This window comes from Prinia subflava, chromosome 1 (assembly GCF_021018805.1).
Source record: "Prinia subflava isolate CZ2003 ecotype Zambia chromosome 1, Cam_Psub_1.2, whole genome shotgun sequence".
Lineage (NCBI taxonomy): Eukaryota > Metazoa > Chordata > Aves > Passeriformes > Cisticolidae > Prinia > Prinia subflava.
The window spans coordinates 61,277,188-61,565,545 of record NC_086247.1 but is presented as its reverse complement, the minus strand read 5'-3'; the positions used below and the strand labels follow the sequence as shown (position 1 = coordinate 61,565,545).

Here is a 288,358-nt window from a genome sequence, read left to right as displayed (position 1 = left end):
AAGAGATCACCTCAGGCAGCAGCTGGATTTAGTGCTGGATTCTTAGACAAGGGCATAATGGGACAAGAGGTTGTATCTGGCTCCCTCTGCCTTTCATAGGAGTTGGAGACTTACATCAGGACTATAGCCAGAGTCACTGTGGTATGGGAAGATCAACTACCATTCACCAGGATTCTGATAGTTTTCTTGCACTGTCTTTCCTCAAGAACTCTCCTTAAATCTCCTCTAAATGCCACTTCTTGCAAATGGAAAACCTTTGCTTGTTTTGAGTATCCAGATGTGCAGATTAATTTTCCTTGTTTGAGAGTAAGAGGTTCAAGACGTCTTAAGCATTTTGGTATGTATGTCTGGAAGTTTAATCCACTTCCTTTTACAGTTAACCATTGCTTGGCAAAAAGGCATATATATAAAATTGGTTGATGATACAGAGCATAATACTATGATCACAAATTTGTACTAATGCTGAGAAGCAGATAAGAATGCTCATTTTGCAAACCTGATGATAGTTTTTAACTTTCAAAATGTTGCTTATTTTGTTCTTCACCTCTGCTCTTGAGAGGTTCATCCTGCATATTTAAGGACAAAAAGTCACATGCAAAGTCTAGGGCTTTTTTAGGTTCTTAGTGAAAGAAGCTAATGCTAAAAACAAATCATGGTAAGTAGTTATAATATGGTCACAGCAACTTGTGCTTTTCATGTGTTCTAACCAATTGAACTAAGAGAAATAGATTCCTGACTAATAGATAAAATGACAGGGTGCATCCCATTTCCCTCTTCCTCTCCTGCTCCAGCATAATCTGCTAATGTTACTTGGATTCTTGTAACTTTTAAGGACAGATATAGTTAGGGAGGGACAATGAGCAATGTTGGCTTAAATATTTGTTCTAGTTGTAATGCTATTCTGTGGAACCTTCGGGGAAAATATGCTCCTAGAAATTTCAGTGCAGTAATTTGTGCAATTCTATTTGAGATTTCTACTTTTTGACCAATAATTATTTATAATTAATTTACATTGTGTCATGTCATCAGTTTTTTTGAACAGGAAATATGCCATCTGATAGTTTGTAGTGATTCCAGGTATGGCTGAATTGAACTAAAAAGTGGAGTCCTACATATGGTGTTGTGTCTGAATTGCACTTTTTTGCTTCCTATCCTGTAATTGTTTGATCAGTGGAATAGGAGGTAGGAGTGCTTAAACCTAATTCTGCCTGTTCCTTTACAAAAAGGGTATTGTGATGCAAGCAAGCCAACTTAAAAGCCAGGAGGTTTCAGAAGGAATAGTCCTCCACAACTGTGCATTCCTGAATCTTACCTTTGTCCTTACATATAGTATGGATTTCATAACTTGCCTTGAAAGTTTTAAATTTTGAAAGTAACTCTTGAGAGAAAGGTGGTAGAAAATCTGTGGTTTTCCCTAACATTTGAGAGTACCACTTCCCTTTAGGATTCAAGGAAATAATTTCAGGTAGGAGTTTATTTAATGGTTGGGTTTGTTCAGTCATTGGGTGACTGAAGTTTTCAACCTAATGTAATTAAAGCGCACAGTTTTTGTATGGTCAAGTGTAGCTCTGCCTGAGCTTCAGTTGTGATGACTGCTGTGGAGCGTGTGTGACCAGAAATGTGCAGTAAAATGGGGTGTTCTCTGAAATGCTGTTGCAGCTGTAGCCTTGTAGCCAGCTAGTGTCTACTAACAAGCTCTAACCTTTAGTGTGCTATGCTCAACAGAAACACTTTAGTGTTCATGAAAAGAATTGAAATGAAATCTAGCAGGATATTTGTAGGACTTGGATTTGTATTTCAGTCTTGAAGGTGGTATCACATAGGATGCTGGTGAGAAACCTGTGTCTCCTCAAATGTGATAAAATGCTAAGCATGGTTTACAATGGTAACCCCTCTTTTAGCTTGCTTTGGTTTGTGTCAGAAGACCCCAAAGGGATGTTAAATACTTCAAAGTTTGGCTAAGAAAAACAGAGAAGGCACAAGTGGTTTAGGTTAGTAGTTGAGGTAAGTCTCCCTCATGAGGTTGTACTGCAGACAAATTGCTGGTGCCATGGGTGGCAGTGCTGTACTGTGACACGGTACTTGATGTCAAGTGTGTTCAAATGGCAGACTAAGCTAGGCATGCTAAAATGCCTGCTGTTCCCAGAGTATATGCTATATTTTGAGATGAGCAGCTACTGGTGAACATGAAGAAGGAAAAATTCGGTTTGAAAAAAAGGCAGTTATGTTAGCTTTTGTGAACTTTTGTTTTGTTTTGTTTTGGGTTTGGGGTTTTTGGGTTTGTTTGTTTGGGGGTTTTTCTGGTTTTTTAGCTTTCTGCAATCCTGTGAAAACAGGATGATAGGAGGAGTTTTGAATTTTTTATTTGGTTTGCCGCAAGTTACACCAAGTGTTCTGCCTTTTTTCTCACACTTATTCATAAAGCTTTCCTTTGAAAAACAGGGCACGTAGATTTTGCAAGATAAACTGTATACACTGTCACCTCACTGGTGACAGAGTAGAGGGGAGAAACTGGAGAGCTCTCTAGACATGAAAGTATAGGTGTGCCTTTTATGGAGTAACTCTAGCTTTTGTTTACTAGTATCTGGTAATGGCTTCTGAACATTGGTTACTATAAAGGAGAGGAAGGTTGAAGTTGTCTGTGTGATGGGGTAGCAGATGGCTTAGCAGGTACAGGAATCTCATACATTTGGCCAGAGTTATTGGGCTGGCTCTTGCCTTCAGGGAACTAACTGACTGGGAAGGTCTTGGATGTAGGAACATCACGTTTCTTGAGGAAACCATTGTTGCGTGGCTTCAGGGGTTATACAGATGCCATAAGTGTCATTGTGGAGCTTGTTTACTTCCTGATGCTGTTTTTCAAAAGGCTGGTTTCCTCTTTCTCCTTCTTGGCTGGTGTTTCGTAAGTGAATCTCCTTATTCATCATGATATTGTCCAGATCAGCATGCAAAACAAAACCTAATAAACTTCATCTTAGTTTACCTGGCCTACTTCAAACGTCCTACTTGATGTGGACTTAACTGGTATTGGAGGAAAAGGTAGGTGTTGATCACAGTGGTTGAACTTATATGTTCTGTTAAGAACAGTCGTCATGGTGATCGAAGTTCCATGGATATCATGGAGAATCAGAAGGGGAAAATGAGTAGAGAAGAAGGCAAGGAGGCTCTATTCAGCACAGACAACCAGTTTGAGTCATTTAAAATTGATTGGATGACAAGGGTGGATATGCTGTGTTACTGAACTTCAGTTTTTGGTTTGGGGAAATAATTTCAGGTAGGAGTTTATCTAATAGTTGAGTTTGTAATGGAAAGTAATGGAACTCCACTGGAGAGAACTCCAGTCTCCTAAGCAACTTTTTACCCACTATTGAAAGTAGAGTCTGTTCCACCTTCTACACATCTACCAGTTGTTCCTCTACAGGTGCTCCACCTAGGAAAAGGAGGTACTCGCTGTCTCCTTTTCTTCCAGTATTAACTGACCATGGAAGGGAAACTAGCCCATGTCCTCTTTCCAATGCATTCCTTTTTCTGGGAAGTCATAATCTGTGGTGAGGAGACAGATGCAGTTGTCACACAACTACCAAAGCCTCAAACACAGAAGTAGGAATACTCTACAGATCTGAAAAGAGCAATCCGTGATTGTGTCGTTTCATGTGTCATGCTTGTTTTGCTCAGCTGTGAACGCCGTCGAGGAAATGGTTTCGTTTCACTCTTGAACCTCCTCTGCTGGAGATGGAAGTGTGCAGCCACCTCCTAAGTCCTGCTCCATAGCATGCATCAGTTCTGCCTGCAGAGAGTACCTGCTGTTCTTACAATTCATCATCCATCTTCTTCTCTGGGTGGGCAGGGAAGAGAAGGATTAGAGCTTGGAGAAGAGTAAGGAAGAATGGGTTGGGAAGGAAATAATGAAAGCTGTTTAGGAGACGAGCGAATAGAGCTTTTTCCTTTAAGGCCATCCTTAATCACCACATCTCCTGTGGAAGGGCCTGTCCACTCTCTACAGGTGATGTGCAAGGTTTTAGCAAGATTATCCTCCCTAGTTCAAATCCCTGTACCAAGACACTGCCAGTTGTATGTAGACCATGTGCAGATGACAGACTGACAGTGAGGTTTCAGGAATTCCTTTTTCATCCTATTTAAGTGCTTCAATAACCTATTAAAAGCTTTCCTGTTGTTGCTTTCTGCAAAGCAAGTTCCTTTATTCTGGTCCTTTTCTCAGTAAAGACAAGTAATAAGTAATTACCATTCCATTCTAAGTCCTAATGTGGGACTTAAGTTTCTTCTAGAAAATAGAGAAAACCAGGAAAAAACAGTCTCCTGTCTCTTTCCAGACATCATTATTTCTACAGCTCTCATCATTCTTGCTGCCCTACTCAGGTTCACTTTTGGGGAGGTCTTGTGTTTAAAACTAGGCATTGCTTCAGTTCACAAGTAGCCTCTTACCTGAAATCAGCACTCCTTCATGGCCAGACCAAGATAGGCTGATGCTTGTCCAGCATGGCTCATTTTTTCTGTGGAAAGGTAGGTAAGGTGTGAGCAACAAAGCAGTTTATTTATGTTTTCCTGGAGAAAAAGTGGGCTGGGGAACACGAAGATTGCAAAACCTAATCAATACAGAAATTAAGTGCTCATATCTATATTTAATAAAGCCTTATGAAGTTACCTAGTGGAAACTTTGCAGACTTCTAAAAATCTTTTTTGCTACATTCAAATCTTTGGAGAGAAAGCAATGTACATGCTTGTCCCAAACCAGAACTCAACTCTGTGTGTCATTTCTCTTTCTTCAAAGGTTATAGAGAGCTTTTCAGAATAACCTATGATTTTTTCCATAAAAAGACTCTTCAAGGTAAGATACAACAACTTATTTAGAATTAGACAGCCCCAAGCTACTCACTGCTTTTTCTTAATTCCTGTTTGTTCCTTATACTAGGGGCTAATACACCGAAGAATGACAAGATTAATTAAAACAGCCTGGCAAAGCTGTTTAGGGTAGGGGACCTGCATTAGAATGCCCTTAGCCATATTTGAATAAAGAGCTTTGCACTTTGTGTCACTGGTGGCTCTTATGGTCTGGAAATTTTCTTGCCTTAGTAGTGCCAGCCTTGTGTAATAGCACTCCCCATAGCTTTGAGGATAACAAGTCTCAGCAAGAAGGAAAAATGAAGCAATGGTGATTTCTGGTAGTGTTCTGCAGCAATTTGGAAGCTTTCCACCTCCAAGGCTCCATTTCCCAGTATGAAGAAAGACTGTGGCTGGAACTGGTACTTCTCAATGCTGCCACTGGTAATATCACCTTTACTAATGATGTTGGGAAGGGGAAGCAGGAATGGGAGATAGTCACTGTGCATTGCAAAAGGCAGACCTGTAAGACTTTTACCGCATTCTTACCACCCGTTTTCGAAATGTAGCTACAGCATGAGATCTGTTCCTGAGCAGATTGCAGAGGCACCTTAACCAGCTATTGAAACCTGCAGACTGCTACCAACATCTCTAAGTGTGTCTTGCTCCTCAACTAACATCTGTGTTCTGGTGATTTTTCTCTATGGCAAGTGCCATCTTTCCTAAACTCTTCACAAAAGCCCGTGCCATGTAGAAACTGAAATCATTGATAGAAAATTATTTCCCCTTCCAGTAGCTGACTTGTTTCTTGTGATCATCTGTGGAGGAAGGACAGATGGCTCAGATCTTTGTCTAGGAAAAGGAGTGGACTGTTCCTGTGCTAGTCCTGAGAAGGTCTCCTCCCACTGCAGTGGGACAAAGAAAAGAGGAAGTATCCCGAGTCCCTCTTGCATGCCAACTAGAATGCTGTCGTTTCTGAGTCACCCACCGCTGGGGCTTTGAGTGCTCTCTTCACATCCCTCTTATCTTCTAGTCCAGCCCCGACAGACAGTGTGGAAAGAATGTAAGTGGTGTCATTCCAGCAGTCATCCCCCACTGTCCTCATAGCCAGTGGAGAGGGTTTGAGGCATCGACTGTGTTGCTTTTCATCTCTACTGGGCCTCCTTCATCTTGGGCTTCAGGCTTGTCTTATGGGAAGCAGAGTTTTCCTGCTGTGCAGGAAGAACAAGGCATCTGCTACAAATCACCTGCCAGCAGAACTTCTATGCACTGAAGATTCATTTTCTGAATCTGTTCTTTAGTCTTTTCCACTTAGTCTTCTATTTAGGTTAAAACCAACCACAGAAGTGTCATCATCACACCATTTTAATCATACCTAATGCCCATTCATACGTGTTCTGTGGACTTAGTTTTGAAGTTAGCTTTGCCAGCTTTTCAATTTGGTTTGTTTGGTTACAGTTAAACAATAAAGAGTGTATTGCACAGCAAACAAATGAAGATATATATGAAAAAAGGGAGAATCTGATCAATGTATATAATTACTTGAAGGGGGGCTGCGAAGAATAACCCGGCTCTCTTCATTAGTATCCAGTGGCAGAACCAGAGGCAATGGGCACCACCTGAAAGACAAGAGGTTCCCTCTAAACATCAAGAAACACTTTTTAACTGTAAAGTGACTGAGCACTGTCACAGGTTGCCCAGAGAAGTTGTGGCATGTACCTCCTTGGAGATATTCAGGAGCCATCTGAAAATAGTCCTAGGTAATGGTGTCGGGGTGACCCTGCTTGAGCAGGGGGCTTGGCTCAGACAACCTCCAGAGGTCATTTTCCCTCCTCAGCCTTTCTGTGATCTGCTGTGATTTATGATTCTATGAAAAGGACACAATAAAACTTGTTTAAAATTTAGTCTACTCACTCAAAGTCAATTTTTTGTGTCACTACAATAAATTATTGGCAGAATCATAGTTTAAAAGTGTCTTTTTATTTCAGTTAAGTATAGCTTGTATATTCTCTAAGGAATATTTTGGTAAGGAGGAATTAGATAGTAATCGACATCATGTCAGAATACAGAATTTCTACCTATTTTCTACCCATTTTCTACCCATTTTGTCTGTATCTCCTTTGCTCACATGGAACTCTACTGCACAAGAAAGGACAAACCATTTCTTTGATGAGTCACGCTGCTTATTTTTCTGTCCAAGTTCAAAGTCAATGAATCCTGGCATTCTTACTACTCAGAAGGAATGGAAATACAGAGACAGAGATATGTAGGGTATTTCTGTGACAAGTGCGTCAGTCTTTCCCTTAGTACATTTCTCCTGTGGTTTTTGTGGTATCCAATATGATACACACCATTCTCACTTTTGAGTGCATTCAGTTCATCTCATGCCTGATCTCTGTCTCTTGTTTATTAGTTGCACTGTTGACACACTCTGTAAACCTAAAAGCAAGGAATTTATCATGAAAACATAGGTATTATCAACAACACAACAGTAATTCTGTGTACAGTGGTCAGAGAGTCAGATATCCTTGGTGGTTTTGTTTGCAATAGCTTTGCTGATGTTTCAATGGAAAAGAGGGTGAAGCCTGGTGCTATTCTAGACATGAGTCCCTCACAGTCTTTCACCCAAGAATCACCCCAAGTCCTCAGGACAGAGAAGGAACCCTTTAACTGTGTCTGTAGATTTGACAACTCTGCGTATCTGGCAGACCTCTCAGGTGCAGAAATTGCTATCAGGCTTGCAGGACGAACAAAAATGGTGTCCAGAAAGAAAGGGTGAAGTCGGTCATTTCAGAACCATACACTGGAGATGTCAGTGGAGCAGTGAAGCTCCTGGTGATACCTGGTGGAAAGGAGGTGAACTGGGACAATCCTGTGAGGTATGTAGTTCATGCAAGTTTTGAGAATCCTGACCCCAGTTTTCTTGGTGACATGGGAAGTATCCTCATGCTTTCTGCTTAGACAAGTGGTTCAATCTTTGGGTAAGGGCACTGATACATGCCAAGAGAAGGAAGGAAGAGCAGAGCTGGTTTGGACCTTCTTGTGTCACGGCTGTAACGCTTCTAGGAAAGGGCTTATCTATTATTAGCAATAGCACTTTAATAAAGCACGGAGCTCAGACTCACGGATCCTGCAGGATCTGAGTGCACTGACTGTGTTTCTGACAACTGTGGGTCTCAGGAAGCCTGAAACCAGCTTGGGCTTGATGTCAGAATCAAAATACCTCTGAGTACTTATTAGGACCTGCACATTGACAAGCAAGCTTCGTAGACAATGAGGGACTTGAGAGCAGGAGGGAGAACCTAAGGAGTTCTTGTGTCAGCATGGGTCCAGATCCAGAGCTAATAGGCCCCTGCTGAACCGACCCAGCTCTGCTGCTGGGCATCTGCATCCCATATACTCACCATGGTGTTCCAGTGGTAGAACACTTTGTGAAGCTACTAAATATTGTGAGACAAAAGCTGACACTCATTCTCTCCCCATGTCTTACTTTCCTAATCTCCTCTACTGATCATTGCATTGCCCATAGTTCCTTTATCCTGTTATCACAGTAACCCCGAAGGTTCACATCCAGGAGATGCTGCACACTGCCTGGTTGAGCAGTGAGCTAATAAGTCTTCCAGGATTTAGGTAAGCATTAGGTAGTGACATAAGATGCTCAGAAAATACTGGGATTTTTGCCAAAGGTAATGAGCCTACGTGGACTCAAGCTAATAGATGTTCGTCTGACAATGTAGCCCAGATACAGCTTGGCTATTCTGCTGACAAGGATAGTATAAAATTCATGGACAGCAGTAAATCGGCTAGCAGGAGCACTCCAGACTTACCCAGACAGACAGTGGTCTTTAGTTACTTGTTTACATTCTGTTTCTTGAGTAATACAATAAATATCAAGTTTCCACTCTTCTGGAACTTGAGATAGAGATCTGTCACATTTTCCAGTCTTGGCACAAATACTCTTTATTAAAAACAAAAATTGAGGGACGAGGGGAAGTTGAAACCAGAAAACTTGTAGAGATAGTTCTTCTGCTGAAATGAGGGAAACTGATAATATCTGTAGATTTGACTTCATGTAGTTTGTGTAGTTTCATGTAGTTTGTGTAAGTGCCTGGACAGCAGGAGTCCACAGGTTCCTCTTTACTGCCCATTGCAGTCTTCCGTTTTTCCCTGAAGTGACTGGAAGCAAAGAACAGTTTGTTATTCATTCAGTTTACTCTGCTCACATAGCTTACTCTTTACTCCTTGAAGTCTTACTCATGTGTAGAAAACTCCTTAATATTTTTGTATATTATATATATATATATATTGGAACACAAAAAGATTTCTGCGTTTATGAGCTCTGCAGGTTTGATGCTGCCACTTCTAATAAGATCCGAGAGACCATAGAAAGGGCTCACTTATGAAGTATATGAGATCTCTCAGGCTTCTTCCCTCCAGCAGAAAAGCTGTGCCAGCTGCTGTCTAGAGTGAGGTGCACCTGAGTTGATGCCTGTTTGCAGCTTTTAGACTACAGTTATCCCATTATAATAAAGGTCTGTGGGACTAAATTTGTATTCAGTGGCAGAGGGCCAAGAGAAGTGTGAGAAGAAGGCTATGAGGCTTTGATGCCCGAGATAAAGGAGTCCTGGGCAAGCAAGATGGGAGAGAGAGTGGGGAAAAAAAAGAGAAAAAAAAAAAAAAGTCTTTCTTTTGCTTATAGGCATTAGGTGTGGATCCTGTTTGCCATTCATTTACCTCCTAAGAAAAACTTGTGGGACCCTAGGGTCTGTAATGTCCCCGGACAGCTGGGGAGGCAATAAGGAGAGTGGGCTGCTGTGTTGATTTGGTATGGCCCGGTTTTTGGTAGTGGAGGAGGGCCCCAGAAGTAGCTTCTGTGAGAGGCTGCTAGAAGCAGCATGTCCGACAGAGCCAATCTCTCATGGCTCTGAAGATGGACATGCTGCTGGCCCAGTTAGAGAGGTTGGTAATGCCTCTGTGATGACATATTTAGGAAGAAAATCAAAACAGGGCATGTGCGGTTTTTTCCAGGAGTGGCGAGGTGCCACTGCCAGGGCCATCCCAGCACAGCCTGCAGCAATGCGCCGCTGCGGCCGCCGCCATCTCACTGCGGCCCACAGCGAGCCTCGCCTGCCTGGCCGCCCCCAGCCAGCCACGCCACGGGCAGAAGGGCAGCAGCGGCCGTGGCTTCTCCTTCCTGACACCCTGCATGAGGAGAGGCCTTCAACAGCACCAGAACCGTGGCGGCCACCACGGCCCGCAAGATGGTGGCAGGGCCACCTGGCCAATAGCGGCAGCACGAGGAGTGATTCTCTGACATAAAACCTGAATGAGATCAACTTCTCGGTGCTGCAGGATCCTGCAGGGATCTTTGAATTCATGGGACTTGTTGGCAATGGTACCTACAAGCAGCTGTTTTTCTTCTAGTCAGAGAACAGTGGGGACGTGAGGAGTGGGGAAGTGGGGAAGAGAAAGTGAGGACGTGAGGGAAAACAACATGGCGGCACCAAGGTCGGTGGAAAAAAAAAGGGAGGGGAGGTGCTCCAAGCGTCAGAGCCAAGATTCCTCTGCAAGCCGTGGTGAGGACTATGGTGAAACAAAGAGTCTGCTTTTGATGCATGAAGTCCACGGGACATACAGAGATCCGCTCACAGCCCATGGGAAAAGTGCTCACACTGGAGTGGGTGGATGCCAGAGAATGCTATGATCCAGTGGGAGACCCAAATAGAGAGAGAGGGCCCCTGCTTCCAAACCAGAGCAGCCTATCCTTAGAGGACTGCACCCTGTGGGTGACCCAGGCCACAACAGTTTGAAAAAGACTGTTTGCCCGTGGGAGGGACTCCATGGCATAGCAGAGAAAGAACTCCTCTCCCTGAGCAAACAGAAGATGATCTTGAGTGACAAACTAACCAAAACCCCCAGGCCCTGTCTCCCTGCGCTGTTGGTGGGAAGGAGAGAGGGGCTGGGGGAAAAAAAGGTGTTTTAAAGGCTTCTTTTACTTCTCATTATCCTCCTCTGACTCTGTTGATATTAAATTTATTTTATACCTTTAAATTTGAACCTATTTTGCCCTTAGAGTGTTTTCTCCCAATCTTCAACTCAGGAACCCTTGGTTAATTTTTTTTTCCTCTCCTCTGCCCAGCTGAGAGCAAGAGAGGGGTGAGCAAACGACTCTCATGGGTGCCCGGCATTTGGTCGGTGTCAAATCACGACAGCTGCCGGGACTTTGGTGGCTGGGGTGGGCAGTAGAGCCATGACTCGCAGGCAGCAGTGGCAGTGGCTGCTCTGGTGGCCAGTGCTGAGGCTGCTGCCTGGAGAAGGAACACGGATGGTGCCTGAACACTAACCCCCAGCTCACCAAGACACATCCAGGCCAAATTCTAAGCCGGGAGCAGGGTGCAGCTACTAGCTGGGGCAGCTGCTAGCGGGTTTCTTACCAACCATGCAATGCTGAATGTTAGATTGGGTCAGGATGATTGTCTGGATGTCTTTTTTTCCTGTTAGTCAAGCAGGTTTTCCAAGTTTATATGTTGTAGCAATTTTTATTTTTCCAGGGCCTCTTTCCTTGGGTCAAAAAATGTGTAGTCTAGAGCCCTTTTGTTTAGCTCTCAGCTTGAGAGTGGGAAAAAGTTACTCATGGCTGACTTCTCTGCATATAATTTAATTTCCTGGGTCTGTGAACAGCGACTGAAACTGGTTCTATTTAGGACATTTGTAGCAAGAGCACCTAGGAGTTGAGTTGGCAGGTCCAGGTATTGCTTTCTCTGAAAACCCAACCCAAGTAGGAATGCTACCAAGAACTGGGGACTTTGGTTATTCTGTGTGTACTTTAGTGTTATCTGTGCTGATCAGCCTCCTCAGTATTTGGTTGTCTTTGTTTTCATTTTCACATGAACACAATGATGGTGCTTTTAAACTGAGGTATTTCAGGCACTGTCTTACGCAATTTGCTCTTAAACAGCTGAGACATGGGAGCCTATCTGTCTATGACAAGGATTAGTTTATTGCTTATTTAAAAGAGATCTTGAAAACTTGTTTATAACTGTTTACATACAAATTTTTCAACAATTCAGATTGCCTAAGGCTACGGCATGTTCTCTGTGCTTATGTGCAGTGTGTAACCCCCCTGTGGCCTCAGGCAAATGGAGTGGTTAAAAGATTTATGCACTATGTGGATAAACAGAATTGGGGAGAATTTCCCTGAGGCTTTGCCTGGACTGGCAAAATGGTGTGATTTTAAAACATGATAGTTAGTACCTGGTATTTCTCATATATGCTGGCTTGATGAGGAAAAAGCTGTATGAAAGAACCAGGGTTTTTTGATAAGCCTTAGTTGGGCATAGCAGATGCTCACATCTTGCCCTAACTAATGTTTTATAGGACAGCAACTACCATCACTGAAATAAAACCATTTTTCTTAGAGTAGACATAACCTGGTGCAAAACAAATACCTTGAAGACTTTCAAGAATTTCCCTGACCAGGTCATGCAAGGAACACACCAGACAGATGGAAATTTAGGGAATTTCTCTTTCTGAGCAGGAAGGAAGGAGTAGGCTGCTAAAATCTCCTGCGGGTCAGGATCCTGCCCTGACCCTTTTGGAAGATTTCCTGGAGCCCAGAATCAATGGGAACACTTCCACAGGCAGAAAAATTGGGGGATTTCACCTGCAGTGTGTTTCCCTTGTTCTGGTTTTGCGTTAAACCCACAAAAGCCTAGAATTTAGTGGAATGGGAGTAGCCAAACGATGTGGAAAGCCTTACTCACTCTTACTCGGCTGGCAAGCAAAGTACAGCAGGCTATATATAGGCAGTGTGCAATACTGATTTCTCTAGAGAAGTGATTGATCTTCTCTCAGTGTAAACCAGTCCCTCACTGGCTTAGCCCGAAACGAAATAAAGATGCTGTCTTGGCTTCCAGCCCCGTCCGTGGCAGCGGCACCGCCGACCCTTGCGCAGCATCCTTGCCCCGTTTTGGAGCCCGGGGACAGCTCGGTGGGTACCGGGGGTGCCCGGGGGATCCCCCAGTCCCGGAGGAGCACCTGGGAGCCACTGGCACGGAGCAGCTTTCCCGCTCAGGGCTCGCAGGCGCCCGGCGCGTCCCGGGAGAGCGGCGGCCCGGGGACGCTGCCGCGGCCCGGGGAGGAGCCGCCTTCCCGCTGGGAGCTCCCGCGGCCCCGGCCCGCGGCTGCCGCCCGCTGGAGGGAGCGGGCAGGGCCGGGGCCCGGGCTCTGCACGGCCCCGGGCCTCTGGCGTTCCGTTCTCTGCCGCCCGCTGCGCCTCGATCGAGTCCACCACCGAGCATCCCCTGGAAGGCACCTGACCTCAGCAGGACGAGGAGCAGCTCCAGGTACCTGCGAAGGGTTTCTCAGGGCTGCCCATCACTTCTCGCTCTCAGGATTACTTTGCTAGAGCTCCTTTGTTAATTTTTTTTTCTAATTAAAAAGCCATTCAGCAATCTTTTTTATTCCTGAGGGGGTTTATTATGCATTCAGCTCATACAAGTTCACCAGATTCCAATTTACAAGCCCAAACGACTTCTCCCATTAAGATTGCTGGTATAAGACATCCTCTCACCCATCGCTTTGAGAGCTCCCATCAGCACCCTCACCTGTTCAGTTTCAACATCGCTGTGAGGCGTAGGTGTGAGGTCCAACAATATTTTGTTGTTGCACTCCCCAGGGCTATGTGAGAAGGCAGCACTTCCATGTCTTAGCATCCTGCCTTCATGTTTCCTTTTAATCCTTTTTACTAGTGCAAGCCTTCAGGAGCTCCTGTCAGATGCCTGCCCCAGTGATCCAGAAATGCTACTGACTTAGAGTGTAAGCTTTTCCCTGTAGCCTCTGCAGGCCTGTTCTAAATCCAGAATTTTGTCTTTGCTTTGAGATGCCTTTCTAGACTGGCCCATCTCACAGAACAAGCCAGGCTGTATCGTGTGTATGCCCTGCCCTGCCACCAATCTCTTGGTAAAGTTGGTGTGAATGACAGTGATGACTTGCACATTTTCTTCGAGATTATTCCTGCTGTTAATGCCTGTGGAACATCTCTAGAGAAATCTTTGACCAACAACTGCTTTTCAAGTGTTTTTATGCCTGTCAAGTAAGTAGATTTAAGGCCCTTTAATTTGGACTGTTCCTTTTCATGTCATGCTAGACCAGAGCAAGGAGTTTATCAATGCTCATATGATTTTTGTCAGTGTAGTTATCTTTTTTTACCATAATTCTGACTTTGCCTAAGAAGAAAACCAGATTTATTTGATAAGGTTGGGGGGGGTGGGGGGGAGGCGGTTGTGTAGAAGGGACACTAATTATCCACAGCTTTCCCTCATGACGCTTTTCTCAACCATCAATGGGCCTTAAGTTTTCAGAATTTTCCCAGTCTTCCAAGATGAGTATCAGTTGAGCACTAATGGTCAGCCATTATTCCTTGAACTTCTGGTACAAGTGTTCTGCACATTGGAATGAAAAAAAATGAACCCTCTGAATTTGGTCTTTCTCTCTAGAAGAAATCAAATGTTCTCTTTTTGTGGAAAGGATTACAGGATTCTTAGCCATCTCTGTATGACAAGTAAGCCATCACCCATAAAACAATATCTCACTGCTTTCTGAAGAATTTACCACTGGCATATACTAACAGGAACATATAGTTTAAAATTTTAAGGGGTTTTGTTCTCTGTCTTGTGCACCTCAGAAACTGTCTTCTTCTATTTAGGTCTCCTGGTCAAGACTTCTTTTACTACTGTTTATTTATTACTGTTGCACCTTGTTAGCTTGTCTAATTTATTACTATCGATTTCCATTTCTTTCTGTTTGATAAACAATGCCCTTTGCCAATAGGTGCATTTATTTCCACTTTGAAGTGGACTCTGTTTGTGTTGTTCTCTTCACTTTGTCACCAAGAAGATGAAGTGTGAAACCTTCCAGAAATTAAAGGGATATGGTGGCAGCAGGGAGAGCCACTTCAGGGAACCAGCCAGGTTTATAACCATTTGTCATATGAGCTCATTCAGTTCATGATTTCACCTTTATCATTGAACACTCAAATTAAAATTAAAATTTTCTGGAGAAAAAAAAATCTGATTGTGGCATATTGAACTGAATCTTGTAGATTTGATTACAAGGAAAAACTGTTGAGTTTGATGGTTTCATCAGCCACAAACATGGTTACTGCTGTTCAGGAATCCAAAGTGGTAAGATGAAAGTTGTTGACAGAAACCCTCAAACCTGTCTTTTGCTGTCCTGTGGTAACATTCTGGAAATCTTCAGTAAGATGAAATGATCTGAGGAGCACTCTGCTGGCCAAAAGCAATTACCTAGCATGAAGGCTTTTTTAACTCAGTGGAACTATTCCTTCTCTTACTGAAAATGATTTAGCAAAGAAAAAGAGCAAACAGTGTTAAGTGAAGAGTGCCTGCTTGAAAACTATCAAACTGAGGTTCTGTCCTTACTTCTATATATAATTATTCTATACTTGCTCTTTCTTCCATATCTCATGAAAGTATTTGTGGTCTTCTGATCAAACACACTGGAAGAGAATTGCTGATGTTTTTCTGTATCAATTAAAAACTGACCTTGTGTTGCTGTAAAAGAAAAAGACTGAATGAGCTACTATTATTAGCCCTTATCTTATTTAAACCAGATTTAAGATCTATGAGTTCCTCAGTGAAGATTATATGTAGAGAGAGAGGGCAGCAAGCTAAATTAGCAGCAATTGGCTATAGAGCTCATCAAGAAAGGTGTTTCTTCACTCTGCTTATATTTGGAACACATTGTTATAGTTTACATAGGTTCAAAAATATCTTGCACAGATTTTCACAAGAAAAATCCATTAAAGATCATTATATACAAAGATTCCACTATGGTTCCACAGACACTCTGCCTCATGGAGCCATGCATGGTATGAAACATTGTACAATCGCATTTATTTTAACTTTTTACAGGGCAGATGCTACAAACCTCTTTTGTACATAGGACACTGGATTAGATGGAGCTGTGGCCTGACCTATAACAGCTTTTGCATGGTCTTGTGTAAATGAATCCAGCTGTCCTTACAGTTGCATCCCAGTTCCTCTGGGATGGACATTTAAATACTCACTATCAGGTTCTACATGTGGCATAGACAAGGCACCATTGGAAAACTGTCCCACACTAGCGTGGCTTTCAGCACATATAGTCTGTGCAGAAAACCTAGAGAAGCAGGGAGAAAGCTCAGGTTATCCTTATCCACTTACTGCTTCCGTTCTCCTCTCCTTCTTTCTAAGCACTCAGCCTTGTGGGTTTCCAAACCCCACTGTTCATCTTGCTGCTCATGAGTGGGACAGATTTTGGCTTTTTTGGATGTGTCACAGCATGGTTTAGTTTCCTGGATTTCTGCATAGTCTTTGAACTGAGATTATTAAGGTGCTCTTAGTAGGAACCAATTCTTTTGATTGCCCAGCAGTGCCTGACACAGGGTGTCCAGAAGCAAACTGGTGGTGCTTAACTCAAGTCCAAACCTGGTCTGCCAATAGGTCTATAGTGAGAACTTTTGAGAGGAATCTATGACTGTATCAGCATTTAAACCAAATATAAAGTTCTGTGGTGAATATGTACAACAGGCCTCACCAGCAGCACTTTCTCCCACAAAATCTGACAATGCAACTAAGAAAGTTTTTCTGTTCCATTCTGTTGAGTGGAGTTTAGTTTAAGAGACAGAAATAGCACAGTTGTGTGTAAATTAAATGACATTATTTGAAAACAACTCTGAAAGAATGGAGACTGAAAATCACAACTAATTAATGTGTAACAATAGATGATGATTTATTGACTCCTCTGTGAATATACAGTTTCTATTGGCAATATTTAGATATGTCCTCTCAGAAATTCATAATTATTTATGTTTAGTAATTTATGATTAAACATTTTACAAGAAAAAAGGCACTGAAATGTACAGTTTGTCATCCTCATTACATATGTTGTGAGTTTCAAACATATAGCACATTCCCCTGGTTTAAACAATTATTAAATGTCTTCCCCCAGTGGTACTTCTTGTTGAAGCCATGAGAATACATGTATTTTAGGGTCCTACTTTTTCTCTACTCACTGTTTCCATAGAAAACTAAAAAAATTGCTATGAAAATTAGCTACACAATAAAGATAATGAAAACATCACATTTGCAAGGACTCAGACATACTATGAGATCCTTAGAGAACCAAACTATAATATGAGTATTTTTTATTAATGAAACAATACAAAAAAATTGTTTAAATGTGCAATTCCACAAAGTACATCCGAGCACACCAGAACCAACTCTGGCAGTGTCTGAGGCATTAAAATACTAAAACAACACTTTACAACAGGTGTGGTGACTGGGCTGACATCATGCTAGGAAAATCAGATCAACCCAGTAGTTACCACTATGCTAAAAAGGAGATCTTAATAGTGTATCATTTGAACCACAATTTAAAAATCAAACCCCAGGAAAAACTGCTGCTACTAAAAGGCAAAGTCCACAAGAGATACTATCTAATACTCCATTAAAATACTTAGTATCAGAAGGAGCAATACATGTTCAAGTATCTTATGACAATTAGCCCAGTACTTAAGTGCTCATTTGGTTTCAGATCCTTACTGGCCATAAGCACAAACATGACCAAATGTAATTTTACATATTGTTAAAATACAACAGAATCTAATGTCATGTACAACATGGTATAAAGAAACAGTGGTTTCCTAATTATTTGACCATTTACACAAAAAGACAATGAGGAGTGCCTGGATTCAGGTTTCTCGTTGAGATTCTCAACCTCCTGTGATGGCAATATTTTAGCGACCCAATTCTAAATGCCTCTGCATTTGGACTGCAGTGATCCTGAGCCCCCTGAACACACATGGAAAGGTTACCACTTTCAGAAGTTTTCAGAGGATCCTTGCAGTACCCTTGATCAAACAAATCCAGGTGCAATTTCAGCACTAGTTGATTATACATGCAAAATAGGGGAAGATCCTGCTGGATGAGAAAAAATGATGGTGGAGAAAGAACCACATGGCACAACCTCAAATAATACCATTGGTCACTGCCAAATTAAAGTGAAAGTTTCTTTTTCACCTTGGAGATATAAAGCTTCTCAGAACATGGCCATCATTAATGTACCATCACAAGATGGTAGTACTAGCGGAGATGGCCATAACACATTTGAAAACATATTATGTCTTAAAGCATTTCCACTTCTTGGGTACTGTAAAAATAATTAACCTGGCTATCTGCTTGGTTTTTTGGAAGCAAGAGGTTCTCACTCAGCAACACAAATCAGTCAAAAACCCAGCAGGTCAGTACCTCTAAAGAGCAAACCCTGTAACCACATGAGTGCTGCTGGAGGGTAGCTGGTGGTAGAGCAGCTTGTGACATGTGGTTCCATTTCTGAACTACTGGAAGTTCAGAAATGGAACCACAAAAAGAAGGGCACAATTAGGGCTAAGCCATAGCTTCTGTGAGAAGCAGGACAGACTGGAATATCACTGTATGTACATTTACTGATTACCAGAACTTTTTTTTTTCAGCTACTGTTGTAAAATGTCATAGCTTCTGCACCTCAAAAAGATGAAGATCAGATCTCTCATTATTTACCCTTAAACTCTTGAGGAAAAGTGGAAAGTATAAGCAAATGCAAAAAATCCACATGTAGCTGAGAATACAAAATATTACCAAAAATATGTTTATTTGGTTGAATTTATGTGTATATCTAAGTGGGCATGGATTAACACAGTTGGCTTTAATTTTGTTGTATTATTTAAGAATCCTGACAGAAAACTGCACCTGTCAGACTGAAGCTGTTTTAATTTATTGCTCTTGGTAACTGAACACTGAGAAGGCATAATTTTAAGTTGCCCAATGATTTGGAACATTTTAATGTACAACAATTTAAAAAAACAATTGTTTACCACCCAAAACTGGTTTTGTGGATCACTGAAGTTGCCCACAGCTGTCACTATGTCCTTACTTGTGTTTGAAGCTGTAGCAAGATGTGGGCTTAAGTTTGCTGTGCTGTGGGGCTTGAGCCACTTGTGTCTATGCTGGGTATAAGAGAAGCCTAAATTTAAGTCAGTCTTGTCCCACACCTGATGTTCTCAGCCTGGCTCTCTGACAGCACATTTGCACTGGATTTACAGAAGTAGAGTTGGTGGCATTTGGACCAGATTGAGAGCAGAGATCAACACTTATCTGCAAAGGCCATGGTACGGCGTAGAGAAATTTTCTGGCTTCAGTGGGATTGTGGCAATGTAAACTGGAAGTATGCAACTTATTTATCAGTCTGCTAGAGGTGTAAAAGCAAGATTTACCCCATAAGACAGTGTCGTAACTTGCTGAGACAAGTTGTAATCATTTATTTATTATACCTATAAATTTTCTGCCTCATCAACTTTAGAAGGCACCTCAGTGATGCAATGATGGTTTTTCTTGCTGGCTAAAACATCTTATTTTTTATTCAAATACATCCACCACCACTGATTTGGTAACTGGAAAAGATGCCAGATAACTAGAGAATGTGAGCACCTTGCCATGGTTCAACTGGCACCACCGTGTGGCTAAGTATTTCCCAGAAGGACTATTGCATTTGAGGGAAACAGGATAAAATCGTAGGGGAAGATTTCTTATGCTCTCAGCCACCAACAGAGTGCAACTTAACACCTATTCCAGCCTCACAGCCCTCATGCAGGCCAGCAATTGAAAGCAAATTAAGTGCATTTTGGAAACCAGTGTTGCTTTATCTGGCAAGGACTTCTCATTATGCTTCATTTTAGACGGAAAGTTGGAGGTAAGGCAATATTTGTATTGGATATTTTTGTTCCCAAAGCAGAGGTTGAACCTCTTTATTAGGTCAGCAGTGATAACTCCCAGCCTGCCAAAATTTCTGCCCTGGTTTAAATACTGAATTCATCACATCACCTCCCTAATTTTCACTTTTCAGAGTCTCAGTATTTATAAGACCTTTTTCAAATAAATGGAATTTATGTTGTGTGTGTCAATTCAGACTTCACACAGTCCATGGGATTAGAATTCAAATAGTTATAAAGCCAAGCAATTCATTGGGCTGAAGTGGGACCACATAGCTGTCCAACAGAACAAAACAATTTTTGGCAAAGCTTTGGCAAGAGTAACAGGTCAAATTTCAAAACTCCACAATTTAACAGAAGCAGGATTCTTCCTCTTCCCCCCATTATAGTGTGACACAGAATGAGTGGCAGGAGTTTATATGGGCAATTCAGCTCGTCCATTTGTGGCTTAGTACATAATTTCAGGGCATAACCCTAAGAAAAGAAAAGGGATCTGTACATGACCAAATAATGGGCAGAGCTTGAGCAGCTCATATGACAACTTGTAAGTTGCATATAAAAAATAAATTACTACTAAATAGGCATGTAATTCCATTTTCAGGTTCAGGTCTCTCCAAGAACAGCCTCTTATAGCTGAGAAGGAATATCTGAAGATTTGTGGAATACAATTAATCTCAAGTTGTGCTGAATACAACTCTCACTTCAACTCTCTTGCCAAACAAATTTGATTAATGAGATGCTCTAACAGTTGGTTAGAGACTGAAGCACACAACTATTTTGAAGCTGGACTGAACAACAAAAGGAAAATGAACAATCTTAATCAACATTTAAAAAGCTCACCTAAATAAAATAAGGACAATCCACAAATCTGTCTTGCCTTATTTCTGTTAAAATGGAGATTTGTTTCCCTAAATATATGTCTAGTGTAGGCTTTGTATCTAGCCAGCTCTTCATCAAGAAGGGAAGAGATTGCTTCTAGCAATTTGAATGATTAATTTGTTGTTGTTTCTTTTGCATTTATTTTTGTGTGGTTGTTTTGACAGACTAGAAGATGTGGCAAAAATACTTCTTGATCTTCAGAGAGGTTGACCATCTGATGAGATTCATCCACACACTCTCCTGAATACAAGTTTTACAACCCACAGCCATGGAGTGGACAACCTTTTCCTTTTCCTTGCTGTATATCCCATGCCATTTGGCAGATTGTGTGCTGGACAGATATCATATGGTTTTCCGCAGTGTGTGTGCATGCGTTGTCTGGATAATGTAGTCTTGGAAAATTGTCCAAAGTCAGTTTTACAAAGAGTGAGATTTAATAACTTTTGTGGGATTCCTACTTGAAAGTAGCTACTTTCCTTATTGTCAGGCACTTGGGAATGCTATGATAGAGGTGTCCAGAGACTCAAAGGAAAGAGAAGACCATGAGGGGAAATTGTTTGACACGTGTGACAATGTTACCTCTTGGGACAGCTAAAAGCTCTCTTCACTTTGACTCACTCTGAAAACCAGCCCTTTTTTTTTTTTTTTTCTTTTTACTTTGCAAGTTTTTAATTTGTTATTAACATGACTGATGATGTCAGATCTCTTCAGCATCAGAACAGTAAAATTTTCAGAGCGTCAGGCAGTACATTTCTATTTTATAGCTCTAGTTTTAGGTCCAGCAATCTGTCTGCACTTTTACATGCACCTTATTTAGATATCAGAGAATCAAGCTGGTCATCTGCACAGAATTCAGTCTGTGATACCAGAAACAGAGACCACTGCTTACTTTCACTAGAAAACATATTATCCTGTTCTTACAGATGGCAACAAATTGTCATCTTCCTTTTTATCAGAAGTAAAAAATTCAGGAAGAGTGACAATGTGTGAATATACAGTCAGCTGTCTTGAGAAGAAACAGAGAAATAATGTGGAAAGACAGGTAGTAATCTTATGAAAGCAATTAAGGTGCATCAGACTTTCAAAAATAGCAAGCTAGCTCAAAATATGAAATCACAGGACTACTTGTGAGGGATTTGTCTTGAAAAAATCAAATAGATGTTATTTTAAGATGCACATGTAATTCCTCTACCCACAGAGTAGAGGAATACAAATGTGGAGCAGTTTATTATTTCAATGTCATAACGAGAAAAATACCTGAAAACATGAAACTACATGAATGTATGGATGTACAGACTGTAACCACAGAGATTCAGAACAAAACTGAAACATTATAATGCAAGTGGGGAAGAAGTAATAGGTCACATAAAAGCCACTCTAACTACAACCAGAAAAAAATATATCTGCAAAAAATCATTTAAAAAACCCTATGCTGTCATACAAATCCTTGGGAGAGTGCTAAAATGGGTATTGGAGACATAACGAGATGAATGCTCATTCAACAAAATTCAGCACAACACCCTCAGTTGCACTATATGTTCAGAAAAAGACAGCCCTGAGCCATCCCTCTTTCTCTGATCACAGGGCTGCAGTGGGAGTATTGTGACCCCGAGCAGCAACAGTTCAGAGTGTCAGTGCTGAGCCCAAAATCTGAGTGCTGAGCTCAGGCACACGAGGTGCACCTGCCCTGTAAGGATCACTTCTCTGAGCAGTGGCTGGGGAGGGCTGTGTTTTCAGCCTTGCCTAAACACATCTCTGCAGTGTAGGAAGGAGCTTCAGAGAGGATTTGTGGCAAGCAGAAAGCTCCCTTGCTCTGGTGATAAAGCAGCCTGGGTATTGAAAGAAGTAGAATAGATGTCAGGATAGATCGTTTGTCCAAGTAAGAATTTTCATTTGAGGAAGCTGTGAAAGCAGTCCACTGAGAGTCCTCAGCTACTGAGAAAGAAGGAACTTTTTTTTACCAGGAAACCTAACTCAAACCTAACTTTTGCAGAATCCCAAGGATTTGGGAAGAATCAAAGTCACTTACACAGCTTCAGCACCCTGCATTAACTCTGGTCCAGATGAATGACTTTGTGGTCACAGACTGTCCTCCCACATTGCATGGAGCTGGAATGGAGGAAGTGCTCTTCTCCATACAGGCCTTTCTCAATACTAACCTCTCTTCAAAAACCTGCCTACAGAATCCAGAATGTACTGGCAGCTGTGTGGAAAAGGTCCATGCTTTCTGTGGAAAGGAAAGGTGACAGTAGAGGAGCGCACATTTCATGTGCAAGTGCAGTGATATGGGCAGTCTTGGCAAGAGGAAGGAAAGAGCAAAACTCATGTCTCTGAATGAACCCCCTGCTCATACTGCTGGTTAAAGAACTATGGGTGGACAGAGATATGAGGTAAAAATGCAGGAGAAAAAAAATCAATACATGAAAAAATTCATGCTAGGCAGCAAATTAGATTACCTCCAAGGAAAGACAGCACCTGGATCGAGGCTCATGTTAATTTGGGGAGCATAAGGGAATTCACCACACCTTGTCTAGGTCATTGTTTCTCTTCATGAGAATACAGAGGCTGAGAACAATGGCCACTACATATCTGGTACACATTTTTGTATGGAATTAAGAAAAGATCATTCTTCCCTGTGCATCTTTTAAGTTCATTCTTGACAAAAAGGTTTTATAGCAAATCCAGAAAAGAACAGGAATGTTCTTCTTAAAATACTGTTGTATTCTATCCATGGAAAAACCTGGAGAATACGCATATATGCCTTGGACAAATGGTTAACAGGAAAACACAATTATGTGAAAGTATTTGAATGATGTAAAGTAGAAAATAGGGGAGAGAAACAAATGGATATATTATCTGAGATGGCTATATTACATATAAGAAAAGTCAAACACAAGAAAAGATAAAGCCTACTACCAGAGGGAGTAATTGAAACAACAAAGGCAAAAATAATTTCTCAAGTAATTTCAATTCCATCACATTGATCAATTTACAAAGCCAAAGCCTGGCAAGGAGATACTTCCTCCTGTTGATCTTTTACATTTTTCTGTGTTTATCACGCAATTTTACAGCAACCAACAGTCAACTACAAATGGGAAGGCAAGAGACTGTGTCACCTGTGAACCATCTATTGCCTATACTACAAAACCATCTTGTATAATTTATGTCAGGTGTAACATTCCCATTGTTCCCCTATGCATGTAATGATCATTCTTTCTTTCATATCTTCATCTTGGCGCTTTCTAATCTTTCTCTTATGATCCACTTTCTTTTAAATAGAACCTGAAATGAAAAGGTCTATTGTTCAGCCTAAGAACTGTAACTTTTGGTCTCAGAATAAGAAAATATACCAAGAAACACAGCATTGTCCACTTAGTACCATTTGAAAACATGCTTATTTTAAAAGATTTTTAAATATTAAAAAATCCCCAACTTTTCACAAGCAATTGTATAACTTCCAGTTCAAGCTAGTCTTATCTCACATTTTGTGAGATCCTCTCTATTTCATAATTTTCACAGGACTGTCTAGACCTGGATTGTCTCTATTCTTGCCCTCTTCACAGTGCTGAAATTGTCTCCATTCATTACCTTCTAACACCTGGGTTCCATTTACTTTCACTTAGAACAAGTGCAGAAGTTTAAGACAAATGTCTTAATGGGTTAAGACAAATGTCTTCCCTGTCCTTTTTTTCTGGATGGTGCCTGAACAATTGTCACAACCAGTCAAGTAACTGACTCATCTTCCAGACCACAGAATGCAGAACAAGGTCCTCACTTCTGTTTACTTTTCTTTTGCCTCTACTGTTATTATATGTTCCAAAAGAGTTTTCATTCAGCAGAAAAGTGCCCGTAACAACATTCTTCTTTGAAATTCCTGCACTTTCTTTGCACAGCCAATTTATAAGAATATTGAGTTTGTGGTCAAAAATATCTTCAGATTTCCCCCAGGCCCTATTTTTTTTATCTTGCAGCAGCCCAGGTTGTTTTTTTTTTGTTTTGTTTTTTTTGGTTTTTTTCTGTGTTGTGTAAAATGAGTTGTAATAAATAGCTCCCATTGTGATTGCTGGTTTTAGCACATTTAAAGAAGTAGTGCAGGTACCACACTGTTAACCACAGTGAGTCCTGTGGTTGATAATGGCAGGGTTTGCAAAGATGAATCACCAGCAGTGAAAGGAGGTCAAAAAAACCCACATACAGACACACAAAATCCTACTCAGTCCAAAACAAAACCAAAAGGAACTCACTTCATCAGAAAGGACATCCAGGGAGAGATAGGAGTGTAACTGGAAATGTATGCCTTGTAACATACTCTGCTTTGAACACACTGCTCACAGTATGGACTCGCGCTCACGCGTCATGATCTGAAAATACTTTATTGAATAATGTGATGCTCAGATTCTTCAATGAAAATTTATGGTTTTGTTCATTTTTCTCACTGCTTCAAATGATGGTTGTACACCCTCCTGTAAAATAGTTTTTCACACGCCAGAAGTTCTTACGAATCCTTGCTGGGTTCTGCATTTCACATTTTCTTAAATCTTGCCCCACTAGAATAAATGATTGCCAGGGTAAAGATTATCTTTATTTGTGCTTTCCTACTATCTACTATTCTGAACGTCCAAAATCTGTGGGGACCTTCACGTGAATGCCTTCATAAAAATCATGTCCATCACCCCTCACTGACAGCAAAGGCAAGAAACACACCACCATAACACACAGGACAGAACAAAACAGAACAGAACAGTGCTTCAAGACAGGAGTGATTCCCTTGAACTGCTGCCCACCCTACGAGAAGGAAAAGAGGGTGAGTCTTAGTCTTTTCTTCTAGCTAAGGAGAAATAATCAAGCTAGCTGCTACACCGTCAAGTATTGCATAGGAAAATACAGGGAGACTTTGCCAATGGACTGGCTGGCTCCCTGCATTTTGAGAGCTTTATGAATTCTTAAAAAGCTCTTCCCCTCAGAATGACTTCATGTGAACAGCGCACAGTGCTGGCATTTGACCCTCTGGTTTGGGTATTCTACTTCATTACAAGATGGGCCAGGAAATGAAAGAACAAGCACGGTGGCTTTTGAGGAAGAAGTCACCTTCTTTTTAACTTCTCAAGTGTCAAGGCTCAAACAACTGGAGGGCCATTCTACAACCATTCTCTCAGTCAGCCAACCAGCTGGGAAATGTTACTGTTCTGCAGAAGGAGAGGGCTCTTACTACAGTGGCCCTCTTGCTACATCCTTCATTTTCACAGCTTCTACGAAGAATAAGTTATGGACTGTATTAACTAGTTTTTCCCTAAGCCTTAGCATAATGATTCAACTAATAGCTGTCAATCACCTTTTGTCTCAATAGCAAAGAGCAACTCCAACCCTTGCCTTCATTTGGGAAATGGTAGATAGGAAGAGATAAAAATCAAAACAAACATTACAGCCTGATGTTTAAAGCTGTTAAGTTTTCTTAAGAACACCCAATGTAAGAATACCCAGAGTACCTTAAATTTCACAAGGATCAAGGGTGTTCTGAGAGGGGAAAATACGTTCATATTTTAGAACACTGTGCATGTCTGTGAGTTAAACAAATCAGAACTACCTACAAATGAACAACAGAGTTTTCCTCTTGGTGAACTATACCACCGTTTCCCTAAACACTAAGAGTCATAGGGTGTTCACGACCAGCCAGGCACCTATCCTGCCACTGTACATTCACAGTAGAAAACCCTCCTTCCAGTGTGTGTTACTCATAAATGTGCTAAATCAGACTGACTCTCTGCCCTTCTGTGTTCTAAGGTGAATTAGGAAAGGGTCTGTTATAGGATGATACAGGCCATTCTTTTGTAATGGTCTGCAGTTTTCTCTCCCAATACATTTTCTTTTTATTTAGCACTTCCATTTTTATCCTGTGCTCTTCTTCAGCCATCTCACACTCTCTTTCTATTTGCTGTATCTTTGCCACATGAACTTCATTCATTTGGATTAACTGGAGTTGCAAAATCGACATTTGCTGATGATGTTCTTCCTCATGCATCTTTTTCAGAGCACTTTCCTGAGATGCTTTACTTCTGTAGTTCTTATCTGCTGCTATTCTGACATCAGAACACGAAGGCTCAGGCTGGGAGGTGCCTTCGCATACTGGAAAATGTACCAGCTCTTTGTCTTCATCACAAAGTTCTCTGTTTGACACAACAAATGACTCTGCAAACAAAAGAAGAAAAAGTATTATAGTATTATCTCCCCTTCCTTCAAGAAACAGAAATGTGATAAGTTACTGCCACACGCATCTAAACCTTATGCTCCAGCAGCAAAGCACAGGAGCCACTACATAATGCACTTCTGCTGCAGAATACTAAGAGCAGAATGGGCTGAACAGAACCACTTGGGGCTCTGTTGAAAGACCTCCAAGGCTACAGTGGGAGTTCAGAAAATTAAAATTAATATAGGCATTTGTAAGTGGACACCTAAATTTAGGTGGCTGAGCCCGGAGCAAAATTGTAATGCAGCCATTTAAGCTAAATCCATATGTGACTTGCAATATTTTTGTGAAAGATCTGAGTCAGGTGAAGCTGTATCAACATGAATATCAAAAGACTGAGAGAATACTAGGAAGACTGCTTTTTGTTCTTTCCTTATTTCTGCTGTAGATGTCATAACACAGTAGTGTATATTTTTAGGAAAAAATCACATTATTCTAACTTTGAGGAGGCTCTACCAATTCCTCTGAAATAAAAGCGACTACACAGAGAGAATAGTTACCACTGCAAATGAGGGTTTCAAAATACATTCCTATCCAAATCCCAATGATTAATTATGGTAAATGCAATTATGAAAGAGACATTCTAAGAATGTTATCTAACAATGTAGCTGCTGTTGCCTTTTGAGCAAGGACAGTCTTCTGTGTGAGATCCTGACGTAATAAAATTTGCAAGAAGCTGTTGTAGCCACCCTCTGTTCTGGTATTGAATTACTCCTTCTGGGTATGCTAGCCAAACAAAGAAGAATGTCGTGCTGAACTTTTTCAGAAAGGCCATTCTCCAGTGTGGACTGCAGTGCAAAATACGGCTGGCTCTACATACTCTTTTTAGTCCTTGAAAACAAAGGAGGAAAGAGCTACAGGGAACTCTTGCAGCAGGCAATTGTGTATCAATTTGCTGCTGGTGGCATTTTGTGGTTTGTGTGTGTGTTTTGTTTTGGGTTTTTTTTTAACCAGCAAAATGATACTTTAAAAAACGATGAAGATATCCTTGGGACTGTCCTCTGCAAAGCCAGCCTGATAGCAACTGTGATGCTTGCCACAAAGCAGCAGATATGTCAAGAACAGATGAAAAAAATTTGTGAAAAACCTCACACCTGTTTAACTCCCAGAGGCCTAGGGAAATACACTTGTAATATCATAGCTCTGAAATTATTTTTCTATATCCAGCAGTCACAGCTAAATGGAGAGAATTGAAAAAGAATCACTGGCAAAATCACATACAAAGCAATACTACTGGCATCATTACAGGAACATTTATACCTTGACTAGAAGCATCAGGCTGATATTCAGAGTCTTCTTCTGGTGGGCTCTGCAAAAAGTACATTTGCTCAGGCATTATGCTGGCAATCTTCTCTTTGCTTACGATGTGAGTATTTATAAGTGGACTAATACTCCTTTTTACCTTCTCCCGCCTTTCATGTGCCATTATCTTTTTTGTCCGTGCCTTGATATTTTCCCAGCATTTCTTTAACTGTTTGAAGTCTCGCAGTGATACACTGGGCTGGGAATTATATTCATGAGCTAGTGCTTGCCAGGTGCGTTGCTTCAGAGCAATAGTTCTTGCATCACTTTTTTTACATTCAAGCACGTATTTGTATTTTTCAACTAATGCAAGCAGCACACTCTTCTCCACTTCTGAGAAGTATTTAGCTGGCTTTATTATTTCGTTTTGCATTTTCTACTGTTTCTCCAAGAAGCCAAAATTCCTATGAAAACAATTATGAAAGAAAAAAGAAAAAAAAAATCACAAATTAGAATTGGTTGTAGTATCAGGAAACTGTGTTTCAGCAAAAAAACCCTCTTAAGCATAGCTTCTGATTGATTTTATTTTCTAGAATAGCTTGTGAGTAGTTCTAGAGTACATAATGGAATGATCAGGTAAGATATAATACAATTACATGCTGGTTTGTGTTGCCACTTTAATGGATATACAGTGCCAGAAGTAGACTATAATGAATAGTTGTCTTTGTTACAATTTGTCTTCATACAAAATACTCAGTATTTACTTAGTGTCTTGTTTTTAATATCTTGTTTTCCTATTCATTGCACTTTTTCACTCCCAGAAAATTTTCCGAACCCTGAAGTAAGGAACAAATTCCAAAATCCAGCCCTCGCTAGCTTCAAGTTTATGTCTAAAGCCAACTTCAGCCTGTTTGAGTTTCCTTTGGTATGCAAAATACCCTCTTCTGTCCTTGCTGATTGTGTATAACTCATTTATCCCTTCTGTCTACAATATTTGAAAGCTGTAGGAGCAATGATAGTAAAAAGTTGTCTTTTTAAAGACCGGTCAGATTGGTTCTCCCCCATGCTCAGTCCCCCCCAGCTGATATCCAGTAGGCAGCAGGATCTTGCCCTGTATTACAACACAGAAAAGCAGCCTGAGTTGCAAGGAGATGAGAAATAACTAGAGAAATCAACCCCATGGGAGGTACAGGTCCTTGGCCCTCGACTGCTGGCCATGCATGTGTGACATTTCCTTGCACTTGTGCTGCTGGTCACTCTGGGGGAGCCAACAACCAGGCTAAAAAGAGTTTTGGCCTTAATGCAGCCCCTGTGGAACACTTCAATCACATCAGTAACTACCTTTCTTCTCCAGCCCAGCACTAACGCAGTCAATAGGGAAAAGGGAGCTGATAAGAGGGAATTCTTGGCCATTAAAACAAAAACAAAATAATAAAAAAAACAACCAAAACCAAAACAAAACAACCCAGTGTTGCCTTGAGTTAACAACATATGATTGTGAAACAAAATGTATTTTTGCTTCTTTTACCTTTTTCAACTTTTCTCCCCTTTCCTTTCTGCTGTAACTGTGTAACCCAAATTACTTTCAGATTTTGGGCAGAAATGCTGCCTTAACTCTCATTTCTTTTGTTTTTAATCATTAAACCCAGTGATACAACATATATAAGATAACTGTTCATATTCCTAACAGTCTAGGACTCTCCCAAAATGAGTTTTCTAGTTTTGCCCATTGTTTCTACTACTTATCTCATAACATTCCTTGATGATGGATTAAATATCACCATCAGGTTTACTCTTCTCAACATATTTCTCTTTAACTCCACTGCACTAGGACTTTGTGCCATCCTTGTAGTTCCTTTCCTCCAAACATCTTAGTACTTACAGTTATTCCTATCTCTTTCAGTAAAGGTAACTACTTGTATTGATAAGCTAATAGACAAGCTAATATTGAAATGAAAACCCAAGTCTGACACTAAACCAGCGGCTCTCTTGAGTAGCTGATAAAATATCACAAAGCCCAGCTGTCCTGGTTTCAGCAGGGACAGACTTCATTTTCTTCCTGGAGACTGGTACAGTGCTGTGTTTTGCATTTAGAGAGAATAATGCTGATAACACATGGATGTTTTAGTTGTTGCTCAGTGGTGCTTACTCCAAGCCAAGGATTTTTAGTTCCCCATGCTCTGCCAGAGAGCAGGTGCACAAGAAACTGTGAAGGAGCACAGCCAGGACAGCTGATCCAAACTGGCTAAAGGGATATTCCATACCATAAAATGCTATGTTCAGTGTATGAATGAGGAGGGAGCTGACCGGGACCTGGTAAGCAACTGTATTGTGCATAATTTGTTTCTCTTAAGTTTTCTTCCCCTCTCTCTCTCTCTCTCTTTTACTCCAAGTGTTATTATTGTTATATTTTATGTTGTTTCAATTATTAAACTGTTCTTAGCTCAACCCACAAGTTTTACTTTTTTTTCTGGTTCTCCTTCCCATCCCACTGGGCAGGGGTGAGCAAGCAGCTGCACAGTACTTGGTTGCTGGCTGGGGTTAAACCATGACACCAGCAAAACAAAGGAGTCAAAGAACAGGGGACATGGTGGAACAAAGCCTGGAATAGCAGAACTAAACAAAGTGAATAGAAATAAGTAATAGTCTAGGTCAAGTCAGTAGCTAAGTTGTACCCCTACTGAAAAAGGTTACACTGTATCAAGTTATTTTTTATGGTCTGTGAAAACTTAAGTCACCCCCCATGTTGGTGACAGGAATTCATAAACAGCTATAAACCCACAGAACAAACTAGGTGTAAGTAAAGAAACTTCTCTCATCGCATATCAGTCATTACAATGTCTAGGTCTAATAGAAGTGAATCTGCTTCTTTAAGGAGCTTCCATGGAGCTCCTTAAATAAAACACAAATTAGGGAGAAAAAAAGTAGCCAGGAAATTAACATCCTAACAAAGATACTGAAAACTGGCAAGTTCACTCCATGGAACAACTCTGAAAACATGTAAAATAAAAGAGACCTATAATGGAATAGAACTCTACCTATTAATCTATTTTACTTGCATACTTATTGCACCATTCCAAACTATTAAGCTTCTTTGGACAGCTGCTGAAATGAAATTCTTGGGACTAAATATTGGTTCTCTATCTTAGCCTCAAGTCCACGTAGGAATGAGATGAAATGCAGTCCCACCAGCAAGTTGCAAGGCCTGAAAAATCAGGATCACTCCATGTGATTAGAAAGGACTGATTCTACCTTCTATTGATGCATGTAAATCCTAATTCTAGTTTTGAAAAGGTGAGAGCATCTAAGACAAAAAATCACTACATGTTTGTGTTTAGAAAATCCCTTTATTTAGAAAAACTTGATTTTCGGAACTTTGGAGACTACATTCAAAAAGTTAAACAACGTTACTATGACTTCTGGATTCCAGGTGCTAAATATCTAGCTCCACAGACTGGCTGAGATCAGGTGATGTCAGTAAATATCTAAAACATTTATGAATACGACTTCTAATATGTTAACAAATTATGTACTAGAATTAAAGCTCATCTTTCATGGATGGAGAAAATTTAAGTATCACTTTTATACCACACTATCGTTTACTTCTATTATTTTTACTGTGGTAGCATCTGAGATCCCCAGTCATAAGTTCAGATACTAAACATTAAAGAACGGAAACATAAGTCCTACTCTGAGAAGAATATATTGGTCTTTCCTTCCACTAATCACATTTCCAGTATTTGTTTCCAAAACATACACACTGAACTTGTGTCCTTTCTGTGAAGAAGCCAGGATTATGATCTAGGATGCATAAAGGAACTCAAGAACTGGTGTGGGCAGTTTAATACACAGAAGAAAAGCATTTTGGAAGACTCTTCTCAAGCTCTTACATGCTTAGCCTACTTTCTTCAATGTATTAAAGCCCATTTGCAATTAGGTGAACAAGAAAGCTCTCTGAGATGTCAGGAAAAGCTAGAATACCGAGAAGTTGCGTCAAAACACCACCATGTATTTATATTCACCTCTTTTTTCTTTAGGTATATTATTCACCTTCTTGCAACCCTCTGGCTCTTCTGCAGAATATGAGAAAGGACTCTCACAAGCCCACAGAATTCCCATGTCGAAGCTAAGCAACCCTTCCAGGACATATGCCTGGGATATAATTCAGCAGGTAGGAATCTGTGCTGAAATCAAAGTAGTTTACTGTGTATAGCTCATCCCGTAAAGTGGATTGATTTGTGTGGGCACATGAGGACAGTTGCAGAGTAAATTCTAAGAAACAAAGACTGGAAAACTTCTCCCACTCTTCCAGGTGCCTAGGCTCCAAGACACATGCAGTAAGAAAGCACTGTTTCTTAAATATCTTCTCCTGGCATGATTCAGTTCACAACTTGCCTTAAAATAAAGCAGTGCCCTAAGTATTTGTTCTCTCACACAAACCTCTACAGCTTTAAGATAACAGAACTATCTCTCAGCTCCTCATCTTTACTGTGAAATGTTGTACATCATTCTTCTTTTAAAGACTATAAGGCATGTGATGTGATTTGCTGGAAGAATATCTTAAGAAAAAAAATCCACAAGTTAGGAAATGCACATATGTTCACACATGCATTATTTTGCTTGCACACATCTAAACAGACACCCAAGCTCCAATCAGTTGCAAAGAAGTCCAGTAAAAGGAAAAAAAAAAAAGGTTTAAGTTGGCATATGTGAGCATTTTTCGTCCATTAAACGTTTTTTCAGGTATAAGAAAATGCAGAGAAAAAGTTAAGGTGGAAGACTTATCCCAAACGTTAAAAAGGTTACACTAACCAAACCCAAAGAAAAAGAGCTTGTTACTGAACTGTGGTCACTTATGGGGTGAAAATGAAGTTCACTGACCAGTGCTAACAGAATTATTACCAGAAATATTCAAAGATTGATAAAAATAAAATTCATGTCTCTAACTTAAATTGCAGGTGAAACTCAAAATATTGCCACTAATTAACAACATTGGAATCTATCAAAAGTGTCGTTTTCGTCCAGTGCTTGAGGGCAAAAGAAAGGGATGGAAATGCAATGACCCAAACTAGTCACAACAGGTTTATATTTCGTTTGAAGGCCAGAACAACCAGTGAACTGTGTTCTTCTTCCTCAAATGTTAGGTTTTCCTCACCGAGCTTCCATCTGTGTTCCAGGCCTGACCCTGCCTACCTTGAGACTTGAAATCACTAGGTAATTAAGAGCACACTGCAAATATGAATGAGCTCTATACAGAAAATGTGTTTTAATCAGATATTTTAAAAATCTCACCTCCTTGGGTGCTCTCCCCCCAAGCTCTAATACAAACGAATAGTTATCACGGATCATCCAGCAAACAAACAAGATAATCCATTAGTAAAATTCACAGCACTTTACCCAAATTTCTCCTGTCAGATTTTTCAGAGTATACACGGAAATGCATTAAAAATATACGTATCTGTATCAAATTACACTATAGATACACAAAGATTTTAAGCGGGTCATCCTGCTACCTATGGAGGACATCCAAAGCACTTCCCGCAAGCAAGGTAATGGACGCAGGTTGTTTTTCCGAACGACAGCCTGAAATCCATCAAAAATAGGCATAATAAAGGAAACCTACCAGACTCTCCCGCACCCGAACTTCTCAAACATTAACTCGAGCCTGGTGGGGTTTTTTTAAAGCTCCTCGCTAGCTCCTCTTCTGCTTGAAGGCGAAAGGAGAGCAGGTCCCGGCTCCACAAAGGCGGCCGCTCCCCGCCGGGCGGGCGCGGAGGCTGCGGCGCGGTGCGGGGGCATCAGCCGCGGCGGCGGGGGGGGCTCGGCGGGCGGGCGGCCGCTGTCACCCAGCGCCCGCGGGGACGGGCGGCGGGGACAACCCCACCCTGCGGCCCCGCCGGTTCCTCGTAACAAAGCGCCTCTCGGCGCCCTCCCTCCCTCGTTCCCCGCCTCCCTCACCTCCCCGCCCGCAGGCCGCCGGCACCGCTCCTTCCAGCTCCCCGCAAACCCCGCGCTGGATTCCCGCCCGCCGCAGCACGGGCGGCGCGGCGCCGTCCTCTCCCGCGGGGCCACCGCGGGGACACCGCCGTGCCACGGCGACACCCGGCCCGGGCGATCCCGCGCCCGCAGGTGCGGCGGCGCTGCGGGGAGGCGGCCGTGGGGAAACGAGCGTCTGTGTGTTTGTGCTGTGCGGAGCGGCGTGCGAACACCCCGCGGCCGCAGGAAGGGGGTAGGCAGCCCCGCCGTCACCGGCCGCGGGCGGAGTCCCCGGGACGCACGTCCCTAGCGCGGCGTGCCCATCCGCATCCCGATGCCACGGCGCCGGAGCGGAGCGGGACGGGGAACCCCCGCCCGGTGCGGCGGCCGCGGAGCCAGCTCGGGCTTTACCTCCGACTGCGCCCGGCGGCCCGACGCGCCTGCGCGCCGGCGCCCCCTGCGGCGGCCGCGGGAAGGGCCGGGGGAGCCGCGGCCGCCCCGTCCCCGTCCCCGCCCGCCGGCGCCGGGCTCTGGGCCCGCGGTAGCGCCCCGTGCCGTGCCGCGGCCCGGCCGCGGCTCCCCCGGCCCTTCCGTGCTTCTTCCGCGCCCGGCGTGACGCAGCTCCCGCCCACAAGCGGGTCGGTGGCGCCGGTGCAGCAGCGGAAGCGCCCTCCGCTGCTGCGGGCTCTGGACGCTGCCGCGCCCGGCCCGCCGCGGTGAGTTGTGTGCGCTCTTCCGGCGGGAGCAGGGTCCGTGTCCTCCCCGGCGGGGCTGCAAGTGCCGGCAAGGGCGCTCTCCCGCGTGGCGCCGCTCTCGGCGTGGGGTTTGGAGCTTCGGGGCCTCCCTGCTTCCCTTCCTCCGCTCCTTTCCCTCCCTCCCTCCTTTCCTTCTTCCCCTTTCCTTCGCACCGCGGTCCGGGTGTGAGCGTGTCCCTCTTCCCAGAGCCCGCCGTGTGCCTCCCGTTGCCAGGCACGCCTCGGGCACTGCGTGCTGGCTGTTCCCCGTGTGTGGGTGTCGTGTGTCCCAGCCCCTGCGCGCAGTCCCAGCCCAGGAAAGAAGGGGGAACCTTGAAATGGTCCGGCTCAGTTTCTGTTTCATTAGGTTTTGTTCTGCGTAATCTTCTGGTGACGTTAATGTTTCCCGAGGGAAGCTCGCAGAGAACAATTGTTTCTTTCCATGCAGCAGTTTGGCTCTCGAGTTGAAAGTAGGATCATTAGCCTGGAAATTTAAAGGTTGAATATAACTCAAGGCGAGGCACAAATTAAAGCTGGAATGTGCCCAACCCTCATATAGGCGGAACAAAAACGTAAATAATTTTGTGAAGCTGAAACAACAGTTTGTAATCTTTCTGCAGTTTTCTCAAAGTTTTTTATCATCTGAAGAGGGACTATGGACTATGAAAATCAAAGAAAAAAGCAAGTCAACCCCTTTTATTGCAATGTAAGTATTACTGAAATTTGTAACTAATACAAAATGATTTTGTTGTAACTAAGTTGTGCTAAACCAAGTGTGAACGTTCTTTTTCTCTCTTGAGCAAACTTGATAAGTAGCACTGGAGCTGATCTTATTTCGGTGACTTTGTCATGTCTGACTTGGATGTGTGTTAAGAATCGCTTATTAAAATTAATAATACTATGTTTCTAAATAAAGATATTCTTTTAAAAAGTGAATAATTAAGTGTAGCTGCTGTTTCAAACAAAAAAAAATCCCGATTTCTCTGGTTGTCAGGTGCATGCTGGTTTTTTAAAGCATACTGGGATTTTTAGAGGAGAAGAAAATAGCTGCTGCTGTTCATTCATGTGAATTTGTGAATTTAAACCGAGTCTGCTCCCGTTCTGAACTGGCCCAGGCATGGAACAGCTGTGATAGAGAAGTTTTCCAGAGTGAGCGAGGCAGGCCCTGAACTGGTCAGAGTGTTAGTGTGGGTTGGTGTGGATGCAGCACTGGGGGGACCTGGCTCACCCCAGGCAGGAGTCCTGCCTTGTCACAATTCTGCCGTGCCTGGGGCTCGCCCTGCCTCTGCAGTGTGTCAGGAAGGTCTTGGATCTGTCTTCACTTAGCCACACATGACCACACAGAAAATGTTTAGAGATAGCTGCAGAGTCTGGAGAGTCTGAAATTCTTTTGTGATATGGAGAGTCTGGTTCATTCTGCTGTGTTTTTGGTGGGTTTGGAGCCTTAAAAAATTCAGTTTTAGGAGGCTGCTCTTGTTTGTCTTTGAAGTAGTAGTACTTCTGTAGAACTTCACCTGTACCAACTGTTTGATAGTAGATCTGTTTTGGTATCAGTGGTATTTTATTTCTCTTGTTCTGTGTGCAATGCTAGAAATACTTCTTTTTAATCTAGATTTGCAAAATCTGGTGTTCTTCTGCATTAAACTTGCAGACTCACTTCCTTGGAGCAAAACACAAGACGGTAAGATCAGTTTTTGAATGCACCTGTTGTCAGATTTTACCAATTAATTTAGCAATAGATTATGGGGTTTGAAATCTAGTTTTTCATGTGTTGAAACATACAATTTCAGATATTTAACTAGTTTTGCTGATTTATTGTCTTTAGCGTGATAAAGTAGAACGTGGTTTTGTACATTAGTCCTGTCAGAAAATGTTACAACTTTGTCTGGTAAAGACAATACATGAGAATACATGGCAGTTAATAAAGGGAGAGTGGAATTACTTAAATCATAGACAATCTCCAGAAGAAAAAGGGATGCTTTTCTTTTTTAATTTTCATGTAATTGCTCACCTTAGATATTCTATGCTGTTGGTATTAATCTAACATATTTTATATGTAATGAAAGCTTTGTGGTATTGTTTTTTGACTCTTAAGTGTCTTTCTTCTTTGTTGGTTGATAACTTGGTAATTTAGATTGAAGAGGCATTGAAAGCTCATGGCATGCGTAAGTGCAAGATTTTTGCTTCCTCCTGTGTTCTGTACTTGCATCTTTCTCCCCATCCCAGTGTAGTTGCTTGTTAAACAAATGAGAAAAAGACTTTCTCAAGATTTGTACTTTAAAACCTGTCTTGTGTTTTTTAATCATATAATTGCGTAATCAGTCAGTAATGTGAGTAAGAGGTGTGCAAAGTTGATTAACAAGCACTAGCTAGAATACTAAAAATCACCTACATTAAATTTTTTAGAAACCCTAAGGAATTCAAGGCATTAGAGACCTTCAAAATTTAAAATATAATTAAAACCCCTATGTTTCCTAAAGCATGTAGAAATACTGTATATACTTTATATTTATTTTTGAAAAGGAGTTTATTTGCTTCAGCTAATTAAGATATTTTTAATACTTTTAATAGGTTTAATAAATCATTAAACCTTCTCTGGGTCTTGATGAACTGGTCTAGTTCCAGAAGGAGTGAAGGTCTAACTACATTTGCAGTCCTTCTCCTTATTTGATTTCATGATGCACCTAAATGTATTTTCAGGTTTCTACAGTTCACTGCTCCTAGAATTTGGTTTGAAAGTTGTTGTTCAATTCAGATGTACTCATTGGACCCACCTAATCTGAGAATTTTTGTTTGGACTGTAAAGGAAATCTAAATGATAAAATATTTAGCAGCTGTATGCTGCTGAAATAAATATCCTGAAATTCCCAGATGCCCTGAAATGTTTAGACACATTGAACTTGATTGATCTTCCTCTCTGCTTGCTGCATTGAATTGCCTGACATCAAATAACTTTGTGGTTGTTTGGTGTGAATGTTTTTTGTCCATTGTTTGGAGTATGGTGCTAATAACACCAGGGTTATGGGTTCAGTCCTTGTACGGGACTCAGTGATCCTTGTGGGTCCCTTCAAACTCAGAACAGTCTGTGAATCTGTGAAAAAAAATCTCTTAGCATGTTCAATACCTAACTTAAACATAGCTTAGTTTTCTCAGGTCAACAGAAACTTAAAGAGTTTTTTTCAGGTAGTTAGTTATTTTACCAAATTGTTCTTTCTACTGACAATTTTATTTGCATTTCTGTGGGATTTTTTTTGGTTGTTTTCTCCCTTTTTTTTTTTTTTTTGTAGTTGAAACAGAAACTTCCTTAGAGAAGGAAGAGAAAACACCTGCAAAACCTCCTGATTTTGGTAAGAATGTTTAATGCCTCTCCCCACACCTCCCTGAAAAAAAAAAAGAAGAAATAAAAAATTTTGATGCACAAGATTACAAGTGATATCTAGATGTTAGTGGGTGTCATGGGTTAGCACTGGCTAGCTGTTAATGCACCCATGAATATATGTTTTTTCCCTAACAACTACTGTGGGATGTGATCAGGAACAGAGCAGAGCAGGCTTAAACCTTAAAAACAGAAAAACAAAACTTTATTACATTACATAAGAACAGAGATAGAAAACTCTAAACACACACAGAGACAGAAACAAAACTTCTCAGAACATTTCTTCTCCTCCCCCAGTTTCTACCCTTTACACATTACCCTCTATAGACCAGACTTTTGGGTTTTAAATCAAACAATCATCCCTCAAAAAAAACCACCTAATCTTCAATTCAGCAAGGTAGAGAAGAGTCTCTCTTGCACCACAGACTGCTCCTCAGGAAACGCAGGTCCACTCTTTGTGTGTTTCCATGTCACCCGTGGCACTGCCCGGAGAAGTCTGCCAGGGGACATTTTCTTTTTCCTATGTCCAGTGCTCTCACCACTGTCCATAGGCTGAAGCTGCATACAGGGCTCTTTTAAGGATACTTGCATGCCGAGCTCTCCCCATCTTTCTCCTGGGGCCGAGGGCTTTTTTTTCTCTGCGGGCAGAGGGTGCCACCACACCCTCTCCCTTCTCTTCTCTGTTCACTTCACTGCAGCAAGTCGAGCTAGGCTACATCCACCCCAAAATGCAATTTATGTTCAAAAGAGACTTGAGTTCAGTCAATGGCTAACATTATGCAAGAAAAGTCCAGCTCAGAAGCCACTCTTCTTCAATTCCTTGCCCATCGGGTTCTTTCTAATCGTGCTTTATCATCTCGGTCCCAGGCTGTTTTTCTTTCTCTTCTGAAACCACTAGCCATGAGAATCAATGTCTGGGAAAAAAGTTTCTTTCTGCCTCAGAAAGAGTTAACAGTTTCTGGCTCCCGGCAGGGCTGCAGGCTCAGGCACTCCCAGGCTCGGCAATTCCCAGCAGCTGGGCACTTTCTCCGGGAGAGAGAGAGGAGGAAAGAAGGCACCTCCACAGTTTTCCACCCCTCCAGCCTGGATGGGGCCAGCTCAACTCAAAGCTTGTCTCTTCTCTTCTTCCCCCGGGGCCCCAGCTTACTTTAGTCTGCAGTGTGGGTCTCTTCAGACCGGCCACGTGGCCCCCTCCCCCACCCAGCCTAGGAACTGGGCAGGGGAGAGGAGATGTTTCTATGCTGAAACCAGAACCCAAGAGACCGAACCGGCCTGGAGTCCTGCTTTTAACTCTTTGTGTCCTCAGAGGCGTGTCCAAACCTACAAGTGGCCAATCTAAGTCCCAGCACAAAACCTGATCACTGATTGGCCTGCCCACATCCCCCTGGAAAAATTCACCTCCCCCCGCAACCACGACAGTGGGTCATTGGGAATTCATTTCTGATCATTTTACTTCCAAGATGCAGTAATAGTTTGTAATAATACTTATTTTTTGCAACCCAAATTCTTTAAAAAGAGTGGAAATAAGATTGAGGGGCACAGTGTTTTTTAATAACTGACTTAATTGGTGATGGGAGACCATGTATGAGCAGGGATTCACTTGTATGTGAATTTCTTACAGTGCCACCTGACACAGAGAAGTTTTGTGGACCAGAGATGCTTAATGGACAGACATTGGAAGACAAGCTTAATACATGTAAAGATTCAGAACCTGCACTTGGTGAGGGCTTTTAATGCTGTAATTGTATGGATTTGTGATATTTACCTTTAGAGAGTGTGGACCGGTTTTTTAAAATGTAAAATTAGGTAATGTGTAACAAAATCTTCTTATGGTTACACTGAGTACCCAATAGTATGGTATGGAAGTGACAGATCATAGTGACAAATTCATTGGATTTGGCCTGGAACGTGTTTGGTCAGATATCTCATACTGACAATATTCTCTAGGAAGAATCTAAAGTGATAAGACAGAAATGAACTTAAAAGATCAGTGTGGTTCTTTGCAATTTAACTACCCATCCAGTGGAGGGGAGATGGGAGTTGACAGAAAAAACAACTAGGGATATATATTAAAATACATTCCCTTCTAATTAGTTAAAAAATAATTGTTGCTATTATTTTTTAAAAAAATTGTTGGGTCCTATGTGGTAAACATAAGACATCTTTAAAGCATCAGTTTTATACCTTTGGTCTTCAAAAAGTCTGAACACCCAAAAGATAAAATATCTGATGGTTCTAAATGTCTTCATTGATGTATTTGACATGCAGTAGTAGACTTTTCTTTATATGTCAGCACTTTAAGATTGGTTTCTTTTGCAACCAGCACTTATGACTTGTTCCAGCAAACATAAAATTTCCTAAGTTTTGTTCTTTTTTTTAATACAGGACTTAATTATGTAATAGAATACCGAACAGAAGACAATATTCCTTTTCTCTATGAATGTCAGCTATGCAACTGTAAAACAGGATTGAGTAGCATGTTCATGCATGTTTGTGGTTCCAGGCATAGACTGGAATACTTGGTAAGTGTGTTTGTTTGTTTGTTTGTTTGTTTGTTTGTTTGTTTGTTTGTTTGTTTGTTTGTTTTAATGTAATGATTTAAGAAGAGAATTTGTTAGTCATACGTTGAGTTTTAAAAAATCAAAATTAAGGTTTTGCATAAACTTTTGTGAAAGTCTTTGTATTGCAATTCTGCAACTGTGATGAATACACTTAAAATTCTTCTCATCGGTAATGTGTATGTCTGTCCATTGCTTGACACTGAGTTTAGTTTATTCTCTTTTGGTCAACCAGTAATGAAATCTATAGCTAAAATGGACTAGAAATAGATGTTTGACTGATTTTTGTATTATGTAAAAGAACAGGATCAATGAAGAAAGTATTCCATCTTTCAGATTCTTTAAAAGGAACGTATTTATAAATGAACATGATACATATTAGATAATGTGATCCATATTAGATTATTAGATACTGTGACTTGGAATCAGGCAGGAGAAAATCCAGCTCCTGTTCTGTTTTGAGGCTGGACAAGACACGTCTGTTCTGTTGCTTATTTTATGACAAAGCTTTTGAGGTTCTTGTCAGCTCACAAACATTCAAAAACGTTATAATTTTCAATATGTTTAGAGAAATGAGGCTCTCCAGTCTTTGAATGGTTACTTGAATATATTTGCTTAGGATTGGCTTTTAACAAAACTGAGAAAGCAATATTCTGGAAAGTATTTTGATACTTCCCATAAAAGTCTCTCAAAATTGGTACTATAGTCAACATATCTTAAAGTAATAGACAGCTGAGTATTTTGGGGCAGCTTTAGGCCTGATGTTGGGTGTGCTGCTATGAATCTGCAGTGATGTCTTTCATAAACACCTTGCTGGTTTTGGTCACTAATTCAGACGTACATGCTGAGTTTTGATGTTTTCAGCTATTGCATTTCTTGCATACTTGGAACTGTTTCCTGCAGTTCTGAATCTTACACCTGTTAACTGCATCTCTGCTAAATTCTTAAATACTATAAAAATATAATAATTCATGAAGGATAACTTTTAAGTCATGCACCTGAGCTGGATTAACCCTAGGTAGTGGAAAAGGCAGGAGACTAAATGACTGAAATTGGCTCTTCTGAAAAAAGAGCCTGGGTGTCCTGGTGGATAACAAGCTCAAGATCAGTAGTATATCTTGGTGTCAGTGAAGGCTAGCAGCAAGCTGAGCTCTACTAACAAGGCTACAGCCAGCAGATCAAAGGAAGTGATTATTCCCCTGTTCCTGATCCTTGCTAGGCCATATCCAGCATTTTGTGTTCAGTTTTGTGCTACTGCAGAAAGGAAGCTATTTATGAAATTGAGCTAGTCCAGTGGAGAGAGCTGCCAAGACAGTCAGGGGGCTGAAGCACACTTGTACTATGAAGAGAAGTTAAGGTAATTGGGTTTCTTCTGGCTGGAGAAGAAAAAGTGTCAGAGAAATCTTACAGTAACCCTCTGGTACCTCAGAGGAGCTTATTAAGAAGGCAGAACCAGACCCTTTCTGGAGCTTCTTGGCAGTAATATAAATTCAAGCAGGGGATTTTCCTACTTGACGTCAAGTTTTTGCTGTGAGGGCAGTTAAGCGTTGGAGTAGGTTGTCCGGAGAAAGGGGGAAATCTCTTTCTCCAGAGGTTTTTAGACCCAAGCAGGCAAAGCCTGGTGCAACCAGTGTCAACCCTGTTTTGAGCTGAAGAATTGGCTTCAGTTCCCTAAATTATTCTGTGCATAACCATTTTAAGAAGTTCTGCTATGTATATGTAGAAGTTGATTTATCTTCCATGGTTATTAACTGTGCAAGATCTGGAAGGAGTTGTGTGATTTAAAGACTTGCATTTATTTTCTAGAAACAACATTATCCAGAAATAGCACTATCTCGTGAAGTTAAGGGTAGAGGCTCTGAGCTGAACAAAAGAGTTAGGCGAGTTGGATTAACAATTGAGAAGCAAGAAGGAAGAAAACAAATACAGGTACATTTCTCTTGAGAATTCCAGAAGCTTTGTATTTAATAAAGAAGAATGTAATTTCCATTATGGTGAACAGATTTGCTTTGGAAGGTAGGAGAATGTTGCTTTTTTAAACTTACAGGTGCTTTTTTCATTTTAGTAATTCTTCCAGGATTATACTGGACAAAATTTCTCTGAATGCAAAAATAACACAAAATATATATACTAATATTTAATCAATTCTCAGCTTCGTGTGTGTAAAATAAGTTGTTTCTTTGTTGTTAGGAAACTGCCTTTATAACTTGAATAGTTTCTGCTTTGTAAACAGCTCGTGGCAATTCTCAGGAGAGCCAGGTAAAATTTCTAATACTACAGATGGAAGTGTAGGAATTCTCAGATTGACATGAGATTATCAGCAGTGCTGTAGGATCACAGGATTGCCATAAGCCTAAATTCTTAGGGAGCTGCATCCTTAGAAACATATTCTTGTGGAGATATCTTCATATTGCTCTCTGTTGATACTTACACTGCAGTATTATTTATAATACCTTTGTGTGGACAGGATACTGGTGAAGTTTTTTCTTGAGGTGCACCTTACCCCCAGCTGGTTCATGACAAGCTTATTGAGGTGCTCACTGGTTTTGGTGGTACACGTTAAATTTGTTTTCTCCATCAGCTTCAATTTCTGTCAGCGTCCTGCCTGTGAAGCAGTGTTTCTTGACAATACCCCTTGCTAATGCTGCTTAATGTGCATAGATGTCTCCTTCCAGAGTGGAGTTCTCAAGGTTCCAATTTAAAGCTGCCAGTCTCCTGCCCATCTGAAAAAAGACCTGTGTTTCTTTCTGTGTGATACTATCACACTTAGGCTCAAGGGTTAGAGCTTGCTCTGATCCTACCCTTTTCTGATAAAAAACAAGTATGGGACTATTGTGAGATCAAGTCAAGAATGCATGGTGTAGAAGGGAGAGATTTCAGATTATCAAATCCATTTTCTCAGCATATCCTTCATTTTTAACCTCTGCTTAGAAAAGCAGCTGACTATTGGCAGCAACTTTTTCATTTGACCTACTTAAATTTCTTCTTGACTTGAAACTGTTTATTTTACTTGAGATTATGTTCATGAATATGTAAATATTTACTTCCACCTATATTTTGTAGACCTTTTTGTTCTTCTAGGTAGTTTATTACATGCATAGCAATCTGTTCCTGATTTAAGGAACTTGTAAAATAAGTGTGTGTAGCCTGGTTTAATTTTACTGCTATATCTTCTGAAACTAGCTTTTTAATTTGTTTTTCTAAGCTCTAGAAGAAATTTATTTGTGGCAAATAAATATCCAGGTTTATTGACTTTTTGAGTATCAATTGAGGCATTTACACACATGTGTTTTACACTACTGGTCATACATTCCTAAAAAAAAATAAAATTAATGCTGATGAAATATCTATGATATAATTTCACCCACAAAATAATTAACATAAGGGTTTTATTTTTAGGTTGTTAGAGGTGTTCCAACAGTGAGAAGGAAATTGCCAAAATGTAAGTGTGCTCATTGGGATGCAAATTGTCCATTTCTAATTTGGTCCTCCTTTGGTCTAAATCAGACCAGGGTAGTCTCTGCAGTGCCAGATACTCACCAGCACTTTGGTGAACTGGACAAAAGGAGCAGGTTGGGGCTCTATGCTAGTGGTTAATATGCAGTACAGAAAGCCACACAGAATTCTTATAGCACAGCTGTAGCTCTTATCTCTGGAAAAAAAAAATCTGTTTTACTAGCCATTGATACTTACAAAATTGTAAGAATGTGGTATGTGTGAGATTTCCCCACTCAGTTTAATGTTTTGCAACTCAGCTGTAGTACAGTATTGTCCAGGTGGACACACAGTATGACTGAATGCCACTTGAGGAAATGGCTAAACTTTGCTATGATTCTCATTGCCTGAAAAATAAAGATTCAAATTAAAACTAATGTACTTAATTTTAATGTACATTGCTGTGTAAATGGTACCTTAGAATAGCTCAGTAGAAGTAATGACATCATCTAAATTAGCAGTGTTATACTCTGAAGATGAAAAATTGCCATCTTGAATATAGGAAATTGGTTTGAAATAAGTTGAGTCCTTTTCAAATTAGATTTCTTGACTGTATCCAGTTGGTCAATGTGTCTTATTTTGCATGTGACTTTGTGGCATTCTACTACATTTACAGTATTTGCATATTTTAGGAAATGCAAGCATGTAATTATAACCAGGCTAGAAAATACGGTAAACTTTGTTGCTGATTTATAGTTTGTATTTAATATGCTGCCACATAATAATGCTTATAAAATTGTTCTTGGTGTTTGTAAGTACTATTGCACAGAAACAGAGCTAGGTGACGTTGAAGTGCAGTAGTAGAAACACCCTTTATTAAGATAATGTCCACTGTGCTACATTTCAAGCATGTTTCTTTAGTTTTCAGTGAAGAGGACAGCCCTTCCAAAGCTAAAGTTCAGCTTGTGGATGCACCCTTTAGTGAACAAACAGATGCAGAACAAACCGATAATAAAGATGAGAAACTGACAGACCCTACCCAAGGTAAGAGGAAAAAATATTTCTTTTATTGTTTGGGTTTTTTTAAAGTTTTTTTAACTCATTCACCAGTGCATGAGTTATTTACTGCTGTATGTGCCTGTCTATGGCTTCCACAGATGAATTACAAAGGTGAATTTGCACAGGTGTGTTGATATTCTTGGGGTCTGTGGCAAAGGAAGGAATAATCCCAGTGTTTGTGAAGAAAACATTCTACTTATACTGGTTTTTTTAGGTTCAAATTTTATTTTATTTCTTCATAAGATACCTTACTTCCACCTTTAGGTTTTATTGATGATGTCTTTAGAAGTGTTCTTTGTTTAGAATATTTTTTAAATTAAAATACTGGGAAAACATAATATACTTTTTTATTGTTTTAGATGAAAATGATGTTCAGGAGGAGAACGAAGAAAGGCAGAAAGAACAGGCAAAACCAGATGAAAAGGTTGAACCTAATAATGCTGTTGAAAGCAGCGAAGACAACAACTCAGAAAGGTAAAAGAAAAGATCACCACTTTGAAACCCATTTAAATTAACTTAAAGGAAAATGTTGTACATAACAATTGTCTGCATTGGATTTGCAGGGTAAGATTCATGTCTTCTGAATTTGTGCTCAACTGTGAACTTCTGTCATCAACAGAAAACCTGGTGTGTGTAAAGTGACCTCAGATTTTGCTCTGAATGCAGCTGGCTTTTGTATTTAACTATTATCCTTAAGGCATAGTTGGTCATGTGCTGCTCAGAATGTTCAAAAAGAACATTTTCTCATGGTTTAAAACTGCCTGTGTTACAAGTTCATGTCAGATAGCAGGGTATGTGAACTAATTTTGGAAGGGAAAGACAATCAGTAACAGTTGAAACAGTTGAGGTTTCTACTTTACAAATGAGGAGGAGGAACAGTAAGTGTTTCAAAGGAGCAGCTGTGTTCTAAAATGGTGAAACTGTGCTTGTTGCTTGTGGGCATCTTATTAGTAACAGAGTTGTGAGTTGAGTAACTGTGAGCCTTTGTGTGAGGAGGACATCTGCAGCATTGGTCATCTTTGGGCAGCACTAGGAGCCACTGGAGGGCATTTGGTAAGGAATGTACAGGCAGCAACCCAAACAGAGGACTTTTGTTCCAATGATTTAGTTAGTTGTTCTTTAATTCATGACGTTCCCTTGGAATGTGTTCTAGCTTTAAACCAGTAATATCTCTCCCAGACATGGAAGGCTAATACCTTTTGCTTGTTGTCTTGGTTTGGAAAGACAGGTGTCTGCTAGGGAAAGTTGGAGCTTCCCTTGGAATGGAGACTGTAAACCCCCTCCCCCCAAATTATTATAATTCTGCAATTAGGGACTTTTCAGGCAAAGATATGGGAATAGGAGTAACAGTTCTTTACTAGGAATATTAAAATACAAATGTAGTAGTACAAAAAACAAGCAAGCAAACAAACAAAAATCCTAGAAAAACCCTGACAGGGTCAGAGATATGACCTGACACCCTGTTGGTCAGGGTGTTGGAAGCAGGCCAGATAAATCCTCCTGGAGTAACAGTTGTGTTTCTGTGGAATAGAGATGATCCTGTAGAAAGGGTCCAGTGATGGCGAGATGGGTCCAGTTTTCCTCTGGGAAAATCAGATAGCTGTTGTTCCTGGGTCTCAGTTTTTATCTGGGTAGGGAATGGCTGGCTCCCCCTTCACTGGGTGGAGCATCTCACAATGGGATGGTGTAATGTGCCATGTCACTGGTGAGCCTCAATGGCCCATTAACAGAAGATATCACCTGGAGGGTGGACAGTGGTGAAAGAGATAAGAAACACTGCCCCACCTGGTTTTAACAGCTGGTCTATTATCAGAAGGCATCTGCCCCTCTTCCCCCTGGAGTTACAAGAGATAAAGGAAAAAAACCATCTCCCCAACTGCTTTCAACAGATGAAATAGAATACACTTTCTTGGTTATATAACCCAAGACACTTGTTTATTGTTAAGGGAAAAATTTTCCTGAAGGGAAAAAATGTTCCTGAAGTATATTTCTTCAGACTTGCCTCTCTGTGGAGCAACCATTATGGAAAATGATAAGTTGAAATCAGATTCAAGTCCAGGTTTATGAATCTTTGTGTTTACTTACTGGCTTTCAAACAACTACTGAATCAGAACTAGTTTGTGAAAACGTGAGGAGCAGGAAACAAGTAAAAGCTCAGCTGTCCACATCTGGAGATGCTGAGGTCTATTTCTGCCTGGTACCGATCTTCCTTGTGCAGTCTTGTACTTCTAAATTTTAAGAACAGCTTCTGTTGGAATATCACTTAATGCTTTTCTTTTAATTGGGTTCAGATGGATTCTGGATGAATTAGCAGCCAGTGAGAGACTGACTTGGAATTTAATTACTGAGTTAGGACTTCAGCTTTTTCCTTTACTATTTATTTATTTTTGTGAGACTACTGAGAAGATACAAACTCTATATATAGTGTCTTAAAAGAATTAATACCAGATTCCCACTGCCAGCTTGTTTCCACATAAAGATTCTGCAATATCGGTCTGAAAATTTCTATGACTCTTCATTTCTTTGTAGTTACGTTTCTGAACCAACAGTCATCTGAAGATGTAAATTATTTTATCGTCTGCTTTTACTGAACTTTTGATTCCTAAGAAACATTTCCAGGCAGAAGAGCGTTTAGGAATGGCAGTCATATGGTATTGGTTAATTTAAGAAACACCCAGCCACTCTCAGCCCTGGTTCCTGGGCTTGCAAAGAGGTGGAATGTATCTGTAGTAGTTGTAATGGCAGAACAGCACAAATATAGTACAGGAATGTTTAGTCAAAGGAATCTTTTTGTGCCCATTTATTTGTATGACTGCATTGTAAAATATTAATTTTTAATGGCTGAATTTTTTAAAGGCAAGTTTGTGAAGTGCTGATAAAAATCCAGCTGTAATTAGGAGCCTTGTCTCACTGCAATGTGTACAAAAATCTTACAGCTATTACCGCCAATGTCGACCTTTTTATTAACTCTGGGGTTTAGAGCTTATGTGCTACATAATCACACTATAAAAAACCCAAACTGCATAAATAATTTTGATGATGATTTGGGATGACTGGGATTTCTCTGAGGGAATAATATGTGACCTTTATTTCAGAGTGTGTCAGAATCACTGTAGTAGTATGTCAGGAATTTAAACTGATTATCAGTTATTATTGGCTGGCTACACGTCTTTGCTGGATCAGCCAACTGAATGTTTTATTTATTCTATTTTAAGGTGTGAGACCAATAAAGAATTGGAGGAGGAAAACAAGGAAGCTCAGGTGAATTTTTTCTGTTAATGGTTTACTCCAGTTTCCAAATACTTGGGGAGATAATTAATATATGATTGGCAATGGTGTTTGCTTACTCAAATTAATATGATTCACAATAAATTAGCTACAAAGTCACTAAGGCAAAACTATTAACAACAAGGGGTTTTTCTACTTTGTTATGAAAACCTATGTACACGTTTCATAACAGCACAAACAATTTGAATTTTAGAGTAACCATAATTATTATTGTTTATGTATATTTACTGCATATAGTAGTTCTCAGGATCTCTTTTTTTTTATGTTAAACAGCAAGAATTTACAGCAAATCCTGAAGAATTCAGTAGTCAAGAGGAACTGTTGGATTATTTGGTGAGTGTTAAATCTTACCTTGCAAGATAATTTTTGGAAAAAAGAAAAAAAACCCCTAAAAAATAAATCACCAGTTTGCTAAATCTAAAATGTAACAAGTAATGAAAGGCAGAATGTGGCAGTCTGGTAATCTAACAGATTAGATTTTGCCAGAAGGCAGGATTCAGAAGAAAAGGAATGTCACTGAATTTATGATGTGTCTATTAATTTTCAAGTTTCTAGACATTGTTTTTGCCAAGGTATTGGTTTACTGTCAGAGGAATTACTTGCATTGAAAATTGGTTTTTTTTCAACTATATCTTAGCTTCACTCCTTAACTACATGTTTAGGTAATAGCACTTTCTTAAACTTTTTTCACCTTTCTATAACTGCTCTATAATTTTCAAATGAGGAATTTGGAAAGATGCAATTCAGTAATGAAAAGAAGCAGAATGAAGACAAATACCAGAGATATGTAGAAAGGAAAGAAGGGATTTTTAAGAAATAAAATGCAAGTTGTGTATTTAAAACAGGTTTCCCCCCAGTGCTGGCCCAGAGTGCTATTAACTGCAAAATCTGCCTCTCTAAAGTAAGTGTCAGAACACCAGAATTCTGTTCAGTTGTTGAAAGTGTATATTATGTACACATGCACAGCAGTGATACAATCAATAAGAGTGGAAAACTGTCAGGTTCCAGTTGTTAGATGTATCAACAACAGTCGTGGTCTTGCATACAGAAATGGTGATTTTCATAAAACCACGGACAAACTGTACAGAAATCTTTACTGATAGTTGCTTGACTGATCTACTGAATGGTAATTTAGGCACTATTGACTATCCTAGAATGTTTTTTTCCTCTGTTTTTGTAGGGAATTATTAGGTATAGAGATTATACCTTGTTAATAAAACTTGAATTTGTTTTGAGGGATCTTCTTGCTTAGTATGATTGTCCTCTGAGAAGAGGACTGTTGGGAATGTGATTGGGGCAATGTTCTGTTTTGGAAAGTGTGTAAAGCGTTTGTTGTTGCATCTACAGTAATTTTTTCAGAAGCTGTATTGTGTTTCCGTTGTTGGATTCAAAGATTTCTTGTAGGTGAAAAGTAATTTTACAGGTGTCTTTTTTGTACTTGCTGTTAGTATTCTGTAAAGCTGTCCAATGATTATCCCTACCTTATTTCTTTTATTACCTCATAGCAAAGATATCCTTGCCACAATTTAGTCTTCTTTTTCCAGTTAGCTTTTGACAAGATCTTCATTAAATATAACTTGTGCAAACCAGGAGACAGAAATACTCTTAGTGTTAAAAATGTAATATGATCCCTGTTACGTGGTCTCATATGAACTTAATGCTAAGGTTTTGTTATTTATTTGCCATTGTCTCGTGTGTTTAAAGGTGTTTGTTTCTAATACAGAAGACTTTGAGCTGTTAGGACACACCTGGAATTCTGTTACTTTGTCCTCAAGAAAGTGTTTTCAGCAGAACTTTCTTGGTGTAGAAAGAGGGTGACACATGTAGCCCTCCCTGTGAGTGCTTTTGGTGCTAGAACGTGCTTCCCTAGTAGAGCTTCACAGCTTCAAGATTGGTTTTTCCTGAGACTTTTAGGGAAAAAGAAGGTTAATGTGAGGCAAGGCAGCATGTACTTTTAAATTCAGTAGTATTCTGGCTTTTCTGCTACAGTCTAGAGAAATTGGTTATGACTGTGCTGCCTCAGGGAAGGTGTACACATTCATTTGTATGCAGGCAAGAGATCAAAATACTTAAGGGAAAGCATTATCTTCTGTATATTTCCAGGCATATTTTTGTGTTATTCCTTTTCAAATGAATGTGTTGGGTAGCTGCATCTTCCTTCTCTTAGGATTCTCCTTCATTCTACCTTCCTCCCCACCATTTGTGGGATTAAAAATAAAAATTTGCTTTGTAATTCCATCCAAGTCTGACAGAAGGGTAGAGACATGGAGAAAACAAAGTTCCTGCAGATTTCTTTATAAATTTTGATACTTCAGTTTTTCTGAGGAAAAATGTTGAATGGTGTGTTGTTTTGTTTCTTTATTTTTTCCCTAGCAAAGTTTTGAAATACTGAATGAAGATGATGCTTCATTTATCCTGAAAGTTACACAGACTCTCACAAGTGCACTGGTGGAATATCGTCAGCAGGCTGCATCAAACGGAGTAATGCGGATTTTGTTTTGGTTTTGTTCTACAAACCAGTAGATTCCTGAGATTGTGCATTTTTATTATTATAGATGATACAAAAAATGCTGTGGGGATTGTAAATTTTACTCATTAAATACATAAATTGTGGTAGTGTAAAATTGTAGCTTTTCTGTTGACAATTCTTAATGATTTCTGTTTGGTGATGCTTGCTTATTTTTTGTTGTTGACTCATCTTGTCACTTATTTCCCGTCCTTTTCCTTACATCTAAATTTTTCTGCTACTTCCCATTTTTAATTCTAACTTAAGCTTTTCTCATCTCTATTGACTTGCCTAACACTCCTCTATCCTGTTTCTGTTCCCAGGCTTCACTTCATTCACCATGTAATTATGCATCAGCGACATGATTTTGTTTTTCTTATACAACTTCTGGTCCTACTCTTTGGACTGTTCTTTCTGAGGTCTCATTCTTCTTCCATTATTAGAAACCCATTTTTTCCCCTCTCTGCTATTATTTGTGACTGACTTATCTTTACATAGGCAGTACATATGGAGGTGTTTTGAGTACTTCTCTGCTGACATATTACAAAACAATGAAGTTCTAATTGAAATAACTTCTAACCTACAAGTTGTGGAAGACCAAAATGTTTTCCTACATTAGGCCGTGTTAGTATTCTAAACTGTGATGTTTCAGCTGGTAATTTTTGAACTAAATCTTCTGTTTTGAGTGTAAAATGCTTCTTTTTTAGATCTGACAAGTTGAGAATTAGGCTCAATGAGTATCACTTCATTTCCTAATACAGAGCTTTTTCAGACATAGAAAGGTACGATGGGCAGTGTATACGTAGAAGTTACTAGCCCTCTGATTTGCAAAGAAATACTTGATTTTTCAGATTTGGTAGCAGAAATGCTGGTCTTTTATTTGGTTTTGGTCATTAAGAATGTAGTAGTTGCAAGAGGTTTTCCTGATGAGATTTTGAAGGGGTTTTTTGGTTTTTTTAACTCATAGGGCTGCTTAGATGCTGAATATAATGGAGAAACAGCACTCGAATATTCCACAGAACAGCCTGGCCCGACTCCAGCAGATATCACTGACTCTGGCACTGGTAATGTTGGCTTTGCTGTCTTTCTGTGGTTTAATCTTACCACTGAACCTTGTATAAATGATAGTAAGCCTTTCTTCCTGCTTTTCTAAAATGTTCAAGAGCAGAATAAAGCCAGAGTCCAGTAGCATAAATGAATAGTTTTGGGGGTTTTTCCCCATCCTCTACTAATACGAGAAAGAGAAGATTATTAAAACACATTGATCCTACTTAACTGTAGGATTTGGAGAGAAATTAAGTTAGTACCAACTCTGACTTTGGTGTGTTCAAAGGCAACTGTTTCTAAGGAGACTTTCAAAGTATCTTTGGCTTCCCCCCCCAGTATTTTTCTCTTCTTGATGGAGGAGATGTTTCCTGCAGGTTTAGTCAAATCAATATGTTAGTAGAAAGTTATGTGGTAGAGGATGGATAAATGTCTTTAATACCTGAATACTCCAACTACTTGGCCTCAGTACTTCTAATTATTTTTTTCAAAGAATCCTGAATTTCTTGGAGGTCATTTTCTTCTGATAGGAACAAATGGCTGCTTTTCTTAGACCTAGGAAGTATAATCCTATGCTTAGAAAGGCAAGATACCCAGAATGCTAGTGAAGCTATTTTGTGTGATCTTTTTTTTCTGTACGGTGTCAATTTTCTAGTTTTTCTAGAAAGTTTAGCTTTTGAAAACCTCAATTTTTGCAATGGTAATAGCAAAAATTGCAGTGACTTTGAATATATGAGATTTGAAACTTTTATTCCATTTTTGTAAGCATAATGGAAATAGCTTTCACCTACCTCCCCACCTTCTTTCTCCAGGACTTTCTGTAACTGGAAAGCATTCCTGACTCTTGGTGGTTTGAAAATGTAGCAAAATCAGATGTGAACTGTACCAGCAGTGCTGCTCTGCCAGACTGGAAGTGCTTGTTTTGAAAAGCTCTATTTAGAGAAATAAGTAATGAAGGCTCTTCAAAATCCTCTCTTACTGAAAAACAGTATTTCCCTTCTTTAGACTACTCAAGCAGCCAATCAGCTAAGCAGTTCTTACCAGCCAATGAAGCTGAACCCCAGGACTTTTCAACTGGCTCTTGGGAAGTAGCATTTGAGAACAACATCACGACTGAATTTTTGAACAGTGTAAGAAACATGAATGCTGAGGAAATTGCTGCCACCCTGCACAAAATAGCAGCATCAAATCCAGCTTTCAGAGGTAATTCTCATATACATGTATACACACACACACACACATATATAAAAATATACATAACATCATTAATTAGCTCTGTAAAATATTAAGGACTTACATGCATTGAAGAATTTTGAGGTATAAAAGAGGGTTGAAGAGAAATCTTTTTTTCCCACCCTTTAACTTTTGCAGGATCCAGTTTAGGAATGGTAATTCAGAATAGCTGATTTCCCATAAATGCATTAGTAATTGCTGATTTTTTTTTTTAATTCTTCTCTCATTTTTGCATAGTAACATTTTCATGGTGAGAGACAGTAAACTGAAACCAAGTATATTGTTATTAGAAAATTGGAATCTTCTCTGTGCTATAAGAGGAGAAACGCTAGTTTTGTGAATACCAACACTGACAAATTTTTTATTTGCTAGTTCCTGAAGGAAGTGTATTTGCACACTGACATAGAAATAATAATGAATCAGAGACAAGTAGTCTTTCTTTTGCTTACAACTTTCTAGTAAGTGTCAGGTATTAAACCTTCCCACATCTTCAGTCAACTACTGCTCTCTCTTCAGAAGTTTCCTGTGTACATTTCTAAGCTTCTCAGAGTGTGTTTAGAATCATAAAGGTTAAGAAGGGAACAGTGAAAATGAGTACATTGTAGGAAAGCTTACAGTTTCCAGTCACATACTGATTTTTCTTAGTTATTTTTCTTTTAATAAGGAAAGATCCAAAACTCATCTCAGCATCTGAATATTTCAGTATAAGTTGTGTTTTTAAGTGAATTTCACCACAAAATTGCTTATTTTCTGGTTTTATTTGTTTGCCTTTAACTAAGGAATTGATATACCGAATGTTATAAGGATCCTGACTGAAAGTGGAACTCTGAAGGGACCAAGCAATGGCAGCACACAGTGACATGGTACTTAATAAATATAGCAATGTTTACTTTCTGTAACTTTGTTGTTTTACTTCATTTGACCTCAGTGGAATTTTTTTGTTACATTTAAGTTTTGTACAATTTTTTTTAAATTAAATTAATGACTTGGTTTTGATAATGTTATTTATTTCTCCATTTAGCTGAAAGCTCTGTATTGTGGAAAGGTTGTAAAGCTCATGTTTCCATGTTAAAACAGCTTTTTAAAAAAGGTAACTCATTTTCTTCAGTATTATTAAATACTGTACGTTGACAGTCTGATGTTTTCTTATGTTGGTTCTTTTACAAAGAATTAGCAGCAAAATGAGCTACTGCACTTAGCAGTATAAACTCATCCTACAGCAAATTCTTGGAGGTCATTCCCTGTGGCTGCTGGGATTGACTAAAAAGCCTTTATAATCAAAAACTCTTTCCCATATAAGGGTTATGAACAGGTCTCCACATTTTTTTCTTAATAAGATTAAAAATAATAATAAAAAGTCAGCGCTGTCAGTCTCGTGCTGAGATGAGAAGCGCTTGGATGATAGTTGATTTAGGGAGCATGGAAGCTTCAGCAAAGTTAGTAGAAGTTAGGTATGTAGGTATGTTTTGCAAATTTAGAGATGTATCCCAACAAGTGTAACCAGGCTCTGGCTAAGAGGCACTCTCATATGGTGGCAAAAGTATCTTTTGTCTCTTGTCATTATGAGAGTGAAATGAAAGCTGGCTTACACTGTTCTTCAGGCTCCTTTAACAGGAACCTTTTTCCAACTAAAGTAGTACTGGTTCTGAATGTACATGTCTATATATTAATGACTTCTACTTTTGTAGGAGGGTGAAAAAACGTTTTGAATGGTTATAAATTAGTTTGCTTGGGAAAGAATATTTTTCTAAAGTGAAGCTGTGTGATTATAATTCACTTCCTGCTTGTGGTGCTGGGTAGCATTCAGTGGTTCTAATTAAAGCTTTTCAGCTTTGCAGCCAAAAACTGGTATAATCTAGATATGCTGGGGCCAGATGGCAAATGAACTTTCTTGTGTTAACTTACATTTTTTTTGAGATCTGGATGGAATTTGAGAATCCTACTCCTGATGGTTTCACATCTTCGTACCATGGAATGCAAGATGCAGTGAAACTAAGGTAATAAAGAAAGCAGCAACAGAAATTGTGAGTTTTATTATGTGAGCAGACCCGGGAAGGAAAACAGTTCACAGACAAATTAAAATACTGTTTTAAAGAAACTCTGAAGAATTTCTGGAATGCATCTAATCTGTTCTTATCAGAGGAAGAGATGGAACCAGAGTTCTTACAGTTCATTTACTCTGTTTAGGAACAGTGTTAATGCCTGCTTAATGAAGATGACCTTAATCATAAAAATTCTGAAAATAAAAATAGAAATATCTTTTTCCTGTTTGTTTTCAATGTGCAGAACAATCTTTGTATTAAAATAATAAAATCAGAATAGTCAGTTGTTGTAAATGGCCATCACTGAGACAGCTTCTTTTTCTTCTTACTGTGGAATCATTCCAAGTGGAAATAAAGTTACAATAAAGTTGAAATAACTTGGATTTGAGGTGGATTTTTTTGCTTGGGAGCAGGAGGAGCATGCTGAAAAAGAAAAGACCCCTAAATCTGTAGTACACTGACATAAAATGGTTGAATGGTGGTCTGCAGAGTGCTGCTGTGTACCTCTCACCTGAGAAACCTGAACTTGGTAAGAGTCACCAAGTGCATGCTTCTGGAAACATTTTCAAAGAACACAGTCCAATATAGTCTGTTCAGCAGTACAATTATTATTTTTTTAAAGTTTTTTTTTTTCTTACCTGGCAAATAGAGGCTGAAAAGCATTGTGTGACTTTGTTCTTGTTTCTGCCTCTGTTTTGTGATGGCTTGGTGTATTCTTATATTAATGGAAAACTGTATATTTATTCCAAAAAGGGTTTTTAATGTTTTGCTTGTACCAGTACTGCAAAGTAAGGAAAAAAAAAAGGCATTATCTTTACTGATAATATTTAAACAACACTGTTGGCTGTATTTAATATTGTACATTTTTGGTTTCTTACCATAACAGTGAGGCAGACTTCTGAGGTAACTAGAGAATTAATAAAATTAAAAGGCAAGCAATAACAAGAAAAATTAAACTAAGAGGAAATTGTCTGTAAAGCTTCATCTAGGTTTTACATATTTTGTTGATCATAGAGCTTCAAGGAAAAGATTTTTAACAAAAAGCTGCAGAACTTCTACTCCTCACAGAAGGCAAAAAGGGGAAAGGAGAAGGGTGTTCACAGGTTAATTGACATGAAATGAAAAGTTCATAGTGTGCAACTGCAGAGTTACTGTCTGGTGTGAATTGAGACTATCTCTGTTGCAGATGGAATGGGATGGAAACAGGTATGGAAACATCCTCCTCGTTTGTTGCTTCCTGGGTCTCCCAGGGGTTGCACTCTCTGATACAGGAATTCATTGCCCTTTCCAGCAGCAAGCTTTATCTGGGTACGCATGTGTACAAAAGCGTGTAGCGTGCCTCGTGGTTTATATGTAAAATAATAACCTCATGTATGTGAAATAATAACAATAACCTCAAATGCCAATGCTGACTCTGCAGTGCCTGCACTGGAAGAATCACAGAATCAAGTAGGTTGGAAAAGGCCTCAGATCAAGCCTAAGCCGTGACCCAACACCATCCTGTTTACCAAACTGTGGCACTCCTGTCTTTGCTTAAACACCTGCAGGGATGGTGACTCCATCACCTTCCTGGGCAGTGCATTCCAACATCTAATCACCCTTTTCAGTGGAGAAATTCGTCCTGATGTCCAACCTAAACTACCCCTGGCACATGTTAAGACTCTTCTCCTGTCGCTGACTGCCTGGGAGAAGAGGCTGACCCACACCTGGCTGCACCCTCCTCCCAGGGAGTTGTAGAGTGATAAGGCCTGCTCCTCACAGGACTTGTGCTTATCTAGGTACTGGTTATTAGTAATGAATTCTTGTCTGCTGTGGTGCTAGAGCAGCCCTGCTTCAGGGGAAGGGAGTACATCCTCACACAACCACAGAATAAACCAAGGTGGAAGGGACCCACAGAAATCATCGAGGTGGGCTCCTGGCCAGGGATATATCCTGCACAGGATCCCCCTAGAGTCACACCATGTGCTTGAGAACCTTGTACAAATAACCTTGAACTCCGGCTTGGAGCTGTGACCGCTTCCCCGGGAAGCCGTTCCAGTGCCCAGCCACCCTCGGGCTGAAGGGTGGCTTTTTCTCCCATCCCACTCAACCTCTCCAGACACAACGTCAGCCCGTTCCCTCGCGTCCTGTCACTGGTGACCGCGGCGAAGAGATCAGTGTCTGCCCCTCCTCTTGGCCTCCCGCGGAGGTTGTGCACAAGACGAGCCCTGTCCCAGGCGAAGCCGACTCTCGGCGCTGTGTTCCCGCCGCCGGGGGACACCGCCGGGACCCCGCGCCCGCCCCGCCTGCAGGGGGCGCCGGCGCGCGCGGCCGCGGCGGAAGCGCGCGTGCCCCTGGCGCGCGGGGCGGGCGCTGGCGGCGCGGCTCACGTGGGCGGCCGCTTCCGGGCAGGCGCTCGGCGGGGGCGGAAGCGAGGCTGGCGCTGCCGCGCGCGTGGTTGGTGAGTGAGGCGGCGGCCGCGCGCGGGAGGCGCAGGAGGAGGCGGACGAGGAGCGGGATCGGGATCCCGGCCCCGCCGCGGTCCCCATCGCTCCGGCCCTGCTCGCGGGGGCCGCCGCGCTCGCCCGGCCCCTGCGCCAAGGGCCGCCCGCCTTTTGTGCGACCCGCCCTCCCGTCACGTTCCTGCGCCAGGGAGGCGGCGGGAAAAGCGGGAGCCGCCGCGGCGCGGGCCGGGTGCCGCTCCCGGGGGAAGCGGCGGCTTCGGCTCCGCCGCGCGCCGCCGCCCCTGCCCCACCTCCCCCGACGGCTTCTCCCCGCCGCCGCTCCCGCCTCGCCCGCCGCTGCGGGCGCTGCCGGGGGCAGAACTCGCGGCCTCCCCGGCGCCGGGCCGGCACTGACGCGCCTCTATTTGAACGCCTCGTAGAGCGACTGGAGCGGGGCGGAGGGAAGCGGCGCCTGGGGAGCGAGCCGAAGGATGTCCCGGGACGGCGAGGAAGGCGGCGTGACGGCCTAGACCCGCGGGAGGAGCGGCCGCTCCGGCGCTCGGGTACGGCGTGCGCGGGCTCGGGCGCTGCGGGGCGGTCCAGGCGGCGGCGGCGGGGGATGCGCTGCCGGCGCGGGAGCCGCGCGGAGGTGATCGCCTGTAAGTATCGCTGTCCTGTGCCGGGAGAGAGCTCGCCCGGGGGGAAATCCTTAAACAGATCGGAGGAGTTAGTTAGGGCGTGTGCCTTGCCTTCGGGTTTCTCAGGATTTTCCTGACTGAGCAAGGTAATGAGGCTCCCTAAGGATGCCGCTTGAGAGCTGCGAGGAAGGGAAACCAGAATCATTTGGCTGGAAAAGAGCTCCAAGATCATCGGGTCCCACGTGTAACCGAATATTTTCACTAAGCCTGCAGTGAGGGTGCCTGAGTGACATCTGAAGTGGTGTCTGAAAAGCACGGTATGCTGCTTTACGTTTAAGGCAGCCTGCATCGACTGGAGGTTGTTTTAATGTTTTGGGTTGTAAAACCGTGTTAGTACTTAACTGTTAGGTGCACTTAGCTCAGTCCTGTTGGCGGAGGGCCAGGAGAAAATACACGGAATCACAGATTAGTTAGGGTTGGAGGGGACCTCTGGAGATCATTTAGTCCAGTCCCCCTGCCAAGGCAGCATAACCTAGAGCAGATGACATAGGAATGGATCCAGGTGGGTTGGATTGTCTCCATAGAACTTCCTGGGCAGCCTGTTCCAGTGCTCTTATACCCTCAAAAAATTCGCGGGAAATTCTTCATGTTGAGGTGGAACTTCTGGTGTTTTAGTGTATGGCCCTTGCTCCTCGTCCTGTTGCTGGGCACCACTGAAAACAGTCTGGCACCATCCTCTTAGCACCCATGTTGGAGAAATTTAAATGCATTCATGAAATTCCCTCTCTGTTCTCCAGATTGAACAGGCCCAGCTCCCACAGTCTCTCCTCCTAAGATGCAGTTTGTGTCAAAGGCAGTTGTTTCAGCAAGAAGTTTATTGAAATGATCACATACTTTCATCAGCTGTATACAGTTTTGCCTGTTGTCTTATTAAGTAGCAGCTGTGGTGTTTACAAGGCACTGGTTTTGTGTTTTATCTTTCTATATAGCATGGTACATATGAATTGGAAAAGGATAGGCTTAGTTACCACTTATTTCCAGAATATTTATTGTTAGGTAAGCCGTGCTGCTTTTAGTAGGAGAAAGGATATTTTACAAGCCTCCTCCTTTAAAGGAACTTAACTGACTCTGTTCAGGTGTGTGCACACCTGCATTGTGAAATTTTTGCAATGATTGGGAGCAAAACATCTACTCTTGGAAAAGCAAGCCCAGTAAGTGGAAATATCTTTTACGTCAAAATCTTCTAGCTATTTCTATATATCAAGTAGTGAAATTCTTGTAATTCTTTCCTGAAAGGTCCATATGGTAAAAATCAAACGTTTATGAAGCCGTGGTTGTTATAGTTGGACACTAAAGAACCATTTTATTTCAGCACCAGACTCCAAGTTTTTTAAAGCCTTTTGAGTTGATACATTACTTACACCAAATTTCACACTTTACTTCAGTGAAAGTGGTTGCATATAATTGCATATAATCTTTTAACCTAGTGTGTGAAAAGCAGAAATGAAGTTGTAGTCAAATGTTGGTGTAATCAGTTGTTTAAATTGTTTAACAATAATAGAAAACAACAGTCTGCTTTAAAACATTTTTAATGATTATCCTGTTGATTTATATATTAAATACTCTAGTACAGCACAAATTTTAGCTTGAAGTCTATTGGGAAAAACAGCTGTAGGAATGGTGATCCCATCCACCAGAAGAGAATCATTGTTTGGATATGTTATTTAAAAATTTCTGGCTTTAATCAGCTGTATTGTTGGGATTTTGGCTTGAGATTTTCTTGATTCGTTGTGGAATTTTTTTTGTGGTGGGTTTTTTGTTGTTGTTGTGTTTGTTTGTTTTGTTTTTGTTTTGTTGGGTTTTTTTGGTTGTTTGGTTGGGTTTGGTTTTTTTTTGTGGGTGGGGAAGTAGACGGTAGTTTGTTTGGGGTTTTTTTGAGAGGATTAAATAAAGGAATCTGTGGTGCAGTGTTTGTTGGGGCCTTTTCCGTGTGTTAATTTTTTTTTTAATCTGGTAGAAGTAAGAGTACTTCAGTATCGAAACAGAACAAAACCAAAAAGCCATTTAGAAACATGGGGGTTGTAGTTTGTTTTGGTTATTATACCTCTATTCCAGTATGTTTGTACAGTTTATAAATGCAGTGGCTCAGATACCTTATTTCTTATGCCTTATTAAAAGTATCTTTGTTTTCCATTCTTTTTTCTCTGTAGTTGCCCATTTGACCTCTTCTTTTCCTCCAACTTCTAGTTATTTTTCAATGCACAGACTGGCTTTTTCAGTGAGTAGTGGAAGTTTTCTTAGGGTTTTTTTGTGTCCCTTTATTGATAAAGGCTTGTTTATACCTATGAATGTACATGTGCAGGCTGTGTGCTGTTAGTGATGGACCTGGTAAGCAATGTGCAATTGAAAGGGAGCAGATCGCTGAACTCCTTGGCTTGACAAGAATCAAGTATGTTAAAAGCTGCTTTGTTGGCAGGAACTTTTTAAAACAAAACCAAATCAGCAACTTTTGATAAAGCAGTGGCAGATGCAGATATCTGGATGCTTTTTAGTACAAGTAGTTCTCAGAGCAGAGACAGCCAAAGGAACAGCAGAGTGTTTTCTGGACACTGGAAGAACAGCTGCATGGAATCAGTCTGCATGTCTGTTTAGTCTAGCATCTTGTCCCGGGAGTGGACACTCGTTTATGCATAGACAAAAAAATAAAAATAGCCATTCTTAGGAGGTTGCTGCTCTTTGGTGGAAAAACTGCTTTTGTTGTGTATTTAATCAAATTAAATTATCTTTTTGCAGAGAATCAGAATGACGAAAAAAAGGAAACGTCAGGAGGATTTCCAGAAAGTCAAATTAAAAGTTGGGAAAAAAAAGCCTAAACTAGAGAATGCAACTGATACTACCTTCAAAACAAAGGCCATACAAATTCCTGAGCAGCTTAGAGAAGATGGAGTGCTTCCTACGCAAAATAGAAAACTTAACATAAAGGTATGCTGTGATATTACATTCTGAAATGACAGAAATTTGCTTGCCTTTTATCTAGGTTTATGATGTATTACTGCAATTTGGGGACAAAACCCATTTATTTTAAAAAATGGAGCAGGCTATCTGAATGCAGCCCTGTTTTTAAAGAATCTTGTATTTCTCTGGGGGGTGGATTTGTTTTCCTTCCTTTCTCTCATTTCCTGTCCCTTGCAGCTCTCTTCTTAAACTGAAGAAAGCTATTCAGGCTGAGGTTTCATAGTTTTGCTTTTGGGAGCAAGAGTGAGAAGACTTGCCTTCAGTCGTCCCTCTGTTGAGTCAGTAGGGTTGTGCATAAACCTAAAAACAAGACCTAAGGACAAGTCATGTCTTGTTTTTCCTATCACTGAATTCTCGTTTTTTGTTAATTGTTGTGCTATAAATGCATACCATGTTTGTTCTAAAAATATTTTGCTATTATGAACAGCAGAATATTGTAAGAATATTCTGTATTTTTAAATGTTTAGGAAAACTGTGTAGAAAATACATGGGCAAAGTTTGAACAGCTTAAAGTAATAACGATAGTAAGTGTATGTTTGTTTCCGTGTAGGATCTACTCTCACAGATGCATCACTATAGTCCTGGGGTTAAGCATAATGCACTTCTTGGACTCAAAGAACTCCTGTCTCAGTATCCCTTTGTAATTGATGCACACCTTTCCAGTATAATCAGTGAGGTGGCAGCTGTGTTTACAGACAAAGATTCCAGTGTCAGAGGAGCAGCTGTTCACCTGCTGCAGTTCTTGGCTTCAAAAATAAGGGCGGAACACATTGCTCCATTTTTCCCTCTGGTAAGTGCCCATCTCTCTAGTGCCATGACTCATATCAGTGAGGGAATTCAGGAAGATTCATTGAAAGTCTTGGACGTTTTATTGGAAGCATACCCAGCTCTTCTTACAGACCGCAGCGTTATATTGTTGAAGAATTTTGTAGAGCTTATTTCTCACCAGCAACTCTCAAAAAGACTGAAGAGCAGGGACAAACTTTCCTGGATGCTCTCTGTTAACCCAAATCGCAGAGTAACTTCTCAGCAGTGGAGGTTGAATGTACTTACCAGGCTCAAGAAGTTTCTCCAGGCAGTGGTGGATGGATTCAGTGATACAGAGGATGAAGGGCTTCAGGAGCAGAAAGACAGCTCTCATTCTGTGAGGAACCCAATATGTATTAGTTGGAAGCTCCATGCAAACAATCAGCAACATATACAACTGTTTGAAAGTGGTGGCTTGCGACCAAAGATCAACTCATCATTTAGACTGAGGTGAGAAAATGTTAACTGGTTTGGGAAGTAATGTCAACTGTATGATCATAATCTAATTTTTTTGTGGGATTGTCCCTTAGCCATATTTTAGGACACTTAGTGTAATGTACAGAGGCTTGAAAATACAGAAGTGCTCAGCAGACAATTGTGTTATGTGTATATCATGAACTTTCGCATTATAATGTCTTTATTTTAGGCTATTAATAATAATTTTGGACCACCAGCTCAATTGGGCTATTTTTGGAATGCAAACTGACAACTTCTTGCAGGATTTCAAACAGACTTAGGGGCAAGTAGGCAAATTTCTTCGTGTGAAATATAAGCTTGGTAATGAATTTTACTGAAATTTTGTGCTTATTTACCTTCAAGAGTCTATGATAAGCTTAGGAGTCTGTTATCTTTGACTGTAGCTCATTTTAAAAAGGACAGAAGGATGTGGTGGTATGAAGTTCTGCTGAGTTTCCAGTTCTAGATGCTTTAGTCATTTCACCAGTTTATCTATTCGCTGTGGATGAAAGATGTCTCAGCTGAGACATGCTGATGAATATGAAAGAAGTGTAGTGTGCTTAGTCACAGAAAGGTTTGTGTGGGTTTCAGTAGTACTCTGAAGAGATGTGAGCTGAAGTTAAGGGAGAAATAAACAACTGTTTTGATTTCTCTTCCTCCTCTCTGATTCACCCACTAGAGGGGAGCCTCCCAGCTCACTTTATGGTACTTCTTGAACATTGGCATCCTCATATGCATTACTGTGGATGCTATATACCTGCTGGCAGGAGACTTGGAATGGTGACTTTAAAAATGGAAGCAGTTTAGCTGTTACACAGCTCTGTTCTCAAAATGGTTTGAAGAGAGTCTTGTTTTACTGCTGGAGAAGACAAAATAAGAAGTATAAAGCAGTTATAAATTCATCTAGGAAGTGGCAAAAAAGGTTATAAACCCCACTGCCTACTCCATTACTGTGTCCATCTTATGTCTTGGAAGGAATGAAGGGCAGAAGAAGAGGTGTTCTCTTTGAATACCACAGGTGTTGACCTGAATTGGCAGGTGGTTTTCATCTCTGTCAGAGAGACACATCCATTCCTGCTCTCCTAGGTTTCCTCTTTGGAGGTAGCATATTACTTATGGTAGGTATAGGAAACATATTAAGCTAAGTAAAGAGTACAGCTTCTTCTCCTAAAAGTGGTTGTCAGCATAAATACTTAGTCATGACCAACAGTATCTGCTGCAGGTAAATTTTAGCTGGCAGCTAGACTGGTGAAGCCCCTGGAGGCAGGGGAAGGGTTCATTGCTGGGCACAGAGCAGTCCTGCTGAGTTCATCTTTGCACTCAGAGCACACAGCTGAGGACCACTGTATGGCAGAGGATGCTTGTACTGTGCCCTGGGTGATACACGGTGTGTGATGTACCAGGCCTGTAATAGCTGAAGGTGCATTGTATCCAAGGTCTAGGAAAATAAACTTTACATCTGGTGTCACCTGAACTGGATTCTGCTTTTCTGAGGAGCTAGAATTTGGTGAAACATCGTGATATACTTCTGGTTATAAATACTTACCAAAAGATGTTTGCAAGCATGAGGAGGAGCCAGAAGAAGAGAAGGAAGCATGGCTAGAATCCAAGGCGAGATTGGCAGAACAAGCTGATGGCAGCAGAACAGAAGAATAGAAAGGGAAGGATCATCTGCTGAAGGTACTAAAATGTTCTAATTTTATTGCATTTGTGCATATTTTTGGTGTATTCTTTTTCCACAAAGGGCCAGTGCAGCTTGTTTTAGTGACTATGTGTGAAGTTCCAATAGTGAAGAGTTTTGGTGGTGATTTTTGTATTTGCCACTGAAATAATTTCTAATAATCTAAAGGTGTATAATTCTGTCATTTCCAATCCCAATTGTTGCCTTTTATGGGCATTCCCAGGCCTCTGCTATGGCCGCTACTGCAAGGACAGAAATTAGTTGTAATAAGAGGTACAATACTCAGTGTGTGTGTGTTTAAAGTCAAATAGTCAATTCTAGGACTAGGTAAGGATAATGAGTTGACCAAGCCATAAGCAACTATTTGTAGTGTTTTTGTGTGTGTATTGATGGTCTTGTCACTAATACTGCAAGTAAGTTTCAATTTTATTCTTTAACAAGTAGGCTTCCAAACAGCATAATTATATGCTAAATTTTTAAATTTCCTGTATCTATTAATCTTGCAAGCTCATTGAATAGGGCTGACATGTCACTGATAACCTAGTGATTATGGAATGAGATTTTCTGAATCAGTTTGCAGTATTAGTGTTTAATAAAAAGGATAGATTGTGAGCTTGGAATGCTGGATGATTCAATGATGCAAATCTTAAGACATCATTATCTTCTGTTGTGTGCTAGATCTTCCTACTGTGTGTAAATTAAAAATTGCAGTGTGTTAGGAAATTGTTAGAATGTATTCTCTGCATTAGATGCTGACTGTGCTGCTTTTTGCATCAAACTCATTTCAGGTGTGGAAAACCAGAAAGCCTTCACAAGTCAAATGTGGTGATACCAAGGCATGTGATTTTTTTTCTTTTTTGACTGGAAGAGAAACAGTTGAGCTTCAGATTCTGCTGAGAGAGGAGAATATGAAGCTGCAGAGAGAAGCAAAAATGACTTGAGAGACTGAAATGGAAGATGAAGCATAGCCAATAAATACATACATGTGCATCAAAGGGGAACGGAAAATGCAGTTCACTTGGTGTCCTGTGTGTTTGCTGCATTTGGCAGTGCACACAGAAAAGGAGGACAAGTAACCTGGCTTAAACTGCAAGCCATAAAAACTTAACTTCTAAAGACTTTTCCTGGTTTAAAGAACAGCAAGTTGTTTTCTTATTTTCTGTTTCTTTTATGCTTCCTTGACTTCCCTTTGCTGAATTTCTATAGTCTTCTTACTGTCAAATGGCAGATATTTACACAATATTTTGTTTGGTCCTGCTGTATAAAAATACTGGCATTTTAAAGTAAAACGACAGCTTAAGGGGTACACAAATATCTTGCAGCTCCCTTCAATAGTATTTTGTTCTGATGCAAAGGTAATATTCTTTGCAGTGTTCCAAGAGTCACCCTGCCAGTCAAGAGTAGTGATAACAGAGATGTGACAGAGCAATTGGCATCAAACCTGCCTAGGTCCAGTGAACTGGATTGCTAAGGATACTGTACTAATCAAATAAATGCTGGACAGATTACTACAATACTTTGCTATCATCTGTTACTGCCACTTAAATTTAATTTTACACTTTTATTGTTAACCTTGAATATGTGGAGGAATCTTACCTTGAGAGACAAGGGGTTCTTCTGCAGGGGTACATGAGAGCTATGCTGAGTATTCTTACCCAAATACTTTCAGCAGCTGGGAGAAGTATCCCTTTTGGCATGAATTGTTCCTTTTTCCATTCCTTGTTTCAGAAAAGTACTGAAATAGTTGTGTATGTGTGCTATACTTCTGTAGGAATCTTTCAGTGTGAGTTACCAACTTCTCGGGTTTCATGCACTATTCACTTTTTAACTGAGAGATTTTCGTGTTCCTTAAATAGATTGCTGGAATTCCAAGGTTCTGCTGTAATACCAGGTACTTTTTAAAAAAGAAATTATTAAAGTCTGCTATTTCAGAACTATTCGAGCCAATTACTGAAATTTCAGACTCACCTGAGAGCTTAGTCCTGTCACAGCATAGCATTTACAGGACAACCTCACTTTTTCAATGAGGTTATAGTCTTGGTATCAACAGGCTTTAGAATTCATTGTGGTTGTAACTGAAAGATGGGATTCGTCTGCTGTATTTGAGATGACCGAGAGTTAAAAAGTCTAAGATAAAACCATTCACCTTAAACTCTTTCTAGTCTGAAAGAAACCAGTGTCTACTGCAGTGCCCACAAAGGAAATAAGGCAACAAAATGGACAAATAAACCAAATTATATTTAATGAATATGTTTGTTGCTGCAGTTAAAGCTAAGTTTTATAAAATTTTAACATGTTTGATAATCATAGTAAGTACTAAAGTAAAGCAAATCTTTTTTCTTATGATCAGTTATGTTTCCATTTATCCCTTTTATTTTGTGCTGGAGATCTGCATTCTCTCCCCCATCTTGCCTTTGTTGACAAATAGCTTGTATTTGTCTCACAGTTTGTTTTTATTCCTTCTCCCTGTTCCTTTTACATGTCATGAATACCTGGGTTTGTTTTGGTTTAATAATTTTCTTGATACACAGATTTCAACTAGAGAGAAATGACAGAATAAAGTTTTCTCTTTATTTGTATTATAGATGATGGCAACAACATGTAGCTTCATAGAAGGATATAACTAATTGGATAATTTAGAAGTGACTAGGGAAAACTGCATTATATCTTCAATATGAAATTAAAATATTTGTAAACAAAACCACTGCAGGTCTGTGGAAAGTTTTTCAGTTCCTATTTTGAGTGTATATGTAAAGAAAAGTGACTTGGAGATCATCACTGAAATAGAAAGGAGTTTAACAGGAGGTTCAATGTGCTGATCTTATGTATGTTAGGAAATTAGAGTTACAATAGGAATTCTCTGCTATGAATTAAGAAACAAAATCATAATGGAAAACAATTTCACAAATGATAGATTGAGTGTTGTTGCCTTTTTTTAAGGAATCTGTACTCCTTAAAATTAACAGGAATTAATCAGGGTTTTAGTTCTTTAAAGAATCTTCTTTTTGAATTGGATACAAATTGCTTGAATTTATCCGGTTAGCAGGATTGGGTCATATCCACTGATCTTCAGATCTTCAGAGACATCTTGAGAGGTATCTTCAGAGACAGAGTGTTTTTTGAGTGGGAGGGATAAAAAGAGTTGTTTTTCTTGATTTCTGGCAGATGTTATTTCAATTTAAACTGTATCTTAGTTTTTAATTTTGAACTTCAATATATGATAATTTTCTGTGTAGTTGCTTTTCAGAACATAATAGCTAAAGATCTGGTGGGAAGCAAAGGTGTATTTTTACAGGAACATTTTTTCCACATTTAATATGGAAAACATTGTGTTTATTGTAGTTGGAGATGGTTATTAACTGTAATAAACCTCATGCATTTGACAATACCTTGTAGTCAGCTTAATTATTTTGCTTTAATGAGCTTAAAAGGGGGTTTTTTATTATTATTTTGTTGTGCTGAGTATACTTAATTCCTTCCTGTTGGTTGAGAGTGATAGGATAATGCATATCATATTTCACCAATTTATAGACTTTACGTATAACAATGGGGAAAGAAATATTGGAATCTAAGAAGTTGTTAAAGAAGCACACAAACTTGCAGGGAGACTTGGGAGCAGGTTTGTTGTAGATGGTTTGAACTCCTTTTTATTGGGAATGAAATATCTAGCAAAAAAGCCAGAAAATATTTGATGTCTTAAAAAAGTAACTTTTCCCATTATTCAGAAAACAGCAAAGTGGTATTACTGTAATCTTGTTTTGAAAGGTGTGATCTTTATCTTTTTTTTTTTTTTTCTTTTGTTGTTTAGGTCTCTGACAAGTGTAATGGACAGTGCAGAAAAGGGCCTGTCCTCGGCTGAAAACTTGAAAGGTTTTATTGAGATAATAATTCCATTATTGATTGAGTGCTGGATTGAAGCATCTCCTGCACAGTCAGCTCCCATTCTTGGAAACCTTTTGGAATCAGAGTCTCAGCAGCTTATGCAGCAAGTTCTTAGCATAATACATTTATTGTGGAAACTCACAAAGCGACATGATGAAACATACAAAATGGTAAGGGAGAAATGACCCATGGCATAATGATGACAGTTTATTTGGTTTTGATAAGAAACTAGTGGCTTGCTGATCTGAAGTAGTGAAGATACTGTGTTAAGAGAGGAAAAAGCCTAAGTCCTGAGTAGATTTTGAATCTGGATTTTGTTGCCTCTTTCTGTAGAAGGGTCTGTTGTACTGAGCCATGAGTTCAGTAAATAGTCTTCAGGAATCCTCTTGACTGCAGCACAAAAGGTTTGGAACTGAAAGTGCGATTGGAGAAAAACAGCATTTTGTCTTTCAATTAACCTCTAGAATATAAATTGAAACAAAGTGTAGAATGGGGTTGTTTGTTCTTGTTTTTGTGAGTTGAAAAGTTTCATGGAGGTGGGTAGGAATGAACAAACCCTAAATATTTGCAACGGTAGAAGATAATGGTGCTCTGAGATCTGTAATTGCTTGGTACAATCTGTGTTGCTATGTCATGATTGGTTGGATCAAAAAGGATTTTTAGGAAGTGTCCTCTTAAGGGGTTTTTTGCCCAATTTATTTTCTCCATCTTTTACCTAGATAACCGAATTGCTTTTTTTGGTAACTTTTGCCACTTTTCCAAAATTTTAGTAAATTGGAAAAAGAACCCAATTTCCACTTTGGCTGTTGAGTAGTTGGAAGGAATGGCTTGACAGCTCTTGGTTTAACGTGTGTGTAGGACTGTAGGTCCCTTTGCTAAATGAAAAACTATACATAGATTAATTATTAGAAAACATTTGTGGAATTACTACTTTGGACCAAAGTTACCAAACATACACAGCTTTGAGGGATGGATTCAGTTTGTCAGAGCAAAACACGCTGTTGCTCTTTTGCCCTCTTCATCTTTTCTAGAGGCCCTCTTGGAAGTGGGCAAAAAGCAGGCACTTGACGTGGTAAATTACTGTGGCAGTCTCCTGTCCCTAGCCTTTTTCTGAAGGATCCTGCAGAGCTGCTGCCCTTAGCCATAGGGAGCCTGCATTTTGGTCACACGAATGGCATGCTCCTCTGTCAAGATATGAAATGGTTTGGGTACACATAGTTGGATTATGACCTTAAGTTGTTTATGGGAGAAAAAAATCTCAGGTTCATACAACTTGGTTTTTTGTGGAGCAAATTTCATTTTAGATAAATGGTTTGTTTTGTCTTTGTAGTTACCTTTATATACAAAATGCATTCAGATGCCTCAGTTTGAAAATGAAACTTTAGCTTATTTAATAGCCTTTGGGCATATAGGCCAAAGTAGTTATTACAGTCACTGTGGAAAACCACTCTGAATATGCTTGGTGGAAAGCTATTGATCTTTGAAATAATTTAATGGCCATTCTCTGTTCTTAATAGTCAAATATCAAAAAGATTATTCTGCCTGATCAATTTGATAGCAGTGCAGCCTTTTTTAGTGGTGAGTTCTGCTGGACACTTTGTGGAATAGTGACTGTCTGCTGACAAAGCAACCTGCAAAGCAATATTATTTTCAAATACAGAATAATTTTTCTTTAAGGGTTACTTTTCTATTGGAAAATTCTTTTGTCAGTGGGCTTTCAGCCACAAGTACATTAATGACAGGGAAAGATGACGGAAATGTTGGAATATGTTTTAATGGAAAACTCAGGACAGTCATTGCAAGTTAAACAGTCCACTCTGATTTTAAGAACCCAAATAAATTGATATAAAAATACTTTCATTCAGATCTGTAACTCAGCTTAGTATTGCGTATATCCATGTACATATGTAATGAAAAATACAGTGGTTCAGTTAGGATTACATATTGTTGCTCAACCTTAACTTACAGCATCTTGTTACTCCCTTGTTTTGTGGACCTTCATGCACAGCACCTGAAAGTAAGGACGTATAAACAACTTGCAAACAGAAGCTAAAGTTCTTAGTTTCATAATGAATTTTGGAACATAATTGGTTGGATTTATTTGATTTACTGCCGCATTTTCTGTCTATCATCTGCTTTCCTTAACAGGAGCTATGGCTTCGAATGAATTACCTTGTTGATTTCAAGCACCACTTCATGCGTCATTTTCCTTATTCTTTACAAGATACAGTAAAACACAAAAAGAAAGATCCGTGCAAAAGGTAAGAATAAAATCATTGTCATGCATCATAGCAGCTTTTAATTTCATAAGAGAAGTGGGACAATGTGACTCGTGTGCTTTATCACATATTAAGTCTTTAATGGTGGAAAAAACCCCTTTTTATTGCTTGAAGATCTGTGGAGATGCCATTACAGGAAGGTTGCATTGCTTCAAATTGAGAAGTTTTAGTTCTTTGTAAAAGTATTGTATAGGAAGTGTCTGAATAGCATCCAGTAGAAAATTAAGGGCTTCCTTAGGGAAATGAAAGTATTTTATTCAACTCTTAATCTGGAATTTGCACGTTGCTAAATGGTGATTGTTTTAGGCTGACTGGTTTCATATTTCTGCATATTTTCCTCACCTGACTGCTGAATTACATTAAACATAGTTCAAACATTCTTTTCACCTCGATATAGTCTGGGAGGGGAGATGGGGCACCCTGTGGCAGTCCTGTAGGGCAAAGCAGTACTGCAGCAGAAGCCAAACACACATTTCTTCACTGTTGACCTGTCAGAGCAGATGCACCAATTCTGTTTTGGTACAGGCCAGTAGTAAGTTGTCTCCTCTCTCAGCTCTCAGATGTGAGACTAAATTCATGCTAAAGTTGATCTGAAATCATTCTGCACCTTTGCAGTCTTATGTAGAACACTGGTGTATGTACAAGGGGTATCGGCTGGTGTCCATTTTTATTTCAAAAATAATTTTTTGAAATCTTTCTGTTCTACCCCTCCCCTCCCCATTAGCAACAGGAACTGTGTGAAATCCTCAAACAACATAGACCATCTTTTGCTGAATTTAACCTTGTGTGACATAATGGTTTCATTAGCAAGCACTTCAACACTTCAGACGGACTCTGGTTGGCTGGACATGATAAGGAAATTTGTGACAGATACTCTCCAGGATGGCAGCAAGTTGAATAGCAAGCAAGTGAACAGATTGCTTGGGGTGACTTGGAGACTTATGCAAATACAGCAAAACAAGGGTAAGATGAGAGGTTTCTGGAAAGCAAAATCGTGCACTGACAAAGCTTGAGTTGTTCTAGCATTTTAAGATTCTCGGTTGATACACCATAATGTATTTTGTCATAGAGGTAAAACTAATTTCATGGTAATATCCTTGCATGTAGCATTGCAGGCTTAGTTTTTGGAATGCCGTTAGATTCATACTGGTGATATACAAAGTATGAATATATTTGTACCTGTTTTCTGGTTTTTATTCTTAAGATACTCTTATAAATGGAAGATTAGCTTTGTCCTTAAACAGTAACTACTAGGCTGTAGAGGGGCATGATACTTCAATGTTCCAATCCTTAGTTAAAGTCATTAACATAGCTGTTAGACTCTCTCGAGTACTGTCAGATCACCGTTTTAGTTTTGATGTGAAAATGCCAAGATACTTTTCATGGAACCTACCTGAGTATTTTCCAAGGTGTTTGATGTGAAGCCTTTTCCAAGAGAGAACATTTCCAGGTTATAACTTGCAAGAGCAGTCCGATATTTAAGCTCGCTTTTTTCTTTTGTTTCAAATACTACTTGGTTGTATTCCAAATGAGACCTCGGATATAGAACTTTCAGAAAGGACTTCAGTAAACAGAAAAGTGATAGCAGTCTTTTATGTTTTACCAGTGTGATAGAAACGAATTCCACATACAAGTAGAGAAAAGTCCTTAGCAGCAGATACAATTGTTAGAGTTGTAAAATGAAAAGATGTCAAATGTGCCTCAAATACATTTTGGCAGTTAGTTTTATTTTGTGCCAAATCCATTATAATTGGGAATCTGTCTGTTCCCATGTCCCTAGTGATAGAGGTAATAAGTAGTCATTCCTATCTGCACTTCAAATTTAGCTTTATGTTGAAGGCACATAATAATCCAAAGTCAGGGCCTGTCGCACTGCCTGAGCTAAAGCAGAGGAATTCTACTTAAGAAAGTAGCTTCCAAACAGTTGTTAGACTCTTAGACCAGATACTTCAGGCCTTTCTTTCTAATGAAATGCTGATTATTTTCTTTTTTAACTTTGCTAAAATTTACCAAATAGTGGATAATGGCTTGTGGTTTTCTGTCCAAAATGGCTGTTTTAGTGCAATAATTTTCCTCAGGAATCCAGAAAATAAACTCTAAAAAAGTTACAATAAAATTGTGAAAGATTAATATGTATGGATCTTTCCTGCTGATTCTGTAAAAGTTCAGTGTGAAATTAGTTACCTCACAAAGCTGTGTCTGTTTGTCTGGATGGTTTATCTCACCCCTTCAAGATAATCCTTGTGCAGTACTAAAAACCTGACTAGATGTCAGATTCTAACTAATCTACCAGCTGTAAAGGAGATACAGCCTTGACATACTGGAGAAACAGGAGGATGGTCCAACAGGGAGAAGTGCAAAGCCCTGCACCTGGAGAGGAGCAAGCCCATGCACCTGTACCTGCTTGGGGGATGAGCAGGTGGAAGCAGCTGGGCAGTAAAGGCCCAGGGCTCCGGGCAGAGCCAGCAATGAGCCCTTGTGGCAGAGAAGCCCAGTGTTCTGGGCTACATTAGGAGTGTTGGCAGCAGGTTAAGGGAGGTGATCCTGCCCTTCTGCTCTGCACTGGTGTGGCCACTCCTGGAGTAGTGTGAACAGCTTGAGGCTCCCCAGTACAAGAGTGGCATGGGCATACTGGTGAGAGTCCAGCAAAGGCTGTGAAGATGATGAAGATGCTGGAGCATCTTACCTGTTAGGAAAGGCTGAGTGAACTGGAGATAAGATTTGGGAAGCATCTCATCAATGTATGTAAATACTTAAAGGAGGGGTGCAAAGAAGAGGGAGCCAGGCTCTTTTCAGTGGTGTCCAGTGACAAGCAGTGGTCACAAACTGAAACACAGGAGATGCCATCTGAACATGGGGAACACCCTTTTCACTTTAAGAATGACCAAGCAGTGGCACAGGTTGCCCCTAGTGATAGTGGAGTCTCCATCCTTGGAGAGACTCAGAAGCCATCTGGACATAGTTGTGAGCAGCCAGATCTAGCTGATCCTGTTTCAAATGAGCTCAGAGTCATTCATTCCCACTGCAATCATTATGTGATTCTGTGGAAGAAAAACTTTCTGTCCTTGATTGGTTTTTTTGATAACGTTCTAGAAATTTTGCACTGTCTTGTGTCAGATGGGACTGCAAAAGATGGTGCATACAAAAAAAAATTAACTCTTGATTTGTTGAAAACTTATTTGACATTGAGATTAAAGCCTGGAAGAGTAACTGTTTTTAGAAGACAATGCAAAGTGGAAAACAAGCAGTTACAGTAAAGAAAAAAAAATGTTTAGAGCACAATGGAAATCAAGAGAGAGGAAGTTTACATAGAAAAACCAAGAGAGCTAATGGAAAAGAGATTAAATAAAACCATAGTGAACCTCCTGTGCATTATGCTGCACAAGCATGGTTCCATTTTTCTGGGTTACCTGTTTTGAGTAGGGATTTATGCTGGGCTGAAATGCCCATATCCCCCTTTTTCTGTGAATGTGTAGAACAGCTTGTAGCTATGTTGTCTAAAGATTTATCTTCATTGCTTAAGATCAAACTTGGGAGCTGTATAAGCAGGAGGTCTGCTCCGTTCTTGCATTTCTCAGGTATGACTTCAGCAGCAGCTTGCCTGCTAGTTGTGTTTTTGATAAATTTTCTTCACGCAATGAAAGAGAGCACACTCAGTCACTTCACAAGGAGGCTTGACATGTGCCAGTTAAAACTGAAGTATTTTAAAACCTCGTGAGTTCTTCAGCTGTGTTTTGGACATCTGTATAATGTGGGCCTTTTAAATTATTACATTTTAAGAGTACCTTTTAAAATTGCTTCAATTTTTCAACTTTTCCTGTTCGCATGAAACAATTCAAGTAGTAGGACCCGTTTCACTTAATGTGCCACAGAGTTATTGGGAAGTGAGAATTCTACTGATTTAGAATATTTATTCATTTTTATATATTTTCAGTTAACAGTTCATCCATTACCTATAAACTACATAAAGATGTAATTCATTTAAGAATAAGTCAGTGTTCTGTTTAAAGAATGCTGTCCAAGGTAAATCTTCACCTGAAGAACAGATGAATTGAGTAAGCTGATACTCCTGATGCATTGCAAATAATTTAACAATATATATCTTAGTTACATGAAATATTAGCATGCATTTTATTTTTCTGTTGAAAAATATGTTAGATTTCAACCTCTGAATGGTTCCTGCTTCATGCTGGCATGTGACCATGCCATTTCAGGTGATTTTTGTAGTGTGCTTTGTAGTGAGAATCATTATTTGGTAACTTGAAGTTGAGTAAGAGTTTTACAGATAAGACTGGCCCCTGACTGGATCATTTTTAGAAAGCAGTATTCTTGTCTGTCTCTGTGGGCAGAAGTTGCTCTGTTCAGTGTGGAACACAACATTTTATCTGGTTTTGCACACATAACTTACGAAGACTGATCTGTGTCCCTCGATGAGAAGATGTTTTTCAGCTTGGTTTATGAAGATAATGAAGTGATTGCTGTTATTTAAGTATGCCTTGATTGGATTGAATTCCTTGGGACCACAAGCTCTTGTGTGACAAACTGAGTCAGGTCTTACACCTTTCATGTATTGCCTAAGATGCTTTCCTATTCTTTTCAGGCTTGTCTTCTCTGAATTCAGGTATTTTTCCATGCTTTGTTAATTTTTCCATCTGATGGTTTAGTCTGGTTTCCAAAGAAAATGGTTGGTCCCTTTCTCAGCCTGTTACAGTAGGTTCTGTGTTTGCTGGCTAATTTTAGCCAATTTGGTCACAGTGGTAAAGCTTTCAAATGTTGTTTTAAGTCTGGTAATGACACATGGTTGATGAGAGCTTCTGAGAAGGAAAGGTTGCAGGAGAGTTGGCAGTTCTTGCAGTGTCTTGCCAGCAGCCTCTTGAGGTATTTATTTTCTGGTTAATTAGCAAGTGTAACTTGGAGCCAGCTGGTTCAAGAGACGTTGCTGGTGAGGTTAGAGTGTGTGGTGGGGAGAAAGGGATGGTACAGAGAGAAGTAAAGGCACTGTGACTGAGGTTTTGGGGAGCAGAAGTAAATGAGGAGAGAACATTGGTCTGGGGGTATTGCACTAGGGAAAAAGGATTGGAAGATAGCTGTGAAAAGCAGGAATTTATTGGTTCTCAGCTGCCTTGCACCCTGTCTTCAGGAAGTTTTGATGTTTTCACTTGCATGTTCTCTCTAATCTTTTGTCTCTTTCACAAGCTGCACAAGAAATTGTTGTTGCAATGGTTTAGAAGTCAGTCCAGAAGTTACTTCAAAACATTTTGGTACTTCCTTCTGGAGTTCAGTGTAAACAGTTGTAGATAAAGATCACAGCTGTCTCTGTGTGTGCATGTATAAAATTAGAAGATTAAAAGTATTACTTCCGATGTTTTTCATTTTTTTCCCAGTAGCAACGGAACCCTTGATAAGAGCAGTATATACACTATACCAGCAAAGGAATCTGCTCTTTCCAGTTCGTACACTGCTTTTGAAATTTTTTAGCAGAGTTTACCAAAAAGAAGATTTGAGGACACAAAGAATCAGGTAAAAAAAAAAAAAGGCATATTATTTTTCATTTCAAAAGAGTGTATTGATTTCAGGAGTGAGAATACTGAATTTACATGTCAATGTCATAAAACTTCATTCTGAATCTGGAATTTGTAACTTTGTGTGCTTTGTGAGATGGAGATGTATCAGCTTAATTGTCTATCTTAGCATAAGTACTAGATAGATCTTAATGACATAAATTTTAGCTTGAAGTACACTGCTACAAGCTTATTGTTACTGACTGTGTGGCAATCAGTGGACATGACAAGTCAATGCAGCTGCAGCCATGGAGCATTTCCGTCACTTCAGCCTGAGCTCATGAGCCTGTCACTTAGTGCCTTTGGTGTCCTGATAGTGACTGTGTAGCCTTTTCTGAGTTACTTTCTTCAAGAAAAATACTCTGTTGTTTTGGCGGCATGGTTCTAAAGAGACTAGGTTGAAGAAAGTGTTCTTTTCCTTCTGGACTCCTGGTTCGTCATGGGATCTAGTAGATCATGGGCATGGATATCATAGATATCTTTTAGATATCTGACTTGCTTCAGATGTAGTCAGTAAAGGAGATTATTTTCTCTATATAATGCTGTCGTAACAGCTTTTCATTAATCAGATGTGTCCAGATTATCTCCAAATCTTAACTTTTCTAGAATGTATTTTTCAGCCAAGGCATCTAGTTCCAGAATGTAAAAACATGAAACAAATCATTTGATTTGTTGATGTGTATGTGTCAATCCTGGCTCATTTGGGAACTGCAGGTCCCATTCAGGTACTGTAAAACAGCTCTAAGGCTTTGGGATGACCTTCTCTTCTCCAGGCTGAGCAATAGAAGCTCTCTCAGCCTGTCTTCATAGGAGAGTGCTCCAGACCTCTGATGATCTTCATGACCTCCTTTTACTTGCTCCAATAGCTCCATGTCCTTCTTCTTTCTGGAGACCCAGAGCTGGATGCAGCATTCCAGGTGGGAGCCCACCAGAGCAGAGTACAGGAGCAGAATCCCCTCCCTTGACCTTCTGCCCATGCTGCTTTTGATGCAGCCCAGGACACAGTTGACTTTCTGGGGGATGTGATCTGTTTCTGCCACTAGAAATCGAACCTCAGGTCTCTCAGAAGTCCTGGCACTGCTAACACAGCCAAGTTTTTGGAAAATCATTCCACTTTGCTTTGTTACGTTTTCTGTTGTGGAAATGCCTGAGTACATGTAATTAGATCTAATAACCAGAAATATATCTAATGCTATGTTCTGAATATTATAAAAAGTGTGGGGAATATGAAAGACAGGGAAAAACACTTGGGAATATCCCATTTTCCTCCTCTTTTCACACAGACTGAAAAAGAGATCTTTTTCATACTGACTAATTTCCCTGAGGTTACATAACCATTGTTCTCTACTTACCTGAAAGTCTTGAGCATCTCATTCATTTTCATGTGATCATATGACTATCTGGAAAGCTTTAACTTTATATCTTTAGGCATCACAAATAGCAGTAGTTTTGCTGCTGTTCCTCTTAGTCCTCTACATGGATCTGTGACATCTTTAGTAACAGAAGAATGAAACCTTAAAACTTCTTTGCAAAAAAGTATGAGTACACTTAGGTCTAACAAGACGTTTGAAGGTAACATAATATTTGTGTACTGCACTATTATATTTCTTTCCTTTAGAAACAAGTGGAGTTTTTAAACTTCTTCAAAATGTGGGATGTTAGGAGCTCCTGGACAACATTCATATTGTTCATTCAGTTTGACTTAGTAGCTCTTTCAACTCTCCTCTGACTGTTCTCCTCATTCTTTTAATTTATTTTTTTTTTCTCAGAAGCTTGTCAAGAACAGTCTAAGAGGAACAGAGTTCACATTGGAGCATTTTTCCAGAATTTTTTGTGATGTGTTTGGTTTTTAGGTGTGTCTGATTCAAAGGATAAAGTAGGAGCTTTTGGCCTGTTGCTGCCTTGTGGAAAAAAACCCAAACCTGACTGATTCATTACGTAGTTCAGAATTAAGTTTTGTCCCGATGTTTTAGTTTATGTTCACCCCTAATCACTGCACACCTACCATGCACTGTGTGTATATATGCATATATAGTGTGTGTCTGTGTGTGTGTGCACATATGCATCTGTGTACTGGTAAGAGTCTGAAAAGGCTATTCAGCCTCACAGTCTGCCTTCAGCACTGACCTATGTGAGATGCTATAGGAAGAAGACAAGAATTAGTTTTACCTAATACTCTTAAGCTTCCAACCATTTGGAGCCTGTACTTCCTCACTCTGCAGAGCTTCTGTGTGTTTATCACTCAGTGGGTGTCTTTATAATGAGCTTTTCTCATCATTCTTTGGACCAGTCTAAATCAAGAGCAACTGCAGCATCCTCTGGCAGGGAGTGACAAAGCTCAGCTGTGTCAATACCCAACTTACTTTTGCTTGTTTAACCCTGGCTCCTTCTAGCTTCATTTGATAGTAGCAGCTGTTTCTTTCTGTGGAAGACGAATCAATGTTTTATTCCCATCTAGTTCCTTGTCAAGTGATTCGAGATCTCTGAGCCCACCTCCAACCCATCCACTTTAACAGTCAGCTCCCCAGGCTTTTCCTGCTGTTGAGCAGTTCATCTCTATGCAAGGCTTTTCCCTGTTGTGTCATGGGTACTTCATTTTCTTGAAAAGTTTTTGGTTGACAGATCTTTGATTGTGAAATAATCTGTATCATCATCATGCTACTCTTGTTGACATCTTCAAAGACCTACTTTGAACTTCTTGATTTGCACTTGGCAGCTTTTTTTCTTGTGATCATCACTTTAATAAGCTGATGAAATGCTTTTGGTTTCTAAATGATACTTGATTTGATAAGCCAGGGTGACATAGAAATTGTAGCCTATGAAATATAGGATTAGTCCATACGGTTATTTCAATTTGACCCAGAATGGAGAAATAAAAGCAACTTAGTCAAGAATGGGAAGAGAAGTTTGTGTGGGTTTCTGTTGTTTTGTCTTTTTTTTTTTTTTTTTATTCTGCAACTGATTTTTCTCTCTTTCTTTAGAAGTCGAAGTAAAGTTTTGTCTCGTTGGTTGGCTGGCTTACCTCAGCAGCTGGCTCTGCTTGGCTTGAGGAACCCTGAGCTTTCCAACCAGCTCATTGATATCATTCATTCCGCTGCTTCTCGTTCAAACAAGGAACTCTTGCAAAGTTTACAAGCCACTGCTGCTCGAATATATGGTAAGACTTTGACACTACAGCACGAGGAATTTTGTCCCTCACCTGGCAGGCAGCAATAGGTGGAAAATCCTGTTGTTTCCTAGGTGAACCTAAAGACTGGATGGGGAGCAGGGCTGAAGATTGGTTCAGTCACCTAGAGGTTAAAAGGAACTATTGCGTGTCATTTACTAGAGTGTAAAAAGATTGGGACCTTTAGTTCAAGTTAGTAGGACTTAAATCTGATAGACTGGAAACTTTAGTTTTTGTGTGTCAGAGAATCATAGAATTATTTAGGTTGAAAAATACCTCTGAGGTCCAAGTGGTAACCCAGCACTGCCAAGTCCACCACTAAACTGTGTCCCCAGCTGCCACGTGTTTTTTGAACACTTCAGGGGATGGTGATACCACCACTTCCCTGGAGAGCTTGATCCAATGCCTGACTACCCTTTCAGTGAAGAAATTTTTCCTAATGTCCAGTCCAAACCTCCCCTGGTACAACTTAAGGTCATTTCCTCTCATCCTGTCACTTGTTACCTGGAAGAAGAGGCTGACTTAGCCTCAACTGGCAGCAACCTCTTTTAAGGTAATTGTGGAGACCGATAATGGTTTTTCTGCAAGCCTCCTATTTTCCAGGGTAGTATTGGCTTTTTTTCCCTCCTTTTTTACCCCTTTCATGTTGGTTCTAACTCACGGCAGTGGGTAGCTGAGGCCGTTGGTCGGTGCAGCCGGGGCGCGTGCTGACCGTGTGCTGTGTGCCGCAGATCCGCTCGAGGGCACGCTGGTGCTGCTGCCGGCCGAGGCGCAGCGGCGCCTGGTGCAGCTCGTCTACTTCCTGCCCTGCCTGCCCGCCAGCCTGCTCGCCTGCCTCAGCCGCTGCTGCATCATGGGCAGGATGTCCTCCGACCTCGCCGCCACGCTCATCGGCATCCTGCACATGAGGTACCGCGCTCTGCTCGGCTCTGGCCAGACACAGCCCCGGGGAGAGTGTGTAGTCACGGGGCGTGGGCTGGGTGGGCGGTTTGCACACAGACAGTCAGTAGAACGTGCAGGGACTGATGGTGTGGTTGGCCTGCTGCTTTGACTCTGTCTTTACACTGCCCGATTTTCTACAATACATGTTGAGAAAATCATACAACTGCTTAGGCTGGAAAAGACCTTTAAGACCGAGTCCAACCATTAATCCAGCACTGCCAAGTCCACCACTAAACCATGCCTTTAAGTGCCATATTCATCTGTCCATGTTACTTTACTGTCCTGATATACATTAATGAAGTCTGCCAAGAATTTTCATCTTGAAATACAAACATTGGTGTTTTTAATACCTGGGTCCTATCAGTAAGGATGCAAAGCAGCCTTAGCCTATCTCTTACGAAATCTCTAAGGCTGCACAGTATTGAGCACCTTCTGCCCAGAACGTCATCACCAGTGGTCTTTGTTCTGCCACTAATTGCAGCTTTTCCTTGTGAGTGCTTCAGCCTGGCACAATTGATCGTGAAAAACAGCCAACCAGCTTTCCTCATGTTCTGCTTTCCTTCAGCTCAGTTTTTCTCCAATTACCACACCTAAATAGCCAAATTATAGTTGCTAGGCAAGTGCCTTGTTTGAAATTATTCATGCTCTTAGTTGTTTTTTTTTTTTGGTCCTGTCTTGAAAGAGGGTAGGTTTGCCTGTGAAGTCAGGGAGCAAAGCTGCTGTTCCATTGAAGTGAGTGGAGGGCTTGCTGAGATTTCACAAGGATGTTTTGCTTTGCTGCTTGTGGGAAAAATGTATTTTTCTCCATTGGTCAATATTGTATAACCTTGGATAAACAAGCAGGAATTAAGCTTATATGAATTACGCTTAAAGCAATTCTCGATGCTTTTTGGATCTGAAACATTTTTAATTAAAATAGGACACAACACAATGTACTATCAAATACAGACCTGTTTGCATTGATGACCTGTTTAACATGTGGATGAGCTGTTTAACATGTGGATAAGGTGACTAACATAAGAAGCAATAGTGGTGAATTTATATCCTATATATATAATGCATTACTGCTGTAAAAGTGAAATTCTCTCTAGTTTTGGGAAGGTGGACATCAGATTTTAATCTTTAAAAATGAAAAATCGTCTGCCACACACTGGCTGTTCAGTGGCAAAGTGTAACCGATTCAAAGACAGTCTTTTTAAGAAGTAAAGTCAATAATAAGCACTCAGGTGCTTATTTTGTTGTTACATCTCAGTGGATTTTCATTGTGGGAGATTTTTTGTAGTAATGGAGTGCCTGTTTTCTAAAAATTGCCATAAAGCTGCAGGTGGGTTGTGGGCATTTGATCCGTATGGCAGAAGATGAAAGTGGAGGCAGAAGGCAGTGTTCTTATAAAAAGTAGGTTACATTCTAAGAACAGAGGAGTAAATTCTTTGTTTTCAGAGGTACAAAGGAAGTATTTTGATTTTCATTTATGGCATTTGGAGCACATTTTAAACTTACCTTGCATTCAAAGACTGTAGATAATCAACCAAGAAGTCTATCTGAAATCACTAAATGAAAGAAATATGTACTGATGTAATTAAAATGGGGTTTTTTTGTATTGATAAACCCTGACCACCTTTCTGGAAGCCTGCAAGTTTTGATGAAACTTGAAAAAAAGAGATTGCTCTTGACCAAGTATTGCTTTTATCTGATAAAGTTCTTCTCACTTCATTGAGAGGAATCAGTATTAGGAACAGGAAGTTGATATTAGTGTTCTTTAGAAGCACATCTGAAAATAATACAAGTAGTTGGAAAGATTAAAATGACTCTTTCATAGACAAAATGAGTGCAAGGGATTGAAAATACATTCTTACGTATATATCCAAGTTAAAAACTTGTGCAGGTTACAAAGTACTTACATATGACACCTTTTTTAGCTTTGGCGTAGGTGAAATGTATTTTGTAGAAGACTCTTTAAATTTTTGTTTTATTTTGTTCAGTCATCCTGACTGAACAAAATTTTATCCTGAAAGATTCATCTAGGGTGCCTTAAAGACTTAGAGAACCAAGATCATAGAAATGTTTTTGGTTGAGGGGAGATGTCCAAAAAAAAAGTTGCTTTGTCTACTTAAACATGTAAAGATAGGGAGATAAGTAATAGTAAATACTAACTTTGCAAGAGAAGAGTCTGATATTTCTTTTTCATTGGAAAAGAGATTGTACAGTCTGGGAAACAGTACTAGGTTTTCTAGATGTGAACCTCAACTGGGCTTTATGAGCTTCATAACCTATTACTGCACACAGGATAAATGAACCAGTTTTTTGTCTTTCATCAGAGACTTTTTTTTGGTCAAGCCGAATTCTTGTATCCAGTTTTGTGGCTCATTTTTAGATAATGACATGGAGAGACTGGAGTGAATTTCAAGAAGAGCAAAGAATGATAGTCTGTCGATTGTGATAAGGGGGAATGACTGACAAATTGGCATTTTAGGCAGATAAGGCTGGGAAGAAGTTGGAGTCAGTTATGTAAAAGGCTGTTGAAAAGGAATAGGAGAGTGCAGTTCTAGTGGGATTAAAAATACAGACCTTAAATGTCAAGAGAATGTTTGGTTTGAGGGCTAGCAAAATTTTATGAAACCAGAGATACGTATTGAAATGGGCTGTGTGGCAAGGGCATACAAATATACTTCACTGGAAATACTTAATATTAGGCAATCAGGTTGGACATGGATGGCAAAGGGTAAAGCCTTGAAGGAGGTAGAGGGACTGGGTAACTCCTGGTCATCATTTACAGCTCTTGTGATACTCGGAGTTAAACTTTTCAAGTTTGTCAGATGAATGGTATTATAAAAAGACTTTTGGAATTCTGTGACACATTTCTGTGCCCCAGCTTGGTTCGTGGGACATTGTCTGTACTTTCAGATTGTGACTTGGACGGAGAAGCTGTCCCCAATCCCTGGGGAGGAATCCCTGGGGAGCCGGCATTTACGAGTGCCCCGCTGCTGGCAGTAGATGGCGCTGTTTCCCTTCCGGTACCTTCCCCTTCTCGGTGCCGAGCGGGGACTCTCTCTAAATTTCTCTTCTATGGAATCTGCTTATCCGTCAGCCTTTAAATAGATTGCATTTAGGAGCGTCAGAGGGTTTGGTATTTGTCCTTAATTTCTTCAACAGCCTTTATTCCCGTGTTATTTTGACTGGCAGAGGATGCCTGTTTGTACACGCATTCGAGAGTGCTCCTGTTGAGCCGTGTGTATTCATCAGGGACCAGCCACGTAAGGGTGGATGCACTGAGAGTACCTGTGGATCATAATAAAACTTGCAGTTTTTCCCTGACCAATCTTTAGAAACTCAAGGAACTCATAGGATGTTTTGTTCATAAGCTGTAAAACAAGTAGTAAGTGTATCCAGACGGTTCAAAGCACAGCCCTGTTATTATATCATGTGGTAACATTGTTATAATTACTGTCTGTTACCTTTCAGATCTTTTTTGGTTTGTTTATTAGAAGTGAATTTTGAAAATATTCAATGGTTTCACTTTCTATTTTTTCAATGGTGAAATGAATACCCAAGTGGTGTCTAGGAGCCCATTAAGTGAGCTCTGTGCGCTGAGAATGAAAATGATGTTGGCAGTATTTCCATATAGAATGGGAAGGTTTCTGAGCCCTGGGGGGTTGGTTGCCTATACTGTTAAATTATTAGAATTGTTTCTGTAGCACTTTTGGTCTGCATTTGCTGAAGCTGGCACAGACCAAGGAGTGTTCGGAAAAAAGAGCTGAAATGCTGCCACCCCATTTTGGATGCTGTTATGAACATGGTTTGCACCAATTGGTCATGATCTCTGTGCGAGTGAACAAACATTGCTGGTGCTGGGCTCACTGGGATGGCTACAGCTGCTGAGTTTCACGTGAAACTGAGGATCAGAAGGTGTGTTAGTGACTTAATTGCCCTGCTGTTCTTCTCAAATGCCTGCCTTGTGCCTACTGTATGGGATCTGAGATGTAAGTAGCTTCAGTAAATCCAGGCAGGTGAAGTTCTGAGAGATGGAAGCGTGCCAGAGTTTTGGGGTGTATGTCATACAGAAACAGGTGAGGAGGGATGTGGAGCGACATGAGTGAGCAGTCTGTCACTTCTGCCTGAGAAATGAGAGAGAGCAGCTTCTTGACAGCAGATGAGTTCTCTGAGATGGCCTCTGATTTAAGCCTCTGATGAGCTTACATTTATGGAGAAAAATGGAAGGGTCTGGGTAGTATTTTAGAAAGTGTTTTGCATCAAATCTACTGGATGGATTTTTTTGCTGATCTTTTAGATGGTACTGTTTTGACATATTGAGAGGCAATTCATCTTTATGCAGTGTGCCACATTTCTAGAAGAGTTAACTTCCGTATTTATTTTTCATTTGTGATTTATTGGAATAACTGTTAAATACGCAGACAGTAGTTCACTGCTAGTTAAAGGTGAATGGTTTAAGTTTGGAATATACAATATATAGTATGAGTGGATCTTTGGCTTGAAATTCCAGTCTTAGCTTTGCCTTGACGGTGGAGTTCTGGTAATTCCTTGAGGCCATGGATATGGACAGGTAGACAGGTAGACTTCTCTCCAGGAAGTGAAGAAATACATAAATCATTGATGGTGTGATAGGGACTACGGTAATAAAACTTAGCAGTATCAGAGACAGAGCTGGAAAAAAAAATGGTGTAATCTTCCTGTGCCTGCTTTCTGCATTAATAGAGCAGAAAAACTACTTCAAAATGATTTTAAAGAACTTGTGAGGCATGTGCTTATTATTTGAGCACTTGTTGAAAGACTGACTTTGAGGCAATTTTTTTTTGTCAAATGGGGAAAGGTATTAAATGTTGTAAATGTACCTTCTTGTGTAAGGTAGGTTACTTTGTTTGCCTGAAAAAATAGTGTGCCCTTTACATGCCAAGCTCTGTACTGTTACAGTTGCAGAGAAACCCATTTGTCAGGCTCTGTGTTTTTGGTTGCTGCTCAGTTACTTTGTGGTGATTGAGGGTCAGATACCCTTGCAAACAGAATTCTCTTTTTTCCTTCCTTTTTGTATATGATGCTATGTTTAAGATTATATATATATAATCTATGTACTTATGTATTCTCACTTATGTGTTCTATTCTGTGAATTGTGGGTTAAGAAATGCAGATTATGGGATTGTGATCAAATATATAAATCAGGAAGTTAGGTTGCTGACTTTATGGGAAAATTTTGCTTTCTCCTCTCATTCCTTGAAGTGCAAATAAGGAAACTGAAATGCCATTTATTTATGTGCCTTATTTATGCATAATAGTTATGGTTGTTTTACAACTTTTTATCCATTGGAACAGTGTGTCTGGAAATTATTTCACTGTAATAGAGATAGACAGATAATATTTCACTGTCTAGATAAAAAACAGTGGGAGTTAATTTATGACATTTCTCTCTTGAAGTGGGGTGTCCATAAATGAGATCTCCAATGGCTTCAAACAGCCATTTCTTCTTCTTGTGGAACTCTTTCCCTGCTGGGATCTGGCCAAGAGTTGTTTCTGTTGCTGTAGGAAAGGAGCAGGGTGACGATCATATAAATGAAAGCTGAGTGCTCTCTGGCCTAAATTGTGTGGGAGTTCCAAGTTTTCACAGGTTTGAGATAACCCTGGGGGTAACTTGCATTCTGCTTGATGTAACTGTAAATGGACTCTTCTCTTAAGAGGTAGTGCCTTTAAGATATTCTGCTGCTTTCCAGACAAGAATGGGGGAGCTCAGCTGGCATCTCATCAAGCATCCAGGCATGCCTGTTGGTTCCTGCTATTCTCTGGAATCTGGTGCTTAGAATGAACTGAGATGGACATTTTAATATTTGTTTGCTGTAAGGTGTAAAATTCTGGGTGTTCAGATACATTTCTCAGAGATATTTTAGGGTTATAATAGAGTTCTTTATGGATATTTCCTTTGTAATTAAATGCTAATTTTTCTTGATTTAGCCATCCTAGTTATTTTATCTGCAACCTTTGCCAGTACAGCATGAGGAGGCACAGTGAGAATGCAAAATGTAGCTAACAAAAACTCTCTATACTACTTAATTAAAGAATTATTGGATGCATATTTGTAGGCAAAAAAAAGAAAAATAGTACATTCCCCCAAAGTGTTTGCAACAAGGAGAGAACTTTGAGAGGATATTGTAACCCATTATTATGGTTAGCAGCACTGATAGAACAACTGAATTCAGTAATTCTCATGAAAGTAAAATGTAGAAAATATTCCAGAACAGTATATTTATTTTAAAAAGACATCGATAAAACAGAAGTTTTGCCCAAATTAGCCAACTTCATATTAAATAAGTAACACAAAACAGGGAAGAGGAAACTCTCAATTCACTACAAATGGTATATAATGGAAAGTCAGCTCAGTACATCTTGGAAGATAAGTCAAAAGTCATACATTTATAGAGAGGTATAATAGTTATGAATGGGTTGCTAGGAAAAATGCAGCAGCAGTAATGTCTGTGTTCACTGAAGTGCCTTTTCTGGCTGTATTTTTACACCCCTCAATTTAGAAACAAAAGTAAAGGAGGAAAGTATTAAAATGGTGACAAAAGTGCTTGGGGCACTATTGAATTAACTATACATTAGAGTGTGCTTTCAAAATGCTAGCTTTTCCCTGTTGAGGTACCACTGGAGATCAAGGTTAAAAAAATGTTCTATTTTCCTTGCTGCAAGATGAGAAAGGATCTGTAGCTCTTGAGAATCAGACCCTGGGGTGGGTTACAGTGCATTCCTTCACCCACATCTGGTCAGCAAATTCCCTTTTTCTTGCTCACTGTTTTGTAAATGGCTGGGACTTGAAAGAGGGAGAAGTCCAAGCTTGTATTTAAGGACACAGCCCCTAAATTTTCCCCCAGATTGGTTGTAGTGTGAGGTTCCTAATCAAAGGGAGAAGAATTATGTTGCTGCACTACAATTGCCGCCGTGAGTAAATGCCGTTTGCTCATTAGTGAATGTTTCTTCTGATTTGTGCTCTCATTTATAATGTGAGAGCAGTGCTTTGCTTCAAACAACCTCTGCAGCTCTGGAGCAAATGAGCAGCTGACAGGCTTACTTTTAACAATGCATAACTTAAATTGTTGTTTTCTTAAAATAGGCTTCATATTTTTCCTCAAATCCCTGGTAATTCCTTTCAGATGGTTGTTGTATTTTGCCGCATTTTCAAATGGAAAGACTTGATCCTTCAAAAGAGATAATGAAAGTTAAAACACAAACCTCACCCTAACAAACCAGTGGCTACACATGGTAACCTATTGGAGGAAAAGGAAGATAAAAACCCCTCACTTACTCTTGGGTCTTACATTCAGGCCCTAGCTATGTTGGTCTGAATGATGAGATGGGTATTCAGTTGGAGAAGTATTCAAAGATTCAATTTTTTGGTTTTTTCTCTCTCTCTTTTTTTTTTTTAAGCTATTTCAACATCATTTTGTGACAGTCATGGTTTCCTGTCTTTTTTAGAACTGATATGAAAACTGAGAGTGCTGATCCTCATTAGCAGTAGAACTCAAAACTGATTTGATTAAGTTGAGGCAGGGACATGAGTTTATACTTTATTGCAGTTGTATTTCAATCTGACAGAAATTATTTTTCATTAAAGCTGAACAGGAATAAACTGTGCCAAAGCTGAGATAAATATTGGCACAGGGCTTTTTAATGTTTTAAAAGAACATGTTTTACAGAAGTGCAAATACATGCCTGCACTGGGAGAAAATGTTGTGTATTTTTCTTCCACAGAGGTGCAGTAGTCTTGGTGTGGTACTTGCATGTGATTTTGCTCCTTTCAGTGTATTTTGTAGTTTATACACACAGTTCCTGACAATGATAATATGGAAGCGTTTGGGATGTATTGTAACACACTTTCCATGCTCATAGGTAGTTCCATAAGTGATCCATTACCTCGTATTTGACAGGTGTTTTTATGTGTAAGCACTGTTTTAAATGGCACTCAGACAATGCAGCTGTCATTACACAGCTGACTGGCTGTAAGGCATGCAGTGTTCATGACAGTCCTGTGAGAAGGCTGGCTAGAACACCTGTACAGTGTTGTCCCAATGTGGTTTTATCAGCAGAGCAGTGTTTCTGGGCTCAGACAGTGACCCCTGGGCTCTGTGCTGAAGGATTTGAATGGGTCCTCTAGAGCTAAGGGAAGGATGCTGCAGTATCTGTGTGGAAATCTCCCACTTCTGATGCATACTGATCAGTACCTGGACAGTTCTGTGTTGATAAACTCTGGGCTGATGTTAGACTTGCTGTGTTAAGAGGTCAAAGGTAGCACTGATCATAAAAATAGGATGCCAAAAGAACCAAGGAAGCCTTTTCTCTACACTTCTCTGTGTATCAGTAAAGATTTTTTTCTCAATGAAATTTCTGGTTGATCACAAGGGAAGATTCACAAGTGGTAAAGGAGTGCTGTTGTATGTGTCTGTGGCCCTGGTTTGTGAAGGAACACTCAGCCCTGTTTCATGCAGTGGAAACAGTTCTTTATGATCCTTGGTTGCACCGTGATTATTTTGGCTATTGGGGAAGAACCACTTGATTCTTGTATTTCCGAGGCCTTAGCTGAAGTGGATATGCCAAAAGAGCTGCTCTGATCTATCCTGACGAGCTGCAAAACAGAACAGGGAGGTGCTGCTGTGTCATTTCCACTGTTAGGTAGATAAAATGACCAAATTGCTTTGTCAAGAGACAAAAAAGACAGGGTAGCCTTAATTAACTTACACTTCGAAGTACTTATGTGTACTAAATAATGTGAATGCTTGTGGACTTTTGTCATCTCTTTCTGGATTGTTCCTTAGTAGTCACCAGTAATGTCTGTCTTCTGCTGTATGAGCTGATCAGTTCTACCTACCATCTCCTGCCTTTAAACCAATTACGTCTTGATAGAAGGACCTTTGTTCCTACCCTGAGACTTCTTAAATTTCTGGAAATTTTTTTCCTAAGTGTTATAGGCTCTTTCATATTCATGTGCAGCTACCATTAACAAGATTTGGAAGAGATGCATCACGCAAAAATTTCTTTCAGAAACCATCCTATCTGTTCCCAAACATGACACAGGAGTTCACGTGTCAGCTCATTTCATCCATTACGGTGTTATTTTGCCTGGTGCAGGCACTGATGTTACAGACCTTCCTTACTTTTAAAAATAAGGCATACCAAGCAGCTAAAACAAACAAACAAAAAACCCACCAAAAAGCAACTAAAAACACCTGAAAACATCATAGCATTTTTACTCCATACTCTTGCAGGTGTCAGGGAAGTTCTCAGATATCAGATAGCTCACAGCTGCTAGGTCAGTTCATCCTTGCCTTCTCTTGGAGGTCTTCTCGCAAGGTGAATGCCATCTCATCCTGGTAATTCCCTTTCAGTTTGTTGGGTTCCATAATATTTTTTGCAGCTGCTTGAAGTTACAATGGGTTATCTTGAGGAGTTGTTCTGGGAGGGGAACCAGGACAGTTTCTTCTCTGGTGATCAGAGATGGGCAGAGTCCCTGGAGCCACTGTCCTGTAGCCTTTTCCTGCTTGATTGCCATCCACATGCAGTGGTTGTCTGCTGGGTATGCAGAATTTCGGGAAGTTTTCTGCTCCTTATGTGTCTGAAGGACAATTTAATAATAAATTAATAATAGTATCTTGGTGGTGAAAGCACTTGCTGAGGTTGTGGAAAGTCTGTGTTCACTGTCATCTTCTGAAGGGGAGATTGATTTCCTATTTCTTAACACAGTGACTTAGTCATTGAACTATTTTGAGGATGTGTACTTAATCATTTTATAAAATTTTATTACAGTTTCAAAGAGTTGAAGCCTAGAATGCAGTTGGGTTTTTTCAGGAAATGAGTGAATCAGCTAGTGACTGTGCCTGTGACTCTTGAAATGTTCTGTGTGGAACAGAAGTATCAGTGACAGAAATAGAGGGGAAACTCCTTTTACAATGATTCTATAACCTAGAATTAAAAAAAAAAAAGTTGTGGGAGGGCATGGTTTAAATCTTTGATCAGTGGTTGATAAAATCAATTTAAAATAGAATAACTTAGCGCAGTGCAAGTTGTTTGTCTCAAGCTGTTGCCTTGCCAATGTTCCAATAATTTTGTAAAGCTTTGGGAATGCTCTGCACTAGATATTCCCAATTATGGTGCTGGGAGCATTTTTCTGGAAGGTGAGGGAATTGGATTTTACTTTCCTGGAAAAGAAAACACAAACCCTTGATCTTGCGCTTCGTGAGTGTTTATAACCCTCACAGTTATGAGCAAAAGGGCGATGGTATTAATGCCTCAGAAGAACTGTGAATCTTGCATTTGCTTTTTTATGCTTTACTTTAAAAATACTTGGAGACTGAACTTGGGGTTGTAATTAGTCACACATTTTTAAAAATTTTATTACTAAAAAAAATAAAACGAAAACCCCACCCCAATCCAAATTCTAAGGAAAACTTGCTTAGCAAGTGCTAGACAGGTGCATTGCTATCTGTGCAGGAGTTTGAGCAGTGTGTTTTATAGGAGGACAAGTGGAAGGATAATTTCTAAAATGACTGCAGCAAGGTTCATCAGAGTTCTTCTGCTAGAGACCTCTAAATTACCCAAAGACTCCTTGTGACTCTGTAAGCCAAAATCAACACCTTAAATGAGAACCACAAGTCACTGAGTAGCTAGTTGAGGTCAGGAGGCACAGAGGTAGTAGTCAGCATTTGAGGAATAACCACTTGTGCACAAACTGCAGTTGTTTTATTTTGCAGCTGTGTGATATAGACAACCTGAAAACAACAGCAGTATGAACTAAAGTAGTGAAGTCCATCTGGAGTTAAAAGAAAAGTTTGTAGCAAGCGATAAGAGGAATGCATTGCACACTTGCTTTGACTGAGAAATATTTGCTCTGATAATGACAAGAGAAGCAGTAATTTTTAAGTTAATTAGATTCAGCTTTTCTTTTAGTACCATTTGGTGTACAGAGCAGGTTACCTAAAGGTGCAATTCTAAACCTCCAAAGAGAGGTTCCCACAGAGAGCAGGTGACCTTATGGAAATTACAACATGTAATTCATCATAGTTAATGTGGGTTTGGACTACATGACTGGAGAGGTCTCTCTCATATGCAATTTGATAACAGGTTCCCATTGTCAGTAATAATTTATACAAAAAAGAGAAATTATAATATGCTTATTACCTCTCTTCCACATATGAAGCAGATAATTTTTTAGTCAGATGTCTGACATGTAATTTACAAGCATCTTTAAAAGTGCATACAGTCCCCAATTATTCATGGTAGTCTTAATATATTAAACTAAGACTTAAAAAATAATTTTTAGTGTACTAGTAGTACATCAATATCTGTCCTAGAATGGAATCTCTCTTGTTCTGTGTTCTTTATATTTTTTTAATTTCCTTTAATGTCAACTTCAAAAGTGAGCAGCTTTAACAAGTGTTTACATTATGGACACTTGGGTTCTATCATCACTTGGGTGATGATGGCTGGTTGGACTTGTGTTTAAACAAACTTCTATGCTGTAATGCTGCTCTGTTTGTGTTTGTATTATTAGAAGGACATTGCTTTTGGTCTTAATTTATTGTGAGATTCTCATGTGGTGTTTCAATTACATGATTTCATGTTTTTTTTCCATCCTGCTTTCTGTATGGAGTACATCATGAGCACCGAAGGAGCGGTTGCTTCATGTTGTAGTTTGGCCCTGTTTCAGTAGGAGGCTCCATGTTTTCTCGGTTGTGTTATGTCCCACCAGGAAAACAAAGGTATTCCCCCTCCCTGCCCCCACTCATGGAAGTTTTTTGTTGTGCTCAAGTAATTTCTACAGCTGCAGGAGATGGGAAGGTGATGTTTTTCCCAGTTTAAAGATGAGGAACTGAGGCAAGGAAAAGGTGTAGACAGAAGTATGTAGAAATACCTGATAGCTTTAGGAATTCGCTATGAAACATTTGGGTTCTGATTTTTCAGAATATATAGCATCTTCTGTCTTGGAAACAAAAAAAACCCTCAAATTCACTGCAAGTACAAGTGGAGAAGTAGTTTTCAAATAGGTGCTGCTCTTAGAAATACTTGAAGCTGTGTCTCTCCACAGCTGTTAGTGACATTTTAATCTTGTAATCACTGTTGAGCTGTTGCAGGACTAGGGACAACTAGCTGAAAAGAAAGGGATGAGAGTAGCTTGAAGTATAAATAATGTGGGCTTATTCTGTCCTAAAAATCTCATGATACTTGAAGAAATGTGTTACCACTGACTTCTGTCCTCCGATTTTGAAAAGTATTTATCTTGTATAACCTACCTGAATTTGTGAGCTAATATTTCAACCTTTTTAATTATGCCTCATACACTGTGCACATTATAGATGATAAGGCAGGGACAGGTCAGACTATGTTATCCTTCATGGTGTAATCCTGATTGATTGATCCATTCATCCATGATTTGAATGAGACATAGATTTTTTTTTTTCTTTTTAGAGAAAATATGACACATAATATTATCGTACTCTAAGGTGTATGCACAGAGAGGCCAAGCTGAAGATCAGAGGCAACCTTCCCTGTCACTTTCTAAATTTAATGCTAGATTATTTTTAACCTTAATGCTCTTTTAACATTGAGGCTTCTTCTGTGCATGTAATAGCTTTCACTTTCTGAAAAAGTAAACTGCAGCTGAATTTGGGATCTTGATTTTGTGTGTGTGTGACTCAGTGTAGCTCTGCTTGTAGAGCTGAATCTTAAATTAAACTATTTAATAGCTCTGTTAAGGATTTGTTCCTTATGCTGCCTTCATGTTCCCAGGGCAGAACTGCAGGGATTCTCTCCGCTTCCTCTTATGTCTGTACCAGTGGCCCATAGCCAGGTGTTCTCTTAGGATGCTGAACATGCTTGTCCTGTTTGTGAGTTTGTAGACACATGGGAAAACAAAACTGATGAAGTGTTTGATTTCCAGATGTTTAGCATTAAGCTTTGGAATTATTTTTCCTGTCCAGGGATCTCCTGAATCTATTGCAGTTTCTGCTTGCTAACCTTCAATGAATCTTGAGTTTTTGTTCAGTCACTTCTGGAAGTTATATAAAATTCTTGTGTGTTCCGGTCCTGTTGTAAGGAATTCAAAGCATCTGCTAACTGTTGCATATGGAAACGGAATTTTTCCCATATGGAAAAATATTTGTTTTATTTGATTATTTTAAACCAGATTCTAACAAGATTTGTCATCCAAGTCCCTACTTCCTGAATTGGGGCTTATCACGTGTTCTTTCTTTCTCTTTTCCTACCCAAGATTTATTTATTTTCACATTTGCCTGATTGCCTTTGCAGCTTCTGATCTGTCATTACCTCTCCCAACCACTTGCATTCCCACCATTTTGCTCAGTGGTTTCATCACAGTTAGAATTTCTGTGTCTAGACTGGCAAGCCCTAAACTCTCTTGAATCTCTCTCCATGCTTCCTGATGCTTGTCCTGGTAAAATGAGTGACTTCAAGTTAGACTCATGTTCCCTATGCATCAGATTTTGGGGGATTCTTCTGCTGTGCTGAACAGGACATGGATTTCACTCTCTCTTCTGGTGTATGGATCCGATTCCTGTGTGAATAACCACCTTATGTAGGGAAGTAGTGGCAAGAGCTCTTTGCTGATTTGGTTGAGTATGTGTGAAGTCTCTTCCATGCTGTAAGGAATGGGACTGGGACATCCTTGGAAGGATGGAAAATATTCACTGTTCTCTGGGGAGACCATTGGCCATGGCCAAGGGATTTGTCCTGGGAGAACTTGGCAGCCAAGTAGCAGCCTTAGGGCTGGGGGGAGATTGAGAGACTGTGGGTTAAGAAAAGGAAGTAGTGAGCCAGGCCTCAGGGCAGGACCAAAAACCTTCTGGGAACCAGAAGGGAGCATGCAGAGCTGCCTGCACTGCAAAGTCACCACGTCACCAAAATATGGCAAACCCCTACTGCCAGGCATTAAGAATTCAGTGTGAAGTGGGAGCTTTATTTAATAAAGCTTTACTTTGTGCTCTCTCACCTAACAATGATGTTTTCCCTCCCTAGAGTTAACTATCCTACATGGTAGTCTGATGGAATCCTGATTTTTTTCTTTAATTTAATGAAATTCTGACATTCCAGGGTTTTCTCTCCTTTCTTTTTGAGTAAGTCCAGACATGTGCATATTCTAGCTATCATTTTTGTGGTTGCTGAAATATTGTGGATGGATTTTTGTGGGTGGCAAAATGTATATGCCTGGCACAAAAGTGTTCCAAATTTGATATTTTTGCTCCTAAAGCACGGGGAGCTGTAAAAAATTCCTGCATAACAAGCGTTCCAGAATTTTTGTTACCCATGGGCTAAGCCATTTTGGCTGTTGGCACAGAGAAATTAGGAAAAAAAAAAGATCTGAGGCAGATAGTTGGCTTGGAAAATTGCATTCAGAAGCTCTGAAATTTCACAAGATTGTAAGAGTGGAAAGCAGCAATCTCTTACAGCAAGGATCCGTAGTGTGCAGTGCCAGTGCCAAAAGCAGCATACAAGGCAATTTGAATAATATGCGTTTTTGCATAATGTGATGTGGGTCTGAGCTGCAGCCTTGTGAGGAAAGCATGTGTGAGATGTCCTTGTTGCCAGCTCCCGGCTTCCTCCTGGTTCAGCACCGACACGTGAGCCAGACTCTGCCATTGGGTGGTCACTGGTGTCTGCTTGCTCCGAGTTCCCACAGGCACTGGCTTCTAACGTGAGACACCAAAGTAGGCTGGTGTAGGCTCCCCCTGTTCCAGATTGCCCCTGAGATAGAAAGTGTCAGACAGCTTTGATAACGGCTTTGCTCCTGTCTTTGCATATTGCTCCTTTTTGTGTTCTGGATCTCCAACCAACTTTTTAACTTAGCTGTGTCCAATTGTTTCAGCAGTTCTGAAAGAGATGCTGAGACTGCTTTCAGATGGGGTTTGTATTTCATGTATTAAAAGTAATGGATATGATAAAAAATATAGCCCAGTATTTGTAATGTAAAGACTTTTACCAAGTAAGGGACATAAATTAGTTTAATTTACGGTGTCATCACTGTACTGAAGATTATACCAGTATTAATGAAAGATCGCTATCTTGGTTAATTTAATCATCTTAGCAACCTAAGGCTATGCAGGGGTACGAATTTCAGTAAGTTTTGTCTTTAAAAGAGCCAGTTCTGGTTTTGAAGCTATTTAAAATGCTATTGTAACACCACTAGAAACAGGAAGGCTAAAACCATAACAATTGAGGCATGTTAATTGATTGTATTGTGCAGGTCGGTTGTGAAGTCTTAATTATATGGTTTTTAATAAACTGTCTGCTATTGGTTTTGTGTAGATCATCCTTTGCAGGCTGGAAGTGCCAAGTGCAGGATAATTCAGTGAATGATGTGGACTATTTCAGCTTCTTGTTTTCAACCCTTATAGGTAATTCATATGAATGTAATAATTCAGAATTAACAAAATGAAATTTGTTTTGATAGTCAATTACTGAATTTAATTTAGAGTAAATGGTTTAGTAAGTACTTCCTGAAAGTATATTTTTGATATGAGATTTTATTTTCTTGATCTGATTTTTGGCAGTATTTTTACACTTTTCCATTTGGGATAAATATTTGCATACTTTTTCTTCATTCTAGCAACTTTCTTAGGAAAGTATGAGGAAAACCTAAATTCAGCATATGACATAAACAAGATTTTTTTTCCAAGCTTGAAGTGAATGCCTTTTATTGGCTCATAACAATATAAATGAGTGCCTCTGGGATTTCCTGTGAATGTGCTTACGCTGTTAAAGACATTCCATCAAAATAAAGTAATCACAGTACATTAAAGCGAGCTGGCCAACGTCAGTGTGTGAGCAGAGCTACTTCTGCTACTCTGTTCTTACTCAGCTATAAAAATAGTTGTATTCGGTGGTGATGCAACTTTGGGAAGTTACAGTGGTTAAAATGGTGTCATATTGCTAAGAAGTAACTCCCACTAACTTGTGATGTGGTAAAAAATAGTGTGTTTGCTTTGTCACCTTTGTTATTTATAATGTTCAGCTACTTTGTTTTCAAAGTTACCTTTTTGTTCCTAAAGTGGTAAAAAGAGTGCTGAACTGGTGGCATAGAAAATGCAAGCAAAGCCCAAGTAACTCTTGTGGAGTAGTTGTCCTGTTTTACTAAAACATCTAATACCTGACTAGCAGTAATAAGCCAGATGGTATTTTTTAAACCCTGAGGTTATATTATTTATTACTGAGGTTACTGAGTTATTGTGAACACATGAAATATTTTGCATTATACCTGTTTTTGTTATTTTTTAAAAGAGACATATATTGAAAATAGCATGACACTGGCCTCTTAAAGTTTTTTTGTATCACATTATAGTACTATTGGGTTTTTAAAATATTTTTGTTTTCTGTCAAAAGTCAAAATTTGTACTTTGATATACTTATCAAAGAGCAAGAGCTTTCAACAAAAAATTGTTATGTTGACTTGGTGTAAAAGACAGTGTTTGTCAATGATGCTGTTGAAGTAGAACACTGTTTGGCTTGTTTTGTGATACTGTTGTACTGCTTCTTCTTCCCAGGGTTTTCAAGAGAGGAGCTGACTAGTCTCCAGGGCATTAGAGGAAAACCACACATTAGCCAGACACAGCTTTCACCTATCCGTCTTTACCTAACTGATCTGGACCAGTTTTTACACCACTGGGCTGTGACAGAGGTAATACATCAACACTAATTCTAAATGACAGCATACAAACTCTGAGTGCTCTCCATCCCTTTTCTACAGATGCCTAAATCCTGTTGTGATTTGAGTTGAAAAAAGAATGAAAAATACAAAAGCTGTTGAGCAGCCAACATCTTTCTACAGCCATTGCATAATATTTTGGAGGAAGCTGCTTTGAAAGTCGAATGTTTAGACATGTAGTGTGCAAAGCAATACTCAAGAAAAAAATTGGAAAATCAGAAACCTTGGTGGAAATTCTTAAGCGCTAATATTAGGACCAGCAATATGTTTTGGCTTTCAAAAACAAATTAATTGTAAAAATACTAATTATAAAGAGTTTTCCTGGAGAATAAGTGCCACTAGTAATTAAAAGCACTTGCATTAAATAAATTTCAGCTTGGAAGCAATATTAAGTTGGCATTAGTCATTATTCTGAATGATTCCTGATTAGTTAACCAAAATATGCTGGGATTAGAAACTTCACTCTTAATTCAGTACCTAACATCATAAGAGTTGAAAACTTAATTTGATTGTTGGTTCTAAAGGGATTTGAGCCACCACATTTTATTCAAAACAGGTGCATTAGCTGTCTTTCTGCATCAACTCTTTTTATTGTTTAGCTCACCAGAAACCGCTTTATGAAATCATTTTCTGATGACGTGCCAATTTGAGAGTATTTATGAAATCATAGTCCTGAATTCAGAAGGAAGAGCGAAACATAATGTTTTAGTTATATGTTTTTTCATTCAAGAAAGCAATATAGTAGATGTCTGCTACTTCACAGTGTTCAAGTGATAATGTTCTGAAATTTATGATAGTCTGAGATACCCATTGAATGTGTGCTGCTATGTATTAGAAAGTATTTTAAGCAGGACTGTTGTTTGGTGCCATGACTGACACACATTTTTAGGTGTCCTGCCTTCAGTTATTTTGCCTGTGGAGCAGTTGAACTTTCTAATTTGTTTTGCTTTGTGTCTTCTGGACAGCAGTGAAGTGTTTTCTCACCAAAATACCTTTCTCCAGTATGGAGGGATCAGAATGCTCTCTTTTCCATGTCCTGTTGCTCTGTGAGTGCACAGAGCAATTATTTGTTTCTCAGAGTTAGCATAATCCGGTACAGCATCTGAAGGGTTTATGTACACCTTAACTGTTTCTGCAGATGTCACCTTTAGTGTTTTCTCCTTCTTCTTTTTGCTTCTATTCCATAAATCTTTCAAAGTTGGCAGTGAAATAGGATTATTTTCACACAGGGAACAGTGAAGTAGTTTGAGTTCTTTTTTGTGCCTTTGGTTCCTGGTTGCAAGTTTGAGTCTCTTCTACCACTGTCTTCAGTGTTTTGGTGCTATCAAGGAGAGTCAGTATTTTCAGAAGCTTGAGACTCACTTTTGTTAAAGTACCTTTTCTCAGGAAAGATACAGGGTGCTCTCCCAGGTTGTTAGAAGGGGATGGTGGTCACTAAGTGAAGAGCTGGATATCCTTGGTTAGTAATGAAAGATGATTTGGACATCCTGTGGAACACTGCACTGCTTCTGCACTTGTGTCAGCCCTGGAGACTATTTTGTGGAAGAGAATAGGAGCAAAAATCCCATGCATCAAAAATCTGTGTAAAGAAGGATGAGACCTTCTAGACCCACCTGATTTTGTAGGCTCTTAACCAAAAGTTTCTGAACTGTTGCATTTTTCCAGTGAGGGCGGTCAAATACTGGAATAAGTAGCCTAGAGGCATTCTTGTTCCGGTCTGTGGATGTACTCAAAACCCAGCTGGACACAGTGCAGGGTGACCTGCCCCAGGTGACTCCACTTGAGCAGGAACCTTGGATTAGAGGAACTTGAGGGTATTCCCTCCAACTCTAGGGAGTCTGTGACTATTTGAAAACTCCTTCTGAAAAAAAAACAGGTCTTTTTGTTTCACCGTCAACAAATCTCTTCATTATTTTTGCTTTTTAGACATAATGAAATTCACAGTATGAGTAAGGGTTTGTTGTTTTCTTTTATTTGGTAGGTTTGTTACACTTACATTTGATCTAAAAGTCAGACTGCTCCCATTAAAGGCCTGCCAGGTACTGCAGTGCTGTTTGGTGTGTTCTCCCCAGGTTTGCTAGGTTTTTTTTCTTCACATGGAGTTTTGTGAACAAAATTAGGGGCACCTCTTCAGTAGGTTGCTTTCATACTGGAGAAGAATGAAGATATTCTTGCCTCTGATCTGGTAATAATGGTGGCATATCTGGTTGTGTTCCAATGAGGTGATCACTGGTATTGAGGCACCCACTTCCTTTTATGAGTTGCAGAGTTCCATTCATTTTTCACTTGTCTGGTTTTGATTTCAGATGCAGTCACAGATATGGTGAATGATGCATAAACAAAACCATGCTGAAGCTCTTCAGCTTTTAGATTACTTTTTTCTGTTTTTAAATATCTAATACAGCACTGTGTTCTTTAAGTTTTGGGGGGCTTTTACCTTTTCTCTGTATGAGTTCCATCCTCCAATCTCAAACATGTTGACCACTATGCTATATAATGTTCAGTTTCTGAAGAAATTATTCTGGGGACTGTAGTCCATTAAAACCTTGGGATTTGGAGTCTGGACAATTTTTTAAAACCAAGAAGGTAAAGAAGGAAAAAAAGGAGAAAAAGACAGGCTTGATAAAAACCTTTCAATTCAAGATTTGCCACAAGCTGCACAGGAATACTTCTTCAAGTAGATCAAGTAGTTTTCAGTAGGTACTGAACAAGCTAATTTGCTCTCAAAAAGAAAAAAATCCCCAGAAAACTAAACAGCAACAACAAAAACCCGGTCAAAAAAGCAAACCCCAGAGCTGCAGGCTCTGGGGAGAAGAAAACTGCCAGCAAATCCTGAGGCTCTCCTAGGGTGTCTGGAAAGACAGTGTGATATGAGGGTTCTGTGGGCATTGGGTTTGAGGGAGGTAGGTTTGGAGACTGCCTTCTTCCAAGTGGGCATAGTTCAAGGTGTGATAGAATTTTGGAGTCAAAATATTTCTAGCTGTGGCAGAAAATTGCTTTATTTAGACAGAGAAGTGCTACAGGAAATAATAAACCCCAGCTTGAATTAGTCATGCCTGTGGTGGAATTTGGTACAGTGCAGAGCTTCTGAATGTTAATCTTTCATCTGTTCCCTTGCTGGATAAGGAGGTTTATGGTGATGCTGTAATGTTAAGCAAAATGTTTGTAGTAATTTTAAATACCTGCTAAATGAGAACAGTGCTCGTTGGCTGCAGACCAGGCCCCTACTCTGTGTTTAGAATTGTTTGTTTAAGAGTTCCTATTATGTAGTTGTAATTCAGGATTTCCTCTCAATGGAAAAGTATTTTAATGTGGGTGAAAATAAATAAGAAACCCTGATGGAATTAGGATTTGATGGTTTCCTATCAACAAATGAGACTAGTGATCAGATTCCTATTGGTCCTTCCACCATCTTCTTTCATCTCTTCACCTCTAGTTTTGTTTAAACCATTGTTAGTTTTTAGCTCTCTGCTGAAAAGAACAAAGTTGCAAATACAAATTGCCCGTAAGTTCTATGAGAAGAAGCAGGTGGAAGAGAAAAGCTCTAGATTAGCACAGGGTGTGTTGTGGCTCTGTTGCAGCCTCCAGCTTGGCAGCAGCAGCCTGCGGGAGCCGTCGCTCGGCCGGTGGGGTGTCGGGGTTGTGAGGCAGGAGCAGCCAGGGCGGTGGGACTGAGGAGGGGTCCCAGGTGTGACTCTGGAGGCCACAGCTTGTTGGCCTTACTGCTCACAGCTCAGCTTTGTTTCCCAGTGCAGGGGAAGGCAGTGCCACCCCCCTGTCTGTAGCTGTGCAATGGGTGCTGTGTGTTTCTAAGAGCTGTAAGAGGGAATTCCACGCATAACGCACGCGTGCCAGAGATGCGGGAGAGAAAGCAGTGTGCCTCTGGAGAAAGGGGCAAGTTCTGCAGAGGAAAGGAATAACCTGAGGCATTTCATACTGCAGTTTGGACTTCTGGAGTGTTATTATAGCCAGGGCACCTGGTAGCATGCGGGTAACAGTAACAAAGGCACGTCTGATACTGCTTTTAGTTTTTAACAAAACCTGTTTTGGGGTGGATATTGTTTGTAAATTACTTTTCTTTTGTCTCAAGAGTGGTGATTGGAATTGCGGCAGTCTGACCATGTAATATTTTTTTAGAAGCTTTTGAATGGTGGTGATTTTCAGTTAAGGAGCAATGCTTCAGAAAAGTGTCTCTTTTAATGCTGTTTTGCATAGCTCTAAAGGTTAGTCTTCATGATTTGTCTTAGAGATGTTAAATGTGGGAACTTTGGTTCCTTTTCTGGAGGAACTTCTGCTTAAAATTACTTCTGTCTTGTTAAAGCCAATTATTTAAAATCACCCCCCTGTAGCAGAAATAAATGGGACTCCAGAATAAATGGTTGCAGCCCGAGGGAAGAGCTTTAGCCTTGGCTCATTTTAACTGTGCCCATAGTGTTTGTCAGTGATATTGTTCACTCCCCTGTAATTGAATTGCTCTGCCAGGATCAAATGAAAAAGTGCCCACAGAAATGAAGAGTTTAACAAGGTAACCGTGTATACATGGTAATTTCTGTTGTAATATTTGATATTTGTGACGGTTGAACATTGCAGAGGGGGAAAGCAAATGATAATTTGAGGGTTGCTTGAAGTCGGGATTCCAGAGCTGTATTGAGCACACAGCTGATTCAAAGAAATAAAATATTCAACCAATTGTTTAAAATGTGTAAGACCAAACACCAGGGAAGGTCAGCTGCTTTTAAAAGCAGACTTGAATTCAAAAACCTTGAGATGTGTGTAGTGTAAGACACTAATCCGTGTCAAAACCTGTTCAGTCTTATAAGTGAAGTACAGTTGGGAAGGCTGGATCTGCACAGATGTGCTATGAAAAATTACAGCAAATCAATAAAGATAGCAAGTCAGTGCACACAAATTAAAAGCCCTGCAAGGATGCTAGTCTTGAGAAGTAAATGGTGGTATTGTAGTTCTCTAGGTTAACTTGAAGCAGAAATTAATGCTTAAAAAAAAAAACCTCAAAAATTTTTTACAATCTAGATTTTGAATTGAGGTTCCTGAAAGATTTCAACTTGTTGTCTTTATTGGGATTCACAGGTTGGAATTACTGGGGAGAAAAGACAGCTAAGTGTAAATAAATTTTCTTTCTAAACTAGGAATATGGTACAATTTTAATCTTGTTTAAGGAAGAGAAAAAATTCTGTATAAGCCTGTTAGTGTTTAGTAAAGCTAGATCCTATCCCAGCTTTAATGTTTAGAGGTGAAAATAATTGTTTTCTTGGAAAATAATGCAAAGTCCAGAGAAACAGAAGGGAAATAATTTAAGTAAAGCAAATGCCTCCTAAAATTAAGAAACATATTTTTCAAAGGTCACTTTCATAAGACATAAAACTTAAACCCAAAGCAAACAAAAAAGCACCAAAACAAACCCCCACCAGTAAAACACGTACAGTAAAACACAAACTTCCAGAAAACCTAAGCTGCTCTTCAGGCCAGTACTCCATTGTACCTGCATCATATACTTCCAGCATATCTTTTAACACCTTGGAGCTGGGAGCTCACTGCAGTGTTACTGCACATAGCTTGAATTTACAACTCCACAGGTCCTGTGTATTTTGCTTTATATTCAAATCCTGGCTTGTGATACCTAACCTAAATTTGCTCAAGAGACAGGCTTTGTGGGACAAGAGCTAAGTGTAGGGTTTTCTGTGTTTCCAAGCCCTTTCATTTGGAGAAGAGGCAGGCACGTGAATTTGGAGACTTCAGCATCAGGTGTTCCTTTGACTGTCCTGCATGTAGTCTGACGAGGAGGCATCCCAAGGAGGAGCAGTTGGCTGTGGTGACATTTTATAGCTGTGAGGAAGCTGCAGAGCTGTGAAAGAGGGGCATATTATGGCTGCAAAAGGATGAAACAAAAGCTGTTTTGTGATGTCCTTTCTTTGAATTTTGTTAGTAAGATGGCTCTGAGAAGAGAACCTGACCTGTGATTTCAGGTATGGTGTTGTCTCCTCTTGGATAGCAAAGTGGCTGTTGAGAGTACAGCCTGGTTTTGCTGATAACAGTATTCTCAGGAATGCCCCTCACTCAGAGAACCAGGGTGACTGTCTCTAGCCCTCTCTGCCTTGTAGCACCAAACCTTGCTGGTATCAGACTTGAACATGTGATCAAGTTGTTGCACAGGAGGTGAGCTGTGGTGCTTGCCATTCAGGTATTTGTGTCCAGTGGCAAATAAAGATAACTTCCCTTCGTTTAATTGATTCTCAAATACAGATTTTGTATCAGACCCCATGACAGCCAAGGAGCCTGCAGCCACACAACCATCACAGTTAGCAGATGCAAGATGAGTTTGTGTGCTGCAGTTACCCTGTTTGTGACCAGGACATGAACTGTGTGTCATAATTCTTCTAAGACTTTGGAAATACTGAGTCTCTAGCAATATGTGGAACACCATATAGGTTCTTAAGCATTTGGAATTCTTAAATAAGTTTCTGCATTCCAATTTTGCTACCCTGAATGTAAAATTAGCCCAACAGTGTGGTTTTTTCCCTTGTTGCTCACCTGTGTAATGTTCTCCTGCAGACTCTGTTCCTCTTTTTGGCTGTTTCTTTTTTTAACTTTGGTTTTGTTTTGTTTTATTGTGAATGTGTAGGGATTTCGTGTGGAGGTTTCTATGGGGTTTTTTTCAGGTTTTTTTTTTTTTCTGGAGTCAGTGAATCAGGAATATCTTTCACATCCGCCCCCGTGAGCTTACCCAAGGCAGATGAACAAAGATCTCTTGTTGTACGCAGCTTTCTCAACAACTCAGGGCACTGTTAATATTGCCCTGTCAAATCAATTTATTTCAGAAAGAGAAGCAGCACCTGTCAGGGGAGTACAGTGTCTGATAAGCGAGGGTGCTTCGGGGGAGCTGGCCAAGCTTCAGACGCCAAGCTTCATTGCCTGCCCCATCACCTGAAAACGTCTCGTTTTCTGCGCTCCGCACTAACATGTTACACTGGATACAGTCCTGCTCCAAACAGGCATTGCACGAGGGCTGGGGAATTCACTGCAGAACAGCCTGTTACATTTTAGTTATCCATGTCTGAGGTACATGTCGATGCGAGTTGAAAAATATATTTTAAAGTTCACCTTAGGTTATAGTATCTGGTGTGTGCCAACTTTCTTTTTTCAATAAAATCACTTCTCAGGGAGTCTGAACTGCCTTTGGTCTGACTCCACACAGTGGCTCGCTACAATACTCCATTATCTTTCCTGCTTGCTTGGGTTCCTCTCTGTGCTCATGCTCGTGTGTGTCTTCAGAGGAAGGTGAGAATTTTTCTTTGAAAAAAGAGTACTTTGCAGCATGATTAAACCTGAAATAATACGAAAATTGTCTCTGGACAGTTGCTGATAAGTAGTTTCCTTGAGACTTTGAACCAGGATTCTGTCGTGTTGCAGGAAGCATTGAGGGAGTGGGAACAGTTCAGTAATGAACAGAACATTAGTCTCGGTTCATCAGGTGTGCTTGTTCCTGTTGCCATGAGGGCTCACACTGAGGCTGGGCTTCCTTGGGTCAGCCCAACTCGGTCTTCTGGAGGCAAGAGCATCTTAGAGGTGAACATTACACTGATGAATTTCTCTGATTCTACATTAGAACTGTGAAAAGCCTGTGTGGGATTGCATTGTCAGTCAGGGTGGCTGTCCGTGGCAAAAATGCTTTTAACTCATCCAGTTGAAGTAAAATATTCCATGGTGTCAGGATCTCCAAAGAACCTGGGTCAGGCTGTGCTTCTGAAGGATCTTTCCGGCATTTTGGGTTTCTTTTTAATTTCTTTGGGGTTGTTTATTTTGTTTTGTGGTAGATTTTTTGTTGGGTTTTTTTCTTCCCTGTTGTGGTTGGCTGCTGTTGGAGTTTCAGTGTGGCAGGCAAGGAGCCCCTGTAGCAGTGACTTCCCAAAGCACCGGGAGGGAACCTGCTGTTGCAGTTCTGTGGCTCGTGATACTTGGGCTTGTCTGATCAGTAGGGTTTGGTTTGAAAATCTGCCAATGGAGCCTGTAGCATTTGCTGCACAGTGCTAACAGATAATCCCCGTGTTTAAGAGAATGCTTTTCTTTAGGTTAATTTATCCAAGTGAACATTCAAACAAAATTAAAAAGAGAAGAAAAAAACACCCCAACAAAACGTCTAAGCCTAAGCCAAACCTGTTATAAAATACTTGCCTCAAAAAGAAAAACCCACCCCTCCCTGATGAAAAATGCCTGTTCTCAGTCCATTCACTTCAGGATTGCTCTGAAACAAAATAACTCTGGCTTTGGTCCAAAATCAATCTATGAATGTGCCAAAAATGTGATAAATGCTAATCAAATGTAATGTAATGAATCAGCTGTGACATTTTATTATGGAAATTAAACATCATGCAAAACCTTGCCTAAGGAAAATAAATTGTCAGGGAAAATACTAATTTTCATGTGATAATTAAGTTTTCTTTTCCTTTCATTTCCATGTCTAAAAACGTTTCAGTTTCACTTTTTATAACAGGCATTTGGTACGAAAGCCATTTCAAGCAGGATTTAATTTATGGAATTGAAAAGAATCGCCTCTCCCACTTAATTGCAGGAAAACAGAGCTGATGTAGGGAATGGTGGTGCTGTTTTGAGGGTCAGAAAGATCTAAAAGATTGAAAAATCAACTTGCACTTTACCACAACCCTTCTAAGGAATTATGCTGCTGTCTAGTGGTATGATGCCTGTTCTCCTTGACAGTTCAGGAAGAATTGTGAGTGTGGGCATATTGTACCTGTAATGAAACGTTCCCAAAACTTGTCCTTTCGGGGAGAGCATCAGTGGATGGTGGGCTTGTTTTAGAGACATAGTCTAGTCCTGAGAGTGAAATGTTAATAATGAAACTGTTTTTTGCTAGGTGGGTTTGGTGGATTTGCCTTCAAGGATTTTAGTTTGTGGGTCTGTACTGAGTAAAAGGGATCTTGCTGGCAGGCTGTGTCTGGTGTGATGTGCTCACAAGCATATGGCAAACCTTTTTGTAAACTGCCCAAGCTCTGTCCTAGGAGCAACAAATGTCTCCTGCATTCTCCCCTTTCATAATCATCCTTCCCAATTTCCATCACATCTGCATTCCCAGCCAGCCATGATCATTGTTATGTTTAGTTGTTGTTTGGTTACATTTGTTTTGGTGCAGCATTTTTCACCACTTTTTAAGTGACAATAAGATCCCTTCTTGGGTGTCATTTTGCCAGCCCAGGCAGGCTAAGTTCTTTGCATTGACAGTGGTAAGACAGCATCTCTCTTTGTGCAATTTTTCTGTGTCTGTTTGGTTTGAATTTGCCTTTCCTGAAAAGTATGTCAGAAATGGTCTAATTCTAAGTAAGATCTCAGACAGTAGAACTGAAGAGATGATCCTTATTCTGTCTGAGCACTTCTATTTGTATTATCTTTATTTTTACATCCTGAAGTAGCATTTGCCTTTTTTGTGGTTATATCACAGCCACTTGTGGTCAGCTGTTACAGAATTTCCTTCTCATTTCCAGCAGATAAAACTCACAGCTGCCTGCAGAAGTTTTTATCAGTCTCCAAGCCTGTGACCCACCACTCTTTTTTCACTGTTTTTTGGTTTTTTTTTTTTTTTTTTTTTGTAGCTGTTACTCATCAGACCTGTGTGATCTTTTCCGTAGGTTAGTCCAGTCCCCCTGCCTTGGCAGGATTTCTCAGCTTGGAGCTGTCATGCAACAGAATTCATCAGTGCAGCTTTACCTTTTGTATAAGTGCTGCTCATTAAAATACTAGGTCAGATTTGTGTCACAGTTTGTCCTTGACATGACAGTCCCCAGTAATAACCTCTGTTGCAGCTTGACTTATTCCTTGACACTACTAATAACACAGATGTTTTGAGTGGATTTCTTGGGAATATTCCAGAGCACTTAATATTTTATCACTTTCAAATTGCAGCAGACAATAGCCCTACTATATTTAGGATCGTGTACTCAGTTTTAATAATATGGTTTCATTATAAAGTGAATGTATAGTAAAAGTATTCAGTGCAAGAGTATCTATGAAATTGGATTTTAAATAGTCCTGCTAGTCAAATGAAACACTTGCACTACACCTGTGATACTGAATAACATGAGCAATGTCCTGACAGCCCAACAGTGTTATGTTCCACTAACAGGAATGTTATGTTCCACTAGGCAGATGTGTTAAGGATCTCCTGAATTTGGCTGGCATTAAGCGGGGCTAAAAACAGGTGTGGTATGTAATTTTGGAAAAAGCTGATTGCCCTTCTGTACCACCACAAATGGTGCTGCTTGGCCATTTCTGATTAAACTAGCACTGGCATCCACATTAGTTAAGGCTGAGTTTTCATACCACAGGACCTTCAGCTACTGGTTATTTCCCTAACCTTTCCCATCCTCCAGCTGCAAACGTTGTGGACTATTATTTTTGACACAAGACAGTTGATATGTTCACAGTTGATATTTTGTCATTATCTCATTTTGGTGTCCTGACCTGCCTGATTAAACTGAAGTCTCAAAACCAAAACACTTATCACATTATTTAATCCCTCAGGTCAGATCCTCCTGTGCAAGTTCTCTTTAGATTTTGAGTCACGAGGCATCTTACAGGAATGTGTTTTGCTTAGTTGAGGTATTTGTAAAACTCATGGACTTCAATTCTTTTGTCCTTCAAACATCTGATCTTGCTGTTCTCTGATTCCCTTAAGCACAAAGAGAAGATTCCATTCCTCATGTATTGGTTCTTCCATCTTCCTCGTCCTTAGCAGGACATCACAATTCCTGGTGATAATGCACTGTGCGTGTGGGCTGCTCAGGAAGCTTTGGTTGCCACTCTGGAGAGATAAGCAGTGAATGCAGAGAGAGGGCATCCAAGCTCTCCAAGTAGTTTGGGAATTACTGGAACAGAGGGGAAGGAAAAGAGGAACAGAGAAAGCCATCTGCTGAGGATTGCAGTACAGCTTACCAGCAGTTCTACTGGAGCTCTGGTTTCTTTACCCTATCCAGGAGACATACAGTATTTCATGGTAGTTTGCTAGTGCTGGATTATACAAGAATTTTTTATGCCATTTATAAAACATGATTTTCCATTGTAGTATTACATTTTGTATCATTTTTGAACATGACATTTTTGGCACTGAAGAGGAAAATATGTTGAAAATGGATCTTTGCTACATTCTTCTTTGTTGTGTTACTTTTCTGTTTTTCTGTGAGCCCTCTGTTTCATGCTTGGTACAGTTATTTGGGAAGTTGTTTTCTGAAATTCTTCACCTCTGAGGAAAGACATTTGGAGGCTTGGTGTGGCAGTCTAGCTTGAATAGAGTATTTTTAGCTTTTCACACAGATAGAATGCAGAAAGCTTTTCCCATAAAACCTACTGGTGTAGACCATCATCTCTTTAAGATTGAATAATTTATGTTGATAATGCTACTCTTGTACACTGTAAAGAATCAGTACTTTGAGACAAAGCTGCTGCATGTCAGTGTAGGTTCTTTGGATTTAGGTCTGTCAGCAAAGTATGGCTGCACAGTCAGTGATTGCTGGTTGCATTTGTAGTGCTTAAATACAACTTTGTTTTATTAAAACAGGTGATCTGTCACAGTTTGTCCACTATACCTTCACAAAGTCAGTGTTTTGATATTCTCCAGACTGGCATCTGTAAATATCTGGTAAGTACCATGTTAAAACTTCCTTGTGATAAATTCGCTAACAGTCTCATTAATCCTCAAATCCACTTAACCTATGTATTTCATGTATAATTTCAGCATTTGCAAAAGCTTTAAACGAGATTTGGGAGGGTTTAAAAAATACATAATAACTGTTGGTATCTAAATTTATATGGGTAATTTTGCACAGATTGGTGAATACTTCAGCTTGCCTTCAAGGCAGTTTGTCCATCAATGAAACACTTCTTGGTTTGGTTTACTTTTCAAAAGAGCGACCAGCAGCTGTAGTTGAGGTTTTTACCTCATTTATTTATATAAGTATCTCAAGTAGCCAAAAAGATGGAGCCAAGTTCTTTGTGGTGCTGAGCAATAGGACAAGAGGCAGCAGGCAGAAACTGATACTCAGGAAGCTCCACTTGAACATGAGGAAGAACTTTACTGTGTGGATGACTGTGCCCTGGAACAGATTGCCCACAGATGATGTGGAGTGTCTCTCACTGCAGGTGCTCAAGAACTATCTGGACACAGACCTGTGCCATGTGCTTTGTAATGGCCCTGCTTGAGCACAGAGGTTGGACCAAATGACCCCACTGTGGTCCCTTCCAACCTGACCCATTCTGTGGGTTTTACAGCCTGTCTTCTAATCCTGAACATGCCTGAGCTGAGGATGGGGATGGCAAAGCCAGAGCTGGGTACAGAATGGCCAGGGACAGAATCTGCAGTTCCCTGTGATGCTGCCTGATGAGAGGGAGGACCACAGGGTCCACCCATGCCCTCCTGTCAGGGCGGTTCTGTGATCTAACCAGTGTCCACCATGCCCTGTATGGAGCCATACTGAGAAGTTACTAGCCCAGAATTTCCATTGGGAGTAGCTTGCCTATAACCACAGTCTGGATTTTTAGGGTGGATGTTGATCTAAATCAACTTTTAAAAAGGCTTATATGTTCTACTACTTTGCTGTTTGAGAGAAAAGCATTAAATGGGTTTTTATGGTTGGCAAGGCTGCTGCCCAAGGTCTCCAACTGGCTGCTGACACCTCTCAGGGGACAAAAGCACCATGGAGGCAACATTCTAGACAGGAACTTATCTGAGCAGCCTCATCTACTGGACTTGTGTAAATTGAAATGTTTCTGTTCCTGTCATCTTTCAGTCTGGCTGACCAGCACATTCCATCAGTAGCGTTGGCTCAGTTGGTCTTCAGGATGGTTCTTTATATCCATCTAGATCGCTGCCATTATTTCTTATTTATGGTTGATCAGGAAGAACGTGATTTAATTGTTTGGTGCCTCAGTGTCCTGTAGTATTCAGCAGGGTCGTGGTGACAGCTGCAGTCCCACCTTCTGTCAGGCACGACCATCATCATCCTCCTCCTCCCTCTGCACCTGACTGGCGCAGGGTCAGCCTGGGACAGCGATCTCTGCTCGTGGCCTTGAAATACTCCCAGTGTCTTCAGCTGGAAGGATTTAAAACTGAACTCATAGTTGTTCTGTATCTCCTACCTCTCACAAGTAATGATATGAATGAAATACATTTCACATCTCTGTAGCCTGTACTTTACTGATCTTTTTTCTAAATATTTCTAAAAGAAACAGCTAACCTTGTTAAGTGAACCAACTCCCTGTGTCATTTTAAAACAGTGTACTTGCAGGTGAGCAAATTAGACCACTCTCAAACTCCTTAAATGTTTTTTTTAAAGGTAAACGGTGCCACACTAGCAGTGCATGATTTTTTTATGGCTTTATAAGACAAAAATCTAGGGTACTTACTCCATAGTACTTCAAAATTTAAACTGCTTTCTAATTCACTGCCTCTACAAAAAACAAGAATTTTTTCTAAATTATTTATTATGCCTATAAAATCCTTACTCAAGATGATGTTCTCTGTTTAACAATGGCAGAGCATCACCCCACTTTGGGCTCACCATATATTTCATTAGCTTTGATTTACCTCAGTCCATAAAGCTCCTGTTGGGCTTAAAGGAGACTCACCCTGGTGACAATCCAGTAGAAGCTTTCCTTTCTGTAGCATAAATCAGAGTTTCCTTCTACCTCAGTGACTGCTCACTGCCATTTCAAGGCTCGGAAGGCCGTCCCAGTCCCATGATATATGCCTAAAAGGAAAGACCTGTTCTGCCCAGAAGATTGTTTGTGCCTGCACTGACATTCAGAGCAAGGCTCAAAGCAGTGCTGTGTTTTCAAATATGTTTGAGATGAGTTTCGAAGGGATGGAATGAAGATGAGAGTTTAACCTTCTGTTGTTATGGGTGGCAGTTTATTGGGAAAGCAGGGATTTGAAAAAAATGTAGTGGTATGTAGCATTTGAACAGAAACTAATTGATACATGTCACCATAGGAAAGCACTAGGTTTGCTTGTATACCTGCAAAAAATCTTTTGTATAAAGTGATGAACTTGGGTGGGGTTTTTTTTTTTTTTTTTTGTCTCATTTTAATACAGGTTGGATTGGTTGTAATACCTGATAGCACAGCTGGATCTGTTCTATGTGCCATAAATAAGCTCTTGGATCAAGCCTGCATCATAAGTGAAAACCTGCACAGGTTCTTGGCCTCTTGTTGTTACAGTCTTCTCTACTTCCTGTTAACTATAGACAGAGAGGATGCAGAGCATTTACAGAAGAGGTAAAGTTGCTCTTCTTACCTTCTCCCCAGAGATTTTTTTTTCCTGTCTCTCTTTTGCTTACTTAAATCAGTACTTAGATTTAAGAAAAGCAGCTGCAGTAACTGAAGCAAGTTTCATTTCAAATTGTTCTACTTGGATGTCAAAACCATCCTGATTTTGTGAAGTTGGATGTTTATACATTAATCTTTAACCTCAGCTTCATTGGATACGTTGAAAAGCACCACGCAAAGGATTTGGCTTTATAAGTACATACTTGTAACTGATCTGATGTTTCAGTTTTAAAACTTCTCAGGCGTCATTACATAGACTGCAAATCCATTTGATTTAAAAAAACCCAAAAGCAACAGATAATGAAATCAAATAAATTCACCTGAAACACAGAAATGTCTTTAAACCGGTCAAACTTTTCCATATACAGAAAAGTTGTTTAAAGCTTCCTGAAAATTCAACGCCCAAGCCCTCCTTTCCTCCTTTTCTTACTGTATTTAATGACTTGCATATCAGAAATAGCTGAGTCCATTTTTTAATTTCATATGAATCTTAAATGAAGATTCAGACGTACCTGAAAAGTGACTGAAACAAAAACCTCTTCACAGCTGCATGAAGCAGAAATTGCACTGTGTGAGAGATGAAGCAACACTTGCAGCTTCCAGGGCAGGGCCTTAATTTTTTTCCAGTGTTGTACAAAATTTTGGAATATTTTCAAGTTTGGCATTTTCTGGTACAGATTTTTTGCTTTGCCATTAATTATGGTGAATGCAGCTGGCATGACTGAATCCACAGAAGCAGGATTCCTTGTACAGCCATGCAGCCAGTTCACAGAAGCATCCTTGAAATGCGTGTCCTGGATCATTTCAGTTTTGATTATATTTTCCTCTCAGGGATATGCTGTGGAGATCATGCATTTCTGCACTAGCACTCCTGCCACGGTTACTGAGGCTGATGCTGCAAAGCCTGCAAGTGAGCAGGATCTGTCGGGAAGAGCTGCCCGTCGTTGCTCAGTTGCTTCGCTTGCTGATGCAGCATGGGCAGCTCAGGAGCCATATGATCACAAACGAGTTTCTGGTGCAACAGATCATCAAGGACATCATGGTATGAAACTTCTTCTTGATTCCCAGAAGCCACGTGTATGTCATGTTTATTTTTAAAAATCATTGCCAATGTTCAAGAAGAGCAGTTTTCAAGCAGTGGTGCTGCAAGCAGATGTAAGACATTATGGTGAGGTTCTCTAACCTGCAGGTTAGGAGGGGCTTGTAGTGGTGAAAATGCCACAACCAGTTCTTGTGCTGTTCCACTGGGGGTGGGTCATATTTGTTGTTGTTGGGTTCTTTAAACCTGCATAATCCTGAGAAGAGGGAATTCCTGGGCTGGGCTGGGTTGTTGGTAGCAGTTCTCCTTAGACTGGTTTGGGGAGTTCCCCTGCATTGGGACCATGCTCATTTGCATTTAAATTGCCTGTAAATTGCAGATTTGCAAAGTAAGTGAGCCACTCTAATTAAGAGTAAGGAAAGCACATCTGCTGTTACCTCACACACTTGGCAGTGTAATGACTTGGTGTACCCAGCTGTAACACTTTATTATTGGGGCTTTAACAGACACACCATGTTGAAATGTGTAAAAGAGAGAACAATGTCAAATGTCACTGTGCAGGGGAACAGGGCTGTCTGGTACCTTTAGCTGTGCACCTGATTGCCTGTAAAAACAAAGCTGAGTTTTGTAAGTGCTGTTGGGGAAATTGAGTTTTACCTTTTTTCTCCTTCTTTCTAGACACTGAAGAGTGGTGAAGTTCAGGAGCAGTGGCTCACAGACCTCCATTACTGTTTCAACATCTACCTTGCCTCTCATCCCCAGACACCTGGCCCTATAAACACAGTATATTGAAGAGGTCAAACTGCATTTATTGTAAAGCATTTACTTCTATTTAGTTTTGAATGGAAGATGTTGGAACAAAGCTTGTCAATTTTTTTGTAAGTGAAACAATAAAAATTTTACAGAGAACTGCAATACCTCTATTGCCTTTTTTTTTTTGAGCAAGTAGATGTTACTGGAAGGTGTTTTAGTTAAATGTGGTGACCACAGTGAGAAGGTGTTAAAGTCCAGTCCTTGATGCTGAAGAGCTTGCAGAGAAGCAGACTTAAATTGACTCTGCTCATCTATTATTGTGAAGTATCACATTATTTAAATAAATAGAATTGTGTAGTATCAAGTAGAAAAAAAAGTTAGAAAATGGTATGCTTTAGAGTAACATTTTTTATTTTTGCTGAGTTCTTATTTTTAAATACTTTGTGCAAGGTAAATACTGTACACTGTGGCAGCTTCAAAGCTATTAGAAGAATTTTTTTTCCAGAGCAAGACCCATCTTTTCTTGCTTCTCTATTTAATGCACATAGAAAAAGTTATTTTAAAAGTTGGTGATAATTTCAAAGGGTAGAAAACAGCCCTAATAGTTTCCATAGGTTGTGAAAGCAATTTCTTTAGTGAGTGTTTTTTGTCAACATGTCTACATTTCCTTCAAAATCCATAATTAGCTGAGGAACAATTGTTTCTTTAGTAGAAATGTGGAGCATGAAGGCTGTTCTTCCATTCCTGCTTGGATTTTGAAATTAATTTCATGAACTTGAGATAAAATTGAACATTGGTCTCTCAGAACTGTAATATCTTTAGTACAGTTTCCCTCTTCTTTGAAACTCTGTTTGATAAACAAACAACTTTTTTGCAATGGAAAGTTTTGATTGCCCCTACAACATTATTGCAATACATGGCTTAGTGCTTCCTTTCTGTCTTCAAATGCAATTCAGATTTTATCCTGTGTTGGTAAAGAAATAACAGTTGCATTTAAAAACCAGTCTGTACACAAAATGAGTCCAGCTCCTTAGAAGTCTGCTTGGTATGTAATGCTGTGATAATACAAAACTGAAAATGTTCAAGTTTAATATGTCATAAATGGCTTATACATTATGAAAGATAACAGCTGTACTGGAATGGATTTTAAATTCCAAACACTGTTTTGCTTAATGCTTGAGTCTTGTATTTTTTGGTTTCGCAGCAGTGGTTGGTCTCATGTTGTATGAAAATTGCCTTGATTTTCCCATGTTCTCCAGCAAATTAACACACTGTAGGCTGTTCACTGTAAAAGAACAAAATAGTTTTGATGAGTAACTCGAGAGGGTGAAAAGCAGCTTCATTGACACTGTGTTCTAGATTTCGTAAGCAGTGAATGCCTTTTTCCTGGCATCTCACTGCTGACAGTCTCTCAAGAGAGTTTGGTTTCTGCAGCACTGGGTACAGCTTGTGTGGAACATTGATGATGCTGCTGCTGCGTGGGGGACTTCAGCAGCCTCTCATGGGTGTAGTGAGGTTCACCCCATAAATGAATGGAGGGCTCCAGACTAGCACTACGCTCTTGGCAGAATGTGCTGAAGAGCAGAAAGAGATTGTGTTAAGCAATCTTGAGCAACATGAGGTAGGCAGTGGGCTCTTCCTAGAAAGTCAGGGAAACTAGGCCAAGGGGCTGAAGCAAGTGCTTTGAATTGCTCATGCAGTGTTTTTTTATTTCCTGTAATGTGCTACAAATAATATGTGTGTCTTCCTTTCCCAGGTTTGTAAAGATTAGCTGCAAACATTGCAATGCTTTATTCCATTCTAACCAGGGTCATCCCAAGTCTTGGATGTTTCATTGAGGGTGTGAACTCAGCACATCTGAAGGATGACTTTCTAAAGCCAAGAGTTGCAAAACCTGATCCTTTGTGACTCTGAACACCCTTTAATGTCCACAGTGAAACAAAGAACCAGGCTGTCTGGTTCTGCTGCAGAGCACCTCTTAAGTGCCACTTGCTGAATTGTCAAAAGGAATCTATTTAATTTAAAAAAAGCCAAACAAACCAGAAAAAGAAGAAACGTCAACTTCTGCAATGTTTTAACGGTAACAATTTTAAAGGGCCTATTTGTCAGAATATTCCAAAGCACTTAGCCCATGCCTATACATCCCATCCCTTTCCTACCTGTCACCTGCCTTACTGAACATTTCCTTTAGCATGCTCTGCATCTCCCCCCTTCCAAAGTGTTTGACTGAGCTGGTGCCAATCCCCGTTACAGAATTGTCACTGCACGCTTCTTCCACGAGCGCTGTGAACATTAACACTCGGGCTGACAGTCAGCCTTCACCTTCCCAGATGTACCTTCTGCAAGGGAAGAAGGAACTGAGCAGTCCATTCTGACCTACTCCAGGCACCTACGTCAGAAACGGAGTGTCTGGCATTAGCCACTGACAGCTCTGAACTTTTCCAACAAACGTAATGTTGTCATGCACAAAGGCAGGCAGATGAAAAACATGTTATTGTCTTTTAAGTAAGGGCTAAAGTTCCCTGAGCTCCTATTAGGTGAATAAAAGTAGGTAGTGTTCTAAAGGAACTGGGCAGAGTTCCTATCACTAACCTATTCGTCACCAAGTTATGAAAGCAAAGGCCACTCCAGCCTCAAGAGAAAGCCTTTTTATTTCAGAAGACAGGGAGATCTGTTGTCCTGAAAAGTTAAATGAAAAGAGCTAAAAGCTCTGTTAAAATTTAGATTGGTATCTGCATGAAGAGGTGGCAATCAAACACCTGTCTGGTCCTGCCTCTTAATTAAAACAGTTCTCAGACGGTGAAATAAAAGGCCTCTGTCTCTTAGTGAGGCAGAAATCCACCTACAGTTCTAACAAACGCAAGGATAGGTCCACTGTTGGATTTCCTTCTGACTTCAGAGTTGTGTTAAATTACTTGAAAACGTATTTTACTTCCCTTTGCAAACTCCCTGAACTCCTGACTCCTTGAAGCAGTTGCTGAGTTCCCATCTAGCTGTGTCCTGTCGGACCGAGGTGTAGCACAGCCAGGAAAACACCAAATGCCCTAAACCCTCACGTGGTGAAGCACCAACATTACCACAGCTCCCAACCCCAAGTAAGTCCTTAATACACTTTAAAAGTCTGACAAATGGCGTTTGGTAAAGAAGTTTTTCATTGAAATCAAAAGGATAGAAGTGCAGTGCTCAATTAAGCCAAAAAGTGGTGAAAGAAGGAGCGTGCAATCACGACAGTTTGGCAGTAGTTACGCATTTTGGTAAGAGAGCCCAGTCCTGAAGCAGAATGTTTTCTTATCTAAGAAGAAACCCATCTCGAGTGTATAAACATCAAAGTATTCTTAAAATGGATGTGTCCTACCTGAGACCAGCTGCACATCAGAAAGTTTCAGCTTAGAAGGAGGTCTTGTTGACTGACACACTTTGCCTTCCTGAGAACGTCCTTTAACAAACAATGGGAACAGCTCTGTGTTTATCACATAAACATGGTTGTGTATAGCTACAAACTATTTCAGTAAGCTACAGTACTACTTTGTCCTAAATATTACTCTTCTTTTTTATGGAGAAACTTGTGAGACATTCCATATGACAAAAAATTGTGACAACCACAACTGAAATTTAATAATGTTAAAATGCATTTTGCAGTTACTATAAAAAAAAGGGAAGGAAAATGAATCTGTTAGCTTTATTTATTTTACCCTTTTTGGTTCTCAAAGCTACAGAGCCATGATAGAAGTGACTTACCACCTGTTAAAGTACATATAGTTAGCATATCCTTACTCCATCAGTGATCCACACTGAAAAGGAACTCAAAGTGTAGAAACAATACTTCTCTATCTTTTCTTGAAGATGCATTCCTTTGCACATGCACATTCAGGCACAGTGCAAAGCAGTGCAGAATTATAAAAATATTGCTCTTGCCATAAAGACTACTTATCTTCATATAGAAAGTTACCAACATTGAACATATTCTTCAAATTAAAATATTTTTAGAACAGTAACAAACAAAACTGAGTGTAAAACAGTGCTTTAAAAAACCAAACCATGATCCAAATAGCCACTCTGCATGGATAAAGCCAGCTATCCCCAGCTTAACTGCTCTGTTCTCTTTCCACACTGATATATGGTGAGCAGCTCTGGCAATGGAATTATGTGATTGCTCCAAGATCTGTGCTGAACAATGCTGTGTGGGGATTCAAACAGCTTTAGCAGGAGCCATTTTATATCACTGAGTTGTCTGGGTTTTTTAACCTGAAACAGAAATACAATTGCCCAGAACACCTGAGATTCAGACTATTTTTTATAAATATTTGAAATCCTTATCAATTAGGTAAGAAGTGCATAGACAAATACACTCTGATATAAAAACAAGAGCATAGTTATTCAGAATAAATTATAGTGAAAAGAAAATTACCATATATCTGCTTTAGGATGGACTGCTTGCTGTTTTTTATGGCTGAGCTGGTTTTGTTTAAGGATTTTGGGTTTTTACATGAAGGAACTGATTTCTGAGGGCTATGGTTCAGCTGTTTCCTCCAAGCAACCTGAATGAAGAAGGCAGCTGCCTCTTGTCTCCATTTGTCTTCATCTTCCTTGCACTGCCGCTTAGCACTAAGGAGCCGAAACAACTCCTGTCTTAGCTGGTAACTAGAGAGCAGAAAAGAGAAGAGCACTTGTTTTAGGTGACCTGTTTTTACTTCCGTGCTTTCCACGCATCAGTTCACTTGGTGGATTACATGAGTAACTGGGAAAACAGAACTCCCACTGATGTGCTAAGTCACTTGGATGAGAAATGTTTGTTCAGAAGAAAAAGTAGGAGCTGGGGTCAATTTTGGATGCATCCATTATTTCACATAGTAACTAAAGAACTGGCATTACAAGTATCAAAAGTTCCAGTGCTTCAACATCATTTTATTAGCTGCTTTATAAATAGAAAATCATCAGAAGACAAAACTATAAATATTTATAGTAACAACATAATCAGTACTGCTTCCTCGTTTTCAGTATATTCACGGTTTAATAACTTTCTCGTGTGCCTTAGCACTTCATGTCCTCAGTCAATCAGTGCGAGAGACAAACCAAATCTGCCTCCTGTGGGTTCAGCTGCACATTTCCGCTGCAGAACACAGAGCTGCTCTCCACCCCTCCTCGGAAGATGCTCCCCTCACCTTGTTTTCAGCAATCTCTGTTTTTCCCTCCCTTCAAAGGCTCCCTGTCTTCTGACCCCACCTTGCCCCAGTGCTTTGATCTCACACCCGGTCGCAGCCGATTGTCTGTCCCTCACACTCCGGTGGCAAATGGCACCGGCAGCGAGGAGCGCTTCCTGTTCGGGGCTTTTTTTCCCGCTTGAATTGGAGGGAAGTATTCAATCGGATATTGGCGTTTCACACTCTCCAGTCAATTAAGTGGCTTAGCAATTAACTCTGAATCCTCCCAGTACAAACCTGTCACAAATGAGCATTGAGTAACTCTTGTAAAATATTAATTATAAGTGTTTGGTAACAGGCCAAAACACATTGATCATCATCCCCCTCTGGCATTCCAAAAGGCCTCTACTGGATGCCCCGGTAAAGCGAAGGAGAGAGAGAGAAAGGTGATTTTTTCTGGTGCTCCCTCTGCAACAAGTTCTAAATTAAAACAAAAGACAACAAGCCAGATACAAACTGTTCAAATATATGTTCTAAGCCAATGAACTACATAATTCAAACAAAGCAGCAGCCATATACAAAAAATGAGTACATAAAAGCACAATAGAATGCCAAAGGGGGATGATATGCTCCGTTACAGCCTAAATAATTTTAAACTTTCAATAAGCTTAGTAAATTACCTCTGTGAAATTTGCTGGGTGAGACAAATGTATTTAATCTTAATTTAGTGAAGCTTCAGAATTCAGGCACGTACTGTTATGCAGCTCATTAAAGTACATAACAAATGCAGGCAGCAACTGCATCTTGTCAGGGCCTGAAAGTTATGAAGCATGGTATGAATTCAGAACAGGAGTATTATTAAGACACAGAGGGAAAAAATGATCCAGTTTTCTTAAATAACATGTCACTTTTAACTTTTCAATGGGGTACGAGAGGAAAAGAAAGTGAAGAGAGAGCACAGTTGCAGTGAGTCGCTAACATAACTTGAGCTAAGGATGGGTTAAGTGAATCCTTAACTGCAGAAAAAACAATTGGGGAACTGTTTTATACTGGAGCCGAAAAGAATACTAAGCTACTCTCTTGGAATTCAGTAATTACTGCCAGATGCCTTTGCTGATACGTGAAATGACCCATTCACAGTCACTCCACCTTTGGGCCCAACTTCGATTTCATGTTTGCAGAGAGCTTCTGGTAGTTTTTAGCAACGAGAAAACAACTGTGGGGTTCTGACACTGAGAAGATGTAGGCAGCTATCTGTAGAGCAAGTGCACAATGTTTTAATTCAGCTCTCTCGTAACAGATCATTCTGATCCTAGTGAGAAAAAAGGAGAATGGGACCAAGTTTGATACAGTATCAGTCTGACATGGTGCCTTAAAATATACCTGATGCTTAGTCAACAAAATTACTGCACATAAAAGAGAAGTGGAAGATCCACGTGCAGAACAACAAAGCTGGCAAGTGGTATTCTCACTCATTGTTACAGAAGCTCTAATCTTCAAAACCACTGCTGGCCAGAGTATGCACACAGCAATAATATATTAAAAAAACCCACAGCTTAACTCCAGCCGGAGAACAACAGAGACAGCAACCAACTTATTGCAGCTTCTGTCAGCTCCCCGTGGGCCCCGGAGCACAGAACAGGCCCCGGTGCCCCCCAGGAGAGAGAGCACAGACACACAGTCTGTAAGCCTCAATGAGCAGGATAAGCAATTAACCTTTGGCAAGCCACACACCTTAGAATACACTTTTGAGGAATACATTTATAAAGTTTGCAGATTTGGGAATTGAAACATTCTCCTGAGAACAGCAAGTCTAATACACTTTAGTAGACCAGTACCACTCTGCTGTTGTGTTCGCCTTCAATAAGTAAATCAGGGCTATAAAATTTGCAGAATAAGACAAATGCATTTAGTTCTAATTTAGAGAAATTCCAGAACTCAAGCATGTACTTCTACATGTTTCTAATGCAGAATTACACAATAACATTGTATAGTTTTACTGCTGTCTACAAGTACATGCTATTTACCCTGTGCAAGTTTGGAGCAAAAGCAAATACGGGACTATGGAAGAATTGCCAAACTAATGTCTCCTGCAGCCTTGCAGAATTTAAGATCTTTGTTAGTGTTCTATGAGTTCTTGCAAACAGAACAAATATATCTATTTTTCACTATTAAGTATTTAAATAACAAATGTAACTTAAACAATCTTTAATTCCCACAATTTCCAAAATGCAAAGTGTTAGTAAGCACATGTGCTTCTCAGAGAGAACACACACCATCCCTGTTTCAGCAGGTGGACAGTTTAGAAAGGCCTATCCAAAATCTGCAGTGTAAGTGGAATGCAGATTTCTGTGCAGGTAAGTCAGCGGAATGCCTGGCTTTGGATCCCAGTTCTTGGGGGGAGATTTGCACACGCACTCACCACACATCATTCTGCTTTGTCGTGAAGCCACGGCATGTGCCTGCCCCTCTGAAAGGATTTTAAACTGGTGTTGAGGGAAAGCAGCACAGCCAGCAGCAGCATCACCTGCACATACACTCTCCTAACCTGCTCCTGGCTTCCTTTAGCTTTTGGTGTCCAAGCAATTTGAGCACATAAGAACTTGGGACCTACATCAGAAAAGAAGGCCCAGGAGCAAGCAGCAGAGAGAGCAGAAGTGGTGGAACCCTGGGAGAAAAAGTGGCTGCTTTGCTTCACAGTTCAGAGGAATATGGCATGGAATCACAGAACCACAGGGTGGTTTGGGTTGAAGGGATCTTTAAAGACAATCTTGTCCACCCTCCCTGCCATGGCCAGGGACATCTTCAACTCAGAGTCCCTCAGAGAAACTGTTAAACCAGTGAGAGACCTGGAAAGAATATTAGTAAACATAAACTATTTATAGTTTTCTGCATCCAGTAAAAACAAAGAAAATTTAAATAAAAACAAGAAATAAGAATAATTTGCATATGATATATTTCCCTTACATACTCTTCCTGCCCATTTTGATAAGAAACTAAATATTAAGGAGCACATACTTTTAGAATGACGGCATTTCTGAGGCTGAAACTCACACATTCATGAAAGCAGGATAATGCTGTGGAAAGTATTCTGTACATTCTTCTGTACAGCAGTTGCTCCTGCTTAATAGGTATTGAAATTTGGGCAATGAACACTCAAAGCTCCCATACATTCTGTGGTTTGGTTATCTGGTCAAATGTTACGTCAGAGCACAATTTCAAGTACGTCACTGAACTCCAGGTTTAGGCAATCCTGATCTGCACTCTCTAAAGAAGTATCAGTGCTTGAAATAGAAGTTCAATGATTTCTCTGATTATTAAAACTCATCACTTACCTTGCACTTTTTTATGAACTTACTAATGTAATTCCTTTTGTGTGGAGACAGATTATTAACTGCCTCATTTAGCATTGGTAATATTGTAAGCAAAATAAAGCACATTGCCAACAAGCCCAGTTTCACTTACATCTGCTTGTATCTCACTCTTCTCTAGCCACTGAAAGAGTAATCTTACCTTCTCCACGTCCTCTGTATGACTGTGGCAGCGTAGTTCTTCTTCCGAAAAAGCTCTTTTCTTTTTCTTTCTTTTTCTATGATCTGCATCCGAATCTCTAAAGGGATTAGTTCAATATTTGTACTTTGCCATGGAACAGAACATAATTGATCATCTGCATTCCTGGATCCAATCATGCCTGTTTTTTCCAAGTTCAAACAGTCATCAGAAGCAGAACACGCGATTGGGTTTCTTGGCACAGTCCTGGTAGGTTCTGCCTCAGCAGACAATAATGAAGAGGCCTTTTTTGCTATTTCATTGTTTCCCGCTTTGACAGTTTGCTCTACAGCATGCAGGCTGTCATTTCTGTTGCTTACAAATACTGTTTTGGCACTTCCTGGTCTACTAGAACCAGCTGGTGAGCATCTCTTATCATTCACCTCTTTATTTCTGGGTTTCTGCTGGCGCCTTTTGCCTCTGGAAGAAGCTTCACCCGGCTTGGAGTTTTGCGCCGTTCCACCGGTACAACCGACGTCGCAGAAGAGCACAGCCCTTCCTTCCCCGTGGTCCCTCCTGCCAGAGGGAGGCTGACTTGGGTCCCTCAGCTTCTCCCCAGCACTGGCAGTCCTACAGGTAGAAGCAGAGAGCCTCCTGCTCCTCCGAGTGGTTGTGTCGGCAGCGTGTTCCTTGTGCTTTTCTCCGTCTGCTTCTGCAGCAGCTGCAGCCTGATGTTTCACTTCAACTTTTGTTCCCTCGTTTGCTTTGCCACAATGGAAATGGACACAGCTTGACTTGCTTTTAGTGTGCTTCCTCAAGGAATCTTTAGAAAGATAAATTGAAAACAAATTCAGTCTCTGACTTAGCAAAACATAGTTTATGTCTCTGATGTTTTTGCCTTGGGACACACCAAGATTCACTTAAATGAACAAAAAAATGCAAGCAGGAAGAATCAGAAGAGGACATGACTGGCAGTCACAGTAGAATCCCAAACACCTTCTTTTTCTTAATGTTTTACAAATGGTTTTCTTTCTATCATTACATTTGGGTTAGATGCCTGAGAAATTCCTGCTCTATCCATGCTGTATATCCTGGCACAGGATAACCCACTAACCCAGGAAACCAAAGCACTTGGCTTCTCAATCCTTCCCTTGACATCCTGAATGAAATTTTGAAGTCCTTCCTACTTCTCCCTTGCTGCTGTGTGATCACTGCTTCTAAATATTCTGGTGAGGGTGACTCAGAAGCCAGACTGGAGTGCAAAACTGAAAATTCCCCATCTTCCATTCACCTTCCATTCTGCTTGGAAATTAACAGGAGAATGAAAAAATAGACCAGAGAGGATGAAATGTAACAGACAGGATGTTACAGGGTAGGCAGGAGGAGAAAAAGAAGAGATCTTCAATATACTGTCATTCCAGAAAATCATCTGGATCATCCAAAACCTGGTGAAAACATGCTATATTTGTAATGCCTTTACAGGACACACTTTTGACTGGACAACCAGATCAGAAAACAACCAACAACTGAATCACAGTTTTCACAGCCCAAAGGGTCTAAATTTTTATTTAATTTTTATTTAATTTTTATTTAATTTTTATTTAATTTTTATTTAATTATTATTTAATTCCAGTAAAATGACCAATGAAGTCCATTAAAGTTTTGGTCACATGAGGATTGATTACAACCTAATGAGAACTGACTATACAATTTCATGGTTTGATTCTTGTTGCATCAACTTTCCTGGCATCACTTCAGTAATAAAAAGAGAATGCATACCTAAAAAAGGCATAACATTCTTTCAAACACCAACTGGATTGAGTAAGAGGATAAATCTCATTTAAAAACCAAAGTTACCATTTTTCCATTAACATTCTTCATGTACACCACAGATAGGTAAAATATCTTTAATCTTATTTCCTCTGAGGAGTGCAAGTAATAGAACAATTGCCCACAGCCTGTTTTCACATGTTTTAGGTATTTTTATAGACACTGTACTGGTGTTTTTCACTATTTCACTGAGAGTAAAAGAATCTGTACAAATTGCTTAAGTGATGAAAGAATATGAAATCACAGAAAGACAAAATGTGTTCTATATATAAAATACCCCCAAGAAGTGGACAAAGCAGATAAACAGCAAAAAAGATCACAAACCTTGCCTGATCTTATGACCTTCACCCCGAGGTTCTGCTGACAGGCAGCTCTCCTTTGGGGTTCCTTTGTCATGACCAGCTTTAGGTGAACCTCTGCTGTTTCTCCCTGGCTGGATCTGTGAAGCACCGAGGGACAGAAGCCTCTTGCTCTGTGTGTCAGCTGCTTTGTTGGGTAACTGTGGGACACTGGTGGCCTTCTCCCGATTTGTGGGATTCTGTTGTACCCGGAACTTGTTCTGTTCCACATTCTGCATCCCTTTCTGCAGCTTGGCTTCTTTTCTCTTACTTTCCTCTTCACGTTTCCTGCAATTACAGTCCATGCCATAAGAATTTTGAAGATTAAATCTTGGGAGCATGTATCTAATGAACATACTCCTCTCTAAAAATCTGACACTGCCACAACAAATCCTTGACATCTTTTCTGTGAGAAAAGGACACATATTGCACTGAAATGTCTTAGCTTGATCCAAAACAACAACTGACTTGCAGCTACAGCCTGATGAAGGTTAAGTCCTTGTCAGCCAGCTGCCCATTCAGTTTGCAGTTGTTCTGACTGATCTTAAAATACCCACTTATTGAAAACAACTAAATTTAGAGGGTTTTATAAAGATGCAAAAATTCAAAGCAGGATTTTAAAAATAATCATGACACTAATAATTGTATTTGTAATTAGCAATGAGCAATATTTTCATGTGAGTAGTAATGCGATGCACAGTATTTGAAAAGCAAAAAGCTTTAACAAAAACAGTATCTTTGAAAATTATTTTCAAAGATAATTTCACTTAAATGTGTCATAGTACAGACAATTATAAACCAACTATGAACGAGCTACTAGTACTAACCTGCTGCTATGTATTTGTCATTGGTAAATAATTAATTCTACATAAACATTATATGTCATATAAATGACAAATATTGACAATACAAGATGTGAATTAAAAACTTGTGTGCACATAGTATGCCATTACAATGGTGACATTTGGATTTCCAGAATGAAGTAAGTTATGCATCTCTTAATAGCGTAGCCATAAATGAGAATTTTGGACAAACTTATGAAAGGGGCATCCATTAAATAAAATTTTGCAGCCTATTTTGAAATACAGTGGACTATCATTGCACTTTATCTTTTAAATTCTTGTTCCTACCAAGCAGAATAAACCCAGTGGCACACAGCAAACGTTGCACACCTACCTCCCGCTGAATCTGTTTTTATAAATTAAGCCCTGGCTGTTGGATGAAGTGACATTTTTCCTGTTGGAACGGACAGGCGGTAAATGCCGTATCATGTAGCTGCCTGGTATTTTAACTTGCTTCCAGTGCTCCAACACAGTGTGCAGACTGTTGCCACATCACCTCCCGGCACGGCGTGTGACAGGTGAGTTATGCAGCACGCCAGCCCCAGTTCCTGTGAGTGGTGTCACTGCCAGCGCGTGTCACCGCGGCGCGAGCTGCCAGCCAGAAACCCTAACTTTATCTGTCAGTGCTATCTTATCAACTATGCTCTGCAGAAGAAGCTGATTGAACTTTGCACCTGAAAAGCTGCTAATTGATCTAAAAAAATACACTCCTAGCAGCTTGAGCTTCAGTATTCCCTCTGGCATGAAAAAAAGTGGCAACTTTCAATTAATATTGGCATTGCACAACCGGACTATGCGGGGATGTTGGGACTGTGTACAGTATGGATCTCACTGCCATTACTGTGCCATTTGAGCTGATAAATCAGATCTTGCTATTCACAGAATCGTCATTTTCTATTCTTCACAAGAATAGGCAGCCTATGAGCAATGTCCTCTATTCAGGGTATTAGAAAAGGAAGGGTGAGATGGGCTGTGTGCTACACAATCAAGTTGGAGTGACCCGCACTCCTCTGATGAGCAGATCAACTCAAAACAGTAACTCCAGCAATGTATCAATAGTAAAGTTATTGAAATGACACAGGACCAGGAACCAAGAAGTAAAATGGGTTGTTGTTTTCTTTAAAGGTCTTATCTGCGTGCTAATTTTTCAGAATAAACTGAAGAAAGAATAAAGGGAAGGGATTTCAATGCTCCCTAGTCATAAAGCATCATCACAATTGTCACAGTACAGCTTAGTTGAATAATAGACTCCTGAATACATAAGGACCTCCTCTTGCATTTTGCTTTATTTAATCAGAAATTCAGTTTGTATCACAGTGAAGGATCTCTTTGAAACTAAAATGTCCAAGTTTTACTGTTGTATAATTTGAAAGTGAACAAAGTAGACAAGATTCTAACTTCAGGGCTCTCAGTCATTCTCAGGATGTTCTGGCAACCCAACAGGATCCAAATTTGGGCTCTCAAGTTAGACAGCTACAGCTCAACAGTTGTAACAGAGCTGGCAGGCCAACATTTTCCATTATAAATGCAACACAATTTTGCCCTGAATGGCCATAAGCTCGTGTTTTGTTGCAGAAGTGAAAGAATGAAAACTGAGCCTTTAGCAGATGGAAAGGAACAGTTTCAGCCTTACATGCACATTTGTGAAGACACAGAGGTGCTTTGAATTCTTGATTCTGCTAAAATGAATTCCACATTTTCTATTCTGTTATGAATAGAAACTTAACTTTTTTATCTACACACTGAAGGATATTTTAAATGAGAGTGTTTTAAACTTACCCTTGCAAAAAAAAAAACCCAAAAAACCTTACTTAAAAAGAAAAAATAGAAAATAGATCTCCAGGTATCCTACTACCGTAGAGCTTTCTTCAGGACTAAGAGGAGTTATATTTCATGTTGTATAAACAGCATCTCCTGCTACACAACCTAGCATGATGATTATTTTCAAAAGAATGATACCACGGACTCACGACTTCTGATCTGTAATAATCTTTTAAACCGATAGTGCTTAATAAAAATATAAAGACAACAGTTAATTCCTGTCCGGTATTCCTATGTTAATGTGTCTTCCCAAATGTGTAGAGCAGTCCATTAGTTCTTACCTAAGTACCTATTTTTTCCTCAGTCATTTCTTGTATGTATTTTACCACCATACTGATTTCTAATTTAGACTTCAATGTGCTTACAGTCTTCTGCATCTTGGTGCTATTTTCAAATTCAAATTTACTTTTTAAATGAAAATACAAATTCATGATGGATTTATGTGAAATTCTCACCAATATACACTTCCAGTTTAAAGGTGAGAAAGGAGAAATTTCCCATGAGTGAGTATGAAGACTTTAGACACATCTGAATGACAGCTACTGTTTCTCCATGGCCACAAAACTTGTTATTCAGACACAAAAGAAAATTGAGTTGGTTTGATGTAATTTCATCTGAAGTAAAAAAACCCAAAAAACCCACAGAACATTTCTGTCTACTTAGCATCTCTCATGGACCAACTGTTTCTTTACTCTCCCTTTTCCAATGAGTATGTTTACAATGGTTTATTGTGATACCTACCCCACATCCTTTGCCAGTTCTTATTTAGCACCTCAGCTTGTTTAGCTTTATCATTGTATGTTCTCATTACTGTCAATTTTAGTAATTACATCAAATTTCCAATATGTGCTTTGCCTTTTCAGGGTGCTGAAGAACTCATTATTTTCTCTGTTGTCACACTCCCCTATCTTTTCTCAGCATGCAGGGCTAACTACCAGTATTTTGAAAAACCTCATAATCTACTTGTACCCTCCCAGCATGAGAACATTTTTCTAAATCTACTGAAGGCTGTTTAATTGAACTTCGTATTTTTTTTTCTGTTCTTCTCTTCCTAAATATCATGAGCTACTTACTCACTTTCAGCCATTTCCCTTTCACATCCACATTCTCAATCAGTTTCCTTCAACTGGCCAGAATGAAAAACAGAAGTATGGATTCAGGAACTCATCCTGAGAAATTGAAAGGGGAGGTGAACAAATGAGGGAATGTTCTACAGCCCTTTCAAAATCCAATGTATTGGAAATTAGTTGTCTCTGAATACGTTTTAAACACTTAAATATTATTTTCTTAAATACCTGGTTTTGCAATAAGTAAACCAAAATCCTCTTTTTATAGTCTGGGAGGGATCTCAGGAAGTCAGCATGGCTAACAGGCTGCTCAAAACAAGGTCTGATTGGCTCAGGTTTTTATACAATTATGTCTTGAAAACCTTTATGGACAGAGACCACATAACCTCTTTGGGCTGTTCTACTGGTCAGTTGTCCCAAGGGTGAAAGAATTTCTCTTTATTTCCAGACAAAATCTCTTGTCATAACTTTTGCCTGTTAAAAGTTCCCCAGAGATCAGAAACACCAACCAGACTACAGTTCCCCAGATTAAATTTTTGGCCCTTTTTGAAGCTGGGTACAACATTTTCTTTCCTCCCATCATAGGGGACCTTCCTTGGTCTCTGCAACCTTTCAAAGGGCATCAGTTAGTTCCTTCTGTACCCTTGGATGCAGCCAGCCTGGTCCCATGGGCTTGTCTGGGCTGAGTTCTCTCAAGCCTGACTTAATCCTCACTCACAGCTGGCAGTTCTGCTCCTCCTTGAACCAATTCTCTTAGCAAGGAGGCCTGGGAGACCTTCTTCTGGCAGACTGAGGAACAAAAGGCGTTGGGTCCTTCTGCCACACCGGTGTCTGTTGTCACCAAATCACCAGTCAGCAACAGGCCCACACCTTCCTTGCTCAGCCTTTGACTAATGTACTACCACTTTTATTGATGCGGAAGCACAAACTCACTTTGTAACCTGTAACATTTCTTTGAAGTCACAACTCCATTTGAGTTTTGGTGTTTCTGACACCATCTACATGCCCAAGCAATGCTTTCACACTCTTACTTTGCAGTCTGTCCCAGCTTCTGCCTCCTGTAAACTGCAGTTTTACATTTGAGCTCTGTCAAGGATTCCCAGCTTACCCAAATTGGTCTCCTGGTGTGTCTCTTTGCCCAGTGACATAATAGTGTGCATGCTGTTTTGGCTTTCATCAAACTTCATTTTATAAATTACAATTTCTTTGATATAGGAGAGAACATGGGAGAAGATGTTTGCATAGAAATGTTTTACAGAATTTAAATAGAGTGACTGTAATTTTACCAGAAAATAATACAGGTATGAGATGCTGGCTGCCTTTTTGTCATGGCAAAAGGCAAAACAAAACAAAACAGAAAAAGAACATACTATCTGAACCCAAGTAGATTTAGGAGTGATTTATCCTGGAGAGACTCTCCAAAGTAACATATTACAAAGCAAGTTTTAAATATCTACACTGAAATAGTTGGGGAGAGGGTGGGTGTGTTCAATCTAGGATTCACCATTGTTCTGGATCCCCCCTTGATGTCTACTTTTATCTGGAGACCAGATTTTTAAACACCAGCAGGGATAATAGTTTTTTGTATGCAGGAACACCCTGGCCAATTTTAGCTGTGGAATGCACAGATGGGTATGCAGAATGATGACAACATAATGTCCCCTTCAGTTTATTACAGATCATAAAACTGCAATTAAATAAAATTTGTTATGTGACAACCTGATTTGCTTGTACACTCCAATTGTACTGTAATTCTCTTTTTATGGTATTTGGTACACAGATTTTGTTTCTATTGTTTTCAAACAAATCAACAACAGCTAAGTAAGTTTCAGAAACTACATCAGAAACTCACAAAGGAAAACTATTATAAAAATATCCCCAAATTTCCATGAGGCAATTCTTTTCCATTTTATCTTCTACATGGTGGATCAGAGATTCTTCTAAAAATTACTGTCATTACAAAGGATAAAACGATCTCATTTGGTAAAGTCAGTTGTGACCACACAGCAATAAGCAGAGCTCTCCACTTTAAAAAGAAATATTTTCCAAGGCAGCTTCTCCATGCATGGTTTTCATTGACACTGATTTCTGCAGAAAAGGCAAACAGTAGGAGAGCTACAGGCTACTGTAGGCAACTTTAGGATGTAAAGATGTGAGTAAGAGATGAGTTATCTGGTATTTCTAGCTTTGGTTCTTCCTGGGGATTAATAATTGTTTTATAGTAGCAGCAATCAAACCCAGTGAAGGTCTGACTGGCCAATTCTGCAGAGTGGAGTGCAGCTGAATTTGTCTGTGATACACAGATGTAGCAAAAACACTCGTAGGTGCAATAATTATGTTGTGTGGTTTTTTTCATGTGATCTCTCTTTATGAAAATAATATTCCCAAATTGTGCAGAATTATTTTCAGACTGTTACATTTTTTCATTTCAGAATCAGATTTCTTCAAGAGAAACCAGGTGCTAATTTCATACTGAGAATCTTAAGGATAAACTCCAAGCAAGCAACATATTTTTATAACAATTTAAGCACCTTCTGATTTTAGAATTTCACCACTGTGCTACCATTACCACATTTAAATTGGGTTGAAATTCAGCCAGAACCTACACATCTTACGGACAATTTGAATTGCATGTTAGTTACCTGTAATCCAATATAACCTATTCACAGGAATTCTCTAATTCAAGACCAGAAAATGTAAGTGCAGAGAATGATAAGGCCTAAAGTGAAGCTGCAAAGGAGTTCAGGTTGCTAGAGAAATATTAGGTTAAGTCTTACTAAACCAGGCTTCCCTGGTTTGTTTTAATTTTTTTTCCTCAGCTACTGATTAATTTCTGTTCAAAACTGATATCAAGACTTGATAGGCAAATAATTATTTCCACTGCCCTAAAGTGATAAACGTTTTCCAAGGCTTTTTATCATCATACAGAATATCGGTCAAAGATTCATGGATGCTAACATACTGTTTCCTCAGCTTTTGGTATTTTGTCTTGCTATGGTATATTATATAAAGTTTGCTATTTAAACTGGGATTATAACTGGAAAATAACTTCCATCTGTCTGTAGTTATATGGAAGTTATATGCTTCCTTCAGTTTCATGAGTTTTACCAAGAGGAACAAAAGCTGATGAGCAACAGGTAAAATCATCCACTGATAAACACAAACTTACAACAAATGTCTATGTGCAGGAGTAGATTTCAAGTCTCAGACTTACTTGGCAGCAGCATCTTTTCTCAGCTGTTCATGCTTCATTAAAAGATTCTTCCTCTCTTGGAAAGCCTTTCTAACTTTGTATCCTTTGTAGACAGCCTGGATTTTGAAGGCAGCAATATCCTGAATGGCAGCAATAGACAGAGCCCCGTGTTCTAACATGAACTGAATCACTTCATGGTGTTCACCAAGCAAGGCATAATCAAGTGGAGTATATCTAAAAAAAACCAAAACCACAACGATTACTATTGATCTAGAATTCTAGCTATAATGTGTATTTCTTGACCCTCATTTTGTAATAGAGCAACTTCCAGTATGAAGACTGATTAAACACTGTTTCAGTAGGCTGTTTTTCTCATCTTTTTAGGCATTATTTTGCTACCTTATTCATTCTACACACTGTGGTTGTGTTTAAAGCTTATTTTAGCCTCCTAAGATGGAAGGGGAAGATGGGGACTGGAATTGTTTGGACAAAATATCCCAAAGCCCCATCCACAGCATTAACTGCTTTAGTAAAGCAGTCTTTAAAACGTGTAATTGAAGTTTTCATATAGAAATAAAAATAAAAAGTAAGTTAAAATATTTTTGTGTTATTTCCATATGCATTTAAGTACTAGAAATCTGCTGTCAAATCTGGCTTAGCTTCTGTAACATTGACTGAGGACATTATGACTGCCAGAGCAGCAAGATTAGATCTGTATCAAAGGATAATATCTTTTTTAAGGTACTAGGAAAAGTTAAATGTTTTCAAATGGACACAGATATTCAAAATATTAAATTGCCTTGGTTTTTAATGGTGCCCAAGATGCCTAAGCCTTTTTTAAAATAATTCCCAGATTTCCCACTGTCGACATGGGAGCAAAATTTACATATCTCTCTCACCAACACTGAAACTTTAGGGAAAGACATTGAGTGACTGAAAATTATCAGTCACAAACCATAATCAAGACCATCTAACACAAGACTATCCAATAACAAGTGTCAATGCATGTGATTGTGAAAATTAGGGCTCTTGTTGATGGTAACTTGCTGGGACACAGTGCTGGTAAGCAAAGAAAGACAGAAAGCACAATTGAACCTGCCACACAGCAATGGTTTGATGGAAGGATAAACAGTATCTGAACTGAAGTGTCTGCAGGAATGAAGACAATGACATAACATGAAAATTTGGATGTCAAGGTGTGCTGGTGATAGCATTTAAAGAGATACAGATTTTTGATAACCCAGAAATGGGAACTTCAGAAGGAATGTTATTTCAGAAAAACACATTTTTAAAGCATTCCTAATTTTGAATACTTCAAAGAAACAAAAGATGCTAAGTGAACTTAATGCTATACCATGTATCTACCAAGACAATGTATTCTATTGCAGATCCCAGTCATGAAGATTTTAAATGTGGGTTCTCTAACTCCATCCGAGCTACCTTTGAAAGTAAAAAAAAATCACTTAAATCAAATCTGAAGAGAGGTTTTTATGACTGGACACTTACATACACTCGTCTGTTGTGCCAGTTCAAAGCTTGATGTAAATTTTCTTTTCCCTTGGTTCTCTCTAGAGCAAATAGCTTTTAAATCAAGCTGGCCTCACAGGGAAACACATGAAGACATCAGCCATCAGCTGTTACAGGCAATTTAACATGAAGGTGGTCAAGCAGCAGCTTGGTGCACCCAGGACATTAGGTTGATTACAAAATAAATTTGCAAAGAAAAACAAACCAAATACCCCCCATATTAGCACTTGATCACATATTTGGCAAGCAAGCAGACACTTTAAAATTCTGGATGCAATCTCAGCTCTATCTTTTCTCTAATCTTTTAGTTATAACCACTACGTTTGAATTTTTAAGTGGTATCCCATACTACACTCTAAGAAAGTAAAGAAGGGAAGCTTTTTTCCTATAGGAATATTTGAAAAAAAATAAAAGTCACTATATAGTGAAATTGCTACTGATTAAAAACCAGTTTCATCCAATTACAAGTGAACCATATCCATGAGGTTATTTTTCCTCTCTCTTACAAGACTCTAATTGATTTTCCACTTTCCAAACTTCCAATCTCTTCACAATAAAACAAGGTTTGTAAACTTTTATTAAGATGCAATTGTGCAATTTTTATATATATTTTAGGAGAATTATATTTAAGGATTGATCCATCTTGAAATACTGGGGATCTCTTTTGTTCTGCACATGCACTACTGCTTATCAGCAGACATTTGGAATACTGCTAGTTGTATTTTGAGTAATCTAGATTTATACATTATATATACATTAATTCCAGAAGGGAAACAAAAATATATACTATCTGAATGACTGTGATAAACCACAGCTAAGGTCTTTTCTTGACATTTGAGCATCATTAGTACATTTCTACCAAGTAAGGGTAACAGCAGTCTCCAGTCTGGAAAACTGTGGCTTTTAATCTTACTTATTAAAAGTAATTTAACTAAAACTGCTTATTCAATTTTCTATCAAAAATTACTAACGAGAGCTTTGATACTACTTAATTAGAAACTAGTTATATTTTCATTTGTGTTTTCTCAAGTAAAAATAAGAACAGAAAAGGAAGAGAGATCTGAATGGTTTAGAGAATGAAAGAAAAAATGATGGGGGAAGAAAGCAATTAAAGCCAGTTAAGTACAGAAGTCTCAAATTTAGAACTGAAATATGAGGTTGCAAATGCCTTAAGTTATTTAAAATGCTGAAAGATTCAAATTTATATTGTATGCTGTTCATAATCTTATAATTATGAGGAGGTCATCTACTCTAAAAAAAAGCATTAGAAATTTCTGCTAATAGTAATTATCTTCATGGTCAGATGACTAATTTGAACTCCACAACCCAAATCACTTTTAAAAAACTATTATTTATATGTCAATGAAAGACAAAGAAAAGAGATGCAAATACGCTGTCTCTCTTTATGATTATAGGAGACTTTTTTTAATACAGCCTTTAGAATAGAGGTAACCACCAGGTACTTTGTAATCACCATTTTAATGCACAGCATTACATTTCTCCCATTTTCTTTCTTCTTGCTGTATTTGTATCAAATACAAAAGAAAAATTCCAATCTATTCCAACAGCAGCAGCACTGCCTTTTCATCCTCTGTTCATATGTATCTGCCATCAACTCCATATAAACGAGAAAGATCTTTAATATTTCCAACAAGGCTAGAGTAAGTAAATACTTCCAGAAGTATTCATGGTTCAGAAGTATCAACTTCTGAAGTTGAAGTTGCAATGTCTTAGTTAAGGCAGGGAACTTCCACTTTAGAAAAGCTGCTTAGGCTGAAGCCCAAGGTTACAGCACTCCTTGGAGACACAAGATGAGCATTCTCTTGCAGCATCAAGAACATTTAAATGGAAGGTAGTGCTTTGGCACAATTACAAAATAACACCTTCAGACAAGCAATACCTCTCCTCGCTGTTCTCCATGTGATTGGGGAAAGCATCAAAGCCCAGCAGTAACTTTATAGCATCAAGGTAGCCATTGTTACAGAGCCAGTGCAGGGCAGTTCTGCCCTGGAAAACAATAGAACAGAAACAAGAATAAACATTATCCCCAAACTCCACCACGCCACAATAAAAGTCATAAATCATGGTGTAATTCAATGCTTTTCTGGACATGAAGAACAAACAGTTCTTCTAAACAAACTTCTTTGTTAAAACAAGGAGAAGACAGCACTTAAAAATGATTTTTTTTTTAAACAAGATTTCAACACTAGTGCTTTTTCACCTAAAACAGCTGAGAAGCAGCATTAGGAGACTGGCCTTAGAGTTGCCTTCTTTGCAAAAGATGTACAGCATGCTCTGTAGAACTCATAATGAAAACCACATTTGCATTACCTGGAATTATCTATGTCCTACAACAAACAGCTACAGAAAATTTCAGTAAATTGGGTGAAGCCCTTTTGACTGATGAGGTTCTACTGGCTTCTGAGAAATTACGTCACATAACAAAGAAATCTGTTACAGGTTGCACAATTATTCTGGCTCCTAATTTCAATTACTGCCTGAATAATGGCACAAAAGAACATATAAACCAATCAGTGTTTTGTTTTTTTTTCACCTGGAGGAGTGATATATATGTGGGTACTTAATGTGGACAAGTAACTGAAGCAGTTATTGCACAATCTCACTTGCAGTACCTTACTTTCTTACTTGCTCTCTCCCTCTCTCTATGCTGGAGAACAGACTAAAATCACATTCCCATGTCAGCTGTTAATAAGGAATGATAGAAGAAATCAGATCTTTAATAGGACTCTCATACAATCACACTTTGATAAGGAAAAACCAAAAGAAAAATACAATTCTTCAATTCACGCTACATATTAAAATACTAGTTCTTTCGAGATTTTAAAAGTGAAGGCTTAGGGAAAATGATATCAGGATGCATTTCCTTTTGTGACAAACAGCAGCACAGATGTTTCTATGTCCTGGAAAAGAGAAGGACCTTGAAGAAAAGGAAAATGTTTTGATTTATGGTTATTCTAAAGTTAATTATATATCTCAGTGAAGAACAACATACCTCTTTATCCTGAATATTTGGATCTGCATTGTTCTCCAGCAACACCACCATGCAGTTAATGTAACCTCCATAAGCAGCACATTGCAGAGGTGTTCTACCTGCATAGTCCTGCACATTAGGGTTGATTTTATTTTCTATCAGGATTTGGCACACGTCAGCGTTTCCTCCCAGGGCTGCCCAATGAAGGGGTGAATGGCCATCTTGGTCAACCAAATCTACTCTTGCTCCTCCTGTAAAAACATTTTTGAGCACAAAAAGAAAATACTGTTGAATGCCAAGGAAAGAGTGAATTTATGTTCAACTAGAATTTATTTCATAAATTGACAATTCAAAGTATTTCAGAAAGCAACTTCAATTTTGTTACTCAAATCCTAAAATTTAAATCAAAATTAATTGGGAATGAAATAGTTTCAAAGAGGGGCAGGTATCTAACTTTTTTACGATCTCTGACTATCCTCTAATATGCTTTAGAATATCCAGATCTTATCAAATGCCTATGAAACACCTATTTTATTTGTTTCAGGTCTGTGAATTTTCAGTAGAACTTTTCTTTCTTAAAAACAAAATACCTTCTAAAAATTAGATTTCATAGTAAATGTCTTTTTAAATCTCTAAAGCAGACAAGAATATTCACAATGTAATAATAATTTTTAAAATAAGCTTATTTTTTTAATTCAAGTATGTTAAGACTCTTTTATGTAGATAATTAATTTCTCTATATGTTCTTGCAAGATGTAAAAATTCTGTACAAAAGTAAAACTCCACAAATACAAGAATTTGAAATAACCAGCAACAATGACTCTCTATATCATAAAATATTTAATTAAACATAACTCAGATTCTGATAGTCAAGCTTCTTACATCTACAAGAGCCAAATGGTACAGGGAGTGGGAGGAAGAGCTTAACAAGAGGCTAAAATATGCCCAGCAGATCACAGAAGGAAAAACACTTTTCGATAAGAAAGGCTGGTTGATGGAAAACTTGCAAAATTTAGCCTGGATACTTCATCTATCCCTAAGTGGGATAATGTCTAAAGTAGGAAGATGTTTCTGGGAAGCTAAAATGACAGAATTTTGCATCTAAGATGTCACTGTTCTTTCACTGTACATTTCACCCTTCAGCAGATATTTTACAATTATCTAAAACTGTGTACTTTGTTAAATCGTATTTTGTACAAACAAAATACTGCTTTTAAAAACCAACCAGAAGAAAATACTAATGAGGTAGGGCTTTTGATATCTATCTACATTAAAAAAATAAAGACTCACTTAAAATGTCTTCAAAGAACCCTAGAAATGATTTTTCACAAAAGTGAAGAAAGATTAATTTGGTCTTATTTACTGGGGGAAACAAACCCAAAGAAAACAAAAGAAAGAAAGGAAGAGTGCTAGTGAAGAGTTGGTTTGAGAGACTAGAATGTACCTGCAAAGGCTTAAGAAGAAATGAGCTGTGAAAAGAAAACAATCCCAATTTTGAAAGTTTTATATTTAACACTTATAGCCATTTTGCTCAACACTGATAATCTTTTAGATTCACAAGGCTATTTCACAAAGGGAACTCACAAACAAAACTCGCTTTAGGGAAGCAATTTCCTATCCCACCTCTTGCTCAGCTGCTGTTTATTTCCCATTCCCACAGGAAGCAGCACCAGAACTCTGAAGAGGTTTGCAAAGTCCTGAGAGCTGACCTTTAATGAGCGTTTGAATCACTTCCTTGTGCCCCATCTCACAGGCTCGGAAGAGCGGGGTGTGCTTCATCACATCCAGAGCATCTACCTGAGCTTTGTGCTCCAGCAGCAGCTTCACTGTGCTGACGTGGCCAGAAAGGGCAGCAGCGTGCAATGCTGGAAGAATGAGGCAGCAGGGAAAGAGAAAACACAGTGCAATGAGCTTTAGAGGTCCACAATTAGAACAGTCAAAACAAAAATTAATTACAACTATTTGGGAGGATAAAGTACTTTTCAATCTCAAAGAATTGAAGAATCATAACACGTGATGATGTAGCAACGCTTTCTTACCATACAAGCAGAAAACCTGTTAGCCCTGAAACGTGTTTGTAACTTGCACAAATAGAAATTTTACATTTAACACCACCAAGATTGGCTTATAGTGAGGATTTGTGGGAGAATAGCAGCTTCTGATTAACATAGCATGATTTACTTCTACCTCTGTTCTGTTGCATTTCTGAGATTGCTCACCAGTGAAAGAAAACTCTCATTATTTCTTCAACACTTTCCTGAAAATTACTTTTTCCCTTCAAATAAGCAGAGTTGTCTCAATCAAAACTAACTTCAGAAAACTACCTAGCTGTTCCTACTCCTCCCTGCCCCCCTTTTTTGTTTCAGAATTACTTGGAGAAAATTTTATACGAAATTATGTAGCAAGACCATCACATGATATCTCTGGCTCCCTGTTTTCTTCAAGAAAAAGAAAAAGATGACAGAAAGGCCAGATGCTGCTACTGCAGAACTCAGGTCAAGATGTGGTGTCCTGTAACTGGAGTTGCTATTGCCTAACACAGCATCCTGCAGGCACTGCCAGCCTGAGTTGAGGATGACCAGTTCACAGCTCTTTTTGCAGAAAAAAAGAACTGCACACAGCAATGAGATTCCAAAACAATTGAGAACTCATGTACTGGTGGTTTCATTTACAGTTTGACTTCAAAAATGCTTTGGGTTATTTCCTATAGTCAGCAGTCAAATCAGACAATCTACATTCTCATGCTGCCTGAAATGTAGAATATATTACAGACAATAAAATCAAAATAATACAAAATAAAACCACAAAACAATGAGGTTTATAAGTGTGTATTTAATAAAGTGAACTCACATTTCCCCATGAAATTTCAGAAATATTCAAGCTTAGTGAGAACTGAATCTGTTCATGCAAACAAAATGTGGGGCTGCGAACACTACCTACATATCCATATTTGTTTAATGTTAAAACAGACAGGGTCAGGATCCAGCAGAGGCATCATACAGAAATGCACACCGCAAAGACCAGCATTTGAAGGAGCAGCTTCTCGAACCACAGCCAGAGCATAAAACCAGGAGTTTTCTATTTGCCAGCTACTGTTTACAACCAGTACCAGCTTATGAGACAGTAACCCAGCACAACCTGTTACACAGGCCCCGATAAAATGCCCAGGTTGTTCATGCTGTCATTGACCCGAATCCAGCCGCTGTGCGCTGCCTTAAAACAGTCACAAAATAAGAGGTCGTGACATTGTGACACGGACTAAGCACTGGGGGCAGAGCCAGAGGCACTCTGAGCAGTGAACACCGAAGTCATGCCTTCGAGAGGGCGCTGATACAGGACTGAGCGCAGCAGCCCAAGAGCGCCGCTCGGGAGCAGGGCGTGCCTGTGCACAGCTCCTGCGAGTGGGTGGCTATCAGCAGGAACTGGACAAGAACGAGAGCCCTGCCGCGTCCTGCATTCGGATGGGCCTGGTTTTCGTGCTCTGACCTCACAATAAACTCTAGGTTCTGGTTTTTGTCCTGAACCCCTTATGAAACCCCGGGCAGTAAACCACTCCATCAGATGACACATGGGGTGTGTGTAACAATACAATAGAAAAAGAGCTGCTGTGTCAGCTTGGCCAGCTCTTCCCCCCTATCACTCATTCTGACGCAGGCATCTTGTTTCGCACTTTGTGCTCAATATTTTCTTGTAAGCCAAATTTTCTGTGATGGAGTCACGGTGACTGAAGAGATTCTTCAGCCAGCTGGTGACAATGGGCCCTTTGTTCAGCCGACAGACAGAGCCCTCTCCATTGTGCGCAGTGACGGCAGAGCTATAAAGCTGCCCCTGTACTGCTCCTGCAGCGCTGATCTCTGAGAGGAGGGAAATTCCTTTCCCTTGGTGTCATTTTCCTACACAATGCCGAGAGTCTCGATGTTCTAGCAGAGCTCAATGGAAAGCTTGCTCTTTTTGAGTAAATGCACAAGGCTGCGTTAACGCAACATTACAACCGAGCCGAACTGAGCCTGCACACAAAAGTCAGAAAAACACAGCCTTGAACTCTGCTCAGCAACTGCATCCCAGGCACGGAGGCATGTGCGCCATTTGCTGTTAATGCATAGTTCCCCGTCCCAACGCAACACTGCTTTTCCCTCCCGAAAACTTGGGAATAATTAAAGTCCTTTGGGGAAAAAAAAATCAGAGAGTGATTTACTGGTGGGCTTCCTTTTAAGTTTCAGGCTCGCTGAAATGAAGCCCATGCTATGCACTCGGTGGCACAATGGTGCAGCTCGGGCTGCTGGGCGCACAGCTCCCCACTCCCAGACTACTCCTGCGTTCTACACAACGGCACTCTCAGGCAAATGGAAAATCCATTCATTTCCTTGGATTAAAAGCTCTACAATGAAACCGAGATTAAAAGGTGATTACATATCATGGCTACAAAAGGTTTAAGACTGCAAGATAATAAACCTAACCACCTGAATTATTCGAGCATGAAATCCACACCTGAGTAATTTCAGAAACACAGTATGTGATTACCGATTACTGCCTGCAAAGAAAAATACCCTTTGTAAGGAGGTTTGCACAGTAACAACAACATTGCTGCACCTTAAGGTCTGAAACAAATACTGAGAGGTATTTGAAAGGGAACCGTCATGAAGTAGCAAGTGTAGGTGAGATCGATAAAAGATGAAATAAAACTAAAGTTGTAGAATATTTAGTTGGTAATGTCATCAAACATGAAGACTGAGATTTTATTTGTTGCACTATTTCTTACGCTCAAAAATTTCAAACTATCGCGACTTGGAAAGACTGATTAATTTCATGTGTGTTACATTGTAAGCAAAACAATTTAGATATTCAAACAGGATTTTATGTTAACTGTAAATTGCTTTTTGTTAAGATCCAGCATATCATCAAAGGAAACTTTAAAAATTCAATTTATAATATGGAAATAAAATTGATGCATACTAAGTTTTAAATCTTGAACCACACAACCCTGACGCATATATTTTGGGCTTCTAACTCTGTGACTGTATCTGGCATTGGGTAGCTCCTGATCTTCCCACACACAGCTTACCCTGAAGCCCTGCTATCAAACCCCTCCAAATTTATACCAAATATACCCACATGCTCCTGTTTTTTCATTCAGATGCCATCAGCATACTATACAACTCAACTACTTTTCCTAAATCTCCAACACTGTTGAATATATAAACACTTCAACACCTGTCTCTCTCACCTGTCAGAACTGTTATTCTGGTTTTGTTGAAAGCACTACATAGGTACATTTCTACCAAAAAATATTTTTTTTCTTAAAGGAGGTAAATCCATAGTTACTACAGGAAATTGTGTACTTCATTACTTGCATGTTTGAATCCTGAAACACTGTGTTGCCTACTTATCTTTTGTTTCAGGCAGGTAACAGGATGATAAATTTGGGGGATATCAAGTTCGATCTCTTGTTTGGACAGTAGAAGTCCAATAGCTCTAATCTTTATTTCAATATCTTTACAAATAACTATGGAATCATTTTCATGATGACAATTTAGCTACTTCCGTAGTTAGTGTGCTCCAAATTGTTTCAAAGTATTTGTGTACTATCAAATACATTTTTGAACAGGCATTTTCAGGAAGAGCTTTTTATGCAACTATGTTTCATTTCATTCTTCAAATTACAGAACAGCTCTTCCTTTCACAGGATTACAGAACTAACTAAATAGCATTGCAGTACCTTTCTTCTTGCTACATTTCAAATGAACTGTTCCAATCTGTGCAGAAAAGGTTTGTTTCTTTCCCACAATAAGGCAACGAATTGACTCACACATATAATTAAATGAATGAAGAAATGTTTTCAGGATTGAGGCACACATTCAGAAAAACATTAATATAGATTCTAACAATGTTTCCACTTGGTGGAAATCACACAGATTGGAAATATGCAGTGGCTCTTTACTTTAAGGCATCTTACCTGTGCCAGCGTATTTGTCCGTCATATTGATGTCAATATCCAGTTTTAAAGTCAGCATAGTCCTGATGACATCATCACTGCCTTTGCCAGCTGCCCACATGAAGGACGTTCTTCCCTCAAGATCTGAGTCATCTTTTACAGAAGGATGTTTCAAAAATACTTCAACTGTTTCCTGAAAAGACATACTGTTGAAATTAACATTAAAAGGAATCTGCAACAACAAGAAACTATTGTCTCATGTAGCTGTTTATGAAGCAAATCAAAGCTTTATTTTTCCTTTTATGTTTATAAAGAGTAATAGCTCAACAGGAGCACTGTATCTTCTGCTATGCCTTTTCCCTTGCCACTGATCATAGTGCATCCTTAACTATGAGTTTAACACTGTCATTTAACACTTTTTTCTTTTCAGTGTCAAATACAATGTGTTCATCACAAGGAAGCAGAAGACTTGTGAAGAAAGCAATGGGAAAAATATCACGGGTTTATCAAAACAATATACACAGTAATACTGTGATGAAAAAATTACAGAATCCTTTAGGTTGGAAAATACCTCTGAGATCATCGAGTCCAACCTCCGACCCCACACCGCCGTGTCAACCAGACCACGGCACCGAGTGCCACGTCCCGTCCCTACCTAAACACCTCCGGGGGCTGTGACTCCACCACCCCTCCAGGCAGCCCATTCCAACATTCCTTCAGCCTTTCTGTGAAGAAATTCCTACCCCGAAAACAATGTTCTTTCAAAATACTTTTCCAATATATATTTTTTCTCTCCAATTATAAAAATACAACTGCACATACAAAGATTTTACTTTGCCTATCTCTAATATTTTGACTGTTAAAAAAAAAGGGTCAACATAGACATATTTCCTAATGTTCAGTAACATCATCAGGTTACCAATTACTGAAATACTATAAATCAGAAAATATTAAGGGAATCTTTACACCTGAGTCCAGTCTTTCCACTGTAACTGTTAAACTAAAATCTCAAATCAAGGCAAAAAAGAATTATTTCTTTAAATGCTGTGTTTGTGCAAAGTAGTCAGCAAATAAGTCCACTTATTTAACCTGCTGCTAGATTCTTAATAAGTCACCCAGAAAAGGAAGGGAGAGAAAGTCACAACTATTAGAAAAAGAATAAAAGGAAGATTTTCCCTTTTCAATCTAATGCCTTAAAAGGCTATGTATGTAACAGCTGGGAAACATCTGATATGAGTCACTGGTAGGCTAGCCAATAAAAACATGAAAAAACTCCAGGTTTTATTATTTTACTTTATATTCATATTTCATTATTAACACTACCTTAGCTGTTCCTCTGTGTGACCCCACAATAGCTCTATCACTGCTCTGAGCAGGACAGGAATTTCCTGGCTATATTGAACTAAATTCTTTTAATCATGAAGGTGTTTGAATTGCTAAGGACCATTGATCAATTCGGATTTGTTTTTTCACTATTACTTACTATTTCATCCCTCTAAATAAAAAGGAAATTTCTCACTTATCCTATGCTACTGATCTAAGATCCTTACAGCTTTGTGAATTTAGGTCTGAACTAATTTATTGTGAAAAGGTCCAGCCAGAAGCAAGGAGAGATAGAAGCATAAAGCTTTCCACACAAACCCAGCATGAGTTTATAGCTCTGTGTACTCACACTGACCACCACTACACCTCAGACACAAACAGCCTCTCATTAGGCCAGAAACTCAGCACCCTCCCAGGGCTCTGCACTGCTGGAAATGCTGCAGAGTGAAAAGCACTGCAAGGCTGCACTTCTTCAGTGCTGAGGCATACAGTTCTAAAAAATACAAATATTTTATTTTTCCATTAATTTTTGGCAAAACAACACTCCTTTCAATAACGCTTTCTTTTCTACAGCTTTTAATTGGAAAAAGTGGAATGAAATCCCACCGTGCTATAAGCATTATTTTCCAAAATGAAGTTACCATAACTTGAAAACAAAACAAAATTAAATTACACCAGGATGATTAGCAAATCAGGAAATAGAAGCATCAATCAGTTTAATTCCACACGTATTTTGTTATGAAAGATCACATGTATTTTAACATTACTAAAAAACGTGGAGGAAACAGCATAAAAAACAGCAAAGCTGAAAAATTACAGTAAAGGAGAACATTTCATTGAATGAAATGAATAAATGAAACATTTCATTCTGGGCTATCAGGAAACAGAAAATACTACATATTATTTTTGAGTATTTAAAAATAAGACAGGGGTATCCACATTTCATTTACTAGAACATTCTATATAAATACATGAAAGGAAAGTACATTTTTTTGAACACCTATGGGAAAATTCAGAAAAAAAAATTAGTCCTGCATATTAAAATCAATATGAAGCATGTTAGCTCAGTTGGTTAGAGTATGGTGCTAATGACATCTGGGTTCAATCCCTGTTTGGGCCATTCACTGAAGAGCTGGATTTGATGATCCTTGTGGGTCCCTCCCCACTCAGAATATTCTGTGATCTGGAAATAAAGATTCTCTGATCTTCCTTCACACATGAAGTTCAAAAATTTAAATAGCAATGTTCCTTGGGACCTTCTGTGAGATATCCAAGATATCTAAATTTGGGTGGTTATATTAGGTAATGTCTCTTCTTCTAGAACTTTTCCTGTCTATACTAAGCGGGGATAAGTTAGTCTTAGGGAACACATTCTTCACATAAATAAGGTGCTGGCTAAATCTCTTCAGTCTTTAAAAAACTCCAAAAATGTTATATTATAGTAAGTAATCCACAGAGAAACAGAGCAAAGAACAAGATAGCAAAGCAAATAAAACTGAAAGTCATGCAAATATTTATTGTAAACACAAAAGAACAAACTTTCTTCTAGTTAGAGACTAAGAAATATCCCATTTTAACTGAGAAAAACCACACCTAACCAAAGCTGGGCAGACTGAATAGAATAACAATGTGGCTCTCTCAAACCATGAGTATAGAGCTGCTACTGCTAGAACAAACATGGATGTATCTCCACTCAGTTGTTTGACCATGTATATGGAGTGCAGTGGTGGGAATTACTCAATGATACACATGTAAAGGAGAAAAAAAAAAGCAAACAGTTGTGCTCAGAAACCGCTGGACTGTGAAAACAGACTCCCAACATAATTTAGGCAAGGGCATTGAGTACATCACCAGCTAAAAGAGGCTAGCAGATCTGAATGAAACTCTCCTGTGTGACTTTTCATGCAAGATGGGAAACAGTACATTCATTGTAAGTACACAAGATTACAACAGAATGTCTGATTCTACCATATACTTTATTTCTCCTTAAAACACAGATGATATCACAGTTTGGCTGGCTGATGGGATCAAAAGACAGCAACACAATGAAGATGCTTCATTCAACTGAATGAAGCCCAGGGAAAGAAAGCCAGTATGAAAAATCTTTTTAGGAATACATCAATATAGAAAAGAAAAAAAAAACAAGGTACAAGAATGTGGAGATCATCACCAGATGGTAAACAAAACCTTTTTTTTTTTTTAATGAGTCTAACTCAAACATGAAAGAAAGGCTTTTACAACAAGTATTTTAGATGTGTGAGTGAGGCCCAAATTGTACACAGCCCTAAATGGACAAAAATCACCATCAACAAAAAATTCTCTAAAGTGAAGATGACACAGAGAGATATGCTTGAATAGATGTCTGAATTTAAAAAATATCTGGATGGTCTTAGTAAGACCACCTCCAAAAAACCCCCATGAAAGCCCCAAAACTCACTCTCACAAGGAAGCAAAGATATTAGGCTGTTCTCTCTTTCAATACTACTTCCAGATTTGTTAACTTGAATTGTTCTCAAGGGAATTTAAATTTTCCTTTTTTATTTTCCTTGTTAACATGTAGGTATGCAAGAAAGACAGAAATTACTATCCCTGCTAAGAAAATGTTGCAATGTGGAATACATAAGTATTACATTAATTAAGCACTAAATAACCCCTTCTGTAAAGGGAGGGTATGAAACTATGAGAGCTAAAGGAGCTTAAGAACAGCTTTCTTAATTTGTAGTGCCTGAGTGCTTACTTCTGCAACATCTGTGACTGGCAATCACTGAAGTGCTGAGTTTTGTACTTGGCTCTTGTATCTGATCTTGCTCTGGAAAAAAATTACCTATTATACCAAAGTATAGGAATTAAGCTGCCTGAGAAACCAACGTTCTTTGTTATCTGAGTTTAAAAAATACTTTTAAAAATTAAAAAAATATGGTGTTCCTAAAGAATTATGACAAAAGGCACTCAGCTCTTTAGCTGAGCTTCACGAGACAACAGTTCATTCATAATGCCAAATATTCATAAATTAATCGCTTTCTTGAACGCAAAGACTGGTTTGACTGGTCCTGCAGCAGCTGTGCAAACATTCCTGCAGGTCATCTTACTTTAGAGACCTTATATCTGCTTAGACTTCATTATAATGAGCCCTAAAACCTGAAAGGAATGTGAAATAGTAGGTGTCACTGCTTTCTGTTGAAGTAATTGAATGACTATTGTGTATTCTGATGCAAACATAGAGCTCAAAGGGCCTTTTTTGTACAGAAGGTTAGTTTTTGTAAATCTATCTTTTAATAGTTTGAAATTAACCACATTTGTATTACCTAGCATAGGAGAACTCTGAATTAACTCATGCCAACAACACTCTGTTTATATGATTTCAAAAACAACTTAAACACTGCTAAACTATAAAGATTTCAGCAAAATATATTTACTTCACATTTAGGGTATGCTTTACTTACAGCAAAGTTGCTCTGTGCTGCATAATGTAGGGGTGTTGCACCTTGACTATCAGATGGGATAGTTCCAAACTTATTTCTTTCTAGTAAGAGATGGACAATCTGTGCATGACCTGAGAAAAATAATACAATAGAAATAAATTTGCATCAAATCCTAAAGCAAATAAAAAGCTTAGTCTAAAAAAAGTAAAAAAACCCACTGACATACAAAAAAACCTAAACTCAAACAAAACAGAAGAAAATGAACAGACTTTAATAAATAGTCATATATTTGTGTTGTAGCCATTATAGTTTAAATGTAAGAAAGAAACATAAGACCTGATACTCGATCTATTCAGTCTGGCATGTACTTTCTTCACAATAGTGCTTCAGTGCCATACTCTGTATTGTTATTTTGGGGGGCATCTATAAATCAGAATGACTTATAAATAAAGAATTTCTTTAAACAGAAATCACTAGAGCTTTTCCCTAAATAAAGAAACCAGCAGTAACTGGCTAGATAGCTATGATATTAACTTTGTAATGAATTGCTTGAATATTTCCAGAAACAGCTTATAATAACTCAATTGAGATGCTGCATTTGAGTGACAGGTCAGTCAGAAAGAGTAAAGTGAGCACAGGCTGATGATGATGAGCATTTGTCCATCTGCATTTAAAGACAAGCTAAACCAATGTTGACAATTTCATCACACATCATATTGTTTTACAGAAATCAAGTGTAAATTTTTCACTTAGGTTTTATTTAACCAAAATTTCATCTGAGGAGGTATAGCAGAATCAGAGGTTAGTCTACCACCAGCTGCTATAAACAAGCTCACACACAACTCCTTCCCTAAAAACAGATTAAAATACTTTGAGATTAAAATCACAACACTTTTGGAGGATGAGTAAACTTTATATTCACTTCATAGACAGGAAAACAAAGACAAATACAGTATATTGCCACAAAAGTCAACCAGTGCATTCATATACTTGTTTCTGTTGGCATATGCAGCTCACAGGATATCTTAATGATTAATGGTATTCTTAATGATTTGGTATTTTAAGCAATACTATAAAATCACACTGAAAACTCCCAGTACCTCATATGTCAGAAAAGCAGTCAATTTTGCAGTTTGTTACTTTTGCACAGTTATCTTGAATCACTTCAGAATAAATAAAAGGTTAGGTAAACCTTCCTGCTAGCAGTAGACTATTTTTAATGAAAACACCAACAATTACAGAATGAAGCTGTGCTACAGTTGTGGTCTTAAAACCTAAGACACAGAGGACTGGGAAAGCCCTATTTTGTGAAATGGCACTTTGAGACTTTATATGGCCAAAAATATCAGAAATGAGAGAAAATGGTAACTTGAGTCAAAAAGGATAAAGAGTTTTGTGAGCATTTTTTTCTTTCTAGGGGCCTTAGGGTATACAGGAAGGCTCCTCTTTCCTGTTAGGCATTAAGAGAGCCCTGGATCCAGAACGTCACATTATTCTGTCCCTTCCTACAACCAAAGAAACCCCTAAAGAAGAGATATTATGTTGCTATGCTATCCCCACCTCAAGAGTATAAGAAGTAAATTGAGGTTCACTGGAAGAAGTTGCTTTGGAGTGGAATCCTACGAGAAAAACCATAGGAGTACTGGGCCTGAAAAAAAAGATTCCTCAACTTTCAGGATCGTCAATTAGAAAAAGGGAACTTAACTCCATAATCAGGACAGGAGGTCTACCTAAATTATGTACAAGAATAAGGCTTGAGGGAGTTGAAAGAAAAAATTTTATTGGGTGCAACAGTAAAGAAATTGGTGCAAAGGTGGACCTTGTTTGGCCATTAATGTAAGCATTTAAACTCATTTCTTGAGGTCAAGAACTGTGGTTTCTGTTGTACTTTTATTTAGCAGAGATGTAAATAAAATGGCTGAGACTTTTATCTACACAAAAGAAAAGGTAAGTGGAGCAGCAAGGCCTTTAAGATGCAGTTACATGCAATCCATCACATCTAAGGAAACTTTGTGGCAGTAAGTTTTTAAATCTTTAAAGTATGCTGCACCACTTTAAATCTCCTGCTGTTAACCTATACAGTAACATCTTACTCTATTTAAGACCTACATAGAACATTAACTTCAACTTAAAACCATAACCCTGAAAATTAATAATGATTTACTAACCAGAAATTCCCAAAGAGCATACAGGAGCACCTAGAGACCTCATCAGGTTCACAGAATAGTCCGGAGGTCTTGGCACATCTTCCCCCTTTATTCTACACTGATTAGACAATCCATTTTTCCAACAGACAAAATTTCTCTCAAATATAATCAATTTCAAAACACAATAAATCTGGCTTCTTGGACAGAGCCAAGCAATAATGATGATTTTTTTGGAAAGCTGATCCTGTGACACTTAAAATCTTTCACAATTTCTCTGTTAAAATTCAGTATCTCTACATATATGCAAATTTGAGAAGACACATCTCTCTTTTTTGTTTTATTAAACATAACCAAACTACATGTATATTGCTACTGGAATTGCAGTAACTCGCTCTGATGAACATCTGATTCTTATATTGGCATTCTTTGTCTGCAGTGTCCCAAAGGATCATTGGGATGAAGCCTGTTAAAAGGGGAGAGAGACTATTTGAAGATTCTTTTATCCAGTGGTTATTTTTTCCACCTGAATGGAAACAGGAGGTAAATTTTCTCAATCATATTACTTTTGTGTCTGTCATTTTATGCGTTGTGCTTCCCAGCACTTAGACTATTTACATTTAATCAGGTTTTAACTTGTTTTGCAAGGATCCAGTTTTTGTAAATACAAACCAAAATTCACATATGCAAGGTTACAATTTATAGAGCATCTGAGTGTCTGGGTAACAATCTAAACAGAGAAAAACTCCACACAAATAAAACTCATTGTCAGATCTGATTAGATGTCTGATGAAGAGCTTGTACTAGAAGTGTCAACTCTGCCATTTTTTCTTGTTTACATGTGCTGGCATTATCAGAGTAGCTGCATTCTTCCTAAGCCCCTTATTTAGTTGGTGAGGGATAGTTTAATAAAAATTAGATAATATAATCATAAATCCACTTAACCAGGCAGATATAAACTACAGTACATCACAATAGGCTGAAAATGAGCATGTGACTCATGATGCCACCATCAACCACTCTGCACGGAGGAGCAGCTCAGCTCCCTCAGGCACCTCGCAAACCCCATGTGACCATCTTACATATGGACCAAACAAGGGTACTAGCTTAAATCTGTATGAGAAATATTATTCAAGTTATCTTTTCAGACAAAAAATAAACAGAAGCTCGGATATTTTTCATGCACTCCCATAGATTGTGTTGCTTTCACGCTGGGCTGTGCAGACACCACTGTTTCAGAGTATCTGGGTTTATTTAACCTATGATCAAAGCTGCATATGCAAGAACAATCTCAATATATTCTAATTGTTCTTAAATTGTTCTTAAATCATCAGCATATATATACCCTGTTGAAGTAATGCATTGTACAATGCTTTGGAGAATCTGAAGCTGAAATAGGCAGTCTACACACAAACTTCTAACCCTGCTTGAGCAGAAACCCTTATTGCTCTAAGAGATTAGTTAGCATACTGCCAGGCTGGAATTAAACAAAAACCAGAGACAAAGATTAAGCAGTACAGTTAATTAATGACTAAGTGACTTCGGCACTGTCCAGTTTACCAAGTAAGGCTGCCCAGTGGAGGGGAGTTCGAAACAAGTTGTCATAAGATGTCACGTTGCAGCCTTCATAGGAGGTCAGGACATCCACAACTGCCACATTCCCATCTGCAACAGCAAAATGAAGAGGAGTGCGTCCTTCATAGTCTTGCCAGTTAAGCAGAGATTCTGTAGGTGCAGCTTCCTTTAAAAAGTAAAAGAAACAACAAAATTTTAAAAATATTTAAATTGAAGAGAAAACTATACAATCTTTACAAATACTTTTTCAGAGAGACACACTGTCTTTGTTCAATAGAACGTAGCTCTGCAATCAAATGCTTTTGTTACAGTATAGGCTACCTTCAAGTATTTCTTATGGAATGCTTTTTTATACTTAATTATTGTACAAGACCTGATTTCTGGTACATACCTTATAGCTTTACTAGTCTGCTGTGCAAGTGGTTCCTTAAATGGATCTTTAAAAGATTAACTCTGGCTCTTATGAAAATAACTACAAATTCTTACACGATTTACAAGTTGAAAATGACATATATGTCTTCAGATTTTCTCAAAAAACACTTTGCTTTTTGCACAAGTTAATTTTATGACTTTCATTGTAATATTCTTCTAGCATTTTATACCCCTAAAGTAATTCCAAAGGAGATGTCTACACCTCTAGCTGACAGGATAGAAGTGAGACAGTACTTCTAATAATGCATCTACTTCTAATGGGCTTAATTTTGAATTTAAAAAGTCTTTTAAAGTTTCATGATTGATCATGTAACATAGGCATTAATAGATATAACTTGATTTTTCATCACCTTTTCTTAAAAAACATGCTAAATTACTTGCACATAAGGTCCCTAGCTATATAGTTTTCTATTATGATAATTTCATCTCTCAAATGTTTTTCTATACAGATTTCTCTTTCTGACTCTTTTTCAGGAAAAAGAGCAGAAGAGGTACAAATGGACATCATCTTAGTATCCGAGAGATCTTCAAATGGCAAATATCATAAAGGCCCATGGAATACAAACTTTAAATTTCACTTTTCTGAAAATTGAGGTATTACTAAAAGAAGTGGTAAACAATAATACAGTAGAAACCAGGAAGCAGGACACTAAACATCTAGAGTAAAAGCTGATTGTCAAGACAAGAGTTTAAGTAAATCACAGCGAGTCTGCTTTTTTATCTTCAAGAATTTAGAACAATTCACTGAAGTCATGGGAAATCTGCGCAGAATTAAAGGGGAATGTAGTCCTGAGATTTTTTTAACTTCCAACACTAGAGGGGATTTTAACCCATGATAAGTGAGAAAAGCAATCCTCCTGAAAATACAGAGCCACACTATTTATCACAATACATTTATGAAAGAGAAGCAAGGGATTGTGATCAGTGCAGCATGTTAACTGTTAAAGCAAGTTCCTGACCCCTTTCTCAACTAAACTAACTGCAGTCTTTCCTTTTGACTCCACTAGGTACACAAACTGGCTGTAGCATCGCTTGCATTTGCATTATTTGATGTGTAGTTACTATTACACAGAAAACAAATACCTAATATTGAGTAGAATAAATCAAGAAAGAGAAAGGAAATTCCAGAATTATGGTTTCTATGCAAATATTAATGGAGCAAAGCGGTACATTCTATATTTCCTATATAATGGATAAAAAAACCCTCAACCCCTCCCAAACATTCAGAGTTATATTTCCCTGTATTTTCTAAGAGCAATCTGGCTAAGTTAATATGGCAGTAGTAACTTCAGCTCTGCAATGCCCTGATTCTTTGATTCTTACTGTTTACTTTCTTACAGTGCCAAGTTAAACCTCCTAATATTTGGTTAATGTAGGTTTTCTAGATCTAAGGAGCTACATACTTTGCACACTGTATGTAAATCACCGAATCACAGAATGGTTGCTGTTGGGAAGGATCTCTGGAGATCGCCTAGTCCAACCCCCTACTAAAGCAGGTTCAACCACAGCAGGTTGCACAAAATTAAATCCAGGTGGGCTTCAAATATCTCCTGAGAACAAGACTCACAACCTCCCTAGGCAGCTTGTTCCAACGCTCAGTCACCTTTCATCTCAGTAAAGATGCTTTCCTTCATATTCAAATGGGAATTCCATATTTCAGTTTGTACCTATTGCCCCTTATCCTGTTGCTGTGCACCAGAGAAGTGTCTGGTTCCATCCTCTTGACATCCACACCTAAGGTACTCTCATTGGTAAGATCCCCTCTCAGTCTTCTCCAGGCTGAACGGTCCCAGCTCTCTCAGCCTTTCCTCATGAAAGAGATGCTCCAGACCCCTCCTCATCTTCCTAGAACTTAGCTGGACCCACACCCCCCCCCGCGACTAACTCTTGGTCTTTCTTGAACTGGGGAGCCCAGAACTAGACGCAGCGTTTCAGATGTGGCCTCCCTAGGGCTGACCCTCTAGGAAAGACCACCTCCCTTGACCTGCTGGGAATGCTCTTCCTAGTGCATCCCAGGGTATCAACGATCTTCTTGGCCCCGTCATGGACAGCCTGTTGTGCCCCAGGTCCTTCCAGTGGTGCACAGCATGATTCCTCCCCTGGTGCAGGTCTCTCTGTTTGCCTTTGTTGAGCTTAGACGAGACTCCTCTCTGGCCAACCCTCTGGGCAGTCCAGGTCCCACTGACTGGCAGCACATTGTGATGGTGTATCAGCCACTCCTCCCAGTTTTATATCATCACCAAATCTGCTGAGGGTACAGTCTTTCCCTTCAGCCAGGTTATTAATGAATAAATGGAAAAAGACCGGGCCCAGTACTGACCTCTGGGGAACTCTACTAGATACAGGCCTGTAACCAGACCCTGTGCCACTGATCACAACCCTCTGAGCTCTGACATTCAGCCAGTCCTCAACCCACCCTATGAGCTAACCTATGACAATGCTATGGGAGACAGTGTCAAAAGCCTTGCTGAAGTCAAGGTAGACAACCCCCACTGATCTTCCCTCACCTACCCTGCCAGTCCTGCCATCACAGAAGGCTCTCTTATTGGTCAAGCATGATTTCCCCTTGGTGAATCTGTGTTGACCACTAATAACCTTCTCCTTCACATGCTTAGAGATGACATCCAGGAGGAGCTGTTCCATCACCTTCCCAGGGATTGAGGTGATACCTGTAGTTTCCTGGCCCTTTCTCAAGACACTGGAGTGATACTGGCTTTCCTCCAGCCCTCAGGTACCTTTCATGTTCTCCAAGACTCTTCAAAAATGACAGACAGTATCTCAGTAATAACATCTGCCAATGTTAACTAAGTTGCCCATCTCAGACAAAAAACTTCATCAGTTTTAGATTAGGTATCAGTCCTGTCAGTCATGTTTTGTTAGAGTCAAAAATTAACATACTCAAAACATACTGAAGTTCACTAATATATGCAGTCATCAGTACAATAACACCCTATTAAAAACATAATGATAAATATGACTCTCAACTAAAAATGCAAAGTTAACATTGCTACATGCACAAACCACAATAATCAATGCATGTGTAACACTTTTGATAAGCATTCAAAAGCATTTACCTGAACCACTACAGTGAAAACTTATATGTTCTTCCCTAACTTTAATAATTCTCAAGAGAAGGCTATCTGATAATACACTTACTTTTTGTCTATTCACAGAGCTCAGCAGGGGGAGCATAGAGCCTACTGCAAAAATTCATTTTATGAGAATCACTTTTAAGAATGGCTAAACATGAGTTATGATAGGCAAAGAAGTTATTACTGAAATTCTAAGTCCACCAGAGGAAAATGTGTTTGAACAAAACAGACAAACAAGAAAACAAATGCTTCTTCACTTATAATTTCCTGATGTAATCCTGACAGCTAATTTTCAAGCTTTCCAGAAGCACAACACTCTAAATAAATGAATCCTAAAACTCCTGGCTTAAAGTCATTGATGTTATCAAGAAATATTCCCCATAGTCAAAAGTGTAATTTTTGCAAAATGGTACAGAATCTCCAGTGATAAAGCCACTAATTATATTCTAGTTTAAAACTCTTCACATGTTTTGAATTTTTTGGCCATTTAAAATTTTCTAGGCCTGTTTCTGCCTACATTCACAAGTATAATTTCTTTAGATTTTAAGTGGGTTTGGTTAGCTATAATTAAACTGTCATACTGTATTAACATTTTAAGCACAATACAGAGAAGAAACAGAAGCTAAACATTTTTCTGTGCCAATTAGAACAATGGCATTGTAGTCAATAATGGAAAGTGTGGTATAAACAAATGTCATGTCTCTTACCATGAAGAATAAATAAAGAGAAGAGATACAAAATAGACAGAGAGTACTAAGCAGTGGCTTCCATCATAATAATGGAACCTTATTCTGTTCTTTTCTGCTTAAATCTTCCCAACGTTTTTCACATAACCAAGCACAATCTGGAAAGGTGGAAAAGGAAGTTGACCATGAGAGGACCTCCAGATTAGAGTTTGTCTCTACTTCACATGCCTACTTTCTACATATGTAGAGTTCCATTTTGGCTGTATTTCATGGATTTCAACATCAGATAAAATCAATTTGTGTGTAACTGTCACCCCTGCACACCCAACATACTTTCTCAGCATTCAGCTGAGCTCTTTTCATAATTGTTTACTTTGACAATACCAATGGACTATGTACTATACAAATATCAAACAGAAATTGACCCTTAATTTTAAGAATTTATAAACAGGAGACAAAATCTGATCACACCCAAAGGGCAGAGTACAGAAAAACAAGACAGTATTTTTCAGTGCCATAGACTGTGGTCTCGATAAAACCAGCAGCTAAACTTCTGTCAAGTTTTTGTAAAGCAGCACTGGAGAATTCCAAGTAGGATACTAGAGAAAATATAATTTTCTGGGGAATTCTTCCACAGTGTTAAAGATAACGAGAGAGAAGCAACAGCAGTGTTGTTTTTCATAGCTTGGCCAGCAGGCACCAAAGGTAGTCTGGAAGTAGACATTGATACCTCACTGCTGCCTGGGCAATGGCACAGTGCTTAGAGAAAGCAAAGACAAATGGTTTGGTTGGATGTGATTAAAAATGGGGAAGCAACAGTGACACAGACACTTGCCTCTTACACTGCTGTCACAAGACAGTATTTTTGTGAACTTAAAAATGCAATTATATATTAAGACACAAGATGACAGAAATTTTCACTCTATGGGTATAACCATTCGAAATACAATATAGAATGTGAAACACTATAAAGTTAGAAGACCTAGAGAGGAATGAGAATCAAATGTGATGCTTAGTCAATAGACTTGGAACTGGGTAATATGGCAAAAAACAGCTAAGAAAGAAGGGGAAGATTGAGCTCTGCCGTGAAGTTCTGTCACTTCAAGACAAGAAAAACAATTTTGAGAGAAGATCTTACTGCAGGATTAAACTCAGGGCACCACCACTGCCACCACAAGGTATTTATGCTCAACAAAAAATTCAGTCAACAGATTGATTATCTAATAACATTTTTGTTTTATCAACTTTACAGCATAGCTAAATTACTTTTTCATTTAAATTTGTTATTAACCTACTCCATCAGTAAGCCCATATAGATATAACTAATTGTAATATAAATAATTAAGCTGATGCATGAAAAAGCCTTGATGAAATCAAGAATACACTCTTTTCAGCCCAGCCAAAGTGCCCCTATACCACTGCACACAGCATGAAAAACAAACAGGAGGAGTTGGAAGCCTCCAGAAGAAAGCTACAACCCAGTTGTCACTACTGAAGCTTGGTGGGATGAATCCATGACTGGTGTGCAGCTACAGGCTGCACAGAAGGGACAGGACAGGAAGGAGGGTCAAAGGGCACAGCTGGGATATCTGACACAAACTGACCCAAGCAACACTTCATACCATATAATATCATGCTCACCATAAAACCTCAGGGACAGGGGCAGGGCAGGAAGGATGAGCATGGCTACACCATTTGTTTTCCCAATCATGATTAAGCATGCGGAAGCTTTTTTTCCATTTTGCTGGAAGTGGCTGACATCTGCCTGCTGATGGGAAGAATGAATAAATTTCCTTTTCTGCATGCTGCTTTTGCGTTCTATACTGGAGTGGCATTAACTTCATCCACAAGTCTTGTTGCCTTCCTTCCATCTTCTTTGCCTTGAAAGAGGTGAGTGGCTGTGTGGGTGACACTCCTGTCTGACCCCAACACACCACAGCTTTAAGAAATATTTGCCTTTTGACTACCTAATGTTTGAAAAAGTCTGTAGTTAAATACAGAGATCCTTATGTACTTTGCAGCAAGTTTAATTCTCCAGCGTGGCAGAAAAGTAGATACAAATGCAAAGTTTGTGGCAAAAATTTGTTTGTAACAAATTATTTCACAGCTGGATATAAATTACACATATATTGAATAAACAGCAGTAATACAGAAATATAATCGCCTTGATGCTGGAGACTTCTCTAAAACTATTTTCATAGCAAAAATATTATCAGTAACTGTAAGATTGTCAGTGTGATTTGAAAAAAGGCAAAGAAAGTTTTCATTTTCATATTTTAGTTCTCAGCTTGCAAGCTAATCAGGCAGACAGAGCACACAAGTTCTGAAAGACCTTTGAAAGACAAAGATGCAGGAAGACTGTTCTAATGTGACAGAAAATATTTAAATTGAGGCTTCTGTATCTTTCCATGTTAGTGAAGTTCAGAGATTTTCACAAAATAAAACTCAAGGTAAAAATCAAGCTGAGTATATGATTTCATTGTACCCATTATAACTGTCACTGCAGAAGACAAACTGAAATATTGTAGAAAGAGAAAATATGCTAACAAGGAAATAGTATTAAATTCATACACAAAATTATGTAGCAAGTCTCCCAGCAAACTGATTGTGGGCTGACTGACAATTGATCAAATATTTCCCAGAATTCTAACTTGAAAAACCAAATTAAACTAATATTTTTCTGTACAGATAACTAGATATAAACTTCCAAATAATGAAGGAAAGTCACATAACAAAGAAAACAGTGTGCAAAATGCAACTGAAATGATAAATATGACTGGCCATTTTATCCAGGAAAACTTTTAAGTCCTTCCTTCCCCCCATACAAGACTTAGAGCAAAGACATTCACCCACAGAAATCGAACTCTTTTCGAGAGAGCAAAAATATTTAGGATTATTTCTAACAAAGTTCTGGATATTAGGAAAAGTAAATTATATCATTCTCAAAGAGTCAGTGAACCAAAATGAGAAACCGCAAAAGAATAAAAAATATTTCTATCAGAGGAAAGTAGTAAGGACAGAAAGTGTTATATACATATATAGCAGACTTTCTTACCAGAATACATTTCACTGTGTGGATGGCACTAGGGTCTTTGTTGTTAGCTGCCCAGTGAAGTGGGATTTTTCCTTCAATATCAGGAATTCCAATATTTGAATCATGTTTTATGAGAAGTTTCACATGCTCTGGGTTATTGTAGTAGGCACTCCAATGCAATGCAGTTTGCTGCAATACAGTTTTCACAAGCTTTTTCAATACGTTGAAAATTTGTTGAAACATGAAAATTAAAGTTGGCTAAAACAAGCTTTAAACAACAGGTAAATAAGCAAGCTTTTGTTACACTTCAATAAAGAGCACTGACAAAAAACTGAGCACATGTACCTGGGGTGGCTGACAACAGAAAATTTGTAAAAATGGGCTTTAAGTAAAACTGAACAAGCGGCCCATCTACCTTAGTAAGAGCAGATCATCACAAACCTTTGCTACTGAGGTCTGAATTAGGTCTAAGCTGCACCACCTCATACAAGATCCAAACTGAGAAGCCCTTATGCTTGGAATGCAAGTGTCTCTGGTAGGAGACTAACTGCTTTTTATGAAGGTTTGTTGGCAAGAGAAAAATGTGCATGCCACTCAGCACTGCCCTGATGGTTATTTGGTGCAGCAGTCCAGACCCAGAGATAATATCTGTGCTTAGTATTAAGCCATGACATCCAAGCTAGAACGACCATCTGAACCAGGCCTCAGCACCAGAGCTGCACTATAGAACAACTGCAGTCATTAGTGTGGTCCCTCTTAAATTTCAAACTCTGTTGGGATAACACAAATTGACAGAGACTACTCCACCAGGGGAGGGTGACACTGAATGCTGACACTGGACTTGGATCCATCTTGAACAAAGGTTTTGACTTTACTGTCTGTGATGACACAGAATTCTGAGGTTGAATATTAGTGAATCCAATGCCCAATGACCCATGGCAGTCCAGTAAAACATCAAAAGGCAACCCATGCTCCTATTGCCAATTCCTGACTGCCAACAGCTTTTTTTACAGGCCTTATCAATGTTCATAACTACATAAGCAAACCAATGTGTGGGGGTTTCTTAACCAGCAAAACACTGGCATATTCACAAGTATTTAATTTACCAGACACACCTCTCCCAACTAACAGGGAGTTACAAGATAAAGAACGATTTTTTTCTCCCAGCTCTCTTGAGCTTAATTGGAAACAGAGAAATAAACCCTGCAGGACATTTGTGTATAGAAGTACAATACCCTGGATTAACATCCTTAAACAGTGCCATGGAATGTGTAAGTTCACTATCATATCCTTAACTTCTCTGTAAAGGAAGAAGGCAAAAAGGAGCCTCTTTGTTGCTGCCAGCTGTTAGCTTAGTACCATGGTAACAAAAATAAGATAGCACAGCCTTTTTTTTTACTTGCCATTCTCTAAAGAAGGGCTCCACAGAGTGCCACCACATCCTTGTACCAGTAAAAATCTGTAATAAATTAATGAGTGTTATTTATTACATGGAGCTAGCCAGTATTCCTGGAAACTGGGAGTTGCAATGAAAGCAGAAACTTTTGGTTACCAGAAGGCCAACGTAGCCTTGGTTCACTGACTTCTCTCACCTACAGCCAGTTCCAGTCAGTTACCCACATGGACGCAGATGTAAAAGACACCTGTTCTCTCTCATGTTCAGGAATCATATTTGACAACTTTGATGTGCACAGTTGCAGCAAGGAAATCAAAAAAGCCGTGTGCCCAACAGGGTCAAAAAGGTTGGACTCTGTGCCCGAGGTCATCTTTCACCAACCTGAATTCCATTTTTGCTACTGTGACTACTCATGACATGAAGAAAAGTGCTCCATGTTTTGTGGGGAATCTGGCAACGCTTTAAATACTGCCTTGGAAATCTGCTGAACAAGCGAGAGTGCTAAATGGTTTTGGGTGGTTTATGCATATCTTTGTTAATTAATTAGCATGGTCATGAAGGCAGCATGACCTCTCCAGAATGACTGCTGTAGTTATAGGCGGTTTTCTAGTGACTCTTACCATTAAAAGATTCTAAATGTGAGGTTTTTCAAAGGCAGAAAGACAACATAAGCACATGCTATCCAGACTCTAACAAGGATCACAGTGTTACAGAAAGGCTTGGATGGTTTTTGAAACCTCTGCTGTTGTAACTACTCTCAAGAAGAATGTCAGTGGAGCCACTGCAATGAACTTGGACATCATTAACATCAGGAAAATATTAATATTTCTACTTTGAAGACCTAGAAAAAGTTTATGACAAATAATTTTGTGCACACAACTGCTTGATGTAAAACCAATTTCCAAAGTTGCTACAGATCTTAAAATAAGCAGTTGTCTTAAAATAAGCAGTACTTTTACCTTGTTTCTGTCCTGGGTATCCACTTCTCCAGGTGCCATATGTTTTAACAACAAAGCTAAACATTTTGGGCTTTTGTGACGTGTAGTTAAATGTAATGGTGTCATATCCTCTAAGTCCTTCTGCATCCAGTTCCCTCTCCGAGCCAGTAAAAGTTTCATGAAGCGGTAATTTCCCTGGGTAAAGAAAAATTTCAGAATGTCAGTTTATCAAACCAAATTATGATACTTAGATATATTTTTATATATTTATTATATTACAGTGCCTTAAAAAGCTTGCAGCAAAACAGCTCAACACGTTGCAAACATATAATGAAGATGTTTTTTGTTAACATGACCTCATTTTTAGGTCTCTTGTGCCACTTGGTTTCAGATATTTATATTCCATTAGCAGAACAAGACAGGGTTCATTAATACCAAAAATTCTGCAATATTATCAGTTTCTTAACAGTTTAACCTCAGTAAAAATCATGTAAAAACTGAGATAAGATCTTCACATGCTGGTTTCAGCAAGGTAAAGAGTTATCAGATGAATAAAACTAAACATGAAGAAAGAATATAATTTTCAAAATGAAAGTAAGAAAAATAACCAGGAATGATTCAGAAAGATAAAATGTACTCATCTGAACACATAGCAAATATATGCAAAAGTGACTGTTTCTTACATTTTTAAATTGAGAACTGTATGAGTTTTGGTCTACAATATATATAATAAATGGATGGGACAGACAGCTTTACAACACATTCAAAATACTTCACACTAGGACTTTAACTAGGTTTTCGAAAGAACACAGAAATGCTTCTTTGATATAAATATAATGATATAATAAATGAGAATGGATCCCAAAACCCCCAATCTGGTTCTTTTTTCTCAAATCACTGAAGAAGCCAGTAAAAAACTGAAGACATGAACATGCCATCATGAAGAAGCTGTACTGATTTAGTACTACAGCCAGCCTTGACTTGCTAACCCTTGCTTGAAAGTTATTTTCTGTATAGGAGAGATACTACATACAACATTTTGATGCTTCCACTTCCCAAAGCCTATGGGTTAATCTAATCACCTTCAGCAGTTAAGTTGCAATCGAGGATCAGCAACTGCTGGAGAAATAACTCACTAAAGCAAAACATCTGCACCTACCTTTAGTTATCATGGCTTAAACACCTCTGCTCTTTTTACACTTTAACTTTTAACTTTGCCTAAAGTGAAAGGAGTGTGTTGTTCTCCTGATTTTGCTCACTGTCTTCCAACATTTCCCCAAGACACTAGTTTTTGCCGATTTCCCATACAGATCATTATCTAAAACTATAATGAAAATAGAAAGCTCAGAAGATAAATTGTACTATTTCTCCCCTACTCAGGGAAAAGCTGGAGCATTTGATGAAGCTTTATTAGACAATGTACACAGGAAAGGTGACACTCAAATCAATAGAAGTCACGTCTTTGGATTCTTCTGCTTATGAAACTACCTGCAAATTAACATACTTCAGTCTACTACAATTCTTTTATAAATTCTGCATGTTAGCTTAGTCCCCTTAGGCTGTCTTTGGAAAAACAATGAAAAAAGGCAACCAAGTAGACAAGGGCAAGCAGTGCTAATGAACGGGGGCACTTTGGTATCTCATAAGGCTCAGGATTGCAAATCGCTTTTGTCAGCAGAACAGTAGGATGGAGGCAGGCCAAAGGATTCCAGTGGCTCCACAGTATCCAGTGCCAGGGCATAAAAAATATTCAAATTTCATTTTTCAAAGCAGCCATGAGCATTGGAAGGGCATACTTTACAAAAATTATTCTGGTTTTTGTCTAATAGCAATGGAAGACTTGAGCTTTACAGATGCAGAATGGATTTCACCAAGTACAGCCAAAATAAATGAACCTGACTTTTTCCCTGCTACACTATTTTATTTTAAAATACAAATCAGGGAAAGCAAATCATGAATGAGCTCAGACAAAACTACCTCATCCTGCTCCTACCATTTATTGTTACTAGTCCTTGCTCACCAGTAACAGCTTACAAGAAAAGTCTGCCACCACAAACCAGCCTGAACATGCAAACTTCTCTTGCCAGAGACAGCAGGGCTACTACAGGGTTCTCCGTGAGAAGTGACCAAATACATCTTTTCCTTCTGCTGGGTGTCAGAGAAAGCATGACTGCAGGATTTTGTCCCTTTAGTACACAGACACATACCAAGGTATGCTCCAAAGTACAGGGGAAGAACAACATGATGTCTGCAGAGCTCCTAAACCACAGAGAACACACTCAGAATTAATTCATCATAAATCTGGGGTGGAGCTAGGGATGGGAATACTTCTCTTTAGTACCATTACACTGTACAGGCAAATATGAGAAAAATTTACAAAACTCATTAAAAAAGAAAAATTAAAACAAGCAAAAAAATCTCAGTGTATCATGATGTGTTTGGCACCTAAACTGGAGGAAGACAATATTAAATAACTTGAGAGAATATTACTTTAGGAAGAAATGTAGCTGCTTTTCTCCATCACAGAAGATAATATATTTGGGTTGTTTTCAATATTTTCTGCACAGAGTGCATGCATACCCATGAGAGAAAAAAAATGTTTTTGTCTTGTTGATGGGTACTTACTGGAAGATTTACAAGTATATTCTGCTTTTGAATGAATTCCACTGTAAAGAAGACTGAAAGTTAAAATAATGCATAAAACTAAGGTAACATGCCTTTTTATTATTAGAATTTCTCTACCTATACTGTATTTCATATTTGCTATTACACATGTTTCCATCAGTTACTACTAAGTAATTCTCTTGCATGCTTAGCCAACAATTCCTTCTCCTTAGCAAATGAATTTGTAATAAATCCCTTCATTCTGAAACACAAAAGATTCTGCTTCTTCCAAGTGATTTAAGGTTTCTTTTTAATACTTCCAGAGAAAACACCTGTATTTACATTACTTATTTGAATCCTTATTCATGTTTTTGCTTCTGACTGCTGTTCTTTTCTTTAGTAATACCATGAATTTTGCTGTCTTCTTTTCACTTGTTAGAAAACAATATTGTGCTTTTTAATGACAATAGAAATTTTCCCCAGCTTCAGTTGATTACTGCTTAAGTTCATAAGTATGGAATGTATCAACATGCCTTGAAGGCAGATGTAATTTAGGTCTTATTAGGTGGAGGGAGGGAATGCTTAATTTGAAAAGCCAATTCTCCAGTTTTTATAAAATTTTTGTGTATAAAGTCTTCAAGCTGGCTAGGTTTTTTTACTCATAAATAGTGCACTTGACTGGCCTAAATATTCCTGGGCAGCATGAAGCTCTCTGAGTCAGTCCATGGTCTCTTACCATTGATAGTGACTCAAAATTTATTCTATTATGAATAGAAAACCCCATGAGCAAACAGGATTAAATATTTCTGCTATTTCAAAAATTCAGCCACAGGTACTACCTGCAGTGATGTAGAACACATTTTTTAGTAGACAGCTCGATAAGCAACCATGGCTCTGCCGTCAAGTAATAACTTCAAAGAAAGTTCTGGACCCCAAGCTAAACTACTAAGCAGTTGGAAAAACTTTCCTTTTCTGAACATTTTAATGGAGAAGAGAGTTATGGAAGAAAAATATTAGTCAGAATCAATTAATTTGCCATAATTTAGGTTATCTCTGAAATTGAACAAATTATCCCCAAAATTGGAAGTTCAGTAATTAAAAAAAGCTGTCTAGTACATTCAATATGATTCTACTGCCAGGGAAAGGTTTCAGTGGAAAATCACTGGTAAATTTCTCTACCTAGTTTTCTGGGTCTGCAAGAAAATGTTTATTTCTTTATTAATCTGAAGCAGCTTTTTCAATTTTCTCTCCCTGGCTTGTTGAGGAAGTGTAGTGAGAGAGCAGCTGGGTGGGCATCTGTCAAACAGCCACAGTCAGGCTGTCCCATATGGTCACCTAAGTGAAAGGCTAAAGAAAAAATGAGCTCTGTTGAGTAGTGCTGTAATTTTAAACATGGGTTGATGCTGAAACTACTGGTTGTATTTCCAGGGCACAAAAACATCGCCCTCACACTTCACATCTTTCCACTCTGTACAGCCAACAGAGTCCTGCCCTGAGTCACCCAGTGCCACATGCATCTGTTTCAAACACTTTCTCAGAAGTTTAGCACTTTTCACAGCAAATTTTAAGTATTTCACAAGCATACAAACTTGCTTTAAAGAGTACACCTGGGTACTAGAAACATTCTGCTGATGTGGACCAGAGCTCTGTGAAAAATTATTTCCATTCTCATCCCACTATTTCTTGGTGAGTTAACCTGGTTATTATATTAAACTGTGTGCTTCTACACTCTGACTAACCTCTTCTCCTACCCTGTAGTGTGGATACACCTCTGACACTAAACTTCTCATGTTCAGATTTTAAAAACACATTGCATAGATAAATACAACACCTTTTATAAGGGGAGAAATTGAGCTGTACGAGGCAAGGCTCAGAATCAGAGGAATATGTGCATCTCTCCAAGCACATCAAAAGCACACCCATAGTTAGGCTACCATCACCACGTCATCAGTGGGTTAAAAGGGGATAATGCATGTAGAAAAACTGCTTATTTCCCTATTAATTGCTGAAAATTAATTTTGGAAATTGCTAATTTTCAAAAACCATAACAATGCTAATCCACATGAAGTACTTTACACAACTTGAAAGACTGATCTGTAATAATTTACAACAGAGAGCACATGAGCTGACAACAGTTCCAGTACAGCTAGGCTGGATTTTCGGAATACCTACAATGGGCCTGTGAAGATTTAGTGCACTGTAAGGGTTGCTGGAGGAGCTGGGGAAAAAGCAGCCCAGCATTTCTATACAACCTCCTGGTATAAACAACAGGGGTCATTAAAAACAATGCCAAGCTGTTAAACCGTGAAGATGCTACTTTGGCTCCACTCCAAAGTTACACACCTGCTTTCCCAGGACTGGGAACAGACAGACCAAGAGAACACAAACCCTTACAAAGGAGGTGGTTTTCAAGGGCTTTGCATTGCTGACAGCCATAAGCACTGGAGAGGTAGTCAGGGCATATACTTGCAGCAGAACAGAAAGCCTTAGAAATATTTACAGATAAACCACAAATTTGAACTGAAGGTTAAAACTGACCCTCTGGATCAGTAAATCCATCCTCCAGCACCACAGGGAGTAAGAACATCTAATAGTTTTCAAAAAATTCCCAGCAATTTCTTTTAAGTGGAATTACAGTGTTAGGGATCTTTTTTCACCCAGTTCTCTGTTTCAGGCTGGGGCTTTTAGGTTTTGTTTCTTGTTTGGGTTTTTTTTTTTTAAACCAACACACACTTCATTCTTCTACCCATGAAAACAGTGTGGCTTTTAAAATCTATACAAGCATCGGTGTTTTTATCTCAGTAACAAAGGATAAACCCTACATTGTCCTCAAAAGATCACTGCTCTGCACTCATTCTAGTTGGAACTTTTCTATTTTAAACATAAGAAAGCAGAGATTACAGGACTACCAGAGGGAGTCCCACAAAGTACCCTACAGAATTCCAGTGACACTTGCCTTCTGCTAGTGCATATATCTTGTCAGATATACTTAAAACTGCATTTCTCCCATAAATTAAGTACATTCTCCAATCAGTTAGCACATTACATCCTTCTCAGTCATGTTTTAAATAATAAATTCATAATATATAGAATAAATCACTATGTGTGTCTCCCCCACCACACCAGGGGGCTTGCATTTTGGACTATAATATATCTAATGATTTCAATTACTTTCAGTGTTCCTATTCCTCTGATGTCCTAGCCACTGCCATCCTCGCTCTGACTGACAATCATGCCTAACACTGTGTCACTCTTAAGTATCCTTTAAAAAAATACTACTCATGATTCTAAGTTTGCTCATGAAAAATATTGACTAATATTGACTAAGATTCAAGTGCAACTGTTAAGGAATTCTAATACATGCCTTCTGATCTTACAGCTCATATTTCAACTGTACCTGTTTTCAGTTCATTACCAAATAATAATTTACCATTCTCTTACATTTTGTGTCCTAATTTTTAATTACGATTGCAATTTCCCATCTAGCACTACAGTTAATATTTTTGTACAGGCCTAAAAAGGCAACCTATTGAATTTATTTCTAGGAAATGAGCTAACTAAATATCCAGTTACTCTTAAAGAACCTATTGCTGACAGAAGGTGCTCATTTTACCCAATATTTTATTTCTGTTTACATATTTATCCCCATAATTTCAAATTCTTGCACGCTTCTGAGGTCAAATAGGCTGCCTCTCTCAGCTACTTTCTTCTTAAAACATCACTTACCACTATTTAGAAGTGTAATTGAATACCCTAAATTCTGTAATGTCACAATTCCTAAAGAATGATTCATTGATTAAAATTCTTTTGCACTTTATCCCTTGCTGTCTCTGTACTTGTAGATGAGATTTACCAAAAATGAGGCATTAACCACTGACCACAGCCCAAAACAGAGAACCCTGCAGTAACTAAGCCTGGAAAGCAAGTGTGCAGCACAGAGCAGGCAAGTGGTGAAACAGAGGCCTCCACAAAATCAGAAGCACAAAGGTCACCCTATTGAAAGGGGTGTGTTTGAAGACAGCAGTGCAGCAAGTCCACCAACCACGACAGAAAGGATTTCAGAGATCTGATAATTCTACATCTCTACCATAGATAAATAATTTATTAGCTTATTAAATTTTGATTGTTGAAATATATTCATTATTAATTAAGCAGCACTTATGTAAGACATTTTAGCAAATTTTTCCCAGTAATCTTTTGTGAAAAGATAGACTATTTAACAATCAATAAATCCTCTTCAGAGGAATATAATATATAATTCAGTTACTTTTACTCTTTCACAAACAGAACAGCACAAAATTATTACAGTTAAATTAATTGTAAAGATAAAACATCTCCTGTTCTAATACCACACCAATCATAACATAGACTGTGATTATACAACTATCAGATAATTTTTATTGTATTCAAATATTATTAATGTTTTATTTTTCTTTTAAACTCTTAAATAGTATTGAGAAAGTAGAGCTGGATATATAACAGCATCTTGAGAACAGAAAAACTAATTGTATCATGGGTTATTGCATACCTATTCACTCATGTACACTGTTCATTTGCTCTAGACCCAGATTGAGAGCTGGTAATGTACATTGAAATTTAGCATACCAGGCCACTGAGCTCCTTTTCCAGAGAAGCACATTCTGTCCCAAAGATACAAATAAATTAATAAATAAATAAATGTAAAAAACCCAAACCAGATTGCTATAATCTTTTAACAGTCAGGTTAGATTGGTTAAGCCTTTTAAACCCAGGACTCCTTAGAAGGTGGAGTCGAGACTTAATTGTTGCTTATGCCTGAAACACAAAAATGTCTATACTTCTTAATAGAGACACATCAGTTTCTAAGGCCAGGAGAAATCTATATATTAACAAATACTAAATCATATTGTACACTTAGACACTCATGGAGGTAAAATATGTGAAAGTATCTCAGATTTTGCCTCAGAAACCCAAGCAGAACATATCAGCCACTTGGCGCTGCATTAACACACTTTGCCAACAGATTAGCACAGATGCTGAGGCCAAAGATGAGAACAGTTCTTTGCTGTCAGATGCTTTCAGAAGCAGTGAAAGTCAAAAAACTTGAACTCCTTAATTGCTAGCTAAGCCTTTGAAAGATAAATACATCCATGAGGTTTCTCTTGAAAACAAAAATGGCAACTGAATTTAACCTGCTTATCTTCACAGTGTAGAAACCGCTCTTTGATCTTCTCAGTCTTACAGAAGATAATCTTCCTAGATACACAAATGTGCTCACTCTCTTTCCAGTGAGGAGGTGCTGAAGAGAGGATGCTTCACCCTACAAATAAACTTTGTACAAAATAAACAAATTTTCAAACCCCAAGTATTTTAATAGCTTTGGAAATCAAAGGGGCTGTGCACGTGGTTTCTTTAGAGGTTGTTTCAGCTTTTAGTGTTTCCTTCAGAAGAGGCACGTTCTAAGAATGTCAGGAACCACTTGGAACAATGTGGACTTCTGTCATCAACTCCTACCAGTTTCAGTAGCTTTTCAGGAAACAAACTAAGCACTTAGAAAAACAGAATCTCTTCTATCATACTTCTAATTTGGTATCTATAGGAACAGACTACTGACTACTTCAGTTCCAAAAGTAACTGAAATCCATATATCAAAAGGAGTATTTTGATATGCTTATATTATCAGCTACTTGTCAGAAATCTCACAAGAAATGTTCAGAAGAAAAACTACTGAGAGAGGCTAGCAAGTAGATATATGACATTAATTGCAAATAAGGATAATTTAGATTTATAAATTAGCATTCGTGTTTTGAAATCTTACCTATGCATGAAATACCATAACTTCTCATTTTCTACTTTTATTTCCACTGAAACTGAATTAATATTGCCTCGTTACAACAGCTATAAGCCCTGTAAAAGCTACTCTTTACTGTATATGACTGCACCCTTCTTACACTCCTTGAATATCAGTAAATTTGTTTAAACAGCTTCTGAAAAAAAACAATGTCAACATAGCTAGTTAGAACCCCAGTTTCTACTTAAAATTAATAAAGTCACCATCAAAATAGCAGGCTGTCTCTCTGGTTATCACTAACTAAGGGTTAACTCCTTGATTAACAATGTAACTGAAAAATAAATGTAAGAGAGAATCTTTAGGATTGTTGTTTTAGACATGACCTACAGCTTTGGAAAAAAAAAATCTGTAAGCTCTTTATTACCTCTATGTGGACAAGGATGCTGCCATGCCTTCTATCTAACAAATCACTCATGGATTTAAATATGTAATGCTCTGCTAACCCTTTCAAGCTGACCATGCCAAAAACATCACTGATTTTTGACATTGGGTTTAATCTCGCGAAGAACCCTTTCAGCAACTTTGTTAGCAGCATTCTGGACTCAACAGTAAAACACTCAACTGGAGAAAATCTCTCAGATAGCTGAACAGAAACCTCATTTACCAGTTTCCAAGCTGAACATGTTCATCTGTCTGGCAAAGCATCTTAGGCAATACATCAGCGGAGAACATCAGCACGACTTGAGGCCAGTTCTGACTATCAGACATTTTGACTGAAAGCAAGGCACTGTCTCAACTAAGAGCAATTTTCCCTAAAGCCTCTTGCAAGATTGGCTTTACTCTCTTGGTTTCCATAGGAATAGACAGAACTATCAACTGGCACACAGTTAAAGAATACAATAGAGAAGACCACGGACCAGGGCTGTAAAAGCCAAGGTAAAACTGTTTCCCAGCGCAGGTTGAAAGAAAATAGGTGTTTGTATCTTACAGCCTTTGAACTCATTTATCCATGGCCTGTACATGGTGCTCCTATGTAGTGTTCTCAGCTCTTCAGCAATAAATGTTATGGTCTACCTATAGAAATTAGTGGCTTCCATGTGAAAAACACTTCAAGGATGAAAATGCAATTAGCATTCTCATTTCCAGTTGATCTCTTCCACTGTTATTGAACTTGTTTTCCTGTAGTTCTTTTGAAGTCACTCAGGCAGAAATACCCACAACACACAATCTCTGGGGATTTACAACAAAGCCTGAGACACATCATCCATATTTACAGGATCACTGCCCACCTCTCCATGAAGAATCAAACACTAAGCTTTCAAAAGTTACTGTATTTCAAAAAACAGTGATTTGAAATATTTGTGTGAAAGTACTGACTCCCTCCTCCCCAAAAAAACAAGTACTAGAAAATAGTTACTACATTCATTTTCTTGATCTAAATGGCTTTGAGTTGAATTGTCTTGAAGTAAGAGCACTGTAACAAAACCAAGAAAATATATCCCTGAAACATATGTATGCCTTTTTAAAAATCAAATTAAAATGTTACAAATCACAGTATGATCCATGACAGAATTCTACCTAAAAACAAGTATAAATAACAGCCATTAGTCCAGTCCGAGTCTTTTTATCCCACCCTTGTGCAGTACTATTTCATTCTGGAAGCAAACTAATTGCCATTACTACTGAGCATCAGTCTGACTAGTACTGTGTCACTACTGCCTTGTACTTCTTAATTGCAGCCCTCTATGTGCCTGTCATGTCCTTACAGACTGCTGCAAGCAACAACGCTTGCAAAGCGAAAGCGCTGCATATACGCTCATTTTGGAGTACAGCTTCACGGAAATTTTTGTTACTATTTTAGCTGCTGTTTTATCTGTAAATAAATGCACGCCTTTTATGTGATTTAAATATATTTCAAAAACATATTAAGTCCTGTAACAAACCGTTATGTGAAATAATTGCAAATCTACCTATCAAATTCTATTGGACGAGGAAAGGTCTCCAGCCACAGCGAAGTCTCCAGAACTATTACAAAAGTAGACAGACAATCCATATTGAAAACAACCAGCAATAAAGGTAGGTTTACTCTTAATTCAAATAATTATTCAGACACTTCAGGCTACTTTTATATATGGCATAATTTTATAGTTTCTATAGGCACTGCAGTGATGTTTGATACTTAAAAAGAAGCCATAATCTACTTACAGTACTGGTAAATAAATCAAAGCCTTCATAATCTACTCAAACTGTATCCTAGCAGTAATAAAAGTACTAGATTTATTTCTCTTTGTTCAGACTAGAGGCAGATAAAATAACAATTCAAGGCTGGCATTGCGAAGCCTTCCCAAATCCACACCATATTAACAATGTTGAAAAAACACATCCTTTGTGTGAGTCTCTCTCTCCATGTTTAAATGTTCCCATCATAAGGCTGAACACACAGAGATGATACTCATAACATGAACCAGTTACTATTTCAGCAAAAATTATTCCTCGTTAGTAAAAACTGGTAGCATTCTTCCTTAATCCTTCATTAATAAAAAAAAATGTGTAACAAAAGAGGGTTCCAAACTGCTCTATGAAGAGACAAGAAAATTCAGAATCCTAATAGGCAAGTTAAATTAATTTTGTGTTTTATAAAATGCTGACATTAGCTGTTGCTTTTCAGGCAGCAACAGAATTTGCTTATGCAGTTCATACATATCCATTTTGACTTAAGTGTGATTCACTTTATTCTCTTTAATCAACAATTTAACCAACTGTTTACAGACAAAGAGAGAGACAAATGAAAGATTAGTGCTCCTGGAGTTTGTGGCTGGCCATAAGATCTGAATTTATTTTTCAAATGCCTCCTCTAGCAGTAGCCTTGCATGCTGAAGACATCCTATCTAGCATCCTATTGATTCAAATGACAAGCCTGAGCATCAGATTAAGGATGTGTCAGGCACCTGATAGAAGATTCCGGGAGATTTCAGCAGAAAGGTGTCCTGTTTCAAAATGATCTGTTGCTGGTACTTTATGTATTGAAGCATATGAGGATACATTTAACACAAAACTAATTCATCTTAAATTAGAAGAACATTTATAATCAGTGAAAACAAACAGCTTCCCTTTTTACTGTAGAATAGCTGGGAAAAGACATCTTATTCCAACAGAAATCACCCTACAATTCACAAAACAGGACTAAACCAAACTGATGAGATAATAACAGTGGAAATCCTGTTTTAATTTGTCAGTGTCAAATCTGGACACAAACAAGTAAGTGGTTTCTTAGTCCCAACAACAATATTTCTTCTCATAACCATTAAAGATCAGTCATGGGGTCAGCTGCAGAGGGGCAATTAATGCAAGAACGATGTTTCAGAAAGGACACTCAGACAGGGAAATGTCTTTGTCTGCAAAGGTACTTTTTAAGGTACAGACTTGGCAGCAGACATCAATGTCTTGGGAGAAGAGCTGGACAAGTCTCTTGTGCACTGAGGGACGCCACCATGCTAAACATGCTCAAGGAACAACCACAAGTAAAACAAAATTAATTCCATTCAGATCTGAAGTGTAACCCTTCAAGTACTGTAAGCATTATGTTTAAAAAGAAAATACCATTTTTAAGATGCAACTATTATCCTCAAGATCAAATGGCAGAGAAATTTTCACCTGTCCTTTGAACAAAGCAAAATGAGAGAGAGGGGGCAGCTGTTTGATAACAATATGTAGGAGACAACCAGTAGTTGAAACCCAGGATAAACAAGTCAACTTAAAAGAGACAAATATCATGCACTATGGAATAATGTTCTTATAGAAAAAGCACTGCTCATGCCTGAACAAATTACTTGTCCTTGCTGGGCATATTTATATCCTGTTCAGTTCTAGCTGGTCTTTCCAACAATATCTCTGAGTTGAAGTTATGCACCAACACTTTTTCAGACTTAAGTACTCATTTGAGATGTTTTTTTAAGACAGGATCACTTTACTTACTCATTCTTGGTAACTGAGAATCTTCAAAAATTAATACAAATGATTTTATTTGTTGAGAGTAGTCGGAAAAATTATTGTTATGGAAGAGGACTTAGCAAAGATCAGAAGAAATAACAATAGGTGAGTCATCAGTCCAGAAGCTCTTCCAAATTTTACTCACAAAAGTATGCACTGAACTCAATAGATGAAAATAAAGTAATTCTACCAGCTGGTTGTACAGATATTTAAGATATCATTCCATATGCTATGCAGAATTAGTTCCTTTTCACTGAGAAACACAACACAAGCAGAGCTTCTCAATGTTCTGCCACCACGGTTTGCACTTAAACCATATTTGCAAAATCTTTTAGAAAATCACTGCAGTTGGAGACATTCCTTATTATTTTAATGAAATTTCATATTTAAATTTCAAGTGCTTGAGAGCAAGACTGCTCAACATAGGCATGAGGATGATGATACAATATATATATTCTGGGCCTGGTAATATCCTCCTCAGATTATTTCAAGCACAGAAAGCATGGTAGCAAAATATATAAAGCCAAGTGGAGGAGACAAGGAGAGGTACCAGAGCAAGAAGTGGAGCAGAGATGCAGAGAAGTAAAATTACATCAAGTTTGAAAATGAGACAGAGTGGTTTGTACAACCAAAATAAACCAATTAGGTTAATGAAAATAGCTGTGATACTTCTGAAGCAAAAGAGAAAGAAAACATCACCAATGGGGATGTTTGAGCTGGAGGAAAAAAGGGAAAAACTGGGGAAACCACAGATCACTGCCATGGAAAGGAAGCTGTCCGGGAAAAAATACTGAGTAAGGATTTTCATACCAAGTGTTAGGTAAAACTCTGGAAATTCAGATACCGAATTATGACACTCCTTTTATCACAGTAAGTAAAAAAGATGGAACTTTGCAAAAAAAATCTCAGGGGAATGGACAAGTTTTCAATAAGCTAAATATATAATTAAAAAAATAATAATAAATAGTACTGGGCTTATTTTATTAACCAGGAAAAAGCTCATTTTATCACAGCGTGTCTACACTGCAGACAACCATACAGTGCAGAAATGCTGGGTCAGCTTCATGGATATTATAGATACTGAAGCCAACCAGGCCACAGCAGCACACTACTTCTCCTGTAGCTCAGCTACCTTCAGCACACCTCAAGCTGTGAGAGTAGGCTATGATGTCACTTCTTCGTATGTCCATCCTGTAGCTCACTCCAGAAGGTTAAATGTGCTTAAATCAGATTACTCAGACTCAAAAAATGTCAATATCATAAAGTCCGAGTTGGGAAAGCAATGAAACAAAGCAGAGAAAGATAAGTCAGGAGAACTGGGCTACCAGAAAATAAATGATAGAGGTACAGTCCTTGTCTGATAAGTAATTGTAACCCCAAAAATAATTCAACACACATGAATCCAGGCTCTCACACAAAGTTGGGTCTTTGAGAGCATGGCAATTAATCTCAAAGGGATAAAACCCCCATGATTTCTGACACATAACGCCACTGAAGTAGGATATCAGACAATCTGTACAAGATTTCTGCCTCTGGAATACTTATGCTATTGTACTAATCTACAAAGATAAACCTGAGATTGAGGATGAGCTTGCCAGTATTTACAGCAGACCACCAGTAAAAACAATGTTGCAAGTCCATATGACCATCAATAAGTGCTGCAGAAGAGAGGGGAGCAGCAGGGGAATCAATCCAAATTGAAACACCGATAGTAAAAAGCACTACTTCAGAATAAATGACCAAACATATAAGAAAAAAAACCCTGTGAGTTTTAAAATACCTACAAGCCCATTAAGAAAAGAAGAGAAATATAAAATGGTCTTTTGTTAAATTAGCTGAAGCAAAATAAAGAGCTTTATTCCACTGTCTAAAAACCTTGCTATTTCCAGACCCGTTACATATGGATAACTGTGGCCAAGTACTACAGATCTCCAGGCAAATGTGTTACTTAAAGAAGGGGAATACTGGCATGGTTACAGTTAAGACTTGCATTGAAGAAAGCAGTAAAATAAGATGACAAATAAAGAAGCCACAATTTCAGTAATTTTATAAGGAAATCTTTCATTAAAACGTAGTCCTATTATTTATTCTGGTAAGGTAAATATTAGCACATCTGAGACATGAAATTATTTGTTCTACCAGCATAATGGGTCTTTCATTTGATTTATCTTATTTAGAACAACAGAAATCTTTCTCCAAGAAACAGGCAGAAAGCAAAGATCAAATGCAACAGTAAGAAAATGCAGACAAAACTCAACTGAAGATTTTAAAGTCCAGTGCAGGACTGGATCATAATACTTACTCTGCTTACAGCAACTTTGAAACAACAGCTTATATCTCAAAAAATATACCGGTATTATCAGACTGACATTTTTATAACAAAATATGAAAATAAAATATTTGATTTCCTTACAGTTTCTATTAAGTGATTCCTTCCATTGATGGGTATTTTCCTCCCCCATGTCATAATCTTTGGCATTTATGCTCCCTATCTGAGTAGTTAACTGGCTTTTTCTCAAGACATAAAACCAGTCTGATCTGGTATAACACTGCCAAATCTGTTTCACACAAATTCTGCCTGTCTCAGAGAGAGAGCGCGAGAGTGCACACCATGCATCCTCATTAACTAGAAAGATACCTAATTAAACAAGGAAGGGTTAAAGCCTATGTTAGTCTGTTCTACTTTTCTATCCATTACTTTTTAAAAAGCTTTCATATGTCCTCTTCCTTGTTTCTGAAAGCTAACCATTCCTTCTTCCTTTCAGGAAAGCTGACATTTGACAGCTTAACATAGCTGACAGGGTTACCCAACAGCTCACCCTCCCTATTCTCAATCCAATTAGACCTCTAATCCTCCAGATGAAAGGCCCAACTACTCACGTTCCTCATGACAACGACAGCTATTGATTATTTGTCACTACAGCTAACACCTTCTCTGTCGAGGCCACTCTGACAGAAGCAAACCTACCAAATTAGACAGCACTTTATCTGCCCTGGAGGCCAAATGGCACAACAAGTAAAGGCTAATAAATGGTATAAAAATGAACAAATCATAACATTATGACAGGTTGATCGTTGCCAGCAGCTTCACAGCTCAAGCTTGATGCTCTGTTAGACCCGTTCCTTCTCTTTTCTCTTCCACTCCTGCAACAACTTTGACTGAATTAAAGGCCAGAACAATTAAGGCATTTGACCAGCAAAGATAAGCTAGGATAGAAGTATCATCAAGGGACACGAATGTCAATAGCAGACTACCGTTTGTCAATAAAAACATTCCAGAGATGCAAATGCTCATGACTCTGCTCTCCACTAGGCTGTACTGACTCCCTTTGTACAGGGCTCTTCCAAAGCCCAGGCAGACACTCGGGGAAAATTAACCCCAGAAAACCAAGCTTGAGCTGGGAAACACTGAGACACGGATCTGCATCACTGGAAAAGGAATTGCAATACCGTGCTAGATGACAGAGAGGTCTTACAGTCATTATTCCATTTAATATCTATACTTTTTTTTTCCTTTGTAGCAGAGTGACAGAAACTACATAATTTGAATTTATCACTATAAATTTGCTTCAATTGTTTTTTCTAGGACAATAAGCAGTATCTAGTGACACAGGACCTCACAAGTCACATCACTCTGAGGCAAACTGAAAACATTTATTATTCTCAGGGCAATACTATCCAAAACCAGTGAGAACTGAGGCACAGTCCCTAAACTGAGGGTGTTTGCTACAGCAAACGATAGAAGAGAACATTAAAAAAACCCAAACTAAAACACCACAACCACAGGAACATTGTTAAGATCAGGCAACTAAAATAATAACACGAGTAAAAATATGCAAGTTATTTAAACAGTTAAAAAGTAATTAATATTGCCCTGCCAAAATTAATTAACTGATTCCTCAACTATGCTAAAAGGAGTATGTTTTCCAGCAAGGGATTCCTGTGCTTCTGAAAGTATTTAATAACAGAAAAATATTATTAAATCAAATTACATGAAAACTTTATTTAAACTTAAAGTTTTAGTCAAAGACATAAAACATGAATATCTGCTATTCTACTTCAACTGAGGAAAATGTTCTTGCTCAAAATACAGGTTGCACAGATATAGAAATCTATATGCAAGTGCAACACAATATTAATTTAGGAAATCCAAACACTGTGAAAAGATCTATTTAGTAAAAAAAAAAAAATGTAGTATTTTATTATTTTAATTTCTTAGGCTTACAAAATATTCCTGGGGATGAATACATATTTATTAATTGTTTCAACCAGACACACGATTTAACACTTTAATTATGGAGAGTACAGCACAAAATACAGATATTTAAATAACCAGTTTGGCAAATGGATTATTTGTGACTACTACTGCCTGAAGAAAACTTGAACCTACAGCACATTTGGGTAAATTGGCTCTCACAAAACTCAATAAAACCTATAAATTAAATTTCAAACAGTATACAACATTTCTATGAATAAATTGCAAATACTACTATTCCACTCTAAAATGTACTCCAAATATGATAGATCATTGCAAAGAAGAGATGAATACTTAAACTTTCAAGTATCAGAGAATAACATTTAGTACACATATTTTTACTTATATTTTACACATTTTTAATAGTCTTCTGTCCTTTCTAAAAGGAGACAGTTTAGAATTCCTAATGCTGAGCCCCACAGAAGGACCTACATGAAGGAGACCTACAGAGGTGCAACTGGCCTGGCCCAACCCTCCACACCAGGGAAGACTGAATAAACTCTTTCCAAACTCTCACCCATGTAAAGGCATTTATGTCTATGCTGGTGACAATGAGTCCACAGTGTTCTCAGAAGCTGTTGAGGTTTTGCAGGATCAAAAACTCCTTTACTGTTTATGTTACAAACCTCCTACTTATCCTAGGTTATAGTCACTGCTACCGTTTGTTCTTATTTCTCATTCTTTTTAACACATACCTTGATTAAAGAAAAATGGAACACATATCACTCTACCAATTTCTTTTTATTTAAAAAAAATCCCCACAACAATGCTATTGCTAGAGGACTTGGTGGTGCCAAATAGTGAAGAAATATAACTGCTCTTAACACCTAATCTTACCAGCAAAATCTGTAAATGTCCTTAAGATTTAGACTTACTAGCCCAATGAATTGTCTACCCGTTATCACTTGTGACTTTTCTGCTGCAAGTTTTATTTATAATATTTGGTTTATTTGGTTTATGATCACTATTCTTGATAAGTGAGAATCTTTTCCACTATTACAAGTCAGAATCAGACATGGTACACACTGGACTTTTTAAGCTGTGTTCCAGACGTGCCTCTTTGAGAATCATACTGAACATCCCTTACAGAGAGCAAGAACACATCTTCCCAAAAACATGAGATGTATTTATCCTTTCTTCTTTGTTTAAATTACGCTTGCAACCTCACAATTAAAACAAAATCCTTCAAAATGTGGATGCTACGATGGCTGCCAGTCAATGATTACCCCAGGCAGCTGGAGACCAACACTTCGAATGCATGTCAAAGGGAACACACTACACTCAGTCCATCCCTTTCCATGCAAATATACTCTGCCATTGGGTAGACTATTGGAGTAAGTACTCCATACGTGCTCCTACTGCAAGCCCTCTCCTCAAACACCCTCCAACCTCTTTCAGCTTTTACTTCTCCTGTTCTAAATGGGGGAAAATACTACTTTGTTATTCCAGCTGGAAGTAGAGAACCATTCTATCTACAGCAGGCTATAGAGCAAATCTGTTATATATTTATAGAATAATTCATTTTAGCATCTCAGTCAGCTTTATTTGTTTTCTTTCACCATCCAATCCTAAACACAGACAGTAACAGATGCTATGTTTTTTGGTTAGCCATGCTATAACTCCTTTGATGTGTAAAATGTCTGCTGGAAAGTAGCTATAGTCAGGGGGGTAGCCACAATTTGCAAGCAATACTTTCAAACATGTTTTACCAGAGTACTTTAGTTTAGTAATCAACTGTTACTAAAAAAATTTAAAAATCAACCCTGCAAATGCCATTGACATTTATACCATATTTATCGGTGAAGTTTGTATAGAAAGCTAGTTTTATCTTAGAGCTGGTTTGAAATTCTGATCTTGAACTTCAAGTCAAAAGAATACTTTGGCATGTAAATTTTTCTGTAACCTTGTCTTAAAATATGGTTTCACGCTAAGATAAAACCAGTGAGAAATCAGACTCAGATGTCGTAGTTTCTGCTGTGCAACTGAAACCTAACATGTAGAACAGTATTTCCACAGTTTTATCTTCTGCAGAGAAAAGAATTGGCTGGATTTAAACCCACTTTTTGACAGTACAGACAGACAATTCCTGGATACCATATGATTATAGCAGCTTAACACTTAATGAGGAAACAATAATGTTCGTGTTCTTGCCTTGTTACAAGACACGACAAAGTGTGCAAGCTGAAAATGCACTGCCTGAATATATGAGAATCAGTCTTACAAAGTAGTGCCAAAATTTCACTCTGAATCAAGACACAGCAGAGGCAAATGGAAGTATTAATGAAATCTAAAGAACAATCAAAAGGAGAATTAGGAGGGACATACAAGATCCTGAAAGTCACAGCTGCAATTTATCACACACAGAAAAACACCTATTTCAAAAGGGTTCCCATCCTTCCTGAACTCAAATAGGATGCTAGAATTCTTATCTATGGTTTTGAGAATATTTTTCATTATGTCAGTCTTCATTTAGGAAATTGCAGCCTTGCAAAGTCTCTGTTTTATTGTTCATTCTCAGCAGCGACAGCACAACTTTCCTGAGGAATCAGATCTCTGTAACAATGTGAGTTTTCTCTTCTTGAATTTTTCCTGTAGCTATTTTTAACCATTTCAATAGGGCTTGCAGCACAGACCAATGGTAATATCAAAACAAATAGCAAAAAGCATTTGGCAACATGGGACCTTATGTTAAATTGGCGGAAAATTAATTGTTTTTTTATACAGTTTGTTTTCTGTCATCTCACTGCCCAGTGAGCAGTCCTACAGCTGTGAAAAGGGGTTGGGAAGGCTGTGGTGGCACCAACCCCTTGGTAGCTATGACAGCTTATCTGTAGTAGAATACACACAAATCACACACAAGGAACTAATCTGCCTTCCACCCTTGAGCAATTGCAGGCTGCATTCACTAGGGAGAACTCATTGTTCAGGAAAGTAAAGAAAACATTTGTATCATGGTTATTGTCTGTGGCTTAATTAATTACAGAGGAAATTACAGTCCCACATGTTAAAAAAATCACCTTTTCTGGCAGTTCAGCAAACACTCCTGTTTCACATCCTGGTGTGTTCTGATTTTTCACATTTAATCAAATTGTATGTTCACATGAAACTATCACTGAATGAATGTAAAGCTCATTCACATTTCACGAACCTACATGCACAGAATTAATATTACTCATTACGAGCTCTCACTTAAAGGGGGAACATCATAAAAACTATTGGCCTGAGGAAAAAAAGAACATGAACTGGCCACCATTGTCTCTGACTTGATCACTTATTTTCATTGCATAGATTGGGAAAGAAAGTTAGAAGCATGTGTGCTCTTTTATGCAGATCAAATAAAGCCTTATGAAAAATCTGAGACACTATAGTTCCAGGAAATACATCTTGGAAAAGGTAACAAGGGAAAAGTGTATAAACTTGCTCCCAGGCATGTTAATTCAAGAGTTTGTATTAAAAACACCTTTATTTGCTCAAGAAAGGGGAAAAAACCCTATTCTGTTTTTGCAGCTCTTGGACTAACCTGACTGTACTTATTAGATAAGACTTGGAAATGAATTTTCATAAAATAAGTGAACTAAAGACTACCTTTGTTTCTAATTTTCTACCAATGCTTGCCACAGGCTGTCTTTTTTTACTTTACCTTTACTGTTAGTGCTGAGTATACAGGAACAACCATTTTTTTCTAGTTTAAGAAAAAGCAAAGACCATTAAAATATATCCTCCTACGTTACACAGAATTCCTAACTGCATTCCGGATGTACTATTATTTACCAACAACCATGCCAGCAAATAAATAATATAAGCTACACAATATTTAACGCTTCTAAAGTCACATTTTTCCACTGAAGTTGTATTAATCTTCCTGAAGCCAAAATTAATATCCTCCTGACATTTAAGCATCCCGATAGATTATTTTAAGCGTATATTATTAGAAACCAACAACAAAATATTGAATTTTTTCTTCTATCCCTATCAACACAAAAGGCTGTGCCTAAAGTATTCAGAAAGATTCAGGTAGATTATTCTCCAAAGTAAACAGATTGTGCAAAGTGAGCATCCTCTGTGAAAAATTTTGAAGAAGCAGGCCTGCTTTTTTTTCTTCCCTCCCCTCCCTTAAATTAAACTGGAATTACTTAATGAAAATAAATGACAAAACATATACAGGTATTTTGGGTATGCAGAAACATTTCCATTCATAAGTATCACATGTGGGTGTTTTAAAAAAGTTGCAATTTAACACTAGAAGCAAATTGCTACAAATGTAAAATGCCTACAATTGAAAATGAATACCTGTTGTTAAACTGTAATCCCAGTACTCAGATCTCCACAGCATGTTTATTTCCCAATAATCTAAGTTCTACAAGCTTAAACACTCTGTACACATATAGTACTACAATTCCTCAGTGCAAAATCACTGGCAAATTATGCTAATGATTCTACTTCTGTTGCAATCAGTCACAGTTTCAGTTACCAGTAAATTACATCCGTGTTCAGGAAGTCACAACCACCCTCTGAAACTCCCATGGCAATCTTCACAGGTGCACCCCTGCAGTAATTTGTATCATTTTCTGGTGGGTTTGGATTTTTGAGCGTTTTTTTTTTGTTTGACTGTTTTTAATTTAAATTTTATGAAGTTAATTACTTGATCTCCCCCTTTTTCTTTATTTTTTTTACGGAGTGTGCACCTTTCAGAATTGCTTATGAGACCTGTCCATTTGAAAAGAGAGAGCAAAGGAGTGGAACAGAAGAAAATCCAAAAGGTAAAACACCATTTAACTTAATTTACACGGCCTTCTGCCTACAAAGACTGAATCACCTCCATCATAAGGCTGATGGGAAAAAAGATCCAATAAAAGATCATGCCAAGGACAATCAGAAAGCGAGCTGCTAAAAAAATGTATGCCTTGGGTGAGATAAATTTGTCACATTTACAACACTGACAACACGAAAACCTACATCAGACAGATGTCTAAAAAAGAATCAGCTAGTCAGTGTGCCCTAGAGTACTCATCTCAGCTTAGGGTGAATGACTGCACCCTCAAGTGCATTACTTTTAAGTTATCTACATGACTAGCTTATATGTAGATGTCTGCAATGTAAATTTTTAGTTACATGAGATTATTCTCAGCCCATCATCTCACATAGCATTGTACTATATTATTTACCATTGAAAGAAAGATATACTTGTAACATTTAAGCACACAGAAAGGTAAACTATCTCTTTATTCAAGCTAAAAATCTTTTTCAGACCAACAGATGTATAAAACTTAAAAGCGGTAATACAAAGGATGCCCATAACTAAACAGAAGACTAACCATTAAGAACATAATTATTAGCATGAAGCACCCACTCATAGAAGGTTACTGTATCAATACATAACCAACAGGTGTTTTTCAAAAAGCATTAGTCATTCTAATAGTGGAGCTGAAATTTCTGACCTTGCCTTATTAATTTCAGGAACTTTCTGCACAGAAAGGTGTGAGAATGCTTAGCCTTGGAAAAGTGCAAGGGAAGTAAGGGAAAATCCTAAGCCTTACTTCTTCCAAATAGTCCAGAATGTCACTAGTGAAGTCTGAGACAGGGAGATTATAAGAATCTTCTGTTGAGATAAGAACAGATGAGAACCTGATAGCTTTTCACCTAACTATTGCTTAGTAGACATGCCCCAGTGACAAAAACTATTTGAGTGAAACATGGCAAGACCAGGATGACCCAGCAGCCCTGAGTTCCGAGACATGAGCTTCCTCATTAACTGGTAAATACAGCCTGGTTATTAAAACAGCACTAGACAGAGGTACTGAAATCATCAGATCACCTTCACTTCTTACCTGTGTTGAAACCCTTGGAACAGAAAGAACATATAAGAGCACTGGTCAGTCTGCCTAGCTATGCTATCAGAAATCATTTTGGTAGACACTATGAACTACTTCTACATCAAGTGCAAAAATTTTAGCACTGCTTATTGATACCCAAATCAAAATAGAGCTATTTTGACAAACTATGGCTCTGAAAGATGTCTTCTAGGACATTTGTGAAACAAAGCAAACGCACTTGGAGTGCACCAGAATATTGGAGTGCACCAGATATTGGGAGGAGATCAACTACACAACTGCAGGTAACAAAGTAACTACTTCAGAAGGACTTGGAAGTGCCATTAGGAACAGAAAAAGGATTAACGAACTATTGTGAAACTATCACATCAGGTAATGTTTCATATGACCATATGGATAGTGCTGAAATCTTTACCTACAATTTCAGAAGAACTCTGTGCTATCAACAAATAAGAACCTGCATTTTGAACACTGGATGTGACTGTTGGCATTTTGAAGGACTGGAAGAAATGCTTTTACAGAATGAACTCCTTCTGTAACAGTAATGACAAACATGACGGAAGCATAGGCTGTCTTCTATTCTGCAGACAAGAGCTGGAAGCATCAAACTTGCAGAGAGGTGGATGTTAAGACTAAAATACAATGTAGAGCCGATATGTACCTATGTGTATGCATACACACATTCATCCAGTACAGCCAGGTTTGCAACTCACACAGGTTGAGTTAGAAGCTAGTTATGCAAGTGTTAATGGCATGATGTGTTATAGTTGTTCATTTAAGTCCTATCCAACCAGAAATTCATCCTAGAGAAGAAAAGCAACTGAAGTCCTAATTCATTTTACTTAATACTGATGTTTTATGACCAAATTCAGGTCAATGTCACATTTCTGAATGTTTATTCTATTACAGGGATTAAAAATCCCGCAAGCAGTTTTACCAGGACTGAAAGACATGAACTGGCAGTTCTCTTAAAGTGAAATCTCCAGACAGAAAAATGGGAACAGCTTCATCTCGTCCTGTAGAACAAAACCAACTGTTTTTGTGATAACCAGGATTACTAATGGGAGAGACACCATCTTGAATCCAAACACACCAATGAAGACATTCAGTCCAAGAGAGCTAAATCATTGCTTCTTTGGCATTAGAAGCACATTTTCTCACAAACTCTTTGCCTCTGAGACAGTTCTGTGGTTCCCAAAGAAAGGCAGCAGAGACCATTTTTGGCCAAATCAGCTGCAAGACTGTTTCAAAGGAACAAGTGTAAAGGCAGCCTGTGGAATGAAGACCATGGGAGTCTCAAATATTCTGGCAACAAACTCTAGCCCTCATAATGTCTCTCTGCTGTGATCTGATGAGCAAGGTGTCCTAAGAAGCCCTTCAAAGAGACCGCAAAGAACAGCAAAAGTAATCCTGGTACTTAGAGAGGAAGGTTCTGACTCAGGAACCTTACTTCATTTAACCTCTATCTGCTTTAGTTATCATCAGTGTAGAAAGAAGTGTCTTTTCTTTCCTACCTCTTCACTGCTTGCATGTAAAGGTCTGTAAATCTTAGCTTCTCTCTCCAAAGAAAAGGAAAATTAGGATGCAACACAATTTAGGAATCTGAATCTGCAAGCACTGCCCTTTTAAAGAGCTTGTACTTGTGACTACCAATGAATGGGGATTTATAAAGTCATGTGAATCTGTTTTTGATGAAGCGCAGGACAGCTACTGACTCACAAGCTTGAACACAACAGAAACCATACAGTGGCCCTGGTAAATATGTATATTCATGATTAACCAACATGGACAAAACAACTTTGGAAATGGGTGATCTCACAGCATGTTTCTTTTCCTATCTGAAAGTCAACTGTACTGAGAAATTTTATTTTTGGAGAAAAAAAAATTAGAATACAAATGAAAAGTATCAGCAGGAAATAAGTAGAATGCAAAATATTATTTAAATAGCCCAAACTGCATGAAACATTAAGTTGTTTTGAATTTTAAATTTACGTATTTTTCAGGAGAAACTCATTCCAGAAACACAGATCTTAAAATGTTAATGTGGAAAGACTACAGACAAAATTTTACACACATGAAATGTTCATTTCATAAGCTGGCATCAATAGCTAGTAACTGTTCAGCAGACACAGAAGGGAATACAGAGGACAGCTAAGTAAGGCAAATAAAAAGCAGCTGCAAGGGCTGTTTCCTGACCACTTTTAGCTATGGGGTGAATCACACCTATCTAGCACATTACACAGTAGCTGTGTGACTACATAAAATCTATTGCCACAATCATTATCTCTTGCTGTTTTACCTTTCTTTTCACCTGCACTGTCAACTGAAAACACATCTAAGATAGTCCAAGTACCCCATGGAACAACCTGCACTTTCAGGATTGAAGCAAGGCATAAAGGAAATAGAGAACACATGCAGTTAGTGGATATTACACCAAGGCAAAATCTCTCTCGCCTTGAATTGCTATAATAGAAATATGCACAATATGAACATTCAGACAAAGATTTAGACATGAATTTATATTGTTTTAATATGCTAAAATGTATTGTAAAAATCTGGGGAAAATATAATTTTTAAAATTAAGTTTTTAATTAAACTTAATTAAAATGTTCACGTGTCTATCATATCATAGAATCTGCATCCTGTAGGAATACCAGGCAAGTAAAGTATGTTAAAGCAATTTTTTAAGTCTCTGACATTGCTGCTTTTATGAAATACCTGTCTTTGAAACAACAACATTTGCAGTAAGTTGGTCGGTCTCTCACAAATACAAAATTAATCCTGGAAACAAGATTATGATGATGACTGAATTCTTTTCATCCGAGTGTAATGGTATGTAACCAAGCAGATGAATTAGCCTACTTCAAGTCAGCTACAACCTACAACACTTTATTTCCCTGTAAGGGACGCAGTAACACAGACCACACAGTCCCTATGGGCTCCCATGTAAATGTACCTGGAGAATATCACCTTATTATAGTCTTCCCAAGATGGTTTTTTTTCTATTTAACTGCTCCTTACTGAATATCATGACCATACTGTAGCTGCCTTTATGTAAACCTAATTAAAATTAAATAATTAAAAATGTGGATTGTATCAAAACATCTGAAAAATGTGAACGATTGTGGACAGGTGACAAGATATATATGGAAATGGTTTGCTATGAAAATCATGGCAGGCACTCTAACTGGTACCAAAAGACAGCTAACTCAGACAAAAAAAGTGTTAATTTTTGAGCAGTTATGGTTTCAAACATGCTATAAGAACTAATATAGTAAATAAAGGCTGTTTCCTTCAGTTTGAATCTCTAATCTTCTCTGTGGAGTATTTTTCACAGTTTATGAACTCAAATGTCTTGGTTAGCAGCCAAAGCCACTCCTCCTTTTTTTCCCCCATCAGCAGCCTGCTTAGTCTCCTGTGGAGAGACTGTGGATACTTCCCCCAGGCCTAACCACACTCAAAATTTCTTGCAGCTCTGAAGCTACACTTTCAATCACCTCTTATTTTATTGTTGAATACTTCCTTTAGCACTTCTTCAGTGGGAAAATGTAACTGGACAGTACAACAGACTGAGACTGTAGAAGGAAAAACAGACAGTAATGAACTGATGGCATCCCCCTGCACCACTGGCTGCAGGGTAAGGTAGGGAATTCAGGAGTTAAGCCCAGGAAGAAGGGTGTGGGGAAGAGGATTTTAGGGTTTGTGTTTATTTCTCATTATGCTACTCTGACTTGACTGATTTGAATTAAACTGATCTCTCCATATCGAGTCTGTTTTGCCTGTGACAGGAGCTGGTGAGGGATCTCAACCTGTCCTCATCTCAGCCCATGAGCCTTTTGTTATATTTTCTCTTCCCTGTCCAGCTGAGGAGGGGAGTGACAGAGCAGATTTGGTGGGTGCCTGGTGTCCTGCCCACCTCCCAGCTGTGGTGAAAGCCCTCACTTTCTAAGCACTTACAAGTAATTAATTACCTTTTGTGCAGCAAGATGGAGAGCAGTTCTTCGGCTGCGATCAGCTCTGTTAACATCAGCTCCAGCCTTCAGCAATGCCTCTGCACAGTCCAGCCTGTCAGCCAGCACACAGTACATAAGGGGAGTTCTTCCAAACTGGTCCTCTTTATCTTTCAGCTCAGAGTTTCCTAAAAAAACCAAAACAAAGTGCCCACTTAAACCAGTAAAGTATATTAATATCAAGCTAAAAGCAGTACTTTTGTATTAAAAAGTCATCTTAGTATAATACGAATAGCAGGTATCTCATTCTAATATGACTGGGGTGAACAAAAAATGGAGTATGTCATAAACTCAAAGTTATTACACTTTATCCAACTTCTACTGGCAGTTACAGAACATTTAAAAATACTTTTACAGAAAAAAAGTACATTCAGAAAACATTAGTTCCATGAATACACCTACCACTAGTAACATTCTGCAGAGGCATAACTATAAATAATTTTCAAATAGTTACACGGATCTCAGCTGCACAGACTAGTTTAAAAAATATCAACAGTACAGAAACCAAACAGACCTTCTGAAACCTGTAAACACTGTAACTAAAACAAAATTTGAAGTCTACTCACAGTAATGTTTATTTTTAAAGCATAAACGTCAATATTACATCAATACCATTATTTACTTCAGGGTGTCTTACAATATGGAAACTACTGAAATACTTCTCAAGCTTTATTTAATTGATAAGGTTAGTAAGGCAGTATTCTGAGATCCTATTCAAAAAAAGTCAAAACATTATTCTTATTCACATTCCAAAAAACCCTCCAAACAAAGCAGTTTCACTATAAAGTTTTGTATTTCCATGATGTCAGCACATAAAGGCAAGCACCCTTAACTTCATGGGTATCAACTACCCCATGCATCCAGATTCTCCAGATCTCCAACAGAATAACATTGTCTACAATTACCCAAGGAACATTGAATTTTACAGGCAAATTAGTTTTGCTTTTTAATTATTCCTTTGTCTGCATGACTGTTGATGCTTCAAAAGCACTCCAGCAGAGGCATGCTGCTTCTTCACACAGTCTTTGCTCTTCCCAGCATATTATACTTATCTACATATCCACTAATTTTGTTCTTAATTATAATTTCTATTGATTCACCCAGAAGAAGACTAAAGCAGATTAAATATGAATCAAGGGGAATATGAAGAATTAAAATTCATTCCCTATCAATCAATCCACTTACAAAAAACACTGTCAAGTAGGATATTGCCAGTAAGAGAAATCATTTACTCAGTACATTTTTTTACTCAGTTCCTTTAAAACTATAGAGTGAATACCATGTCAATCACACGATTCACTCTTTAACACTTTTTTCTGCCTTGAAAAGTGTGATTTGCATTGAGAAAAGTCTTTTTGCTCTGCAAAAAAACTTTAAGAACATTTCCAAACTCCTCTGTGATGCAGATATAGAAGAATTCTTTTTATTCCTCACTTGTCTTCTCCGACTGCCACTTCACCTTGACAACCCACTGGTTTTACAACTCATTTTTATACCAGTAACAATTTACTAAAAACCAAAACAACAAACAAACAACCCCCAAAAAACTCCACAAGAAGTGTTCTATTGACCTACATCTACCTTTCTCAGGAACAGGAGGGTTTTTGAACATCTTTTTGCATTTTAATACTCACCTTCACATTGCCATTTAGCCTGCTGCTCTGCATATATTGTGGTCCCAAGCATAATTTAACATGTCAGTGTTCCCAACCAACAAGCCAGATTCTCTAATTAACTAAGTACAGTCAGCAGTCAGATGCTCTTCCAGTATTAGTTCAACACAGTCACTTAGACATCACTAAACCACATTTCACTGCTAAGTTTTAACATAAACTCAACAGAGTCTGAAATTGCTTGAAGCTGATGGGACTTGAACACTCAAATATATCAAGAGAAATACATAAACACTCATTTCTCCCAATAAGACACATGCACATGGGCTTATGCTCAGATAACATTGGTTCTTAAATCAGCACTGTCCAAAACCAGCACCTTTCTCTCAAATTCCAGTTCCCTTTCTGTTACAGAATGTTAGAGGATATATATATAAGATTAGAGACTAACAACAAGCAAAAATGGCCTAAAGCTCAAGTGCAACGTAACTAAATACAGCAACAGACGTCTATGTACATTTTCAGTTCCCAAAAAGTGAGGTAGCCGATGACAAGGAGTTTCCATGACTGCATACAGTCTGAGGGAAAAAAAATGAGCAAGAGCTTCAAAACTTGATGCCAGTAATTTGCCTACAGCTCCTGCACTGTTTTGTAAGGTAAAGAAACTTCAGCTAGCAGTGAGTTTTCTCCTGTTGTTTACCAGGTATTCTAAGGTAAGGACCTTAGAATAATTAAAATAATGTGAGCATTTCCCTGAAAGGGCATCTTTGCCCTCCGGCTAAGACATGGGACAAGGGCTAGCTAGCAGCTTCTGTGTCAGGACCAGGTGCTAAGAGCAGATGAAGCTGACCAAAGTCACTTAGCCACACCGCCTTGTGAACTCCACAGCTGCAGCAAACAACCTCTTGCTGCAATCAAGAAAGCACAGGCAGCCTTCAAAACATTCACATATCAGCGTACCTAAAATGTGCCTTGGCAGAAAGAAATACTCTTCACATACCTGCCTAATAAAGTAAAGTTTTTTGATCCCTCCCCTTTTAGAATCAAAGTCCTCAGCCCATCAGAATATGCATTCCATAAGCTTATTGCCAACAGAAGTCATGAACACTCCAGAATCCAGGGCCCAAGTCCAAAATTTAACTCTCACTGTACTTCATCACCCCCTCACACTCTATGCAAGCAGTCCTATCAGACTCAACATTTCTGTTTTTCAAACCAGGAAAGGAGAATGGGCAGCAGGAGGGTGTGAATTCTCCCTAATGATTAAAAGACAGGCCATTTCTTGCCACTTGCAAGAATCTTGCATGCTGCAATACTTGGGATTTATTCTATCTCCCACAATGTAGAACAGGCAAGAGAGAAGCAGAGAGGAGGATCAAACAATAGCACACAACTGCATATTTGTAACCCATAGTTTAGCTAAAATGTACAATGAAATCAGAGATTTAGAAGCATTTGGATGCAAGCAATGCATGATAAGGGTTTTAGAATGAGGAGCTGGACTGAACAGACACTTCAGGATAATGAGTATTGTAGTCATGATTATGTTCTTTTAAACAATTAAAACAATTAGGTGCCTCTTCCCAAAGCATAAGATGGAAAATTATCCTCCAAATACAAAATTAACTTTTGCTTGCTTTTTCCCTAGTATCAAAATCAAACAGACAGATTTTAACACTGAAGAACTGTCAATTAAGGACATGTTCAATGTTGTGTAAAATACAGGAAAGAAAATACTGTGAGCATTCCCCAAAGCCCACGAACACACCATTCTAAAACAATGTGATACAGTACAGGACAAATCATGCAATGCAAACAATTAGCACACTTCTGTTAGAGCACTGGTTATACAATTAACACTTGGCATGTACTTTATGGTATTTAACCCACAGGCTTTTTAAAAAGTCCTGTGATGACGCATTAGCAGTGGTTAACATACAGAGATACTTTGTTCCAAACCCCCCTTTCTCTAAATAAATTTTCTACTTACCTTTGACTCTGTCTGTGCCTCTTTCTGGCACAGGGTGTCAAAAAGAACACATTATCCACAATGCACTGTATTACTTCAAACACCTCTTCCTTTAAAATTCATCTATACTCTAATTATATGCAAATAAAGCATCTATGTTTGTATACAGCCACACCAACTCCACCAAGCTACAGATGGCAGAAGGAAAAATCATGAAAGAGGTTTGAGGGGCTGCTCTAAAAGACAGTTTGGCCAGCCTCTATGCCCCTCCTATGTTAATAACTGAACACTGAAAGCACAAAGAGGAAAGTAATAATGAATTTAGCTGCTACAAGGTCCTCCCTGAAAGGAGGAGAAAGTCAAGACTTTCCATCGCTGCATCCACTGCTAGCTGTGTATCCAAGAGGCAAAGCTTGGCTGTATCAGAGAAGTGTTGTTAAGCAATCCAGCACACACAGCACACGTAACGCTGGAGTACTGTCCTGAGTTAGCTGCTGCTGCTGCTGAGCGCAGTCATGAAATCCAGTGAATAGCACCAATTGCTCAATTTGCTTCTGGCACCAAGTTATACTTTCAACAGTGACTGGTAAACAGCTAAAAATATTACTCTAATGCATTCTTCTTCTGCTAGGCAATACATGAAGTTTTGGGTTGGGTTTTTTTTGTTGTTTTTGGTCCAGTTCTGGCAAAAGTAAGCTCTGTGGCATATCCTGTCAAAACACAGCGAAGTAGAAAAGCCAAACTTTGCTGGTACAGCAAGTGCTACAAGGATTGTGCAGTTTTATCTCCCATGCAAAAGTAAAACTGCATTTTTATCTTGTTGCTGCAAGATTATCATTAAAAGAAGAGCAATCTCCTTGTCTGTTTCTAATGGCTGTTTTGTGGTATATTTGACAAGATGTACCAGCAACAAGAAATAATTTTTCTTTTGTGTTTCCAAAAATATGTCTTTTGGCTCTGAGATTAGCAAAAAACACTGAAGTTAGCAAAAACTCTTTGTTGCTTCTTCAGGATTTGAAAGCCCAGATTTTTCCACCTCCACATGCAGGCAGATAGGGTTTTTAGAAACTCAGGTATTTAAAGCTACTTTATAGTTGAATCTCACAGATTTCTAGAAGTATCTCCATATCATCTGCTGTTTATAAAATGTTTTTAAAAAGGGCAAACAGACAACATTAAATGCAAACAGTATATGTTTGAACCACCACGTGACCGTAAAGTTGAAGGCCCAACAAAAAATAGCTGTCAACAAGTGCAGCTCCTATAAAGTCAGTTCCCTCAAACGTGTTCCTGTTGGAGTCCAATCAGTTCTAGTTATGTTTTGAGAAAATTAGGTACACCTTGTAAAGAAGAGCCCCTTACTGCTTTCTGTACAGCTTGGACAACACAAGGGTTCACCTTGCCCTCAACACAGGTCAGCAGAAGATATATAAAGAAACTTGACTGCTGGCTTCATGCTATTAAAATTAAATCCTTGACACACATTACAACTGGCAGTAAGTGGCATAAATACAGACTGTGCTTCTTACTATTTCACAGTCCTTCAGCCCTTGCTAAGCTCTGGGAACAGGATTTTCCAGAAAACACTGAGCAAATAGAACTTCTTCAGTATCACCTGAAATTGCATTTAATCAGAAGCTCTGAAAAATCCAAGTCTTCATCTATCATATGACAGCCTTCCAAATATATACAAGACTGTTTTTGGAACATAGAATATATACTGCTTTTGAAAACTATTAATCTGGAATGCTATATCATTCCTGGAGAGGCAAAATCCTGAGCTTTTTAACGAATGGGATTTTTTTTTTTTTTACTTCAGATCCAATAAGACTGGACTCTCTCATCAGCTTTAATTTCTCTTGAGAAACATTGCCAGTCTATTAGAATCAAAGTAACAAATAAGGCTGGCTCATTTTGTTCACAAATACTACAGAGTGACAAGACTTCAGAAACTATAATAAATTATCTGTAAAAACACATTTATCAAATTTCCAAAAAGCAATTCAAAAAATAAGCATGTGCAGCCAAAGTATTTCGGCACAAAGCCCTTCTCTAGAACTTCAAATTCCTTGAAAGGGCTTCTATCACTAATCAATTTTCTATTTTATTTCACAAAGAAGTACCAATCAAAGGTAGCAGGTAATAAAAAGTAAGAAAAATCAGTCATATTCTAGAAGCACATATAATCAAGAAATCAAAAATATCTTAAAGATCAGAGCTGTAACTCAAAACCAAAAAGCTTCAGTTCTGAAGTAATCCAAATGCATCTACAGTGAAAACATTTACCTGCTATTAGCTTTTGGAGGGTACTCTTATCTCCATTAACAGCAGCAGCATGCACTTCAGATGCTAAGGAGGAACCACTGAAGAGGCAGTTTGCTGAAATATTCATACTCTTTCAAGGTATTACTATAGGTCACACTTGTGCCACCAACATTTTTTGTAGAAATTCAGTTCTAGAAAAAAAACAAAACCACAACCACATTAATAAAACAAAATTATTTTCATAATGAGTAATTAACATTAGTCAAACAATGTTAAAGAGAATAAACTTCTGTAAAAAACAGAAAAGAAAAAGTGTGGGGTTTATCTGTGAATGAAATCTACCTCTAGCCAAAATCACCAGAAAAAAAAAAAGCCTTCATTAAGAAATATATCCCTATATATTGTAGTTTCACTGCCTAAAACACAAATTTCAGTCCATAAGCTTTGCAAAAGTCTGTAAAGTATTTCTCTACAAATCAGACTGTTCTTCAGAATGTTGTCATGCATGCTTTAATTCAGTAACCAATAAAGTTTGTTATCAAGTATCAACTTATCATAGTCTTGCGGTTTAGAATCACAGAATATCCAGAACTGGAATGGACACACTGGGACCACTGAAGTCCAGCTCCTGGCCCCGCACTGAACATGCCCAAGAGTCACCCCATGTGCCCAAGAGCATTGCTCAAACTCTTCTTGAACTCTGCCAGGCTGTGCTGTGACCACTTCCCTGGGGAGCCCGTTCCAGTGCCCAGTCACCCTCTGGGGGAAGAACCTTCTCCTGATATCCAACCTGAACCTCCCCTGACACAGCTTCAGGCCATTCAGGTCCTGTCACTGGTGACCACAGAGCAGAGATCAGTGCCTGCCCCTCCTCTTCCCTCACAAGGAAGTTGTGACTGCAGTGAGGTCTCCCTGAGTCTCCTCCAGGCTGAACAAACCAAGTGACCTCAGCTCCTCCTCATACAGCTTCCCCTCAAGGCCCTTCGCCATCTTCATAGCCCTCCTTTGGAAACTCTCCAGTGGCTCAATATCCCTCTTATAGTGTGGCACCCAAAGCTGCACTCGAGGTGAGGCTGTCCCAGAGCAGAGCAGAGCAGGACAATCCCCTCCCTTGCCCAGCTGGCAATTCTGTGCCTGATGAACCCCAGGACAGGGTTGGCCCTCCTGGCTGCCAGGGCACTGCTGACTCATGTTCAACTTGCCATTGACCAGTCCCTTTCCACAGCACTGCTTCCTAACATCTCATTCCTCAGTCTGTCCATGCACCCAGGGGCAGAATCCAGGACGACTTTGCCTTGTTAAACTTCACACAGTTGGTGACTGCCCAGTCCCCTGACTTGTCGAGGTCTCTCTACAGGGTCTCTTTGCCCTCGAGGGAGATAACAGCTCCTCCCAACTTTGCATCACATGCAAACTTGTTTAGCATCCCTTCCAGTTGCACATCCTAGTCAATAATGAAGATATTGAAGATCACAGGGCGGAGGATGGAGCCCTGTGGAATCCCACTAGTGACAGGTCACCAGTCTGATGTCACCCCATTCACTGTAACCCTTTGTGCTTGGCCCATGAGTTGCTCATGCATCACATGATGTGTTTATCCAGTTGTGTATTGGAAATTCTGTCCAGGAGGATACTCTGAGAGACAGTATTGAAAGCTTTCTTGAAATCCAAAAAGATTCCATCAACTGATGTGTCATCTGACCTTACTTCCATTGGGCATACATCTTTTATTCCTTTAGGTCCAAAAGATCCCTGGTCAACAAAGCCAGACTTCTACCTCGTGTGCTTGACTTCTGACATTTTAGAATTGCCAGCTCCTGTGCCCTTAGGACGAGGTGCTTAAGAAGTGACCAGCACTGATGGACCCCAGCACCTTCGAAAGCATTTTCTCAGGAGATCTTACTATCTAGTTCCTCCATTTTTTTCACATTTTACTTCCCAACAAATAAACTAAAATATAAGAAATCCAGGAGAAGCAGTATAAAAATCAGCAAATACCAAAGAACTTAGTGAAGCACCAGAAACATCCCAATAACATCAACAATAATTTTTCCATAAAACTGACTGCATACAGAAGACAATTAATAACAAAAGATATTCATAGTTTCCAGGTGAAAGCAACAGTTACTTCTGCATAAAGTGTTAGTAATCACACAGGTGAGAGAAGCAACCCTTTATCTCTGCAGCAAACCCTTTATCCCTACTAAGCAATTCTTAGTAAATACCATGATTCCATTGAATAGGCTAATTCTGCATCAGAGAACTGAATTATTAAGAGGGACCAGAAAAGGAAAATTCATAACATCCCTCATGTATTTTTCTCATGTATATAACAAACAGATGAAGAGCTGTCTGGAAGACTTGCTTGATAAATTTCCTCGTTAACAAAAAAAATGAGACATTTGGTCAATAAAAATCAAGAAATAAGTAAAAGATCTGCTTATAAAATGCTGCATAATTGGCATTATCTGTAATATGCATCACATTACTGGAATCAAGTAAATAATTCACTTTTCTTCTTTAAGGTAACATGTAAAAAAAATATTAGCCTTCTCAGGTCACTTAAAATAAAGGGACACTCACAAAGAAATTCATATCAAACTACAATATGTCTACTTTGCATTACACAGATAGTAAGAATTACATCACTTTTTTATTCAGCAAAATCTGAGGCTGTTAAAACTTAAACATGATAGCACAATCATGCTATCAAATTTTATTGATACAGTTTCCAAGTGAAGACTGAGCTTCAAAAAACATCAAAGATTTTTCAAATGTGAGTTAGTGCACAAGATGTTCATCCTACATCAGATGATGATCAAAGAGCACAAGTTCTTAAGGTATTCATAGCAGAACTGATAAAAGCCAAGTTTCATTTTCAAACTATAAAAAATGCATGACCTGTATGTATATTTATGTGTGTGAGAGTGTTTGCAGCTCATGAAACTGACAGGCCACAAGATTTTTGCGGGGTCACACGAAGCCTGAGCCTGTCAGGCTTTCCTTGAAACCAAGCCAGTCTTGACTTGAAAAAGGCTGATGAAAAGGATTTTCTTTTCAATGGTGTTACACCCCGTCTCCCTCCTTACATTCGTGTGCACACTGGAAACGTGACAAGCGCAAAGCTCAGCTTCCTGTGATCTTTTTGAGACAGCTCTGCAAGGTCCAGAGTTTTACTGGAAGAGGACGAAGCCCGGAATTTTGGGTGTTCTTCATTTTCAGCATTTACAACTGAGGACGCTACAGAAAGCCAATGTGTTGAAGCGCCGAGGGATAAACATCAACGATGACGTTCAACTCCAGCCCAAGTTTCCCAACCCTCCCAGCAGCCGCTCTGCCCCGCCACACACAGCTTCCAAGCAGAAAGTTTACTCCCAAACTCCGAGGACACGAACACCACAAGGCGCACAGTGCCCAAATATCCCTGCTCACATTCCCTGCGGCCAACCCCGCGTGCCCAGTCCCGGCGGCTGAGGGTACCAGGCGGGCTCCAAAGGAAACGCGGGCAGCCGCGGGGGCTGGCAGGGCGCGATCCAGAGCGGAAGAGGTGCGGAGCCGCGGGACACCCGCGCCACCAAGGCGGGAAGGGTTAACCCTGCCTCGGCCACACCGCCGGGCCGCCTCCCTCTCTCCTTCCCTCCCTCCCTCCTTCTCTCCTGCCCGGCGCTGCAGCTGCGCCCCGTAACTCACCTCCACCCCGCCCTTCCCCTCATCGCGCCGCCGCCTCCAGGCGCCGCCCCGCGGGCAGCCCCGGTGCGCTCTGGGATCCACGCCTCCTCCCGCCCTCTCTCTCTCTCCTTTCCTTCCTTCTCCTCCCTTCGTCGCTCCCTTCCTTCTCCTCCTCCTCCTTGCCCTCCCCTTCCCGGAACTACGGTTCCCGGCGTGCCCCGGGAGCGCGGCGGAGCGCGGGGCCCCGCGGTGGAACTTGCCCGGGTGTTTCCTGGCGACGGGGGAAGTGGAGGAGCCGCCGCCGCGGAGAGTGGGAGCCGCGCTTCTCCCCTCCCCGCTCCCGGGCGCCCGATTTACCATGAGACCCGCCATCTTCCCGCTCCTGCCTGACCCTGGCTGCCTCCTGCTCCTCCTGGTAAAAGCCGCCGGCTCCCCGCCGCCCTTCCCTTCCCTTCCCCGCGCCGGTTCGGGCAGGGCGGCGCTGGGGCGGCCGCGGGCCCCGCTCGGGGCTCCTCTCTCGCTCCCCTCCCCCGCCCGGCAGGTGCCGGCGGCCGGCACGGAGGGAGCGGCCCCGCGGCGGGGCCCGGCGGTGTGGCCGAGGCCGATAGGCTGCGCGCACGGGGTGGGGCCGCGCCGGGCCCGGGCCCGGGCCCGGGGCTGTGGCGGCGCGGGCGGCGCGGCCTCTCCGCGGCTCCTCGGGTGCCGGAGCCGGCGGGAAGGGCCCGAACGGGGCCCCTCTGCAGCCCCCCGGAGGGAGCCTGGGGCCAGACGGGGGGCGGCCTCTTCTGCCGGGCAACCAGCGCCAGGGCGGGAGGACAGGGTCCCAAGGCGTGCCGAGGGGGTGTAGGTGGGACATGAAGAGGAATTTCTCCGCGGCAGGGGTGATTAGACACTGGGATGGGCTGCCCACGGAAGTCCTGGAGTCACCGTCCCTGGAGATGTTCAGGAAATGACTGGATGTGGCACTTAGTGCCGTGCTCTAGTTGACACGGTGCTGTTGGGTCATAGGTTGAACTCGATTGTCTCAGAGGCACTTTCCAGCCTCATTGATTCTGTGATCTTTAGTTGTCAGACTACAGCATTTCTTTTTTTTCGGCTGGCATTACATGCATGACCTGAGCCACCTTCCAGCTTTGCCAGTACACAAATGCAATCACTGATGTGTGTGTTTTGTGGAGATAAGTTGCCTGTGCTATAGTTTTTGTTTTTTTTTTTTAAACAACCAAACCAAACAGGCTGGTGTGGCGGTTCTGAGTTTTCCAGACATATATTGGGCCAGATTCTGGACATTTAATAACATGAGGGACTTGCAGAACTAAGAAGGACTTGTGTGAATAAATTTTAACAGGATTTTTCTCCTAATATGCCGAGGATTTTAAGCACTCTATTGTAAACATTTGTGAGAATAAAATGGGCCAGAAAATCAAAGAATAATTGGAGGTAATGGTAGATAGAACTCTAGAAGTCTAAAGAGGAGTACAGAGTAATATAGCTGCTAATGAATGGATTACCTGGTTAGGAATGTGAGGACACGTCCGTAATGAACAGTGCAAGTACTCTTTATCTCTTTGAAAGGTGCACTTGTACCTGGGTAAGCTCTGGTTAAGGTCTTATCAACTTGCTATCATTTCAGGGTTAGAAAACACATGTGATTGGTAGGGTTTGAAAAGACACATTTGAAATGTTCATATGTAGACAGCAATAGAATATTAAAACACTATATGAGAGACTGAAGTGAGGAACCTCATACTTTTCAGTCACATCTGTGTATTAAAACAATATTGCTCATGTGCTAGATTGGTTTTCACTATTATTTTAAATATAGACTAATGAGCAAAAACAAGGAGTATGTACAGTTTAAAGACATCATGGAATGTATTCATTAAGTAGACAACTACAAATTTGAAAAAGTGGGTACAAGTTAGTGAGTTTTTCTTTCTTCGTGGCACAGCTGATCAATGCGAATTAAATATGCATCAATAAGAATTATGTTTGCCAACAAAAAAGAAAACCAGCAGGAAATAGCTATGATCTGCAGCTTGTCTCTTTTGTGTCTGCTGTTTCTTTGTGTATGGATCATTTAAACCCATTTCTAATGTGGTTTAAAAGAACTATATACATAAAACTTTAAGAAGAATACAGTTCAAAGTTGTTTTTAAAAACATACAATTAAGTGTAATGTTATCTGTGTAATTATTCAGTGTCATTATATCAGCCATGGCCCTGTGTTGTAAGATGCCTAGTTACATGTATCAAGCCAATGAATCATTCCTTTTAGTAGATTTGTTAAGAGTTTTGGAAAAGTTGTTCTGAGCAGTCTGGGCATGTGAAGGGATCCTCTTTCTTTAGAACCGCTGAAGAAACTTTGCAGAAGTGTGTTGTTTGTTTTCTTGTGATATTCAGTGTCCCTGATAAGGTGTATCAGCTTTAAAGTTCTGGTAACTTTGTTTTTCTTGTTACCAGCTGCCATGAAGACTTAAGACCCCCAATGTAACTCGGCTTTCTACTCCACATCTAAGGATGTGCCACCTAACACAGGCTCTTGGAGTGTGGCATATTTTGTGGATAAGTGAATTTGTTAGTGTAACACCAGTGGTTTGTAGGACAGAATACGCAATGATACTTGGCTGCGAAAACAGCTTACTAAGCTGGTCTTGCTTAGTAGTAGCAATGAAGTTGTCAGGAATTCTTTTCAGACTTTTGGATAAGCATATTTCTGTTCCAGATGGAAATTTAATATGCTCCAAAAAAGAAGAAAAGGTACAATGTCAAATCAAAAGAAATGCTCTTGTCTAAGGTTTGACAGTAGCATATCAGTACAGTTGTAGAGGGCTTTGTGTCTCATGCTAATATTCTTCTTCCCTGGGCTCACTGAAGTTTGGGTTGACACGAGGGAGATTGCAGTGCAGAGGGATACCTGCAGTCCAAGCACGACTCTTTGCCCTTCCAGCTTTTCAGCATTGTACTGGACTGCTGGGAGTTGGAAGGAAACTGGAGAGAGGACAGGGGAGGTACAGGCTGGAACAACCTCTGCCTCAAGAGCTGAGTGGAGGAGTGGGCAGTGCACAGCACAGGCTGCAGAGGGTCTTGTACAGCTGTTTGCAAGACTGGAATAAGAGATACATGGTAATGTCATGGGGGCCCTTGGAGAGTGAGGTGTTTCTGCCTCGTTGGTATGTTGCTTAATATTGGGCAGGACAGATCTTTCAGATGAATCCAAGACAGTGGAATAAGTGCTGATGGGAGAGTGGCTCATCGCATTCTCCCCTAAGGCAAGGTGTGGCTCTCTGGCTTTGCTCTATCCAATCGTTCTGTATGTTTGCCTGTACTCACAGTCAGGTACACTTTGCCTTTAAAGAAAGTTCTAGAACAAGACGCTGTTGCACATGCGTCTTCTGCCTGTGTTTGAGAGGCACTTAGATTGCTCAGAGCTTCCCTGAGAGGCTCATGCAGTGCCCCTGTGCAAAAGCTGAGGCTGGAGGAAACCACCAACGGATGGTGAGGGAAACGAAGAGGGAAGTTCCTCACTGGAAAAAATACTGTAGAGTAATATTTTTGTTTCATGTTGACTGCCACTGCCTTTCATGTCTTGATAATATGACACCAAGTACCCAAATAATGAAAGTAAAATGAAATAAAAATTGTCTTTAACTTAGTGTTAAATGTGTAGTAAGTTGCCCAAAGAGAAGTTGAACTCTGTAAATTTTGTGTCTGGAGTGTATATCTGTGCATTTACCTCTCTCTGCATTTGTATTAGAAAACTAATTTTGTAATTGAGAGTGCTGCTCAAAACACTATATTCTGAATATGAGCATGAGTCAGAAATTGTAATTACGGGCAAAATTTAGACCACTGAGCCTTATACAATGAAATGGGTTCCCTTCAAGAGTAGCACAGGACTTCTGAGTTGTCCGTCATTTGCCATGATTTCTGAACAATGAAATAGGCATATTCCCCTTTGGAGAGGGGAAGCAGGAGAGTCTTGAATTCTTGTGAAGACAACTTGTATTCTTTGTGCTATGCCATATGATGGACAAATTTCCTGTTTGGAGTGCTCAGGAGGGAAGAGAGAAGAAACTGAACTGTTTCTTGGAACAGAAGACTCAAACAGTGCTGGAAAATGTATAAATGAGTTATTGACAGTAGGATCTCAGAGATTCTGTTGCTGGTGGCTGTGGTGATACTCTCCTTGGTTTTTCTTTTGCTGTCCTTACTGTTTGCCTCCATAATCTGCTTTGGTTTTTGTTTGGTTGAGGTTTTTTGTGGGTTTTTTGGCAGGACAGCTTTCTTAAGCAAGAGACTCGTCCTTATATCGCTTTCTCAAGAAAGCAGAATTACTACATTCTATATGTTTTAATCAAACCTATTTAATTTGAAAGACTTAAGGATTGTATTCTGCTATTCAGGAGAACCACTTTTTCACCTTGCAGACTCTTTTGTAAGCCTCATTTGTATAGCTTCCAGATACTTTGTTTGCTTAAGGGGAGGGAATTGTCTCATGCATAAGGCAAGTGTACAAACATGCTGTGACCTTCTTCAAAACCTCTTCGGGGGAGTCTAGAGATACATTCAAAACTAAGTGCTTTAATAATGCCTCAAGTGGGTTTGGGTGCATTAGTAATAACTTGTTCATTATTCCCCCACCTCATCTGAGAGTAAGTTCTCTGGTGGTCTAAAGGAGGAAGCCCAGGAACATTTGGGGACACTAAGCAGAAGCAATACAGGGTGTAGAGATCAGAGCCTAAGGAATATTTTCTTCCAAAACTCCAAACTGCAGAAAGCTCCTGGAGAAGTAGAGGAGGAGAGGTGTATTATAGAAAATTAGGAAAGGAAGTGAGATCAAATTTCCTTTTAAGAGTTCTGCCTTTACCCTGCTTTTCTCCCTGATGTATCTTCCTTCATCCAAAGCATCCTAACCATCAGTAGAAACATGCAATTTTCTTTTCCAAAACTGTTAGTAATGTCAAGTGCTCATATAGTCTAATTTTAAAAAATTCATAGATAAGATTTTAGAAGTTTGAATAGCTTTGATTTTATTTTCAAATTCACTGTCTCTCAGATATTTCTTTTTACATTATTAGCAGTTATTCTGCAAAGTTATTGCTATATATAGCAATTATAGCAATAACTTTGCAGACACAAAACTAAGAATGGTTTTTTCACTGCTTGTTGGGGATTTTCCAAACCAGCTGTAGCACTGTTTCCTCATTTAATCATGCTTTGGTAAAAGTGCCTTACAAAACGCAGCAAGGCATGTTGGAAAAGAATTCTCTATTTTTTCCTGGTTTTATATATGCTACTACTGAGAAACTGACTACCCGATAATACACCTTTTATAGCTAAGAGCCATTCATGCCATTAAAGCAGGTGCAGAGTTCCAGAACTGTGTCTTCCAGATAAGCACCTGTGACTTGGAGCTGCTTCTAGGAGTGAACCAAACCTGGAAGCTCCTTCACATGCATGCACATAGACCTTTAATGGCAGTGGTCCAAAAGATCTGCTCTTTGGGTGCCTGGTAGGATAAATGTTGTCCTCTACAGCAGCACTAAGCAAAATGCAAAGTGCAGTGGTCTGTGCCTTAAACTGTGTAGTGGTTGGGATGGTGAAAGCAGTGAGGACAGAACGTTCTACATGGTTACCTAAAGGCAGGTGCTCTGGGCATTCTTTCAACAAGTAGCCATATATGCAGAACAAGGTTTCTGCTGAACACAGTAAATCTCCTTTTTATCTGTTCTTATTATGGTAAATGTTCTAGGTTTCTTCCCTCCCTTGTTTCTTGACCTATGTCTGGCTTTAGCAGGAAAGCTTTGATGTAGGGGAGTATTGAGAAGCTCACTGTGTATACCTGATAGGATCAAGTTGTAGAGTTCTGGTCTTTTGATTTACACTGGAAGTTTAATCATTTAAATTTTAAAGGACTTCCTAAAGTCACCTGGTATTACTCTCTGCTCAATGCAAGACTAACTTGGATGGAATTACTCAGCTTTTTTTTCCAGTTGTCTGATATAATTCCAAGGATGGAGGTTCTGCAACTTCTCTGGTCACTTGTTTTGGCATTGAATCAAAACTTTGTTGCAAATTTTCTTTGAAAAGTCTGTCTGGGGTGTGGATTGTGTACATTGTCTCTTGTTATATCACTGCATCTTTGGGAAGAGTCGGGCTCTGCCTTCTCTGTAACCTCTGATTAGGTAGCTGGTAGCAGCAGTAATAACTTCTCCTTAAGGGTGAACAAATGCAGCTGTCCCCGCCTCTCCTTGTATACCCTGATCTCCAGTCACTGCTCACCTTCACAGCCATCTGCTGGGCTTCACTTCCATATGTCAGTGTCTTGTACAGGCAGTCCCAAAGCTGGGCAGAATCCTTCAGATGTGCTCACACAAGTGCCAGATGAAAGGAAAGAATCACTTCCCGTGGTCTGCTGGCTACACTTTTGCTAACACAGCCCAGTGTGTGGTTGTCTCTGCTGCAAGGTCATGCTGCTGACTCCTGTTCAACTTGCTCCCCAAGACCTTTTCTGCAAAGCTGTTTTCCATCTGGTTGGCTCCCAGCCTGTATGGGGTTATTCCAACAGAGATACAGGACTTTGCCTTTGTGGAACTTCGCAAGGTTTCTGTCAGGCCACTTCTCCAGCCATTTGATGTATCTCTGAATAGCAGATATCCCCTCTAGCTTATAAAGCCCTTCACCCAGTTCCTGTATCCTCGGGGAGTTGCTGAGGAGGCACAGTGTTCCATTATTCTGGTCATTACTACAGACAAATCTTACACCCAGTACTGGTCCGGAGAAACTTCCTCAGAGGCCACTCGGACGTGGTGTCTTTGGTTACAGCCCTTTGAGCTCACCAGTTCAGCTGCTGTGTCACTCATTTTATAGTTCACTTATTCAGTTCATGCATCAACAATTTAGGTCTAAGGATCCTTTGAGGTCCTGAATTAGAAGCTTGCTAAAGTCAAGGAAAACAACGTTCAGTACTCTTTCCTTGTTTACAGAGCTGAATGTCTTACTACAGAAGACAGATTGATTTACTTATTCCAAATATATGCTGGATGGATGTGGCTTCTGGAAAGAACACTTGTTTCCGTAACTCTCCTGGTGACCCAGGGAAAAAACATTTGGTCTGGTTCTGTGCTTTGTGTATGTCCCAGTTGTTGAAGAACTTTCTAACTTGGTCCTCTATCTTGTGAATAATGCTTCTTTTCCCTGGAACTCTGCTGTGGGCTCAGACCTATCAGTATAAAATCAGCCAGAGACAACATTGAGTGTCTGTAAGCCTTTTCTCTGTACTTTGTCTGTATGTCCCCTGCTAGCTGAGCAGCAGGTCTCCAATTTTCTTTCTCTTCCTCTCTTCTTTTTGTTGCCAGTGTACCTTAACATCACTCTCTCAACTCCAGCTGAGCTTGTACTCTTGCCAGCTCAAACAATGTCTCTCTCTTCCTACCAAGTATTTTTCTTACCTGTACCTTCTGTCTGCTCCCTGTTTGTTTTTTTTTTTTTTTTTTGTTTTAAACTCATCCAGAAATTCTGTGTTAATTCATGCAAGTTTTCTGCTATACCAGCTTTCTGCCCAGCGGAGTGGATTGGTTTTGAGCTCTGAACAAGTTCTGCTTGAAGGTCAGCAGGCTCTTGTGGGCCCTTTTGGCTTTCAGAGCCATGCTTTGTGAGTGAACTGAATTAAGACCCAAATGCCTTCAGGTCTTGTCACTTTATTCAATGGTCCTGTGAGTTATATATTTTTATGTAAAAAAATAAATATCATGGTATACTATAGATGGGATTTAGTGTGAGCTCCAGTCATATATGTATAAGTTGCATTAGCAGTGGCAATGAACTGAAGCACAGGAGGTCCAGACTCTTGTTTCTGGAAGATGTAGTTTTCCACATTTTGTGTGTTGGAGTCTCCCAGCTGCCTCACTTTGGGTGCAAAATGAGGGCTATGTTAAGTCACAGAGACATTTCAGGTACATGGTTTGCTAGGTTGTTTCAAAACAAGATACACTCTGTGGCTTAGTTTTCTTTAATGACTGAAACTTTGTATCCTGAATGATGTTCACGAAACAGGAACATGAGCCAAACGTAGAACTCTAGAAATGGAGTATAGAAAATGACCTGGTTCCTTGGTGTGTTTTTTTGTAGCCAGCCTGTCTTCTGTCTTGTTTGGCATCTGTGATTCTTGCCTGTTTCTTGTGTGTTTCACTGAGGTGCATCCAAAAAAAATTTGAATGTCTGCAAGGGCTTTTTGGATTTTATTTTCATAGATTTGTGAAAAGGAGAGAAGAGCAGTCTAATCTCTGTTGTAAAATAACTGGCAGTAAAGCTTATATTTTGTCTCCAACTGGATTCGTGTGGCAATTGGGCATAAACACAGAGAGAACTTGTTCATTAGGAGCTCTGCAAGGAAGTATTTTGAAAGGAAAGGAATAGGTGCCTGTTCCAATGGTCTGGAAAAAGCAAACAACAGCTGTGATAGCGTTTTGCCGTTTCCCATAGCTGTCGTGATTATGAAGTGATGATATAATTAACTTTCTCAAATGCTGCACAAAGGGAAAGCTTTTCAGTGATATATCCATATTTGTAATCCCAAGAAAAGCTTTTTGTTCCTTTAGTCAGTCTATCACTTCTGACTCTCATAATTTACTGAAATCCCCTTTCTTAACTCTTGCTAGAAACACTTAGCTCCTAGATTCTTTGCCAGTCATAGAAATTATGAATTTTCATAAATGTGTGTTTGAAAAAACTTTTTTCCTTTTTTTTTTTTCCTTCTCCCTGTTGAGTCAATTCACTTGGGATTTTGGACAAAATAACTGAAAGACAAATTGGTTGCTTCACAAAGGTAATTAAGACAGTATGTGGTGCAGGGGTTGAACAGTTAGGGGTTCTTTCCTACTAATGATCCGTTAATTAGTGGAGGGAGCTCAGCGAGTGTTTGGGCCTCTCAGGAATTAGCTTTGAATGGCATTTAAATCTGCTTTGGTTAAAAAGGTATAATTGAAGGGAGAGAGGTCTTTTTAGAATTTTTTTTCTGTCAACCTAGGCCAGCAGAACTTGCTAAACCAATGCAAATGTCCACATATAATTGGTGTAGAGATAATAAATATTTTAAAATAAGCCAATAAATAGCTGTGATAACTCACTGAGGATTTTGGTAACAGTTTTGGTTGCAGTGGCCTTCCATGTTGAGAGTAGTAAGATTGCTACATGGAGCTGGTTGATTGCAGGGCCAGGGCGTCCAAAACTTGCTCCCAGTTCAAGCATTGTACCATGTCAGTGTGTTCGTACTATTTTTAGGACCAGTCTGGAATACTTGCTTGGATGTTTTTGTGGGAGTTGACTTGAAGGTGGCAGGTTTAATATTCCTTGAAGAGAGGTAGACCAATCTCTGTGTGATTTTCTTTTGTGCATTTCAAAATATCTGTGGCATGTGTCCTCTCCTCTGCATTATTTATTCTTTTGCTGTCCAGAGTTATCCAGGATAAATTGACTGCATGTGTGCAGGACCTTAGCAGCTGTTTAGGGCAGAAAGAAAATAGGTCTTATACAGTCTGAAATTAGCCTCTCATTCTTCAAGGTACGTGCAGCTGTGGTCCCAAAGGTGAATTTTTCTCTTCAGGTTCAGGTAGCATTGCTTTAATCAGCGCTCATCCCTAGAAACATAGCCAATGGATTAATTTGCAAAAGGGTATCTGGGTATCTTCTTTTTTTTTTTTTTTTTTTTTTTTAATCTCCTCATCTGAATTGGGAGATTTTTACAATGCCAACTTGTCAGTTAGAATGCAGCTGTTGAGTAGTATTTACACAGAATCACCGCTTATTTGGAGAGATCTTATCCATTATCCACTCATATGTCATTTTAAGGTAGCAAATAATAAATGCTAGCCTAAAAATTGTTTGCTAGAGACAAGCTAATGGATGTCCCAAGAGCTTTAATATGCCATGATTGGCAGTTTCCGTGTGTAGAGTGGAAGTCTGTGGAGTGTGCATCACAATTCTGCCTGGAATGAAGAAAATAGAATAACCAAAGTAATGTAAGTTTGGATCATGTTTTGAGTAGATTTATCCTAAAGTTTAGAGTTCTGATGTTAAGGGAATGATAAGCAGAGAGCATCAAAATGCCATTGTATTTTAGAAAGCTTGTAATTTTGAAATTCTGAGGTGTTCATCATTTCAATTTCTCAGAAAAAGAGGGAGGAGCAACAACACTGGACTGACTCTCAGTGGTTTTAATGTATGGGCAAATACTTGATACACTCCGAATGACTACATCAGAAATTACTGTAGCTGTCTTTTGATAGCTGTGCAAGCAAAACCTTAGCCTCCTGCTGCAGGATTAGGAGGTAATTTGATGAAAAGTGGCATCTCAATCATGTTGAAGGAAAAACAAAATCTGTAGCACAAGGAGAGTCATAGTGACACTGGAAGTATTAGTGCAGAAAGCTCTAGATCTGAGGTTAGTAAAGGGGGTAGTGGTGGCGATTGCTGAGCATAACATGATGGTGTAATAATGAAAATGGAAGGGGGTCAGAATTTAACTTGAACTGCTAATTGCCACAGAATCATCCCTGTGCTTGCTGCTCTGCTCCCTTGTTTAGTTCTAACCATCAAGTTCTAACCATCATCGATCGCCTTCAGCATCAAATAAAGATGAGCTGAATCACAATGGCTGTGATTCTGTGCTTTCAAAAGGATTTTGTCATTCAGAAGTACAAACAGGGAGCTGCACTAAGGTAAATGGTGCAATTTAAACGGTGTTATCAGAGACTGGCTTGTCCACTTGTCTTCCCTGATGTTCTCTATAGAGTGCAAGTTAAAGCAGTATGTTTTGCATCCCTTTGGATGGACTAGGTGAGAGTGACCCAGCTGTATTTTTCCTTTAAGTATTTTGTTTGTCTATTTATTGCTTTTACTACCATTTTTTCCCTCTTAACCCAATGCCTCAGCTGCATGGTTTAGAGCAGTGTCATTCCAGTGTGAGTATTTCTCTCACGGAGGGCTACTTGCTGTGTGTTTATTGTAGTCCTTATATTGGCATTTGAGCAGTTGGTTTCAGTAATTCATACCCACTCTTGAAACAAGTTCCAGCTGAAAGGTAAAACTGAACAGGTTTATCTTTGTTTAAAGTTCCCACCTTTCTTGGTAAGGCAAAGATCTGGAGGACTTGATGTTTTGGAGAGGAAGAGTAAAAATTTATTTAGTATTGCAACTAGACTGTGTAATTATTAAAAAGCTAAGCAGCTAGAAGTGAGTAGGTGTTGATCATTTCACTTTAAAAAAGTTGGTTTTGTCTTATTGAAGAATAAGCTGAATATGTAGTAAAATTTGTCAAAACAGAAATTGTGTTTATTTTTAAAGCAGTAGAATGTGTAGACAGCAAGGATAGAAAATTCAGTTATCCACTAATATGTTCCATCCCTCAAATTACTTCAAGGTGGCAAACATTCATGTGACATAAGAAATACGGTTTCTTATGGAAACACTACATCTACTCTTCCTCTAAGATTAGGCTTCAAGAGAGAGATTCTGAATTCTGTGGCCACTACTCCCACAGAAAGACATAAAAGGTTTTTTTCATTTTAATATGCATTTTCATCACCGGTCTGAGAATGAACAAAACATGAATACATTTGTATTATTTAAAAAAAACCAAAAGCTAATTACTTGTTCTGTGATGGCCCTGTGTAAAAGCTACAATAAAGGGCACAGGAAAGCCTGTAGATTATAATGAATAACAGGGTAGTGTGTTGCTTTCTGTAGTAAGGAATGGAGTTAAAGGTACACAGTCTCCAAGGTTTAAATTGTCTGCAACAGATTTCTTGGTAGTGGGTTTTACATTTAATAGCTGTGGCCAAAGTAGAGAACAAGGCTTTTCTCCTTGACTTGGTGAAAAGGGGCAGCAAACTATTCTGCTCTCTCAGCCTTACCAAAGCCTTGACAAATGACAAGACTGAGCTGCCCTTATTTCATATTGCTGGATCATGCTGTAACAAGCTGAGGACCTTGAGGGTGCTGGCTTTCATACACAGCAACAGCTGCTTAATTTGTGCTAATCATTTTGGAGATTGCATTTGTATTTTATGTGTGTTACTCCTTCTTGAAAGTGTATCCTTGTGTTGTTGCCAAATAATCAGAGCAGTTGGCAAAATGGAAAAGAAAGAGTTGTCAGAACATGAGGTGTTTTTTCCTAAAAAGCTGCACAAATGTGACCTTTCTGTTTCAGGGGAATTCTAACTGCTTCTGTAAGAGAAGCAGCTTGGTAAATAAAATATCTAATGATTCAGAGTTTTCAGTAGTTTCCTGGGGAACTAAATTTGTAACTTTAAATCTGGGAAACAGGCTTTAAGGTAGATTCCTAGTTGGGAAGATGTGGAGCGCTCTGAACGTTATTTGCAAATTAATACAGATGTTCAGACATCTGTTTACATCTTTTGAAGGTGTGTGGAGTGTGTTCTCTCTATGTGGATGTATAAGGTAAGGAAACCAGTGGATCATAACCCTGATGAAGATAAATCTTTTCCCTAAAGGCCAAGAGAAATAACTGAAAGTTAGAAATAGTTCATGTGGAAATAAATTACAGGTCTTATCTCTGTGACATTTTTTTAGACACACCTCATGTCATTTTTTTTGAGCCCTTGCTTAAACACTTCTGTAAAAGACCATGATCTGCATGTTTGTGCCCAGAGACTTAAGCTTTAGAATTGTGCTTGGGTGCATGATTCTCCTACTAATAGCTTTGTGGAAAATATGCAATGCCTTGGACTGCATGTTGTGATAATGATGTTTAATTCTCATCTCTGCAATGGACTTTTTGAATGAACATCTTGTGTCTTCTAATGATAGTTCACAATCTGTTGAAAGTTTAACTTATCCATTTTTCTGGAAATCCTTGCTGCTGTGGTATCAGGCCATTGAGAGGTCTCTGCAGCTGTGAACTATTCCCAGTCAAATGGGACAATCCTTCAACTCCTTTGCTTGTGTGTTGAGTTCAGTTTTAGGAACCATTAGCTATGAGGTCTTGTCTTGGTTTGAAAGACAGGTGTCTGCTAAAAAAGGCAGGAGCCTCTCTTGGAATGGAAAATGTAAACCTCCTCCCTCCAAATTATTATAATTTTGAAATTAGGGGCTCTCAGGCAAAGATACAGGGATAGGAATAACAGTTCTTTACTGGTATGTATAAATAAAGAAAAAAAGAGGAACTGCAATTAATAGGAAAATCTAAAGAAAAATGAAATGCAATAGTACAAAGACACTGACAGAATCAGAATACACCCTGACACCCTGTCGGTCAGGATGTTGGTAGCAGCTCAATTAAATGTTGGCTACAGTCCTCCTGGAGTGACAGATGTGGTTCTGTTGAAGCAGTGATCCTGCAGAAGGGTGTAGTGGTAGTGTAGATGGGTCTGGTCTTCCTCTGGGAATCCAGTAGAAAAAGGCTGCTTGTGGTGCTCCAAATCTCAGATTATATCCAGGTAGGAATGCTTGGCTCCTCCTGCTGGGTGAAGCATCTCACAATGAGATGATGTAATTTTTAGTCATGCTGTGAGCCTCAGAGGCCCATTAACAGCAGATATACCCCTGGAGAGAGGATGGATCATGGAAGAGATGAAGAACACTGCCCCACCTGGTTTCAACGGATGGTAGTAGAATACATGCTTTTGGTTACATCTTGCATTGCAACCTAAGACAGTTCTGTTCTCTGATTTGCATGTCAAATCAATATAATTTGGATTTTCAAAGGTAGTGTTATAAATGGTGAATTTTTCTGTTTCCAGTATTTTCATTTGAAAATAAGTTTTTCAGTATTAATAACATATGCACCTACACCAAATATTCCTTCCACATACTTAAAATTGGTGTAGAAAACAAGATATCTGGAGGACAAAAAATTGTGTGACTTCTTTTTAATATGATGGTCTCTGCTTAGCTCTGTGCAGTTACAGCACTGTTTGGCTAAAACAGCGTAAAAGTGAACTATCAAGGCTGAAGAAACAAGCTTACTTATATGTTTTTACTTAAAATTTACTTAATTATATATTATCTGTAATTCTGCTTAGTTAGATTTTTTTCTCTGTTCTCCTGAACATTAGTAATTGCAATCTTTAAATCTGTTTTAAGTAGCTTCTTTTGAGCATTTTAAATTTTCCTGACTAAATTCAAGATATGGCTCTTAAGTGAAAACGTTATAAGAAAATGATTTTTTGGTAACCCATTTCAGAATTGCTCTGAAAACTTTAATATAATTGAGAAGGGATCGTTAGTTAATGTTTTGAACTAATAGATCTTTGTCTGATAGTCTTGTAATGAAAGCAGCTTACTTTACCAGTAAAAGCCCTGCTTATTTATCAGGGAAGGCAGCAGTCAAGTTATGAAAATGTTTGGACACAGTCTGGAATCAAGTGGTGACAACCAAGAGTTGAACTGCTCTCACTGTGAGGGTGAATAATGTTCTTTTTTAAATTTTTCCTCAGCATTCTCTATTTACTGTTACCTCTCTCTGCTCTGAACTTTGTGGTTCATTATGGGGCTTCTGGGAATGCCACCAGCAAGATGTTCCTGACTGATGGTTCTGAAGCCAAAACTCAGGGGCTCTTACAATGTCTTGCCAGCTTTGGCATTGCTGTCTTCTGGGATTGCTTTCAATTTGTATCATCCTACAGCAGGCTGTAAACCTGTCTGCTTCCTGTTGTCCAGGAGTTTAATGCAGACCTCAGAGCAGCAGCAGATCAGCAGCATGCATAAAAAAAGAGCTATTCCAGCCCTGACAGTCAGCAGCAGGGTCCTGGGGGTTTGGACTTCAGGTAGTAACTTCAACATGTCAATCTGGATTAGGTGTGGGCTAGCGATCTGGTTGCCAAATGTAAAATGATTTTGTGTTATAGGAGAAAGATGGTTTAGTTGTTGCCTTTAGGATTTCCCAGCAGGAGGAAAAAGTAAATGATAAGTTTAGCAAGTGAAAATGAAGGCTGTTCTTGTTGATTGCCTTGCAGGTGTAGTACTAACTAGAAATCATAATGCTCCATGAATACATTTTCTATATTCTACAGATAGTTTGCTTTGGAAATAAGGACCTCTGTTTCATTATGTGCATTAAAAAATAAAGGCACAAAGAACTAGAATGCAACAGACCTGGGTTCTTTTTTTCATTTTCTTGCAATTTTAAGGTTATGCACTAAATCTTAAATCTTCTGCAAGAAAGTGATATGTAAAGTCTATTAAACTTGACAACGAAATACCATTATACCTATGGGTCTGTCTCTCCTTTCCAGTTAGCAATTAAGAACTAACAACGCTAACTGGTGTTGGTAAAATGCTGATAAAAGGTTGACCTAAATCTCTTGAATAACCAGCAGGCTTTATTAGTTGGATGTGTGGAATGGAATTGCACAGCTATACCCTTGCAGAAGGTGAGCTGAAAATGGATGTGCTTTTATCTCCTCTTTGGGAAAGTGATGCGAAAACTGGCAGTGGTTCAGTTTTGGGTATGATTTGAATAGGTTCTGTCCAGGCATTTTGTTTTGTGTAAGGATACTTGTGTAGCATTGCATGGCGTGTTTGTGAGGATGATAGTAGCTTTTGAGCAGTGCTTTGAGGGGTTTCATTGGAAACAATCAGAATAAATCTCAGCTAATTTACTCCTCAGAAGTGACTGCTGGTGGCTCCCTAAGCCATTGCCTAACTTCAAGTGAGGACCAAAGCTTGATCAGAAACACTAAGATTTCTGTACTAATTAAACTTCCCAGTAAAGCATGACCACTGTTATCTTCAAAAACTCCCAGGAACCTGAGCCATGGTGTTCCTGCTTTATTTGACAGTATTTCTGAGGACCAGAAGAGTAAAAGTATATGTCATCTCCTCTTCCTCCCTCCCCTATTATGAGCTAAATTTTATCTTTGTGAACACATTGTTCAGTTCCTGATTTTTCCCCCCAGCAAGGTATTCTAAAAGTGCATAAAGCTTTCTGCATTCGTTTGTTTCAGTCTACATTTGTTTTGTCATTTTTCTGTAGTGTTAAGTGATTGTGAGTAGATTATAAAACATCCTAATCTAACTTGAGCAGCTTCACTCAAGTATTTAATATATCATACTCTATTTCTAAAAATCTTTTTATTTCATAGCTACTTATTTTTACCTTCAGATTTCCAATTTGAATGTTTAAAAATAGAAATACAAAAAGTACTTAATTTTGTCCAATGTATTACAGAAACCTGAGTTGTTTTCAGGTGTGTTAAAGTAACCAATTTTCCTTTAAATTATTTTTTTCAAGATGCTTTCGTCAATGAGTTTGTAGCTGTCTTGTGATGCCAGTTTGAATTTTTTTTTTACTTCATTTACAAATATGAACTATCATCCATATGTCCTGTTATGAGCCACTGGAATGTAAAGTTTGCATTTAAAAGTGAAAAATTCTGGACACGTGTCTTAGCCAGTATGTTTTTCAGAACTTATGTTCAATACCTGTTCAATATTGAATTTATGTTCAATACACTTGTTATAAAGAGTGTAGCTGATATTGAGAAATTATTTCCTCAAAAATGACTTGTTTTCTGCTCATGGGTATCAAGCACAGGCCTCAGAAAAGGTCAGAAAATATTCTCAAAACAGTATAGCTTCTTAGAAATTTAAATACAAATTTATATTCCTTCATGATAAATATTAATACTAGTAATATCATAAACCCTCTTGCATCCCATGGGACAGCAAGATTACTGGGTCAAAAGGAGGTGTTTTCTTCCTTACAGGCATTATACGTTAATGAAAGCTTCAGCTGGAGTAGGTCTTGCATATTTATTGACATTTCTTCAAGGAATGCTTTTTTTCCCTGAGTCTGTCTACTTATTATTAAAAGTCTGGCACCCACAATTATTTAGCCAGTATAAAATGTTTGAGAACGTGATTATGAATATATTTGACAAAACAGAAATTTTCATACTTCTAGTGGAAAAAGTGTTTCAATTGTCTCAGATTTTGTGCAGCTTTTGGGGAAAGGTGTTCTTAGTCTCAGTATTTTTCCACTACTGTAATATAAAGGGACAATCGGGTATATGGTTAATTTGTTTTTCACCTTCAATGCATGAAGATGTTTGAAATATTTGTTTTGGTGTTAATGTCTTAGTACATGCAGCTTGAACCACATTTCCACAGTAGGACTTCAGAAAACAGTCACAAAATTTATTTGTGCTATAAAGAAGTATTAGCTTTACTTCCTTTTTTTTTGCATATAACACAATCTAGAGGAGGATGTCTTTGGTTAGTGAGCTGTGTGCTTTCATGTTGCAGTTAAATATTTGCATTGCAAGTTAAATGTATTTTAAATGTATTGTGGCAGTCTACAAATATGACTGCAGTTCCTGATCCATTGAAGTATATCTGCTGAGTAACAGAGCATATTTCCCAACTGCAAATAGCACACTTATCTATGTTATGTTTAATTTATGTGTAACTTATGCTATTAGATAAGATTTGTCTTGCTGCTGGAAAGTTGTACTAGAAAAAGCCAGGGGGGTTTAAGAAATTGTTATCTTACCCATTCGGTTTGTTTAGACAATATGAGGTGCTACTGCTGAGCTCCTGTGAAAACAGTTACACCAAGACCTACTGTGCAAATTCTTTTCAAGTGTGAATGGTGATGCAGAGCTTGTGTGCAGCAGCTGAAAAGTTCCTGCTTTCTAGAGGCTTGTGTGGATTTTCTCTGTAAACAAACCTTATCCAAGGTTACAAGCAGGATCAGTAACTGTGTGGTCTTCAGGGTGATCAGAGGTTCTTGAGGCCTTGAGGGGTAGCTGAAGCCTTAGAACATTGAATTTGCCAAGTCACCTGCAGTAGGATCAGATGATGGCCAAGCAAATTATTGTTGAGATACCCTATCCATTATTGTCTAGAGCAATATTCCAACTGTTATTGTTAATTGTAGCTTCAATTGTACACCAGTTAGGTCAAACCTAACATTTGCAACAAAGCAGCACGTGTGTACAAACAAAACCTGTGCTAGCACATGCTGACCTGACCCATTAGTCACCAACATGATTTCTACTACCAGAACCTCCCCCAGCAGCACCATGGAAGCTCTCATCCCATGCACCACCCAAGGGGTGATGGGGAGGTGTCTGTGCTAGTGCTTGCCATCTGCTGGTACTCCTTTGGGGATAATTTGACCAGTGGGGATCCAGGTCCATACAGGTAGCTTCTTGCTCCAAAGGCAGAGTCCTACCTTCCTGCTAACTTGTCAGCAATGCCAGCATCTTCAAAGGAACTCCCTGAACGCTGGTCTGCTGAGACCTGTGCATTGCATAGCTTGCTTAATCAGATAATTTTTGGCAGACTGTTGTTACACTGCCTATTTAATCTCTGGGCCTCACAGCTCAGCCATTAGGTTTGTTTCTCTACAGTCATCTTAGAGCCACAATTCAGACACTTGTCTCAGGCAGTTGAAGTGCCACAGGAAGACTCTGCAAACTCCACCACAAATCTTAGATTTGCAGTAAGAATGGTATCTTGTTCAACTACCAAGAGAGAAGCACTGGTACATGTTTTGCATTCCAACAGCTGGTGTGTTTTCAGCCTGCAGTGTAAGATAGAATTATGTGCTACCCAAGAGCCTCCATATGGGACATGCAAAAGGATCAGTATCTTCACTGGGAAGTGATTAGTGATCCTCATTAGTGATCTTTCTGATTAGTGATCCACAATCAGAAAGAATTGAAAATGATTGCTGCAGATCTCACCTGTGTGCCATTTACAGTGATAGTTTTAGACCTGTTGACAGTGTCTCACTGTAGAATTTTCCCACCAATTTTTAAGCTGATCTTACAGAAAGCAGGGATCCAATTTGGCATTTTTTTTTCAATCAAATATTTAATATACACTTGTAATAAAAGTTAGGAAATTTGGTGTGTGATATCAAATGAGTTTTTTGCTAAATTGTAAACAGTGTCAAAGGCAGGTATATCATGGAGGCTTGTTCTGTGTAGTCATGGTCCTACTATAGGTTCAGGATAGGTCTCAGGCTCTTCCATAAATGCAGAGAACCTTGTATCACTGGTTCCTGCTGTACAGCTGCTCAATGCAGTTTTATTTGGATGGTCTATATGCTTTTAGCTGTGTTTTTCCTTGGTGCCTCTTGAGCCATAGGCAGATTTTCTTTGCACCTCAAGAAGTAAATAAGTCTCTGGGAATATCCATAGCATGTATATTGTGTGCTGCCGCATCTCGGTGCAGGGTGTCTCTCTAAAGCTCAGGTCTCTGCCCATCTCCTTGACCTGTGCATTCCTGTCAGTTCTCTTCTGAAAACCTTCCTTTTCCTTTCCTGTTACCTGTGTCAGCTGAGGAGCCATACATCAATTGAAAATGTGAAGGCATCACAGCAGAGCATCCTGTCTGAGCCCTGACTGTGTTAGAGAAGTGATGACTTTCTGACTGCCTTGCTCAGGATGGAAACATTCATGTCCCAGACAAGAATCTGTATTATCCTACTCAAAATTTTGCTTGTCTCTCTCAAAGCAGAAATACATTATAATTCACTGATGCCTCTCTCACCTAGGATAGAACTCTACCTCCTATTTCTTCCACTGCATTTTAGAAAAAAAGATCTGTTCCAGTTGAACTGAAAATGAGTGTCCATCCATAAAACTGTGTATTGCTATGAGAGTTGCATTCACAGTATTATAAATGTTGCTTTGTAAATGAAATGATTTGGCTGATGTGGTGTCTTGGTTTTTATAGTCTGATAAGGCAATTGCATGCTGGGAGTGAAGCAGTGTCAAGTGGAAATACAGAAGGAGATAAAAGACTGCAGTTGAGTTAGATGTATTGAAATTGTTTCCTAAAACAGCACTAAAATTGCAGGCAATTGAGGCTTTTACTTAATGAGAAACTTTTTAGCCAGACAAGTCTTGTAAGTGACAGAAGGAATTACTTGGCTCTGGGTAAAACCTCCACACCCTTCTGAGCTTTGTGACACTGCTGAAATGGGGTTTCGTTTCTTTCTTCACAGTGAAGTTATGAATGTAGGTTACTCGTAAATGTGCAAAGTTTACCTGTAACATTTCAGGCTACATAATAGAGAGTTGTATTAAAATAACTAGTTTTGCTTTAAATATATCTGTAGTTTATTTGTATGTTTGTAGTGCTGTTGTCATCTGAAATGCATTGACTGAATTACTATTTTTTTACTAGTTCTTTTACTATTTTTCTCCAGCTTTTGAACTGCAACACTTAAAAACCACACATAAGTTACTACTTTACTGCTGAAACATACCTTACTGGTTTGCTTTCTCTTTTTAGGTGTCTTGGCTTTTTAATCCAGCAAGAAGTGAAATAACAAGTCTAGATAGTGGAAATATAGATGACATTTTAAGTGAGTACTTTGAATAATTTTTTTTTCTTTGTATGTCTACAGTTACTTATCTGTGTGAACATTACAGTGATATTAAATGAATATTCATACCCTAATTTTGAATATATGGCTTGCAATCAGCTTAGAAATATTAAAGGCCTCTGGTCAAAATTAGCTGTCTGAATTAATGTATTGCAATGGGAATTTGAAGTGTCTTAAGAAAATAACTGGTATCTTGTTTGCAGAAGGGAATGCTTGATTACATAACCAAAACCAGTCTTGAGGGCATTTTAAAAGTTTCCCCCAAAAAGTATCTTGCTTGTTCAGCTCTGCCTTTCCTCAGGTTAAGCACTGTCCTGATTCTGGTGGCTCATGAATGGAAATCTTTAAATTAAACGGATGTAGGTTTCATGTCTGAAATCTTTCCCTCTGAGAAATATGCAACTTGCCTGTATCTGGTTGCCTTTGCAGGAAAAAGTTATTACATTGTTTCAAATATATCCAGGGGGAAAAAATCTTTATTAAGGTCTGGACTAGAATCTGCCTTATGTTATGGGATTTCTTTGTGATACAAGAGCTGTTTGTAAATACCTTTTCTACAGTGGAAAATGTAAAATTATTTTATACAATGTAATTCACAAAAGGGATATATGCTAAGTGTAAAATTCATCCCATTACTTTCAAGAAATACTTTGTCTTGGAGGTAACCCTAAACTTTTCAGCTTGTTATTTAGCTGTTACCACTTGCATCTCTTGCTGATAATGAAAATCTTAACACCATAACTGTAATCAAACAGTGGTGTTCTCCAGCTTACTCAAGAGTTGTCTTTATCAGCATGTTGTCTTTTCCAGGCTTTCAGCATACTTATCTTCACATGTAACTGCTCTGTAACTTTGTCAGTTTTCTGCTTTGTCAATATTCTGCTTTATAAAGCTGTGACTGATATTCTGTAGATTGAGTATGTATTTCATTTTTTTCAGTGTCTAGGCCAGTACTCCTACTGAAAATCAGTTTAAAGCATGGTTGGTTATTATAGTCTGTAAAGATCATACATTATTTTTGGGCAGGAGATTTATCCTTTTTTGATTTTTTTCCTTATATGTGAAAAGAAATGCATGAGAACACTATTTCATTATCTCATTATATGTATCCCTGCACTTTTTTCATGTTCCTTACAATTTTTCTGGTTTGGGGGACTGAAAATTTCTTCACTGCCTTTTGCCATAGTATCCAGGTTAAATACGACAAGTAAGGACAAACCAGAGCAAGTTGCAAAGACAGGCTGCCTGTTCATTAGTCTTCTATCCCAAATAGTAGTATTGGGATTTCAGCTTTGAACTGGTTTTTAACACTTACAAATAATAGAGCTAGTGCTTAAGAGCTACTAGAGTTCAATTTCTGGATGTGAGTGCCTTAATTTTAAATCCAGAAATAATTTTTACTGCATGTGTCAATTACTTCTTGTGTGTCTTAATGCCTTAAGTATTTACATTTTTTGTTTTATATATCAATCAAGTCAATAAAACATTTGACTGAAGGCCTCTTTCATCTCTTTCCCATTTATTACAGATTATATTTCAGATAAGATTTACCCCAGCAGTTTTCTAGGAATCAGACTAAGCTCTATGCTGAATTATCCAGAAATATTTGCTTTTGTAGTTTTTTTGCATATACTTTTATAATCTCAGATAAAAGAACTGAGAATTTTGCCTCACAATGTGACATTGGGCTTTTTCTTTTTCTTTCTTCTCAGACAATGCAGATGTTGCTTTAGTTAATTTTTATGCTGATTGGTAAGTTATTCAAGTTGGTTTCTTTTTTTTTTTTATGTTTAAGCTTCTGTCTTTTGAAAACTGTCATGTTTGGCTATAGTTTTCTACTTGGAAATACAATTGTCTGTTGCTTTCAAACCACTTCTTTCTGGGTTTATGTCCCGATTACTTCTACTTCCTTGTCTATGCTTGCTTGGTTCACAGTATGATAGGCTATAGTTTTAAAACATTCCAGCCTTAATTATGATCATTACTTTTAGGCCTACAGCAATAAGCCCTCACCATAGCACACTGCCAGTCTGTGATGTAACCTGACTTTTGAGTGAGAACAGATCAGTTTTGCTCATGGAAGTTCTCTGTTGTGAAGGCTGAGAAGAATGAGGGACAAGAAGCCATTGTAGCATATACGTGGCACATATATATATATGTAGCATATATGTATATACATATACATGCTACATAAATGTGTAGCATACAGCTGGGCTGCCCAGAGTCAGGTTTTCTCAGAATGTGAACTTTCAGCTCTCTTGGCATTTTGAGAGCAAGACTTGCTCTTCACTTACATGTTTGCTGTTGCAGACATAACTGCATCCCCAGGCTGTCACTGTTAAATTTAAGGTGGGTTTCAGTGCAGGCTGGTTTATTGCAAGTCTACTCCTTGAAGTCTTCTTCAAGAATTCTTACAATTTCTACAGTGCTATTATGCATCTCCAATTTAAAAATCTGCCGTATGTTTGTGAGGACAGAACATAAAATCATTTTATTGACATAGTGGTAAAGCGCTTGTGCAGTACTGTTACCTTAAACTCCCTAAAGCCACCGAAGCATCTTTACAATTCTACTGCCTTTTCTGTGGGCAAAAAGAGAGAATTTGCATCAAAATCTGACATTATTGGAAGAAGGGACCCTTAGGGTTCTCTTTGTTCTTACTGCTGTAAAAGCAGTCTGCTCAAATTCTGCAAAACCTGAGTAATAACATAATGCATAATACTTACAACTTGTATTGTTGACCTGCAGAAAATTCCCTGTGATATTTCTTGAAGGTGTTGGTGAATATTTCAATCTCAACAATCTAAGGAACTTCTTTTACTACATTTTTAAAATCACTTTTCATGGGATAATTCGGGTAGAAAAAAAAAATGAACATGCTTTCTGAATAGAATATATTTCCTAAAGGCTTATAATTGATTAATGGTGTTTCCTAGGGAGATAAAGCAGGGGAGCATATCTTGAACTATGCACTCTTTCAGAATTACATTTTTTCTGCACCTGATTTGTTCAAGTTGCTTTTGAACTGATTTTTATCCAGTCAGTTACTGGGATTGTTACAGATAGATGTGATTTTTCCAATGACTTTTCTTTCTTTTCGTTTTTTCTTCAAAAATTAAAATGTTCCAGTATTCATAAATTGAAATATTTCCAAGGGATATTTTGAAGTCACGATTTCGTGTTCTGTTTACAGGTGCCGCTTCAGCCAAATGCTGCATCCTATTTTTGAGGAAGCTTCTAATGTAATCAAAGAAGAATATCCAGATAAGAATCAAGTGGTGTTTGCTAGAGTAGACTGTGATCAGCATTGTAAGTAAATCCTGATTTAGGTTTTTCTGTGCTGTCCTGCTACCAAATTAGTAATTGTATTGACAAATATGCTGAATAGCTGTGCAAAGTGTAGCTGTAGCTGGCCCATCATTTAGTCCAGGGTTACTTTTATTACATCAGCAAACCTCTTCTTCCAAATTTGTCAGGGCAATTTCCAATGTTTCTTTCTCATTGCATCCATCAACATCCTTCTTTTTTATCAGTTCAGCCTATCTCATTTAACGAGGGAAAAAGGGCTGTGATTATAAATTGAATTGGCCCATTGAGGTGTCGGAGAAGCACTAGTGCAACAAATGATGCAGATCTTCACAGCCAAGGAGAGGAAGGGGTAACCTGCCACTGTTAGCATGAAGAAGATGTTCTGATCAGATCTTCCTTCCACCGTGGAGTCATGGTGGGGGCTCTAAGTTTCCTTTCTCTCACACAGGCAGGCAGGGATCAGAGCTTGGCTGTGCTCTTGTTACACATGCCAGCAAACAGTTGCCTGTTTGGGTTGGGTTTTCCCCATGCCCAGACATACATGCAAATGATATGCAAAATCTTATTTTATGCTGGTACTAATGCCTAAGGTTCCTTTTAAATCCCTTAATAAGTAAAATGTGAGGAACATCTGCTGCACATTGAAGAGCAAATGGATAGCACCAGGATTTTCCATTAAACTGTTGGATCAGCTGTGTTGTTTTATGCTTCTTGGAGAACAGCATTTCTAGGAATAATTTCTTTACAGTGGCTTGTGATTCCCAAAGAGTATTAACAGCAGAAATTCAGTTTAATCAATACTGATTAAACTATTTTGGCTTTACAAAACTGTTAATTTGTAAGGACAAGCATCACTGGAAATTGGCTCATCTTTTCATGTCAGCATAAGGACAACAAAACTTGCTATAACGTTCTCACTAAAGACCATAGTAAAATCAGCCTGTGTAGTTGCATTTTATTGTTAAGGTTTAAATTAACTGCTGAAGTCCTTACTTTGGTTGCTGTAGCTTCAGCTGCTTGAATAACTCAGAGAGTCTGGGCTGCTGGATGCCCAGGGTTTAGCTGTGAGATGTTCTTGTCTTAGCAGTTATAGTTAAGGAAACATTGTTTTGCCCCCCACCAAGTGTTTGAAACACTTCAAAAGTTTGTTGCTTAATCCTCTCCTATGCTCTTTGAGTTAAGGTAATTGATGCTTGTTACAGAGAGCGAAGAGGAGGAGAAGCTGCAGAAGAGATTGTCATCCTTCTCCTGGGAGTACTTGTAGTGGGCTAAGCAGTAGGAGGAAGCCAGGAGTCTTAGTTTTTCTTTTCATTTCTGGAATACTATTAGTTCTCTGTATTTACTATTTTTGTCCTTAATTTAAGTAGATGAGCATGACTGCTCTTGCAGAAGATGTAAAATGTGGGAATTAAAAATAAAATCCTTTAATGACAGGCAATTTACATTGCATTTTTGAATTGAAATAACATTATGTATGCCATTCCTAGTTTCTGGTATTTATTTGCTGGGTTTTAAACAATGGTACATTTCATGGCACACAGTTATTGGGCATGTCCTAAAGTTTTAGGTATTTTAACTTGGATTTTAACATGTGCAATAGCAGCTTTTTAGTAATAAAGCAGATACTACTATATTATCAAGGTTAGGACTGCTGTAGCTGCATTTTTCTGACTGCTGGTATTAAGATTGTTAGTGGTTGGGGATCTTTTACGCAAGTTTTACATTTTTGTTTGTGTTTACGTATTTTAGCAACACTAGAGGTTTTATGTCAATATTTTGGTGGTTTGTTATGCCTGTAGATTTCATACCACTAGTAATTTGCTATTAGAATGGTGTTCTAGAGATGGTGTTTATTTGCATTACAAATTATCTGGTTCTTTTTGAGGCCAAGACTCTGTAGGGAATCCAAATAGCTGATTTGGGCCACTCAAAAACAGCTTTCAGAATGGTCACTCAGGCATAGATACTTTCTGTTTAATGCACTATTATTGAAGCACACTGCAGGGCCCAACAGCTCACACCAGCTTCTGAGGGTAAAGCAAATGAAAGAGAATTATTGATGTACTGCCAAATCTTTGATGCCTAATGACAAAACCATCATTCTGTCTGCTCTTATAGCCAATATAAAGATGTTTTTCTGAAAAGTGATAGTCCCTTATGTGATAAATATGAAATATAAATATTAACACTATATTAAGCCTCTGTATGTGTTATGCTTTACACTAGGTTTTAATATTGTGGAAGATAATTATACCTGAAATGTGTAGGCAAAGTCACCAGGCTGTGTTTAAGCTGGTGTGTAACATACAAAGGTAAATCTGAAGCAGGGTGTTGAAGCAGGTACTCTCTGCTTTTCCAAGACCACATCCTTTTATAACTTAAAAATATCTGAGTTCTATTACACTATGTCTTGTTAAAATCTCTGATGGTTTTGGTATGTTCAGTTTAGTAATTCACCTATTTTAAAAATTAGACACCTCTCATCTAAGAATAATATGTAGTAAATGTGATCTTCCATATAAAATTACAGAAGATCTTATTGCATAGACGTTATTAGGAAGGTTTTGTTTCGTAGTTTGGAGGTTTTTGTTTGTTTGGGAAATTTTGGGTGGTTTTTTTCTTGCTTGTGTTTTAGGGTTTTTTTAAGCATTTGTGTTAAGCAGCAGTGCTGGAAACTCATTTGGTACAATAGATTTCCTGTGTTCTCTGTGAGTGAATATTGCAATCAGAACTCAGGTTGCTCTGGGGGAGAGTTTATATTTTGGACAGTTTCTTTAAATTCAACATTAGGAGTTGTGATATAGAATTCTTGTAAATTGAAGTATATATATTGGGGGGTTGATTCCACTGCACCATGAATTCCTTTGGTTTCTGAGTTAAATTAAAAAATAGTAGCTAGTTTGAATAGATCTTTGTGCCTCCAAACATAAATCAATTTCTCACTGAGGATATGTAAGGAGATGCTTTGGTGGACAGACTGTTTAGGGAACTGTTGTTCTTCCATTCAAAATGTGTATGGGAATGGTATTCTCCCTCTGTCCTGTGAGCTGCTGCTCTCTCTGTGTCTGGCTGTTCCTGCAATGTGTGACATGTTGCTAATGTTAGTCTGCAGAGATGAGACTGTGTCGCTGCTGTGCCTTTGGTAAGCAAAAGAACTCAATGATAACAAATTTGGAAGTTCATAAAGGAACTCTAAATGAAACTCTAAACAAGCATGAGGATTTCATTGCATTCTTGTCACTTTGCTTGGGAAAAAATATCAGTCTGAGAGAGTTATCTTTGGATAAAATAAAAAGTGTAAGTGATTTGGAGAGGTTGTTGATGGCACTCCTCAGGAGAGCCATTTTATTAATCTGTCAGAGAAGGTTATGAGATGCCTACTGATGAGGCCCTGCTTAGAGCAGGCATGGCTGTTGTGAATCCTCCTTTGCAGCAGAAGGTGTTTAAATTTGCTGTTACCTGAGTTTAATACAGAATATTGATTGCTTTCCTTCTACCTGTTCTGGTCCATCATACAAGTCACCAGTATCACAATCATTGGAGTAGGATGCCTAGTTTAGATGGTTTCCCAAGTTCCTTTCTCATTCTGCTTCTTCTGAGTATTCTGTCAGGGCTTAAGATTCCTTGCAAGTGTCACAAGAGCAGTAGTTCAAGGGGGCAGAATTTATGGTGTACTATGAAAGTAAAAAGTACCTATCAAAGGCAGATCTAATTTGTCATCTGTAGAGTGCCCTGGTGGACAGCCTGAGGGACTTCAAAAGTTGTTGTTGACTGATCTCAAGTGAGCAAGCAGAATACTCGTTTGGTCATTCCAGCTTCAAATATACAGCTGAAAGAATTTGCTGTTTTTGAGATGGAAGATATTGCAGAAGGGTAAGGAAGATTTGCAATGATTTGACACACAAAAAAATAAAGATTAGTGTTAGATCCAGAAAATTCAAGCTCTCTCTGTATGTAGCTGTGCAACTCCTACAATCATCATGTAACACCAAAGTTAGGAAATGCAGTAGCTTGGGTTTGTGCTAGCTGTTCCTCAGACAGCAAGAAGACACCACTCCCCTCTCTGTAGAAAAAGGGACACTGAGTATTTTCAGAAGTTATTTTTACAGGATTTGAGTTTTGAAACTTTGATTTTCTTTCAGATAACTTTTCAGACTGTTATAGTGCTCTGTTCAGCATGTGAGTTCTTCAGGTGGTGCCTTGTATGATGAGGTAGGCATTTAGGATAATTATCAGTATTGTTTGAATCCTACTGGACACGTTTTTTGAGTACCAGTCCTGTAAACTTAAAATCTAAATATTTTAGTCATAGTGTGAATTATGGCCCTGAAAAAATAGAACAGTGTACTGAATTAATAGTGACCCTTGTAGCTATTGCTGGTCCTTCACTGGCAAGGACCTTCTTTGCTACATGGTGGGTGGGAGCCTTCTTCAATATAGTGGGTCTTGGTGCAATTTTTCAACACATTATTCATTGTACATTTAATTTCAACTTGGTGGCAGTGGAATTGAGATTCTCAGTGGTGTGATCTGATATCTAGCTAGCTGAACTTTGGACAGTGTGTTGTGGTGTTAACCTAGAATGGTGCAGTCTGAAGCATTCTGGAAAACAAGTCACTGGCTGTGTGCTTGCTTGAAGCTGTAGCTTGGGTAATGTGTGTACACACTGTGAGAAAAGCCTGAGACACCGAGCTTTGGCATTCCTTTGAATGGAGGAACACACGATGCTCTGACTATGGAGACATGACTGACAGTACAAGAGACAGGATAAAGATATGGATCACAAATGATAGCTCACAAAGCCTGCTTTCTTAGAGGATCTTGCTCAGAAGGTGGCATGGGAGACTGTCTTAGAAAACATGAGTGTAAATGTCAGGTTTCACATAAAAGTTGGTTTCAAAACTAGAGCTGCTGCCTCTTCCCTGTTGTAAGACAGAGCTTTGCTCAGGAGAAGTATCAGTCAATACAGTGCATCTCTGAAGAGAACTGGGTGACTGTAAGATATTCCTGTTGGATTTGGCAGAATGCATAGTGGAAAAAAGTCTGGGCAGTTTGGAAATTGTTGCGTGTCAACAGGTAAAGGTGCAAAATGGGGAGGAGAGAATCATCTGAATTCAACAGTCTTTGTGTGCTCAAAGTTTCTGATTTGTAGAAGAAGAGAAGATGATCAAGTATGTCAGTAGCTTCCTATCATAAATAATATGAAACTATTTTGGTAGCACAAACTAGATTTGTGATTTAATGATTCATTCAGCAAAATACAAAGACAAGGTTTATTCCTTTTAGATACCTTCACATCTGAAGAAAATAAAAAGTCATAAAGTTGTAGTTGGGAGATTTTTTTTTAGGTAGGTTGCCCTTGTCTGTTTCAAATACCTCATTTCATCAGAAAATGGGCAGTGGGAATGTCAGGAAATATTTTTAAATTTAATTTAGGATTTACTATAACTAATGCAATCTGTGAATGAGCTCAAACAATATTCCATGTATTTGCATTGTGTATTTCCAATTTTAAAGGGAATATAATTTTGTAGTTGCACTGCTTATGCTAACTCTACCTGTATCAAATGCCAGGGCTTAATGAAGCATTTAAGGTTTACTCTATTTGACTTTTGAATTAATTCAAACAATTTTTCATGTACTTGCATTTTATTTTTTGCAAAAAGATGGTTTTCAAATACTTACTTGTGTAGGAGTGTCATTTCTCTGTGTTAGTTCAAATACCAGCATTCATGGAATCTCAATGTAATTTGTAAAGATCATGCAAGTACTGACTTATGAAATAATGTTTGAATTCAGCTTAGACAGTGGGCATTTATTACCATTATTTTTTTTTACACAACTTCAGCCCTTGATGAAGATCCACATCCTTAAGTACTGCAGTCTCCATCCTGGAGAACCTGCATGACCCCCTGAATGCCCATTCTTCAACCCTTACATCCTCCTATAGCTGTGGAAATAATGTGAAGGAAAAGTCCATGTTGTGAGACAAAAAAGTGTGGGGTTGGGAGTTCTCTTGCTGTGCAGCTCTGTAACAGGAGGAGTTGGGAATCTCAATGTGTTTCCATGAAACCTCGACATGTTGTGCTCCTTGTCCCTTATCAGGTCAAGGTTAGATCGATTCATGTCGATCCAGAGAGTCAGACCAAAGGTCCTTCTGGCAGCAGGGGAGAAGGGCAGCAAATGCCTGCCTTGCAGAAGTTTTGTCAGCAACAAACGTAAAGTGTTTCCTCCCCTGTTGTACTTGCCACCTTCTTGCAGGCAGCTCTTAGGTACTTTAACTAAAACGTGGTAGAGTTTAAGGGAAGAGAACATTATTAATCTAATGTTCATTAATGTTGAATATATTGGCATCCTCCCTGGAGAAATTTGTATTAATTTGGAATAAAAGTACTCTTCACTGAGGACATAAAATGTTTTACCTTAATTTAAACTGTAATTAGTGCATTAAGAAATGCACTTCTGGGATATTTAGGAAACAAGACAAGGCGTCTTAGTCAAAATTGATAGGCTGAATTCAGTGCTATTTTATAGTGATATAAAGGTTTTTAGTAACTGGGCTAAGCTGATGGAGCTTTGAAGTTTACTTGGGAGATGTTAGAGAACATTTTTGTGGAGTAGACCTGGTTCTTATTCCTTTGCTATGCACATTTTGTTTTCAGTTCTCAGACTCATCTAAGCTGTGCAACTGGTACAGAGACTGTTTTCAGTAAGTAAAGCTGCAAGCAGGATTAGTGTTGTTCTAGCAGCAGTTGGAATTACTGATGGTTTCACTGGGAGTTCTCCAGGCAGCATGGAATTCAGACTTCTCCATTCTCTTTAAAAAAGAGTGAGTGTAAGATAGAAAGCAAATCTGCTTTGTGGTAAATATATAACAGAAGGGATGTTTTTATCAGAGTGGATTTGTTCTCACATCATTCAGTGCTGTGCCACGTGAGCTCATGGAGCCTATTTGGTGCCTTCCTGCTGTGGGCTAATCCAGGTCACCCGAAGGGTGCCCTGTGACTTGTAAGGAGTCCATGAAGGCTAAGGACGTGTACAGGGCACACTTGCAATGCCTTCCTCCCCATGTCAAGTGAATGAAACTTCTCTGTCTCCAAAGGATAAATCAGTCTGCTGAATTCACCACCTCTGTCTTTCCTTGAGAGAGAAAAGGGAAAGTGTGGTGAGTGCAGTTGACTGGAATGAGTCTCCTAAAATGGTGAAGTAGCCTGGGGAAGGGAGGCATTTGGAGGGCATTTAGTTGAGTTTACATCCAGAGGTATAGGTAAACTGCATTCCAAGCTGAAAAGATAATCAGTTTTCACAGGGTCTGTGAGATTTTACTTTTTTCTACATTTACTTCCAGGGGAGGAGTGAACAGGAAGGAATAATTAAGCAAAGCAAAAGCCAAAGGAAAGTGCTTGTGGAAATCTATTTGACATTACATACTTTGTCTCTAGTGTTTGTTTTTATTCTTGCTTTCCTAAGAACCCAAAGGATATCTGGTTAGCTCATTTCTTCAGTTCCTCCTCATCAAATTGTGAAGTTCTTTGCTGGACTTCAGCCACATCTGAAAGGGGGAAGAGCATTCAGAGCTATTAAAAACTTTGATCAAAGCAGTTGCTGAATATTGAAGATGCACAAACCCAATTTCTACACCATAGCAAAGGTTACTGTAAAAACTCAAGGCAGCTGGATCCTGCTCAGTGTGCCATGAATCACTTGCTGGTTATTTGTAAGCTTCCCCATCAGTGTGTGGCTGGGAACTAACTGCAATTCCTACTGCAATTTGCTATGTCCCAGTGATTTTGCCAAGTGGAAGAGGGACAAAGGGGCATGTTAAGAACTCTGGTGGCGTGCAGTGAAGAACCGTATTAGTGTCTTAGTAGTGGTTGAAGTTAGAGGACACAGGTTGCACATATGTGAGAAACTGGACTGTATTGCTTCTGCTTAGCTTTCTTCTTTGCTGCTCTTCTGATTTTCTTGTAAAGTCTCTTTCTCATTTTATTCTTTTACATTTGTAAGTCTTGTGAATAAATAAATAACTACCCTGTTACATAAAGATGAAAAGAGCACTAGCTCTTGTCCTAGATTAATGCCAATACATGTTACTTTGTTGTGTGAAGCTTTGTGTAGTCCAAGTCTAGGAGAAGACTGGACTGCATGTATAGATGTGAATGGAGACTTGTCTTGAAGGGAATGATGATACTGGTTGACCAGAGAGGTGTTTACCTTAATTTAGAAACCTGGAATTTTGTGTTTGTTCAAAACCTGAACATCTCAGAATTGTCACAGCAGTTTTCTGGCCTTCACAGCCTTCAAAAAATACTTTGCACAGGGTTTACATTCTCAAACATTTTAGACATGACAGTTATATTTCCAGCATTGCAATTGAGATGAAAATCATAAGTTTAAAGAAAAATAGGAGATGATTTATTATATTAACCTTTTCTCAAGTGGGTTTATTAACTGAGATTGGCAAGCTTTGAAGATTCTCATGTTCTTGCTATGCCCTTAAATTTGCCTTCTGGTTGTTTGTGGAAGTGTACTAAATGAGTATACATGACCAAGTTATTTGGTCTTTGCTTAGTGCATATTTTGGTAATTTTTTTCTTTAGAAGATCAGTACATGGGAGGAGTATAGGTGTGAAGGGTTTTGGTGGTTTTGTTTTGGGGGAGTTGTTTTTGTTGAGTTGGTTTGTTTTGTCTTCTTATTGCTTAAAGGTTTAGAACTGCTGGTTCAGAGATTCCAATAAGAAACCATGTTCAGTGTATTTCGATATTTGTAGGACTTTGTTTTCATTTTCTTAATTTCTTTTTAGCTGATATAGCTCAGAGGTACAGGATAAGCAAATACCCAACTCTGAAGCTCTTCCGGAATGGCATGATGATGAAGAGGGAGTACAGGGGCCAGAGATCTGTGACAGCAATAGCAGACTACATCAGGCAGCAGAAAAGTAACCCTATTCGGGAGGTCCAGGATTTGGAAGAAATCAGTTCTCTTGATGTAAGTGGTTCAGTTTTATTCCTCGTCTGGATTTTTTTTTTTTTTTTTTGAATGTTGAACTCTGGAATGTGCAGTACCTTGTGGTTTTTTTAAACTGAGTGCAAAACTGGGTCATTTGCAGTATTGCAAATTAGTCCAGTGTAGTCACTTTGAGCTGCATCCACTACTGAGTCATTTATCTTGCTTTTAAAAATTTGAAAAGAATCAGACATTGCATTTGACAAGATACTTTTAATATTCCTCACCAAAAAAAACCCACTTCCAAGGATTCTCCTGAATATTGAAAAGGCAAAAAAGAAATAATTTCTGCATTTAATGACTGTTGAATGAATGACATCTCTGTATTTAATATCTGTAGGGAGTGATGACAGTTATTGATAATTTGATGCAAGTTATGATTCAAATTTTGTTTTTACAGCGCAGCAGAAGAAATATTATTGGGTACTTTGAGCAAAAGGACTCTGATAATTACAGAACCTTTGAAAGAGTAGCGAATATTTTGCATGATGATTGTGTGTTCCTCTCTGCCTTTGGGTAAGTTTTGAAATGCCTTGATTTTGTGACTTCATTATTTGAAATTCTGTTAATGAGATCTATATAATTTAATTAAATAGACTTCTTTATTATTTTCAGCTGAAAAGGCATAGCTGAAGAGACTAAACCTTATTGGATAAATACACTGAGGGGATTGAGGGACAAAACTCTTTCCAGTCTTAATGTTTGCTGTGAAATTCAACTTTTATTTTTTGCTTCCTTTTTCTTTTCTTATAATTCTTTGTCAGTATAGTTTAAATGTACCTGAGGAGGTTTGGTTAGGGGAATGGTAGACATTTGTGTCCCAAAACCTGCTTTATTAGAAGGAGAGGGTTTTTCCTCATTCTTGCTTTTTTTTTTTTTCTTTTCTCTGTAAGGAATGTAATTGCTTCTCATTTCCTCTTGGTGTTAGGGGAGCAGACCTTGTTCCAAAATACCTAGTTTCTATGCCTGGGCCTTTTTCATGCAAGTTTTATGTCACTGCACAGTGTAATGGCTTAGAAAGAAAATTGCGTTGGTGAGCTACACAGTGTAAGTCTAGAAGAAAAGCCTGCAGGAATTCTGATTTCTCCTTGTACAGATTTACAGTGATATTTCAAAATATTCAGGGGAAGAAGAATAAATTTGGAGTGATTCACTTTTTAAGTAGCATAATAAAATTAAAATTAGATTCATTCTGCAGTGTTTAATGTGGCAGCACTGCCTAATTTGAAGTGGTTGGGCATTAATGTGATTGTAGTTTGCAGTCTACCCACAGTTGCAAAATCAGGAATTTACATGGGTTTTGCTAGATTTTATGCTGCACAGAGTTGCCTTGGGAGTTTTAACTGGATGTAGTGGAGAACAGCAGAGAAACTGAGAGGATGTATCAAGGTAGAAAACGTTTCATCTGTTTGAACAAAACCTGTTGTCAGTCACTGATGCCTCTTCCAATATGTCTCTAAAAACAGTCTGAGAGAGTGTTTGCAAAGTGCAGGGGTGGATGTGCTTTCCCTTCCTTCAGTCCCCTGGTAGGTGTGCTGTGACTGTGTAAGCAGCCCTGGCCATGACTTGTATGTCTGTGGTCTGTCTGTCAGTCTTTGGCCCAGTGAGTGCCATTACCCCAAGTGTTTTCTGGTGGGTGCCTCCATCCTTGTTCTCAGCACAGCCAGTCTGAGTGGCTGGTAGAATTTTTGCCCCTCATTCAACTTCTCAGTCTTTCAGACATAACTTAAAAAAATTCTTAGTAAGACAGCACTACTTTCGACATTCACTCTCCTGCTTTTTGAGTCTGTCCATCTTTGGTTTGCTGTTTGCCAATCCCATAGAATGAGAAGTAGTTTCCCACCACTCAGTGTTAGCACTTGGTTGTTGGGCACTGAAGTAGGTACTATAGGAGGTTTATTTTTTATTGTTTTGTCCGACATAAGCAATAAGCAGATGTAGTGGAATGCATCAGGTTATTCATAACCTGCCTGTGTAAATACAGATTGCACAGCAGGTTTATCATTATTATTTTCTCCAGACACCCATTCCCTTTCTAGCCTGGAGCTGCTGGTGTTTTAAAGGGCAGCCTTCCCAACAGCAACCTTGGGAGCTGAATGTTTCCATCTCTCAGTAGCTGATGCTGTTCAGCTTCCTAAAAAATTGTACATGAAAAGAGTTCCAAGGCAGATGCTAGCTACAGATCAGTGTTTTTTATTCAGATTATGTATAGAAAAATTCTTCATGGGAAGCTGGCACTGATCAGTTGAACTCTTCTGACTGAGCATCCTAACAGCCCCTGGAAAGGACTTCTGGTTTTGCTCTGGACAGAGTTCAACAGCTACGTGATTCGGGGAGGTTACATGGGTGGTCATGTTCAAATTTTTCTTAAGCTAAAATAAAACAGTGAGTTTGACAGGAGAAACATAGTTGCTTGACTAACTTCTGTCAAGGCAGGACTGTCCCATTATGCCAAAATTTTTCTGGCTTGAGGTGGTTGTAGTAGCTTATTTAAAAACTCTGTTAATAGTGCTTAGTTGCAGATGATTTTGATGTTTAAAACTATTCTTAAATAAACTTGTCCTTACAGTTCTGTTAAGATCTGAAGTCATCACAGAATAAGATAATTGAAAGAAGACTTATAAGCAGGAGGAGATAGATGAAGAATCTGATGAAGAGATTGTTAGAGGTAGATTTTAGAAGTAGGGAGGAATGAATCTGTAATATTTGTGAACATGGAAAAGAATGTTGAACAGGAAAAAAAAAGCCAAAAATATTTTTATCTTAAAAGGCTACGATGAACTGTAAGTAATTCATGGAAGAAAGTGATAAATCTAGGAACTGTTTTAATTTTACATTAGCAAGTAAATATGGCAGGGGAGGGTAGGGGGATTGTGTGCTTTCCAGAGACTCACCTTGTACATTACTGCTTCAAAAAAAGACAAAACACCAACTGAAGTGTTCCCATTTTAGTAGTTGTTTTAAAAAGGTGTACCTTCAGGCATTTGGGATTTTCACATCATGTCCCCACTTTATTTGAGTTATCTGAAAAAAAAAAATCAGTCATAGCTGCAGCTACTGGAGTGGAAGAACACAGAAGGGGACATTTTGGGTTCTACCACAGGGTTACCCTAGAGCATATATTTCATTATAGATTATCATCAGCTTAGCAAGCAGTGATTGGGCAGGTGGCTGCTATGGCTTCACTTTCTTGTTCCATGAAGATTTATTTGGGATGCAAGTGGATTACCTCAGTGATGGTTGTCACTAGGAAGCCTCATTTCACATTATGGCGAGAGTCACGTTGGGAATACAAAAATGCATTTTAAAATACATATCTCTAAACTGATGCAAATAATGGTGATGTAACATAACTCTGCAAGGCACCTTTTATATATGACAAGAAAAGGATAATGGGATCAAAAGAAATCAATAAAACATAGGTACTTTGAGTTAAGCCTTATGATATCTGTATATTTCTTGGCACTCTAAATTGTCCAGACCCCTGGAAGATGTAGCTTATCTTGCAGTGAGGCAAATTCAGATAATTTGACTTCTCTTTCTTTTCTGTCTCCTCCATTGGATGCACAGCTGTTCAACCATGGTGCTTGAATAAGAGATGATAATTTGGGGGTACAAACTAGCAAAACTAGGCACTTTGCTGTGATTTGGGGTAAAGTCTTGTAAAGACAAGAGAGGACCTTAGCAAGGTGAGGTAGTAAGCAGAATAAAAAGAGGAACTGTATGTCTTAGAGGCCTGCTCTGTCATCTGTGGCCAGAAACTGCGTGCTGTGTCTTCCCTCTAGATGTGTTCCGAGGGTAAAATGGACAGTGGGGCTCACTTGCCATCTGTTTTCTCACTGCTTGTGCCTGTAGAACACTTCAAAGCTGTTCTCTGACAGGGTAGAGGAGATGTAAATTCTTAGTGTAAACAGTGGAACAGGAAGAGTAAATGCAAACAAATGCAAACAGGAATCCACCTTTCTCTTTGCTCCTTCAAGATTTCTTTTTGTTTTGGTTTGGTTTTTTTTTCTCTGATGGTGTTTACCCAAAATTGTCCAGGCATTTATCGCTTGTCTCTTCGATGTCTTTAGTCCAGACTTCTGATTTTAGGGCTGCATCTTTCCAACTCCCTTAATGTCCGCTTATCCAGGCAGGCCAAGTTTCTATGGAGTCACTTTACAGTTTACTTTAAAAATGAAGGATTTTAATTCTCAAATTGTGAAGCGGGGGGAAAAAAGAAGTAAGGAAAAGATAGCAAATTAAAATACGAATTTTAGTATCTCAGTTATTTTATTTGTCTGTACCAAGACATGCTTACTGGTTGGTTTGTTGTAGGGCTATTTCAAAAGCAGAGAGATTTAGCGGAGACAATGTAATCTACAAGCCACCAGGGGTAAGTGTAACTATATATTTTATTTTGATTGTTGTGATTGTTTGTGAACACAAACAAATGGAGACTGTATTCAGATCATTCAGTGTGTTACTGCATCTCAGATCTTAGTTTTATTTCATGACTAAACAGTGTGAGAAGTAGGATCATAGAAATTAGCGTTGCTGAGTCAGTGAAAAAGATTACTCTCACGTGTTAACAGTTAATGCACAGAACCTAAACCTACCATTTGAAATATTCATGTCAAAAAAATTAATCCTTTTTTGCTGAGAAACACAGTCAACACATCATGTGCATAGACACTGTGTGTTCTGTAGAACTCTTTAAAATCTCTGAAGCTGGTACACTTCATGTTTTTCAAAGCAACTGACAATTACTGTGTATTTTTCTAACTATTACTTGACTGTCTTCTATGCCTTAGTTCCACAAGGGTTAAGAGCTCTTCTGTTAATTAAAAAAAAAAAGAATAAAATTACTTGTGGGTTAGCAAACTCTCATAAACATAGTTTTACTGGAAGAAAAATTCAGTACAGAAGAAAATCTGCAAGAATTGCTTTATAGAGACATATTATCTAAAAATTGCTCCTTTCTGAAATTTACTGTATGAAAAGAGCTGCTTACAAAAGAGGAAATAGATGCAAATAGACCTGAGGGGGAAGGCAGTTTCAAAGCATTTTTATTTTTTCCCAACAAGAGAATTTATTAAGTTACCTAGTTTATATGGCATTTCTGAGTTAAGGTGTGCTTAATCATGGCCACAGCTTGCAAAGTCATGCTTCACTTCATGTTAACCAAAATTGTAATTAAATTAAAGGATGCTAGCACTGAATTACAAGTTAGAACTACTAGCAAATAAAGGAAAATTATTATTTATTCAAATCTATTTGGCAAAGCAAATGTAAAATACCAGTTCCAAGTCCTATTGGACATTGGGAGGGGGTTTTGATGAGTCTTTGTAACTATCAGCATGAAGCAGCTCACTATCTGCATTTAGTTTAGGTCTGGGGATATTATTTCTCAGCCTAGCAGAAAGCAGAAATCTAAGTAGCCCTTACTTGAAGCATCCCTAATTTGGAAACAAAGTATCTCCCATTATTTATAAATTGTCTTATAAAATGGAGTTGACTGCATAAATTATCATATTTAATATTTATTTTCCATTTGTATTTTTATCACATATTTAAGAGAAATCTTGCATGCACAAGGTTGAATATTAGTATAAAATTTGTTTTCAATATTTATTGAATTTGTATTCAATATTTATAGGAATATTGTTATTTTATGTTGAGTAGGTAATCTTTGTAGGTAGCAATGTAATTTTTACATTGTAAAAATTTACATGTAATTTCTCATGCTATTGTATTTTTCTTTTCAACAGGAAAATGCTCCAGATATGGTGTATTTAGGCTCACTAACCAATTTTGATTTGATTTATGCATGGACACAAGATAAATGTGTACCACTAGTTCGAGAAATCACATTTGAAAATGGGGAGGTAAGACTTTTTCTATTATACATTTGGAGTTTTTCTTAAAACCAAAATATCTCTTTCAAGGTCCCTAATCCACATCAAAGAACTTTGTGTGTCTTGTTTTAGGCAGAAAATGGCTGTCAGATAATGTCTTTTCATTCTTGAGGAGGTTTTTGGTTACTCTTGAAATTCACTGGAGGCAGATCTGTAGTAGTTTCATACACTACCAAAGTAAGAAGTTACAATTACAGAACCACTGAGGTTGGGAAAGACCCCTACCATCACTGAGTCCAGCAGTTAACCCAGCACCACTGTGCCCAACACTAAACCTTGTCCCCAGTGCCACATGCACATTTGGGCACCTCCAGGGATGGTGATTCTAGCACTTCCCTGAGCAGCCTGTTCCAGTGCTTCACAACCCTTTCAGTGAAGAAACCTTTCCCAATATCCAGTCTAAACCTATCCTGGTGCAGTTTGAGGCCATTTCCTCTTGTCCTGTCACTTGTTACCTGTGAAAAGAGACCGACCCCTGCCTGGCTACACCCTCCTTTCCTCAAAGCTAAACAACCCCAGCTCCCTCCCATTGATGAGATGGTTAGTGAGAGTTAATGAGAGTGGTGGAAAAGTATTACTGTGTTAACCACATCCAGAGCATTATCTAGTAAATAAGCATAAAATGGTGGCCAACCATAGAATCTTCTGGGAAGGATAATGAAAACTATGTGGAGTTTTTATTTACAATCTTTGCTAAAGCACTGCTACCTTAATCTTTTTAGTTTCATGTGTTGTTTCCCATGCTTTTCTTCTTTTGGTGGAATTGGGGAGTTGGTTTTTAAACATCTTTTCTTCTCATGATCATTATTTCTTTCAAAGTGTTTTTGTTTTATTTTGTAACTTAGTCTTTTTTCCATTTCCAACTCCATATTTTATTTTGTTCTTTGTAAAATAAATAATAGGAAAAAAAGTCCTTAGAAAATTACCAAGTTTGTAGCATCTCAAAAGGAGTATTTGTACATAGGTACAGAATTTTAGAAAATCTGTCAAGGTTTGTCACAAATTACAGTATCTTCTCCATACTGGATGAGAAACCAGAGAATCAGTCATGTGATTCATTCACAGTTTGCACACTTAATTCTTTTTATCCTGAATCTGCTGTTCTGGGCACATGCAGCAGCCAGTTCAGGTTTTGTGGCAGAGGGAGGGACAGGGTGGTTTTACCAAAGCCATTTTTATTGACTGTTTTCTAGTCAATCCTGCCAGCTTTTATTGGGAAGTTCTGATAGTTAACAAATCTTAATTCTTCATTTGCAACTCAATATGTAAAGGATGCCACATGTTAACATCTTTAGGAGTGTGTGGTAGATTTTCAGTGTACTTTTCCCATGGTGGAACAGGATTCTGAGCCTTGGAACCCAAGGTTCATCCCTGTCAGCTTATACCACATGATGTTGTGGTTTCTCCCTTAACCCTTGATTACTGTTTGCTTAGGCAGGTAGTTACAATTGCAATGTGACATTTTGCCTGGTAAAATTGAGTTAAAAATTTCAGTGTTGCTAGTACCCAAACAAATTTTACCATGCCAAAATGGAGATATTTCTGCATGCTGAGATTGTACAGTCATTTAAATGGGCTCTTATTGTGCAAACTGCGCAATAGTACAGGATAAAAATATGAAGTGCTGTTAAACTGTACTGAAGGCACTAGAATACACTTTAAACACACGGTAATTGAGCTCTGCAGCAGGGTCTTCTGCTCGAGGAGACTGCCCATTCGAGACAGGTCCTGTGCTTGACCAATATCCCAAAGGCTACTGGGATCAGGATATCATTCAGAAGAAATCCCTGCTTAACCTGTAATCAGGCTGTGTAGTTCTGTGTTACATGAATGCAGTGAACCTGTGTGTTCTAATGGTGGAGATGAACTGTGAGGTTTTGAACCAGTAAGAAGTTTCTCAAAGGCACACAGCTGATGTGGGAAGCTGAGATCTAATGGCAAGTCTTTTGATTTTCTTAGTGCCAAGCAACACAGCAGCTTTTGAGGGAGCTTCCACTTGTCCTGCCTGATCAGTGAGATGTGATATGAAAGCTGGAATAGCACAGGAAACAAAGGGAGGTACCTTATAGAAGGGCTAAAATTAGTAAAGGGTCACACCAGCTGCTGTTACAGACTGTTTGGAGATGAATTGATCTCATGAATGTAACTTGTTGAGGTTCTAATTTTAGCTGCTTACAAGCAAGAGAAGACCTTAGAGCCAGAATACCAAGCCCTGCTTAGGATTTCTCCCTCTGGAAATGTACCTGCTGAAGTGAGTGGGGAAATGGAGCCATAATTGTAGTGCTACAAAACACACTTTTTCCCATCCTGTAGTAGGAGAGGAGGCTGAGACCCAGCTGAATTTGTGTGTGTAAAAATGAGAATGAGCAACTATGATCATTGTTTTAGGGATGGATTGGGAAGCTTGGATTTCAAGAGCACTGAAGTTATGAGAATCTCTGCAATCCTCTTTTTAAAAGACCATCCCTCAACTTACCTGATGGACTTGGTTGAAGGGAGAACAAGAAGGATTTGATGTACCCTGTGTAACTGGCTGCCTACTGATGGGGAAAGCCTTTCCTTCAACTACTGCACTTAAAGATATCTGAAGAAGTGTTTCTATTTGGTAGCAGAACAACCCACTACTACCTTTCACAAAAAGCACAGTTTTAATACTGATGTAGGCTAGAATCAAAGCAATAGCAGCACTTGCTTCTTATACCAATTGTGCAAATGAAGATAGACAACTGTAGGCATTTCTTAGATGATAAATGATTATTTCTTCAATCAGGCTGTAGCGAATTGAGCTGACAAAAATCACTTTTGGAGCAAGCAAGTGCTTGTTGTTTGTGTTTTGTTTTTGTTTCAGTAAAAGAAAAACCCTGGATAAATTATTCATGACAAAGTTGTATTTCTCTGTCTGTGGGCAGAGATCTTTAAAAGGCTTTGGGCTGCAGGAACGCATTCGTATGAGGAACTAAAGTTTGCCTGTCCAACAAAGGATGACCACAGGACACCAGTTACTGGCAGGAGAGCAGTACCTGCCCATAACTGCTCTGGCTGTGTCATTAGCTTCTGCTTTTCTCTTTTTTGGTGAGGAAGGGATAGAGTTATTCAAAGACACTTGTTGTGTTATGCTAAGAAAGCACCAATTTACTGTGTGAATAAGCTAGAACTGGGTTCTAGAGTACACCCTCAGCCTTGTGTAGCATTTAACACCATGGTCCTCAGGCCTTATTGTGGTTTCTCTGGAGCTGCTGTGTTACCTTAGAATCAGGTTATTTCTTTTGCACAAAATATTCCAGTGAAAGTGTATCCCTTCCTGAAATGCTGATAATGACTTGCTCTCATGCTTTATCTGTTGTATATGATAAGAGGAAGGAAACATGGTTAGCTGTATCACTCAGGTATCTCAGAGGAAGGGTCAGCAGTTAACATCTTTAGTCTTGCTCTTTCATCTGTTTAAAGGAGAGATCTCACTGAATTTGAAAATTGTTGGAATCACTTAATTGGGTGCCTTTAAGAAGTGGAAGAAATGAGTTTGTCCTTTGTTTTCTGTGCAGGAACTGACAGAAGAAGGTCTTCCTTTTCTCATACTTTTCCACATGAAAGATGACTTGGAGAGTTTAGAGAAATTCCAGCAGGAGGTTGCACGGCAGTTAATAGGTGAAAAAGGTTGGTAATAATTCCCACTACTTCTTGATTTTACTGGTATAATTTTTTTCAGACAATTCAGTGGAGTGGAAGCAAAGGCCAAACAGAATTGTAGCTTTCAAGCTCTTGAGACTGAAGGGTTTGATGCATTTTTGACAGTGAGGACCAGGTCCTCTGGAAAATATTAAAATAGATGCACAATTAGGTAACTTTCAGAAATCCTTCTTATCTAAATGATTTAATGTGTTTTGAGAGGGCATTAAACAAAGCTTCGGTTTGTAATACGGAAAAAAAGCCACTTGAAGAAAATCTATTATTTTGGTGGTGTTGTTTACTTAGACCTATTTTCAGGTTTTGCATGTTGTGTCTAATATCTCCATTTGTAATACTTAGGATTGTGGTTTCAAGTGGGTTTCAAAATGATAATAATAAAATAATCCTAACATGGGTTTTTGTCTGCTCACAATGTTAAGGTACAATAAACTTCCTCCATGCTGACTGTGACAAATTCAGGCATCCACTCCTCCACATTCAGAAGACTCCAGCTGACTGCCCTGTCATTGCCATTGATAGCTTCAGGCACATGTATGTCTTTCCAGACTTCAGTGACTTGTCGTAAGTATTTTTCTTGCATTTTAATTTGAGAAGAACAAATGAAAAGGCTCATACTTTAATCAGTACTGTGGTAGGAAGATGAGTAAATCTGGGATAGGTAAGGCTGCCTCTGTGTGATTTAGTGTCAGAGCCTTAAAGCAAGATGAGCTGGCATGAAGTCATTGTTTAAATGGAGTTGTATTATTTTATACAAGAAAAGAATCTCATATGAAGTTCTTAGATGGTGGTCTTCTTTTCTTTCAGTTTTGCTATTTTCCATCATGGTTAGGCATTTGGAGCCTGGCATAGTGTTTTTAGTAGTGATCTAGATATTTCAAGTTTAAAAGATTAAAAACACTACATGGAATGTGAAGTACTGTATTATTCAGAGATTACTGTAAAATGCAGCATGTAATAATTCCCAGCCTGCTGATTTGGTTTTTCCTGCAGTTCAGTTCTAGCCTTCCTGCCTTAGTCTACACCTGGAAAGCTGGCAAAGAAATGGTTGTGCGGGTTTGTGAAATTTTCCATGTGCAGCTTGGAAAATGGCCAATCACTGGCATGTTTATCTGCATAAAGTATGTGACAGCAAAGTTCCGGGGTGCTTAGGTGAAATACTGCTGTGGTAACCCTCCTTACCTCAGCCTGACTCTCTATGGTGCGCTGCCTTGGAAGCAGATGTTCTGTCTTGCATGGATCAGTCAAGGAATGAAGATGTGTAAATGTTCTCTTCAGGGACTTTCAGCCTGGAACAAGTGCTCTGTCTTTGTCTTCTGGTTGAGTGTCAAACTCCAGTCTCTGTCTCAAAGGAGGCAGCTGCACATACACTGCTTCCTAACTCCTGCTTAGATGTCTGGGCTGGGTATTTCATTTCTGTCAAAACCAAGGATTGAAAGCTCACACCTAGCATGCAATGTGAATTTAATATCATGTTTAATTCTGCTGTTCCAGGAGACATTTTTCTACCTGAGATATTGACATCTGGGAAGAGAGTTTGAACTTAGCTTCTTTCTGTAATTCTCTGCAGGCTTATCTATAAAATGCTGTCTTTGATGTACCTTGAATAGTGCTTTACAAATATCTGAAGCTATGTATGTTGAAATTCTTGATAAGTGACTATTTCTCTCCCTGTGTTCCGGTTTCTTTGGAAGATTGTATTCACCACATACCCTAGCAAAAAAATGGCAGAATATTTGCATTTTAAACCCACTTTTTTATTGTCACTTTTTAAACAGCCCTAAAACAAATTAACGTCTTGTATAGAGGTAGTAGAGATGTTTAGTTAAGACTCTGATGTTATGTTTCTTAAATGTTCAGTTTCTCTGAAACACTGTCAGAATAATGAGAGCTACTTGCCTGATGTGTACCAGTTGTCACTTACAAATGAAGCTGAAAGAGAGATGTCAGGATTGCAGACAGCTGCCTAATGATAAGTAATTACTCAGCCTTACTCTAGGAGGTTGAGCTGATACACAGAAATTTCAAAACACAGTTTGGGAACAAGAAGAGCTTGGAGCTCCTGGGAAGATGCTCTTCTGTGTATATGTGGTTTGGATGTTTGCTTTCATTGGTTTTGTTGTTTCTTGGGTGGTTTTGTGTGGTGGTTTTATTTTTTAATAATAAGTAAAACCTTAATTGAGACTTTCATCTACCACTTCAGTAACCTTCTGCACTCTTTTCCAAACTGGCCCCAGGCTGTCTCTTGTAACCTCAGTGCTGCCACCAGCCAATAGGGTTTGGATATGTCACTTTCAGAGCCAGCCCACTAAAAGATTTCCTCTCTCTTTGGAGAGCTCATTGTCTGAAGGAGTGTTTCCGTGACGGTAAAATCGGCGACAAAGTATCTCTATAAGCAATGAGCAGGGGTAACACGTGGTTTATTGTGAAGGCCTTGCTTGTAGCTGCTGGGCACAGCTAAAGCAGGCCAGGAGAGCAGGAACAGCGAACCGAGCCGAGAGAGGGCAGAGCCCCGAATCCTGTACATTAAATATCTTTCTAAGTTGAAGAGTATGAGTTGGACTAACCAATCTAATACAAGATAACAACATATACAGCCAATAGAAATGTCCTACCACCCAAGGCAAGCAGAAGGGGATTGTTTAATCAAACGATCTGGCCCTCAGCTTAGCAGAAGTATATTGTTTAATCAAGGGAGCTGGCCCTCAGCTTAGTACATCGTTGTTCACAAGCTGATGGCCCTGCACCCCACACCCTAAATCTCAAAGCATGCTTTCATTTCTGTCTCGCTTGTTGAACTCAGACTCCCAGAATCTAAACCACTATATTTGTAAGGTCTTTCTACTTCATCCTTCCCAACAATTGTCTTTTTGGGGAATAGGCAAGCAAATGAGACCATCACTATTTTATCCTCATCTGTAGCCACCTGGCCCTATTCATCCTGCTGGTGCAGGCTGGAAATGATAGCAGGGAGTGTCCAATAGATGGATTGCAAGAACAGACTGAGCTACACGAGGCTGCAAGCACCGAGTGCCCTTGCTGCACTAGGAGAGGAGAATGTCTCCAGCAATGTGCCTGACCTAGAACAGGGCAGGAGCCTGAGGAAGAGCAGGGAGCAGCTAGTCTGCTGTCCCTATAACCAGGCTGGAATGAACCTCTTTTTCTCCATTGGTACTAATTCATTATCTCATCTGGGATGGGAAGAGGGCCCTTAAAGTAGCAGTGTAATACTGACTGGTTACAGACATTGCTGTAATGATACTCTCTGAATCAATATTTGCAGCATTTTATCCATAGAGTTTTCTGATCATCCTATATATTGCTGGTAGTTTGTCTGACCACACTTTCTTCCTCTTCCCTAAATTTAATAATTACTTTGATGAAAGACTCCCTACAAAACCTGTGTCCCTTCACCCATCACCTTTAGATTTCAAGTGTTGTGCTCACTATAGTTTATCTCATCTTTAATACTTACTAGATACTTACTCACTCTGAGATTTTTAGTCAACTTGGCATTTCACAAGTAAAACTGGATGCTGTAGTTTAGCACATTTGCTGTGGGTGACAGTAGATGATCTCAGATTAGATTTACATTGATATCCTCTTAGTGCTTATCTGTGGTGTAGGTGCAGTTGCTGAGGCAGTAGAGAGCCTTTCAAAGATGTTTTGTCAATAGTGCTCCCCAAGTGTCATTTGTATCTGTAAACTGTGCATTTGGAACCTGCTGTTCCCTCTTACATTTCAGTTAGTGGGGAGCTGAAGGGAGTTCACAATGAAGTTATTGGCTGGTACAGCTCTGTGGGAGTTATTGAAAAGATGAAATACTTGCTGTGTTCTCAAGAGACAGAGGAAAGAAAAAGAAGCTGGTGGGATACCTTAGCAAACCATGTGGCTCCCTGTCTTCTATTAATCACCTAAAAGTAGGCATAGTGTGCTAGATAAACAGAAGTTGGCTACTCTAAGCAGTGCACTTTCAGTCTCCTGTGTTTGGTCTTAAATTGTAATAAACATGTTGAATTTGTTCCAGAATTCCAGGTAAACTGAAGCAATTTGTACTAGACTTGCATTCTGGAAAACTGCATAGAGAATTTCATCATGGCCCTGATCCAACTGATGTAGCACCTGGTCAGGTAAGGTTACAGCAAATACATTTCATTTGGCCCTCTAGTAAAGACTTTTTTATTGCTCTTTGTCAGAGCTGTACCTTCTAGTACATTTGTATTTTTAACTTCTGTCTTTTGAAAGAGAAAATCTGTACACAGGAACATGACATTACCACTTTTGCTTGGCTCCTCAACCTTCTTTGGGTAAAAGCAGGGAGTATTAAGGGTAGTAGGCATTAGGGATAGTGTATGGCACCTATTTGCCTTGAATAAAGGAAGAGTATAAGAATGTTTATTTTCTTAACTGCTTTCTCCTGAAGCAGGAGATCTTGGGCTGGATGACTGTTCTGACTTCACAGAGCTGCTCTTAGAATCTCCTGTGACTTCAATGCAAAATCTGATAATCCATCGTAGGTGCATTATTTCCCACACAGCACACTACTAGAGGGTGCCTCTAAGGGGAAACAACAGTTGATTGAATGTTTTATATATTTACCAATGCAAGCAGGAGGCAAATTATTAGAGCATCAAGAAAGGGTGGGTGAGCAGTAATAGGCTTTACTGCTTTTGTTAATGCGGTTGACAAACAGCATTAGCAGCGCTCACAGGCTGCACTTGTCAGTTTGATTTCCTCATGGTTCTGCTCAAAGCTTGTCATGTTGTGTAATTACATGCCTGGAAGTCACTTCTGGGATCTCTTCAGGAACACAACTACTAGATCTTTCTCCAGACAAAAGTCAGAAGCACCTCTGTGTCAGAAAAGAAAGGACATGACCATCCCCAATTCCCTCTGCTCATCCCAATCTTCTAATGGTGTCTCGATCAGCCTTGCATCTTCTTGATATTCCACTCAGCTAACATGGTTGGGGTCCTGCTGAAAAGTGCAAATTTAACTGTCAGGGAACATTTTCACTACCTTGGGTACCCTCCAAAGAAAGAACCATTTTTAAACACTTCTTTCAAGGAATACATTGTGTTGTCTAGAGCTCAAAGGGCCACTTTGGTCCGAGAGGAGCCCTGGTGCCCTTGTGCTGGGCAGAGGAGCCTTTCCATGGCTGAGGAACAGAAACTATAGCTACAGGCTCCTTTTCCTGCCTATCTGTGGGATGTGGTAAGGATGGCTCTGCTCTAAGTCGATTGAGTGCAGCCTCCTGTTGCCCTGCTCAAAAGATTTAAAAGTGTGAAAGCCTTGGAGGGCTTGCTTTGGCCAAGAGAGAATGGCTGCTTTTGAATGTTGTCATGACTGGCTGTGAAAACACACGGGCTGAATTGTCTCAGCAGTAATTCATTTGACTCGTAGTTCCCTGTGTTTCTCAGAAATTCATTGAGCAACGAGAAGAGAGGTCATCAGGAGGAGGGGCAGAAATAAGGGCTGGAGACTGAGGCATAAGCCAGGCACTTGCCTTGAGGAGAAGGCTTGGCCAGGGAAGGAGGAAGCCTGTGGAGTCCCTGGATCCTGCTGCCTGCCCATCTGGGCACAGGCACAGGACACAGAGCTGCAGGCTTGCTCTTGCCTCATTTCTGCCTTGAAAAATGCACACAAAACCTGGGATGTTTATGTTCCCATCTCTGTATGGCATCCTGCCATCTTGTGGAAGATGTGGCTGCAGTGGAAACAAATACTGGCCTTAACTAAACTGGAGACTGCTGTCGTGGGTCACCTATGCCCCTTGAGTTGCATGTTATTTTTGTATGAGGTGTTTTCTTTTAGTTTCCATGGAAAATAATTCTAAAATACTTCTGCAGTGACGTCACTTTTGCCCTGATATATCTCATGAAACACATGCACATAAAACTAGAACACCCCCAAAGCAAGTGGTAGATTAAAGCAAATCCACTGTGGCGTGCATTTGAAATACTTCTGTGTGACTTGTACAGAAACTCATGTGACGGCCATTGCCCTTGAGATGTTACAACAAAAGGAACATCCTTAACTGCTTAATTAATGTGTGGAACATGCCTTCCAAAAAAACCCCAAACTCAGTTTGTGAGAATGCAGGACATTTGTGCACTCCCATAATGCTAGTAATTCATGTAATGGACACGAATGATTATTAGTCTAACAAACAATTTTACTGTTTGTTCTGTTTTTCAGCCAATTCAGGATTTAGCAAGCAGCCCACCAGAGAGCTCATTCCAGAAACTGGCACCCAGTGAACATAGGTACACCTTATTGAGGGAAAAAGATGAACTTTAAAAAACTTGAAATAATCTTGCAAGCCTTTCAGACAGCAGCATTGACTTCTGTGTGGTGGAAATAGTAAACCTATATTTTCATAATTCTATGTGTATTTTTATTTTGAATAAACTGAAAAATAATTTTTTTCTCCCCAGGCTTGTAAATACATTTGTTTGGTGGGTCATTCTGTACAGCATCTTTCAAACAGTACATTCTTAATGCTATAGTAAAATATCAGAGACCCATCCAGACTCTTGATCTAACTCTGTAAAACTTTTATAATCCAAATGAAGGTATCTTGCCAGAGACATGCTGTTAACTTGCACTATCCCATTAAATAGGACTTTTGGGTTGTTTTCTGTGTAATCTTGGTAGTATGTGCTTTTTCTTCTTCTGTGAACAGCTATCCTGGTAATCTATTTCTTTGTCACATTTTTCTCCAACTTAAAGGGTCTTCTATTCTGGATACTTGGGAGGGGAATAAATTAAAGTTTTACAGAATCTTGTGTGGTGCTTTACTGGCTGCAAATGTCTAAGCAATTAAACAGTCCTGAATATTAAAATACCAAGTGAGGAGAGAAAAAGTTCTGATGATAATGGCTGTATTTTGAATGAAGGGGCTGTACTGACCCGCTCCCATTTCCTGGAACTAAGATTGTTACGTTGGCCACGTTGTTGTGGTAAAAGGACAGGAATGTTAAAAACCTTTCATAATCAGAGAGGACTAGGACTAGACTGGTGTCTGAGTTTGTCAGCCCTAAATTTATATCTGCATGTATGTTACCATTAGTCTCTTAGGTTTGTTTTTTTTTTCCTTCTGGGCCCCTGCCTTCCTGGCAGACACCAACCACGTTCAACCACCACTGCAGATTTTCTGTTACTCTCTTTGCCTGGCTTGTGCCTTACTTACTGTGTAGTCTTTGAATTCTGCTCTGAAGAAGGAATTGTCACTTTCCTTGGGGGCTTTCTGTTATGGGCTTTTCTCAAAGAACCTTCAAGCTGCTGGGTGAGGTGAACACATAGACACTGTGAGGTGGCAGAGTCTCTGTTGATTTGTGCTGCTTTGCTGAGATGAAACAGTACTGGATTTGTACAGTGCACTCACTGCACGGACTGTGGGTCTGTAACAGCCCCAGGCGTCAGTGTCCTTGGAAGCAAGTTTGTTCTCTGGCCAGGTGGAACACTGGGTTGGGGTTTACTTAGGAAAGCGCCCCAGGCTGTGCAGTCGCTGCTCAGGACCCTTCTGCCTCTCAGCTCGATGCCACTGGCTCAGTTATGGACAGAGGACACACATGGTCCCGTGCAGCTGCGGCAGAAGTTGATCCCACCATGGACTCCTGACTCAAGCCCCTGCAGCACTAAGTACAGCTGACTAAGCAGCTGCAGAGTTGGGAGCTGAAACAGTATTGCAAAGCTTTATTTACAGCTATACTTTTTGTGTTGGTTCTGTGAACCTGCATGTGGGAGTGCACATAAAATGCTTGAAAGCCAGGTCTTCTCCTGTTCCCTTCTCCATCTCATCACAAATCAAGCGTTTTTGGCAGCTGAGTCACACTGCCTTCCAGCTGCAATCAAAAGATGTGAGCAGAGTGTGGTGTTAAGGCTGTCACTTGTTATCTGCAGGTTGTGTTACACAACTTCTGGAGGAGTTCTGGCACCTGAAATTTTACTCCATTCTTACATACCTGCAAGTACTTACCTTACTCCTCAGAGGTTCCTATTTTTCTTTGGGATTCTTGGAGGTATGGGATTTATAGTTGTTTTTTGGTGGAAGACAACTAAACTTCTCTTTCTGGAGAGAGATGGTCATGCACCCAGCAGTCCAGTGGCTGGTGCTTTCAGCTAGAAAGAGATGAACCCCCTCTGCCATTCCTTAATCCAAGTTTGCTTTTGAGGGTCAGGACTTGCTCCCAGAGCTTTGGCATCCCAGCACTAGGCTGACAGACGTAGCAGTTTTATAACAGTTACATGCTCAAGTAATTTTGGTGTGCATTCACTGGCGTTGGACCTGATTCTCCTGGGTTCTTGATGACCACTGACCCAGCTGCACCAGTGCTCGAGTGCCTTTTCTCTTTGCAGGCAGGAGGGTGAACAGCTAAAGCTGAGCTGGGCTTGCCCATTCTGCTGCTGAGGGGCACTTGAGCTTTTACCTGGTGATACAGAGAATTTGCCTCGAGAGAGCCAAGTGCTTGTCAAAATCCAAGCTGTGTTTCAGATTGAGCCCTTCCACTCTGATCATCTGCGTCTGTGGTTTTAACCATGTGGTGCTCAGCTTCCCACTCCCTGTAACACTTCTCACAGCTTTTCCAGGAGAAGTCATCAAAAATATTAGTGTTATCCCCTTAGGGAACAAAACCATTCCAAACTGTTTTCCATTGAACTTGAGTCCATTTCTGAGCTACCGTGTGTGTACGAGTTACTGGATGCCTGTGACATTTTAGGAACCTGTATTCATTTCAGTCTATGTAAATATTTTCATAGCTGAAGAATGTGTTTGAGAACTCATTACAGGATCCTTAAATCTTGGCAGTGCAATTATTTTAATAATATAAAATTTGGGATTAATCTTTTAGATGCTGAAAGGAAATAAACCTTGGTGTTCTCAGTAAATGCTCCAACTAGTCTCATAGGCAAAAACTTTTATTTGGTGTGAAAGAATTATTTATATCTTACAATTCTTCTGAGTAACCTGCCTAGCAATTTAATTGCTAGTTTGGTTATTCACATGCTGATGTTTCTTCACATATGTAAATAACCCACCTATTTTAAAATATCATAGCTTAAATAACAGTCTCCCACATCTAGTGTGTACACAATGATTTCAAATTGCTTCCGCAAAGACGCGAGGGGGAAGAATAGTTTTTGTGGTAGACATTTCATAAAATGAGTGCACACCAAGCTGAATTTGTATAAGCTGGGGCAGGAATTCAGCCTTATGAATTTAGATTGTCCTGGCATTATTCCAGCTTGGGGGGAGAGGATGGAGTCCACAACATCTCCTGATGTGGCTGTTGTCATTTAAATGCACGAGGTTTCACAGCATACAGAAAGAAAGCAGAGAGCGCATTTGAAAATCATACAAAGGATCAACCAGTTTCTGATTAAGACACTTTTTTGCTTAGTGTCTTCCTTTAAAAGTAGAAAATAAATATCAAAGGAATGAGCGGCCTTACTTTGAAGTTGTTACAAGCTCATTAACTGTGTTTACATCCAAAGCAGATGCATTGAAAGGAAAGGGCTTTTTGCCTGTCAGGAGCAAATGAGCTGAATTACTCAGGTCATGTTTTGCAGTCCAGCTGATTTTACCAGTGCAGGTACTGAGGCTTCAACACATGCAGTTTTGACAATGTCTGCAATTACTTGTGAAAACTATTCTTGCACACATTGTTTCCCTGAATCTCAGACCTACTTAAAATAGACATAATGCTCTAGCTGATAGCAATTTCAGTATTTTAAAAGTGATAAGGAAGCACTGCTTAGAAGAAGTTATTTGTGCTGTAACTAACAGTTGCTTACAATATGTCTAGGCACAAAACCCCATCATCTGTCATTAGCAGACAGTGATTTCCAGCGATGATATCAAAGTACTGGTTATTGAAAGGGAGCTCTTTCTATAGTACACTTCCCTGGACCTGCCCTGCTAGGAAGCCTTATCTCAATACTGGCTTCACTGTAAGAAAACAACTCAAGCAGGGCTCAGGATGAATTGACCAATCTAAAAACTTTAATAAGCGGCTTCCCAACCTCAATTTCTGTTCCCCCAAACAGTAGCAGCAGTAGTGTGGGAAGTGTCCTGAAAGGGTGGAGGTAGGACCATGTTCAGAACAGTAGATTATGTTACAATTGTACAATTGTATCACAAAAACAACACATTTACACTTCAGCATTTAACAGTGGAAGCTCCAGAAGCAAAAGGCTTCATAAGGAGGGTAAGATAACAGGTGTCCACTATAAAAAGCAAGCAAAAGCACTGCCAGCATCTCACCCCTACAGGCTCCACAGCATGTCCCAAAATCTTGAAGAGGCTGAGCAGCTACACTGCAGTGTGGGTGGAAGCTGAAGTTTTGGCACTGGAGAGCAATGCAAGAGTGCAGCTGCCCAAACAAGGGTGGCTGTAAGCGTTATCAGGTTGACATTTCTGACCCTGTCCCTGCCTCTGGGGCTGCCTCTGGGGCTGCCAGCTGCTTCTCTGCCGACCTGGGGCCACACCACCCCTGGGGGACACCAGCCTGGGGAGGGAGTGCGCCTGGCTGCAGCACTGCCTTCCAGGGAAGCTGTTCTGCTCTCCCACCAGGGCGCACGGGGCTCCAGGAGAAGCAAAGGCAGCGTCCTGCAGTAAGTGCTGCTTCAGCAATGTGAGGCTGCAGGTTCAGAATGCCAGAGCTTGGCTCTTTATCCCCTATGGTGTTCTGAGGACAAGCCAAGGAGCTGAACAGCTATGGAAAACTATTACCCTCCAATAGCAGCACTGCAGGGGTGCTTCTCAGACTGTTAAACTCATAACTACACTTATAGGAAGGTGGGGAGTTTACAAATTAACAACTGCCTTGCCTGGCAAGGCGAGAAGCTGCTTCCAGTGCTGGTCTGATATGCCTGGTGGAGGCAGATGTGATGTATGCATAACTGTTTTCCACTTTGCTCACCCAACATTCTCCCCTTTTCTTATGACACCACATGCTTCCCTGTGCACTATTAAACAGGCATAGTCAGGCATATCCTGGGGAATCACAGGAAGAGTTTGGGAATCCAGATAAATGAAAGTAAATTTAGATTAAGTATGAAAGAATGATGGCATTTATTTCCTTTCTTTGGAGCACTCCAATAAAAGCTCCAGCTTCTCATGACATTCATGGGAAAGCACTAGGATTTTCCAAAGATCTCTTTGCATTGTCTGCAAGACACTTTGTGCAAATTTGGTATGAAGCACCTGTCACCCATTATTACAGCTGTGAATATAGCTTACTTAAGAATTATGTAATTAAAAGTTATCCATATAATTTTCAAAGGACTGATGTCACCGTGTCTGAAAAGAGAAATTCTGACATGACTGTTTCAGCCCTCCCAAGAAACAGAACTGTCATCAAAATTCACACAACTCAGCCTCGTATACAAAGAGTAAGGCTACAAGTCTGTCATTAGCTCAGCTACTACACTGTGGTTCCTGGCCATAATGAATCTGTACTTCAGCTGGATTTTTTGGCACTTTGGTGAGAAAGCTCTGGACAGCTGGAAGAGACCTGCTCAATCATTTTTTGTTTTTTTCTTTGTATCAATTTTCCACCTGTGAAGCCCAAAATCCCACCACCAAGTGCAGCTGCAATTCCTGCTACTTTGAAGCCTGCAAGGAGACCAATAGGACCCCCCACCACTCCACCAATGACTGCACCTGCCACAGGCAGAGCTGCCAGCTTGTATTTTGCAGCCTGTAAAGGAAAAAAAAAGTAGTTAGAATACTTGCCTGTGGAGATGTGCATTTTCCCCTCACTGCTCTTGGCAATGACTTCAATGCTCAGTGATAAATAAACTTTACAAATTAGTATTCAAAAAAAGTATCACAGAACATGCTAAAACCAATTCAAAATCAGCTGTCTTGTGTATGCAGTTGTGAACCAGGTCCTTTCATGTTCTGGCTGCTGTGTATACTGGGTGTTACCTGGCTGCCATCGTTAAACCAGAACCTGAGAAAATGCTCAGACTTTTCAGGGATGGGCCTGACTGCGGGGTTGGGGATTTATTTAGCACCTGACGTGGGACATGATGGAAATGACAGGTTATCATCAGCCTCTTGTTTAATGTTGATGTGACTCTTGGGAGGCAGGCACTGACTGCACTTGTCTTTACAGGTAAACCAAAGTAACTACTAGAACACTGTTTAAAAAGGCCCTGGCAGAATTAAATAATTGCATTTTCTAGCAGCCTGGATGCGATAGAAAATTACAAGAGAGATTGATTTTTTTTCCCTGCTACCTGTAGGTCATTTCTTCCTTATTTCCTTAATTGCTGGTTCCCTCAGCATTAAGGACGGCAGATCAATGGGGTTAATACCGAGGGTGGCTGGGAGGCAGAGCACCATTGATTCACCAGCAGGAGCAGATCCCTACCTTCCCCAAGTTTTTGGTTCCCTCTTCAACATTCGCAGCAGCACTGTTGACATGGTCTTCAATCCTGTCAATCTTCTCCTGCTGGGACTAGATGCAAAGGAATTATGAGTGAGGGAACCTGCTGGGAAGCAGCAGTGAGCCAATACACACCATTTTAATGCCTGTAATCAGGGCCCCACAGCAGCTTTCATCTGCACCCGGCAGCCTTAGTGGTGCTCCATGATTAGCATCTGATAAACTCTGCTGAAACTACAGACTTACTTTAAAAAAATCTAAACTATTAAGTAATAATATGGAGTGGATATTAGACATTGTCTTGCTGCAGTTAGAGAAAACAAAACAAAACAAATGATTTCTAAATCTTTTCTATGGATAGAGGAATTCACATTCCAAAAGGAAAAATAATCCAAACTAGCCTGTTTTGTTTACTGCTGAGTCTCACGTTCAAAAAAAAAAATCTATAAAGGGCATTTATAAGATCAGTACTAACTCCAATATACAAAGCTGCATCAAGAAATCTAAGAAGTCTTTAATTATGACATTATAGAACAATGACTTCAGAAATGGTGACAGTGCAGAAAATATACTTGATGTTGCTCCATATTTTACTGTTTGATTTTACAAAAACATTCCATCCTTTCTCCAAATGCAGTCAGTCAGGTTCCCCTGCAGTCTCTCCCAGGGAACACTGGAGCAGAAGATAAAGGGGTCTGTGGGCTCGTTTGCCCTTATTCTAATCTCAGCAGTACTCAGGCTGTTTTATGTCACAAAATAATGAGATGGCTGAGTTCGGCTTAAAATAGAAGGCATTCTGAACTTTTTGCCTCCTTCTAATTCAGAAACTGCTGAGTACACCAGCTCTGGTACTCATCTACAACCTTAGATTGCTTGCTATTACATCTAATGATGGTTAAGTGCAAAATCCAGGCAGTCCTGGGAACAGGACCTCTTCCTTTAACCTTTAGAATACTGAATGAACATTTCTGCGGTCCCACCCTAGTCTAATGGTTCTTACTTGGGGTTTTTTGTATAGATGAAGCAGCACACACTCAGCAGAAAAGAACTGGATTATTTATCCCTACTAACCCAATAGCAAGGAGATTAAAGAACTCTCCTAGGAGATGAGAACTGTGCATTTAAATTCCCTGTGGCATGGGAAGAACTAAATATTGGGAACCAACATTTTCACAATGTGGTGAGAGCAGAGAAAGGGCATTATAAAGGTAAGGATTTTTCTAGCACTCCTGATTAAATGAGAAAAGGTACCTGACAAACACACAACCTGTGCAGTAAAAGCTGTCACACCATCACAATTAGAAATAATTAGAAATTGTAAAAACAAATAGGACCTGGGTAGAAGTCTGCAATCAACACCGCAGAGCTTCTGCTAATTTCAGCTCATGATTTTTGTAGGAGACTGTAGGACAGAATACAGAATTATACTTACACAGACTAAGACAGAAAATTCTGTCACCAACTGGCTGAGCTCAGTCAAGTCCTGCAAATAAAAAACAAATGTTATTTTGTGATAATTGCTAAAGCCAAGAGCACCAACATGGCAGGCAGGGAGGGAGTTCCAACATACCCCTTCTAAACTCTCCCAGGACTCAGCTGCATTTTCTTCCTGAGGTATTTCCGGAAGGCAGGAATGGATCTGGATCAAACTTTGGGAGCCATCCTTCACTTCCGCGTTATATAAAGTTTCTGAATGGGAAACATGATGTTTATAAATAAATGCACTGAACCAGGATGCAGGTGTTGTGCAGACTTTCTCACTCTTGAAGTCTCTCAAGGGTAACCCAGTACTTAAACTAATTCAAGCCAAGCAGCAGCCCCAAAAATGATCATATATGGAGAAGCCTTACAGCACTACACAGTTTCTTGAAAGGATGTTATTGACAAAGAAATAGATTCATTTTTATCAGCACATTTTCACAACCAGTCCTGAAATGACACTAAATTATAGTCTTGAATTCAAGGTGATTTCATTCATTTTGTATCGACCAGGCAGAGAAAACTGATCTTGGGACAAAAACTTTTCATTTACGTATGACACATAAAAACGCTGTGCTCCCAAAACTGAACAGACAGTTACACATTTCATGATTGATTCTCATGCCACTGGTTTGATTTTCAGCCACTGGGAACTAAAAGAAACTGGAGGAAAAAGCTTTCAAAGCGAAAGCAGTGAAACTCAATTAATGTGGTGCCCAGCATTCCATGCTGGATCAGTTGGGTAAATGGTACTGAGGAGGGCAGACATTTGCAGCTCAGTGCTCTGCACGAGATATTCTCAAGTATGTTCCTCCCTAAGTCACCTGGACTGAATGCAGAAGACATTGGGATGAAGTATGGTGTTAAAAACGGGGAATGACAGTGAGGTGGCACTGGGGAGAGCAGGTACAGTGAACAGGCACACACACACCTCCTCCAGTCAGTCAGAGCTCATTCCGGAGCCACTGTGGGTGTCACGGGCACGCCTGTAAATATGGACAACAAACCGAGTGGCAAGAAAGAAAAAAAAGTTTGGCTTGTCAGCACAAGGACTGAGGAAGAGCTTGGCAGTCAGAAAGGCAGACTGGAGAAGGTGTGTATGTAAACACAGTGCAAAGATCATCTCAATTCAAGCAACTTCAATTTCTGAAGGGAGATTGCCCCTTCAGTAGGACACTGGTGTTTCCTTCCTTGGGAAGGCAGTCCCAAGAGAAAGCTTATTATGGGGAAGGCTGGTTAGATTTGTCTAACAATACTAGAGTGTAAATATTGTATTAAAATCTTTAGATACAATGATTGTGCCAAGGTATGATAATAATATTATATAACTGTTACAACAACAGATATGACCAATGGAAAACAAATAAAGGTAATCATATTCATAAAAAACCAGTAATAGTGCATGCTTATTCATGGAATTAATTTAAGATAAAATAAAAATGATACATTTTTATAATATTTGTCCACTTCTCAACATTTTTATCGCAATATCTCAAAATAGATGAAGGACCCAATCTTCCTACTCTCAGCTCAGCAGAAGTGTAACATGAATGAAGTTGATATTTAGACATAATTACCAAGTAAGCAGAGTAACAAGAATGCACTAAGCAATTTGGGAGCTGAATTTGGGCTTGTTTTTCTTTCTAATTATTTCTATCCCCTTTCCTTTAAGAATTCAAACATGGAAGGCACTTCATGTTCTATAATCACCTGTTCTTCCAGAACATATTTTTGATTAATAACCTCAGATTAATTAAGGTTGTATACTCAGTTCTAAAATATTCCTTTCCTCCTTTCGATATAATTAATTATATACCCAAATGTGTGCATTTTTTGAGAAAACTGTTCTGCCACATACTCTGACATTTATCCTGGGTTTTGTATTTATTTCATTTCAATCCTACACAATCCTATTTCCAAATCAAGTTTCTTCTGCCCAGAAAGGTGTACTCTTCCCTAATCAGCCACATGCATGCTAAGTTAGTTAAAATTAAAGTATTCATAATTCAAAAGCAGAATAAAAATCTCACTATGCTGAACTGCCTCCTCCCAAGATCTTGCTCTGGTCTGTTCCTAACAATCTATGCCAACCTACTGCAGAAAAGCATATCCCTGAAAGTGTATAAATGATACCAGTTTTGCACAACACACATTCCAGAAAAATTAAAACTGTAAGTAGGTTTACATGTCATTGTTTTGTAATAACTACAAATCAGTGAGGAAAAAAATCCTCACAAAAATTCTCTGTTCTCTTTAAAAAACTTAAGGTAAAGAACAGGAAGGGTAAGAGGTGGTCACATTTGGGCTGAAAGTATGAGTAAGAAATTTATATTCACCACTTCACTTTTTATCAAGTCTAATCAATTTTAATAGAATTGAGAATGGAAGTGACTCCACCAGTTCATTTTTACAGCATCTCCACAGAAATACAATAATACAAAACACCTCTGCAGATTTCACAGAGGAGCTTTACACCTCATTACACTCGAGATAAAAATCTAATGCTCTGGAAGATTCAGTATGTTGCTTAAAAGATTTTAGTAATTTTAAGAGTGGAGTCTCACCTTTTGTTAATATTTGCTTAATATGCAATTAAATTCCATTTCTATTGGCCTTCAGTTGAGGATGGTGAATGGGGAAAGGGACTGTATCATATCACTGACATGCCTTCTAAATGGGAGATTTGAATTTGTAAACTCCTTCCTTCTCTACCAGATGGGAAGCAACATGCTACAAAGAATGGGCACGTACTGAACCTCCTTTGATTAAGATCAACAGCCAGGATTTGCTGTCAGGACTGCAGCCTCTAAGCACAAATGAATAGAAAATCTACTGTGTCTGGGTTAGCAATTCAACAGGGCTGCTTGTACAGGCAGGCAAACTTGAAAAAAAGATCTATTTAATTGTATTTAGTTGTCTGCCTGTCTGTCTGTTTCACTTTAAATGGGGTGAATTATTTCCACATTCCTGAGCAGACTTGCAGATGCCCGTCATTCCAGTAATATTTTTCCTGTTCTTCTCATCCCCATCTTTCTAATCAATTTATTTGTCCTTCTGAAGTGCTGTTATAGTCCATGTCCTCCATACATCAAAGGTATTCCAGATTTCAGATGCAGTCCTGTTCTTTGAAATTAAACTCTAGTTCCCTTTTGCCACCTATGTAATTGTGTAAAAAACAGAAGCAGTAAGCCAGGACAAAGCCTTTCCAATGAAATATTGGAATGTACTGAGAACAACTGAAGAAAGTCACCAACAGCAGAGGTATCTTAAATTTAGTTCTAATCATAACACAGAAGAGCTCACAAAGAGACTGAAAGCAATGGCTAATACATATGAAGGGAATCACTGGATATTGAAGACAATGAGCTCTCCCCAGAAAAGATGTCAACAAATTGCAGAAAAAGATTAATAGAAATTATGTGGAAGAAGTTCCTAAAATATAAAAGACTGCAGAATTGCTGGCAGACACTAAAAAAAGGCTGTGCTAAAGATGACATCAAATTGTCCTCATGCAGAGGAAGATGTTTATGGCTTCAGCAAGAGCTCCTCAATGCTCTGGATGTCAAAAATCTGACACACAAAGTGTGTCACTGTGTTATGAGTACAAAGAAAAACACAAGCATGGGAAGTTAATATCAGGAAGACCAGGACATAACTACATTGCAACTACCAAGAGGCATAAATGGTAGCAAGGAGGTTTCTGTGAATGTTTTTGAAATTAGAGGAAGACCAAGAATGTGGGAAGTGCATTGCCAAATAAAAAGGTAGTTTTAAGCAGGTATCTGATACAATTAATTTCAATAAGAAAGAGAAACATAGGCTGAAACATGAAGAGAACAGATTAAAAATATTTGGATGAGCTAGGCCTATTTAGGGTCTGAAGGTTTGATTAAATTCACTCTAGAGCATTTTTAAGAAATGGCCTCTGAAATTTCAAGCACATTTTTGAGAACTTGAATAAGGTGGTCCCAGAGGACTGCAAGAGAAGAGACTTTGAAATCCATGAAGATATTAGAACAAACTACTGAACAACCAGCTACAACATGTTGAAGGTGTTGAAGAGGTCAAGATTTTTATGTCAAAAGCCAATTCAGTCTTTTCTTGTAAGAAGAGAGAAGTTTTTTACAATGGGAGTGGTGGGGCACCGGCACAGGCTGCCCAGAGAAGCTGTGGATGCTCCCATCACTGGAAGAGTCCAAGGCCAGGCTGGATGGGGCTCTGAGCAGCCTGGCCTGCTGGAGGTGTCCCTGTCCGTGGCAGGAAGCTTGGATCTACATGATTGTCAAAGAGCCCCATATAACCCAAACAGTTCTGTGGCTCTGTGTTTGATTTATCTTCATGTTCACAAGGTTTTCTGATACTACTGCACATGACATTCTTGAAAGCAAGCCTAGTTGTCAAATCTGCTTTTCTTCCTGCTCAACCACGAGGCTCACTGGCTTGTTAATCACACTTGAAAGAGTTCTTGTGGTTCTGCATGCAGCAACAAGAAGGGTTATGAAATCAAATCTGACAGCAGGTTCTTCTACAGCGCTACTGACTAAGAATGCTCGTTCAATTTTAAGACACATGAAATGCTCAAATCATTTTAAGTAACACTGCTACTGCAGCAATCAAAGTCATTACAGATGTGTGGAAGGGTTTAATCCTGATGTAACCAACAACCTTCTCACAGATCATCAGGAGAGAGCACTAGCTAGCACCAGGGCATAAAAGAGACTTCTCCTGAAGACAGAACGGTAGAACAAAGACTGAAACACACTTTATACAGAAAGGAGGGCAGAACAGCAAACTTATCTGATTTCTAACATGTCACAGTGTGTTTTCAAAATCTTTTATTTAAATGGATTTATATTCCCTTTTTGTCAGTTACCAAGTTAAAATGCTACAGGAAGAGATGTTCTTTACCTAGGGCCTTGCTCCTCTTTTCCATATATTTCAGCAATGCTGTATTACACTGTCTGTCATATAAAAATTTTCCTGGTATTTCTTCACTAATTCAATGAAAATGGCCAAAATGATACTTGCACATGATCAAGTGATTTGCAGGGGGGAAAAAAGAAGCCAAGCTACCCTGAAACATGAATGTAAATATTCTGCTTCCTTTGAACAGTCCACTATTTCAAGATCCAAGGCTACAGGATCTTTGCCACGAAAGGCCATAGATATTTAATTTTTTAAGATATTTAAGCATTTTCTGCTTATCAAAATTCAGTCACAGGCCATGACAAAAGTGTGGTGTAGGGAAAGAAATCTTCTTCTTCATTAACACTCTTCCATACAATACTCTTCAGCTGAAATCTCATTTGTTTACTTCATTTATATCTGGTCAGAGAAATTGCATACTGGATACAATGACTGAGATACAATAAATACAGAAATTAAAATCTAGTACCTTGTCCTAGAGTTGCAGATCTGGTTAAAGAGGCATCCTCCTGTCCTCTGAGCTGCCTTTTAAGTTCTTCTGCAGATTCAGAATGCAGCTGCAGGAAGTCCTTAATGGCAATTGAAGCTTCCTCTTTAATGGGATTTATCATTCTCTGCAGAACTGGGATGTCTTCCTGCCGGACTCGCAAACAGAGTTTCTCCATCTCTCTCATATTGGCACGGAGTTGCTGCAAGAGTATTAAAAGAGTTATTTTGTAGCTTACTGTGTGAGAACACCAGACACCTCCAGTGCCTGGGAACCACCTATCATCTTTAGGATCAAGGGAGGAACATTTTTAAAGCCATCACCACCACTATTTTGATTTTTCTGGCTGTCAGTTTTGTACTTTATCCACTTGTCCAAGTCAGTTTGTTTTATTTTGGGTTTTAATTAAAGTATTAAAATAATGAATTCACTGTGTAATCGCTGAAGTTGTTTCTGTTTCTCTCGTCAATTTAGATCTTTGCCAAAATATGAACACAGGTTGCAGCATATTGCAATAATATCCAAGCAAAGTAAGTGACTGATTCTCAAAATTTGCTTTTTTTATAATAAGTAGTGACTGTGTTGATCAGAGGACCTCAGGATAAAGTCATTCATAACCCCCAACTACCCCAAAACTACCACTTCCATTTTGTGAAGACAACTTCAGGGACAAAGGAGAAGGATTACTTTTTTACCTTCTAATTTTTTTTTCAGATGAAAAACAAATATATTTTTTTACTGGAATATCACATTTAATAAAACATACAAAGACTTCTGAGAAGACATTAACTAACTTCTCAAGTAACAAGAAGAGTATATGTGCAAGCATTTCCCATGAGATAAATTTCTTTCTGCATTAAAAATAACAGAGTTTTTTTATTGCCTGGGTTTTAAAAATGCACACAACTTTTCCTACAAATGAAAGAAGAAATTTACAGTTTAAATCACACCACTTATTGTTTTAGGACAGAGTTTTTATCTAATTATAAAAAAAACTGCAATAAAAATATATTCTCTGCATTACTTGACATTGATGCAACAAATTCTATGCTTTGTTGCATTATTTACCAATTGTTTTTAACATTTTGCAGCTGAAATTGAGTTAAAACGTAGCTCTGCTTGGGATCTGTACTATTGCAGCTGCTGCTGGGGCAAATTACAAGTTTACAATTACAAGTTTACAATTACAGTGACCAACAGAACAAAACTGGCTGACCGGAGTTTGCACAGATCTTGAACAGAAGCTTCAAGAGGTATGAACTGCTCACTGATCCTCACTTCCACAGCTCATTATTACCTTGCTGATCAAAGAGAAATATTTCTGAGCAAGAAGATGGAGGAATCAAATAATGATATTCACCTATTTAGTGAAATTTGATTTTAGTAGCTCTTCCTTTGTGGTTTTGAGGAGAGGATTCTTGTTCCACTTACTGTCAATTAAACAGAAGGTAAATGGGTTCAGCCCAGCAAGAAAGTTCAGCCCTGCTGCAAGGAGATACATCCCAGAGCCCACCAGGGTGTAACATCATAAATGTTATGGACATGCAAATGACTGTGACTTCTTCTCTTAATAATTTTAATGGCACTGAGTTTAATTTCTAGGTAGAGCATGAAAGTGCATCACTCTCAGCCCAACTGTTTGCACTTTGAAAATCAAGCTAACTTAGCCAGGAAAGTAATACAAAATTCTCTTTTCATTTGTGGGCACTCCTGAGTTTCGAACTCTGCAAATTCAGTCCAAAAGACACAGAATTTTTCTTTATAATAATTGCAATTTTGATCCATTAACTTCCAAATTCAAACTACAATCTTCATTTCAAGTGGCTTTCTCACAAAAACTGTAGGAAAATAGAACTAGTGAAAATCTTGGGAAGTTATCCCTTCAATGCAGTATCTGCTGTCCCTGTATTATTTCTGTTAATTGTTTATCTAATCTGGTCATAAAAAGAATTCTTAATGAAGAGCTACAGCCTCCTTCATACCTCACTGCCAGAATTTAGAGTGCTATAGCATTTCCTCATATCTAACAGAAATCTCTCTGGCCTCAGTTTAAACCAGGTATTTCTAATCCTCTTTGTTCAAAACAGGGAAAGACAAGCCCTGTCCTCTGTGCAGCCATCCTCTCCATCTTTGCAGACAGACAGCATGATGCTGTCAGGCCCTCTTTGAGTAAAATACCTAATTTGCTGATCTTGGCAAGAAGTCCTGTTTTCTCAATTTCTGACTGCATTCACTGGTCTCTCTCCCTATTCACTTCATGCCTTCCTTAGAAATGTGGTGCCCAAACTGGATGGACTGTTCTACCTGGGATCCCACTACTGCTGACTGAAGGCATTGTAGGAGAGAGCACACTGACTGCTCTCCTCTTTATATATCCCACTAAGTTATCTGGCTTTTCTAGATCACTACCACACAGTTCTCTTCTACTCCGTGTCCCTCAAGTTTACAAAATTCTTGGCCTAGGTCACAGGAACTCTGATGCCCTGATTACCCTGCAGATGGCCATAGGCTGCAATAATGAGCTGATTTTACATGATCCTTCACTGATACCACAAAGAATCTCCTGCAGAAATAAAGTTTTCTACGCTGCTTGTCATGCCCTTGCAGCGTATCTACACAGTATGCCAGAGAGGGACCTAATCTGAGAATAGTTTTAGAAATGTTACAGAAGACCTGAGCCATACAACTGAGCTTTGAAGATTTATGCAAAAAAGAGCTGATCAGAAACTACTTTTAACTTGTAAACCATTTTCAGCTGAACTAGAAACATAAAAGTGAAAAAGAAAAAATAGATTAACATTTTTCAAGCAGGTTTCCAGGTTAGACTAACACAGTCTAACCTGTGTTAGTCTAACACAGGGGAGAGACTATGTCAGCCTAAATATGTTTTGCAGAACAGAGTGTCTTTCTGTGGGCTGAATAAGACTAAAGCCAGGCTGTTCATCTACTGCATTTTTCCTTTTTTTGTTTGTTTGTTTTGGGTTTTTTTGTTTTTGTTTAATATCTTATTTCCTCTCTAGTAAGTGCAGCATTTCCCTTCCTCTCACCACCAAAATGATCAGGGGAGTCCTTAGATGTTACAACAAAATGCTGCCACCCCATTGAAATTAGCTTAAATCTTGCAATAATTAACCAGTTGTGTGGTATAGCTTGCATGTATGCAGACAAAGCCCAGAAAACTGCAAATTCATTCATTCAGGCCCTAACATTTGAAAAAGTCCATGGACTGTCCCTAAAAATGAAAATATACAAGAGCATGTTCAGAAAAACTAATACATTATATACAAGAGCTATTTTCTCAATATTTTGAGAGGGTCTCTTCATGGTCCTGTGCAAAGATTTATCTGTTTTCTTCACCTTCCTTTATAGAAGTTTTTAATGTGGCACCCAGTTACTTGAAGGCCGAGCAACAGATTTACGCTCATCTATACTTCTATTATAATTTTGACCATCATCAAAATTACAACAGAAGTAATTATTCTGGGTAAACTGAAAATTCAGAAAAATGGCTAATTATGTGCACATGGATTAAATGTAGAATGGCTGTGCATATATTTGCCTAAAACCTGTGGCGGATGCCTTGGGTCAATATTGACTTAGGGATTCCTAATGTATTTTTACAACATCTAATTTTGAGAGTAAAGTGTGTGCTGCAGAGAACATTTGGTATCACAATAATTAATCTGATTTCTTTGCAAACAAACAGATCACAAGTCCATCGGTAAACATTTAAACAGCTTACAGCAAACACATTCTACATGTCATATAATTTATTATCAAGTACTCCAGACTCCTAACTATTTAATTAAAGCAAAGAGCCAGTCTGCTCTTCTTGCATGGACCCAGATACTTATTCTGCTCTCTGGGTATCAGAATGTGAACCACTTTAATGCATCTAGATATGTATCCAGAGCTAGAAGCAATAAGCATTAAATAAAGAAAATTTATTTTGACTGAAAGTGAAAGAAGCTTTAGATTTAGGACAAATATACATGTTTCTAGAGAAAAATAAGCAGTTGTCTTATTAAAGCACTTAAAATATCTAAAAATAACATCTTCAACACAGTTATTTTTTCTCTAATTATTGACAGATTTTTGTCTTGTTAAAGAAATGATACTAGTAATTTAAGGTTACAAGAGAAGCCTTTCCACAATCAGATATGAATCCAGGTTAGAGAACAGACATAAACAAACACATGCTTACCACATCACACCTATCAAAATGCCACTGTTTTAACAGAACTTCCACCTTTGGAAGCCTCTTTGAATATGAAGAATAAACTTGTATTAAAATTTCCAAAGTACTTGGTGAAAAATCAAAATACACACTCAAACCTCCAATGAGCAGGAATATCAACTGGATTTCCACATGTCACTTCATATCATCTACACAAAACAAAAACTCACTAGCACCTTCCATTCCTCAGAAAAGACAACTCCAGCTCTGCCTACCATCTAATTCTGTTGTTCAGTCAGGATTAAGTTCTTCTTCCTGAGGTGTGTTGTTTTGGGGTTTGTTTGGTTTTTTTTTTTTAATTTTTAGTCTGGTCTAATTTCCCACAAGAGTCAGTAAGACACTGAAACAAACATGGGAATTCACAGTATTAGAATTGTGAGCAGTGGTTTAGGAATGTGCCACCCTTGCTGGCAAATCCTGCTTGTGTACACGTAGTGTAGGTCACTTACAGTAGCAAAGACAGGTCCCTGCTCTAAACAGCACCTGTGAAAGCAACACAAGTTGCCTCTCCTGGCCAACACACATCTGTCCCCACAATACTGGGGGTGCAGCTGTTACAGCCACCAGATGTTATAGCTGCCACAGCAAACTTTGTGCTGCAGATGTGGTCTTTGTGTTCTCCTGTACTGATTTTGTACTGCCCTTTGCCTGTGTGCTATTTAGCTGATGTTTGGCTGAGTTTCTGCATCATTTTCATCAAGACATAGGTATTTTTAGAAACAGTGTATGATTCCCTGTGTGCTGAGTTATGGATGACTATGGATGAAGTCACTGAGATGATGCCTGTGCTAACAAATGTGCTGGTATTTCCTCCCTTGGTGATATCATGAACCTAACAACAGATGTGCACACCGAACTAGTAGTCCAGATGTTCTCTATGAAATCATGCTTTAAAATTAGTAGCATCCCTTATGCAAGAGCTGTCTTCTAATTTAATAATGTGAGAGGACAGTTTGCAAAAGATCACAGTCTCTACACTTCTGCTTCTTCAAGAATATGGAAATATTTCTGACTGTATTTGTGTCACACGAATTAGGATTCCTAATTGAATACAATTAGGAAATCCCTAACTTTTAAATGAAGTAAAGTGCAAGTGTATGCTTGCTTGTCAAACCCACCTGTCAAACGTATGTCTCTCTGAAGGTCCATCCCTGAGGTAACCAGAGCTATGTTTGCAATTCAATCCCATCAGTAGCACAGCCATTCTCATCTCCTTACCTGAACCGTTCGTCCTGCATTGATGTGCTCTTCGTGCAATCTGTCCCAGAGCCTGCATCTCTGATACTAGAACAGAGGAAAAGGACGCCTTAGAACTGCTACTTTTACCAACTAGCTATGCAGAACAGAAGCCACCTTTGGTAAATGATCACTTTAATTTTCCAAAACTGAACGAAAAGAAGTTGAGTCATAAACAGTTCCACTGCAAATCAGAGAGGTAAATAGCAAATGCATTTTGTGAAAAATTTTGTACAATGTATTTTACTGAATTACAGACAACCAGGGTTTCAGCATCAGTTTTTAACACCCAGGTGATACTGCATCCTGACACTGCTGTGGCATAAATCACTTAGATTTATGTGATTTATGCCACAGTAGAACAAATGGCAGAAAAAGGAGAAAGGACAAGCAGTACTGGTCATATAGGACAATATAAGGTATCTAATAGCCATGACAAAGAAAATGGCAGTCATTACACAATGCTGCTGTCTTTACACTGGACATTTCTATATGTTACAAACACAGCTACAAGAACCATCAGGCCAGATCTGGCACCTCCACGACGCTCCACTAACTCCAGTGGGAAACTATCCACACAGTACTTCCCACAGGACAGAGAGCAGACTAGTACATTAGCAGAGAGCAAGTTTGGCAAAAGAACTGCATATTATCACATACCAACCGTCTCATCATTAAAATACATCAGTCCCTGCTACAGGCAGTTGACACAAACAATATAGAGACTTTAGCATGAAAAAGAGTAGTAAAGTAATAAAAGTAGAAGCTGTGATTCCTGGAATGTGTGCTGAAACTATAAAAGAATGTATTTACAATATTACACAAAATTAGAATATTTATTTAATTGTTTAGATAACAAGGCAAAATATTTACCATTATTTGTAAGGTATTTTTATGTAAAGTTTAATTCCTCAATTTCTTAATAAGCTTTGTAACCAGTACTTTATCTACAGCCTCTGTCTTTCCATAATTACTTTCATAACTTTACATGTCACAGCAATAAGGATCACAAGTTACTCAGCTTCCTAAAACACAAGGAGAAATCTAAAGTTACCACTTATTTTCAGAGCAAAAAGTTCCTCATGTTCGGCCTTTGTAGTGCTATGGAAGATAAAAGCGTTAGTGTTCAGCGAAGTCAGATTAACGTCATTCTTCTAGGAAATGGAATAATAACAACCTCTGAATAAATTGCTGTGCCATTAAAATTACTGCCAGTGTTCTTCAAAATAAAATGGACAAAAAGCCCTGTATCAACAGTAGATCTTCCCATTTAGTCGCCACTGAAAGAGTGCTGAAACAGGAATTTCTGAAGTTTTTACAGAAGGGGTTTAGGGAAAAATCACCTATTTGATTTCAGCTGACTGTAACACATTGTCCAAATAACTAATAATAAAAAAATCTTGTTATCCAGTTAAGAAAAATTCCTCAGGAAACCTTTACTGCTCTTCATAATTTCTACTAGACATGTTAAGCACATTCATCTGCCTAATACATTGTTTTATTACTTTGCTTCAAAATTCAGAATATGCTAGAGACGAGCCCAAAGAATCCAATGACTTAACACACCAACATTCACGTGGTCAGAGAATTCCTCCTTGTTGACTTCTCTTTGTCATGCAACACAAAGTAGGCCATACTCCTGGACAATGTTCACCCTGAGGGCCTCAAGGATAGTAAAGCTCAAGAAGAGATGGTATTGACATTATTTATTGTGGAAGTTGGGGCTGTTCAGCCTGGAGAAGAGAAGGTTGTGTGGAGACCTCATTGCAACCTTCCAGTATCTGTAGGGGGCCTACCAGGAATCCAGAGAAGGAATCTTTATCAGGAGTTGTAGTGATAAGACAAGGAGCAATGGGTACAAATTGCATGAGAGGAAACTTAGGTTAGAGAATAGGAAGGAGTTTTTTACTGTGAGGGTGGTAAAACACGGGAACAGGTTCCCTGGGGAGGCAGTGGATGCCCCATCCCTGGCAGTGTTCAAAGCCAGTTTGGGTAAGGCCCTGAGCCTAGTGGACGCTGTTCCTGCTCGTGGTAGGGGGCTTGGGACTAGATGATCCTTAAGGTCCATTCCAACATTTTAATATGCGATGATTTTATCCTGAACAAATACGTGTAAAACTGAGGGAGGCCCATGAAGTAAAAACATCTCTGGAATTCTAACCTGTTATGTCAGGTCCAGAGGAGGGCCACAAAAATGGTCCAAGGGCTGGAATAGCTCTCCTGTGAAGAAAGGCTGAGAAAGTTGGGATTGTTCAGCTTGGAGAAGGGAGAAGAGCAGACTCTTCAGAGACCCTATTGCAGCCCTTCCATAAATAAAGAGGGCTTAGGAGAAAGACAAAGACTTTTTACTAAGGCCTTTAATGACAGCAAAAGGGCCAATGCTTTTAAACATTTAGAGGAAGTTGAGAATAGACATAAGAATTTTTTTTATAATGGGGGTGGTGAGGAACAGGTTACCCAGAGAAGCTGTGGATGTCTCAGCCCTGGAAGCCTAGGCTGGATGGGGCTTTGAGCAGCCTGATGTAATGAAATGTGTTCACACCTCATGGCAAGGGCGTTGGACTAGATTATCTTTAAAGCTTATCCTCCAACCCAAATCACTCTATAGTTCCTTATTTCTGTGATATTTAATCATAATTGTGCTACAGCCAAACAGTTGGTATTCCATAACAAACATAGAAAACATCAGGTTACTTTAGACACTCAGTCTCTTTTGCCCTGTGTCCATTCCCTTGAAAGCCCTCTTTAGAAAGAAACGTTCATGCTTCTGCTTTGGATCCCTTCCATCTCTCCTTGAAAGTATCTAGTGGACATGGAGAGCACTCAAAAGCTGGTCATAATATCTCCTGCTAAAAGCTCTTCAAGAAATGTCTTATACAAATGTCCACACTCGGATAAGACTGCAGGAAGACTCAGATACCCTCATTTCTCATGTCACCTAGACATGTCTTCCCACCACAACAACGGTCCCCAGCCAAAGGTAAAAAGTTTCACACAACATCCTTTGGCACAGTCACAAGAAATGAAATTAAAACTGAAAGCAAGAGAGAACAAGCACTTTTTTTTTAGGGATTGTTGCATATCACCAACAACGTTTAGGGCAGTAAGCCAAACAAAACCTCCACCTCCCTGTACTACCAAGTCAATTGCTGTTATCTAACAGAGACTTAGAGACAGCTGCACCTCTTTAGGATACACATATTCCCTCTTGGAATGAAAGACCATCCAATCCATGGAATGTGCTTTAGAAAACAAGAATTTTCATAGGGAAAACATGGAAAGAAAGAAAAAGTATAGAGAACTTATTTCATCAGGCTATAGCTTTTAAGTCTTCTGAAACTGTCAAACAGAAAGTTGGACTCTCATGTTGTTGAGAACCAATGATGACGAATTTATGGTAGCCACTTCCTCTGAAAAGGTGTATTCAAGGTCAAATTTCATTATATATTGATTTTATAGTTTCTTCAAACAGTGATTTAGAAGATTAATTGTTTGGACTATCTCTGGAACCTAAGGTTTAAATCAATATTCATGAAATGAGGTTAGAGATATTGGCTTCATCATAAGTAAATAATGTTGCTGCTCTAAGCAATTGGACATAATTAGTGATTTTTGCTTAAAAGTAGCCTGTAAAATAACCAGGATGAGATTCTATAAAATTATCCTTTTACCTCTAGGGATGTTTGGTTTACATGGCTGAAAGTTAATTTTACAAAAACTATTGAAGACAAAATCATCATGACAGCTCACAAAAGTACTGTAACACATTCATTATGACTAAAATGCATGTAAAAGATATAAAATGCAAATTCTCATACAAGCATTTCAACCAAACCACTGCTAACATTGGTGTTACTACAAATGTAAAGGCCTTTGTGCATGCAATTACAAATACAGAACTTTCATCTTTAGCCAAATTTGAATCAAAGCATTTTGTAATCAACTTCTCATTGAAAACTCCACATAATCTTTCAGCATGACTGCTTCTATACCGCAGAAAGAACTACATCAGTAAAAAGAGAACACTAACCTTCTCAATATTTATTTGGTGTTTTCTTAACCTTTCCAAATCTGTTGGAATTGCCACTTTAATGAATTTCTGAATTGCAGGTTCGATTCGGCGGAGTTTAACTTTCTCCTCATCTTCAGACATCCTAAAAGCAGCTTTCAAGTCAACAGTTGTCCAATATACATTCAGCAAGGTAAAAAACCCTAAAAACAAACAAACAAAAAATTAAACAAGAAAGGTAAATTTGAATCACTTTTTAAAGAAATCAGAATAAGATAAATCAGTCTTTCTAATGATCACATATCCCCTCAAACCACAGTTAAGCAGTATTAATACTTAACATCTGGATGTTTGCATTTAAATGCATTATCTCTACTTATTTGCAGGCTTTGGGGATAATTTTTCATAAAGCTTAACACTAACAAGAATAAAAAAACAGCAAAGTAATTAAGGCGAGACAAACATGCTTTGCAGTATAATGATACATGGTTTGAAAAGGTTTGAAAAAGCCTTCCAATCAGATGCTTTGATTGATCAGAGTTCACATTTTGCCAATTCACCTTCAGAATCATCTTAAAAATTGTAAAACATGTCCTCAAAAGACACCAAAATAAATTAATTTTGAAATTCCTTTTCCTGAAAATGTAAAGACCTCCTGAAGGAAGATCTGCACTCCAAATTGCGTATGTTCCCTACTGACAATGACTAAGGCATCACCTAGCAAGGGGTATAAACAGGCTGCTGGAGTATGTGCAGGACCAGCAGGTACATAAGCAGCCTGAATTCTGTTCTCTGCATAGGGTAAAATTTAATTTTTGAGTTTTACTTCTCTAAAAGAGAGAGGTGTCATACTGTATGTAATAGCATTTATCTACAGAGCACAGGAGTAACATAAAGGGATTCCATTATGCTGAATGCACACAAGGGGAAAGGAGACACGTATGAGAAAGTTTAGATACAAGTGTCAGTAAAAAGACATGTGCTAACTTGGTTATACTGAAGTACCTGAAGTACATCAGCTACTGTATCAGAAAGCTTTCCTCGATTTTCCTTCCGGTAACTAAACTGATTTAAAGCCATAAACTCAGCATAATCCTCCTGCTACAGGTGAGGCACGGCAGAATGCAACAGGTTAAAAAACATTCCTGTTTTTCACACAGCCAAACAGCTTATCAACAGTGAAATTAGACATCACTTTTCTCTCATCTACCTATGATGTGAAAATGCAGAGGGAGGGTGTTGATGCTTTCCTGAGACCTGTGATTCCTGCAGGCAGAGAGAACACGAGGGCAGACACCAGCTGATGACACTGGGTCTTTGAGCTGCTCAGTGCTCAGCCCCAGCCCTCCTGTGCAGGCTGCAGGGAGCACATGCACAAACCTGCTCCAGACCCAAAGGAGCCAGTGGGAAGCATCTTCCATCAAGAAAGGGAAAGCACTTCTGGTATAGGAAGATGGTTGCAAATAAAACAACGCTGCATTTTGCAGAAGAACGGAATGCTAACAGGAGACTCCTCTCCTTTACCTATCCCACCCAACAAAAAAATTGAAAACTGTGGAAAGCTGAATGTTTACTCAGAGTAGACCAAGTTAAGGGAAGTCAATCTTTAAGGTGTCAACAACACATCTTTTCTTTTTTCAGAAACTCAAAAGGAAATTATTTCATCAACTGACTTCGCAGTCATTGCTAAATCATCCCCACTTCAAATTAGAAAGACACACTATCAAGTGGTTTTACAAATCCCCTTCTAACCCAAGGCATTTAATAATAATCTTCAAATAAACACGCAGTGGATGGGTGATCTCACACTTTTCAGGTTGCAAAAAGAACTTCATACCTTTTCACCATTCTAAAAACAGCAGATTAAATGCAAGATGATAAAAAATATTTATCCTATTATACCTTGGTCACTACAGTCCTAACTTTTGAAAGAGGCAGTCATATACCACAGTTGAACTCTATTCTGAGTTTAGAACTGATTTTTTTATAATGTCCAAAAGATAATAAGCATCACACTCCAAACTGCAGTACTTCCTCTTCAAACACACATTTAATTTCCTGGCAGCTTATACACTAATCCATGAGTTTATGAGCTAGAATTAATTAAAAATTGGTTCCCTAAAAATATTTAATAGCCATGTCATGCTTTTCCTTAATACTGAATCATCCTGAAGAAGTGTTGACGCAATTTCTTCAGATGTACAACACAACATGAACTCACAGAAACACAGAGCCCATTCTGTCTTAGCAGAAATACAGCAGAGACTAAACAAAATTCACTGAAACTTTGTCCTTAACCTTTCATGACACCTGGAGATTGACGAGAGTCAAAACTGATAGTTCAGATGACTTACAATCTGGAGCACTGTGAAAGCAGAGTTAAAGTAACCAATGGCCATGTGCCTTGGGTAGATGATCTGAATTCTGAATTTTGAAGATTTGGCTGCATGCAGGGCTCTGGGTAGTCATTTTCTTCTCATTAAGAATTTCCAGACAGTAAAGTAAGTTCCATGACAGTGTCTACCAATCTCTTAAAGACACTGCTGCCTAAAAGTCACTGTGCAGCAAGTTTGAAAAACTAAGAAATATAAAAAACTCCTTACATTCTCAACATGCTTAATTTTCTCTCAAATAGTATAGTAGCTTCGGCAACAAAAATTCTAAGCCATAAATTATCAGTGCAATGTCTTCCTTTTTTTACGTTTATAGAATATTAACATTAAATAAAATTAACATTATGCATTTCAGCCTGTTGCTGATGCAATTTCAAGGAAACCTTGTATACTTTATTTGACTTGTGTTCTCCTAAGCACAACTTTAACAATTCATTTCTGAAGTAATAATGCCTATTCCTTCAGCAACCACAGCGTAACAGCACAGTTTAGGACAGCACGGATTTTCACGTTCCCTCCAGTGCAAGCTGAATCAGATGTCATTGCACAGGCCCTCGTCCAGTCAAGTTCAAACACCTCCACGGATGGACACTCCACACTCACCAGACCCCTGCTTCAGTGTTTGACTGTTGTCCAGGCTAAAAACAAACAAACAAAACCACAAGCACAAAGACCTTCCTTGTAGCTAAACCAGCTTGTGTCCACTGCTCCTCATCCCACTGTCATGGACCTCCAAGAGCAGCCTGGCTCTACAGCTTCTACCCCCAACAGCAAGACCTCCCCTTCCTTCACCTTCTCTTAAGGCTGAGCAAACCCACCTTTGTTTCTCCCAGACTATCACGTGCTCCAGTTCTCTAACCAGCATGTGGTCCACCACAACACTCAGGTCCTTTCCTGTAAGGCTGCTCTCCATCAAGTCTTCCCAACCTGTTCTAGGTGCACGGCTTTCTTATTACCTCTGCTGGAATTTCTGAGGTTTCTGTCCGCTTATATCTCCATCCCATCAAGATCTGAGTAGCGCCCTGTCCAGCCTATGAACCATTCTCCTCAGGCAAGTAAAAACACTGCACTCAACTTCAGCTTCTTTAGGCAGGTGATTGTCTCTGTCCTTGGATCTGAGTATCAGTGACTGAAATAACACTAATTCAGAAGTGATCAAGACTGAGACACAGGAAAACTTTCAGTCAACTACGTAAATAAAAAAGACTGATCCAAAGCAGGCTGTAGCAGCACAAGTCACACAGCTGCAGTAAACCAGAAGTAAAATTCTTCCCAGGTACAGTAACATACTTGTTATGAATTTTAGAAAATGCTGCTAACACACCTTAAATGTTAACACTCATGAACTTTTGTTGGTTAACACTCATGAACTTTCATTACACTGCCTAGTATTCTCCACTGAAACCCGGTACAACAATGCACAACAATCCTCAGGAGTTCTGCTTGCCCAGGGAAACACAGTGTAATTCCCTGATTTGATTTTAATTCACTCACAACACTTTAGACAACCAGTGCCACTAGTTCCTCCAGCATAAATGCTTTGTTGATAAGGGTTGAAAGGCCAAAACGTTTTTCCCTAAAAAAAAAAAAAAAATTAGAATATAAGGATATACAACATCTTTCTCCCTAGAGTTTCTCCTCCTAAAACACCTCCTAGAGTGGTACTGGCCCCAGGATTGCAGTGACACTATTGCTCACTTGGCTGAGGCCTGTAGTTAGTAAGGAGCACGCTCCTGTGGTAGGTTACAGCCAAACCGCACTTCCGGACTAAATTACATCCTTTTCTTTTTGTCTGTAAAATGAATCAAAACAAAATAACTTTGTTAGGCTGAAATAAGTCCCAGACACCAGCCTGAGCGTGTTCACAAAGTAACATGAAACTGCTCCATGGGTTAAACAGCCACACGTGTGGGATCTCCCACAGAACACCCAGAATCAGCAGCTGTACCTGTCAGACTGTGGCTCCCAGCAGCTCTGTGCTCTTGTGGATCACCTGGCAACACAGACTTGACCCAGGCAATGTAAGGGCACATGACTGCATTTTGAAAAACCAGAGCAGACAACAGGCATTTTGTCTTGGATTAATAAATTTAAGCCAGATGCAGAAGGGCAGAACATACCTCATGACTAACACGAGAACACCTTTTGCACAAAGCTGAACCGGTGGAGCGAGTCTGCAGCGGGCTGACACCTGCCTTAAGACAGCACAACAGTTCAACCTGCAATCGGAGCCCCAGTACTGAATTCTTGGTATTAACAGAACTCCACCCCTGGTCTCACGGCAGAACCACACACTCAGTTAGGTTGGAAAAATCCTTTGGGACCATCAACTCCAACCTATCAACACCACCCTGTCAACAGGACCATGTCACTAAGCGCCATGGCCAGTCTTTCCTCACACACCTACAGGGATACTGACGCCATCACCTTCCTGGACAGCCCATTCCAATGTCTTAATTAACCTTTTCGTGAAAAAAAATCTTCTTAATGTCCAACCTAAACCTCCCCTGGTGCAGCTTAAGACCAGCAGGTTTCTGGAGGCCTGCCCTGCCTGTACCATGCCCTGGAAAGGCAAGGCGAGTGTTAAGAAAGCAGAAGCATAAAAAATAAAGACAGGCTTCAAGTCTTATAAAAGGCTTCAAGCAGACTAAACTAGTTCTTTTTCCCTGGCTTACAGTTTTAAAAGCTTGGGCTATACCAGGCTTAACAATTTGTCACGCTGCAAAGAATAAGTAAATAAGTAAATAAATAAGCCAATCCAAGCTGGTGTGACAAGTCCCGTCCCGATCAGCACCCACAGCCCGGCCGCGGGGGGACCTCGGGCCCAGCCGCAGCTGGGGCGGTCCGCCAGCCGCTCCGCCGGCAGCGGGGCGAGCCCCGCCGCTCTGCCACGGCCCCGGGCCGGGGCACCGGCGGCCGCCGCGGCCTGGCCGAAGGCCCGGATCCGTGAATCGCGGGGGGAACCCGGCGCTCGCTCCGCGCTGCGGCTCCCACCGGCCCCGTCCGCAGCGGCCCAGCCCAGGGCTCACCGTGCGCCTGCCAGGCCCCGGCCCGGCCCGGCCCGTCCCTGGCACGGAGAGCGAAAGCGAAACCGGAGCCGGGCCGGCCCCGCTGGTGCCCGCTCCCTCCGCCCCCCGCCGCCCTCGGCCCCCCACCCCTGAGCCCTCACCATGGGGCGGCCGTGTGGCAGGCGCTGAGCGCGGCCGGCGGCCGCGGGACGCTGGGCGGGAGCCGGCGCTGGGCTCCCTCCGCCGCGGGGCGCGGCCCGGCCCCCCCGCCACACGCACAGCCCCTCCGCCGCCCCCGGGCCATCCTCCACGCGTTCGTCTCCCTTCGCGAACCGCCGGCCGGGGGCGGGAAGGGGACGGGGAGGAGGAAGAGAAGGAGGCGGAGAAGCTGTCCTGGCCACGGAGGGGGTACCGGGAGTCTGGGATAAGGGCTTATTGGGAGGGGAAAGTTATATTTATTCTTCTGAAAGAGCTTTCCATAGAGTCATGAAGTATTCTTAGCTAGAAGGGTCCCACAAGGGTCAGCAAGTCCCGCTCCCGGCGCTGCACAGCCCATCCCCAGAGCACACCGTGTGCCCGGGAGGGATGTGCCGACCCTCGGGCTCTGCCAGGCTGTGCTGCGACCGCTGCCCTGGGCAGCCTGTTCCGTGCCCAGCCTCCCTCTGGGGAAAGAACATCTTCCTGATACCCAACCTAAACCTCTCCTGACACAACTTCGGGTCATCCCACTGATATGTTTTGAAAACAAATTTGAAAATAAGTGTAACCTGCTTGTGCCTGGCACGCTGATTATTGGATCCTACCTCGACACCGCATCCCCTGGCTGGCAGAGCATCTGGCCCCTTTGGGGTAGGTGGAGCAGAACCCCCGAGGGCAGCCTGGTATCGCTGCTGATCAATTTATCACATCTGAAGAGAAGTGTAAAACCGTCTGGCTACCTGGTAATATCTGTAGAGCAACTATGTTACATCAATAGTAGACCATTTTTTAGCCAAACATTAATAAAACAAAGTTAAGAAAGATCTCAAGAGTAAGAAATATGAATATATGTTGATTGTGATGTTCTAAACAAGATTTATGTTATCTGTTCATCTGTTGTTCCATGACTTTTCGGCCTGTTCCAATCTGATTTGGAGGAAGTCATTATGGTCCTGTAAGTTTTGTGGAAATTGGTATGTCACTGAGGAAATAAACCTAAATTTATTTTGTCAGTGAAGGAATAGTAAGCAAAAAGCTCAGGTCTTACACATTTTTGTGGCAACAAACAGCCAGTCAGTGTGTATATATTAGCCAATCACTTTATGCAGACATAGTTCCAGACTGCTTGATAGGATTTTCAGAGGGCTAATGGAGAATAAATTTTAGTTATAATTAAGCTTATTTAAGGGCTCAAGCTCAAAATGAACAGAATCCCATGGCTTCATTAGTTTTGTTGTTCACAATAATGCTTCTGGAAAGGCAATGGTATACTGGGGAATGCCAAGTACTAAAAAAAAAAAGCTTACATTGAACAAATATTTTTAAAAGTTAAGGAGGATGACACAGGCTAGCAGTTTCACAGTTTGACCCAGATTAGGAGCAGAATCGTAGAAGTGCTGGCCTTGGATATAGTCATTAAATGCCAATAATTAAATGCCAGTTGACATATTTTTATGAAAAATATTTGATTAAATGTGTTTGAATTTAGCTTTGGTAGATAAAGGTGGTAATGTTCAAGTAATAGCTGCCATCCGATGTGAAGCAGTATGCTATTCTCATAAATGCAATGAGGAGTGCAAATTCTGTGTAGTTCACAGAATTATAGAATTACAGAATGGGTCAGGTTGTGAGGGACCACAGTGTGGCATCAAGTCGAAGCTCCCTGCTCAAGCAGGGTTATTCTACAGAACATGGCATTGGATCCAGGATTGGATCCAGATGGTTCTTGATAATCTCCAGTGAGGGAGACTCCACAACATCTCTGGGCAACCTGTTCCAGTGCTTGGTCACCAGCACAGAAAAGCTGTTTTTCTTTGTGTTCTCTGTGCGTGTTTCTGGTTTCTGCCTGTTGCCTCTTTTGCTGTGGCTTGGCACCACCAAGCAGAGCTGGGCTCCATCCTCTTGACACCCTCTCTTCAGATCCTTGTAGAAACTGATGAGGTCCCCCTGCAGTTGTCTCTTTTCAAGGCTGAACAGGCCCCGTTCCCTCAGCCTTTCCTCATAATAAGTGATAATAAGATCATAGTAAGTGATTCAGGTGACAGTTCTTGAGAGGAGTGATTCTAAGTGAAGATTTGTCATTAGGTTGTCTTGGTGTTATTCTTGGCCTGGTGCTATTATAAATCACCAAATAACTGCTTTGCTCTTATAAATAGGGATAAGAGCAATTGCCTTAGATAAACTCCTTTGCATTGTTTTGTAAGCTCTTCTGCAAAAATACTTCTGTGAAGCCAGTCAAATTGGAGGTCATGCATTCAAGATAAAGCCTTAAAAGGCACACCTGGAATCTGGGAGAATGACTGGCATGAGACAGTGCTAAGGAGGACCTGGACAGAATCAGCTAATCATGAGATCTCAGAACAAAGCTTGTGATAGCTAATACTCTGAAGAAAACCAGAGGAACATCAAATACAACTGGAATGGATATTCCTCCTTTTTATAGAACTGATGAAACCATTATCAAAATAATGCGTTCAGTCTGAGCATTAATACTTCAAAGGGATGTTAAACACTGAAAAGAGACCACAAGAAAGTTATGAAAGGTGTGGAAGATGTGCATTTACAGGAGATATTTTAAAAATATAATCCAATGCAGATGAGGAGGTACTTTTGTCATAAGCGTAGTAGTACGTGTCTAAGTAGTACTTAGAGATATTTGAGAAGTGTTGCTTTTCAGAAAATTACAAAACTCTGAGAGCAAAACTAGAATAAAAGAGACTAGAAATGTGACATATCTTAGTTTGCTATAGTATCAAATTGTCTGTGAAACTGTTTTGAAGCGATGCAAAATTGTCAGTATAAACATGGAGATTTTTTTCAAAGATGCACTGTAGGTCAACCATAAACAGCAGAATACATTGGTCCAATATGGAGGTGGCACAACTACAAGGTTATACTCAGCCTATCCTTTCCTTACACTTGATGACTCCAGAAAAAAACAAGAAGTCTATTTGTATAGCAGCAAAAGAAGGAACAGGATTGTGGTATTTCCAAGAGAAAAGATTTTTTTGTGTGTAAGTTCTAGCAGGCAACATCTGAAGAACTCCTGGCACATTTCATTTTGAACAGGATGTTCATGCCCAACTATCCAGTTCTTCTGCCTAGGGCTTATGCAGTTTTCCAGACCACCCAGTAGTGACTTTAGAGAAGTCCAAATCTCCTCGAGCTAAAAATGACAATGCAAAATGCTATGTCACTCATGTAAAGATCATCAAAGGAACAAGAGTTCCACCTTCAGGTCTGGGAAAATACTACCTCTGATGGCAAAAGATATCTCAGGGAAAAAAAAAAAAAAAGAAAAAAAAGGAAGTGTAGATGCAGTTGGACTTCCTGAATTACAGACAGACTCCAGTTTTATTGCAAGTCAGTGATCAATTCTGAGTGGTCTCTTACAGATCTGATAACTGTGTGCATCCCTATAAAGTTATCAAACCGTTCTGTAGTACCAGTAAATATGTAGGAGAAAATAAAGGAGAATCCTAGAAAGGCACAGAACTTTGTTGTACATCTGACTAAGGAAGAGCTTGCAGCAGTTTCTTTTTCCACAGGAGATCATTCATAGTTTTCAGATGCACAGATTCAGAATGTGCAATTAGTTTAACATGCTTAACTGTATTCCCAGCAATCTTTCCTTACACACAGACTCTCAGATAACTCATACTGGGGATATTTCAGTGAGCATTGCTCGATAGACACAATGATGCTTACATTATGTTCCCAAAGATGTATGTTTTTCCAATAGAGCGTTTCAAATTTCTGTTGCCTTTTTCAGGGCATTATTACTACAGATACACTGATTTCACTGTCAAACCTCTTGTGCTGGCAAGAACCATTCATAAAGTTTCCACTGTGTCATGGAAAACAGCTCTTACTGTGTTACAGTGACCATTGCTCTCTCTCACAGTCATTCAGGCGCACAAGCTTCTTTGAAATGAGCTCCCCTTTTAACATACATCCCAGGAAAAAAATCAAACTCTTTCCATAATTCTTGATTGAGGGATGTTCTCTGGAGTACGTGGCAGTGTTTTATAAAACCATGTTCTTGATGTAAGCAAAATACTGGAGGTTAATTTGGGGGTAAACTGTTTCCTTCTGCTGGCAAAATTTATGCTATCATGTTTGACAGTTGCTAGAATTATGATCCAAAGTTCTTTTTGTGTACGTTGTGGCAAAACCGTCTCAGATTTGGCCGAGGATCATTTGTCTAGTATCACAGAAAGCAGGCTCTCAAATGGGAGAGGAGTGGAAGAGGTTTATCATACATTAACATATTTGCAGTACAGTAATACTGCGTAGGGTGTAAAAGTAGGAGAGAAAGAAATTAGGGCAAAGCAGGTTTTGATAGGAGCACTTCCTCACTGGTAGCACTGGTTATTTGGGTCTTTTCCAGCATAGTCACAGGTTTCACAGTGTGGCCTTGGTGCAGGAATGGTTTGTAGTACCAAACCACACTGATCTACCCCTGCAAGAGTCACACAGGACAGCCTGTGCGGAGAGGATGGTGGGGACAGAGACTGTCTACAATACCTGGCCTGCAGTAGGATCTCCCTTCAGACATGAGCAGGGTGGAACAAGCATCACTAGCTGGTGGGAGCTCATGTTGCTGGCACTTAGGGAATGTGCACCTGCGGCACTTTGATTGGGGTGCCTTGGCTATCAGCTGCTGTGTGGGATTGCATTTTATGGAAATGGTTTGCTCTAGCTCACCCCTGGAAAATGTATGGTTTGTCCCAAGTCTGTATCCTCCCTGCAGTATCAAGTTATCTGTAACTCTATTAGCTGGAGAATGTTACCGCGCCCCTTTGAACCTCGGTGTTAAGAGTGCTAACGCAGAGACCTCGCCCTCTTTGCCCCTCTTCCCCTGGAGGCCTTCGGATGCTCCCCTTCCCCCTTCCCCTTCCCCCCTTCCCCCCTTCCCTTCCCCTCTCCCTCAGTGAATAAACCCTCATCTCATCAGCACCCCACTGGCGTCTGAGTCTCTTTGCCTGCCAGCACGGGAACACCCACAACCCTAGGACCCGGGGTCTCCCGGGGAACCCCCCCGGGAGCCCCCCAAAATTTTAAACAACAATACTGCTGGCAAAGCAAAGGAGGTAAAACATTAAAAAATGCACTGCTGGGGTTGTGGCTGTACCTGGGATCTTACCCATGACTAGAATTTCATTAAAATCCATGTTTGGTGTTTTCTTCCCAATGTCCTTTTGTTCCCGCTGAAGAGGATTTCTCCCACTTGGAACTACTGATCAGCTTTCAACATGTGCTGTAGCAATGGTTTATGAGATATTCCCAGTTTTCCTTGTTAGGTCACCTAAATGCTTTTGTTTCAGAAGGTTGAGCTCACTCAGCTGAAAAGCTTTCAGTGGGAATGTCTTCTGTGCACATCTGTCTCTTGTTATACTGGATTGTATTGGCATCACCTTAAGCTAAATCCCGACAAGTCACTCCAATTAAAATAAAAAGTTTCCACACAAGGCAGTTTTACCAGCTAAAGGAAGCTGGTCCATTTCCTTGGGGTTTTTATTCAAGACCTTAGAAATTCTCTATCAAATCATAGTGCCAATCAAGGCAATGGTAACATTTCCATTAAAATCAGCATGGTGAGGATTTCATTCTTTGTCAAGGTTCCAATGCTTCCTGAGTCAAAAGAAAAAAAAAGACTAACTATATTCAGGGATAAAAATAGAAAATGGCAAATCAACTGAACAAACATTCATTCATCCATCCAGTTCATCCATGATATTTACCAGAAGGCATTCTTTTTCTAAAAATATTCAGCCATGAAGGAAGGATTCAGGATGTCTTCTAAGTGTAGAACCAGAGGCATAATATCGTCATCTTGCATTCATAATCAATTTATATTAAAGTATTTTTAAAAGTGATTTTTAATTTTTCTTGCTTAGTCAGGAATGTTCTGATTCTGCTGTTTCTCTAATGTGCAGATCATGAGCAACTGCCTGTTCAATAAAACATTCGGGGAATTTGCAAAAAAAAAAAAAAAAAAAAAAGAGTACTTATATCCCTTTAGGGTCCTTTTCCACTGACTTGATGTTAGATATTTACTTTTAAGATTTTTAGAGTTGTCTTTGCCTTCTCTCTTCCCCGTTGTGGGATAACCAGAAAAACATTGTTCAGCTCCGCCAAAGAGGTTACTTGTGCTGAGAGGTGAATAAACAAGGGGGTGGGGAACCTTTCACTACAGCAGATTGCTTAGAGTTCCATCCAATATGGTCTTGAACACTTCCAGGGATGGAGCATCAACAACTTCTCTGGACAACTTGTTTGAGTGCCTCACAACCCTCACAGAAAATAATTTCTTCCTAATATCTAATCTACATCAACCCTCCTGCAGTTTAAGGCCATTGAGTTGACATCACATTGATCAGGAATTTACCTGTCAGTACAATAACCTATTAATCACACTGCTGATCTAAAGGCCTTGTGTGCCACAAAGTCTTGGATTGTCTCCAGCAGTGGCCACAAGTGCACGGTGAGGTCAGAGTAAGAAAGCATGTGTGCTAGTTCCTCCTTCTTATTCTCCCAGGCTTCACCTCCTTTGGGGCAGTCTTTCTGAACCAGAGTTGGTTTGAATTATTAGTAATCTCAGTGGATTTCTCTTCCAAATGCTCAGCCAATCTCACCTAAAAAGTAAGGGTCTTTTGGGCAGAAAGGTCCTTTGGCAAAGATTTCCACAGATCTGCTGCTGTCTGTACAAAGAAGCTGATTCTTCTAACAGTTCATTGCTGTCTAACTTCCTCTTGCTACTCATTGTTCCAATGACCTCATTTCTGCTCTATTTTGGCTGTTCTTAGTCTCAACTGCTCCTTGTGGTCAATGTACTCAATAACTTTGAGCATGCTTGTAGTTTTTGTAGTTTTTCTCTGGGTATTTTCCATTTCTGATTGTTTCTTTTTTTTTTTAATGAGGTGAAGAGACCAGAGCTGCACACAGTATTCATTTTGTGGGCAAATACATATTTATGCAAGGTTATAATTGTATTTTATCTTTTGTTGTCTATTACTCTACTAACAATTCCTAGCATTTGATATGTCTGTCTCTTTTTCTTGGTTTTTTTCAACCATGTCTGAGAAGATTTACTGCAAGTCTTCATTCTAACCTCAAAGTCTTACTTCGAGTGGTAATGGCCAGCAAATTGGTTGGCTCCTTACTTTAGGAATGGGCCACACAATTGCACTGAAAATTATTGAAGGCAACATAATGAATAAAGCTATTGTACAGAGAAATACTTTTGCTCACAAGAAAGTCAGGGTGAGTCAGAAATGAAGAGAAGGAATGGCTGGTGTATAGTTCAAAATCTGTTGCTAGAAAGTGTCTGTCATTTCTAATACATGGCAAGTGGTATACAATTTTAAATGTAACTGAGAAATTATCTTAGCAAGATAAAAATAAGTCATAAAATATGCTTTCTCAAATGAGAAACTTCTTTGGGCTGGTGCTGCTTTGGTTATTTCTTACACATTTTCCAGAATCATCAAATTCTTTGCAACAAAGGAACCCCTGATGACCTGGATCTTTACAGTGATGCTTGCTGGTATTATCTTGAAAAGTTTAATTTGCTTCTTTCTCTGAAAGGCACAAAATGAGAAAGTAGTCTCTTATAATTAACTCCTTCACTGTCTCCTGCTTCCTCGTAGGTCATAGATGTCTCTAAGCCATGAACTGAGATGTTGGCATAAGGTAAATGGCTTAAGTTCACATTTCAAACTTGTTTCTTTCTTCCCTGATAGACGGTTTTAGTGCAGAAGTCCTCATCAGCACTTACTGAAAAACAAAATTGATAATCTAGCATCAAAGATACAAAGCTGAAGGGTATCAACTCAGTTGTGAAGTCAGGTAGATCTTTTCACTACTTCATAGGCAGTGCTGTGTATGCACTAACGCTGTGAAGTGCTCAACTTCTGTAACAGTAGAGACTGAAGATACTGCATAAACAGTTATGCAAAGAGACTTGATTCCACAGTAAGAAATCTTTTTATAAATCATCTCTGAATCTTATTCTATTTTTCTTTAGAGTGGCAGTAAGAGTATGAAGTCCTTAACTTCAATCTTGTAGAGACAAACCTACTTTAAAGCTTTGTCTCAGAGAAAGAAAGCCTCTGAAGCCTATTTTACTTTAAAACGTGGTTGAAAATTTGGGTTTCTTGATAAGTACTTTGGGATACATGTTCAGCTAGCTATGTGGAGAATTAGCAATGCAAGTCCCATTAGTGTTAAAGCTACTACTAATTCCCTGCACATCATACTGAATATTTACATCTTTGTTTAGTATTTAGATAAGCCATGATAATATTGCTGCAGTTTTCTGTACTACTAAAAGGGAAAACATAAACATGTGATAAAGACCATTTTTTTAGTTAAATATGTTCAATTCCATTTATAAGATAGTATAATTACAGTTTGAATTAAACCCTAAATTGTGACTAAAATGGATTCATTTCATATCTCGGAAATAGTAGATTGGATTAAAATTCTGTGGGTGCTGTGAATGTAGATTATTTCTTTGTGAGCAAAAGCTCTGAGTTTCAGAGAAGCTTAAGAGGAGCATTAGCTTAATGCTGGGGTGGTACTGAGAGTGAATTATATGAGCAGTTTTATATCTGGTGGCAAATACTGTCCACGGAATGGACAGTACCATCTATGAATGGTTGTCTCCTACATCAGCTGCAGACAAGTAAAACACTGGGAGAACTCTAAAAGAACTAAAAGAACTAAAAAGAGCTCTAACTGTTGTGTGACTGTGTTGGCAATATTGCACATTGATTGCACTGTTTGAGGAACGTGATTGGATCTTTTTTTCAGTCTATCTGACTGCTTCCTGCTGCGGGTCATATCTGAGCTGGACAGCAGTCCCAAAGTGAACAGGATGGAGGTGATCAACACAAAATAGCTTTTATGAGCCCCAGGCTTCAAAATAAACCAAAACACCGCTTCTATCAAGCCAAGTGCTAGTTATCTTTCTTTTGCAGGTTGTTTCTTGGGTTTCTTAGTTGGTCCTCACAATTGTAATTTTTAATGTGACTCTGATTATCTTAGGATTTTATTGTGAGTTTTGCTGCTCCACTGCTATACTTATTACTGACTTGTCCAGTCTCTTGTCATGTCTACAACAGAGCCATGGCTCCACAGGAATAGTTGTCATCATTTTCCCAAGCAATACACCAAGAATTTGGAGGGACAGAGGATCCAGTACCTCAGGAGATCATCACTGTTATTCTTCTTGATTTCTCTTGTAAAAAATAATCAGGCTCTCTTCACTAGCTCCCTTCACTCCTCAGCATCAGGCCTTGGAAGCAAATGGGGAATCTGCCAACGCTTTCACTTTTAGTATTGGAAAATTTAGAGGTAAGGCCAGGACAAACTTGATGTGGAGGGTGTCTAGGTATGGGGGCTGCAGGAAGCAGGCCAGAAGTGATGCAGTTCCTGGATGAGAGCAAAAGACACCTATCTGCATGGCAAAAGGACTACAGCAAAGGTAGGAATGAGTTCAGATTCAATTTGTTTTTCTGGGAAGTCTAAAAGACGTATGGGAGGAAAGTAGTTCAAGAACCAAGATAGAGTGAGCATTAAAATTTTGCACTGGTGTATTTTTAACCTAATGCTGTGTGGGTTAGACTTCTGGATTGGGGTTGTGACTCAGGACTTTGTCAAATTATAGTTTGGCTCTCCTAAAGATGATTCTTAGCTCTTTAGTGAATCAGATGAAAGTTTGCCAGGAATTTAAAAGTGCCTTGTGATTCTCAGGACTGTTTCAGAGCTAATCACTAAAGAATTTTCCTGGGACTAGTTGAACTTCAGTCTTAGTGTTCAGGTTAATGGACTTACAGCAGAACTTGATGTTCAGAGGCAATAAACAAGATTCCTGTACACAGCTTTAGCCTCCAATTACTCTGCAAAATTTGTGTTAACACATACATTTCTGCCATTTCAGGAGTACCTTCAAAATCTTTTAGGACAACAAGTTAGTATCTCATGAACTCCCTCACTGTAACCCTCTGTCCTCTATGACTTTCTTTCCAGGATTGCAGGCATGGAGCATGGAAAGCTGTCCCACCAATTGATGCTCTTGATGCAATACCCAGCTCTCTACCAGTGGCGGCTCCTAGGGAGAAGGCTGTGTGCAGATACAAGTGGAAGAGCAGTGAAGTGACTTGTGTATCCTGTGGAAGTCTGTCTTCACAGGTAGCTCTGCAAAGAAGGAACATAAGTGGGATGGTAATTTGGCTCTGCATCCTTTGGATAAGGAAGGAGGTTTTCAGGGAGCAGTAGGATGAGCTTACTGATTGGAATGCTGGGATCTGCCATCTTCCAGCCCACACCCTACATGTGTTTCTTGTTATTAATAGCCTTGTTCTTTACATTGCCACCCTCAGAGTACTCCGCCACTAGTCTCTTCTCTCTGTCCTTCTTGTTTCTTCCCCAGCTCTGTTACCCTGTGGATGACTCATCCCAAAAGCTTTTCCTTCTTTTCCACTGTCCCGATGCCCCGGGTCTGTCCTGCACTGCCGCAGACCTGGAAGCACTAGAGCAGTGCTACAAGCATTCCTAACAATGCACAACAAGGACAGTACTGTAAGGACAGGAAGAGGTGCCAAAGATACACTTTAACCACCACTCTTCGCAGGGTGGACTCCTCAGTAGTTTTGTTCCATCCACTAAGTTGTTGAAGCAACTTCCAAAGACCAGGCAAGCTGCAAGATATAGTAACATTTCAGAAGAAAACGGTATGAAAATTAAAATTTTATTGTCAAATGTTAGATTGGTGTAATTATAGAAATGTATTTATTTTATCAATTTGCTTTATTCTTTTCTGGGTTTGTATGTTATAAAACAAACTGGAAACAATAGAAATTCAAAGTATATAAAACTGTTTGACTCTAACAATATATCATTTCATTAGCATGAGGCATGAAAATGCAGATGTTATGCTTTAAAACTCATATTTTTCAATTTAAATTTCTCACATAATGGTTACATTTTATCACAGGAAGTAGGAATTTTGCCATTAATTTCAGTCACCAGTATTTGACTCATTTAAGAATAAAAAAATATCCTATTTCAGTGTTGACATATTGGAACTCAAGCAAAATATCTTATGATTATACAGCATAGATGTGTACTTTAGAATTCAGGTTGGGTTGGAATTTTTTTGCTTCATACTGCAGGTGGGCTCTGTAGTTTTTGTAGTGTTTCTTCCCTAGATTGATGTCCAGTCTCTCAGCAACCCTTCAATAGACCTTTTCGGCTAAGACAGAGTGTTATTTGTCACTGAGTGCATGTGGATACAAACTGAATCATCAAATCAGGACTTTAAAAAAGCAGGAGAAAGAGAGGGAGAATTAAAGGCGATTACTCTGTATGAGACAATTAACACTGGGACCTTTACAAAATAGGGAAATGGTAATTCCTAGAAGATGAGTTGGATATTCATGGACACAAGCAGATTAGCTGCTGTTACAAATAGTGCCAAATTGAAAGCTTTTGTAGTTTTTTGCTGCCTGCTACTTCATTTAATCATTTGCAGCAATGAGGAGTGACAGTAAAGGCACATACAGGAAAATCAATGTGATAACGTGTATATATGTATTGCACAGCATCTGTGAATACACCAGAGGTTATCCACCATCTACTGCTGCACTTCTGCCTTACAGGAGAAAATGGAAGCAGAGGCTGAATAAAAAGAACAGCGAGAATCAATCAATTTCCTGCCAATGTGCAGATATCTCTACTGACAGTCTTTAGCAAAATTACAATATGTTGTCCAAGATCTGTGTTTGGCAGAGATGGCTGATGAACCCTCAGGTAGTGTGCTGATTTTTTTATATCTAATTTTTTTTTCTATGACATAAGCAGTGTTGCTGTGGTCTGTGACCCAGCTCTATCTTAGCTACACTGAAGGTTTTGAGAGACTGGGCAGTTGTTGGAAACATTGACTGAAAGGTGACTAAAAAGAAGGGGAATTTTATCACCTAATACTGAAATTGCCCTGACATGCCTTGTATGTAGAATTTTTATCGCAGACTTCCGGGCTGCAAACCCAAATAGCACAGCTCAAACATTCAGCTCAGAGGGGGAGTTTTGGTGACAAGCTGAGTGTGCAAGGCGAGGGAGAACTGTAGAGCCAGAAGATGATCAGCCAGACAAAAGCAAGAGGCTGAGGCAAATGGGAGTACCACGGGAAAGAAGAAAAGAGTGAAACCAGATTTCTGGATGTAAATCTGGTTGCAGTCTAATCCCCACCATCCCAGGCTATAAAGTAACACACTTGGAACTTTTTTGGGGTCAAAAAATGCTCCAATTTTCAAAAAATGAGATTTTTAAAAGAAGCAGATGCTTAGAGAAGCAAGGCCAAATGAGGAGTGGGGCAGGGATGTGGGTGGCCCTGGTGCAGCAGGATAGGGGAGGGCAGGTGTCCTGAGGAGAAGGACCGCAGGGCTGTGCCACCTGAATTCCAGAGCAGAGCAGGGTTCACCTTCAGCCTTTGCTTTGATGAAGGCATTGATGGGGCTATTGCTTTTCCCTGTTTGTCCTGAAACTTGGAAAGGATTTTTTTCTTTAAAACCTCCCCTTTTCCATTGTATTTGGTTGAGCTCACCCAGTGGGGTCTGAGGGACAAACCATAGCATAAGATTTGTCTGCCTAGAAAACGTGGCTTGAGGGGACATTAAATAATATTATAGATGTCCATGGCACAGGTGGCTGAAGTAGAACAATTTGAGGAGAAAAAGATGTTCTTAGGCTTAAACAAGATGGATTCCTGTGGCGAAAAAGCATATTTTCAGGTAATTGTGGACTATATCATAATGCTTATACAGGAATGGGGAGAAAAAAGTTTCTTCAGGCACAGAAGATTTTTCTTCACTCTTATTTCCTAACTTCTAAATGCTTGACTACAGCTACATAACTTTTTAAACAATTTTTTTCTGAGTGTGTGAAATACATGTATAGAGTACAGCAACTGTTCAAGTGTGAATTTATTTTTAAATAGAATTGACTCCTTGTATTAGTATAGGTGCTATGGAAGTAGAAACATTTCTATATTATCACCATCTATCTTTTGAAAAAGAGATATATATTTTTACCTTGGTAATTCTGGTAGCAAGTTGGAGGCAGTTTTACAATAATCTGAATATATTTAAGGTGTGCAGTTCATTTTTGTACCTAATGAATATCTGTGTGCCTGAGTGGGTGGATAGAAAATAAGAAGCTTTTGGAGTAGATAGAGAAGGTGAAACATGTTACATTTATGCACGTAACGTAGATATTTCAGTACATTTGATAAAGTCACTGTTAAATACCATTTTTAATGCATGTGATGGCAATCAGTTTCCTTTGAAAACCGTGATTCCGGGGGCGGGGTGGGGAGAAATGTCTGTACCTTTCCGAAACGAATACAAGTGTTTGGTTTAATTAAAGCCGAAATCTCGTTATTTTGCAGCCGGATTTGTCCTATGGCCCCTGCGGTGCTGTGGGAAGCGATGGAACAGAAGCTGGCCCAGGCTGAAAGGGCTGCCAGCAGAGTGGGCGCTCGCTGACGGGGCGGCTCTCGCCTTCTCCTGCCCCCACTGAGCCCGGCACCTCGGCTCTGCTGCTGCCCCGTGCAGCCACCAAAGACAGGCTGCCAAAGGCTTTGCTCACACACACTTGGTGATTAGTGGTGAAAGGATGACGAGGAACGCTGAGGCGAGTGAAGAAGCATGCTACCAGGAGAGTGCTGTGGAAACGGTGCAGCAGTCTGCACCAGGGAGGCCCAGGCACAGAACAGGAAACCTGCAGACATGTCTGAGGTTGCACAGAAGAGTCTTCTGCCCCATTCCCATGCAAAAGGATGGACAGCCCAAAAGCACCTGTCAGTCCTGCTGGCTGGGAGTCTCAGCTCCATACAGGCAGCTGCTGTCCCTGTTGCCCAACTAACCAGCAACTACAACTAAGCAGCTAACCAGCTGGAGTCTGGGCAACAAGATGCTCCCTAGTTACTCAAAAATCTTCTTTTGGGAGGACTACAGAGCCTTGCTTCTGTCAAGCCGTCCCAATCGTGACCTGGTGTGATGAAATCTCTGTGTTCTTTAGCGCTTGCTTGATAAAACCAGCAAAAATAGCTCCTTTATCTGTGAAGGACATTACATCTTGCTATAGAAAAAGTAAGCATCCCTTGGGAATTACGTGTAGTGGCTGCTGCTCCATTATTTTCTCTAGCCCTTCCTTCAGCAACAAAAAGGGGTCCTTCATTTGTCAGGAACACTTTAGGTTGATATAGATTATCTGGAAGAAAAAGAAACATCACATACAACAATCAGGGTGCCATTGATTAAGTTGTGCTTTTTTTTTTTCACCTGTGTGATTTTGATATCAAATATGAAACATGATTCCAGTAAACCACTTCTGAAAGACCCTGTGGCCTCAGAGATTACAGTCTTTCTGTGTGCTGTGCCTTTTAGAGCAATTTCATCCAAGCTTTGTATCAGCCTCTACTGAATGTCTTAGAAATGTTAAAATCATCTAATTCAGCATTATTTGATTGCTGCATATTAACACAGAAAACAGTGCATTGCAACATTCTCATCTTTTGTGCAAAAAAAAAGCAGCTTTATTAATGAGAAAGGAAAAAAGGAAATATGACAACAAATTCAAGAGGCTGTTCATTTAAACAGCTTCTAAATGAAACATTTGCACTTGGTGAATAAATCTACATCCTGATGCCTGCTATCTGGAGCAAATCTTGACACACCTTGGGTATCTTCATGTTTGGGAGATAGATCCAGGTTAAGGGTAAATCTGCCTCCTTGCCCACGTTTGGCTCTCAGCATTTTCTTCTCAGTGTGATTGCATCATAAATTCTGCGCTCAGTAGTTCATGTTTCTGGAATGAGTGAGTCCTGGGAAGGAGACACAGCAGAGGCAAAACAGATATTCTATTTCTTGGCTTCCAGGTCCCATGTGAACTATTAATTACAAAGCAGCCTTTAGAAGGAATGCCGATATCCACGTATAGCCCCCTTACCAAAATAAACTTTCTCCAGAATACACATACACCATTAAAATTCAGAAATAATTTCAACATATTGAAATATTAATTTAAAATGCATTGCCCTAGGATAGTATAGCAGAGGGTGAGGCATGGGAAAGGCAGAAGAAGTACCAGGGGAAAAAGTGCATGACAGAGATGGATTGCTCTACTGAAGTCTTGCCCATTTTCCCGGTGGTTTGGAAGACGCTGTCTCCCATGGAATAGAAGCCTTGGCCACAGCGAGTGAGGGCTGCTGCCCAACCTCAATACACCAATATTCTATGCAAAACAGCTAAATCCCAGCCTCAGAGGGTGCCAGCAATTTTTAACCAGAGCTATATTTAGTATTTTCAAGTCTTCAGATCATTTCCCTTTTATCTCAGACAGGGCTGTGGTCAAGCCATTGTGTGGGAAACATTACTTAAGGTGTAGGGAGGGACTGGTAAACTGATGTTTGTAGAGGAATGATTCTAAATTTTGAGATGTGCATGTGAGAAGGAGAATGAAGCTCTTTAGATCATCCTTGCTTCCCCTGACTGATAACCAATCACCACCATTTTGAAACCTGGTGGTTAGTTTACTTATGTTTTCAAGGTTGTCTCTGGAAAAAGAACACAGAGACTGAAATTTGATTTTAAAATATCTCCAAAATTGATGGTATTTAGGATGCCCGTCACTGCAAAGGTAGCGCTTGAAATAAATTGCAAGTGTGATGCATATCAGGGTAAACCTCAGAATTTTCCCAGATATTCTGAAAAGTCTGGAAAAAGAGATGGGTGCCTGGGGCCCTGCTTAGGCATCTGTTTGCCATATGTTTTCACTAAGGAAATGAAATAAAATGTCAGAAAATCTGCAAGAGGTAAAATGTAGGAGGCACCACACTAAAAATAGCAAGGCTTACATAGAGACTGGACAGCTGGGTCTCCATGGGCTCAAAATGCAGTGCAGCTAATGCAGTTTCTACCAAGTGCTTCTGAAGCACAGTGGTGCTGGTCCTCACAGAGGCCATGGCTGGTGCATGGATCTCCCCCAGTCCCAGAACAGGGAGGAAGACTAGATGGATGGCCACCGTTGGATACAGGATAGATTAGAACTGCAAGTTAAAGAGTTACATGTGTCTGAGGTGCAGGTGTCAGACATGAGGGGGAACTTGTAATGACACAGAGTGCAGGCTATTGTGACTCCACCCCAGGGGAGAGAAATGTCAGTGTGTAGTAACTGGTACAGACCACTGGCAGGGAAGTAAAGCAGAATGCTGAGGGCTCAACTAGATGGGAAACCACTGGAAAGACAAAGGAGCACAGGGGAAAAATTTCTGAAGAGAACCTTATGGGAACAAAAGACGAGAAAACTTGGAGCAACAAGTGGGAAACAGCACAGAAATCGGAACATAAATATGTACAGTAAGGTGCATAACTGTACACAAAAACTGTACACAAAGCCCATTAAACTTATTAAAAGCTAATATACCTGTGTCCTTCAGAGGACAGGCAATCCATCATATTTTATTGCTATTGTGGCTATCAGCGTTATTCCTCAACTCTAGATTTG

The 288,358-nt window shown here is 39.4% G+C and overlaps 6 protein-coding genes across 16 annotated transcripts; 3 read left to right on the top strand and 3 right to left on the bottom strand.

Annotated features, from left to right (window-relative positions):
- Positions 1-21,625: 21,625 nt before the first annotated feature.
- MSANTD3 (Myb/SANT DNA binding domain containing 3) lies at positions 21,626-33,913 on the bottom strand. 2 transcript variants are annotated; one of them, XM_063398115.1, is made up of 3 exons: positions 31,073-33,602; positions 28,032-28,477; positions 21,626-26,713 (listed from the first exon to the last, which is right to left on the bottom strand). In XM_063398115.1, the coding sequence occupies exons 2-3, from the start codon at positions 28,444-28,446 to the stop codon at positions 26,304-26,306; spliced, it is 825 nt and encodes a 274-aa protein (XP_063254185.1). In that variant the 5' UTR covers positions 28,447-28,477; positions 31,073-33,602; the 3' UTR covers positions 21,626-26,303. The 2 variants fall into 2 exon arrangements, with proteins under 2 accessions (XP_063254185.1, XP_063254178.1); XM_063398108.1 differs by lacking the exon at positions 31,073-33,602 and adding an exon at positions 33,637-33,913 and having other exon boundaries at positions 21,630-26,713.
- Positions 33,914-34,106: 193 nt separating this feature from the next.
- Positions 34,107-55,641, top strand: LOC134551022 (uncharacterized). Of its 4 annotated transcripts, XR_010080502.1 has the most exons (19): positions 34,470-34,705; positions 35,344-35,429; positions 36,336-36,404; positions 36,858-36,888; positions 38,011-38,070; positions 39,721-39,819; positions 40,485-40,621; positions 42,464-42,586; positions 44,057-44,099; positions 45,014-45,136; positions 45,511-45,625; positions 48,367-48,412; positions 48,713-48,772; positions 50,813-50,920; positions 51,913-52,009; positions 52,995-53,192; positions 54,002-54,085; positions 54,244-54,312; positions 55,140-55,641. XR_010080502.1 is itself a non-coding variant. In XM_063398084.1 (17 exons), exons 2-17 carry the CDS (start codon positions 35,379-35,381, stop codon positions 54,079-54,081), a joined length of 1,440 nt encoding a protein of 479 aa, XP_063254154.1. In that variant the 5' UTR covers positions 34,107-34,242; positions 35,344-35,378; the 3' UTR covers positions 54,082-55,641. The 4 variants fall into 4 exon arrangements, 3 of the variants coding, with proteins under 3 accessions (XP_063254154.1, XP_063254166.1, XP_063254145.1); XM_063398084.1 differs by lacking the exon at positions 34,470-34,705 and adding an exon at positions 34,107-34,242 and having other exon boundaries at positions 54,002-55,641; XM_063398075.1 differs by having other exon boundaries at positions 34,472-34,705; positions 54,002-55,641.
- A 1,958-nt stretch (positions 55,642-57,599) lies between these two features.
- Positions 57,600-113,125, top strand: TEX10 (testis expressed 10). 2 transcript variants are annotated; one of them, XM_063398001.1, is made up of 16 exons: positions 57,600-57,704; positions 58,128-58,346; positions 61,119-61,307; positions 61,891-62,597; positions 68,093-68,336; positions 70,315-70,427; positions 71,170-71,408; positions 75,833-75,965; positions 78,988-79,163; positions 79,904-80,081; positions 95,427-95,515; positions 96,662-96,795; positions 108,407-108,487; positions 110,939-111,120; positions 112,003-112,213; positions 112,889-113,125. In XM_063398001.1, the coding sequence occupies exons 3-16, from the start codon at positions 61,128-61,130 to the stop codon at positions 113,000-113,002; spliced, it is 2,781 nt and encodes a 926-aa protein (XP_063254071.1). In that variant the 5' UTR covers positions 57,600-57,704; positions 58,128-58,346; positions 61,119-61,127; the 3' UTR covers positions 113,003-113,125. The 2 variants fall into 2 exon arrangements, with proteins under 2 accessions (XP_063254071.1, XP_063254065.1); XM_063397995.1 differs by having other exon boundaries at positions 75,830-75,965.
- Positions 113,126-113,353: 228 nt separating this feature from the next.
- Positions 113,354-195,287, bottom strand: INVS (inversin). Of its 2 annotated transcripts, none has more exons than XM_063397982.1 (17): positions 195,175-195,287; positions 191,506-191,675; positions 185,599-185,765; positions 159,199-159,372; positions 156,865-157,032; positions 149,585-149,765; positions 145,902-146,011; positions 141,157-141,328; positions 136,913-137,068; positions 135,225-135,454; positions 134,112-134,218; positions 130,706-130,918; positions 123,748-124,049; positions 121,618-122,416; positions 117,372-117,604; positions 116,319-116,399; positions 113,354-114,248 (listed from the first exon to the last, which is right to left on the bottom strand). In XM_063397982.1, exons 2-17 carry the CDS (start codon positions 191,609-191,611, stop codon positions 114,133-114,135), a joined length of 3,315 nt encoding a protein of 1,104 aa, XP_063254052.1. In that variant the 5' UTR covers positions 191,612-191,675; positions 195,175-195,287; the 3' UTR covers positions 113,354-114,132. The 2 variants fall into 2 exon arrangements, with proteins under 2 accessions (XP_063254052.1, XP_063254043.1); XM_063397973.1 differs by lacking the exon at positions 195,175-195,287 and adding an exon at positions 194,574-194,809.
- Positions 195,288-195,358: 71 nt separating this feature from the next.
- On the top strand, positions 195,359-243,847 carry ERP44 (endoplasmic reticulum protein 44). The gene is made up of 12 exons (XM_063398014.1): positions 195,359-195,568; positions 215,425-215,497; positions 217,231-217,270; positions 218,712-218,827; positions 227,632-227,816; positions 228,235-228,350; positions 232,152-232,209; positions 233,585-233,701; positions 237,274-237,385; positions 237,838-237,979; positions 241,443-241,545; positions 243,614-243,847. Exons 1-12 carry the CDS (start codon positions 195,512-195,514, stop codon positions 243,713-243,715), a joined length of 1,221 nt encoding a protein of 406 aa, XP_063254084.1. The 5' UTR covers positions 195,359-195,511; the 3' UTR covers positions 243,716-243,847.
- A 3,552-nt stretch (positions 243,848-247,399) lies between these two features.
- On the bottom strand, positions 247,400-271,929 carry STX17 (syntaxin 17). 5 transcript variants are annotated; one of them, XM_063398027.1, is made up of 9 exons: positions 271,750-271,929; positions 270,075-270,156; positions 266,209-266,390; positions 262,161-262,226; positions 256,688-256,907; positions 251,384-251,502; positions 251,246-251,296; positions 249,799-249,885; positions 247,400-249,120 (listed from the first exon to the last, which is right to left on the bottom strand). In XM_063398027.1, exons 1-9 carry the CDS (start codon positions 271,750-271,752, stop codon positions 248,881-248,883), a joined length of 1,050 nt encoding a protein of 349 aa, XP_063254097.1. In that variant the 5' UTR covers positions 271,753-271,929; the 3' UTR covers positions 247,400-248,880. The 5 variants fall into 5 exon arrangements, with proteins under 5 accessions (XP_063254097.1, XP_063254105.1, XP_063254114.1 ...); XM_063398035.1 differs by lacking the exon at positions 270,075-270,156 and having other exon boundaries at positions 271,750-271,928; XM_063398044.1 differs by lacking the exons at positions 270,075-270,156; positions 271,750-271,929 and adding an exon at positions 271,610-271,643.
- Positions 271,930-288,358: the final 16,429 nt, after the last annotated feature.

Excerpts from the sequence above, each read along its gene's own strand:
- MSANTD3 (XM_063398108.1), bottom strand. The coding sequence starts at position 28,446 with ATGCAAAACGAAATAATAAAGCCAGCTAAATACTTCTCAGAAGTGGAG. Across the intron at positions 26,714-28,031 it reads GCCTGATGCTTCTAGTCAAG|AGTCATTTGTTGTGTCAAAC; the intron begins GTATAAATGTTC and ends TTTTGTTTGCAG.
- LOC134551022 (XM_063398084.1), top strand. The coding sequence starts at position 35,379 with ATGGACTATGAAAATCAAAGAAAAAAGCAAGTCAACCCCTTTTATTGC. Across the intron at positions 45,137-45,510 it reads ACTGACAGACCCTACCCAAG|ATGAAAATGATGTTCAGGAG; the intron begins GTAAGAGGAAAA and ends TTATTGTTTTAG. Across the intron at positions 50,921-51,912 it reads AGCAGGCTGCATCAAACGGA|GGCTGCTTAGATGCTGAATA; the intron begins GTAATGCGGATT and ends TTTAACTCATAG.
- TEX10 (XM_063397995.1), top strand. The coding sequence starts at position 61,128 with ATGACGAAAAAAAGGAAACGTCAGGAGGATTTCCAGAAAGTCAAATTA. Across the intron at positions 96,796-108,406 it reads ACCACTGGGCTGTGACAGAG|GTGATCTGTCACAGTTTGTC; the intron begins GTAATACATCAA and ends TTATTAAAACAG. Across the intron at positions 111,121-112,002 it reads GCAGAGCATTTACAGAAGAG|GGATATGCTGTGGAGATCAT; the intron begins GTAAAGTTGCTC and ends TTTTCCTCTCAG.
- INVS (XM_063397982.1), bottom strand. The coding sequence starts at position 191,611 with ATGAATATTTCAGCAAACTGCCTCTTCAGTGGTTCCTCCTTAGCATCT. Across the intron at positions 157,033-159,198 it reads ATACCCAGGACAGAAACAAG|CAAACTGCATTGCATTGGAG; the intron begins GTAAAAGTACTG and ends ACTGTATTGCAG. Across the intron at positions 137,069-141,156 it reads GGACAAATACGCTGGCACAG|CATTGCACGCTGCTGCCCTT; the intron begins GTAAGATGCCTT and ends TCATTCTTCCAG.
- ERP44 (XM_063398014.1), top strand. The coding sequence starts at position 195,512 with ATGAGACCCGCCATCTTCCCGCTCCTGCCTGACCCTGGCTGCCTCCTG. Across the intron at positions 195,569-215,424 it reads GCTGCCTCCTGCTCCTCCTG|GTGTCTTGGCTTTTTAATCC; the intron begins GTAAAAGCCGCC and ends TTCTCTTTTTAG. Across the intron at positions 228,351-232,151 it reads GTGTTCCTCTCTGCCTTTGG|GGCTATTTCAAAAGCAGAGA; the intron begins GTAAGTTTTGAA and ends GGTTTGTTGTAG.
- STX17 (XM_063398027.1), bottom strand. Across the intron at positions 262,227-266,208 it reads ACCAAATAAATATTGAGAAG|TATCAGAGATGCAGGCTCTG; the intron begins GTTAGTGTTCTC and ends CCTCTGTTCTAG. Across the intron at positions 251,503-256,687 it reads ATCTGCAACTCTAGGACAAG|AAACTTTATATAACGCGGAA; the intron begins GTACTAGATTTT and ends TTTCCCATTCAG.